The sequence below is a fragment of the Lepisosteus oculatus genome, chromosome 12 (assembly GCF_040954835.1).
Source record: "Lepisosteus oculatus isolate fLepOcu1 chromosome 12, fLepOcu1.hap2, whole genome shotgun sequence".
NCBI classification, from domain to species: domain Eukaryota; kingdom Metazoa; phylum Chordata; class Actinopteri; order Semionotiformes; family Lepisosteidae; genus Lepisosteus; species Lepisosteus oculatus.
The window spans coordinates 23,530,618-23,818,975 of NC_090707.1; the positions used below are offsets into that span (position 1 = coordinate 23,530,618).

A 288,358-nucleotide genomic window follows, 5' to 3' on the forward strand; every position below is an offset into this window, starting at 1 on the left:
CACCAGCAGTGTGCACAGAGCTTCAGCAGCACAGCAAATCTCAGGGCTCCACATCATGTTCTGTTTTTTTTATACTTTAAGGCTATTTTAAAGGTATTTTTTAATTGTGAATTTAAATGTTACATTTTTAATGTCATGAGGATATGCCAGTGCTGTGATAAGAAGTCCTGGAGCACTTAACCAGTGCAGACAATCTGAAATCAAGAAGAGGTTAACACTGACATCCAGAGATCCAGGACAAAAATTAAGCACAGGTGATATGACTTCAGTCTTTTTAAATGTCTACTGTGTGTTGTCCATGTTTCCCCCCTTAAAGTTGAAATGAGGACTACTTGGTAGCCTATCAGCTTGGTCTCTGTTTTGATGCCACAATCCTTGAACTCCTGTTTGTGCAGAAAGGTCATGAGTCATGATGTTTGACATCCCAATTTGAATGCTTTCTTTTGTGTATTTCAACTGCAGAAAGGTGATTCTATTGGATACAGTTATTCATTCAGGAGTGGTGAGGTAGACTGTGAGTAGAGCACCTTTCTAGCCCCCTCACCTTAAGAGATGAACAGAACCTAAAATTGTGTGCATGGTAGAATTTATAGCTGCTGAAATGGGCTTCTGGTGACCTGAAGTGTTTGATAACCCTCTTAAAAACGGCAGACTCCATGTCAGATCGTGACTAGAAACTTCCAGACATCACTATCCTGCCATTAACCAGCCACTTACCACTGTGTCACTGTGCCACCCCTATGATACACACATGTTTGTTTTAAATTTGCCTTTAAATCATTTAAATTTGCGCACAAGAACACAACTTTTTGGTTAAAGACCATATCAGATTGAATTATTTCAGGGATTCTAATATGTAAATACTAACTTATATTAACAGGTTCATAACAAACCTTTAAAAAGTAGTAACATAAACAGATACAATAAATGAAAGTCCACTTCTATTGCTGGTCTTATTAAATAAATATTATAGTTTTAAAACTGTCATTCATTTTCTTTTTTATTCCTTAAAGAATGAAGGCTTTCATTTATTTTGAATTGAAGTACAAATTGAGTCAACTAGGTTGACTTCTCCTTTTCTCGTGCCCTTGAAGACTTTAAACACTTGAATTGGGACCCCTCATAGCTTTTTCTGTTGAAGACTAAAATATTCAGCTCTTGTACTTGACTTTAAGCCTGTCTGTGTAGGACATTCCTTTCAGCGTGGGAATACTTTATATCTGGTTTCTTGTTTCTGGGCACATTCCAGAGCAGCGATATCTTTTTTTGTAATGTGGAAACCAAAGTAGTACATAATACTGTACATACAGTAAAACATAAAGTTAAATGAGGTGAACTGGTGAACTGTACAATTTTAACATAAACATTTATTTAAAATGTACACTTTTAACTATTTGGTCCTACATTCTGCTTTGCTTTTTAATGCTTCCCCAGATTGTCTAGAAGGTGTGTTAAATGAAGACTTTTTCTTAGTTTGTAGCTACTGTACATTCAAGCTATATGCTGTATTTCCTATTTTATCTTGGTGTTAATGATTTTGCTGCCAGCATTTTGACTTTTGCAACTTCTACAATGCTTGCTCATTCTTATATTCTGGTATCATTTGCAAATGTCCACTTTGCTTATTATGCCCGAATCTACATTGTTAATATACTGTATATTAGGAGGAGAAGGGGTCCTAATACTGATCCCTGCGATACTCCACCAATAGCATGACCCCAGCCTGAACATTCATCACATGTCTATACTGTTTTCTATCCAATTACCAGTTCTCTTTTCAATTATATTCATTTTCTGAATGCCTGCGTCCTGTAGTTTAATTATTAATCTTATGAGGAACTTTAGCAAAAGCCTTTTAAAAGTCTAAATACAGTATATAATAGCATATTCTGTATCAGTTACTTCTATTGCTTGTTAAAAGAACTCATTTGTTAAGCAAGACCTATCTTTTATAACCTAGAATTTTCTTAATATACATATGGTCTAAAATTTAATTTAATTAAAGTTATTTTTTTCTTCACCATACATGTAATAGAACTAAGTCTTATTGGTTTATAACCTCTTGGATATTTTTTGGTACACTTTTTAGAAATAGGAGATATTTGAGTAACTTTCCAGTATAGGTATTGTTCCTGTCTTAAGTGATTGTTGAAATAATTTTATTAATGACCTATGATTAACATCGTAATATATTAACAGCAACTTGTCCCCTTAAGCAAAATGGTTAGAATATCAACAGGTCCTAGAGATTTATGGTCTAATACTTGCAACACTTCTTTTATGTTTATAGGTTTAAATTTGGAAGTGCAATATATACTACCCACTAAGAATGTAATACATAACTACTGTATTTAAAATAAAAATCTTTGTAGAAAAAAAGCAGGACTCAGAACAATTGTAACCTATGGAACCTATGTCAGAAAAGTTTTTGTACGATTAGAAAAAGTTGGCAATTTTGTCAAACTAACCAACATCTGCAAATGTTTTTGATTCCATTGGCAGAGTGGTTTAATGGATTTTGCATCACTGGATACACAGGAGGGCAATTTATCCAAGTCAAAATTTACCAAGCCAATATAAATGGGATTGTATCTTGCTAAAAAGTGTACTTTATTATAAGAAAAAAAAATATCAGCTTTAGAAATGTTGTAAAAACATGATTCTTCAAAAACACTTACTGAATTGATTATATTGAACATCAGCTGCTTCATGTGTCACTTGATTCTTTGTGGTGTTAATGGGACTGAACTGTCACACCTCCTTTAGAGGGCGCTCCTACCTTTTTCGTTGTGTTCCCAGTTTTATTTGTCCCAGCTGTGCCTTATCCCCTTTTAATTAATAATTAATAATAATAATTGCTAACACTTATATAGGGCTTTTCTGGACACTCCACTCAAAGCGCTTTACAGGTCATGGGGACTCCCCTCCACCACCACCAATGTGCACCATCCACCTGGATGATGCGACGGGAGCCCTAATGCACCAGAAAACTCACCACCCCCATCTATTAGTGGGGAGGAGAACAGAGTAATGAAGCCAAATCATGGCTAATGAATGAAGTAATGAAGTAATTAAGTCAATTCATTTTTCCTATTTAAGTCCGGCGTCTCCGTAGTTCTGTGCTCAGCTTTGGAAGATGGACCCGCCTACCACCAAGCACGGGAGTGGCCCGAGGGCATAGGCTTCACCACGGCATCCTGACCTACTGAGTCTGGGGCTCGGAGCACCTTGTCCTGTCAAGGTTTTACCTATTCATATTCCTAGTTCCCTGTTCCCTGTGTTCGTCTTGGATGGATCTCCCGGCATCTGGACCTTGAACTGCGCCCTAATTTCCCCTAAAACTAACAAATGGATTCAATCGCAGTATTTAAATCCAATGTGGGTTTTGTCCAATACAAGTTAATGGCTAAAGGGGTAAACCTGTGAGCTAAAGTTTTGAAAACAAATATTGTAAAATCAACTAAATAATGCATGTTTGTTGGCAGTTTGATCATGGCACCTTAAGTAAAATCAGCAATAAATACTTCTGAGCAAAATAATCCATATTAATTATAGATACAGACATACACTGTAGTAAACCTTTACTGGCCATACTTCATGAAAAATAGTGCTGTTTGTTGTATCATATTATCACACCATTAACTATAAACATAGGGATAGCGTAAAACACAAAAGGAAATCTCAAATCAATCTGTTCAAATGTTTATTGTATTTCAAATATAATATATATATATATTAACATCTCTGTGTTAACAAATATGATTAGTTATGATAAACTGAGAAAATGTTTATATAAGATATAAGAAATGTTTCAGGGAATACCTGTTTTATAACGCTAAAAGACTCCATTGGTCCCAGGATTTGTGCTATCTTAATTCAAACCCAAGTGTCTTGGAACAGAATACACAATTGTTACATAGAAAACACTGACCCAAAGAAATAAATCTACTTATCTCTAGTTATCATTGCCCCCTTGAACCAAATGGTTTTAACTACAAATCTGATTCTCATGACTTGAGCAGAAGAGGTGTAACAGTTCCCACTTTCTAATATGAGTTTGGTAATCAAAGGCAATGATCTATGAAAACTGAAAAAAACTTTTTGTAAAGAACAAGCTTGAAAAGTTCTGTAAATTAAGAATATGTATGCAATAAATGTATTCTGTCTATGAATGTATACTTGTTTACTTTAGCCTTTAACTCCTTGTTTCACACTTTATTTAATCTGTCACACACATTTAACACTTTGTAAGCACACATGGCATTACAAAAAACAGTTGTTCCAGTTTCAACAACTCATTATTCTAAAGTGCTTTTTAAACTTACGTTACATCAGACATCACACCATATGAGGGTATTTTTGTATTTCCACTTTGTGTTCAAAAATATAATAGAAACAACCCCTGAAAACTCTCTCCTGGAATGAAAATAAAACCTAAAATTCTATCATCTTTGACATCATGGCCATGTTTGACATGGTTCAGCAAATAAATCACCACTAATGATGGGTGTTTACATGTGGGATGTATAGGCCTGGCTGAGAATACAAGCCTGTGGGTTGAAAAACCTTTCAGAAATCACACTTGGAGCTCAAGAGGTCAGAGGAATGGACATTGCTAGATTCCTGTTAGGTCTGAGGCAGGATTTAATTAAGGCAAAATGTCAAGACCTACTTAATCACGGTATGTCAAGTTTTAACACTGATCTGTTGTTGTGTGGCTCACATGAATCACAGGACAGGGGAAAAGCAAGATTCATTGTTTTATTTTATCAGCCCTCCCTGAAATAAAAGAATGAATAGATATAATAATTAAAATAAAAAGTATAAAGCACTAATTATATGTACATATACATTCACAGACATTATATACTGTATCTGCTGTTTATATATTTGAAGCTCCACACATTTTATACACTCCTTTAGAAGTGTTGTTTGGAATATGTACAAGGAAGCAAGTGGGAAAAGGTAGAAACACTTTTAACATCTAATGTTCATCAGCTCTAGATTTTAGTTGTCTAAATAATGTTTTCTGGGAAGCAAATACTGCTGACATTTCCAGATCTGTATGTCTGTTTGATTTAGCCATATTCTTGACACTGGGATATAGTTTGCTAAAACACACTTTGATAATAAGCAAATAAACCATCAAGTTAAACATAATAGGATTATCTCTATGCAAATCGTTACAGATTAAAGTTTATATCACTTATAAATTGATAATTAGCATTAGAGGACTTACTGTATGCAAATATACCAGCTGGGCATGATAAATGCCCAGCATGATAAATGCTGCATATATATTATCAAGCATGCTTTTTGTGGGTTCTAGCCCTTTTTACTTAGGTATACTTTACACCAGTTGCAAATGCACCTAAAATGCAACATTTACAATAACTTTACATTGTCTATTCCAAGTTACATGTAAAAAAAGTATTAATGGAATGAAAAATCCCTTACTGTGGCATGGTAGTTCATTTCACTTTTCCTTCCAAAGTCTTGCTGGCTATGTTAATCGGTGTCTCTAAAGTCTGTGTGCCATGCAATGGACTGACATCATGTCCAGAGTGTAGTCCAGTCTTGTCTTGTTCTATGTGCTTCATGATAGCTGGATAAGCAGATAGGTTGTTACAACCTAAACTAGGAGTAACCAGCTTTCTAATAATGTGTCATAGATGAGCAATACTGTGGTATTACATGTATACTGCAAAGAAATGAGTAGAGGCGAACTGCATGATGTAAAGTAAAATCAAGAAAAAAACATGTTTTGGTTGTGGAGCCTTCTTCAAGTGCCACTGTATTATACTGCAGGACAGAAACCTGGCTTAATATATATATATATTTAACATAATGATATTATATTAAGTATAAGTAATTTGAATGTAAAATTTACTGTTTCAGTGCTGACATACATGAATATTATCATGCCATTTTTTTAGAAGACCTTTAATTATTTTATAAGTACAGTATATTACATATGAATTAAAACTTTCCCCATAATGTTTTAAGGTAAATCCGTGTACCACAGGATTTCCTTCATGTGTTTGTATCTGTTTCCAAAATCAGTGACATTGAGACATTTATTGCCAATCTAAAGCAATACCAATATTAGAGGGAAATAAGTTGTTATTTACTAAGATATTTGTTATTGGACTTTTTAAATGCTCATGAGTAATTAATTCAAAAATATCAAATAAAAATATAATTCAAATAAGAAGCTAGGGTGAAGTCAGGGTCTGCATATGTTAATGCTAACCAAATATAGATAATTATTCTTATTAGATGTTCAGTTCTGTGGTAGCACATACTGTATGTGCTATGAGTAACTCTCTTTATGTTCACGTTTATAAATGAAAGTCAATGTACATAGCAAGTTAAAAACATTCTGAGACACATTTTGAAGAGAAACAGCTTTTGAAGTGCATGATACAGATTTGCTGGCTATAGTTTTCATGTCATTTCCACAATGATACTTGGTGAATTTTAATACCACAGTGGCAGATCTAATGAGCAGAAATGAGGAGCATTTATTACCCTACCAGACAGAACATTTTGTATGTTGTTTATACAAAAGCAGGAGTTATTTGTAGAAAAGTACATGTCTGTTAAAAGAATTAGAAGGGGCTCCCTAGGTTCTGTTGATTGTATGAAAACCAAACATACTCATTTTTATTTCCAGCATATTATTTTTACACTTTCCTTAAAGGTGTTTATTTTCCTATTAATTTGTTTCTCCTAGTCTTTTCTTACTTTATAACTACAGTTATATAGATTGTTTTGGACTGTTCAGGATGTTTATATATGTGGGGGTGTGGAGTAGTGGTTTAGGATCTGACTAATAACTGGAAGGTCGTGCCATTGGAGCCATTGTTGATATGGATAAGGTTTCAGCCAAATAGATTAATAACGTTAATTTAACACTGTTCTCTATTTGTAAATATGCCAAATTTGTAGACAAAACTAACAAGTAAAACAAAGTAATGAATTAATGATGATGTTTTTAACCCTAAAATGTTCATAAACCCAAAGCCATTAGTCAAATGAAGTGAACGGTTATTTGTACAAAACTCTTCTGTACATTTGCTTGTGTTTCGGTTTTATAGTCTTGTTCACATTTGCATTCTTTAGGAAGCCAGTTGCCCCCATTTACTAGCTGCATGATTCTGGTACACTGTACAAAGTCTTCCTGAGTTGGACGGTGAAGGCAATTTACGATGCATGTAACAGTTCTACTTCACAAGTCATTGCCAAGTCCTTTCTGGATATTGCATTATGTCAGCAAAGCAGCTTAGGTTCCAGGCAGTGTGGACTTCACACCTGGCTCTTCGCTTTATGTAGGAAATCCGTTTCCTCTATATTTCTTGCTGGCATGGAATCCTCAGCTACTATCAGTTTCATGCCAAGGAAACATAATTAAAGGCAGTCAAGGAGTATGCACTGTGTTACAGAATCAGTGAGATTTACCTTTCAAAGACTTCCCCTTTCATCACAGTGGACATCTGCATATCTTGAAGAAGTAATAAAGACTCCGTTCTGCAAGTGATTCCAAGTCTCTAACTGATTCATTTAGCCGAAATGGGGGAGATTTACATTCCTGCCTCATGTTATTTCCTCTTTTATTTTGACTTCATGAAATTGTTGTTATTAAAAATACAAACATGGGAATGGGTCACCACAGTTAATTATACAGGGACTAGCTTTTATTCTGTTTTACAGGAAAGATGTTTCTGAGAGCTCACAATGCCACATACCGACTATGTCCAATTTTTTTGCAAACTCAATGCTGGCTTACTAGTTGTGTATTGAAAAGTTTACTTCTTGTGTCTACTCTAGAAAATGTCTTTTAAACAGAAAAACAGTTGAGTTATTAACATATTTGTGTTTAAACATATTTCTATGATGCAAGAGACTATAAATCTACTATTTAAAAAATAAATAAATAACTTTAAATATGTTAGCTGCAATTTTATATTACACTTTTAATGTAGACTATAATACCTCTTATGATATAAATCAATAACAAAAGATATTTAACAATCTAGCTATCCATATCCCAAAGTTAATCTTTAAATCATTCATTTAAGAGAAATGAATTTCAAAAACAAAGACAGGAGAAAGATTTCAAAAACAAAGACCACAGTTTACTATATGTCTTCTCACATCGTAATGTGATTTTAGGAGCTTCAAAAAACAATCCTGTCATGAAAGGAGCCATTGATAAAGCTAAGCTTCTGAGACACAGAGTATAATCAATCCTATGATTTCAGCCTTTGACAATGCTTGCTTGCTGCCTATGTACAAACATGTTCAAAGTTCAGTCAGGAAGACATATATTCTGTGTTCATTTGCATCCTAATCTAGAAATTCCATTATTTTAGGGTATCTGTACATCCTGAAAGTAAAACATGGCTAACATGAAATCTAACTTCCATGGAGAATGGTGGATATACAAAATATATAGCAAGTGTTCAAATTGTTCAAACAAGACATCTATCTTGGGTTTTTTTTTGTATTTATGCAGCTGTTTTTTTTCTAAGTTGCCGAATGCCTTGCTTGTTTAATTTACAAGACAAGCATTTCTAACTGAAGCTCTCCTCTTAGATGTGCAATCCAAACAGAACTGTTTTGGTTTGTTGGTTTGTTTTGGCTTGTTCAAAAAGCAACTGTTGTACTTAGATTTTCAGAAAAGTGAAATTTATTCAAGTTCATAATTTATATATTTACAGACAGAAGTTCCAATTTAAGTATTATACTCAATTCCCAGGGTAGGTGCCCTGACCTGAGCACATCCTGTTAAACTGAAAGAAATATCGGGAAACATATGGAAGGGTCTTTGGGTTTCTGCAAAGTATTTTATATAATTGCTATCATGAGCTTAATGGTGAGTAATGTACATACTGTACTGCTGCCATAACCCTATAAAATGATCAGAGCATAATGTGCCCTTCATTTTCTGCCACACAATATTTATTAATATTATGCAAGATGTTAAATTTGAAAAAGCCTATAGACAGAAGGATTGAAAACGCATTTACAAATCGTTTTACTTGCTTTTTATGTGTTGTGTGACTTGTCCCCATATCTCTAAGCTCCACACTATAGAGAACACAAGCAGAAAAGTCTAATATAGCTGATAGGGAACTTCCCAGCTTGTTGCTTTTGAAATTGATGTCAACATAATCTCAGTTTACGTATTATGAGATCTGATACAGTTTTATAAAATTAAGATAAAAGTACAATATCTTTATTTTCTGCAAAATTATTCCATACTATATGTTGTTATCTTGGGCACAATGGTCTGTTACTTTGTGTAACCTTTGTTATGCTGTATTGTACTTTTTCAAGTCAAATACCATTGCCACAACAATGACAATAGTGACCAAGACATAATTAAGAATGTGCTGAAATTCAGTCATCTTTAACATAAAACAAGATTTTATTAATCTCCAACAGCCATTTCATAACAAGACAATGTGGAGTCTCTCAGAGAGGTGTCATAGTCTGCTGTTATCACTCCAGCACAGAAGCATTTTGGAGCCACATCCACCCACTTTAGGATTTTGTCAAAACTAAAAGTAAACTGCAATCTTTAGACACATATAATAAGTCACTTTTTGCTTTAAAAAAATGTTGTGGCACTGTCTAAAAAATATCAGAAATGTTCATGATTTCATTGTTAAATTGAATAGCAGGAGTGCTTTAGCTGTCTAACTTTTTGAGTTATGTTTAACACGTTCAAGCTCATGATCTTTTTGAAACTCATTAACTGCACAGCAGAAAAACAAAGCTCTTCAACTATCCCTTGTAAATTTGGATGCTTCGGATTAAACTCTAGGTAAAACTTGCTTATCACTCAAACAATTCATAGTATATACTATTCTCATAATAAGGTTGTGTTTAGTTTGTTTTTCTCATCTGATGACTTCAATATTTGGATGAAAAATATTTTCACAAATGTGGTAACATCAATTAAAAATAAGCGTGTTCCTGGCTATAATCAATTTTATAACCTTTGTTCAGATAAATAATGTGATTTACTTGTTTTCCAGAGACATTTTCAGTCATTGATAACAATGATTGTATCCCCTGTTTAGAAAGTTTATATATGGCAGAACAACATATTGTGTTTATATGCTTTATTATGATACTTCCATGTAATTAGCTTTGGAGTATTAATATTATTACTATATTTCTAAAAATTAATCTCTATTTTTAGTTTTTGTGGTTGTCCATGCAAGGATCTCTTTCAGGCTTGTTTGGCTCATTCATTGTGGTGAATAAACCAATTTAATAACACCTATCATCTTTACCTGAAACTTTAGAAGACATGTCCTTCACAATGTTTTCTACACTTTCAGATCAGAAATGCTTAAGGGAATCATGAAAATAAAGCCCTTCATCAGATAAGCCTTTCCATCAGGTGTATGTCAATGTCAGGAGAACTGTTTTCAGAAGCTTTGATGAATTTATATCCATGTATCAAGAGTGTGAGTAAAGCATGATAAGCTCTCTTTGCAAATACCTTTACAGGTAGGTTGTTCATAAACAGTAGATTACCGTAATTAGGCTTCAACTTTTTAAAAGATTGTGAAGAGAACTTTGATCATAGTATTACAGAGATTTCCTATTTTATAAATGTGCTTACTTTATTCTTTATTTTCTATCATTAACTAATATACAAATTATTTATTTATATTTGATTTTAAATAAAATGTGAAGACGTTTATACTAATGGGAAACGATTTTCAGATTCTTTGTTTTTTTCTTTAGCTCTAGATGAAAGAAGGCTGTTGGATGTCTTCCTCCGTATCTGCATTCAGATTGTGAAGAACATGTCTTATCTATGCTTTCTTTCAGAAAGAAATAAAAAACAGCTTATTGTTTATTTTGAAGGCCATGTATAAATGGTCACATCTGACGGCAGACGGACTGAAACATTTTTCACAAGGTTATCTGCGATCAAAACCATAATTTTCTTTTTAACTCTTCACACATTCTGCTGCCCTGAAACCTTTTTATGTAATTTTATCTAATTGTATCATGAATGTATAGCCATAACAGATTCAAGCAAAGATAAAAGTATCATGTTTGGTGGTTAACATTTGCAAGTACTGTATTGAAAAATGTGTAGCCCTTATATGTGTCTTGTTCAGATATCTATTTCCTGTCATAAGGGTGTGAAAATAGTTTAACCTTAGGCCTCGGCTTTTATGTTTCTACACCTTCAAACAGGTCCATTTCACTGCATTGTGTACTACACTGGCAGGTCCACTATAGCAGATACTGTACAGTAGAATTTGTATTGCCTTGTTGGAGATTAATATTATCTATTAAAAATCTGCTGTATTGAATGCTAAACAGCAGCTTTCTCTTTTTATTTTTGGATCATCTAGAAATTGTGTTGAAATGAAAAGAAACACTAAAAAATATATCTCTGGGAAGTCAGTAATCATTTTCCTTACAAGATTTGTTTTTTCTCAAATATAGATAAATGTTATATTTATCAGGGAGGCTTGTAAATTGTGCAGCACACAGTTCACGAAATGATTATGAATATTCTACTTATCATTTAAAACTTATCAATTTAAACACAATGTTATCTTCTTTTCTTGTTTAGCATAAAAAATTAATACAATCAAATTACTTCACTTTATTTCATACAAATATACAGCACTGGTACATTTCATGAATCTCAAACTCTAGAAAATTAATTAAACAAATGAAAACTGCCAAGTCTTAATTGGGAAATAGCCTAGACATGTGAAAAGATCTTTTGGAAGGTGTTCAGAAACTGCAACTCAACACTTACGTGTTTACCTGAAGGCTGTATAGACAATACCTGGGTACTGTTTTGACTCAGACACAAAACCACTAAAATGACTTACACCCTCCCCAAAAGCTTTTAATTTTTTAAGGTTTATCCAGATGTCATTATGTTCTTTTACAAATAGAGTAGAATGTGCAGTAAAACCTTGGATTTCATCTGAATCTCAGGTGCAACCAGAAAGTCCAAATGAGCATCAAATTATTTTCACCAAAAGAGTGATGCCCTGAACAGGGAGATTTGAAAGCTCTTGATAGACCAAGGTTGGTTACTGGTGTTACCTTGATGGTACATTTTTATTTTAGTGTTTGTATTCTAATTTCTAAATGTCTCAACATAAAGAAAGCCTGCCAGTGAACAAAAACATTGATGACCAGGATTTCTTTTAATAATTGTTTCTAAGTATGAAATGTAATTTCCATATACTGTATGTTATCTATGTAACTTGTTGTGCAATCCTGCAATTTCACATAGTTACGCTTCTGTTTCATTAACTTTCTTCATCCACACTGATTAAAAAATTTGCTTTGTATTGCATGACGCTGGGCTCCTTACTAAACAGATCTGTACAGGATATTACACTTACACTGCTTTTCTTGACACTCCATTCCAAAATGCTTTAAATTTTGGTCACTGTTGTTAATTAATAATACGAAATAAAGGAATTCACTTCATATTCAGTGAACTAAATTGTTTCTTTAATGGTGTAAATATAAATATAATATGCAAAGTGAATTATTTTCATTATCCTCATTTAGGTTTGATAAATGCTAAAAGTTTCCATAACAAGCAGTTTAATTTATAGCTGCTTAAATAAGCTTTCATTGAATAGCAACTTCCTTGTAATTTCTCTATGTCATTTATACTTGTGTGAACAAATTAAATGAAATGCAATTGTAGAGTATACTTAGCACATATACTGCAAGAGACCACAAGGGGTTATTCTCATATCTTACCATATCTAATGTTTATTTTAAGTCTTGTAAATAAATACAGATTTTCTGACAGAGCAAAGGAAATATTAATCAGTTATACTGAATTATTACTTTTAAATTTTAATTAGAAGCTGTAGACATTTTTACCTACAGCTAATGAGTGTGTACATCACTTCTAAAAATAAATGTACTGTATGTTTGAGGTTACAAAAGCAAACCAGTGTTCTTAGAAAACTTTATCAACTGTTGTACATCATGGCCGTTTGACAGAGTAGTTTACAAAGATAATCGGGTAAATTTGAAAGTCAGCTACTTGTTAAGAGTTAATAGATTCTTACACAGGCTCACAGGAATCCCAATTGGATAAAAGAACTGAATCTTTTTCTGATTAGAAGGAAGAGAGGACCTGATTCAAACATTCAAAATCGTGAAAGGCACTGGAAAACTCAATCCAATGGACTTCTTCACTATCAACAGTGAAACACAAACCATGAGACACATGTTGAATCTATGGGGAAATGCTCTTAAAGATAAGAATAAGAGGCACTTTTTAACAAAAAGGGCTGGCCTTTGTTTAATCCTTTTATTGGTAATATTCTTATATTGTAATGTTTAGGGAATCTTTCCATTTCAGAATTCTTACAATATTGAGTCTTGAAAATGTAGTAACCCACAAAGTCTTATGAGGGTATTACACAAATATGAGGAGTAACCACAGGAATTGGATGCATTATGTTGTTATAAAAGCAAATTGTGCAAAATATTTAAGCTATGCTTTATTCTTTTCTGAAAGTAGTTGAGGCATTTTTTTCTTTTTACGAAATAAATATCAGATTGATTCACATCTGAATACATTTCTAGAAGCTGAATGTCCTTCTCAGATCTGAGTATGGGTTAATAAATGCTTTCATTACTTTGTACCTGTTGTAAATCATGAATCATGACATATTTCAGAAGCTCATGCATTATAGACTGAAGGGAGGTGACTTCAGAGGTATTTCCCACTTTAACAAATAATATATCAAGATTTTATTACACTTGGATTTTGTCATTATAAATTATACCTAAACATTACACACACAGTAAAATATAAATCACAACATATACATTCATTAGGTAGGTAAGGTCCCCTTTTCAGGGCATAAAGGCCTATAGGGAATTGGGGGCTAGGGCCACCATTTTTTTTCCTCAATACTACAGGTGGAGGTGCTGGGGTCAGCATCACACTCCAGCCAGCCTATTACTCCTAGAAGGATTAACCCCACTACTCAATTGGAAAGCACATTGAGTGGACCTAGGAGCCATTTGGAAGGAATTAGAGCAAACTACATCACTTGCCCCTGCCTGGGATTGAACCCAGGACCGTCTGGTCAAGAACTACACACCCTTGCCATCTGAGCCACCATGGCTCCATATATTACTTAGTTATATGACATATTTACTCGGGTGATGTTTTTGTCTAACAATTTGGTATTTTCAGGGATTGCTGTTTAAATATGTCTCTTGGTTTTGATTTTTTTTAAATTAAAAGTTGCTTCAATTTGTTTGAGAATGAAATAAACTTTTGCATGTGTCAGGGATCCAGCAGGCAGTTCTCCGGGGATCCTGTGTGTAGCCGTGAATTCTGAAGGATGCAGAGGCAAACAATCCAAAATCGTAATCCAGAAACAAGGTCGATAGGAGAACCTCAGTTACCCTGAAAGAGTCGAGACAAACCGAGAAGACAATCCAAAAGACGAAATCCAAGAGATGAGATCAAAGGGGAAAAATTAAGTCCAAAACACGGGAAATCCAACAAGACTAAAACAAGCACTCGAGAACTCTAAAGGAGGCTTTTCAATAGTGAGTGTGGTTTTGTACGTGAGGGAACTTTAAATAGTGAAGGGAGAGGGACGTGGTTGGGTAATTGGTTCAGGAGTGAGAATCTGTGGAGTCTAGTGTCTGTGAGAATGTGATGGGTTCAGTTAGGAATGAGATCCTGAAACAGTGGGTTTGGGAATATGATGGCATTTGCGAGGGCAGGGCGTGACAGCATGGTCTTAAATTTGAAATTCTCACATTTTCATATTTGCTGTGATGTATCTCACCATTATAGAAAGGAAAGGGAGATCTCATTCCATCTTACAACCAAACATAATATTTTAAAAAATAATTTGGGATCTTTTCTTCAAAGTGTAAAACAGATGTGTAAAATCAGTAGTTTGTGTAACCAGACATTATCTATAATTGCTGCTAGGGTAAAGTAAGTTATATTATTTAGCTTTGTGATAGTAATTCTTTCAACAGTTTCTTGCCTTTGACCTGTTTTCTCTTTATCTGAAATCTAAGGGTTGAAAGAAGTTGCTTTAACCACCAGGAAGACTGCTGCAACACATTTTTAAAGATTCCTGAAGGTCCACAGTCGTAATCTATCATTTGTCGGCTTCCTTATGACACAAAACAAATTTTGTCAACTAATACAGTAGCATCATTGCAAGCACTACTGCCCTGCAGCTCCCGGGTCCTAGGTTTGATTCCAGCATGGGATGCCTGTTGTTTGAATATTCTCTTCATCTTTGTATATAGTTTTTAGGAGGTTTTCTGCTTTTCTCCCTACTTCCAAAGACTTCCAAAGGCTAGGGGTGCTTGATAGCTCTCTGTTGGCTTCTTGTGAGGAGGGTGTTGTGCAAGAGGTTCTGTCCTTTTGAGGTTTCCAGCACAAAAATACTGGCTATGTGACTGCAGAGAAAGAGCACCAATTGAGCAGTATTGTCCAAATGGTTTCCTGATACTTCTGGCATGTTCAATTTTTTTGTATGTACCAATAATGATCTGCCAGCCACTTTGCAACCGAGTAATGTTTGGACAGACACAGCAAAGTCGTGTGATTCAAAATTTTAGCATTTTTGTGTAAAAAAGATGAAGCACTGCTCACCCTGATTATTTAATATGTATGTATTTCATGACAGAGTCCACCATTTACTGAAAAATATTTTCTTGACAGCAGAATTTACTTTGAACAGGCAGCACAGAAACAGGAGACATGTCTAAACGTTTCATGAAGCCCTGCAGATATTAAGACTGAAAATAAATTTTCTCTGCACCTGTGAGCTCCCAAATATTTCCAGTCTTCCACTCTCCCTCTATGAGGTAATTCAGAGCATGTGCGTGGAAAAGAATGTACACAATGTATTGACACAGGTGGGAAGAATTTCAGTTGACTGGGACAACAAACCATACAGATAATCTTCTAATGTTCAATCTATTTTTTCTTTTAAAAAAAACACAATCCAACATACATTATGTGGAGAACACATAAATCAGGATAGATATATTTTTCAGTACACTATTATCAAAGAGTTTAATTAGGTGTATTCAACAATAGACAATGGTATGTTAAAGTGAATTTGAGAAATATCCACCAAATATGGTTTGCAGTTTTTGAAAAGCGGGACGTTTTTATCATTGTCCCTTTGTATGTCAACAAACTTCTGTGGACACTTCACAAGATTATGTATGCTTTAGTAATAAAATTATCTTAACTGGTTCCTTATCTGTCCTGCACTAATACTTTAAGTTCTGACCTCAAAGAGTTTCCTTCACTGGGTCTTTATTCCTGATGCAATGTAGTTCTCGTCAATAGTGGGGACACAGGCTACTCTTGACATGTTGCATAATGACACTGTTGGTGGTTGCCCCATGAGACTTTGTATCTATTGCTGAAGTGAAGTTATATGTTGTACTTGTTACTGTTTCATGGTCCACATTGAAGTTAACGACAAACTGTGCTGATTCCAAATGACTGTTTTTCTAACACTTGGACATTGTTGTTTTGGTGTTGTTGACAATGCATATTTCCACATTGTGTTACACTACTTGCCGGAAGGATTTTAGGACACTATGCGTAGCTGATTAAAAAGTAAAGGCAGTGTGGAGAAGAAGAGAATCCAAGCATACTTGTTCGAATTGTAGGTCAAGGTTGTGGTCAGAGACAGGTTCTAAGGTCTGGCAGCCAAAGATTCAGGAGACAAGAAAATAGTTAGGTGGTCTCAGGGACGAGAAGGTGGGTTCCAGTAGGTGAAAATCAATACTGAGCATTGAAGTATAGGTAATGAGGTTTTAGGTAATCTGGGAAGTGGAGGGTGTAGTGATGGACGGAAGATCTGGTTGATGGACAGAGGATCTGGAGTTTGTTGGAAATTGGAAAGGGCTGAAGTCTGATTGGGAACCATGCGGGGTCATTCGCGAGAGGTTGGATTCTGGTTGTGAGTGGCTGTAACACATTGTTCCCTACAGCGGTAGTTGTTGATTGCATATGTTCACTGGTTTTCTAAGTAATTCACTCCAGTCATTAACATTTTTCTGTAAATACATTTTGCATCATATTGTTCTGTAATTCTCTTTCAAAAGTCATGTGATATGATGCCTTTCTAAAGAAAAACATTGATTACATTTTACTGCTACTGAGGACAGCATGCCCCAAAGTAGGAATAAGTGATCAACAAATTGCTTTAATATCACAAATAAATACACTGAATTTTCTTCTACAAGTCTCAGGACCCTCAGGAATGAGGATAAATTCCTCCAAAAAATTACATCAATACAACTACTGTACCTATTTCTAAATGTTATAATTTCCAGATTATCCATAGCAGAATCAGCAGTGACTGGAAGAGCATTGCAGCTTTGTTGCACTGCAAACAAGTAGGATCACAGAAACTCATAAGTTCTGCGGGAACTTTAAGGATGATTCTGCCAGCTCAAGGTTACTGACCAAGAATGTCAGGACGCCATTGTGAAGCCGATGCCGTCAAGTCACTCCAGGACTCGCAGGTAGGCGGGCTTCCGGGCGTCCATCTTCCAAAGCTAAGGCCAGATTGGCAGGAACCTCTGCCTTTTATAGGACGAGGGGGAGGAACCGAGGCAGGTGTAGGAGATAAGTACAGAACTAGGAAGGGCTGGAGCGTCCTTAAGAGGAGGGGTTAACAAGCGTGACAGGTTAATTCTGAGAAAAGAAAAACAACATCAGTAGGAACTGTTTTGGGATTTTTTGTTTAAATTGTCTGAAATATTAATACAGCTCTTTCTATAAATGTATAGAGTGGCAAAACATGAACTACATCTCAGAAAAAATAAGGTTCAAATTCTAAATTTCTAAATCCCTGTAGTTTAAATTTAGTAAATGTTTTAGAAATCTCAGTTAATCATTGTAGAATAGATAGATTCACCGTGGCTTATTTTTACATTTGATACAAATTACATTATGTTTTTAAAAGAAAAATAAGTCTCAGGATAGTTTTCTGTAGAACTTTATTTTGATAGACAAATCAAAATACATTTTTCAAATTAATTTTTTTCAAGTTAAACATTCGAACCTACTAATAAATGAAGTGTCTGTAAACTGGATTTCAAATGTCAGCCCATATTTAATGTAAAAAGTTAGTGTTCTAATTGCAGACAATCCCAATGGGTGGGAAGCAGTGGATCAGCACTGGCTCCTTGACAGGATAGTCATAGGAACAAACCCCACCTAGTACTCTACTGCAGTACCATTGAGCAAGGATTATCATTCAGAGTGTTATAACAACTGTAAAAGTAGGTACTATATTATAAGGAATAAATAAGAAATTTAGGCCAGTAGGGTGAAGTACTGATGAGAGATTTTGGATTCATAACTGGAATGCTGTGGATTCAAATCCCTTGTGAACAAAGTACTCCACTTAATGTTTTCCAGTAAAATACTCAGCTGTATAAATATGTGTTAATGTAAAGTAGTAGTAATTAGTAATTAGTACTAACAATCCAAATATAATACATGTTCTTGAATATAGGATATATGTTAAGAGTACTCATTGTTTATTTTTATAGAATGTGCCAAATAACTACAGTGACAGCACTTAAGGTATCCAAAGGAGAAATGCTTTTGATGTGTGAACTGTGGTCTTTCAGCTCAATAGGCCCCTCTTGTTTTCGTCTATTAAGCAAACCTACAAAGGCAAATAACCCACTAATACTGCATTCAAAGCCACACAGCTCTCTAAGAACAGTAATGACAAGTTTATGTGAGTAAGAAACGGCCTCATAAGTAGTTTAGAAGGAGTAAAACATTTCAAAGGACTGGGGAAGCAGGCATCATTTTTGGAGCTCTAAAAATTAAACATTTAATTGTAAAAAAAAACATTTTTACTTGCTGTCTAGGTCTTTGCATTCCTCTTTTGCGGATGCAAAAATTGGAAAACAAAATGTGTCAGTTTCAAGTGGTTTATTCATTAAATTAATCAATCAAGCTTCACACAGAGATTACATAATGTGTTGGAGACTATTATTACTGGTATCATGTGTTTAAATCTAGTTTCAAGATTTTAAAGGTCTTCAATAAAAACAATTATGCTGATAAATCATGTTGCTGAAAATATCTTATATTTCCAAATGAAGTTTTCCTTGTAAAGCCCTTGCTCGTAGCCCTTGGTCTCCTTGGAAGCTGGGAGCATTTTCACAAAGAGCTTTCAAGGGGCTGTTCAGACTTGCCTGGGACCATTCTCCAATTGACAGGTGCTAATTCCATCAACGCTAGGATATTTAAACCCTGTTCTGCCACTGATCCAATGCCCTGTCATTTTGATTCCTTCATATCAGGTAGTGGTCTCAACATTACTAATGTACCTCAGCAATCTCCATCAGGCTTCACCTTCCGTCCTGTTTCAGCAATCCCCGTCAGTCCTCGTCAGTCTCCAAGCCTTCAACGGGCTCTGCTTTTGGAATCTGTCAGCTAGACTTGACTTATTTTCATTTTACTGCTGAGCCTTAACAGAAATGACAGAGCCAGAAGATTAAATTCAGCAGGTTCCAGTGAAGTGCCCCATGTCTCGGTCAGCCATGAAGCAGCCCTGTGAAGCCCTGAAGCACCTCTTCATCTGAATTAAGGGGGCAGTGAAAGACCTGAAAGCTGTCATGTAGGGCAAGTTGCAGACCCTTGCTACAGTCACTCCTGTGGTTTTTTTGCAGTTTAGGCTCCTGCTTCTGCCCCAGTTCTGGCTCCTGCTTACCTTCCAGGCCAGACTCCTGCACCAGCACCTCACTTCCAAGAGCCGAGGTGTGTCTTTCCCTTCCCTTCAATGGGAGCCTAGAGATCTTCAGAAGCTTCCTAACCCAGTGAGAGTGTCAGTAGGCATCATTTTTGGCATGACACTGTCCTCCATTTTCATCAACATAGGTTTGAGGGCACCTAAAATTTGGTCTGCATTTGGGAAGTCAACAAATGGACTTCAACACCTACTCTGGGCATTATTAATACATGGTCATGCCCTTTTGCTTCTGTAATTTCCCAGCCTCTTCCAAGACTTCAAGAACGATGTTCTCAGGGACTTGCAGAAAAATTTGTAGTGGTCTACCTGGATGACATCCTGGACTACTCCTGCAACCTCCAAGAACATATCAGATATGTCAGATGCACCTTTCAGCATCCCAGAGAACACCACCTCTACACTAAACTTGACAAATGAGAGTTCTATTGGTCAGAAGTGGCCTTCCTGTTATTCTTTCCATCTGGTCTTCAGATGGACCTTGGAGAGGTTGCAACGTTTAACAATCAGCCACCACCCTCAAACATGTCTAGCTCTTCATGGGGTTTACCTACTACTACCACCACTTCATCTGACATTTCAGCATGGTCATGGCACCTTACCAAGGAAGGGCGCAGCCAAGACAGGTGGATCCCCATGGTGATGGAGGCCTTATGGAAGCATAACTTCACCATGGCCCCCAAAATTCGCCACCCAGATCACACGTTATCATTTGAGGTGGAAGTTAATGTGTCAGAAGTGGAAGTGAATGCAGTTCTTTCACAACACTTGGGATTCCCCCAATGACTTCTTTTCCTGGAAGATGTCCCCAGTGGAGTGTAACTATGATATGGGCGATTGGGACCTTCTGGCTGTCAAGATGGCCCTCGAGGAATGGAAACATCTCCTAGAGGAAGACTTGCACACCTTTTTGGTCTTCGCAGACCACAAGAAGACCAAATGACTAAACCCCCAAGAGGCATTCTGGGCCCTGTCCATCTCCCAGTTGGATTTCACCATGTCCTATCATTTGGGAACAAAGAACAGCAAAGCTGACGCCTTGTTAAGGGTCTATGCTCCAGACAAATCTTTTTTGTTTCCATCATTCCAGGTCACCGGATCCTAGGATCCACCTTGGTGGATGTAGAAGAGGCATTGGTGGAAGTACTGGTCTCTAGCCCTGCCCATCTATGCATTGTGCAAGGTAAGCTGTTTGTGCCCCAACAAGCCAGGCCACTCTGTTGTATTGGGGTCTTTCTTCTAGGCTGGCAGGACATCCTGGAAGCCAGCACTCTCTTTAGAGCTGATCCGCCACTACTTCTGATGGTCTTCCAGGAGAGCAGGTGAGGAGACATATGTGGTGGCCTGCTCACCCTGCAGCGGAGCCAAGGATTCCCAGAAGGCCCCAGCAGGTCTACTACTCTCCTTTTCAGTTTCAGAAGGTCTGTGGAAATTCATCTCTATGAACTTCATTAATGGTCTTCCCCACTCTCAAGGCCATTCCGTCACACTCACTGTCGTTAACCACATCTCCAAAGCTGCACACTGCATTCTACTCCCACAGTTACCTCATCTGGTAGACAAGGAAGGACAAAAGAAGGGTTCCGGCTCCATGGATTCAGGACTACCGTCACCAACCATCTTCCCCAGTGTCTCCAAGTTCTTGTCTGTCTACAACTGGGGATATGAATTAACCTATCCTCCGGATACCACTCTGATCAAATGGCCAAACAGAGCGGGTGAATCAAGACCTGGATACACTGACAAGTCTTAACAATCCAGTTTGACTGATTACCACTTCTCCCTTGGCCACCAGCTGTCCAGAAACATCCTTGTCAACATGTCAACAGGTTTATCTCCCTTCCAGTGCCAGTGTGGGTTTCAGCTCCCTCTTTTCATATTGTCTTCAGACCTTGCCGGTGTATTTGTTGCTGGCTGAGCCATGTGAATCCTGATGGGGGTCTCATGTGGGTCCCTCCAGGTCGTGGCTTGGAGGAGGTGTGGGAGTTCTTAAGGGACAAGTTCCAAAAAGCAACATAGTGGCAGAAATGAACAGCCAATGGTCAACGGAGGGGCACTCCACCCCTGGGGCCTGGACAAAGAGTGTGCCTCTCAACCAGATACCTCCATCTTCACCTACCATCAAGGAAGTTGGCTCCCCACTTCATCAGACAGTATAAGGTGCTGGAATGTGTGAATACTGTCACCTACCAACTCGTCCTTCCCCATTCATTGAGAATATGAATTTCATCAGCATTCTACATTTCACTCCTACAACCCACCCTGGCAAGCATCACACCATCAACACCAACCAACCCAGACCCCACAACATCTTGGACTCATGCAAAACAGCATACAATAACGTTCATGGGTGCCAGCTCAGGACCTCCAAGCATCCCGAATGATTGATTGTCTCAACTTCCTCCATCCAATAAATGGGTGATTTCCATTAAGTCCATTTTCTATTAAGACATGACTCTATATGTCCCGCCTGTAATCCTGTAAGGCGATGCAACCAACCTACCTGCATCAGTCTTCAAATCTGCATTCTTCAAATTTCCTTAGCTCAACTCCATCTGTGAACACTTCTCCATCCTGCCTCAACAATCTTCATTGGCTTTCACTTCCTGTCCCATTTCGGCAATCCCCATCATTCCTTGTCAGTCTCCAGGCCTTCACTGGCCACTACTCTTTGTTTTCTCAGCCTGTCAGCCAGATGTGGCTTTTTCCATTTTATGGCTATGCCAAACCATTCCTTTAGTGAGGAAGAAAGTGAAATATTAAAGGAATCCAGAAAATTGTGTTAGTGAATTCAAGAAAGTAATTAAGACAAATGTCCTTTTTTGTTGTACTTCTCCTGGGAAAACTGAGAATGTGGAGATATAGCAAGCCGTACCTCTAGATAATGCTCATATGGTGTCAATAAGGATGGATGTATGTATGGTTTGGTTTTAATTTTACAATTTGAAGTTACAATTCGTTTTCAGTCTTATTTAGGATTGGGAGTATTTTGGTAATGATGAAATGCTTATTCAAGTGATTCATGCTATTACACTTTTACAACAAACAATAAACTTATCATGAATCAACACAGTTTTACAGTAGGTTGTGCCATAATTCATAGGTATCTGATCTTGTGATTCTTCCATTTTCTAAAACTCTTCATCCACAGTCATGGGAAAGCTTGAGCGAAGGCAGGGTACTACCTGGTTGGGATACCAGTCTATCACAGGGCATGTACAGACACACACACTCACATCGGGGGAAATTCTCCCAGAACCCAATTAAACTACCAGTACGTCTTTGGACTGTGGGAGGAAGCACACAGTCAAAGAGAAAAGGAGTGCCACGAGAACATGGGAAGAACATACAAACTCTGCACAGAGGTCCTAAATTGAACCCAGAGCTCCAGCACTGCGAAACATCAATGCTTGTGACACACATAAGCAGAATTATTATTTTGCAAAACTTTACAACTTCAAAAGTTAAGAGAGAGTAGTGATATCAAAGATTAGAATTCAGCATAATACTATACAGCAAGAAAAACACAATATAGATTACAACAATTAAACAATACAAGGGTGGATTATACTATCTGCAGGTGAAGTCTGAATAAGCGTTTCTTCATTCAACAACAACAATCATCATCACACAGATAAAACTATGTGACAAAGGATCACACTTTCTGGGTTGAAAGGCTTTGAAAGTTAATTTAAAAACAAATCCTTTGAGTTCAAAGCAACTTGATAGCAGGGTTCTTGAAGATGCAGGTGCAGATGAGTAAAAATATTCAAAATAAAATATTGATGTAGTATGTTTCTTGTTTGTTTTTCCTTTGATCATGGTCCTTGCACAAAACACCCACTTCATTCAAAACTGTGCTGTGATCAAAGAGCTGTTCCTTAATTATTTCCTTTTAGTCCACTCTGGGAAACATGAAGGAAATTTGAAGCATGCATTATATTTAGGGAAATATTCATAAAGTAGTGAACAAACATGGAAACTAGACCCATAGATTTAATTGGCATTATTTTATCTATTTCATTGGCTGAAAACTTTTTTTCATTGTGAAACATTGAACAACATAACTGTTGTGGAAAACTGGAAAACAGTTGCACAGTGCACTTCTCAATGCTTTTAAGAAAGTGGTTAAATGCGACCTAACCCCTTATAATATTCATAAACCTAATATAGCAACTGTAGTGATGCAACATATAACATGCTTGAGGAGAGATTATGTATAGATGTGATCTTATGTGTAGTGGGCAGTGCGTAGTAGTGCTCTGCTGGTAATAAACGTATACATTGCCAAAGCATAGAGTTAAATTGTAGAGTTACATTGGAACAGGACCGTATGAAGAAAAAATGAAATATGGTCAGGAAACGTACTGTATAACCCTTCATAAGGTGTACCTAATTTTCTTAGGTAGCTAATTCCGCCACTGGGGGGCGAGGGAGAAGAATAAGCGGCAACTGCAAAGCCGTAGTTAAACGGAAACTTTGTCTAATGCTTGTCACTAAACCCATTATTACGACAAATTGTGCTTTGTGAAGGTCATAACCATTTATTCACACGAAGCTAAGAATCTATGATTAAAAGCGGTTAATAATTACAAATCATGTACGATATAACTGTTTTATATTTCATAAATAAAAAAAACATTCAGTGCTGGGTTTCTAATTTATTTCTACTGCTGTTTCGTTATATCTACGAATTAATATTTAAATACAGAGCCTTTGCTACGAAACACAAAAGGCAGCCATGGAAGGGAAACTAATGAAGAAACTTAGCATGTTTATGCATTAACAGGGAAATGAATGTAAAATATAACATTCTGATGAATACAATAACTGAACGCCCATTAGATGTCATGTAAAGTTAGTTTAAAAAAATAGCTCATTTTGATATGAACAGGTCTGAGAAACATCTCATCCTACTGGTAGAGCTGTGTGTACAGTACTGACATCGTGCGAATTTGGTTCCAGCAGCCTGCCCATTTGCCGTGCTCAAGCGCGTTAGGACCCAGAGGGATTCTCTTCTATCAGCCTTAGCGCTTCACTCTTTTTTTCCACCACACTTGGTAGTTCCATGTCCCACACTCATCAGCTGTTTCACCGGCTTTGAGGCGCTCCAAATCTACAGGACGACTCATATCTATTTCTCATTCATTTTCATTGAAACTTATGTAGTCTTTTGTGCTCATCAAAACTAAAGCTGCGATGCACAGAAGGTATTTAATTCATTTAGTGTTTTGTGGAGAGGATAAAACTTTGAAATAATTAAAAAAAAACTAGCCTATACATTTTTCTTCTTTGCAGGTGTTCCTTGTGGCTGGAGCCGCTAATTTGCTTCGTCCTGTTTTTATTGACAGAATCACAGCTGCCAGGTAAGACTGCGGAAAAAAAACTTGAAATGCGAAGTTTTCTGCGTTAATAATAGGAGGTCTGTGAATCTTCTATTAGCCTGACCCCTAGGGCCGTGGGGAACAGTGGCTTGGTCTGTTAAAATGCAGTTATTTTCTGGCGTTCATTTGAGCGTTGCAATACTAGTGATTAGATTTAGCGTTTATATTTCAGTAGCTTTAGTGTTTAAAGTTCCCACGTTTTATGCAAACCTTGAAGCTTAAAACAGGGAGAAACTTGAGAAACTTGATAGCTACAAAAAGCTCAATTTTAAATTGAAAGTTAAGAAATAGTTACTCGTAAGATGCACTTTAAAAAAAATAATGAGAAGACCTTTATGTTCACATGTGGAAGACAGAACATTTTTATTTTTGTAATGTCTTATTCTGAAGTTACTGAAGGGCATCGGGGTGCTGAAACTTTCTTGCAAGAGATAAAACCGCTCGACAAAGACTCAGTGATCCTTTTGTGCCTGTGCGGCTGTTAAGACTTGGATCTTTTAACAGAGATCTACAGTACATAAAACATTTTCCCACAAATATCTTTCTGTGTTTTGACCTAGTACACCCTATGATGTTTTCCCTTTACGTAAAATTTTCATCTGATGAAATTGTTCGATAAGCACTGATGATCTATTCTAGCTGTATAAACATTTGGCTTTGTAAGTCATGATTCAGATATTCTTATATCCTAGGGCATCGAATCTGATGCTTGCAATCTACGACCGGCAAAGCCGTCTGCTGACTTTAGTTTTTAACACGTAAGAATTTAGCAGGACATCTTCAAGATTAATGTATACTGTGTTGGAACTTGTTAAGCATTTTTTACTAGTGATAGATCTAAAGTCTGCCAAGCGATAAAACCGGATGTTTTCTGTTTGTTTTTATAACATTTTCACAATTAACTTAAATGCCGCTGTCCAATCGGTAGATAAGGTATCCATTTATAATTTGAAGACCGGGAACTTGACTTATAAATACAGCCTTTTGATTTATAATTACACTCTGATGCCAGTAGAACAAAGTTTTTATCACCTGTGGTAGAGGGTGGCTAAATTTAACATCAGAGTGCAAGTCCTGTGATGGAAAATTATAAAGAAAGAGCCTTCTTAGTATGAAAGTAATTGGATGGATTTAGTGTTGGCACCTGTGAATCAAAGTACAGAGATGCATGTTGGAATCATAATACATGTTCTGCCATTTTAAATGCAGAGCTCATACTGAAGTGCCCATTGAAGTGATCAGATACAACAGAACTGTTGTTCTGTAATTTACTTATCTATTTAACAACTTACATTTAAGAATTTTATTGGGGAGTGGATGTATTTTAAGATGGAGTTGAAAGATTTTAATATTAGTAAAGACCATTTTGGACCTATGAAGAAGTATGATGTGAAACTATGACTTGTCATCTATTGTTTTTCCATTTGTTTATTTGCTATCTTTGCAGAAATGCTTAATAACAAAGATAAAATTCATATAAACATACAATTTAAAGATAAGTTGTTACTTTTGGATTAAGAAAACAATTTTATATTTTAAAAAACATAACACATTTTGTGCTGATACATTGAGTCTTTTTAAAGACATAGTTATCAGTTCTTTAGATTGTCTTTATAGAAAGGGTTGTGGTTGAGAAATTATACTACTTTTATTTGCCCTGACATTGCTTGCCTCAGCATGACACAGTTTTCAATAAACGACATGCAAAAATTACAAATTCAGTTCTAGGCAGTTACATTTTTCCAGAGAAGAAAAAAGTATTATGATTTGGACAGAAAAACCAATAGGTGTGCTGAAGTCAAAACATAGAATAGGTATATTCACAATTTGAGGGGACAGTTGTGGCATACATTATACTTTAACTTTATGCTTTAACAGTGCAAATAAAAAGTCAACATGTAAAGATCTGGAGCTGAAATTTTAATCATATCACACTTTTACATTCTTTTAGTGACAAAAACAACTTTGCTTGCTCTTCAACTTGAATCAGTGTGCAAAGTCAGCATTTTCAAAACATCCAAAGATTATTAAAAAGTTCTCTTTTATAGTGCCCAATATTAAAAAGCAATTAAAATGTTAATTTTGATCACAAAACAATATTTTAATGAGTATTTTTTGTTTGTATTGCAAATCTTATATTGTATGTAAGACAAAGGCTTAAACCATGAAAGACCTCACAAATTACTAATGGATTACTGTGACAGTATCAGTTATTTTTAATGGAGTGTGTCATTGAAGAGAGTGTAAATCAAAACAGAAAATGTACATGGAGGTTTCATTATCTGCTGATGTACCAAGTCTCTGTTCTTTTGCCAATATCTGTGTGAAACCTTGCTCTCTTCAAGTCTGACGGACTTACATTCCATGTTCCTCTGAGGCAGAACTCCCAAAATAAAGTGTGTTCCAAGATATTCGGAAACCTCAATGTTTTAATGCACAGTAAATGTGTTTTGTGCATTGTAAAATGATATAGCAATGATCACTTATACATTTACTGGTACGTTCATTAGTACTGGTATTAAACAAAACATCTGTACTAAGTGTTTATTGATTACGGTGTTTATGTGGGAGACATACTGTATAAAGCATTATTTTTCCAACTTGATTTTAATAAAATGAAAGCAACTTTTTCGGCCTTCTTTGTTGTGTCTAGTTGAATTTAACTCACTGTAATTTTTTGTTAGCCAAGAAAGTTATTCCTTCTAATTTTGTCTGACAATACTTTAAATGGTTATACATGGATTACTACTTTTGACTAAAGTGTCAAAGCAAATAAATATTTTACAGTCTTCTGTGATGTTTATTGTGGGTCTGGAGAAATGTATTGCTTCTAACAGAAAATATTCACAAAACTATTTTTGGGGAAATGGCTTTGCTACTCATCTTTGTCGTAGCAGGTGCACCGACATTTTAATAAACATACATGTAACTTAATTATACTGATCAACATTTGTCATCAGCAGAGTTATTCAACAGCAGGTGTGCTGTGAGAGTGTATGTTGCCACCATTTGAAGTAACACAAATAAACATCTACAGTATGTCATATTTTTGCACCATGCAGACCTCTGGGATTCAATCCCATGCTTATTGTATCCACTGCCACTTACATGCAACTTACGTGTTCTCTTTGTTAAGCTTTGTTACACGAGTAATATGCAGATGTGACAATATACCAGTAGGACAATACGTATCAGGATGAGCCTGCAGTGAGGAAAGCAAGACAGGTCCTAGGACTTGCCTCTGTCATGTAGCTCTCTGTCACTACAAATACAGTTGTAATCACTCAACACCCCTACCCAGACCATGACCTGTTGTCTACCCCACCAGTTTTTCTGTTGTACACAACAATTAGCACCTCTCTCTCCACATCTGTGCCAAACCTGCGAATGGCCAGGATGATCTACACAGAACCTTAGTTCATTATGGATCTGCTCCATGTACTGATGGTGCAAAAGGAAATCTTACTCTTGAATTATATTGGTTGCTGATTTTCTCCTGGATTTGATATTCAACTGGTTCCTATCAACTCTCACTAATAAGGTGATTTTTGTGCGCATACAACAGTGAGTGACACTGTGAGACAATCATGTGAGTGTTTCAAAGTCAGACATCAATAATAAATTAAGCAAAATGACATCAAAAACTTGTAATCAATATCCGTACATGTACACTTTATTGTTATAAATATGTACATGCATAAATACTGATAGGATCCTTCTGATAATCAGTACAGTATCACTAAAATGCAGCCTTTCTAATCCTTGTGGCTTGTACAAGTAATGCACCTGCATGTGTGTAATTGTGGGGTGTAGCATACTGACACAATCTCTTTCAAGATTACACTCTCCTTTTGCAAACAACATTCCTTGTGTTCTCTAGTGAGCTATTTTTACAAAATGGCTGGTGGGTGTCATCACAGAGGCTTCAGCATTTTTTTGGTGCATTATGTCTCCTCTTGACTGCATGGTGATCCATTAACAGGATAAGTGCTACATAATTGTGAGATATAATTATCACTATTATTCTTCACACATTATTCACATTATTCTTCACACTCCTGTCTGCTACTTTTTTGGTCTGTGTACTGTACAATGTACTACACATTTGGGCTTTGTAAGTGTCTCAGTAGTGGACAGGCGGTTATCTACTTTATTTGTTATAAATTATTTACCTTTTGGCTTACTTGAGATACCATGTTTCATTAAGTTAAATGCTCCTACAGCTGTCAGATGGAAGGCAGGAAGAAAATGATAGTTGTTGTCTATAAATATTTGATTAGCAAGGACTATTATGCTGTTGCTGCAAAGATATGCATTTACTACAAATGTTGTCATTATGTCTCTGAAGACACAAGCGATTTATGGATCAGATTAAGCCATAACCTGTTGCTCTTCAATTCTACATTGTGGAGGGCTTTTTAAGTCTCCTGTTCTTAAAGGCCACCCAGAAAAAAATAGCTTTCAAAGAGGGTTCATATTCCAACCAAATTGAGTTGTAAAAATGATTTTAGTGTTGTCTTTATGATTATTGTTTTTGGTAGCTCTGAGTTTTTGAAACATACAGGAAGTCTTAACTGATGGTTTCAAGACAGTATCATGCTTTGGGGATTCACAAATGTTTTCTCACCACTGAAACATGCTAACTCTCAAAATGTCCATTCAGGTAGATACTGCTTATTTAGGAGAACCTTGGAAGAAGTAGTTGGTTGTCTCGGCATGAAATTAGCCTTTTAAAAATTTGTTTTTAATCGCATTCAGTGGGGAGGTTCTTAGTATTTCAGAAATAACAACATACAGCAGTCAAATAGCATTAGAAACGCTTGGAACCTTGTTTGTTACTAAACAATTGTTGTTTTCAATAGCTTTTTTCCCTTAGATCAGTTTTTATAATTGTTTAGAAACAGTGCTGTAAGCATGGTTCAGAGCAGTCTGGAATGTTGAAATAATTTGAATAAGTTGAGTCCTGTGGCCCAGATTTTGATGGTTTGAGTCATATCACTAGATAAAAGTGACTGATATTACCCACTCTGACTCTTCTCCATACAGTGTTAACTCTCTTCTTAAGGCAATGTGGAGCTTGCAGCACGTCAAAAGATAAATGGCTCCGACAGGCATGTTGGAGCAGAATGTCTACAGGTCTTCATTCTCCCCATGCAGTTTTATGATTCATAGCTATAAATATGAGGCTTAGTAGGTGATTGACAATTGAGATGGCATATCTTTGGTTAGAATCTGATCTTCATCATTGATTTTGAGGTCAGTCAGAGTTTTCCCACATTTGTTGGAGCTTCCATTCACCCAAACATTATGAGAGAGCTGTTTATTCCTTGTAGAGTTCAGTTTTACTATAAATATTGCTTGAGCTGAATGAAAAATAGTCCTGGACCTTTTTGTGTACATGTCAATGTAAATATAAGCTGGTATGAATATTACTGATCTAGAGATGTACTGCTATTCAAGAAAATGTGGTTGCTTATGTACAAAAAACACATACTTGGAAATTCATATGGCATTACATGGCGCCTTATCTGAGTGAAGTTCATGATTAAGATGATGTGGTAAAGCATCGAAATATACAGTAATAGTGTCATATCTGGTCATTTAATTTGTTTTAATGCTCTCTCAATTATCGTTTTCAAATATTGCTTGGATGGAACAAAGGCTAGACATGAATAATATTTCTACAAATTAATTTTATGATCTTTCAAATAAAAAAAACAAGTATCCCTGAAGTTTAGAATGTGTAAATCCCAGCTATTTACAGATGTCCATAGCTTAGCACTTCTCTGTTTTTCAGACCAAACGTTAATCTCTTGAGGTGTTTCCATAAATTTGCCCATGCTTCACCACTTCCATCCACATTATTCACACACATAATTCGAAGGATAGAAAAATGCACATGGAAACTCCATCATTATTGTGACGCGTAGTTCTATGGTTTACTTTTTGCAGAGGTTAGTTTCTTTATCGGAGCCGTGGTAGACGGTAAGGGCATCTAGCTCCTGACCGGAAGGTCCTGGGTTCAATCCCAGGTAGGGGCAAGCGATGTAGCTTGCTCTAATTCCTTCCAGATGGCTCCCAGGTCCACTCAGCCTGCTTTCCAAATGAATACCAGGGGTTAATCATTCTGGGAGTAATTGGCCGACCGGAGCGTGATACTGACCACATCACGTCCACCTCCAGTGTTGGATGGTTGAGAGAAATGGTGGCCCTTGCCCCCCATTCCCCCTTGGGTCTTTATGGCCTGAAAAAGGGACCTCATCTACCTACCTTAGTTTCTCTTTATGTGTTAGAGCTGTACCAGTCCTTAGTCTGATGCCTTGGTTCTGTTGTATGTGTTGCAGGTTTTACTCTGTTATAAATAAAACAGGTGGCCAAGTCACATGTTTTTCAAGGACACTTACATGTTTTAATTTCTCCCAGGGTGGTCCAAAGGTTTTAGTAGCAAGCTAAGTTGATTAGCAATTGATCAGGCACATTTGGACTGACGTTTCTTTTCATATGTAAAATTCTGTTAAACCTGGTTCTATAATGTTTGATGTAACATTTAATCATATATAGACTCATTTCATTTTTTAGATTTACTGCTGATTGCCTTGAATTGTACAACCAAACGTATGGTAATTGTGAAACCATACTTTTAGTTTATAGTTTGGAGTACATTGTTAGTGTTTAGACCAGTAACCATTCATTCTCTGCATGCACTAAGAGCAATTCAACTTTCTCTCGTATTTAATCTTTCCATGACCTTAGGCAGGATGGAACCACATCTAAGAAAACACCCTCCTGATGCATTTGTTAAATGAGGTTCCACATTCGGAATTTTTGCCAACAAAGGATCCCACCCTTCATGTGTTAAAGCCATTCTATTCAGAAGAAGGAATCAACCATTTTTACACTTATGGAGCCAGTCATTTCTTAAAAGTTTTTTTGAAGTTGTCATACTGTAGGTAATACTTTTACAGAAAAACCAAAACATTCTTACCATTTTGTGGAAAAACAATGTCATTTATGCAAAGGAAATTTTTTAACTGCTCATCTGGTAATTTTATGTTCCAGATAGATAAGGTAACAACGGACTGCAAGATCCTGAACCACCCTGAATCATATTTTCATGTTAAAACTGGTCTATGATCTGTTTTTCTTTAGTTTGTTTTTAATTTATAAGTTTTGTGTCATCAATTTTTAAGCACTCACAAACCTAAACCCACACTCTTTATAACTGTTTTAGGTTATGTCTGCTTTGGTGTTACCAGCTTTTGGGGGTATTCAGTGTATAATAACTGTATAGATTATAGTGACTGCATTGCTCAGGAAGGATACGGCATACATCTGATGTATTAAAACATAATGAGTCATCTCCGTGTTAAAAACAAAAATTGGATGGGATAACACTCTATTGTGAATCTTTGCAGAATTTTCTTTGTAAAGTCTCAAAAACAGGAACTGGAACATAGCATAGTTCCAGAGCTAGTGTGCCAGTTTTTTTTTTCCATAGGACTAGGTAGTCTGGAATCACTTGCATAAAGTGCTGCACAAAGAATTTTCAAAATGAAAATAAATTTAGTTTGTCTTCTGTTAAACAGTGTACCCATATTTTTTTAGTTACAGTGTCTATGGTTGTTATTTTCTAGATGTTATAGGATCAGGGACTGGCAAGTGAACATAAAAGAATGTATAAAAGTATAGTTTTATCAACAGCATTTGTTACACTTAGGACCTTAGCAAATAACCTTGGGGCTGAGGCTGACTCATACTTAGATATTTGTATACAAGATCTGTTATACATACACAAAATAACTCTGCTGTCCTCTTGAAGTGACATAGGTAGAGTATGTGTTTCAGGTGGGTAGCTGCGTCAGCATGCATAGGCTGCAAAGGAACAAGTAATAGGTTTATTCCATGCTGAAAAAAAGAAGAAACAGAACACAACGTTCCACGGCCGAAACGTTGTGTTCTCTTTCTTCTTTTTTTCAGCATGGAATAAACCTATTACTTGTTCCTAGGTAGAGTATGGTCTTTCCACAGACTATAATTATTATAATTATAATTCTGATGTAAACTGAGGTATGGAGAGATTTTTAACAACTACTGTATATATTTGCTGTACATTGTACTGCTATGTTGAGTGCTTTAAGATGGATCAGCATGACACTGAAGAATGCTTGATCTTATTGTATATAAAGAAATCCATCCATCCATTTTCTAAATGCTTCATCTAATTCAGGGTTGCAGGAGAGCCAGAACGTATCTCGGCAAGTAATAGGCAGGTAACGCCCTGGATGGGCCCATCATGCACAGAAACAGACATACAAACACTCACACCAGGGGCAATTCTCCCAGAAGCCAATTAACTTACCAGTATGTGTTTGGACTGTGGGAGGAAACCAGAGCACCCAGAGGAAACCCACATAAACTTGGGGAAGACATACAAACTCCATGCAGATAGTGCCAAAGTCCAGAATTGAACTCAGGGCCCCAGCACTCTGAGGCAGCAATGCTATCCGTGTTTCGAAAAAGTAACTTCCTGAAATAATAAAGTGAACCACACAAATGTAATGCTTTTGTTTTTGAGGTTAGCAGTTGTTTTTTCCTGCTTTAATATTTTCAGTCTGTACTGGTTGATCTGGGTTTTGACTGGTTTATAAAGCAAGTACAATGTCTGCAGAAAATGTCTTTGATGTAGTTTAACTTTATACCAGATGGTGTCTAGTGTGCTGCTTGTGTTTTATGCATTTCTCTTCATAAGCTTGATTAATAAATTCACATACTCTTTCACTGACCTTTGCATCTCCTCTGACTGGTTGTGAAAAATAAATTCTTAGATAAACCTTGCATTATTAGTTGTATAATGTACATGACTAAGTTAACAAGTCAGATATTATTTAGGCATACAGCCTTAGAAGGTGCAAAACTGTTTCTGATACTTTTCTGATAGTTAGTTTGCAATTTTCAGTTACTGCTTCAGTTACTCCTGAACTGAAGTAGAGCCTTCAAAGGTTGTATTACTTAGCTGGCTATGTTTTCACAGAACCGAATGTTTGACATATTTGCATCAGGAATCTAGTAATTCTGCTTGCAAGACTCTATTAAATCCCAAGGATTTCAAACCAGCTCCTAATAATTCTTAATCTGGTTTTACCCTATTGTGAGTTAGATTTGTAGTTTATTTATACAGATTGGCACTTTGCTGAAGCAAATCTGAGTTAAGTACTGTACCTTGCCCAGGGATACAACAGCAGTGCCCCTACTTGAGATTTGAACCCACAATCATCTTGTTAGAAGTTCAGTCCTAAACATTACTTCATCTGCAGCCTGCTTAATTTTGTATGAACTGTTGTAGGTCTGCTTACTGGCCTGGTTGTGTATCTAGTGTTTCCTTATTGCAGGGCGCACTTAATGGCCCTTGAAGTTGCCTTATATTTTCCATCTTTAATGTGTCTTTTTTATGATTGCTGGAAGATAAAGAACACAATTTTCTCACGTCTGTCTTTTTATCCAATAAAAAAACAGGTCACAAGGGTGAGACGTTGTTGGATTTGTCGTGGGTTGATGCCTTGAATAATTTTCTTTGTTTATTCATTCTGCACCTAAAGTTGTAAAGTTTTCATCTATGGGGAAAATTAAAATGCAGAATTATTTGAACAAATGAGGCAATGTAAATTACACAGTCTTCCACTTTCTGTATGTAAAAGAAGAAAAACTGAAACTGAGAGAATATTTGAACTCCTTCATTAGACATGAAGCATTAGCCACCAATACAGAGTACTTTCATGTTCTTCATAATACTTTCATAATCTTTATTTGGTGTTTATTTTATGTCTGCTCCCAGTTTTATCATCTATTTTAAACCACACAACTCTTCTAAATGCTGTTATAGCTTAAAAATCAGCACCTGAACCATGGGGGAAAAAATATTTCTGTTCATGTGCTAATAAAGTGAGAGTGCCTGAATTCGTAGGGTATGCCACTGGTGCAATTTCCTGAATTTAAGACTTTTTTTTCCATTTTTTGTTAATTTGCTTTTATTAATATTGGTACATTTTTACATTTTCCTGAAGGGATATAATGGATGTCATAAAGTATTTTCTAAATGTATTCCAAGCACCCTGTGCCATTGGATATCACTTCATTAGAAGTGAAAAGTTAGCAGTACATAAGATACTTTAACTGCATTTAAGTCTGCAGAACAAAAACAGGAAAATGAGGGAATCTAGTTATCCATTTAACTTAACTTAACAGTGTGTTAATTAACACTTGTATAAAGCGTAAAGGTTTAATTCTAGTTTCAATTCTTATGCATACTATATCAATATCATGCTGTATCATATTGTATCAGATGAGTCAGTGCCACATCCGCAGATTGCAGGTTTAACATCAATGAAAGTGGTTAGGAAATGTGTGTGGCAGTGTAAAAAGTGATGGAAGCAGTTACAACAGATAGGTATATCTTGTCATTGGCTGGACATTTGCTGGATTCACATTAAATGTGTGGATTTCGCAACAAAAATCTTTTTCGTTTGACTGTCCAATAAGACAAGTTAAAGAAGACTGGAGGTTATATTTTAATCTTGTTAGTACAGAAAAATATACTTTTGTGGTGAAAATGTTATGTTAGGGATGTGTATGTTTTTTTGTGGGAAGACATTTTGATTTAAAGAATCCTTCCACTTATTTGCTATAATTCTGTTGGCAAACACTTTAGGATGCAACTAATTCTGTGAAAGAGTATATTTAGCAAAAGTTGGGAAATGGGCTGCTTATTTTTGCCTTATATACTCTCTATATTGTCAGGTACAATGGTATTTTTATATCCTTGGATGTGAGTGGTTTCTGTACAGAAGGGCTTTGACATCTGAGTAGAAAGAGAACAAGGTATTTTTGTTTTTTAAAGGGCAGAAACATGAGTTTAAACTTGATCTGACTTGATTCTTCTCTCCAAGGTGGAGTGCAGTTGCTGAATTTTGAAAACAAATGCCTGGACTTGTCTTGCAGAATCTCTGAAAAACCAAGTTTGAATCATTAATGTTATCATGCCTTCTTATTTTTCCATTTTGCCAGACTGTTTGCCTCAAAGCTGTACTACCTCCAATTTCTACTTTCTAACAGAATTTGTGCCTTAATTTTCTTTGAGCGTCATGGGGATATTGAAATAATATAATTGTCAGTTTCCAATTTGTATTAACCTTATCTTGGGAAAAACAAATACATCTAGTACATTTTGCATAAGAGCTTCTTTGTGTTCTTAAATTGCATTTGATTGCTTTTAGACTCATAAAGCACTTGCCAAGACTAATCTCTCTGAGGTAATTTTTAAACGGGGAGCATCTACTAGTCTGTGGCTGCATGGTCCTGGTAAACCCCCTTAGGTCAATGACAGTTTCCACAAGGATATATATAATAGTGTGTGGGCCATGAATAAATGCTGTTCTGGCTCAGCAGTTTCATGGGTTTGAGTAATCCATGGATTTTCCAGTCAATAAACAGATTCACAAGTGGTCAAAAGGCTTTGTAGGAGATTGGCAGACTCTAGTGGGAGTCATTATCTGTACTGAGAAATGCTGACACAGGTGCTTCATAATGGATTGCGTGATAACCCAGTAACCCCTTTCAACATACCTTAGCTGGGGGGAATGTAAGAACTTTAAAGTAAATTATCACCTCTTAAGCCAGTTACACTGTAACATGAGTATTTCCAGTATTAAAGTATGCATAAACAGTTTTAGGAGGTCTTAGGGTCTACAACAGATTTCTTTTTAGTTTGCTTTTATACTCAGTTTATTCATTTCTTGAGAGACAGGTCTGTAACAGAATGGGACACCTAGGGAATACTTTCCTAGTAAATGGATACATTTGTTTATCTCAAAATACAGGTTGGCCACACACAACGGCTCATGAAGTACTTGCTTACCTTGGTTTCTAGATGTGAAGAGATCTCATGAACAGAACCTCCCTTCAGATGAGATGCCAGTTCATGCCAGCTATTCTGTTTTTATTCCTATTTATACAGCTGTGTAGATTAAAGTATCTCACTTAAGGTACAACAACAGTGTATCTAGCGGGGTTTTGAACCCCCTTAACGATTTACTGAACTGATGCTGTAGCTAAATTACTACAATGCCTTTTGTTGTACTATTCATCCTAGATGAATCCTGCTTCATTATGTCATGTATGTTCATATTCTGTTATTTAGGCTATGCAGTGCTCTTACTCTGAAGTGTCTTTCATTCTCATTTTTTTTCAGTCTTATTTATATTCCTATCATAAAGTATATGGAGCCACAAGTCACACAAAATGTACTACTGGTTTGTGAATAAGACCACTTTGTTGGTTGCCATGTTTTCAGTGGAGATAAGTGTGTATTAGGTAATTCATGTAAATATGGTAGGTTTTAATGTTACCACAACTGTAGGTTTAATGGAGCTATTAATAAACCAGTGTCAGTGGCTCTTGGTGTCTGAAGAAGAAAATAAGAATCAAAAGCAAAAATGATTCAAAATGGAGGACTGACTGCATAAAAATGTTGTAACATGTTAATAGAAATTGGGTCTTTTTTAAGTGAATTAATTTTTTTTTTTTGAGGAGTGCTCCTTTGTTTGAAGAGAACACGTAGCTAGTCCTGTACATCTCAATAAGGATGACTCAGTCCCCAGAAAACACAGTTCCCATATCCAGTTCACTAAAAAGACATCTGGACTCTTTCTTGTATGGTTGCTGTTCATTTTTGACCTTTGATGGGACAAGCTGTACATGTAAAAGTTGAAACTGTCAACAGCTCTTTATCTCACATATGGTTGTGATGTGGACATGAACTTGCGTGGGATAAAGAGTTTGCCTTCAGTGCCTTCAGCTCAGCCTTCAATGTTGAACACTGAGCCGGCTCGTCTTCTGATGCTTAACCTTTATCTCTAGGGTTAAGCCATCGCTTTGCTTTTGTTTTGCTCCTTCTGTTTTAATGCTGTGCATTATTTTTTTTGGCTCATGTCATTTTTTATTGTAATTAAAGAATCCTCAAATATGAGCGACCTTTAAATATCGTTGGCTTAATTTGAAGAACATGAGGAGGAGGTGTTCTAGGCAGGGCTCCAAGGATAACTGTAGGTCACTCACAGACCCGATACGTTTTAAGCTGAAAGCAGAAGGCCCATGATGGATGGTAAACTAGGGCTGAGTGTTTGCAAAGTCTGTGTGTAACATGAGTCCCTTTTCTTAAATTACATTCAGCTCATCATTGTAACTGAATAAAGACAGACTGTAAGTTAAATGGCAGTACAGTGGGTGTTACTGTGTAAGAGGTCAACAGCCTTCTGAAAATATGGAAATGTTTTATATTTGATGAGTAGGCAGCTTTGTAAGGGTGGTGACATTCCTTAGATGGCACAGTGGTTAGTGCTCTTATCTCACAGCTCTTCGGTCCTAAATTCAATCTTGAACTGGGTTGACTTCATAACTGTTCTTTTTAAGCAGTAGAGGCATTTTCTTTGCTCTCTACGCTCAATGAATTGCATTGTCTTGAATAGAGGAGATATTTAGGGCCTTGATTGAAGATGTTGCTGTGGGCAAGAATCAACATACTTAAGAGATAACACCACACAAAATGATAAAATATAAATACATTCTGGCCATTTTTAATTTTTGAAGGAAAAATGCCTTTGCTGTAAATTGCTGTAGCGATGTTAAAACAGTATTAAGTAACTTGAAGGCTCCCTAATTGTTGCCGACCAAGTAACCCAATGGCGATGATACATGACGATGTATGACACTCCACTTAGACTCATGTGGTATATTTAGCCTAAAAGATACCACACATATTCAGGCTTTTTTATTTTTATACCAGCCAAATTTGGAGCCACCAATTATTAATTAAGCTTCACATTACAATCCCTGTACTGCACAAGTAGAAGTTCCCTAGCAAATGTGAACACTTGCACGAGAAAAGGCCAGGATTCTGGCTGCTTTATTCTGGCCATATTAAGTTTGTTCAGTGTGGATTTAGATATGCCAGTGAAAATGACATTACAGTAATCAATCCTAGAGGAGATGAATGTGGTAACCAGCCTTTCAGCTGCAGTCAGAGATAACAGGACATAGTCAATAATGACATAGCTCAGGGTTAAACTGGCAAATTCTGTTCTATGGGGCTCAAATGCTCTTGAAACAACTACCATTAGTGCTTGAGCCACTCAAGAGTTTTGAAGGGAACTAGTTTCAGAGCTTTCCACTCCTCTGATTGATGTCTATTCTTTAGGAGCCCGTCTCAAAGTTTGGAGCAGTAGAATCTCTGCAGCTGCATATCGGAAATGTACTACTCAGTGTATCAGTGGCATGTCTTTTGTTTTTGCGCAGTTCTAGGCTTTTTCTCCTCTGACCTTTTGCAATGGATGATGGTTTCTCCAAGGCCGTAAAAGCAGGTGTTTGTTTTTACATGTCTGCAGGCCTCATCTTTCAGGCATACAATTGTACCCTGACCTGTTAAAACAGACATCAAAAGCTGTAAGAACCCACAGGAAAACCATAATTAGTACCTGTACACTCAAAAGAGGTTCTGTAATTGCCTTTGATAAGATGATATTATGGGCTTGTGTTGTAATGTTTGAATGAGCACCTTCTAAGTACTCTGAAGTCCTTCCTGCCATTCATTAAAGTTTTCTATATCAACCCCCAAATTCTTGTGTTTTATCCACAAACCTCCTCTAGATTTTAAACTAATTTTGAGAAGATAGTCCTTTTCTGTATATGCTGTTTATAGCATACCTTGGAAAGCATTTTTCACTTCAGATTCAGATTTTGAGGTTGTTTAACTAAATAGAAAAATACTGTTATATCATTACTTTCATTTTTCATGATATCAGGACAAAGCCTAGAAACTGCCTGATAAATGAGGAGACATTCTTTTTTTCCCCACATAGAATGCCATTCTGTTTTCACAGCTGCAGACACATCTCTTCTTCAAGGGTGGCTGCGAGAAGTTCATGTTATAGAACTGGGTGTGTTTTACATCACCTGTCAGTATCTTGATACCCAACACCAATATTGCAGTGAAGCCTGGGATAATCTGGTTTATAAGGCTATATACCCTGACAGAATTTGAAGATTTTTGGTATAGACACTACGTTACTCATTGAGGCCAGCCTGTCAAAATTGTAAAGATAAATATACTGAATAGTACAGGGCATTAGTAGAGCTCACTCAACTCAGACATTTGTTTTGTAAAGAATGTTAGCAAATAAGCTAATGTAAGAAAGCACTGCAAAAATAAGAGAAAAGTATCACAGGCATAAAAACCCTGAAATATTTTGCCAGTAGCCCACAGCTTTAAACATCTGTTTATTTTTCTAGTGTTTTAAAAACATATTTTTAAGTCATATAATGATAAAATGGAGCCCTTAATTGATATTTATATTGATACTGAAATATCTTTAAAAGATATTGCTATGTGCTGATTAGGATTCACAAAAAATTGATAATTTTTTAATCATAAAATTATCTTCTTCGTGCCTATTATTATTATTATTATTATTATTATTATTATCATAATTATATGAAGCAATTTTGATGCTCTGTTTTTTTATTGAATTTGTTTATCATTGATGCAATAATAATTTATTGAGATTTACCACTGCAATACATTTTTCATATTATGTGCATGCAATAGTTTCATTAGTGAAAGCTATTAGGCTAGTATGGTAGATTTATAGTTCATTAATTCATTTTAGAGTAAGAGGTAGATGGATCAACACATTGTCATGTTTTTCTCAACTTCAGGCTGATTTGTTTGTATCCTCCATCCTTTAATATCCCCGAGTCTCTGAAGAATATAAATTGCTCTAGCTCTTCTGAGGATTCATCCGTGGGTTTTAAAGTATTCCTGTCAGGGCTTAGAGTTTCAGAAATACAACACTATTATATGAGCATAAGTACTGCCTATTTTCTTACCTGAACCTTTGTTCACAAGCTCATGCTATTATAAAGTATAAAATGAGGAAAACAAGTAGATTGAAATGACAAACTGAAACAGTGAACAGAAATAGTATTCTGTTCATACTGTTAAAAGTATATTTGAAGTGTTTTAGTCACGCAAGAAACAAAATATTTTTTTCAAAATATTTTTTCCAAATCATAAACCAAAACTTGACCCCCAAACTGAACAAAAATAAACTATAAGCAAACATTTTATTACTTAGAAATATGTTCTCTTCTTTTAATCCACAAAAAGGGTTACACTATCCTGATGAATCAATAGAGACACTGAGCAAAGGCACTGACTGCTTTTGCAGGCTTGCTTTAGGGATACTCTGGTTATGCTATCCTGCTAAATCCTGGCTACATTCATCCCATTTTCCATTGCCACTGGCAAGTTCCTGCAAAACCATGTAAATCTGAGACCATTGTTCTCTAGGTTGTAGTAAACATACTGAAAGACTATAATTATCATAATAGGAAGTCCTCTAAAAAAGTTAACTAAGGACTCCAGGTTTTAATGGCTTGGGGCAAGTACAGTGCAATTTATTCATAGCAACATGAGCCTCCAAATGCTTTAAATGCTTTTAAATAGAATATTTTAACCTTTACACATTTTTTCATTTTTTCTCAAAATTGTGTTTTGCTGAGTGAAAAAGCACACAGTAAATCTTTATTGATGCCAATCTGGATAATTTTCATCCCACTTATACCCTTGCTTGTACGAGACACAGGATATATCAAACTATTCCTGTCCGAATTTCTTTGCTGCATGGGAGGTCTAGCTGCAGCCAGGAATATTAGACCAAACACGTTCGAAGTTTCATCCCATTGTGTAGAGAAAAGCTCTGTGCACAACAGCATTGAGGGTTTGGATTCTGACATATCGAGCTGTTGTGAATAGTATTCATGAAGTGCTATTTGTTCCTGCCAGACAGAGGCCTTTCACTCTAGGTTTTTCTTTGCCTCACAAGGAGATGCCTGTCATTTACTTATGTAGCGGTGGAGTGACATATGAAGAAATGTTTCAGCATTCAATGGGGTCAGTCTTTACTCTGTGTCACTTATTCCTATATCGTCATGGCTCAGTCTTCTGAGGCAGCCTAGACAGTATCAGTATCCCCATGGACAGACATGACAGGCATTCTAGTTAAAACCACATTTTACATGTGGCCCATAGTTTAGTTTGGGTATTCTAAAAATTTACTTCCGTTTAAATTAGATATTGCCAAACCAATTCTAATTTAAGTAGAACATAAATTTTAATATTTCTGGTTTTGTTTTGATTTCGTTTCATTGATATTGTAGGGCCTCTAGTAGCTTACTGCTTACTGGCAAGATAGGTTGAATAAAATGCATATCGGACAATTATCCATTTTTTGATTAAAATATTAAATCAATATAATCAGCACTTATAATATAGAATATTATATTATGCACTTATATCAGCTCAATTTATTGTCATATGTACAAGTGCAACGAAATGCTTATTTGCCTGGATGCACCAATACAAAGACGATTTGTAATCCAAATTAAAGGAATCACCAAAAACATAAACACAGAATAACAGCAGCACCAACAAAAAGTTCAATAACATACAACTTAAAAAAAAACATCAGTGTGATGTGATGAATATGAACATCATAAATCATGAAATGTTAATGAAATATCTAATTTGGCTTTTATTTGTAAACTCCTGAAGTCAAACTAAAGCTTTGTAATCAAAGTTGTTTCATTTATTAATTATGTAAACTCCTAAAAAAGGATTTAAACAAACCAGCTGATGGAAGAGCTAAGTATTAGTCTGATGAGAAGATGTGTATAGGCAATTCCTGATGTTATTTAAATGTAAAACCATCAATACAATGCAGCAAAAATCAGATGGCAATATTTCTGACAAAATCTTTTCTTTAATTTGTTATCTGGACCCCCTAATATATTAAGCTTCCTGGCACAACAACAGTGTTTATTAGTGATTTTTACAGGTGAGAGCAATGTCTTTTCTAAATGTGTGTTGTCCCTCTTGCATATAGACTTTAGAAAGAAAGAGCTTTATGACATAATTTTTCTTCACTGATTGTATTGACTTCTACTGCTTACAAGTTTGAAACTGTGTCCAAATTGTCATTACTGATGTTTACTCTTCGTAGCCAAGAGACTAGTTCTACATCGTGCATATATCATCTGTGGGAATAAAACAAGGCTTGTATAATTTAATATGTGTCTTAAAATGGCAGATCAACACTTTCATGTGTTTCTTACATTCTTTGTGAATACTGTAAATGTCTGTCATCATAATCATGTCATTTATGTAATGTTGCCCCTATAAATGGTTAAGTTTAAGATTCTTGTAAGTCATGTGATCTGGTACAGTAGGTCCATATTTTATATATCTCGATAATTAACTTCCAAGTTAATCGAAAGGCCACTTTTTACATTAGTGAAAAGTGAGTATTGAAAATTGGGATATACAATATGTCGTTCATCCATTTTAAACGAAATTGTGGCACAGACAGCATAGAATGCCTTAGACTTCTTTTACCTCATGTGTTCTCTATTTCTAGCAGGAAAAATCCACTGCTTCTGCAAAAGCTTTTAAATCCATGAAAGAAAATATAGAAAGGGAACAGCAATTTCATCCCACTTACATCAGTACTGTAAGTGTACATTGTGGAAAAAGCCTGTTTCATCATAACTCATCTGGGAAAACTAGAAAATTGAATTTCTTACTTTCCCTCCTCCATTTAAACAGCTTCCCAATTCAATGGAGAACAAGATGTAACAGATTTTGAAAATGTTCCATTTTGTCCTGTCTTTTGACACCATTTTTGTGAAAGGCTTTTTTTCATTTGATAGTTCTTTAAGAGTCCCATTTTATTGTTTGAAAACCTTATGTTTTTCTTCTTTTTTGAGTGTTAAAAAGATCTAGACCTGGGAGGGAGGGATAAAAAAACAGTAGTTCAAAGATTAAGCTGTTAACTAATCAGTCAGGAATCTTGTTGATGACTTACAGTAGTTGTCTTGATAGGTTACATTTAAGCTTTGGGGATCATCACAGACATGATAGTTGGGCCTTAGTTGCATGTTGCATGATCACAGTGGATATTTCTTAACAAGTACTACACCCGGCATTGTAACCAGGTGTAAGCCAGTGCTTCATTATCTTATTTTCAAAATTAAGAAAAGGCTAGTAGGATAACTTTTCATAGGAGTTAATGTTACTTTTATTTATATGTTTACTTTTTGAGCCTTTTCCTGTATAGTTTGGGGTTGGATGGCAAACTATCAAAAACTGATGATGGGTTTGTTTTGTTTGGTGCCTAAAATGTTGAGGAAATCAATTGAATTTGTTTCTATTTAGAGTTCCTTGCATATTTTTTATCCCCTACCATTAGTTGCATTCTTATGAATTAAACATGTACACAGCTTATTTTAATATTTATTCCTGAACACCGTAATGATAGCACTGAACACAGTTATAATGTGGAGGAGGTTGAATTTAATTAAAATGTATTGATTACATAAGTATACAGTCAGTAGCTGTGAAAGAACATTTGACAACAACTTAGTTCATATGGGTAGGTCCCTATCAGCTTTGCAATGTAGCATTTCCCTTTATTCCTGCCAAATTTGCTTCAGTTCTTACAAGTCTGATGGCCATCAGTGATCAACATAAGGGACATTTTCTATTACCTTCGAGTCAGATCTAAGTAGGGGCCACTCAAGGACATTCACTCTCTTCTTGAGAGCATTACAGTTTAGCTTTGGCCTTGTGCTTGGGGTCATTGTCCTACTAAAATGTGATTTTTTTACTTAGTTTAAGATTCCTGGCAATTGTTTGCCTTGGATTAACCTGTATCTTGAACCATCCATTTTCCTATCAAACATGATGTGCTTTCTAGTCCCTTCTCATGAGAAGCATTTTCATATCATGCCATGCTGCCTCTACTATGCTTAATAGTTGGGATTATATTGTTTGGATGATGTACAAGCCCAGTGTAACACTAGATAAAAACTTTGCATTTAGGCCACAAACTTTCTCTTGTCTAACCACAAAACCTTTTTCCACAATTCTGCAGTATCATTTACATCTTTTGTTGCAAACTCTTTCAGTAATGACGTATTTCTTGCTGCTTACCCACACAGTCCAGCTGAGTGGAAGAGCTGGAATGTAGGTGAATTCTGTCTGTGTCCTGTCTCAGACATTGGACTTTGCTAATCTTTTAGAAACACTGTTTTCTTCATTTTGGCATTCCGAACAAGTTTTATGTTTGCCTGGTTGCTCCATTTATAAGGGTAATTCGATCTGAATAGTCTCTGTGGATAGTATGAAGCACTTTTCACTTCTCAGTGATATAGGTCTCCTGATCTGTGCTTCTCTACTATTCATCCAGAAAATTCTGTGTCCTTCATGGTTGGTTTGTCATATCACTATGTGAGTTGTGGCTTAACATTCAACATCTTAAGTGAAGGAACATAGATATGCATTTACTTTGTATTCAACAGTTGTAGTATTTTGCTGAAGCAAAGGAGTTTAATACTTATGCAATTGAAACTTTTATATTTATTATTTTTGATTTTTTTTATATAAAGTCCAATTTGAAAGTGTCATGAGGTCATATGTAATGTCATGAGTCCATGCTCCAATATCAAAATGGAGAAACTTTGTAAGGAAGTTAATACTCTTGAAAAACATTGTAGTTTCTACACACCACCACTCCAATGCTACAGATATGTTCTGTAAACTATGCTTTTCTTCTCATAAATAACTATAAGTACCTTTCTGCATCTTCCAATAGATTTGTAAAACTGAACAAATGGAATTATTAGATCATACATACTTTTGATTTTTATGAAGTATTTTTAATGTAGTGAGGTTTTATTTTAAACAAACTTATCTATTGTATATTACAAAAACTTGGATTCTTACATGTTATGCCTTTTGAAGGGGGTGTAGTTAGATTCATTACCTACTGATTCTTGAAGGCTTGTTTGATAATGAAAGCTTTTTGGCTGAAGTAGTTTGAATACATGAGGTAGTTGTGGGCTTAACATCAAACTCCACTAAGCTACTTAAGCAGTCTTCTCCTAACTTATCTGATTACTTTGGTGAGCAGATGAATTTCTTTGGGGCTTGCTCATTGTTTCCTGATGTTTCAGAACTACATTGCATGCTGTGCCCATTTCCTGTGAAGAGAGGTTTGAAGAAAGAAGACTATAGGGTCAAAATGCTCATTGGTCTTTAAGATGACCTCTGTGGTTCTACTGTTAGAAAATATTTTTGCTTATTGCAGAGGACATTTCTTGGCTGTTAAAAACATTTAGGAATATCTGGACTGTCATAAATATATTTTGTGGCTGAGAAGATTCACTCTTATTTTTAATAGTATGCTATTAAAAGGGCACTAGATGGGGAACAGCAGTGTTTTTGTTGTTTGGGGTCTTGTTTTGTCACTTAATGCAAAAGCTGAATTGAATGCCTATTTGGTAGCCTCTAATGTCTTGTTCCTGAATTAAGACCAGAACAATGAAGGAATCCTCCACTATTCATTTTTCTGTCCTAAGCCAGATGGCACTGTACCATGCATTGAAAGGTGGAAATGAAAAGGGATGTTAGCCAACTGTGAGTCGTTAAAACATTTAGAGTTCAATGAAAGAAATACAGGTCTTTTCTTTCTTTGCATTGACAGAGCAAGATGTGTGGGAGGGCTCTGAATCTGGGCATGTCCTACATCGTGCCTTAATTATAAAGCAGTTAAGTTACATTCACAGCACATCTTTAAATTTCAACTGGCAGAGCAAATCAGAGGATGAAAATGAGGTGCTGAACATACCTTTATTTATTTAATACCGCTATTTTTAAAATCCATTTTTTTTATTTGATTTACACTACAAAGTGGATTTTGTCAAAGTTCTTTTTTCAGAGTGAGGTGTATTAATGCACACCATTCATAAAAACCTTTAAATAGCATGATGAGAATTTATTCAAAATGTTCACATCAAATTTTGTGAATTTAGATGTTAATATCAAAAGTTTTAGCTATTTACTATATAAATGTCTATATTTACATAGCTTGATAATGAACCTATTGTTGTGGAGTAATAGAAGTCAGAACTGTTTTACATATTCAGATTGCAGTTTTTAATAATTGTATTCTGTTATTCATATTAGTTGTTTTCCAATTTGTGTTTTTACAATTTAACATTTAAATGTTTAGCGCTTTTTTTCTAGGCACTTAGTCATCATGGTTATAGATGTACATAAAGTATGTTCCCTCAAAGGAAAGCTTAGCTGGTACTCAGTGTAGAAGTATTATGTTAAAAACATCAATAAAAAGCAGCGGTGTGCAATATATTTTAGACTAAACATCATCATATTATAGAGGGATTTTTAAAATAATGCTTATGATAACACTTTTTTTTTTCATTTGAAGCATCCTCGCAAGTTTTGGACAGTATGCAGTTGCACGATTTGGTTTCTAACAGTTTCTTTAATGGTATAAAAAATAATTGGGAAGGCAGACCCGACTGTTTAATTCATTTTTATTTATATAATTTCTTGCATTATTGCACTATTTTGTTTTTTTAAGAAGAGAAAATGGAATTCCAAACCAGTTATCTTCTAAACAAACCTGAATATCTAATAATCTGGGTCTCTCTCCATTTTTTTTTCTTCTAGAACTGTCATGGTTGATTTTGTTTATTTGTGAGAGACAAGAATAAGCAGTATCTGTATTGTTTCGGTCTTATGTTTGACAGATGACCTTGGATATGATTTATATAGTGACTAACTTAACAGTTTGTCATGAGATCTTTCTGATTACAGTTACCAGACGAATATTTAAAGTTTGTTACATAAAATCAAGTGTACTTACTTAAAATACTTTAGCTGGGCCCCTTTCAACAAATCTGAGGTGTCTTACATTTTAATGAACAGCTAGGAGTTTTCTGTCAAGCACCTAAACTGGGAAGAAAAAATGCGTTCATAAAATGAGGACCTGTCTAGTAGAAATGTAATATCTTTGTCCAGACAGTGCTTTACATGTTGAGGTGATATAAAGGCTTCGGCTGAGAATATGGAAGCATAAAAGCTATTTTGTTAGCACACTGGCTGATCAGATAAATCAGCAGCAGCAGTGAATGGCCTGAATAGCTAGTCTTTACTTGGAAAATCCAGTATCAGTTTGGTAAAAAAAAATTGGCACCATCTTTGGGGCGTGTTGGAATTTTGTGCTTATAGCAACCTGTTTATAACAACGCTAGCGAAACTAAAAAGACAATGTAGGCCTTTTTATATTTAGGGAGATAATGAACAATGAGTTGACACCTTATCTCTGTTGTGATGTGTGATGCCAAAGGGGCTAAAAACAGAAAATGTCATTTTTGAGACACTTACAGAACATTTCCATTAATACACTTCAGGGCACAAATCCCAGATTTAAATGTAAAGGCTGTTATCCGATTTGAATACCAAGTGAGATCAGATTCTCAACACATGAGAACCTTTACCTCAGGGCACAAAATCAATAATAGACTTAAGTTCTCAGACCTGTAGTATAGCTTTCTTTATAATTATCCATTTTTTTCATGAAGACTATTCTTCCACTTTATTAAAGAAAAATATGTCTATAATACAACTTAAATAGTTTTCATTGTGGAGCACCCAACAATAATGCTAATCTCACTTAAGTAGTGCAAAATTCTGTGTTTGATATGAGTGGTTAAACATTTGTTAAATCGCTATATTCTCTTATACAGTCTTAATCCAGAAATTTACACTGACTTGTCTTTCACATTTCAAACTGTATAGGCCTATACCTTTTTATCAAAGCAGTAAGGATACATTTACATGTTATTTTATTATATCTATATGTGCCTATGTATTTGTCCAATATTTGAATGTTATTTGTATGGCATATACGTTGTACATGAGTGAACTCATATATACATTTGTGTTTAAGTGCACTTGCTTTTTTTCAATAACTATATGTGCACGTAAAGAAAATCTTGTTTTTTCATGTCCTTTAATTTTCAATTGCATGTTTTTTTTAAAGAGCATTTAGTTGCTCTCTGAAAGCTTCAAAGAATATATTATATGCTTTTTCCCTGTTTCAGTTAGAATGTAGGGAAATCTGTGGGTTAAAAACTTAAAGGACAGGCTATCCAGTGAATAACAGTGGAGTCGACAATCTTCATTCAGCCTCTGCCTTACTAATTGAAGTGCTGACATTCTCTTCCTGATGAAAGGCGTTGTTGTCAGGTATGGTCGATTGCAGGCTTCATATGCAAATGTAGACCTAAACCTCACACTTTTGCTAAGATTATTGCAAAAAAACACTGTCAAGACAAAAATATATTCATTTCTTAAGTGTCACGTACAGCATGCTGTATTGCAGGAGCACATGTCTTCTGCTTAGGTTATTCTTGAAAATGAGAGAAAACAGTCACAACTCTAGTTAGTAATCCTGAAGTATTAAATTTCTTTGACAGTCAGTTTCTAGGCAACAGGGATTAACACTAAAGAATGGCTGTGGTATTCACTCTTCCCTGTAAATAGGTACCAGCTTTGAACCATAGGTTTATTGGTGTCAATATGTTTGTTTAATGGACTAACTTTATTACATATTTGTTCTAATGTAGAGCTGGCAAGGCATGTAATAGGTTTCTTTCAGTTCTGACATTAGAAAAATGAACATTTTCCCACAGAAAACAATCTAGAGGTACCTGTAGGACAGAGGCTCCTGATACAATGCACAAAAACAATTAATTTTGCTCCAGATGTGATAAAGAATGTAAAATGAGACATAAGTGAGGTATTTTGCAGCTGATATAATAGATCCATGAATATGGACAAGATTGAACTTGCTGTTACTTATTACTTATTTACTATTATTTGAACAGACATATTTGGATTTTTTCTGTTTTATTCCAAGCCAACATAACCAATTTAGAGATTCTGACATCATACTTTCTGTTGTAATACACCATAAAGTTTTGTGGTGCAATCTTTGGTGTGTGTGCTCTATAATTAACTGCCTCTGCATGTTGTAGAAGCCCTGGTTCTTCATAGCCATTCTCAACTTCACAGAGTTGTGGAAAATGTATTGGCAGTAAAGCCTGTGCAGGTTTATCACAGGTTTCAAATGTAATTGTAGTACTAATGGCTGTTTACAGTCTGAATACATCATTGTATTTTATTTTATTTGACTGGGGATTAGGTCATGTAGAGTAACATTTATTTAATTTAATGTGTATGATGGTTAGTTTGCCACTATTTATGGTAAACTTGATTGGTAATTCTTTGTATTTCTGAAATTAATAAGTATCTGTGCAACTGCATGAAAACGTATACAGCATACAATCATGCTTGTGAAATTCTTTTACACTCATGCATTTCTGGATGGTACATCTATGTAATATTGTAATTTAAGGCAACATAAGAATATTTATCCAATCACCATTAAGTTTTGGTTGCAAGAAGCCTATTTTGTTGGTTTTACTGATGATTTTGAACCTCCCGTTTAAAAAATACATTTAATGGCTTTTAGCACATAACATTTACACACGATTGTGTTAATCTGAAGTGATAATTGTTGGCATTAAATATTTTGAAGGAGAAATTCACATATAATATTTAGAGAAGCTTTTGAAAAAAATGGTGAGTTAAATTCAAATTTGTATTTTGTCAAACCATGTAACAAAAGAGTTTTCTCTATTTTAAGTACAGTAGTATTCTGTATTACCAATAATATCGTAAAGAATGAAATATCCATGTTGTTTCCATTTCTCTACAAGTGGTCATATCCTGTTCCAGTCATCTCAAGTTTACTTCGCATTTACATTCCCAAAACTTTGTGATGGCCTTTTAGTTACACAAATGGCTGCACCAGCAACCTTTATATCTCCAGTGTGAATAAGGAGGTCGAACAAAATGTTGACCTAAATTTAAGGTGGCTGAAGGCTGACTCTGGGCTGCCCTAGTAAGTGTGAAAAGGGGTTTCATTCTTTTCAACCTCAACTAGAGCTCTGCATACTTAACAGGGAATGTCTGGGAGTTTCCTAATCAATATTTAAGCCATTAGACCATATGATGATGTGGGTGCCTTTATCAAGTTTAATAATATTGTCTTTAAATAAAAAATTCGTAGTCCCTTTCTATTTTGTCAATATATATTTATCAGAATAATACATGTTATGTAAGAGACAATGATTTTCCTGTAAGTTTGTTCTAAAAAGTACTTCTGTATGCTATTTTCTGATTGTGTACATGTTCTTTTCTCTTAACATCAGATAAGTTCAGAATGGCAGATCTTATTTAAATAAGAGTGCCAAAGTGCAGACAAAGATTATTAATTTCTCACATTTTCTTTGCCAGGTCATGGAAAATTGGTGGTCCTGTATATTTTTGTCGGAGGTTATAGGTGACTACAAGTTCAGACTTGCACAGGCAAACATAAAGTATTAGCCAAATATTAGCCAAATACACAGGCAATCATATTAGCCAGATAGGTCTTATGTTCCTTGGCAAATGGTAATTCACTAACTTAAAGGTGACCTCATAGATCCTACTTTTTATAAGAAAAAAGTGTTGGTCAAATTATATTGTATAATTTCTTAAGTCTAATTTTACTTTCCAGTATGATTGAGTTTAAAGACTTATCCCATTCATGTTTGCTTATGCATATTCTACCAGCAGGTTCTGAAAAGTCATTTTTTAAGGCTTTTACAGATGAATAGTTTTTGGATTGTGGGAACTTCAGTAGTGCTGTACAAACCATGCAAGATGAGGTAAATACAGGGAGACAGGTGTTGCTAAGAAGAAAGGTTCTAATCAGACTAGCTAATTAGAAGATCTGAAGATTACAGTGGGTGTGCACCTGAAAGCTTGGTTTTATAAGTATAATCACTACAACAATCAAACTTGCATTCAGACCATTTCCACATTTCCTGTTTTATCCTTCAATTACAATTTTGTGTAAACAACAACACAGTGCCATTGGTTTGTAAAGGAAAAAAAAGGTCATTGAAGTTTGGAATTGTATTATATTGCCATATATAATGGATAACTGTGGTCTCAATCCCATTTCACCAGCTACTTTTTTTGCATATTTTTCCATATATGTTGATGAAGAGTTGAAACCACCATTCTTTATGTATCAAACACCTAGAAGGTAGTTATTTGAGTGTTCAATAAGGCATTACTTCTTCTGTAACTAATAGCAGCTTTAAGAAATAGAAACTCTCTTTTCAGTCAAGATAGAATATTATTAAAATAATCCAATGAATAAGATAGTTGTCGAAAACTGAAAGAAACTAGGAGTTGTCATGAATAATCTCCCAGTATCCACAAAAAGATATAAAACCACCATCTTGTTAATGTCGAATTGTATGAATGCATCATTGTCAAACGGTTGGTGAACTGAAGACAATTCTTAGCTGGGAAATAATAGCATCCTCTGACTGGTCACTCAGAAAGCAATATTAATTGAAAGAGCAGGGGCATGGTTATTTACAGAGCTAAAAAATGACTTGGCTGTCCCTTAATGATCTGTTTAATGTAAACAGGATGTGTAATGTTACCCAACCTATTCACAAATACCTGCTCTCTGAGTCAGAAAATATTCAGTGTTGAGAGGGAAGCTTTTTATGCGTGCATGGTTGTGCAAGAGTGAAAACTATTATGACATCATTTTACCAGAAGGATAAGGGGATGAGCGAATAGATTGGGGTACCAGTCAAAATGTAAAAAGAGTGAAAGTTTTTAAAGTCATCTATTTAAAAAAAAGTATTTTTTGGCAAATCCTTGGGTATTCTATAGTCAAGAGTTATATATATTCATGCGTCTAGATTAAACCAGAATATTTTTACTTTATTTTTAATTTTTAAAACGATTAACATTCTCATTCATGGTAATATTAATGAATGGAATAAACCAGTTATTCTAATAGATAAAGTTTAAATCACAGGCAGAAAAAAAAACAAAGTGCAGTACAGTGTTAGGAGCATGAAACTTTTCTTAAAAGTACATAGTCAGTTATGTATGCAGATGGAGTTAGATTTGCAGAATTGTGAACCACACAGGGAATACAGAAACTACCCAGGTAGGTTGGGTGAACCAGTGATTAAATAAAACAGCTTGTTACTAGTTCCCAATTCAAGTTCCAGCTTTGTAATTGACTTGCCTTATGTTACCCTGAGAAACCTGCATTATCTACATCTGTTGGGTTCTTTGGATGTGGCCTAAAAGCATATGTTTTAGTCACTCCATAACTGCAACTGCTGGTAAATACTTAAACCATTCTGGGTAAAGTAGTCCCCTCAAGCATTTGTTTCATGTATTATATTGCTAACATTGCTAAAGTGTTATAAATCAGTGTATGCAAATTGTTGAACCATTCAGCCCCCATTATAACAAGCAGGTCACACCAAGTCTAGAATTCAGTTTGAACTACAAAACATTGCAATCATGATGTGAAATGAGTTTTACTGAGTGATTGACATGAGAATGTTAAGAATGTGGATTACTGCTTCACTGGTCAGTCTTTATGTCAACAATCAAGGGGAGACCTCCATTATTATATGTAAAACAGATATGAATTTAATGTGTATAGGAAGCCTGAAAAGAAATTTCAGTTACTATGACTATAAAAGAGATACACATTGCAGTTCCTTGCAGTAGATAATCAAATCATTTTTGTCAGCATTCTCATTTTGCAGTTAATGGATCATTGTCCCCAATTCAAGCAGCATTTGGCAAAATAGGAGCTGGCAGATCATGGTGCATCAGGAACTCCTTCAAGTCATAAAAGCATTCTTTTGTAACTTTGAGATTAAATTATTGAGATAGTCGCCCTTTATACATGTTATATTAAGGTGAATGAGTATACTTTTTCCATCTCCTTCCCTTAGTAGGTTTTTAAAATATATTCTGTTCGTGTTTTGTTTCTTGTAAATATTGAATGTTTTTCTTGCTTGTTCTGTTCCCACACAGTAATGTTATGCTGAATGGTTTTCTTTTCTAAAGCCCTTTTCCCTCCTGAATGAATCCCCCCGCCATTAGCAGTGTTTGAACTTTGCCTCCATTGTGAAGCTCCATCACCTTGTCAGGTGGTCAGGATTATGATTACAAGAGAGAGCTTTTAATTAGACTTCTCCTCAGAAAGTGACAATGGCAGTGTCTGTTCCCAGTATTATCTGCTAGATAAGCAGCACTCTTGAGTCTGATTTATCTGAAATTATATATTCCAGAAAATATACCAGAATTTCCTTGAAGTTCCAAGGAAAGCCATAAACAGAAACATAACGATGAACTTCCCCTTCTGATCTATAAGAATATTTAGCATTTTGGTAAGCTTTAAATTTTGGTCTTTGTGTTTTGTATCTACTGAAAGGGAATGTGAATTAGAAAGCACTTTTTATAAATAAAAATAGAAATTTAATGTGGGAAGGTTAAATTTCCACTAACTGAAGGATCTAGTCATTTTCACATGATAGATTTTACAGCTTGCAGTTGATTGGTCACAGATTTTTAGGAAGTACATGAGCATTAGGGGGCGAATAAAAACATGTAGTGTTCACTGTCCTATTTCGTATTGCCCAGACCTGTTTTAGTAGGTAATGCCATGTAATTTGTGTGCAAGTGCAGGCAATAATGCATTCACTGAGATGATGACAATAAATGTGGACTATAAAATAACAAAATTTGGAATTTTCTGCATGTGGTGTGCAAAAGACGTTATCAGACTTATGTCAGTATGGACTTAGTTTAATTGTGTGGGGGGGAATTAAATTTACAGGTTCCTAGTGGATTTGTGTGAATTCCTGTAGGAATCCTGTTTGTATGTTTTGCAAGTTTCTCTGTGTGTAAAACAGTTACTTTGATGCAACCCACCTTTCTGAGAAATCAGACAATAAAGTATTATGGTGTTGTATATAAGAGCTCTGACATATACAGGTTTCCATACATTTCTATGCTTTCAGTGCAGTCCAGTGTAAGTGAAAGTAGGGGAATGGGGGGAAAACGTAAAGTGGGTCAAGCAGGAAAAGGGCCAGTGAAAATGCAGGCTGTGAACTGTGCAATTGACCCTATCCTTCCCCTCCCCCTTTCTCAGACTTGAATCCAGTAAGTCAGCAGGAGTGGCTTTTGTACACAGTTGTAGGTATTGTTACTCAAAGCTCCCCTTTGTCATGGGTATTCACATTTGCTGGCTTTCTAACAAGGTCCCTGTGAAATCAGAGGGAATGCTGGGCCAGAGTTTAGACAATAAGCCTCAAGGAACCATTCACTGAATTTACCTTTTGCCTCACTGCAAGAGAGTTTTACAAAATCTGAAACGGGCACTGCATTGCAAAACATGTAAAAACTTGCATTGTATGAATGGCTGCTAGAATAAAGAAGAAAATTACTTTCTTCATGTCAGCTCTCTGTTGCCATATTTTGTCCCGCTTCCCTTATAAGGAGCAATCGTATAGAACAATTGACAAATGTAGGTGTTTTGTCCTAAAACGTCTGTGACCTTAGATCTAAGGAGTTTACAAGAGTCAGGGCTTTTGAATACTTCATATTTTTCAGTTATACAGTAGTCATTCATATTTTGAAAACAGCTTTAAAATAAACTGCTTAAAATAAACTATTAAAATAAACTATTTCTCCGTTTTTCAGTATCTTATGGAATGAATGATTTAGATCACAAGATACAGATTTGCTTTTCCAGGGGTTTGTGCGATAATTTTCAATTACAGTTATGATGTTTGTTTATGTCTACCTATCTTTGCAGTGGTTTACTGACAGATTCGGGTAGGTGGTTTAATGATCTCATTGTGCCAAGTCCTGATTAGCTGAGGTCTGTGAGAACAGACTTCCATGTTCATTGACCCAGGTTATGAATAGTACAACCATGGACAGCATTCAATAATTAACTGACCTTTCATTATAAAAAGCATTCAACAATAGGCTGATTATAATTTGGTCAAAAACATTAGCATGAAAGAAAAGCAAATCAAGTTGTTATACTGTATATAGTGGCTTCTCAAGCGCTTTGAGAAGCCACCTTTAAAGGTGCTATATAAAATAACGTTTTTTATTATTATTATTATTATTATTATTATATTTGAATTCTCAGAATGTACATCCTTGACAACTTTTAAGGACTTGTGTGTTCCTGTTGACTGATACCTTGAATTTGTGATGACAGTTTCCATTCTGTCATTCTGTTGAACATGAATTCAATCATATATGCAGTGTGGAGCACTGTGCAGTGGTTTTATAGTGCACTATGTCATTCATTAGGAAGCATATGAATGAAAAAGACATCAAGACACTGAAAATGTCTGCCTTTTAATATAAAATCCAAAAATAGTGTGCTTGATCCATAAAACTGTTGTTGAGAGAACATGCTGCACAATATGAATGTATAAATCACATTCTTTATGTTCAAGTCTTTTTTGGGGTCAAATACGGAATTTCACTGAATTTCCAGGTGTGTTCCGGGGTCCTGTTTTAATAATTAATTAATTTACCTCTTCTAATCCCCAAGGATTCTACTCACCAGGCAGACACATGGCAGTAAATATGCACTTCCATCACACTGAAGACTGAGAGGGAATCCATTACTTCAAAGATTAAAAATGAATCAGTTTATTATAGTTATACAATAAAATGGAGGATTTCTCATTGGATTTTTTTGGGGAGAAATTGTGTTTTTTTCTAAATAAAAGTTTAGAGAAACCTTGTTGTTTGGAAGGGGTGGGGGTAGGGGTTGTTATGCTAGTTGTACACTGAACACTGCTTTGAGACCATTTTTACCAACTAATTATGTATGTTATTGAACATACAGCACTGACGTTTTTTCCTAACTTTTCTGTAGCATAGGTGCTTGCATACAGTCCATCAAAGCTTGATTCTGTGTTTCATGAAGAGTTTAAGACTATTTTGTCATCCTGGGTGTTTGATGTAATTGGAGGAGATGTTCGTGTTGACTCGCCATACTGTTTATTTTCAGCAAACTTCTGTGCTCTCTTAAATTGTTTTACTTAATTTGTAAATCATGCTTGCCTATGAAAAAACACACAGACCTGCTTAGAGCCATGTATGTCCTTGAGGTGGCTTACTTTAGATCATCTGGTTTTTTCTTTTGATTTGGGGGTTCTGTTAAGTATACACAAACCTGAAAAAAAGTATTCCCAAACCCTTCTGTGAAAGCCTTTTCCAGTCTTGATTGTTGCAATGTAGTGCTTGCTGGTGTTTTCAAACATTCAAACAAGTTATTGCATGTTCAGAACTCAGCTGCTCTTATCTTTAACTGAAACTAAAATGCATGAACATATTTCACTTATTTTAGCATAGACTGAAATTACTGCTGATCACCTGTATTTGACCTGTATATATTGATCTCCTTTGACTGCACTACCTTGAAATGATGTACAGTACCATGAACTGTGGTCAGTATTCCTGGTGCTATCTTTTGGATGAAATATTTAACCAGCAAATTAATTTCAGTAGAATCTGTAGCACGTTTTAGTTGAACAGGAGTGTTTTGGCTAAATTCCACTTGTCCTGGACAGTCTGGGTTTCCAAAAGTACCGCCTTAATTCAACTGTTGAAGTCATAATGGCTGCAGTGCGTCGTCACCTGTTGGGATGCTGCATTTTGGTGGATGACGTGGGTGAAAATCTCTATGCAAATTCAAGGAATTATAATTGTTTTAAAAGTGTCACAGATCTCAGTTTGGACAGCCACTTGTTTTGTAAAATAACCCAGGACAACTTTTTCAATTAACTTTTGTAGTGTGCCTGCAAAATCTTTTAAGTCCTTTTACTTCAATTTATGGAACAAGTATTTTTGGTACATCAAATTTGGTCAAGTAAACATTGAAGTGAATTTATCCAAGCTTTCTTGGTGAGCATGTGGAGTGTGTTCAGCAGTAGCAATGCTGATTCTTGATGATTTTATTTACCTGGAATTTGTGAATGTCTGAGCAGCCTCTCAACATTTATCTGTGAAAAAATAGCATGGAATGTATTCTTAACTGATTTATTACTTTAGAAACCTCAATAAAACTATCAAAATGAAAATAACTTTGAAAAGCACCTCTTGGAGATTTAGTCGTTTAATAACTGAAGTGGTAATATTGTTTTATTTCTTGTATTCCTTGCAGAATGCATTGGAATTCTAAAAGTAAAACAATCTACAGGAAACCTGAATCGTCCAGTTTAAAAATTGAAGAATCATTTTTTTCTGAAGTTCAGTGTGCATTCTGTCAGAATTATTCAATGGAAATGTGTACTTGGGATGATTTGATGATTATTTTCTAGAAGTTCTATAATGTTCCATACTTTTCCCTTGAACATATATATATATAATTGAAGTACAGTATTACCAGTCGGTGGGGAATCTATATACTGTACCTTGATAATTTGCCAATATTTTTAAATGGCAATTATTATGCAATCTTCCAACTGTACAGGCAACAGATTGTTTCTGTGTGGAGAGCTGAATGCTAAAAGAGAGTATGGGTCAGTGTGTGCTGACACATTGACAGGGAGAATGTTGACTGTGTTTTCCCCTAGAATGTTGACCCCTCAGGTGCTTTGAAAACCTTGCACAAAAGAATCATTCAAGTTCCTGCTATGCATACTTATTCTTTATTTTTATTTCCTTTGTCATGTTATCTGAATAGAACCTATCTATTCCGTATGTTACATTAAAAATATAGTTAATCTGCTGTAGTCTTGTGGAGGAGGAAACTGCAGAAGAATAAATTCTGATAAATAATTCAAAAATTAAAATACAGATATTTTTAGATCTGTTGTGTTGCCGTGCTATATAAAGTGGTCCGATTTTGAGTTATGTTATGGCCATTTTTCCAGATCCTTGATCATAGAATTTGTTTCTTTGGATACTTTAATCTAGAAATGATTAGATGTATTTGTGAAAAGATCTTAACCTATTGGACAAAACTATCACTTAAATGTCACAAACCCTAGTTTTGTTTTCATTTGAATTAAAAAGGTTGACTGATATTTCACTTTCTGACATTACAATTAATAAACACATAAAGTATGTATTTAGTCTCGTCGTATTGAAAGCATATTTTTTCTTTCATTGGGGAACATACCATAGAATACCATATTACAAGACTTACATACACAGTTTGTACCTACACAGTAAGTTTGTCCAGAAATAGTTTAGAGCAACTATAACAGTATATCTTTAATGTCCTCCTTACTGAGCAATATTTCAATGGAAGAAGTTTGTATTTTGTTGTGGTAGACTTCACAAACTTAATAACTCTTTTTTTTTTTTGCTGTTCACTGTTATATGCTGCAGCATTCTTTTCCAGTTCAGGTAATGTGAGTTAACAAAATGGTGTCTAGGTAAGTGTTAGTTACTATGATTCATACAGGCTTTTGCTCTTTGTGCTACATCTAGGACATTTGACTTAACTTTGTATAAAGTCTCATTTAAATATGAAAACATGCATATGATTCATGTTTGGTCTAGTTTGGATTAAAGCTGTTAAGAGCCTCCTTTTCCACCCAGAAGCTAAAAGACTTATACAATGGAGCTATATTTGATGCAGAAAGGTATCACAGGTACCGCTGGGCTTTTTGCCAGCAGTGGTCTAAGACAAGTTTTATGTGCAGTCTCTGCCTCACTTCTGGAGGACAATACAAAGTGCTGACTCTGCACATTTTTTTGTGTTCAAATGATATGTTGGATGGTTTAGTTTTAGCTTGCCAGGTATGCACCACCATTTTATTAAATGCAGAAAAAACAGATTTAATTTCAGTGTTTTTATGGCCTAAAAAGAGATACTTTATAAAGCAATTAACCGTACTTTCTAATCCTTAGAATGATAATAAAATTACTAAAGGCCCTTTTTTCTTAATCATTAAATGTTAATAGTTTGCTTCAATAGTGCATATAATCCTTATGATGTGTGATAAATGCCACCGTGTAATACTGATAACTTTTTTGGAAAGAACATTGCTCATAGATTTCAGCCCTAAAGTCTGTATCTGAGGGCCAGGTGAGAGAACCTTGAAAATGCTCAACAGTCAACATGCATTTCTATATGCATTGTTTTTTATATTATTTCTTCCTTATGAATGGTGCATTATAGGATATAAACATTCCAATCCCTCAACCTTTTCAAACAGGAAAAAGACTATAAAAAATACAGTATAGCCATAGGATTATTGCTGGAACAGTGATATCTTCTAAGAAGATTTGACTCATGTTAAATGAAGAATCTTTGTTTCTGTTCTTCTTTTTTTCACATTGATTTTAAATGGCTGTTCACGTGGTGGCTAGAGTCCAAACAAAGGTCACTCAGGGAAGGTCATATTTTCCTCTGCCATCCAACAGGGTTGCCAAAGTGAAGTACTGATTCATCTTGGAATGCATTCAGGGGAAATAAACCCCTCGCTGTCTCTCTCACCTCAGCCTCAGCCCAGAGAAAAGATAAAAAGAAGTCTATAGGTTAGAAAGATTAATCCTGAAGAAAGTAGTGCTCATTGCTAGGATTGATAAAATGTATAGCTATTGGTAAAGTTTGATACTGCAGAACATCTGAAGATCTTATTATCTTCCAGTTTGTTTTTTTAGGTTTACTTAATTTATGTATTGGAATACTTGTGTGCACTGGTCAGGTGCATTTATTCATTTTTTAAAATGATTTTCCTTCTGTATCAGAGAAATCAACTGGGAACTTTTGTTTGCTTTTAATGCCCTCTTAGAGAAACTGGGTATGCCTCTTGATATCATAAATTGATTATTTTGACTGTGCTCTTGAAATCATTTTAAACATTTAATTTGTTCTGCTTGAGTGTTTTCCGATGACTCCTTCCTAAAGAAATGTCTTGAGCTAGTTCATAAGTTATATACTGTGCTTTGTCTGAATATTTGTCATTAAATAAATGTCAACTTGTGCAATATTAACCCTAACATGGTTAGGCTGTTAATTTATCAATATTGGGGGGGGGGTTACTCATTTATCCAATATGAATTTCAGATTGTAAGTAAAGATTGATGTCTACAGAGTTTCACAAACTAGGAAGTTATGTCTAATGGTAAAATTGTCATCCTACAGGTAGAGTAGCAAATTTGTGAGGTAGATTACCAAAGCACTTGACGCTGAATGCAAAACAATAATTTTACTTCACCTGGCTTAAGCTATCAAGACTGAAAGTGAATAAGTTAAATTTCTTGTACTAATTTAGATCCATGACGCTGGGTATGAAATGTTTTTGCCTTTCTGTATCACATGTGTCACATTTCTCAAGTGAAATGGGAGTTAATTTAATTTTCATTTTAATTAAGGCATCCCATCCTTTTGAACTCTGCCTTCTGGCATTTTTTTCTTTTTTAATCAAATTAATGTTTGAGAGTCTGATGTTTTGTCTACCTAAAAAAGGTCATAGATCAAGCGACTTCAGATTTTTAGTTAAGAAGGGATTTATGTGAAATCTTGTGAAAAATTGTGAAGCTGAAACATAGCATCCTTTCATCGTAACTCTTCATCATGTAATACATATAATGCATACATCCATATATAGTACATAGAGTAGTTGCACAAATATATTTTCCTTTGAATAAAACATCATTCTTCTGAAACTAGTGTATGTAGAACAACAAAATAATTAGATGCAAATGGTTGGAAAGTCACCTTTACAGTAATTTCTATCAAATGATTGTTACTTTACTGCACTTGTGTATATATAAAAACACATTGAAGTGGTTGTAGAAATCTGGCACAGATTGTTTAAACTGACCTTGGCCTTGTTTTTTCTAGAAGTGGCTGGATGAGATCCTCATATCAATTAACTACTGAAAAACAACTGATCTAGATGAGCCTAACATCTCCTGTCATTTTTAAACATTCATTAGTTCTGTGCTATGGTAAAGGAAGCTATTCTGGAAAAAAAGTCAAAAGTTTCTTCTGATTTGTGCATCAAAGGGCTGTTGAGCTTGCATCAAGAAATGTATTCCACAAGATCATCCTAGTTATTTCTAAAACATCATTTCCAAGAAATGTTTAACTTTCCAAACTAAGCTAAACTGTTAAGGGAATTAGCTTGTCTTATTTATATGACAAGCGGATATTTATGGTTGTTAAATTTTCAAGAGTATGTGATGTTCAAGAATGCTGACCTTTGTCTCCTCCAGACAATTTATTTTAATGCTGGATGAGGCAATAATGAAGTCTGACTTCTCTCTTATTATATTGTATAAAGGACTTTACCTTTGTTGTACAGTTAATTGTTTATGGTAACATGTACAGTATGCTATGCATGTAGCATGAAGCACTGTAATTCTTAAACCCACTCTACTCAACAGACACATTGGCTGTTGTAAGTGTTACTGTAGGTGTACTGAATTACCATGTGAAATGTGCGTAATTTAATCTTTTGAATCAGATCTCAATAATAAAAACATAGTAAACTGAGTAGATTGTACAGTTTAATATGGTATGTTGGCAAAGAAAATCTCCTCTTGGCTACATAACCACCCATATCTTGATATATAAAAAGTAGTTGCATACAGTAATAAAGTCCATCAAATGAATGATCTTAGGTATACAAAACATTGTCAGGAGATGAAAAGATCTTCATAATATCATCAGTTGAAGACCACAAACCCTAAACAATAACTTGTAATTAGAGATCCAATCCACTGTTTTTTTTTCTCGATTTTCCATTCACTAAAAAGCTGTTATACATTGAGGAGCAATAGAGTGAGTGCTACAGTACTATGATACAATGGTGCTAATACTTGAGTGGACACAAGAGCTACTATGTAATTATATTCCATTGTATAGGAATGCGTGCTATGAACGCAAGTGACCAATTGTATTTAAAAAAAGTTATCTCCATCAAATAGGGAAGTAGGAGAATGTGTGTGATTTTGGAACAGTGCCAATGTTGTAAGCACAGGAAAGCATGGAAATGCGTACTACAAACGTTGGCAATCTTGTGAGCACAGTAAAGCGTGATAGATAACAGAAAAATATTTAGGAACTGTTCTAGGTTAATTTGAGAAAAATACACCTAGCGTCTCTGTTTCGCTCCCATGTGCATTAAATAAAAACTTATTTTAACTTCTGGGACAAACTCCTGAAATGGAAACGGGGAAAAATGCAAGCTTGCGGATTGCTAAAGCAGGTAAGCAGGTAAGCCCAAGGTAAGTACTTGTGAAGAACTTTGTTTACTGTTGCCAAACAGCTGACATGTATTATGTGTGGAGAAAAAGCAGCTGAACAGCTCGGTGCTGTCCGCACCAAAAGACACAGTCACTCAGAATTATTGATATGGCGGATGATGTCAAAAGTACACTGATAGAGTGCATTAAGATGAGCAGATGCTTTTCACTGCAATTAGATGAGTCTATAAATGTGGTTGAATGTGGCCAATTTGCACGTTTACATTTGATACGAGTTTGAGGGCATGTCCCACGAGGACTTTCTGTTCTGTAAGCTGCTACCAACAGGAACTACAGGAGAGCACATATTTCAGCTTTTGAATGAATTTATGGCATCAAGAGAATGGCATCGACTGGATAAAATGTATCAGAGTTTGTACAGACGGTGCTAGAGCGATGACAAGCCGAAACAGCGGTGAAGTTGCACGAATTAGAGAGGTTGCTCCAGATATGAACTGCAGCATCCACCGTGAGACCTTGGCCGTCAAGAAAATGCCTGACGATTTAAAATCTGTTAGACTCTTGTAAATTGTATCAAGGCTCGACCAATGAATTCACATCTACTTTGCTCGACTAAACAGGCTCACCCCTCTCACTGAAATGGTGCATTTTTATTGTTTATTTTTAATTGTTGTTTTTCCTTTTGTCATTCTGTAAAGCACTTTGAGAAGCCACCTTTAAAGGTGCTATATCAAATAAAGTTTATTATAATATTTATTATATGTGTATGTGAGTGTGTGCGCGCATTTTCTGAGGTTCCTATGAGAAGATGACTTGTAGGTGGTACTTGGATGCTTTGGTTTGATCAGGGGTGGTACTTGGTCCAAAAAGTTTGAGAACTACTGTTGTAAAGAACAGCTTGACTGAATGCTTAGTGACAGCTGAAGCTCTTTAACACTGACAGACAGCATTCTTTAGCAGTCTGTATGATTCTTTACTCTATATAATTCATTCCAAAAAATAGGTAGAACCCTACAGCACCAAGGGGGTCTGGTTACCTCATTATTAATTATTAATTATTAATTATTAATTAGGAACTCTATTATTCCTAAATGTTATTCACTGCTAAGTGGTAAACATGACTGCTCATTATTTTACCAGTAATGATAATAATTAAGATAGAATAGATGTTGATTCATAAGTTTTTTTTTCCCGCTGTTGTAATCTTTCAAAATTACATGCATCTTCAGAGCTACATTCTTTAAAAAAACATTTCTCACTTCTCTAAAGCAAATTGGGAATTACAAAGAAAATGGGAATTAAGAGCATTTGCTAACTCTTTTATCGTATCAAACCACCATTATGTCAAAGTTATTTTCGATTTTATCATGGGGTTGATCTTTAACCCTTGATATGTGTTGGCTGTGTTGTACCTGAACTAACTGACCATTAGGTTACTGCATGAAGCCTTCCAGAAGAGGCAACTACTTGTAACTTGTACACTGCTGTAAGTAAAAAGTGTCTGGCAAACATTCATGCCATAAAGTTGATTCTTTAAAGTGTGACTCTGGTTTTTATCTCGTTACAATAATTGCTTTATGTATGATAAGGTCTATTCCTGAAGATTTTTTGGAGTTGGATGGCTGACAAAACTGCATCATCAAATGCTCCTGGAAGGTTGATTTAACTTTCCTGTAAGCATTTAATTTTGTCTATTTTCTTTAAAATACATTTTTCCCTTCCCATGATCTTGTAAATCACTGAGGTAATAATTAAAATATGGTATGCATGTAAACCTCCTATTTAGCATATGATTTACCACAATTGAAAAGGAGTGCCAAGTAGTCTGTGCAGTACCCTCTGACAGCTTCAGTCAGTGTTCTCTTTCCATGTTCTTATTATCCTGACGATCTCTTGTCTTCCTTTACTTTACAAGTGAACTGGTTTCATTGCCTCACTCCTCTCTTGGACCTGCGGGGCAGCCTGCTGTGAATATGAATTAGCCTGACATGTAAATCTGGCAGTGAAGTTGTCTGTCCTATCCCTCCTCTCTAGCTCACCTCTTGACCCTTAGGAAGGCTCCTTGCTTTGTTCTTGAACATAACAATTCCGCATTGTAATGAGAAAAAAAGCTTCAGAGGAAAATACTTTATTTCTCTCACTTCAAAGCACCATTTGCCTGTCTTAAATGTATTTAATATGTAAATGCTGTCATAAGTTACTGGTGTTTCCGAGGTAGTGCCATAAATAAATGTCAAATAATGTATGCCAAGAACAGGTTACTTCCTGGGGAATTTTCAGCTCAGTTTGTCAAATCTGGCCATGTGGATTAGTTCAGCTGTATAGTGTGTCATACATAGGCATCAGCAGTTAGTTACCTTTCAGATGGACAATTGAGGTAGTGCTCAGCCTGAAACAGCATAATTGAAATTCTTTTTGCAGGAAAGGTCTTTTGTTCGAGTGGGGATAATTAAGTTGGAATGTCTGCCCTTCAGGGGGCTTTGGGGTAGGATGTGAAAAGGGGAGTGTTCATTGGAGAAGAGTTCTTTTCAGTGTTGCAAGTCCACTTCTGTCTTATTTCAAGCCAAATTAATAATATCCAGTGAATCATAATCTATAAGGCTGACATCAGTCTCTATTTCTTTTCCCTGAATATAAAGTAAAAGTTTGTCAAGAATAAAAGTATTTTTGGGGAAACATGTTAGCTAATTGATAACTTCATTTTTGTGAATGAAGCAGCATTTCTGATCTGAGAAAGCACATTGTATCTTCACTGCATATTTATCTGAATACTGTAGTACATTCAGAAATTATAACAGTTCTTACAAATGCTGTATTCATCTGTTTATAGAAATATGAATGGAGTGGTAATGGTACCTTGTGACCTGTGCTTTTCCATAATTCTAATAAGATTTACATCTTAGTTTTTTATTGCATTTGTTTCACAATCAGCTCTTTTTCCTACTTAAAAAAAATGCCTACTTGGCTTTCTTTAGATGTCTGCGTGTTTGGCTGAATTCGTCAGCTTAGTACTTGAAGTCTAGCAGAACATAGTAATTATTTTTTCTTGTCTAATGTCCTGTTGTCTAATGGGCATCCTTTGTGGGGAGAAGAATTTTCTTCAAAGTTGTGGTCTGTTTTAATATTCTTTTGTTTGTGTCCAAACACCAAAGTCTTTTCTAGCTTTCTTAATGCAGGGGACATTCAAGACCATTTCATTTTCCCGGTGAGAATCTTTGAACACCAAAAACTAATTAGTTGCATCAGAATAATAGCCTGGAATGTTTCTAAAAATATTTAAGAGTACCAGCAGGGCTTTTCTCTTCACTAAACTCTAAAGTAAGAATTCCATTGAGCAAATATAAAAAGGGGTTGCGAATAAGGAAACATTTATGTCAGGTGTGAAAACTTTAGAAATAATTTTCTTGCCATTGCAGTTCAGGCCAGACATTTTTTTAAAACTTTTTTTTTTTAATTTATGTTGTTTGTTTTTGATTTTATTTTTCTATCAACTTAATTGTTTAATGAATTGAATCATTGAATATTTTCTATTAAAGTCCTCTGTGCTGACATTTTAGTGTCATAAAATGGAAATCATCTATATATATATAGTGACAGAATGTGAGACAAGGTATTAGAGGGGGTATAGTATGGTTCAAGAATGTGGAAAAGATTATAACTCCTCAAAACCTTGTCATCTGTAGTCCTTGGGGGTGTATTTGGGTTGGCTCTAAAGGCAACACAGAAACCTATGGGACTATTGGTGGGCCTGCTGATAATGTAACCTGGGTTTGTGTATTAATGGTTATAGCAAAATACTTGTTTTGCTATCACTTTTGTTGATGTGTGAGATTTGAAACCAAAGCCATGGGAGTTATTTTTAGGTGTTAAAACTCAATAAATAGGAATAGAAAGAGGCAAGAATGAAATTTGGTGAGAAATGTGATATGTAGCCTAAAGGTAATGAAAAACAATGTTGTTAATGAGAAACAATTGTTTAAGCATTACCTTGAGTAGCTCACTCACTTGTTTAGAAAAGAACAATCTCAGTCATGGAGCCAGTGAGAATAAGGTGCTAATGTGTTTTCTCTCATTCAGAAATAGGCAAATTAACTGTCACCATAGAAAAATGTTTTAATCAGTAAGCCACCAGCTCAAAAAAGCTCTAAACTCCAGGTTTTTGTTTTATACTAGAAGGGAAGGAAAAAGCTTTACTATTATGACCAGCAAATTAATAAATACAGAAACCTCTAAATTATTTCAGAGTTAATTCACTTGATTCACAAAAAAACTCTAGTTAGATGATTTAACTTGAAAATGCAGTTGTCCATTCACTATTTTTTGACAGGAAAAACAAATCACTTGTATAGTTTATGTAAAGTTGGACAAATAAAATAGTTTAAAACAGTATATCCATCCATTTTCTAACCACATTATCCAGTACAGGGCCATAGGGAATTCGGAGCCTATCACAGAAAACAATGGGTGCAAGGCAGGATACACCCTGAACGGGAAGCCAGTCAAATACACACACACCAGGGCCAATTAACCTACCACTATGTCTTTTAATTGTGGACTGTTTTTTAGCTCACGTTTTTAGTTAATATCAATATGCATACATTTAGATGCTACTGTATATAAATACCCCCGAGGAGGTGTCACCTTACCCAGTATGCTGAATGTTAAATGGTACTGTAAAGTAGTGCAATAAAACTACAATAAACATCCCGTTGGGTTTTGTCTGGTTGTTTTGTTCAAACTGATTGTTATGTTACAGTAGATTCTTATTTGATCATGATTTACAATCTCATTACTATAACAAAACCATACAAAAGAGCCAGACGTAAACACTTTTTTGCTGTAAAGCTCTGCAGACGGTACAACAGATTTTAAATGTTCACAAAAGAGAGAACAGAACTTGTCAGTATTTGAAAACTGTTTAAAAATCCCTCAGGTAGAAGGGATGAAAGTAAATGTCCGAATAGATTAGCTGTTGCAATACTAATTCTAGTGCTGCAAAAGGTATTTTTTTCTGTTGAATCACAAGGAGGATTACCAAACATTTCGATTACTTTCAAACTATACCACTTGTAGTTAGATAATGTATTATGGTGCATGTCATCAAAATGAACAAAAAAACACAGGAGGGGCCTACCGAAGCATACACACTAAGGCACTATGGCTCCATCATGAGAATGAACACAACAATTACAGTATAATAAGTTTAGTCAGCTAGTAGTCAAAATCACATGTTGAAAGGTTAACTGGTGCAGGCAAAAACATACAGCACGCATAATATTTCACCCATTTACTTATTCTTAATTCAGTTGCACAATGTGTCCAATGATGCATTCAGTTTTAACGTGTATTTATCACTGGCACAGAAAAATACAAGTTTATTTGCTCTGTATTGCACACTGAGTGTTGGGTTTTTGTATGACAGTGTTGACATCAGTTTTGGAACTGAAGCAAATTTGGTCATTTTTAATATGTATTACAAAATTACATTGACATGTGAAAAACTTTCACATGATAAAAAAATAAAAATCAAAGACTTTTAGATTCTTGAGTTTTATTTTAAAATTGTCTCTGGAGAAGTGAACATTTTGTATGAGAGTTAGCCTCCAATACAGTCTATTGAAAGCGGGAACATGCAGCCAAAAATGCATTTATTTATGTTCTCTGATGCCTGAAGTTTACATGACAATTTGGTCTCAAGGAAAATGTCATTAATATTGGTTAAATAAATCTTTGACAAGCAAACAAGGACTTTAAATTTAGTGTTTCAAAGTTGTTATCCCACTTCCAAAGCACTGTTTTTGAAGACACTTAACTATTGTCTAATAATTAAAAAAAACATAACATAGTGCTATTTAATAACATGAATAGTGTTATTAATAATGTAATTCACTGAAAGGGATAGTTTTATATCAAGAGTGCATCATAGAATAGTGAATAGCTTACCTGTGAAATGATTATAAATGTTCGTACCTTTATCATAGTTAGGAGTTATCATTAAGGAGTTATCTCCACCCTCCACTTGAATTAGTGTTATTGTATAATTTAGGTTTAATAAGTACTGCTTATTCAACTATATATGTTTCACAAATGCAATTTTTCAAGAAGTACACCTGAGCCATAAAGGTTTAAAGGCTCTGTTTACAATACACATCTGTGGTCTCTGTGTTAATTTTTTTACACTAGTAATAATAATTGCTTACGCACTTTTCTGGACATGATTCATTTACCACCAGTGTGCAGCATCCACCTGGATGATGTGACAGCAGCCATAGTGTGCCAGCGCTCTCACCACACATCAGCTATTAGTGGGGAGGAGAGCAGGATGATAAAATCACTTCAATGATGGGGATTATTAGGAGGCCACAACTTGTAAAGGCCAATGAGAAATTTGGCAAGGACTTCAGAGTAACACCCCTAATCTTTTCGAGAAACGCCACAGAGAGTCAGGACCTCGGTTTTACATCTAATCGGAAGGACGGTGCCTTTTTACATTATAGTGTCCCCATCGCTATACTGGGGCATTAAAACCTTCACAGACCACAGGATGAGCACCCCCTACTGGCCCCACTAAGACCTCTTCCAGCTGGAACCTTCGAGGTACTGACCGGGCTCACACTTGCTGAGCTTTAGTAGGCTGCCAGTTGTGAGTTTCAGATTGATATGGCTGCTGGCAAAATGTTACACAATTAGACACTAATTGATCAATTATGTGATAAAGCACATTCATGCTTCACGCAACAGGGGAAAACAAAAAAAAACATGATTGTTGATAAAGTACTGGAATATGATTAATGAAAAGTGGAAACAGTTTTGAAACAAACTGTCACGTGGCACTGTCTGATACTGATTGCAAGGTGTGTGAGTGTGGCATACTTTATATTAGTAAATTGTATTAGAACTCAAATAACTGAATCCTGAACGTGTACATCATATACTATATATGTGTACATCTAGTGGGCTCAAGGCTTTTTTTAATGGTGGAACTTTTTACCATTACCGTTGAATGATTATTTCTTTTCAGATCTCCACTGTGCGTTTGGGGTTCAAATGACTACCTGACGTGATTAACATTTCAAGATGATCAAGTGTACGAATTTGAATTTTCAGGTTTGTTTGTCCTGACAATTAAATAATACCACTTGGTTAAAATCAGAATTTGTGCTTGATTACTTTATTATGGTAATGTGGCTGTTACACACGTATAAACGTATAAAACATCAGTAGCATTTGGTTGTGCAACACCAATCAAGTCAATCAATAGTTTTCTCCAGTTCTAATTAGGAAATGTCAGAAAATAAAGGTGTACCTACATGTTTAACATCTGTCGTTGGAGCAAATATTTTTTTTTCTAGCTTTACCTGTTATGAACTTTTGATACTGTGAAGATGGTATATGTATGTTAAGAGTGCTTAAGTGAAAGAGAAAGCAAAGCATACTTTTGTACGGGCTATTGAAAAGGTCTTTCCTTGAATGTCCATTCTCCTTCCCTCTGGAAGGGAGGGCACAAAGGGGGCCAGTCTTTCTCTTTCTGGCAGATGGCATTTTCCACATCTTCATCAGCCTGATGGATTCTGCTTGACTGTCTTTTGTTGCACAGCCAGACAGATGTTGCCAGAAGGGAAGATCAGCCCCCATCTTTTAAAATCTTGTTGAAAAGGGGTCTCTGCATTCACATAACCACTTCCTGTCATTTAGTTTTAGTATTTTTAGAACATGGTCATGTACTGATTGGAAGAGTGATTCTTTTCTGTGTTTGTGCCAATGGGATTTTTTTTTGACACCACTCTGGGTCATAATGACACAATTAGCGTGACATGTTATGAAAATGACACATAATTGTTGTATTGTAAACGGTCTTGCAATCTTTGTGTCACTCATATATCGATTCTTACAATTTTCCTAAAATATTACTAAAATGAGATCTTAGCAAGCATCAGTTTAGGCTTTCTAATGACAATGGTAAATTTGCTCTAATGTAAAAGCCACACTCTTAACTATTCATATAAAACAACTTGCTGTCTAGTATGATATTTTATTGTATTCTTGTTCAAAATCAAGCTTATTTATAAAAATCAAGCCTACAGCAACAGTTGTAGAAACTGTTTTATTTATGGAAAGTGGACGCGACCTGAGCACGGTTTAGGTTTTGGACAGTTATGTCTGATTTTATTCCATGTTTTCAACCCCTTCTCTTTAGCTCCTGTATTTGATCTTATTCATGTTGTAATGCTTATAAAATTATAAATAAAACAGAAAAATTAGGATGACCAAATTGAAAGCAAAGTTCTTTTCCCTATTTTTTATAAAACAGTTTTGTGTTCAAATTGTTCATAGTGGGGATAAGATGTATTTTAACTATACAGAGGTTTGGAAGATTCAATTATTGTATTCCTCTGTTTTACCTGGTACATAAACTGCTGTATATTGCAACTTTCTTTGTGTTTTATTTTATTCCTACACAAAATCAGGACACTTTTTGAAGTCCATTAAGTCAGTTACTAACCGGTAACAGGCCATGGACACATCTGAACTGATCTACTGCACATTCCACAGATGGTTTTGAGTTTTATGATCCAGGTACTTCTCTCTTTGATCAGGCAGGGAAGAACAGCTTTGGCTTTAATGTAGGATACACTGCTTTCTTCGTGTTTCCCAGTTGTCTTCAAGATGTCACAGCTCGTTTGGACAGCATGTGCTACAAGCCGTCTCTTGTTACACAGCTGCCACCAAGCAGTTCACAGTGCCAGACCGTCTCAAACCTCAAAATGGAAAATCATCAAAATCCCATACCATTCTGCACAAGCAGCTGTTGTCTGCCCGCCCACCACTCCTTTTATTAGACATTTGAAAACCAGGAATAACCTTTCAGTGGAGAGATCAATATTTTTAACCAGACCATGTATTACTGAAGGTGTGGCATTATTGGTGGTTGTCCTGTTGAAATAGTAACATTAATCATCAACATCGGAAACAATGTACAGACCTACACTTTGGTTCCTCAGGAATGTCTGACTTTCACCTCATCACTCATCACTGTTTTCTCAGTCAGCCAAGGCACTAGAGTTAGGGGTCAAGTATCTGGGGTTAGGTGAGCTCTCAGTTGGGGAGCAGCCTTTTGCCACTTTTTTTCTTAACTTTATGGTGTTTTTCCTCAGAAACTTAAAAGTAAGGTTTTTAGACTTTTGTTCTACTAAGAGAGAAACATCTCTGACTTCTTCATTGAGGATCATATTTGAATCACATTTTATTGGTACTGCATCCTCTGTTTAGGTTTAATGATATGTTTCTGAGTTTCCCTTAACTACATTTACTTTATTGATAGATCATCTCTATCGGTTTTTAATTGCAGACTCCAAAATCTGCCACCAAATACGAGCCTATCAAGTCCAAATCTTAACCCTACTCTGTTGTTCTGCAAAAACAAAATGCCAGACAACATATGGGAACATAGTTTAGAATCTCTTAAGCCTTTTAATGGGTAAATAATTAGCCATTTTTTTCCATTCAGCAGCCTAGTGGGTTCAATTACAATGTTGACAGAGGGGAACAAAGGCTATTTCCTTTTAAACAAGTTCCACATCCTCAGACCCTGTCACAGAAAATCATTCCCTTTACTGCTGCTGGCCTTCCCACACAAACTAATACCTGATTTTTTAGTCTGTGTTAACAACCATTCTGTGATTACAGTGGTCTCTTACTAATGAGGTTAAAACTGATACGTGGATCCATCCAAGCCCTTGTGCTTCTTCATACCCCTAGTAGTTAAATAGGACGAATTGAAGAAAGAACTCACTAAAGATGAGTACTAAATTCTGCTTTAATGGAGCTGATCCACTAAGTAGATTTTGAATCACTAAATGTATATGACCTGGTGCTTAAAATCTTAGTGTCTTTCTGAATTCAAAAGAATATTGTTTCCATATTTATGCTTTCCAATAATAATTGGAATAAGTGGTTTCTTTTTAGGTTAATGCTTATAAACATGTAATATTAATAGAAGTAAAATTAATAAATATCCTTAATAGAATCATTAATATTTTTGCATTCCCAATTTTCTGATATAATAAAGTGCCATTCCACTTTTTAAATTGTATGACTACGATGTCCTCACTACCATTGCAGATAAAAACATGCTTGTCCTCCAATCTACTTTTGTATTGATCTTCTTGCTTTTGATGTGGTAAAGGAAAAGCTTGTGTTTTAAAAAGAATACTTTTAAGGTATGATTTTGATTATTTTTCTGAGAAGCGAACTTTTGATTCACCTACAGATTGACATGAGAATTTTAGTTAACTGAAACAAAATGGATTTGTGGCCGAAATTATTGTTCCATAACCCGGTTAGCTAAGTCTGCTTCCTGTGCATTTGATCCTTTTGAAGAAGCTGCCATTCTAGGAAGGTGTTCCTGCTTTATATTATGCTATGTGTGATCATTGCCTTCATTTGTCAGAAACAATGACCATATGCAATCCATATCCTGCCCATGTTTAGCATGTATATACTTTCAATCTAATCCATAGTAGCACATATCCATACACTGAAATATGTACTTGATTGAGTTTTTATGCAATTATTTGTCAGTACCCTGTTAACGAACTGTATGCATTTTAATTTCTTTCAAAGACTGAGCTAAGATCTACTAATTGATTACCCAGATCAGCCTTCAAAATGCAAATAACTCTGTCACTGAAAAAAGGAAATGAGTGTTAGCCTGAGGCTTCATAACTTCACAGTTGTGTTTTACTAGATAATTATATACTGCACAGTCATGTATATGTACTTCAACATTGTACTTGAATGGTTTGTAACCATGATGCTGGGTTTTGAAAAGCACTACAGTATATACAATTGAAAAAAGATCTCATGAATTAATGAAACCTGTAAAAACACCTTTTCTAAAAACTGAAAGATACATTTAACCTCAAACAGAAAATCTCCTTGTTGCCTGTCAACTTCTATTTATCTCTTTGACCGGAAAATAGGTGTCACCTTGCAAGAACACCTGCTTTCCGATAAAGCTGTTCTTTGGCTGAATAGCTTGCTTTGTCCAAGACAGATGTTGGTAAATAAAATGGGCTTGCCTGACCAGGTTTATTAAAAGATGATATAATGGTCTGTGTTTAGACAGGTGCTTCTTAGTAGGCTTGTTTTTCCTGTATGGTTAATTAACTACAAAACCAGTGTGATAAGTGAAAAATCAGCTAGTGGTTGTTGTCAAATTTGGTTTCCAGATAGCGCCTCCATATAGTTAATCTGGTTTCAGAGAATCACACAGCACAGAAACTGTCCTAGTTAAAGAACTTACATTCTTCTTATGGCTTCAAATTCCTCTTCCGTATCTACCCTTATTCTGCTAGGCCTCAGTGCTGCTTTTGACACTTTTAACCATGGCATCATAATTTTTTTTGTCTGTTTTGTTTGGAGTTCCTGACATTGCTCTTAAATGGTTCAGCTCTTGCCTTACTGATCACCAATACTTACTGTCTTTGGGGTTTCAGTTCAGAAGTTTGGTTTGTTTAGTCTGGTGTTGCTCAAGGCTCAATACTGGGCCACCTGCTGTTCAGCAAATGCATGTTCCCACTTGATCACCCATTAAGATCACATGGTATGAATGATCATTTCCATGCTGATGATACTCAAATCTATGTCCATACTAAATGTGACAATAAAGTGGTAGTCTCTGCACTCTTTAATTTGCCAGCAGCCATATCATCCTGCAACTCACAACTGGCAACCCACTGAAGCTAAGCAGGTGTGAGCCTGGTCAGTACCTGGATGGGAGACCTCCTGGGGAAAACTAAGGTTGCTGCTGGAAGAGGTGTTAGTGGGGCCAGCAGGGGGCACACACCCTGAGGTCCATGTGGGTCCAAATGACCCAGTGTAGTGATGGGGACACTTTACTGTAAACAGGCGCCGTCCTTCGGATAAGAAGTAAAACCGACGTCCCGACTCTCTGTGGTCATTAAAAATCCCAGGGCGTTTCTCGAAAAGAGTAGGGTGTATAACCCTGGCGTCCTGGCCAAAATTTCCCATTGGCCCTTACCAATCATGGCCTCCTAATAATCCCCATCTGTGAATTGGCTACATTACTCTGCTCTCCTCCCTACTGATAGCTGATGTGTGGTGAGTGTTCTGGTGCACTATGGCTGCCGTCGCATCATCCAGAAGGATGCTGCACATTGGTGGTGGTGGAGGGGAGTCCCCATTACCTGTAAAGTGCTTTGAGTGGAGTGTCCAGAAAAGTGCTATATAAGTGTAAGCAATTATTATTATTATTATTATTATTATTATTATTATTATTAATTGCATCTCTACATAAAAACCTGGATGACTCAAAAGTTAAGACTCTTGGCACCTCCCACCAACTGTGTAAAGACAATGCAGTAACCCTATCTGTGGATGGCACTGTACTTGACTATCAATCTAAATTAAAGGACCTATGGGTGATATTTGATCCAGGCTTGACATTTGACCCACATGTGCAAAATATTGTAAAAACACAATTTTTTCCCTCACAGAAATATCACCAGACTACGTCTTATGTTATCTCTCAGTATCTCTTGAAAGGTGGATACACACCTTCCCACAGCTCTTTCAAGTCCAGACTCAAAACTTGTCTTCTTCAGAAAGGGTTTTATTTAATTGATGTCTGTGTCTGCATCTTTTGCATCATCATCATTCTAAACTCTTATTGTCTTATAACTCAATAGTAAAATCTTTACAAAAAACTTGCTGGACTCTGGCCCTACAGAACCAGGAGTGAAGATCACATCTTTAAAGTGTCTTCAACATTTGGCGAAAAGACATTTAACAGCTGTTTAAGCAGTAGAGAACACACTGTTTTGAAGACATTAGATAGAAGTATGTCTAATGTCTCACATTTCTTCACAGCTATTGTTGAAAGTGAAAATGTATAGCCTTCCCATGAGACAGCATTAGTACTGTACACTGTTATCCCTAGTGGCCTCTACAGAGTAGGCGTGGGAACTTCAGTAGAGAAAGGAAATTATGTTCTTGTTTATTCTCTTTTTCTGAGTCACACAATATTGCAACAAAGGTCAAAAATGCCTAATGTAATCTGGCATTGGTAGAATTAATTTTTTGCCTCATTTCATTTTATGTTAGGTAGTGCAACTCAGATTTTTGGTCTTTAAAAAATGGTTTAGTGTCCTCTAGTGGCTACTTTGTAAATGAAAGTTGTGCATTTAAAGTGTAGTACTTACTAAGGACAATTCTTAACCAATTATTCTGATTTTTAAAGTTTTTAATTTTTTAAATCAGAAATTATTTTCCCATCTCTTTTGGGGTCTCCTTGTTCGACCTTACTCAATGCAACGTGATACCAGGCTAGGACCAGAAATGATCACACACAGGCATCTTTCAGGATGTGCCCTGTCAAGCCAGCTGCTTTTTTTGACTTTTTCCTCAGCTTGAAATCCAGAACTACTCACACATGCAGATCCCACCAATACTGTAATGTCTTTTCTTGCTTTTATCCTTCCTAGTTTAGTCGGTATTGCTGCCTGCCAAGTGTTAAATCTCACAGCTTACTTTGCCCCACCTTGTACTGTCAGAAGTTAAACCAATTAAGCTATAATGCATAATAGTGTGTGGTATTGTGAGATATGAGCATGTCTCCATATCTTATTATGGTACTGAATACAATTATTTTAAGTATATGAGAGTGAAGAAATTAAGATTTTTACTAAAATATATAAGACATGTAACTAACCTTTTAAACAGTTCTGAAATTAAATTGTAAGATAAAATAGTAAATAATACAAATATGTTGAATGTATGTGTTGAGTACACAGCTTTGAATGTTGATTTGGATTAAAGGCAACACAATACAATTCATTTTAGAAGGTACTAGAGTATATTTCCATTGTTAACCCATTGCAGTAGTGTTATAATAAGATTACAGAGGAGAGCAATCCATTAGGCCATTTGTAGCTAGTAAGTTTTTTATTTGAGGGGCTCACGTAGCCTTTTCACAAAGGCCTCCGGGGAATCTACCGTATTTTTAAAGCATGGCTAGGTATCTTGTTCTCATATCCATATACCCACTGGCCTATGTGTAAGTAAATCCTTCTGTGTTCGGCTTAAATACATATGGTGTTAATTTCCACTTAACTTGAGGTCCTTGTTTTACTGTTTTGTCCTGAGGAAGTCCTCAGGGTTTACTACGCTGTTTATACTTAATTTGAGAATTCTGAATTGAGTACTCTACCCTCATGATTGTTTCTGTTCAAAGCTAAAGAGATCCAGTCCCTTGAATCTTTCTGTACACAATGTCAAGAATTCTTCAACATGGAGATAATGAGATACAGCCATATGTATGGTGCCACTATAAATGAAGGTGGTCTTTGCCACTGTGTAATTCTGTGGTATGGTAGGGAAAACCGAGATTAAGTAGACAATTGCGATTTGGGCTGTTTGTGTCCTCTCTATAGGGCACCTCCAGCACTCTGAACTTGCTTCACTAAGTTCCACTTAGACCCCTGTGCTGATTTCATTATTTTGAGGAATGCATGCTAAAAGTCATGATCTTTCTAGACTTCTAAGAGCTAGTTTTCTGTTCATAATTTTTCTGAGACAGCTGTTTTCACAAGCTAGATTATTTGTATTTAGAAAGTGGGCACAGTGCGGTAACAACTGTAGCTTTGTAAGTCCTCAACTAAACATCCCCTTGAGCCAGAAGCTCTAGTTGCTAATTAAAAGGCACTTGCCTCTGCAGGCTGAGTTAATCTCTGGATATTAAGATCCTTGGAATGCCTACAGATGGGTTTTTTTTTTCAGTGCCAATTTAGAAACAAAAAAAGGCAATGTAAAGAAGATGTCTTATAATAAACAATTTGGAAAATATGGCAGATAGCCGAAACATCCATAGTGCCTCAAATAAGGCCAGATATTTTCCATTGCCTTATCCAGCTAAGGCTGTTTTATTTGTTGCCTGCAGCTATGTCTTTTCAAGTTGTGGTGTCATCTCCTTACAGGACATGAACATGTTCAGGCTGGGTAGCTACATTGTTTAATAGTCTCTGCTGCATATCTGCTTACCTACATCATCATGATGCCAAGCTTGATGTGTTAGGCGTGATTTTAAAACTGTGTGTTTTAAGATGCTAGATTTGCCCAAGGGTACTTTGATTGAGGGGTAGCATTGTGGATAGTACTAATTCCTTACAGCTTTTGGTTGGGGGTTCAATTCTGGGGTGCCTTCTGTATGGAGTTTTATGTTCTCCCTGTGCATATGTAGGTTTTTTCCATATACTTTGGTTTCCTCCCAAAGAAATGCTGGCATAGTTAATTGGTACCTGTGAATTGTCCTTGTATTTTTTTGTGCACGTGTACTATGCAGTGTGTAATGGACAGGTATCCTGTATATGATGTCCAGCCTTGGGCCCCGTTGCTTCCAGCATAGGGTCTTGTTTAGTTATAAGGAATTGATGGTTGAATGAGTGGTTATTTTTGTTGTGAGCGGTTGTTAATAATAAGCATCCAGGTGGATGCTGCACATTGGTGGTGGTGGAGGGGAATCCCCATTGCCTGTAAAGCGCTTTGAGTGGAGTGTCCAGAAAAGCGCTATATAAATGTAAGCAATTATTATTATTATTATTATTATTATTATTATTATTAAGAATGTAAGAATGGTTGATTACAAATGAGAGGAGACAATTCTGCCCATGTAGATTGTTTAATTCTAGCTTATAGAAGAAAGGATTGCATCCAGACATTTCTTAAAAGAAGAAACCAGAGTAAATAACATCGCTGGGTGACTTGTTCCATCCTCATACAACTCTTAAGGAAGTGCCTGCAGTTCTGTGTTGCTAGAGATTTTTGTTCTTGATCTTTATTATTGTGGTTTTAATTTAGAGCAACATATTTTAGTTCCAACTGGCAGTAATAGTCATTTGTGTGCTTAAAATGTTTGAAATATTTAGTTTACCATATTTTAAATGTCACTATAATTTAAACCAGTAAGTAAACCAGGAAATGTGATTCTGGGTTTAACTGATTTCTTTTAATTTTTTTTTATTTCAGTGAAAGAGCAAATTCTAAAATTGCATTTGAGGCATTTTTTAGTATGGCTCATAAATATTTTGGGTTAACATATCCATGTGAAGTAAGCTAATGTAAAAGGTAACTTTGTCTCCACATTCTTAACGGCACTGGTCCCACATTTAATCTCAATTGTGTGGCTCAACTTTCTGACCTTTGGGGTGTGCTGCCAGTTTTTAACTTTTCAAGTTAGTAATTCTTTATAACACTTTTCAAGTAAGTATTTTTATACGTTGTGTTATTTAGTTTATTTAAATATGTTTTAAAGAATGAAGAAGAAAACATATTATTTTTATTAAAAAGCATATTATTTTTACTTTGGGATAATCAATCGTATAACATTTGTAGTGGAAAGTATCAATACTCTTAAAATAGTGTGGTACTTTACTTATAGACTTATACTTATACTTTACTTATAGAGGTGATTATATATAATAATAATTTATTTTTTATCAATTTTCAATAGTTTCTTCTTCTGAATTAAGATAAGAGAGAATTATTGTTTTCTGTGTGTGAAAAGGAGAAACTTCCAAGTTATACCTTTTCTAACTGATTCTTCCAATTCAGGGTCGCTGGGAAGCCAGAGCCTATCCCAGCAGGCAACGGGCGTAAGGCAGGGTACATCCTGGATGGGACGCAAGTCCAGCACAGGACGGACAAAGACACACACACACTCACACCAAGGTTTTTCCAATGCCAATTAATCAACCACTATGTTTTTGTACTGTGGGAGGAAAACAGTTTATCTGGAGGAACCCACATGAATACATACAAACTCCACGCACATACTGTAGCACCCCAGGTCCAGAATTGAACCAAGCGCCTTAGTACGGTAAGGAAGCAATTCTAACCACTATGGCATCATGCCGTCCCAATTGCTGCATGTTTCTCTCAATTACTTTGGAAAGCAGCAGGGGGCAGCAGTGTCACATCTTTAAAAGTTAAAACAGACGTGATACCTTTTTAAATGTATGGTCTTAAGAAACCACATGTATCACGGCTGACATAGTAAAATTTGTGGTTAAGGTTTATTAAAAAGAAGCTAGTCAATATGTCAGTGCTAGTACAACCTAAGTTAAAGAAATAAATAGTTCTCATGCTAAAAGCAGAAGGAGTAAACATAAAGCAGTTTGGCTGTCAAATCTTCAGGTATGCTCATGGTTATAATAATTTTTATTGTTTTGACAAAAACCCAACTGAAATGTCATACTCTGCAGTGCAAGCTGGTATTTTTGATCTTTTGTTATATTGGCCATTAAACTGTTAGTCTATAATGGTTTTCAAGCATAATTTAGGTCATTCCATCCAATTACATTTGTAATTGCAACTTTAGCAACAAAAATGTCTTACATATTTTTTAGTTTGCTTAGTTTTAAATGCTGTTGTCTTATGGCACACAAACCTGAACATTATTGTTTTAAATTATTTTTAATTGATAGCTTAGTGTTTTTCTTGTTGGTTTCTCCTGTTTGTATTGACCTATAAACTCTATTATATAAAGGGATGATACAATCTGTTTAATAACATCTTGGTTAGCCAGGCTTTTAAAGATAAGGATAGGCATAACACAAGTTGGCTTGTCTACAAATCCGACTTCTAGGCCTTGTTGCTGTAGGGCAGTATATGTAGGATATGTTTATTTTGAAAGAGTGGGTCACAGATAAGATTTGAAAGATGTGGTTTCCTTCATCTTCTCAGTGCCTTGTTGATACAAGTTGGGAGTGTTAGTAATTCTAATACCCTAGCACATTTTACATGACAAGGAATTTCCATACATTTCACATGCTGTGAAATGTATGGAAAGCATTCAAAATAAGAAAGGATTCCTAAGAAAAGTCCTGGCCAATCTAGGGTCTGGGCCTAGTACATGGTCAACTTTAAGGTTAAAAATAGGATTTGTACATTTGGTTATGTCAAATGATGCTTGTTGGTCTTTACTTTCAATTAGTCATTTAAATTTAAGAAGAAGAAAATAGAAAGATAAAAATGTAAGTCTTTCACTTACTATTTTTACTTTGTTACTAACCCCTGATGGAGCGATGGGGGTCGTGTGTTTTTGGGTATGAACAACTGGAGGTTTGCTTAGCAGAAGGTACAATTTTGTCCATTTGCCCCTTATATGTGTATAAAGACAAGATATATTTCCTGACAGTTGCTTGTTTTGTGTCCTTATAGCAGTTTACAATCATTAGGGTTAAAATATTGAAAGAAAGTTTTATAAAAGACCTGAGCAACCTGCTGTGGAATGTGCTTCCAATCTTCCTGTGCAACTGGAAAATACAGTGCTGAGAAGGTTATGAACCCCTTAGGAATTCAACATATATGAAACCTAAAATGTTATCAGATCTTAATCTAAGTCCTTATAATAAAACTTAGTTAACCTAATTAAACTAAGAACATGATACTTGTTCAACATTTATTTATCCTCAAATGATGCAGCATTCAATATCCATGTGTTACAAAGTATGTGAACCTGTATGTGACAGGGACATTGATCAATTTCTAACATAGGTTTTGAAGAATTTTGGCCCATTTCTCCTTACAGAATTCCTTAAATTCAGTTCCTTGTACGGACAGCTCGCTTCAGGTCCTGCCCCAACATTTCAGTTGGGTTTAGGACTTTGACTAGAGCATTGAAAATGCAGAATTTATTCTTCTGTAGCCATTTGAAGATCTGCTTGTCTTGCTACAAGATCTGCTTTCGGTTCAGTTTCAGGTCACGGTTGTGTCAGTGATGGCATGCCACTGAGGTCCTGAGGCAGAGGGGCAGCCATAAACCATCACAGTCCGATCACCATGTCTGATGGTTGGGATGAGGTTCTTCTGTTCAAATGCTGTTTTTGGTTTTTCGCCAAACATAACATTTCGCATTGAAAGCATTGAAGATTTTTACCTTTGACTCATCTGTCCAGAGAATATTGCTTCAGAAGCTTATGGATGTGGTCATCGTAGTGCAAACTTCAGATAGGCAGTAATGTTCTTTTTGGAGAGCAGTGTTTTTTTATGTGCTGTCCTTCCATGGTCACCATTCTTGTTCAGTTGTTCTCTGACAGCTGAGTTGAGTCACATTAGCTAAGGTAAGAGTGGCCTGCAGTTCCTTGGATGTTCTTTGGGGTTTTTGGAACTTACTTGAGGATGTTCCAGTTTGTTCTTTTAGATTTTAGTATGGCAATCTCTCCTGGGTAGAGTGACTATGGTCTTGGCGTTTCTCCATTTGTAGACTTTCTGTCCAACAGTGGATTGGTGGAGCCCCAAATCCTTAGAAATGGTTTTGTTACACTTTTGGACTGATGAGCACCAATAACTCTCTTTCTGAGAGTTAACTTAATATCATGAGTACATGTTTTTCTGAGGTCCTCAAATATTTCTTCAGATTTTTGCATGACTTATTTCCACACTCCTGTATGGTGAAGACCAAACTCATGTTTCTGATTTTTATATAGTGTGAAGCCTTCCAGTTTCAGCCCACAAGATCTACCTAATAAATACCTGGTTATTCCCTTTATTGAGTGAATGAAACTAGGGGTTCACCTGCTTTTTACATCACTTGTACCTTAATTACTCAATGTTCGTTTAATTCTTACAACATTTTGTATCAGGAGATATCGAATTGGTTGATATAGACCTTGTTGGATTGAATATAAACCCTGTGGGCTTAACATTAAGACCGGCTTTGATTCAGAATGGTCATTTTATTATTATTATTATTATTATTATTATTATTATTATTATTAATAATAATAATAAAGTTAATAAGAACAAGCCAAAATACAAATACAGTGAAGCATTTAATGGAGATTCTTCCTTACATCTTCAGATTGGATAATGGAATAGTCAAAGTAATGCTCCCCTCAATATCTTTACAGATTGGAAATGCCACCATTCAGATGTTCCCTAGCACACAGATGACACTTTCATATATCAGTTTCCTGTGGTACCCTTCAACAGCCTCATGTATCATGTAGATCACTTATTTGAAGTGCTAACTTTCTGTTGACTGGGGGGTTGTCTCTTCCTGGAATTCCTCATGTGGTAGCCACTGTGGGATGATTTGGAGTCTGAAAATAATTCTGCAGATAGATTAGATGGACAGTCCGAATGGACCGATGTGGTGATAGCCTATTCCTCACGGAGCTTTTTTCTCTGGACTAGTTCACTGAATGCTGAAAAGGAACGTATTTTTTTCTAGGCAACTTCTCTCAGAGATAGCCAGCCTTCAATCATGCCAATCAGAACCCGGTGGTCTTTATTACTTAGAACTGGATTTATCAAATAATGTATTAATTTTCTTTTTTAGAATGGCTGTGCAGATGTTAACCCGCTTTGGTAATTTTAACTCAATTCAGATACCATCCTGCTGTTTTGTATTTATTGACTGGAGCTTGGTTATTCAGTAACCCATGGAACAATACTACTCAAACAATCAACAAACCAAACTGCTCATTTTATAAAATACAAATAATATGCATTTAACAAATCAGTTGTTAATGTAAAATGTCGGTGTTGTATTTTCATTTGCATCAGGATATGAATTATTGTTAATAAATGAAGTATGTCTGGAATTTTCTAATTCACTAATCAATTTTATAAAACAATTTCTGCCTTGTGAGGCTGTAATAATCATAATGGGAACTCTGGCCTGGTTCCAAACTGTTTCCTTTTGATTAGAATGATAACAGCTGTTTTGGGATAAATAACTCCATTATAAGCACTTTTGAAGCCTATACTGTATGTGTTCACATTGTTATCTGTAAATGACATGCCTCCTTACCTCATGCATATGTAATTCTTTTTGGAGTGTTAAAGGTGTCTTGGGGAGATTTTGTGAATTTTCCTATATTTGTTGAGTGCTTACTTGGTAAATTTATACACTTGGTGTTTCAGCTTTAGTTTAATTGTGCATGAAGTCTGATTAAACCACTGTGTTCTATAACAGTAATTTGCTTTTTTTGTAAAATCCCCACTATTCATTGGAGTCTGTGATTGGGTCAGAGTTTTAGTTTATTCAAGCACGCATTTATTAATGAATTTGAAATGATGAACCCTTGTACCCTTGAGTCCATGTACACTTTAATTCAGCATTCTAAGTGTAGCACCAAGCAAACAGGAATCTTTGTATGCGTTCTGAATTAAGTTAACATTCTTCTCCTTCCTATTACTTTTTTGTTCTTTCAGGGTAAATGTCCAGTATGTACAGTGATTTCTTTTGGGAAATTAAAAATGACCTTCTTTTTTCAAAGCACTCATTGCGTTAGTAATATTTCTGGCCTTGTTTTTTAGATGCTCTGGTTTCGTGGGCTATGCGTTTCTTACAGACGATGACTTAATAGGTTTTCTATGACATGGTTTAGGTGGGTTTTATGAGTCACCAATTAGGCCCATTAAACTGCAGGAGTCCTGATTTTAAATGCTTGTGTAGTAAATCATTGGAAGCACATGTTTTGCTCATGTGTTTGAGTTTGTTTAATGTGTACTTTTCTTAGCTATACTGTGAGAATGGATGCCGAGTAAACGCAGTTCATTTCCAAAACTGTTGCTTAGTGTTAAGAAAAATGCTAACCTAATCCCTTCCTTTTTGTTTTTTTTTAAGATGTGTAATCAAATGGTTTAACAGTTATAGAATATATTTATAAAATGGTTATTGTGACCTTATCTTACACATTTGAATGAAGCATATCAGGTTCCAGTTACTGGAGAAAAACAAAGTGTTAATGTATTTGGAAAGATGGGAGTGTGTTTGATTACACAAAAACCTTTTCCATTTTATAAAGACAATATTAATTTTACGCACATAAACACTGTGCTCTTTATTGTCATCTTCACAGGACTTGTATTATTGGGTGTATTGCCCAGTCCACACAAGCTAATTTGGATAAAGCATGAAATTTGACACATTTGGTTTGCAGGAGAGCTGTTGCTCTGAGTTGCACAAGGGTTATGAACGAGAGAATGCCATTCAGCCCATGTGGCCCATTTGTTGATTAGAAACTAATTGATCGATGGATCACATCCACATCTCAAATGCCCTTAGCTAAAGAAAGTATGTGGAACTGGATTGCTGTCATTTATAAATATCTCGATGAGAGGGCTGCTGTTTATTGTGTTCTGTGTGGTCTTAAATTCTTGGTTCTGATTTTGTTGCATTTTTCTTTTTTATTGTCTACTTTTCTATCCCATAAATTGTTTCACTACCATATGGGGAGTTAGGTCAGTTTTCCCTCTATTCCCAACAGCATGGTGATACTGAAATGAAAAAAAAAACATGGTTCCCAGTATTCTCCGTTGCTTTCAGCCACTTGGTATGACAGTCTGTCTGGTTCTGTCAAATGTTGGTGGTGGGAGGTGGTATGGTTTTTCTGAAAATGGGCTCTCTCCATGTAACACATTGAGGGACACAGCATTTTTTACTTTAGCAAAACAGCTGCTGACAAGCCCAGTTGTCAGCACAGCTGAATCTGGAGCTTAGTACTGAAAGCCCAAGGTATATGACACGAGCAGATGGGCTTGCTATGGCTGGGGGGAACCATGGGGTGTGTGAGGTCTGGAAAAATGAGAACAGCTGGATAGAAGCTAGGGAATAGGAAAGGGAAAACAGTGGGATGTACGGTATGAGCAGGAAATGTCTGCGCTGGCCTTCTGGAAAGATTTTGTTTCTTACAATGAGACAATGTTGTGTGAAATGGTCTGAAAGAATGGCACATGAAATGTCAAATTAAATCTGCTACTGCTTCGACAGGTTAGTGACTGTCTCGCTTTTGTGGGGAGAATATCCTTAATTTTCACTTTGTCTTTATTCTAGACCTGCTTCAGAAAAAACTCCACCAAGAAATGCAGAATGTGTTTATGGTTTATTTAATGGTAATTAAATTGGTGGTGGAGGGGAGTCCCCATTACCTGTAAAGCGCTTTGAGTGGAGTATCCAGTAAAGCGCTATATAAGTGTAAGCAATTATTATTATTATTATTATTATTATTATTATTATTATTATTATTATTATTATTATTATTATTATTACTGTTGTACTGACAAACATACCAGTGTTATGTTAGGTGTCTGAGCACCTGACATTATTCAGCAGGACAGGCAAAGCAACCATGTGTCAGTTCAGTCATTGTGCTGAATGTCTATCATCTCTACATGTTTGGGAAAAGATTCTCTTTCTCAGATGTTTTAATTAAAGAGGCCATTCTTGTCAGTGATTCTCTAAACAGTTTATTGTGATATACAAATAAGTGTTTGGAAACAAGACTATTTTATAAGTATAACAGGGGTTAGTACAGTGAGACAGTTACAGAAGTGGTGTCACCCCCTTTCATAGGAGTAGCTGGTGTAAAATTGCCAAGGCAGAAGACCTGGCCTTATGGCACCGAGGAATTCTTCACTGACTATAGAGTGATGTTGTGTGCCTCTGGTCCTGTGAGCTACAATCCTGGCAGGGGCAGGGAGACTCATAATTCATAAGCACCTACTGTAGATGGCTGTACAGTGTTTGAATACTGTATGTTCTGCTTCTACTGGCTTTGGAACCTTTATTTTTTTATTTCCTCTGTTCTTATTATAATTCTTGGATTTTTGTTTTTCGCTTTTCATCCTAAGGATCTCAAAGTGCTTTACATGTAACAGGACACACATCATCCACCAATGAAGTGCAGCACCCGCCTGAGCAATCCACCAGCAGCCCCATTACACAGCAGCTCTGATGGAGAAGTGACTAATTGCTCCCTTCCTTTCCTTTGTCACCTTGCACTCTAAAGCTGTTCCATGAAATCTTTAATAAACGAGTAGGACAGCCCCTTAGTTTCCAGACTGAGGCACCGGTTTGTAAATTGTGGTTGAGAAGGAATCTCCACCTACTGGTCCACCAGCACTGCTTACAACAGTAACCTTACAGGACCAGTTCTACTACTTACCAGGCACAAGATCCCATCTTCTGCATTCTAACAAAATCCAGTTAAAAGGTGGTAATATTGCACAAAACAATTTGAATCATTGCATTTTTATAATTCCTCTTATGTTAACGTGAAGGCTACTTATCATATTCTGATTATAAATATCTTAGAGTAACCTGTGAGTTCACCAACTTGGTAAAATGTAAAAATTTTAGATGTGTTTAGAATCCAGGTTATTTACAAAGGGTTGTGATGAATATGGTGTCACCAGTGTCCCCTATCACCATGCGGTATATTGCGTTGCAAATTATGATCCAGAGGAAAAAGAGGGAAAAGTGCCACTGGTTCATAAATTCTAACCTGGAAAGTAACCTAGTTTTGCTTAGAAGTCTCCCAGTCTAGTACTGATCTGGCTGAAAGGTTCAGTTTCCAGGATCTGATTAGATTAGGCTATTGGTTCTCAAACGTTTTGGACCAAGTACCACCCCTAATCCAACCAAAGCATCCAAGTACCACCTACAAGTCATCATCTCATAGGAACCCCAGAAATTCTCAATGACCAACATGAGCGCGCGTGCACACACACTCACACATACATATAATAAATATTATAATAATAAACTTTATTTGATATAGCGCCTTTAAAGGTGGCTTCTCAAAGTGTTTTACAGAAACAACTAATAAAAAACAGCAACTAATAAAAAAGCACCATTTCAGTGAGAGGGGTGAGCCTATTTAGTTGAGCAAAGCAGATGTGAATTAATTTTTCGAGCCTTGATACAATTCACAACAGAGTCTAACAGATATTAAATCGTCAGCCATTTTCTTGACGGCAAAGGTCTCGCGGTGGATGTTGTAATGCGTACATTAATTTCTGGAGCAACCTCTCTAATTCGTGCAACTACACCGTTATGTCGGCTTGTCATTGCTCTAGCACCGTCTGTACAAACTCAGACGCATTTTATCCAGTCGAGGCCACTCTCTTCGATAAATTCATTCAGAAGCTGAAATATGTGCTCTCCTGTAGTTCCTGTTGGTAGCGGTTTACAGAACAGAAAGTCTTCATGGGACATACCCTCAAACTCGTATCTAACGTAAACGAGCAAATTGGCCAAATCGACTACAGACTCATCTAATTGCAGTGAAAAACATCTGCTCATCTTAAAGCCCTCTATCAGTGTACTTTTGATATAATCCTTCATTTCAATAATTCTATGAATGACTGTGTCTTTCAGGGGGAGGGGGGCAGCAGGTTGAGCTGTTTAGCAGCTTTTTCTCTACACATAATACGTGTCAGCTCTTTTGCCAACGGTAAATAAGGTTCTTAAAAAATAGTGTAGCTTACCTGCTTTAGAAATCAGCAAGCTTGCATTTTTCCACGTTTCTGTTTTTACTTCCGTATTTAAAGTTTTTATTTCTAGCACATGGGAGCTAAACACAGAGACGCTCTGTGTATTTTTCTCAAATTAGAACAGTTCTTAAATATTTTTCTGTTATCACGGTTTAGTGTGCTCACAAGATGACCTGCGTTCGTAGCACGTATTTCTATGCATTCCTGTGTTTACAACATTGGCATTGTTCCAAAATCACGCAAATTCTCCTTTCTCCCTATTTGCTGGAGATACAGTAGCTTTTTTTAAATACAATTGGTCACTTGCATCCATAGCACGCATTCCTTTAGAGTGGTATAGAATTACAGAGTATCTCTTGTGTCCTCTGAAGTATTAGCGCGCACTGTATCGTAGTACATAGGCTGCATATTTGACACGTATTAAAATACAAAATATGAAAACCCGATTTTTCAGCGCACACGACACAGTTCCAGGGTCATTTGGCGTACCACCTGGCGGCACTCCACGTACCACTGTCGGTACGCGTACCACAGTTTGAGAACCACTGGATTAGGCTACATGGCAGTATATTACTGTCAGTATTTTTGTTAGTGTTCTCCCCTGTCAAAAAATGTAATAAAAGCTAAAATACAAATATTAGTCACTCCTTGAGATTTAAAATTAGGCCTTAATATTAACTGTTGATAGAAGGAAATATGTAATTTGCCTCTTAACTGCTGATTAAAACTGAGTGGTTGCTTTATGTGGAAAAAATGCAAATAAAAACATGGACTGCTTTTCATTTACCTCTGTTTAGATAGTGATTTAAAATACCTTTTATATCATTTTTAATTGTTAATTTTTATTCAGTATAATATACAAAAATTGTACAGTGCTTCCTCACTAATTTTGAAGACACCATATACTGTACAGTATAAATTAACTGTAAGTCAGTTGCTCCATAGGCAGACTGATAGAGAACACACTGCTCAGCGCTTCACAGACCCTGTCTCCAAAGTGGCACTGACTGGATTTTCATTCAGGTGCTGCTTCTCTAAATTATTATTTTCTTTTTATCTAAATAAGAAGTTGATAGTCCAGCAGTCATCCAGCATGGATACATTTATGTGACACTTGCATAAATTGGAAACTGTGTATTTGGTCAGTTATCATGAAATTCAGAGCACAGCCATTTTTTGTTTTTTGTTGTGGCTGTTGGTGCAGGGAATGGATAGTAATGGGGTAAAGCCACAGAAATTGTTTGAAATTATTAGAGAACTTACATGTGAATGAGCAATGCAGTCTTGAACCTCATTCCATTCTGAATGAAACACATTCATATAGGTATTGTGACTGAGAAATATTCATCACTGTTGGATTACTTTTTATTCCTTTTTAATAATATGTCTTTCCCATGAGATTTGCTATTCATAGTCATGATACAACTATGATATATATTTTTTTCTGAAGAGCAAAGTCATACTCTTTGTCACTAGTATATTGATGAAGATATTTAGAGACAGATGTACAAGACTTTAAATTATCTGTGGTCTTCTGAGTTTGCAAATTGCCATCACCATATTGACCGTAGCATTCAGATCAAAGACTTTTACCTATAGTGCAACTTGGGAGGTGGTTGTTCCCACCCACCTCCTCTTTCAAAATTAATACCTTCTTCAGGCATTGTTTTGGAGTGGGAATTGCACAGGTGGATTTACTGTATGTCTTTGCATTCTTATCTTTCCTCCTAATGTTATGTGAAGTCTGCTTATCAGACCCTGATTGTACTGTACATGCTGTAACAGGTTACCAGATATTAGTCAAAAGACTCATTAAAATGGTTTATTCCTTGTGGGTTCCCCACGGTCTGAAAAATGTAAATATTTTAGGTGTGTTTGAAAGCCAGATTATTTCTGAAAGGTTGTTATGAATATGAGGAAATCTGTTGTGATCTGTGAACCCCATTGACTGATGTTTTCAGACGCATTGTTATGAGTCTGCATGCCAGGAAACCACAAACCAGATTTGTATGAATGTTGTTTCTGAATGTAGATGTTTCTGGTTGATAATAAAAAAGCATAACTACTACCTAGGTTTAAATGGATGAGAAATAATGACCATTTCAGTCTTTAACCATTCAGCTTGCAAACAAGGTTAGAAGTAATATAATAAAAGCTTTGAAAGTTAAAATGAATTAACACATTTTAAAGACAGGTACTGTTTTTTTCTTCATGAAACTACTAAACCTACTGCCGAGCTGAGAACTAAATCTGTAGTACAGAAGAAATAATACACAAAAAGGATTTGATGTCTGAGGTAGTCGTGTTTCAAGTAGTGCTGACAAAATGGTTGCTGCACTAATCATTAGGACCAAGCTCTACACATGAAACAGTCTTTGAGCAAATTAATTGCCAGTGTTTCTTGTCTTTATTTAAGCACATTACGCGGTCTGCTAAATTGCATCACTAATGTAATGATGTTGACAAGTACAGGTAATTGCTAAAATGAAGGAAACACAAAACTAAAGTCCAATTAGAAAGTGCAAGCCACCAGAACAGCTTCAGTGCACCTTGGCACAGATTCTGCAAGTGTCTAGAAAGAATAGTACAACACCATTCTTACACAAGAAATTTCAGAATTGTGTTTTTTGTTAATGGTGGTGGGAAATGCTCTCCCAGGCGCCGCTCCAGAATCTCTCATAAGTGTTCTTTTGCGTTAAAATCTGGTGATATAGCTTACATTGTTTTCATGCTCATCAAACCATTCAATGATCACACGTGCCTTCACTGTAGGAAACAAATGCTCTAGAATGTAGGCTTCTTTTGCCATGTGTTACACAAGTACTGTTCCGCTTGTTGAGAACAGGGTATAGGATGTACTCTTCCGCTTGTTGAGAACAGGGTATAGGATGACTCACCATGTAACCTTTTTGCTCAGTATATCACTGCTTGTGTTCTTTTATACCAAACAATTTTAGGGTGTGATAAAGAGTTAATGCACTGAAACACGACCTTAGTATACCTCTCTGTGAAGTTCTTGACAGACTGTACTTGATGAAACTGCCTGCTTATGCTTCAGAGTTATGAGTCTATTTTGCCTGGTATTTTGAACCAATGTATGGGCATCACGGGGGAGAAGTATGTGGTTTTGTTCACAGTTGCCCCTAGTTAAGGATGTCCTTCCTCAGACTTCCATGCCAGCATCACCCTTGGTCACTGTTCTTCATGAAACAACAGCACGTTGAGTAGTCTTTATCACTGATTCTCCTTCCAAAAGTTGCTGAGATTTCTTCTTCTAATCATTGGTGCCACAATACTGGGCAACTGGGCCTGCCCAGCATTTTTATCCATGACCCAATGCATGATGTGATGTTAATTGCTTTAATACCTGAAGAACCATGGCTTTCAATATGCATACTGCTTTCAGTATACTTTTTATATATTTACTTGAGTTTTTCCTTTATTTTGGCAGTTCCCTGTAGGTTTATTTTATTTTTTTTATCTGGGGCTAGATTTAGGAATGATACTGCATTATTGCTGCTTTTATTCTGTAAATAGTCTTAAATTGTAAACTTTTTCAATTTAAATCACTCCTTTAAAAAGCACTATTTGGCTGAGCAATTGATAGTTTATTTTTATTGTTAGTTGTTTATTTTTTGTATTTAGTCTGTTGTTACCATGCATGTTGTTAAACATTCATATGCCTGATTTTAACATTTTGTTACAGGAAACTCTTCTCTAATGTATTTCTCTTTTGCTGTGTTCCACGTTTCCTATTACATAGCATCAGATCTGTGGGAGGAGAGATCCTACTTAAAGGATTACACATGTTTGGGTACATTTGTTCTGCAGTTTACAGCTCTGTTAACATAGTTTGTTGTTTAATAAATCATGTAATGACTACAATACCATGCCTGATCATTTATATTGTTGTGGCTGTCGATGTGTAGGGTCTGCTGCATCAATGAAGAATTAGCATTCAAGTTTTGGAGGCAGCACACAATACTTAAAGGATCTCTGAAACTTTTAACAGGTCACTTTGGATGCTTTTTCAGCAGATGTAGAACAGCAGCTGGATATGTTTATACTATAGACAGTAGAACTTTAGACAGAAGATTGTACATGTAGACTCAAGTGTGTTCACTGTATTTAGCATTTTATCACAAACAGATGTTGAAGACTTTCTGCCAGATAACTCAACCAGATGAGCAGACAACTCTATAATAAAGCTGGGAAAAAATGTGCACAGTTTTGTCTCTTTCAAAATTCATCTTGGGAGTAATATAACCTTGAGAAGCCCATGGAGAAATAAGGCAGCCACAAAAGGAAGCTCCCTTTAAATCATCCTCTAAATAATGTGATTCATTAATGTGAAAAAAAGAAGGAACTGGGATGATTTTGTATTTTATGTATTACTCCCAGGCCAGCAGAGTGGGGTAGTGGTTAGCATTGCTGCCTCACAGTGCTGGGGCCCTTGGTTCAATTCCTGAGGTGCTATCTGTGTGAAGTTTGCACTGTATGTTTTAATGTGTTTGTGTGGGTTTTCTCCAAGGGCTCCAGTTTTCTCCCACAGTCCAAAGACATGCTGGTAGGTTAATTGGTTTCTGGGAAAATCAGCCCTGGAGTGAGTGTGTGCGTGTTTGTGTTTGTCTGCCCTCTGATGGACTGGTGTCCCATCCAGGGTGTATTCTGCCTTGTGCCCTTCCTGTCCCTTCCTGGGACAGTCTCTGGGCCACTGTGACCATGAATTAGATACATGGTTATTGAAGGCGATGTGATGTATTATTCCCTGTTTCATAGCTGAGTAAATTATTTGGGTGTTTTTTACTTTTTACTGCTTGTATGAGATGGTAAATGATTATAGTAACAAATTGTGCTGGATTAACATTTTACTCCACCAGTAAATAGGAAATTAGAATTTATTATATAAGATTTAATAGGGTTTAGTTCAATGTCCATGCTCATGAGTCCTTAATAATTGTATCAAAACTAAATTTGAAAGTGACCTGTGTTTTTGTTTTTAACTACATTTTTGGCTATACGCATTTGGATTAAGTAACTGGTTTAGGGAACCTGTGGTAAATTGATATTATAGTGAATATTTGTAAAGCACTATTCGGAAGTATGGAAGATGCATGGTACCTTAACCAAAAAAAAAAATTAAATATACTGAAACTGCCAATCAATTTCCTTCAGAAATGTAATTGGATGGTACTTTTGAAAAGTATTTGTCACAGTTTTATGCAGTCTGCATGTTAAAGGGGAAATGCAATACTATGTTATAGTATTTTTGTCGGAAATACCTGCTGGAGTTTATTGTGAGACCCACAAATTATTTTCTATGTTTTTTACTTTTTCAAACTAGTTAGGGATATTTCTTTTTCTAAATCATGGAACTTTTCCGAGAAATTTCTCATCTTACACCCCTTCAATTCACATTGCATGAATTGCAATTCACTATTGTCGGGAGAGTGGATGTTGATAATATCTGAAACTGTATGGAATGCTTTGTGTAAAACAAAAAGGCACTAAGTCTTGACATTTCTTCTAACTAGTGGCTGTCTGAGAGTATAACCAATCATTGTTACATCCTCAGGGGTGTGACAGGGTCACATATCCTGGAGGAGGTCTTTTTACATCAATCAGCATTCCTTTGTGCTCTAAATTTGTGCCCTTTTAGGGGAGTGTGAGTCCTGATTAGGGGTCATTTACAGAAGGTCTGAGAGATAGGTTTCTATCTCCCTTTCGATAAATTCCTTAAATTTAAGCATGTCATAGAAATGGAATTTCTTCTGTTTATAGCTCCTTCATTTAAAAAAGAGAAATCATAGTTTACAGATTTTATACAAATCAAGTAAAAAGTAAAAATAATCAATTTCAGTGATTCACATTGCCTTTAACTACATTTTTGGCTATACGCATTTGGATTAAGTAACTGTGGCTTAGGGAACCTGTGGTAAATTGATATTATAGTGAGTATTTGTAAAGCACTATTCGGAAGTATGGAAGATTCATGGTACCTTGAAAATTAAATATACTGAAACTGCCAATAAATTTCCTTCAGAAATGTAATTGGATGGTACTTTTGGATATTTGGGGGTTAGAAAGAATCAATACTGATGAATGCATTTCAAACCACAAAAAGGTGGTTAAGGTGGTTTCAAGGTGTGCGTAGAGCCATATTCTGTGATTCGGAATGAAGCACCAAAACCAAAATAGGTGATGTGAAGTGGCCAAATTACTTTGATTTGTGAATACATCTCTTTTAATCCAATAGAAATATTGCTTTCAGCTTTGAGACAGTTTTGCTGACAAATACTTGTTACGTTTGCATGCAGATCATGTTGGAACATTTCTGCTGTGAAATGTCTGCTGCACAACCTGTTCTTATTCGCTTGTACATCACATTACATTAGTCATAATGGTGACTAGTGATCAGGAAAGGCTGCATCACATCACAATCTGTGGGATCCCCAGGAGTTTGTGACAAAATGGGGATCCCACAGATACACGTACAGGACTTTCACTAAGTTCATGATGTTATACATAATTCTAAATAAAAAAAAAACACCATCAATGAATTTATTTTGTTACTGTGATTTAATAACCAGTCTGAGAATTGGGGACTGCAGTTCCCCTTTAAACGTGTTCTGTAAATGGCACTTGAGTGAGTAATAGCTGCATTTGAAATCTTGTCATGTCAGAGGATAAAGTTGTCAGGAATTCTGAAGTAGTCCAGTGGACTTACAGTAATGTCTATAATAAGGTTCTACTCTGAAGACCATGGGTGCAAGCAGCATTGTTATTTTATGAAATATTTATAAAATATTTTATATCCATCCAAATACTCAATATTTCTTTTTTTAGACTAAATTACAATTGGGCTCTCAACTATATAATAAAAACTTTATAATAACTTAACCATATATATATATATCTTTTGAGTAGATGAAATTATCAAAAAGTTTGCAGTTAAGGAAATTATCAAGTTTGTATAATAGAGATTTTGAGTGGAAAGAAAACCCATCAAGTTTAAGGGGTTTCAAAGGCTCTAATCGGTAAAATCATGCTCCAAACATTTAGAACTGTTGAAAAGTCCAAATATCTAATATTATTGGAGGAGCTTTTTAGTTTTAAAAACCTAGCTTAGAACACCAATAGATTTGCTATAAAAATCCAGTTGTAGACTGATAAAATTTAAAGACCCACAATGTCTTAAATGAAAATGAGCTGATTTCATTTTGTTGTTTGTTTTTGTGTTTCTAGATGTTTAACGATTTGCATGTGATGATAAGAATTTTTCAAAAGAATATACATGTTATAGAGTGCTGGAAAATGAAAAAAAAATGGTTTTGGTTTAGAATTCTTTTGGCAGCTGCCAAGAAGGATTCTTTAAATGTTTTTTTTTTTTTTACAGCGGTCTGTTATTAATTTTAAAAGTTATAAATAAATCAAGGTAATCTGTTTTTCTTAGCATCAAAAGTCTTTGTTTTAGTTACAAAGCATGTAAAGTTGATAATTTTGTGGCGATGGTTTGTAATTTAGATTCTACAATTGTGGTTTTGCAAACTGATGATTTTTAATAACCAGTATTCATTACCCCACCTTATTTCCTTTTTTTGAGGTGAAAAGTTTTCATTTGTTTTTTGTATGAGAGCTACAAGAATATCTTTGAAAGGTGCGGGCCCAAAGAATGTAAGCCTGGTGACATAAACTACTTAATGCAATAATGGAGAGAAATTTCTTTGAACATCACAGATGTATGAACATTATCATTTAGGATTTAACAGCTGTGTTTTGAAAAGGTAGTCAATGAGAAGAGAAAGGGAAAAAAAGTTCTGGAGAACAACCAATAAGAAAGAAGTTATTCCTTTTTTTCATTGAACAGGACACTCCTCCTTTTAACTTTTTCTTCCACACTCTCTCTCTCTCACTGGTGTTTCTGCTGTTAGCTAGAAGAGGGAGTTTATGCTGTGAATGGTAGAGGGCATGTCAATATTATCTGTGGGACTCTAAGAAGGCTGCTGAGTGATTTATCTTGTGTCTTGATGGCTATGTTTTGGAGCTTGTTGAGTTTTTCCCTGCTCCTGCTGGCTTATGTTGGCTCTACAGAAGCCCAGTGGTACTGGCCTTGGTACCGTAAACCTGATCCAACCACAAAAGCACCTGAGTTGGAAACAACCCTTCCTCAGGAATTTCTAAGCACTACAAGTCTGGGAACATCTGCCATTGGAGTCACAAATAACGTGGAGCAGGATGCAGTTTTTACAAGTGGCACACCTGAGTCTGCAACAGAAGAAAACCTTGCTGGAGTAGGTGCAGAGATAATTGAAGTTGCTAGTGGGATTCGCAATTTTGTTCAGACCTGGGACCAAACCTCAGACACAAACGTGCAAAAATTGACCACCACTAAACAAGAGCAGGGAAGTACTCAAACAGAAGTCATATCAACGGTGCCTGATACACATGCAACAGACAAGGTCATGACTTCCACTGCTGCCTGGAAATTGGAAGTCACTACCGAATCAAAAGTTTCACCCTCACTGCCAGCTACGAAGCACTTTTTAGAAGGACATGAGTTATTTAATAGTACTTCACAGATGGAGATTACAGGTGCTGGTAAATGGGAGTTATCTGGCGATGGAGAAAGTGGAGAAAGTGGATCATCAATGGGAGAGAGCCAGGATGAAGCTGATCTTCCACAAAAGAAAAACACTACATTCTATCATGGCAACATCACAACTGGAGGGCTTTTGCCAGTGGGAAATATTTCTGAAATACAGGATTTTGCTGAAAATGTCAGCACATATGTTGGGAATTCAAAGGCAGAGATATCTTTAACTTCTGTGGACAACCGCAATGGGACGGCTGAGGAGAATGTTACTGGCCACACGGGTAACCATATTGACAACCAGTCAAGCCAAAGCCTTAATTTTTCTGAGCATCTTGGGATAGCCAGAACTGGTTTCAGTAGGAATAGCAGCTCTAGCTCTAGTAGTTTTAGCTGGAATGCAACTAATCAAGTGGTGAGGCTCTCTGGTAATTATTCTGATTTACTAACCTATACTAAAAGCACGGAGTCTCTTGTAGATAGCAGTGCCTCTTTTCTGGAATCTTCCCGCTGCTTGCCTATGGCTGCTGATTTGCCATTTTGCACCAACATGGGCATTGAGAGCTTTGCTTTACCGAATTATCTAAATCACACCAGTGTGTTGGAGGTCCAGGCTACTTTGCTTGAGTGGGCGTGGCTCTTGAAATCTCGTTGCCACCATAGCTTGGAGAGGTTTTTCTGCTTGCTGCTGGTGCCCAAGTGTGGCACGGTAGGCCTGGCGCCAGCTCTGCCCTGCCGCAGTTTCTGCGAGACTCTCCGTGATGGCTGCTGGATGCACCTCCATGAGGGCCGCCTGCCGGTGTCATGTGACTCTCTCCCTGAGAAGGATCATGCGTATCAGTGCTTGTCAGTTAGTAACACAAAAGGTAAGCACAGGTTAAAATGCATCTTCAGGATACGTTTTAACCAAGTGCCCACCTGTCTGTCTTTATGTGTTCCACCTTGACTAGGAGGAGTAATTATTTTCTTGCAGGGTTTAAATTTTGCTTTCCCACATGTGAGTGTGACACCCTGACTTCTTAAATGAGAGTTCTAGTTGTAATTTAGCAGCCTAAAAGATTTAAAAGCTTGATTGTGTTGGGGCTTAGCCATATTAGTGTAAACAATAATCGTGCTTTTTCTGGAATGCACAACAAAATATACTGTATATCATGTATTTAGTTGGATTTTAAAGCAGTCTCTTTTCTAATGTTTGATTTTACATGTTTTTGAAGGGGTATCTTGTTTGAGAGTTGAGTCAACAGAATTTTGACTGTAGTCAAATTAGCCATAGTACATTCGAGAGGAAAGATATAGTGGAAGATGTAAATTGTTTGTAGTGTGGATTACTATTCTTGCTACTATTGCATTTTACTTCTTAATTGCTTTTCTGTTATATTCTATAAGGTAGTAGTGTTGAAGGCTGCAGGCTTGATTCAGTTATATAAGCAATAGACAGAAAGATTGTGCCTAAACATGTAGATTACTCTTTCAATGCAGTGTGTACCAACTCTAAATAAAGGTAAAACTACTTTTTCATTAAACAATTAAAAAGTAAGTCCTGGAGGCATTTCCATTCTAGTTGGAAACACCTCTAAGAAGAAGCCACTATTCTTTTCTCCGAATATTTTGTGAAATCTAATCTAAAGGTATTGTATAAAAATTCAACAGCGCTATGGCAGAATACTTTTTTTCTGTCCGATTCATACCTGTATATTTTTGTGAACATCATCAAGATGACTTTTTTATAGTCCACTTCTGGGGAAAAGTAGCTTGATACCAACAGTAGAGCATCACTGCATTGACAATTTTGAGGCTTACATAAAACGTCTGAAATGAGACTTAAATTGCTTCCTTTATGCAGTCATGAGCCATATTTTAGATTCCAGTAACTGCTTCATCTGATTATGAAAGTGGACATAAAGCCTTTTCACTATAAATACAGAAAAGTCGGCTGTGCTTTGGACTTTGGCAGCACATGTGACAGTTTTAAATCATAAGATTTCTCAAACAGTAAATTCTTTTTAGCATTAACTTTTCTGATGCCCTTTAGATATTCCATTTTTGGAACATTAGAACATCTTTCTTCTAACAGATTGGGTGCTTTGCAAAAGTCTTTCACTGTTTATTTTGTTATTCTCAAGTGGAAACATCTGTTAATTTTAGCACAGTACCACTTTATGTACCTAACATGTACCTGCTATGTTGGATTTACAGTAAAGCATTATTGTAATGATCTTGGTAAACTAATATTAATTACACTGTATTAGCATTTGATTTAAAAGGGGCACTACATTGATGGAGAGGCCCATAGCTGTGTTGCAAGTTTCTCGCTACTGTAATTAACATCCCTGGTATTCAAGAGAGGGATCTGCCAACATACTTTTGGGTACTGAAGTTTACACTGCTTTACTCATGTGTCTTCTTTCAGGAAAGACAATGTTGTATATAGAGTTTCTTTACAGATTTAATGTGATGTATAGCTTATCATAATTCACATGTCTCAAGGTCTTTGAACAACTGGTCTGAGACTTCTCATGTTACTGTTATGTAATTGGACAAATGAGTGCCAAAAGCAGTCTGATCTACCCATGCTTTAGATGTGTTATATTTAAAAAGCCTTAAAATGATTAACAGTATTAACAAATCTGTTAAACAAGTAAAAGGGTTGCTGTTATTAGGTGACATGTCTATGAAAGTAACTATTGTCGAGTTTTGAAGATGTAGCATTGGTGGAGACATAAGAATAATCCCCATAGCACAATTAAATTGTATGGTCTTATTTAGAAATTAGAAGGCTGATTGTGTTATTCCCTACTATGTCGGAACATTATTAAGTGCTAGGCTAATGTGAGGTCTTAAGACAAGTAAAGCCATAGGATAGCAATAATGTATCAATAGCACTGAGGAAACCAAGGATTATTGATCTATGAAAATAAAAAGTTTAAAGAATTGTGATAACATTTCTGATAAAAGTAACAGGGTATTTTGTGCAGAATTTAGATCCCTGATTTATATCAAATCTTGGTCTCTGATCTAGATCACAGAGGTCAAATTCTTGTGCATGTTTATCTCATTACCTTTGTTACTTTCCTTTACAAACATAATACAGTTCTTGTGCCAGAGTGGGTGACCCTACCTTTCATTCCAGGAAGGCCAAGAAGGGAAACATGGCTCTGTTTCGGTCTGTGTTCAGTTTAGCTTTCTTTAATGATTGCCTTAAAAGCTAGAAAAAAAACAATGAACCAGAGCAAGGCTTTGAATAAGGTTTCATTGACCTTGTTCCTTTGTGGTGCAGGAATGGTAAAATGTCAACCTTTTAATCCTCTGGTCTTTATCCAGGGGCAAACATGGATGTTCCACTTCATTTAGTTGTAGCCCAATCCAGGCCATGCAAGTCAGTACCTTTTAGAACTATATGCTTTCATGGTCTATTTTTTTCTGGTGTCCTTCCTTTTTCAAAATAACTTTTATTTAAAAGTTTATTCTTTTAAATATCTGTCATAGTACTGGTATCATTGCATGTCTGAAAAGGTGATTTTAACGCCCACTTCAGGATCTCTGTCATTTTCAGTCTTAATAAATGAACGGACTGTCAGTATTGTGAAGAATTCCCTAAGAGCAGCCCTATAGAATTTAAAATCACCATGAAGAAAACAGTTTTTGTGTGGAGAAATTCGACAACTGTATAGTTGGCTCCATTGAGTTTCCATACTTACCTGCTTTCAATGATCCTGTGAACTATTTCTCACTTGCATCTATCATTTTAAAGGAGAAAGATTTTTACATTTTTTACACTGAAATGTATCAGTTTTTGTTTAATGCTTGTAAAACCAATAGTATTTTAGGACTTTATCTTACACTGAAATAATACAACCTTGAATTTTAAGTGTTTATCATAGTCAAGTCACTCATTATCAAGTCAAGTGAGGGGTCTGTTTCTTCACTGTCTTTTATGAGCTAAACTACTCTGAAAAAAGAGCTCATATGTATTCCATTTCTCTAGGTTTTGTTAAGGGGGGGAGGGGGCATATGCATGAGAGCTATCAGCCAATTTCAAACGACTATCAATTGTATTCTATAAATAAGATAATGGGTAAGAGGTTCTTTTGTCTCTTTTTCACAAGGCATTCTTTGATTGGTATTAGACAGGATGGCAAAATTATTTCAGATAGACTATTGAATGGGAGCCTAACATTTTACACTAATTTTACCGAGATGACTGATATGTACAATTCAACAATTAACTGTATCGGCTTTAATAGAAGAGTTTTGCCAAGAAAGCATTCTTTGTACTGGATGACTTGCAGCTGTCTGTCGCAGAGGGTCATGTGGTTCACATCTGTACTTTGGGAGTAGAGTTTTGAGAGTAGCCCACAGGGAGATGGAGGGGTAGTATTTAAATGTATTGGGTCATAAAACATTTGCCATTCCAAGAAGGAGTTAGCTGTGATTATATTTTACCATCTGTTAGCGCCTTGGTGAGGTAATCATTTTGCTTTACTTACACGGTGATATTTTTTAATTGGGCCTGGGAACTACTGCAGTTGACATTCTTCAGTAAGAATGTCAACTAAAATAGTGATGCAAGGAGGCTCCAATTAAGAACAGTCTCTCAACAAATGCAGCATTCCTTCTGCCAGAAATGTTTTGCTGTCTTACATACGTTGTGGTATGATAAATCCATCAAAACATATTTTCATGATAGTAAGCTAACAAATGTAGACTTTATTATTTTTAATGGGTTAAATTCTATATTGATCAGGTATTTTTATATCATTATGATGAACATTTCAAGAGTTGTAATGTAAGTACCTGCACACTTCTTTCCTTCAATAGTGGAAAAGATACATTTTAATGTGATTTCTATTAGTATACATGTAATGCTATTTACTTGAAAGTACTAGTGCATTTTCAGTCCACATTCTTACAGAGAGGTGCCTTGGCTTGTGATTGTAATTCCTTTTCAGCTCTGTATCCCTGGCGCCTACTTAATGTGCCTTCAGGGCCTGGCCTGCAGAGCTGTCCATGTAAAGCAGGAGAAATATATTTTGGCTTCTTCTTTTACTTTCTGCCTCATTAACAACCACATTTTGTGTAGGCCATTTTTCCTTTGTTTTTTTTTTCATTTTCCTTACCATATTAGGACATATAAAAGGTGTAGTCAAATGCAAAGGTATAAATAAAACATTGTTAAATAGATCTGAGATTTCTGCCAAAAATCCACTTATAATTTATGTTCTGACTGTTTGCCATATTCATGTGGCATTCTAACTATAATTTGTATATACTGTTGGCACCGTTAATAGCAAAACCCATAACCTCATCCTGGTATTCAGTTGATAATAGGTTTATGGACTCTGAAATAGTCAGAAGACTATAAAAAACTCCTTAGCCAGATATCCAGGAGAACGAGCTTTGTAGTATACTGATACACCAATCTTCAGTTTTGCATAAAGAGCTTATTAGGCTTGAAGCAGTGCATGTTATTTACATCTAAAATTGTCAGCAGCTTTGTGCTGTTGTTCCTTGGGCTGCCAAAATAGTGACCTCAAGCATGTGATTTCATAAAAACACTGGTGGTATTTAGTTGAGGTAATATTGCTGAAATGAATTCAAGATTCTGCATAATTACTATTATTAAAAGGCATTATTTTAATTAAGTAACTCATATTCCTGGCTGCCGTTAGCATGATTGAAGGTGATCTGTTTGCGAAAGGGTATATCCATAAAATGGGATATTCTGCTTCTACAATCAGTAAACTATTTCAGTAAAGGACAGGCTGCTTCTTGGAAAGCAGAGGGTCACTACACAGACTGATAACTATAATATCTGGTGGGTAGCTGCGTCAGCATGCGTAGGCTGCAAAGGAACAAGTAATAGGTTTATTCCATGCTGAAAAAAAGAAGAAAGAGAACACAACGTTTCGGCCGTGGAGCCTTCTTCAGGTGTGAGAGAGACAGGGCAGTAGGCAAAGGTAAAGTAGCGGGAGAACAAAGGTTGGGAGGGAGGAGGAGTGAGAGGCGGGAGCAGGGGACAGAAAGAGAGGCCAATCAAGAGGTGTGAAGTCAGAATGGGTGCAGAGAGGTGTGAAATGAAACTTCCAATGAATGGAGAAAATTTAAAAGAACAGTAATCTGTCGTTAAGGGAAGGGAGAATGTGTGATCCTAACTGCAGAATAATTTTAGTTTCGGTGGTCTTTCTGATGTATGAGTTCGGAAAACCGTCTTTGAGAACACAGACGGAGAGATTAGTGTGGTCATGGCCGTCAGAGGTGAAATGAGAAACAATGGGCTTGGAGAGATCTTTAATCTTCACAGCCCTGACGTGTTCTCTGAAGCGGTCTCCGAGTCTCCTTCCTTACCACCCTATCCTATCCCCAGGACCATTAACCAGAACTTTTCCATCCTACAGGATGATCCCTCCATTGGGGCCCTCTTTTCTGATCGCCCTATCATCTCATATCGCCGACCACCTAATCTCCGTAACCTCCTTGTTCACAGCTCCCTTGACCGCCCTCAACAACCATCCACACCAGGCACTTTCCCTTGCAACAGAGCTCGCTGTATCACCTGCAAGTACACAGCCACCACCACACTCATTCAAGGCCCCTCAGGACAATTCCGGATCACCCAGACAGCATCTTGTACCTCCAGCAACCTTATTTACTGTATCTCTTGCAGTAAATGCCCAGCCATCTACATTGGAGAAACAGGAAGGAGACTCGGAGACCGCTTCAGAGAACACGTCAGGGCTGTGAAGATTAAAGATCTCTCCAAGCATATTGTTTCTCATTTCACCTCTGACGGCCACGACCACACTAATCTCTCCGTCTGTGTTCTCAAAGACGGTTTTCCGAACTCATACATCAGAAAGACCACCGAAACTAAAATTATTCTGCAGTTAGGATCACACATTCTCCCTTCCCTTAACGACAGATTACTGTTCTTTTAAATTTTCTCCATTCATTGGAAGTTTCATTTCACACCTCTCTGCACCCATTCTGACTTCACACCTCTTGATTGGCCTCTCTTTCTGTCCCCTGCTCCCGCCTCTCACTCCTCCTCCCTCCCAACCTTTGTTCTCCCGCTACTTTACCTTTGCCTACTGCCCTGTCTCTCTCACACCTGAAGAAGGCTCCACGGCCGAAACGTTGTGTTCTCTTTCTTCTTTTTTTCAGCATGGAATAAACCTATTACTTGTTCCTTTGCAACTATAATATCTATCTGCATATTCATTTTCAGATTAGCTAAAGCACAAAAAACCTCGGGAAGAAAAAATTTGTATGTAATTAGGATCTGTGCTGCTCATTCTCTGCACACTGTATACAAAAACGTTCTACAGTATCTGCTCAGAGGCAGTTCAGGAGCAGGTGAGAGATGAAATCTTCTGCAGGCCAAAAAGCATCTGTGGTGGAATGTTTTATTCACTGATAAATTCTGTTTTGCCCTTATTAGTCCTGATGGAAGGCTGGAGACATCACAAGTTATGGTGGTGGAAGCGTGAAGATCCTTTCATTTTCCATAATCATTCTGTCCTTAAGAGAATTGTGGGCATCTGATGCTTAACCAATCAGGCAAGAGGCACAAGGTCGGGAGAAATCATCACACTAGGGTGGCAAGATGGAGTGGCAGTTAGCACTTCTGGTGCAGATTCTGGACTACCATACGGTTCAAAGAAACATTGATGAAGTCCCTTCTGCTAGCATTTTCTCCATTTTTTTAAAAGTCAGTCTTGAAGTGTTGATTTTCCAGCAGGATCAAGCAAACCAGACAGTGCTGTGATTACAATGACTTCAAACTAAAAACAAAAGCCAGGACCTTGTTGAGGAGAATTTTGTGCTTTGAGTCTTTTAAGTGGGTCAATAACTAAGTTTTTATATAAAAAATATTTTAACACTGCCAAAGAGGCTATATTATAAATGGGCCATGCCAATGTAGTTACTAAAAACAACTTCTGATATTTTGTTTTGAACTAAATTCAGTTTAAAGAGAAATTTCCTTTTCTTCTTGTGTGGTTACAGTAGTGTTACAGGAGTCAGAAAATATTTAGAATTTTTTGATTGGCTTGTATTTTTATGGAGCACTAAAAATTAAATAGGTTTATGTTACAAAATTCCAGGTCCATTTTTGGGTGGATGGGAGGGTTAACATCCACATTTAAACCTTGGCTCTGGTTTGGATATTCCTACTGTAAGCTGTTTGTCACAGTATGAGAAAAGATTAAGACAATTTTAGGAGCCCAAAGGAGATGTTTTGATTGGTGACTGAGTAGCCATAGAGACTGAAGTGCAGCATGATAAATCAGATTCTTCTAGATGTTTGGTATTTTCCCATGAAATACTGTAGAGTAGCACATTGACAGTAGACACTAATGTTCTGAAATCCCCAAATGACCTTTATTCCCATATTCTCAATTGTGTGACAGAGTCTCATTGCTACAGTTTCAGATGTATAACAAATCACTTTTTGTAGCCTGTTTTTTTTATATTGATATTGAAAAAGGTATAGAAAATATATTTGTCCTTGTGATCCCATAAGGAAACCTAAAAAAAACCATTCCATTTTGGTATTTCAAAGAAAGGCTAGAATTCCTGAAACCCTCTTTAGAAATAATTTGTTTCTTTGGCTGAGGAGCACATAAAGTTGAAACATAGTTATTTGGTTGTCAGAGGTTAACCAGTGGAGGTAGAGATTCATGCCTCAATAGATATCATGATCAATTACCTAATTTATAGCCCAAGATACTGAAAGACATATTGATTAAGGCAAGTGGAGCACTGTGCTATACTGACCATGCAGAAAGTAAGAAGTTAGATAGCTGAGCTACTGTACATTCTGTATGAGTCCTGTAGGGTTCCCTTTGTGGTTAAAAGTTTACAGACATTGGCTAAAATTGAAAATTTCCTATGCCTTTATATTGTTGCAATTCATTTTAAAGCGACTCATTTGATGATGAATGAGATCTTCAATGTTTGGATTTAATTGTAATATTATCTTACAATTATAATATATAATATAATATCTTTAGTCACTGAAAAGTGGTTTACAAAGCTACATTCTAGCCATATGGAACTAGTTGTAAGAATAACTAAATTTCAATTAGCTGTGAATTGATATGCAAAACCTTTGAAACTAAAAATTTTACAAAAAACAAAAGCCTGCTAAATTGCCTACGCATTATGGAATTATCTTTCTCTGAAAGAATATTTACCAGAAGTGAAGAAATGTAAAGAAAAAAATATTTCAGATTTTAAATGTGCATCATTATAGAGTAAAGCATAAATTCAGGAAATGGGTCTTATTATAATCTTAAAATCTTAAGTTCTGTCTTAAAAGTTTTTAGTTTGAAATCGTTGGTCTGTTTTTAATTATGCTGGACTAACAGAAAAATTTTAGAAACAAGTGTACTTTAACTACAAGCTAAATGTTTAACTGCTATCAGATATTACATGTGATTTAATTTGGATCTTTTACCCTTTAACTCCTAAAAAGGAGTTGTTAGCACTATTTATATCTTTATTACATTTGGAGATGTGGCCTTACAAACTCTGGGTATTTTCAAGTATGAAAAACACCACATCACTTTCAATAACCACTTATTTGAAGTATCACATATCCCATATCCCAGGAAGCATTGGGTGCAAGGTGGGATACACCCTGGAAAGGATGTCAGCCAATCACAAAGTACACAGAGTACACAGAGACACAAACACACTCACAGCAAGGCCACTTTTTTATAGAAACCCATCTGCCTACCAGCATGTCTTTGTACTGTGGAAGGAAACTGGAGCACCTGGAGGAAACCAATGTCAGCATGGAAGAACATGCAAATTCCACACATATAGCACCCCAGGAATTGAAAAGAGGCACTAATCACTGTGCCTATCAATATTAAAAACATATCCTTTAAAATGAACCTTAAAGAGCTTGGATATTAGAGATCATATAACATGATTATAACAGTTTCTTAGAATCCATTAAACACACACACAATACCATAACAACAGTACCTTATCATGCAATTGATGTTTGGAAATCAGCCCAGATCTAAAGTGATGTGCTTAGGGTTATAGAAATCAAAACTGCCATGTTTGAAATGTAACTGTAACAGATACACGTCTGGAATGTGTAGTAGATTAACTGTGTCCTGTTGAGAAGCTGGAATGTTTGAAATACATGTGTATCTTATAATGATAACAAGAAAACATGCAGAACCTTGGCAAGAACACAGCACAGCAGTGTAAGCTGTTACTGTATGCTACCATCTGTAGTAATGTGATCTTTATACCTATTTGTGTTCTGGAAATGCAGGAAAATTCCATTCATTACAGAAATTGTGTGTAATCTGCCTAGTAGTTAATGCTTCACATGATCTGAAAACAACAAATATGACTCCATGAAAAAAAAGAAAGAATCTATAATGATTTTAAGACATTTTCTCAAAAATATTAATATTCCCCTGTTGTTAATCTTAGTACCATATCAGGAACTTTTATTTATTAGAGCTCAAATGGTTGGTACAAAGTCAACTAAATTATAGCTCAAAGTTTATTTCAGGGAGTTTTGTCTTCTTTTGCAAGTCACAACTGGCCTTTTCCTGGCATGTTCTAGTAAATTATAATAGTCCTTAAGCTGCAGAAAGCCACACAGGAAGAGACTGCTGTGCGATTGTTGTCATTGCAGTTTAAAGTTCATTAACTGCCTAGAGATTATTCTCATTCCACTGTGGTCTTAAAAGAAACTATTAGAAAAAAAAAACCCATTAAATTCTGTATTATTTGCTGCAAAGCATCTATCTGTACTGTATGCCCTGTTGCCTTACATCGAGGCAGAGCAAACTAATTTGTTCATTTAAGGGAGCTGTTCCCGGCCAAATGATCTTCAGATTGTCATTGTTAATGACCTCTAAAACACATAATTAAATAAACACCCTTTCGATAGATTACAATGAATTTGTTCTAGATCTTTAGAAAGTGATGCAATTGGTATCTTATTACTATATACAATAAACGGTAGAATAAAAGCTCTTCAGGAGCAGAGATGGTCACCCCTGCTCAACAGTAATTGCTCTGTCATGGCCATGCACACATCTATTTGGGTTGTGGTGTCACCTCTGTGGGAGGTGTATCTACTGTATACTGTAAAAAAGGTTTGACACAGGAAGGTTTTACAAGATTGGCTTTCCTTGTGAAAAGCCAAGGGAACTAAACCATTGGATTCTTTGTCTCCTTACTTGAAGAAGGTTCAGGTTCAATTCAAATCTGTCTACTTTTCTTTGTGTCTTGTTCTTTACTGTTGTTTTTGGAATGATTAAGGTAAAAAACAATGGCTAAGTATAAACATCTTTTGGAAACTGAGCTATTTTTCTTGACATATTCAAACTACATCCATATAACTGGGGTTATTAATCCCATATTTATTAATCTACAGTAGAGTGTTGTTGTCACCAGTTCAAAATTTGTAACTTCACAAGGTTCCAGAGCTCAATGTGAACAGGAAAAAGTCGCAATAGAGGTACTGGTGAGCTGAACTGTGACGTGTAATTCTTAACATCCTTGAAGGTGTTTTTTTTTTTCAAATTAGTAGCCTCTTCTAGCATTAGCCAGATTTAATGAGCACACTATATCTAACCATTTTGTTCTGAGGAAATGTGTTGTTGAATGTTTCAGCACACAGCATTGGAATACAAAATAATTTCATACAAATCCTGCTCAATACCTGATTAGCTACACTGGCAGCATGTCGATCCAGTAAAGCTTGGTTTTTCATAATTGGCATTTTTATCCCCTAATTTAAAACAATGTCATGAGGATTTCCCGTGCTTACAAACTGTATTATAGATTAACTTGTATTTCCGAAATTGAGGAAGTGTTTATTGGATAGATGAGAATAATTAGTTAAGATGTCAAGTAGGATTATCAGGGGTATAGTGAACATAAAAAAACTTGGATGTTTTTGGCGCAACTTGCTGAACTCCGTGGACACTCTGAGAACTCACAAGTATTTGTTTTACCCTTGTTCATTTATCTTAGAAGAAATACAGAAATAGTTTTCCCTCATCTCCGGACTGAAAGGAAATAAGTACAGATATTTTAAGACAGCTGCATGTCTTATGGTTATGGGTTATAAGCAGATGTGCCTTTTGGGAAAATGTAATGTTTTCCTTGCCATGGTTGTTTTGATAAAACAGTAGTGTTCCAGCAATGTTTATTCGTGCTTTGGGTCTGGCTGCGATTTATGTCATCTTAATTTATGAAAGTTGTGACAGCTTTATTGAATTAAACTGCCCCCTGTAGTGTTCTTGTTCTGCAAGTCAAAGAAAATTAGTTACTGATTGTACAGTTTCTGTGGGCCTGTTAATTTGAAATGGAACAGTTTCTAATGTGTATAATGGTCCATCATCTCAAAGGATTTAATCCCAGTCAGATATAAAACAGGAAATTTTCTTTTTCTGGGTTTTCATGTGGCATTTGTTTTTTTCTTTCTGAAGGGAAAGAGGCCAATTTGGCTATTATTTAATCACATTCTGTGGTGTCTTGGATGCTAGATTTTGCCAGACAACAAGTTCATACTTCTACTGTACTATATAAAGGATAAAGAATTTGTTTCTCAAAAGAACATTCTATGTACCACAGCACTTGAATCCCCTTCTCACTGCTTGAGTGGCTTCAGGATCAGAGTGCTGAGAAGAACATTGCACTAACCTAGGCACTAACGAATGCAAACATTAAATATATAAGCATGAATAAAAGTGTATTCATCAAAACTTTCATTTGATGAACACTAACCTGTAACTAAGTCTAATGGTATTGTATCTTCTTTAAATATTTTTTTTAAATAAATACTTTGTAAACTGGGCAGAGTTCAAAACACTTAACCAGAAATTGACTTTCAAAATACTGCATTAAAAATAATACTTATTAAAATAATAATAATATTATTATTATTATTATTATTATTATTATTATTATTATTATTTTAATAACTATTATTTTTAATGCAGTATTTTGAAAGTCAATTTCTGGTTAAGTGTTTTGAACTATTTCAAAATAGTTTTTGTGTTATCAAAATAGTGTTTTGTGTTATCAAAATAGTGTTTTGAATGATGATGATGATGATGATGATGATTATTATTATTATTACTATTATTATTATCATCTTCATGCACTAGATCAGCTGAACATTGTTTATTACATATCCTAGTGGAAGGGTAATTCCAAAGCAGCTCAAAGAAAATAAATTAGTGTAGTACACAAACTGTCCTTTTATTTTACTTATAAATGACAATTTAGTGTAATTGCTTCTCCTATCAGTTTTCTCTGTAATTCCCTTTTTTTCATATTGGTAAAAAATGATTTGGGGTTTTGGATTAAAACTGTATGTCTGTGTAGTTTGTCTTCCAAGCAAGCACTGTGCTTATTTTCTCAGGGTTCCTTTGTGTATTTTAAACTGAAGTTATTTTAAACAAACCAGTGGGGATAGAATAGTTTTAACTTGTACCTCCCCAAGAAACAGTATGTTGGGACTTCTTAGAGATGCAAAACTGCTTTGGGTTTTAAAAAAATGTAGTGATTTATAATTTCATCCATCTCTTCATGCCTATTTCTGTCTTGGGGTTTTTTGATTTTTCTTATTTTCCATTTTTCCTTTTTTCTCTAACCCTTTTTTTTGGCTTAATTGACTTGCAACCTACTGCATAACATTAGCTAACTTCTGTTTGGATGATAAATGTCTTTACTCAGTGGACATTAATTTCCTGTGTTACCGCAGTTACATGAAAATGCTCACAGGTCAGATCTCAGTAACAGATCTGAATTATTTAACCATATTATACTAGAACAATTATGGTATTTGGTGTGCTTAACAGATAAATAAGAAACAGATAAATAAGAAATAATTCAAATTAACAGAAACCTTTTCATGGCTATATTGTTTTCTGTCAAGTTACAAAAAAACTACTTTAAGTATTATTAGTAGACTTTCCCCAAGCAAGAATTAAGTGAAAAGATTTCCTTATCTTTTTTACTGCCAGACCACCCAGAGTAGTGTTGATGCATCTTGTTCTCTAAGATACAGTTAGATGACTTACGTTCATGAAACATTTTAATGTACGTGGCCACGCCTTGAAAAACATGCTTAGAAAATCTGTTGAAAATTAATAGCAACAACTCACTAACAAATTCTTTGGCCTTTACATCAATCAGTGTAAATATTTTAGACTAATAGTTTGTGCTCTTTGTCTTGCAGGTGAAAGTGGCGTTACATTACTGCAACTCATTGGTGATCCTCCACCAGAACAAATCACCAAAATCTTTGGCCCTGACAATAGCCCTGGCTATGTCTTTGGTCCTGACTCCAACACTGGCCAGCTTGCAAGAGCACACTTGCCCAGTCCTTTTTATCGGGACTTTTCCCTCCTCTTTAACCTTCAGCCAACCTCCAAAAAGGCAGGTGTGATTTTCTCCATCACAGATGCCTCTCAGCAGATCATGTATGTGGGTGTCAAGTTGTCTGCAGTGCAAGGAGAAAAACAGAGGGTACAGTTTTACTACACTGAGCCTGGATCCCAAACCTCTTATGAGGCAGCTAGTTTCAGCGTGCCATCTCTTGCCAACCGCTGGACACGTTTTTCCATCAGTGTGAAAGATGATGAGGTAATGTTCTACAACATGTGTGACTCCGATCCCATCCTGGTCCGATTTGAGCGTTCCCCCGATGAGATGGAACTGGAAGGTGGAGCAGGAGTCTTTGTTGGACAAGCTGGAGGAGCTGATCCAGACAGATTTTTGGTATGTTTTTTTTTTGTTCATTTGTTCTATCACTTCAAACTCAAAGTTGCTGGTGTTGCAAAAGTTCCAAAATCATTGAGTATTCATCTTCAAGCCCCCTTTCCAAATTTTAACATGTGCTCCAGGAATTCTAACCCTAAAATCAACTAGATAATGCAATTGTTGTGAAGTCAGAAAAGAAAGAAGCTTGAACCCTGGAATCAGTAAGACCATCCTCATTAAAATCTGCTATAATTCCTTTATTGAAAAAAATGAAAGCAGAGAAAGATAAATCACCTTCAAGGAGTTTAGGATGATGATAATTACAAGATTGTGAATACCATGTTTTCTGGAACTTTTTGAGTATTTTAATCAAACACCAAGTCATAAATAATGACTTAATCAAGAGACCAAAATACAGTCTGAAAAGTGTAATACTAGTGCAAAGTAAATATTCATATGAAGAGGCCAGACAGCGATTTTCGATTGGATTACCAGAGAGTGTCCGATCACAAAACACAGGCATTTAAAAAATAAAATTTTAGAAACAATATGGCTGCTAGATATCTTTAACACAGAGCTGAAATTTATTATGTGGTTGCATTGCTTATGATGAGAATTCCAAAATTCTAGTATGCATTCCAAAGAGAGGTCGGGGAATTATAGATTGAAAAGGAGCATATCTTGAAAAGGTTCAAGTGAGAAAATGATAGTATGTAAATCTCAATGAATATGAAGCATTTTGACCAGGGCTTCAAACAGAGGTAGGCTGATATTTAACATTGCAAACTTTAATGTTCCCAACCATTTGACGCCATTGTTAAAGGTTTGGTATCTAAAATAATAATAAAACCTGATCTAAACTCTGATCCTGTGTACAGTGAAAAAACAACATATTGGCAGTTGACAATACATTGTCTGTAGCCGCATGTGAAGGAGGCAGAAAATGTTATCAGGTGTAAGACCCCTAATGCCTTGGTAACTGAGACTTAAGTAACAGTTTGTGGTCTTTTCTTGCAGAAAAACTGACTATAAAACCATAAATATGGTCTTTTAGCATGTTATAGCTAGGCATCCCGCTAAATAAAAGAGATGATATGATGCTTGCTGGATCTTATTTTTTCGAACCATTATAAATGAAAGGAATCCTTCAAACCTTTGTTAATGGCAGTGTCATTTCAAGTAGAAGAGGACCTCATTGAGGCTAATTGAGGTCTCAAATACAGCTGCCTTTGCAGGGAAAAGTTTAGGGAAATGAAATGATTAGATAAACCTCAGACAACTACCCCAATAATACCAAGTTTCCAAACTGCAGAATTTAGAATGAAAAAAGTTGAAATATTTATCTGTGTGGCAGTAAAGCCTTTAGTGATTAGGTTAACTGCCTTTAAAGTAAAAAAAAAATGCCTAGATTTACATGTGCTAAATTCAGCACAAACTCTAAGCAACAAATTCTTAGTAATTGTAATTATATTTCTGTAGTTGTGAAGCAAGTACTGTGAAATGAAGTCTTCGTCTTTAATGAAGTCATTGACTGCATCCCATAAAATTAAGTTGTCTACCAAGTTCCCGGAAAAGAAGCCTCTCCATTTGAGTTTGAAACTAAGTTTGTTTCCATCACTGTTATCATTCTGATGCTACCCATGACATTATCAGTTCACCTTTATTATTTTGTTATGATTTATGTCAACTGATGGATTCTTGTTTGCTCTTCACTGTTTTTTAAAATACCTTACACTTATATAGTGCTTTTCTGGACACTCCACTCAAAGCGCTTTACAGGTAATGGGGACTCCTCTCCACCACTACCAATGTGCAGCATCCACCTGGATGATGCAACAGCAGCCATAGTGCGCCAGAACGCTCACCACACATCAGCTATCAGTGGGGATGTGAGCAGAGTAATGAAGCCAATTCATAGATGGGGATTATTAGGAGGCTTAGTAAGGGCCAATGGGAAATTTGGCCAGGACGCTGGGGTTTCACCCCTAGTCTTTTTTTGTGAAATGCCCTGGGATTTGTAATGACCACAGAGAGTAAGGACCTTGGTTTTACATCTCATTTGAAGGACAGAGCCTTTTTTACAGTATAGTCTCCCCATCACTATACTGGGGCATTAGGACACACATAGACCTCAGGGTGAGCGCCCCCTGCTGGCCCCACTAACACCTCTTCCAGCAGCAACCTTAGTTTTTCCCAGGAGGTCTTCCATCCAGGTAGTGACCAGACTCACACCTGTTTAGCGTCAGTGGGTTTCCAGGTGTGAGTTTCAGTACTACACAACCACAAAATGAGCGGTTATGGGGGCAGTTTTTATTTATTATAACTGTGGCTTGCTCGAAAACCCCCACTTGCTGTCAAAACCTTAATTAAAGATAAATCTACTTTATTAAAATTATAGAAAAATGATGGAAACAAAGGTGGATTTTCTGGAGCAAGTTCAACAACATACGATTTTTGAAGCTACTGCACTGAAAATGAACTTTGTGATAAAAGAAGAAAATTCACTGCCCACTTATGTATCTTGGCAAGATTATTGGGAGTCAACCTGGTTATTTATTAGCTTTGGGTCTTAGCAATAATGAACATTTTACAGATTTTCCAAATGTTATATCATCATATGTGGTATTAATGTCAGATCCAATGCAGATAAATTCTGCATTGCAGATGTTTTACTCTAAATTATGTAGCTCTGACATTAAATTTAATCAAGAGAAGTATACTAGGTTTCTCATATCTCTTCATTTACTTGATCTTTGTCTGGCAGAGGCAGCAGTATTAAAAGGTTCTTTTATCCCTGTCTAAACTAAATAAGGTAGTTCAGAATATGACAAATAGTAAATCTCCTGACATTGATGGCATACTTCCTGAATTATATCTGACTTTTTGGCCTGAATAAGAATCAAAGCTCTCTTTTATTTCACATGATAAGTACAGCTATTGAGGAAGGTTCTTTTCGGAGGTATGTTAATACTGATTTTACATCCCTATTATTGAAAAAAGACAAAGATCCCGCTCTTTGTGTAAGCTATTGTTCTGTCAGTGATTTGCTTGAATACCAAGATGTATGTTAATGTGCTTTCACACCAGCTTGAGGTCTGAATAAACAAATTAGTTTACCAGGTCAGACTGGCTTTGTCAGAGGGCAACTGGCATTTTATAACTTCCACATTATATATTCAGTAACTGACTTGGTTACCTCTCCCCAAATTGTTCTTTCATTAGATGCAAAGATTTGATCAGCTTGAAAGTGAATAACTGTAGTCATTTCTAAGTCATATAGGATTAGGATCAGGTTTCAATTAATATTTTTACTTAACGTAATGTTATTGATGAGCAACTAGTATTTTTTCCAGTTTGCTATTTCTAAGGGCACTTGTCAAGCAAGCCTATGTTGTTTATCTTGACTTTGGAACATCTTGATGGCTCATCAATTTACTACATCTACCCATTTTGCCATCAGTAGTACTTAATAATGTATATTGCCCTAAACACAAAATATACAGTTATATGAAGATAATGGCTCCCACCCTCTGTCTCCTCTAATTAGTTTGATGATTTCAGAGTTCTATCGGGTTAGAAAATAAAGTTTGCCCATAAAAGAAGAGTTGTTTATTTAATTGAAAAACTGATTCAATACAAATGTGTCATTTTAAAAAGTCCTCCTTCCTGCAGCATCCTTACGCACATACATTTCTTGGATGTTATGATTCCTAATCCGCTACCATTAAAAGCACCAAAAAGAATGAGACTAAGGCCTTTTCTCCAGTAACCTGTTCAAGACTTGGTTCCTAATCAGTTAAATTACCTTCCATTGATTAGAAATACAAATGCTTATGAGAGAAATGCAAATCCCACTGGGAAAATGCAAGTAATTGCTTTTGGTTAAACCCAAGGGAGCAATTTGCTCAGTTCACCTCCTGCTGTCAATCTAATGGGTCACCCACTTTGACCTCTGTTCTGAACATTGAAAACAGCCATTCTAAAGGCATCTTACCTCCGTTAAATAGTTTGGTAGCAGTAAAACACAGAAAATATATATTTCTTTCTAATTATTTTATCAAACTAATAATGTGAGGAAGCAGACCCTCAGCCCTTTTCTTCAATGACACATCGTCTGCTAAAAATGGTAAAGGTTTCAGAATATCATTGACACTCTGGGTCATAGGGTAGAGTTTCTGTGGGAAATTTCAGGCCTCTTGTCTTGCAGCACTATGATAAAAATACCAGATACCCTCTTGTCAGAGCTTGTGTTCTCACGGCTGTTTTTCCAACACTTTTTTACCTAAAGGCATTCTGAAGCCCCACATAGCAGTCTTTCATTCTTGTCACATGTCCTCCACCCTTTTCACTTATGGGTCAGGCTTGACAGGAGCATATCTGGTGATTTAGGCTGAAGCACCTTTACCAGCTGTGAAGACGTGTAGGTCATACTGAGGCTTATTTATGATTCAGATAGAGTGTTCAGACAACTTTGAAATTTCATCTAGTATTTGTAACAAATAGCTTGGTTGCATTGACTAAACTATGCATTGGATATTTAATGCAATTTACAATAACTCTTTCTCACAAGACCTTTTGATTTATTTTTGTTTCTCTTGATAAGGTTAATTAACATTTTTAATTCACTGATTCCTTAATAAATAAATTTGTTTTTGATGTATCACATGCCCATACAGGTGGAAGATGCTAATTTAGCATTTTATTGGTTATATAATATTGCGGGTGGAATTGTGGGTAAATATCTGCCACAAAAGAGCAGTTTTGCATATTTATCTGAAAGTGATTAATTTTAAGACATTAATTTCTCAGATGTTTGGGGCCCTATTATATTTTGATATTTGTATAAAGCCACGCTGAGTTCTCTAAAAGCTAGCCATTAGCTCGCTTAAAAGTGGAGCACATAAAAATGCCTTGGATTCAGTTGAACTTTATCTGGTTTGGAAGAATGTGTCTTGACTGATGTCTGTCTGTGGCGTCTTGAATGCCTGTCTGAAAATAAGTCTGCCTCTATTTAGGTATGGGATGCTATCCCAAGGCGACAGTGGAACATTGAGCTGCATGAATAAAGAGGTTTGCATTATATTTAGAGGGGTACAGTGTGTGTCAGTTTAACTCAAATGTAGGAATTAGGTCAAGGTTTTCTTTAGGATTTAAGGGAGCATATCAATTCTAAATTTTGTACATAGACTTGTGCCATGCACACATAGATTTTGTACCTGTTACTGTACATTGCTTTGTATTGACTAAGTTTATGAATCATGTGAATCAAATAATCTGCAGCTGCCTTTAACTCGGTCCATTATGCTACATTGCTTTTGACCATATCTTTAGTGAAAAGGCCAAGTCTTCTTCATCCTTTCAGTTATTTAACATTTGCAAAGGGATTCATTCTTTTTTTAAAATAGACATTCAAAGGACTCTTAATATGCATTCAGCAGTTTGCAATAGATGGTTAGCAGAAGGAGAAATGTAGAACTCGTCTGAGAATTTTCTTCAGTTTAGGTTAAAGTGAATTGTGTGGGTTTCATCTGCAAAAGGGCTTTTCATTTCAAATATGCACTAGATTGTCATTTAGTCTTCACTGTTGGATACAATGAGCATTAAGACACACAAAGATTCAATTAAGTAATGATAAAGACCCATTCACAATGAATGGAACACACTGTTGTGAACTCAGCTCAGAGTATGTAAAGGACAGAAGGGTCATGTCTGTTTTAAGACTCAGATTCCTGCTCCTACCAATTCAAGAGTCTACACGAAGCTGGAATTTGTGTTTAAATAATTGAAAGAGCCCCTTGTTTTGACTGTCTATTATAACAGAACTGAATTTGAATAGAACAGAACTCTTTTTACCAAGACAACTTGCAAATAATGCCAGTAAAATCTTGCAGTAGTTATTACTGTTGATCACTTACTGTACAAGATCATACAGGTCTTCTCCTGTTTTCTGTTCTGCGAAGACCAGAAGGAAGGTTTTAATAAGATGCATTTCATAAAGAAAAGAAATGAGGCCTTGAGATTGTGTTGAGGCCTTGAGATTGTGTAACACAATATGTACCTTTTGTAAATGAAAGCAAGCTACAGCCAGTGGGCATCTTAAATTATTTACATGAACTGCAATTAAATTCAATTATTTCAGTGGTTGTTTAAATTATGGTTTCTCTGTCTTTACACGTTATTGACCTGTAAATTGCCTATGTCTTCCTGCTATACAAATGTAGAACTTAAAATATATCTGGATTATGAGAGTTGTTTTTAGTTAAGTTTAATTCTTTGGCATCACCAAAATAATGTATTGTATTCTAATTTATATATTGTATATTGCATTTACTAGTATAGACCCTGACATAAGAGTTGCTGCTTTTCTATTGTCTATATAGATCAGTTTCTAGTACTTAGGTTTTCATGCAGTGATTATTCCAAATACTCACAACCAGGTTCATCATACAGCTGTTTCCATTTGTTTTAAGGGTGTAATTGCAGAGCTGAAGGTGATTGGGGATCCCCGTGCTGCTGAACGACTTTGTGAAGAAGAGGAAGATGACTCAGATGCAGTAAGTGATGAATTGGGATATATTTTGTAAATGTGACTCAGCACCTTTTTAACACTACCTTTGTGTACCAAACATAATGACCACGACTAAGAATCAAAGTAACATTGGCATAGTTTCTCATGCATAAATTAAAACATCTGATATTTATTGACAAGCACGTGTAATTTCTTTGACCATCCTTAGTTTACAATGCAAAATACTGATACAGATTCTAACAAGTAATTTTAAAGTCTCAACATACTCATTTAAGCAGTTTGTCCAAAATGCATCTTGACCATTTGCTTTACAGTTTCAATTGGATTTCTGGAGCGACGCTAAAGCTGTAGCTATCGTTCCGGGTTGGGGAGAAAATGTGAAAATACTTGTCATGTATTTTAAAAATGAGAAAGTATATTATGATTAATATTGATATATTAAGAAATACTTTGATCATATATATATGCTACAAGTTTTGGCATTTACTACTGTGTAAATGTACAGCATTGTTAAACTGCAACCCTTTCATACATTCTAAAAATAACAATGGTTTTTACAAGTAGAACCATTAACAAAAATGAGTCATTAGTTAAAAAGTCAGATTATTTGAATCACTGTTTAAATAACCGATTTAAGATTAAATACAAACACTAATGTCAAGTTTAGTTCGTGCAAATATATATATAGTATGCACTCATGTGTAACTTTGTTCTCAAGTGAACAGATATTTCTGCATTTTTTAAACTTTACGATGTTGTTATGTATATATAATACAGTATATAAAAGGTAATGTTAGTGTATACATTTTTATATTGCAATCATATGTAAATGGTTATAATGTCAAGACATATAAGTATGATTTTGAGTTGTCCATTATTATAGTAGAATTAAAGGTGTAATAAGTATCAAAATTAAGCTACAATAATTGATTTGTGAATTAAAGAAATTAGCTTAAAACTTTGCTTTCATCACTAGCACTGTGCTGTTTTTATGCACATACTAGTGATATCCATTAAATAAAGCAGCATGTACAGTAGATGTACAGTATATACTGTAACAGTGTCATGTATACTGTATATACTGATGGAAAAAGAAACGCAACACCTCCACACTCTGGCCCTCCCGTCTGCATGGAACAGGCTGAAGAGTGACTCATCCGTGAAGAGGACCTGATCCACTGCTGACGCGTCCATTGCAGCCTCTGTCTGGCCCTAACGAGCTTTCATGTGATTGGCAAATTGCAATGCCTCGTTGCACAAGCTGTATTGCTGGTCAGAGGGCTTAAAACAAATTGACAACTTTTTGTGGAAGTACATAAGCTATAACTATAGTATTCTCATTCCAGAAAATGTTGCGTTTCTTTTTTCCCTCAGTATATATTTAAGTATCGAACAATACCATAAACCTTTTTTCATAAATATTTTGTGTTTATAAAAATCTAAAACTAATTTACATTGTCCTTAATTAGTAACTATTCATATGTTCATAAGCAAGGAAATTTAAACTAATCTTTATTTTTCAGAAAAAGAAAAAAACTACTGCAATGTCACAGATAATACCAATTGTGCTCCATGTTTCACTGGATGATGATACTACTTGCTGACCTGCAGCTTTGCAGTGTCTCCATTTTATCACTAGTAATATGTTTACGGCAATGAAAATACTTTTGTTTCTGGTGATCCTTTAAGCTAAACAAACAGCTGTAGGTAAAACTTCCAATTTATATGCCAGTCCTGTTATATGACTTCCATTAGTGTTTGACAGTAGTACATTCTTGGCAGAAACTAAGGGGTTACTAGATGAACAGGTCAGGAACACTTAAACAGTGTAAACACATGCTTGGCAGTCAGAGATATGTTATTTGTTATTTTTTTATAATTTACTGCTAAAGTACGCCTGTATAATTATTATCTGGGAATACTGTTTATCACCAGAGATATGGAAGAGATTTGTCTTCTCAATGTCTTCTTTGAGGATAGAATATTAAGTCTTTATCTAAATATGAAAGTACCATATATACATAAAATATAAAATAGTAAAAGTACCATATATACATTCTCATGCTAAATAATATATTACAGTCAAATTATCTGTAAAAGTTACCTTTATAATAAAAAAACAATAGAAGCAGCAGAGAAGAAAAAGCATTTAGATGGCCTTTTTCAGAGATTTTTGATTACACGTGGGTGCGCACAGATATAGGACTTTAGATTCTTTCTGTTACACGTGTGCAGAAAAACGTCTCATCTTCAAACCTTTTTTCCTTCATAACTGTTGATTCAATGAAATATAATATGAACCTTAGATTAAAAGGCAGTTTCTGAAGCTGTAGAACATTCAATTAAGTGAAACCTTATAAAAAACAGTATGCTCCTTATTTTTTATGTGTGACAGTTTTACAGTCTATGGGGAATACCCATAGGCTTCTCAAAGAAAATTTGACTGTCCTTAAGTTAGTATTTAACCTGTACATAGTAGAGTTATTAATATTCTCCAGATCAATTAAATAGTCTTATTCTGGATATTTCTTAGTGGATATCAACCACAAAATTAGGTAAAATATTATAATAGCACAATTGTAATGTACATTCTGATTAGTATTGATAGAATCCTTAAACGCAGGTTACTTTTTTAGTCTGTCCAAATAAGCTTTGATGGTCGCTAGTTTAATTTACATGAAAATCATTTAAGAATTACTTCACAGTCTCTACTCTCCCGTAATCCTAATCTGACAAACATACTTCTCAGTACTGTGATAGTGAAACTGACAGTTTGATTTATTACAGTAGCTTCAGACTAGCATTTGAAACACAAATCTCCTCACAGCTACAGTAGGTACAGTGAACCAATGAGCAACTGCAAAGGTGATGTTGGGTTGGAGAGAAGGATGCAAAATGAAGAACACAGAAGATGCTGTTTGTTACCTGAACATTGTGCATGATTAGAGCGTTCGCTCTTGAACCCTGAGCATCAGTTATAGACAACAGCAAAACATTTATTTTGACAGGTCTCTGGTGACTTTGGAAGTGGCAGTGATGTGGCACCAACAGAAACGGTAAGGTTTTTCATACAGTTTCCTTGTATGTCTTTTTTTTGTTTTAAGTTACCAAGCCCTGAGTAATGCACATTCCTGGGACTACTCTATGAGACGTGTTATGTTAATATCACTTATACTCACTGTAGTCTAAACTCGTCACTGAAGTATTTAGACAAATACGTGATCTCGTATTGAAATTAAGATGCTTCTCATGAGAGCTTTTGTGAAGCTGAGCCGCCTAACTGAATCTGTTCATCATTGAGGGTGATATTTTCTGTTTGAAGGGGGCTTCCATAAATATAAAAATGAGAAGAAAATTAACACTTCATTCATTGGAGCTTTTCCAAGACATACTTCTTGTAGATGTAATTCCATCAGCATTGCATTTCAGATCAAATACCTACTCATTATGCTCTGTAGACAAAAACAGACTGTAAAACAACAAATACTGACTGTAGTTATCAATTAACTAGAGACAAGATGAACAATATAACGATCTGTGTATGTGATCCATTATAAAAAACAGGTGTCACCATTAAGTACAGTTCACTTCTGTAATCTTCCAGTTTAAAGCTTTGTGAGTATTTTCAATTTATTATTTAGCTGTTTTATCCATTATTACCAAACATTTATTTTGCTCTGATTTATTTAGTTGTGGTGGCTAGGTATTGTCCTGTTGACCCTCTACAGTATTAAAGCCAGTCTTTGGATGTTCTATTCATTTCTTCAAATTTAGCAATATGGAGGTTTTTTTCTTTCAAATTTAAAATCTGCAGTGGCAATTTTGTTTTTTGTGTCACTTTTTTTTGCCCCAAACTGTTTAATTTCTTGATTCTTGATTTATATTTGTCCTTTTTGCTAGACCTTTAATTTTTACAGTCATTTTGAAGGGTATAAATTCAAATTATAATCCAAGGATTGGACCTAAAGTATACAGAATAATAAAAGAAACAAACAGTAAGAAAATATTTCCTGCATTTTGGTTTTAACACTTCCCTATCTGATCTTCTTACTGATGCACTTTTAGAATGGATGTACAGTTTTAGAAAGGAGTGCACCCTACAGAGAGCATTTATGGAAAAAACGTGAAAGAAAACTTACAATTCCTAAGATTGTGAGTGAAAATGTGCTGTTTGCAAAGGTGTTGGGAGTAAATGCTGTCTTATTCTACATGATACTGTATGTGAAGGTTTAAAAACAATATGGAGTCAAACATTGAAAGTGTTAAAACTGCTCTTACTTCATAAGTGTTTGCTGCTGTGAACAGGTTTCCAGCTTGCTCTTGCAGTGAACAGATGGTTAGTGATGGTCAGTGATTACTAGAAACACGAAATCAATGTTTTGTTTCAGATTCTTGATTTTAAACGCATGACATCCATCTCATGGCAGCTTTGGTAGGAGGTTTGTTACGCATACCTCACTGAGATTCATTTAATTTTCACTTCCCACACTGGAACATTTATTACATATTTAATTCGTCCATAACTACTTTGCCCACACATGCCAACAGTAACTGCATTCACAGTAGACCCAAGACCCAAGTGTTTATTCTTCATCCCCTTTCACTGCATTTTTATGACCAAACTTATTGGAAAATGGTGTCTTATGAGACCATTCATACTACAGAGTGCCTTGTACAGTATGTGGCTTAGCTTCTCTTACTATCTTATTACTAAAACCCTTTGGCTTTACCGATCAAGGCTCCTCAGAACAATGTCAAAAGAAGGAAAAGGAAATGATAATAGCAAGGTTTGTACATCCTGTCATCTTTACCTGTATACATTGTCAGCTATGCTTTTATCAGCTGAACAGGTATAGTTTCAGACTGTTTCTTGGTCATCACATACTGTATGAAAACATAGCCTGAATATAGCCATTGGACATTCCGGCTACATTATGCTTTAGTTACAGCAGAGGTTGATCCTTTCTCTTAGGAAACAGCATCGTCAGCAGGAACTATTACTAGGTTGAGAGTTCACTGATAATGATTTTTACTAAAGTGTCTCCTGGAGAATGGCAATAGCAGTTCCTTGGCAGCCACCCTGCATTGCACCTATTATTAGCTTCAGAGCCCACTGAAGCCTGCATTCTTTGCATAGATTCACTGCCACTAGCCCCATAATCTGTTGCTAGCTTCAACAGTCAGGGCAAAAATAAATGGTGTTCTATCATGGAAGGCATGCCTATTGCTGTCACAGTGTATTCAATCTTTTTGTCCAGACTGATATTGAAAGATAGGGCCTTAACATGAAACTTGGTATTCAATTACAATGTAGGGCCATGTTTAGCAAAAAAGCAACATACTAGATCCTAACTGTGGACCTTGCAAAGGGTAGGTTTCCTTTTATTGGAAATTAAGGTTCAAATTACACATCCAGTCATAGACAACTAAACATCTTTTTCCCATTTTTGATACATTCTTCTCTTAATGCACAGATATTTTTACAAGAGAGAGACCAAGAGACATCAAGGAAGAACGTGCGTGGTTGGAGGGGGGGCTAGAGATTACAAATTCTCACTTTCTCCCTAATGAGCATTTTTGGAGATGGAGCTGCAAGGATGTCTGAATTGTGCAATTAAGATAACAAGAAAGATTGAAAATGATAGAAGGCTGTTTATTTTTTCAAGGATCTCATCCTGCTATTTCTAGGAAGGGTATCAGCTTCAACAACATAGCCAGGTAGCTTATTCCATACTCCCTTTACCCTTTGTGCAAGTGCTTGAATCAGGTGACGGACAAACAGCAAAGACATAAATGACCTGTCACAGTTAGACATGCAGGAGCTTGAACATTCTGGATTATAAATGATGAATGAGAGTTCAGACTCTCTGTAAGTCTCTGATTTATCCCCTCTCTTTTTAGACAACACCTCCATCTATGCGGCCAATACAACAGCCCCCAGTGACGTCCCAAGTCCACACTTCTGTTCGTGTTGAAACAAACAATCGTGAGTATTCACAATTAATGTTTTTCTCTTCTTTCTTGTTTTGAGTTTTCTCCTTAATTTTTCTTTTGCACAGTCTTTAAGTCTTATTGCTAAGGCTATACTGGTCGTGTGTTTACTATTAGATTCTTGTAGTACCCTTTTGCTGTATATGTACACAATTATGGTGCAGCTTGTGCCGTGGATATGAGATTTTGTGTGTCATTCTTTTTGCCCTTCATGTTTCAGAGTAATTAATCAGGCAAGCTTCAGAAATGGTTTATACTTATGATTGCTACACTTCAATTATTTATTTCCCTTAATACTAATGGTTATTAATTTTCAGAAGAATTGAAACACCAGAGATCTTATCTAAGTGTATCATACACACAACAGTATTGACAATATTTAGTATAACATAATCGTATAACAATATTAAATACAAACAGCAGTCAGAGTTTCCCTTGCTGGAACTCATAATCACATTGAGACGGCCCTGTCATCCACCGGCACAAAGTCCAGCTGTATGGCTCCCAGCCAGGAACTTGTGAGTATCCCCACACCTGCTGGGGGCCTCTCGTGTGGGAAAGCGGCAGAGTAGGAGGGAGACCACCACCGACTGAGAAATCTGCTTCCAGAGCCAGTGCTGTGCTTAGAGAGGGAAGACCGACTAGCTAGTCGGTGCTTTTCAACCTCGTGTACCAGCTCCAGCCCCTTCCCCACTAGTAGAGTGACGTTGCACATCTCCATACCCTAAGAGCCACTTCCCACTGCCACATCCAGATTCGTCCCACTAATGCCCTTCACCTGACTGGTATTGCACCTGACACCCTTGTGTTTGGGGAGCCTATATGACGGGTCCACGTAGCCATTTTGGGCTAAGCCTGGCTGGGTTATGTGGGTAGCCTGGCCACAAGGTGCATACTGGCGAACATAACTCCCAGGCCTGGCTCTGGAAGGTGCAGGTGGAGGGGGTCCCTGTTTCCCTGTGTCCCTGATCTGAGTAGAGTTCTTTCAGTTTTTAATGAAACCATCATAGGAGTATAGTTTTGATCGTTCTTTGTCTGGCCTCTCACCTTAGATGAATTTGTCAGGATAACCCTATTAGGAGCGCAAATCTCCCAACAACATAGTTCTAAGCTCCCTGAGGCACAGAAACCACTCCATCACAACACGGTCAGAAGGGACTTAGGCTATTTCTATGACTTGTAATCTTATGGAAATGATAACTGGAACCAAACGGAGTTGAGCAATACAAGCAGAGCATTAAGGTGTAGTTTTGATCGTTCTTTGTCTGGCCTCTCACCTTAGACGAATTTGTCAGGATAACCCTATTAGGAGCGCAAATCTCCCAACAACATAGTTCTAAGCTCCCTGAGGCACAGAAACCACTCCATCACAACACGGTCAGAAGGGACTTAGGCTATTTCTATGACTTGTAATCTTATGGAAATGATAACTGGAACCAAACGGAGTTGAGCAATACAAGCAGAGCATTAAGGTGTAGCATGTATACTACCATATTATAGAATAGTTGTAAGCTTTTGAGAATGTTTTTCTAAAGAAAGTATAATTTTCTGAAAACTTAATTGATTACAGTACTGATAAAGAATGAATGCTTAATTTGGGGTGATGCATTTTGAGGAATATGACAGCTATCTAAATTAAAACCACTGCTGCTTTTAATTTATATAAATGAAATTTATGTCCTGACATGGCTAGTAAACTAGACAAGTGCACAGATGATAGTAAAAAGGGAGGATTATCAAACACTGTAGAAGCTGCAAATCAAATTCAAAAAGACATATAAAGAAAAGACAGTTCAACACCTGGCAAATATTTAATGTAGGCAAGTGCAGAGTGTTGCATGCAGATAACAAAAAACAAACTTTAAATATATGATGGGAAACACACTGAGTGTTATAATCTGCTTAATAATAAACTTTATTTTATATAGCACCTTTCATGGTGTATTATCTCAATGCACTTTACAATAATATAATCAAACTAAAGAGAAAAATAGACACAAATGATGTTTATGTTGACATATCATCTTGACTGTTGGAGGAAGCAATAAAAATGAAAACATTGTTGGGATGCATTGTGTTATGGGGCTGTTATTTGTTAAATTCAAAGCAATTGATGTATTCCAATTTTAGAATTCAGTAGTAAGACCTCATTCAGAAATTCGCCTACAATTTTGACCATCATGTTCTGAACAGTTATTGCTGCTTTGGAATCAGTGAATCAGGAGAATAATTACATACATTTCTGGGCTTAAGGGAAATGCCTACTCTTGACATGCTAATAGAATCCAATCTTTTCAGTCTTCATGAGAGAGGACTTCAGGGGGATGCATTGTCTGTTCTGAAGACTAAGAAACAGCTTTAAAAATAAAATCAAAACTAGACATACCTTTTAACATAATGGGTTGTGGGAGTCTAGAACAAGCTACCTGGACATGATTTCAAAGATGGTAACCTGACTTTCCAGAAACAGCTGAATAAGAACCTCAGACCAATTTGTTGTCAGCAATCAACTGTGCTAGGAGGGAATTTTTCTTGTGCTGTTGTTTCCACTTTGAAGTACACTACTGTTAATGAGCTGTTATATGCTGAATGGGCTAATAGCTCCCTCATGTGGGTAAATGTAAAATTGCTTTAATGTAAAATCAGCAGCTTTTTGATGTAACGGAAAGTGCTTTTAAATAGAAATACTTTTCCCAGTCCTTTTACCTCAAATTTCACTTAAAGGGACCAGAAAGGACCCTGAAAACATTGCTTACTTTTAGAAGTGATACTCATTTTCTTACCTCTCATTAAATATCTAATTTCTCAAATTAGCTATGTGCTCAGGACATTGCTAACATAGCCCCCAACCTTGCAAATGTTGTCATCTTGGTTTAAGGACTATGGATAGTACCAGAGATGGTTTCACACAATTAAATGAATGATAAAGGAAAATGTCCTCTATCTAATCATCCACATGTAAATCTGCTGAGGGAACCCTTACCTTCATACAGTATCCTAGTACAATAATACTGAATAACCTGAACATCTAATTCATATTGTCACTTCCTTTACTACTGTATTACTGAAATAAGCATTTAAAGAGGTTGTTCTTCTTCAATTTTGTAGTGCGGAGGTACAGTATGTATGTTATTTTCAGAGTAAGCCCTAAATCAGGATTTGACTTGGGATTTTTAGGTCCATCCATCTATAGTCTTCAAGAACTGGTGTTCAAGATACAGTACACAACATATACTGTAATGAAATGGAAAACAAAACATGCATCTTTGGCCATTGCTGAGTTTAATAAAGCAGTTATGCTGTAAAATAATAAATGTGGGGTACAAATCTCAGGACATTTACATTATTCCACTGTGAGAATCCTCTGTAGAAAACTGTTCATATTAATGGTTCCTGTTTTTCCCCTGAGTTCCCCTGTTTTGTTTGAAAGCAGCTTACTTGTTAGTAATAAACAGTGACTATGTTTAAAAGTAAGATTGGGCATAGACAACAGATCTAATTAATCCTTAATTTTCTTACCCAGGAGTAGAAACATTTCCCAATGTGGAGTCCAAGACAGGTGCACCAGGTCCACAAGGTAAATTTTTATATTTGATCTCTAACTAATAATTGCTTGTATTTTTACAGTCTAAGCAGTTTTGTAAAGAAATTGCTGTGAATGAATTGTCATTCACACAACTTTAATACTCAATCTAATTTAATAACAGAAGTCCTGAGCTTTGCATGGATCAATAATTATGAATTTTGTATTGTATTGTGAGCTTGAAAAAAATAGAGGCCAAGAGAAGTGCATTGATGTAGTTTAGTACAGCCTTTTCATTTTTATTTAATTAGTTTTAGTAAGTGTCTGATTGGAGCTGATGGATCCTACCATGCTAAATTCTAGTTTATTTAGTGTAGACATTTAGCATACTTGTGACGCTGAAGCACTGGAGTGACTGTACACATGAAAAATCTGAGATACTGATGTAGAACTGAAGAACGTCTGCTCTCCTTTGTCCTTAAACATATGTTTGAAACTGGTGCCGTGTTCCAGAATAGACTGTGTAATTTGGGGAAATGAGGTTTTTAGCCTAGGTTACTTGATAGTTCTAGGTGTAGGTAACATGGATTAAAGACTATGGAAATCACATTGTTTTGTTATAGGCCCAGCTGGTTCAAAAGGAGAAAAAGGAGAAAAGGGCAGTCAAGGTGAGAGGGGTCCTGGTGGTCCAAAAGGAGACAGTGGAACTGGATCAGCGGGAAAGCTCCGTGGAGAAAAGGTATTGCTTTTTTTCCAGATCCACTTACATAGCAATTGAATTGTGTGAGGCACCTAGAAGTAGCATTTACACCAGAGTAGAATTTGGCTTCTTTTGCTAGGCTTCTATAAAATCACAGAAAGCTATATTGAATTAGCTAATTTGACACAGATGTTTACTGCTTCCTTGAAGGAAGAACGACTACCAGATTATTTATTAATGCATCAAAGAATTGCTATGTTTGAGTTGGAAGGTGACTGTGCTTTTTTCTGTGACTGTACTTTTCTTCTAGTTGAGCAGTGGATCTGTCAGGTTTACCAACAAGCCATTGTCAATATTTCTGCAGGGTTTTGGACTGGTCTAACTGTGATATCCTTAAAATTCCACTGCCAGTGTAATTCACTCTTTACCATCGAAGCCTTACTAGTACAAGGTCTAAAGTGTACATACAGCTTAAACAGCAAACCTGGAGCTGGTTTTCATATTTATGTATGTTTATGTATCCATTACCTAACAACACCTCTATTTTGGCTTTTCTAGGGTGAATCGGGAGAAAAGGGCACCAAGGTTTGTTTTTTATAAGCTTTTTATAAACCATTTACATTTCTTTTAATATTTTCACTGGCTTTAAGGGAAGGGGGGGAGTTGATTTTTGTTTTAGGAAGCCAAGCTGATTTTATATGCTTTTAGAATTTTCTCTCATTTAACTTTCTGTGCAATAAGGGAAAGGTGTTTTAACAAAAGGGGGAAATTGCTCTACAGAGGTTTTCAATTTTAGTGCTTTATAAACAGAGAATAAGAAACCACCAAATTCGAAGAATACTTCCAACAAATTAAAGATTATGAAAACATTTTTAGAAATAAAAATAAGTAAGGGAGAATGTCGCATTAAATATACTGAACATCAAAATGAACTTATGAATCAATTTATACATGTATTTCTTTTGATAAAAAATGTATATTGATTATGGTTACTGACTAAATAGCTTTTCACTTCATTTGATGATTTTGATCTATAGTGATACTTGTGATATACTTGAGTGACTTTGAGTGTTGCATAAACATTAAATCACCTCATTAGTTAGAGTTGTAGACTACCCTGATATATGTGTGGCAAGTGTGGCACAGGCTTGCAGGAGAATAAGCTGTTTCTGTAAAACAGCTCAGTGGGAGGGTTTTAAGGTAACAGGTCCTTGATAAACAATGAAGATCTTTATTAAGATTGATTTTAAGTAGGCTCTGAGAATTATAGGCTGTATTAAATTCTTTTCAACTATGAAGAGTTTAGCCTTCACTTGTTAATGTCTTGGGACCTTACTTACCTTCCTGTGGGTTCATCCCTACATACATGTAACAATTCATGCCCTCCTGCTGTTCGTATATGAGTGGCTGTCTTGCAAGATGAGAGTGTGACAGTAATGCTTGCGTCAGTGGCCACACACACTCCTAGCCTTTGACATTTACAATACCCCTGTTGATCAAATCAGTTAATCAAACATTAATCAGCACAGTGAATTAACCTATGCCGTGTTTAGTAAATAAAATATCGGTGTACCTGCTACATAAAATTGTTATTGTAATTTCCCTTATAATAACCATTCCAATTTCCACTTTGTTGCATTGTAAGTTATTGTTTTTTGGTGCTCTGTACACATATGATAAAAACAAAAATATGAACAATTAATTAGCTATTTTTTGGCAGTTTTCAAGGTTTGTGTTTTTGTCTTAAGCATATGTATCGTTTAAATGTTTTTTTTAATTTTCAGATTAATAAAACTCAGTAATCCTTTGCATATTTTGTTTTTAAGTTTTTTAAGCTACATTTTGAAGCTTGTTGTTGAACTCCAAGGTATGGAACCACTAACACAATATGTGGTTTTACGGTCTGTCATAAACAGATTGTTGCTTATCCCCCAGGTGATGCCGTTGTGGATGCTAACTCAGTTTCTTGTCTTGTCACAAAGGGAAGTGCTGGCTTTGGATACCCTGGAGTGAAGGGGGATCCTGGTCCCCCTGGTCCTCCTGGGCCCCCAGGACCCCCCGGCCCTGCGGCAGAGGTGCTGAAGCGTGGAGACGGTTCAGTGGTGCAGCAGGTAGTGGGAGCAAAGGGTCCCCCTGGCCCCCCTGGACCCCTAGGGCCACAAGGACCACCAGGAGCAGATGGAGAGCCTGTGAGTCTAAAATTCCACTTTCATTAATCTGTGTACTTGTAATACCAAGCACTCAGAGCCAGGGCATGTATTGGGCTTTTTCACTAAGTTGCTTGTACAGCCACACATTTGATCCTAAAAGAGATTCCCTCGGCCAAACATCTGTGCGTTATAATGTATTTGAAATGATAAAAGATTTCCAATGAAAAAAAATTGTACAAACTCAATCCTCCCTCCTCTTACCTTTCCATGACAAATTAATTCCTAATTATCAAGCTGTTACAATTATATTGGATGATTGTCAGTTATTAGTTATGGTCATGGTGCATCTGTAAAGTGGAGTAGTAATTAGGGCCCTGGTTCCAGTCCATTGCTGATGTACCCTAGGACAGGGTACTCTGCCCAAAGTGTTCTAGTAAGCCCTGCTAATAATGACTTACAGAAATTAGAATTACCAATTTTTGACATGCTCATTTTGATATTAATTTATACATTAATATCAACATGTGCATGTAGGAAAATGGTCATTCTAATTGGTCATTTTGGATAAACACAGCCAAATGGACTATTTCATTTTTCACAACTTAAAAAATAGTCTCAAAATCATAAATAAAGGCAAACTGAAGCACGTATACCATTTCATCATATTTTATTAATGGACAGTTGTTTTTATTTTCACTGTACAATGCCTGTCATTAAGCTCTGAGAATTGTAAAAAAAATCACATAATGGTTGTGTGTTCTTTCTGTTGTTAGTTAAATGAATGTAAATTACTTGCAATTTTACTTGGGATCCATTAATTTGAAATAATGTTAGGGTCATTGATGGCATGTTTCATACTGATTTAAACACTTTAGGTGGAAGAAAAGTTCAGCTTAATATTACCCATCCAAGGTGTAAAAGAGGTAGAATGCAGTGCTGAATAGTAAATAGGTCTCTAAACACCAGACCAGTGGGTCTTGTGTTTAAATCTCAGGTGAGATTTTAATGCTCTTGAGCAAAATAAGCATGATTTATTCATTCTCAATTTACTTACCTGGCTAAACAAAAAAGTAAAACATATAATTTTACAAAATGTCCTGATTTTAAAAATGCATATTTTAAGTTCATTCTTCTGCTTCTTTCTTTCTTGATAAAAAAACAAGTGAAAAGATCTGAACATTTGTATTTGTTAATAATGTCTCAGAAGTTTACAGTTCTGTACAGCAGAAAAGCATTTTTGCCTATATTTGTGATATGTTAGTTATAACAAATATACATTCATAAACTTAAAAGACCATTGTTTTTCCCACAGGGTGATCCAGGTGAAGATGGTAAACCGGTAAGTCTCTTTCAATTGTTTCACTTCTTTTTACAAGATTTACAAAAGCAAGAAGGTTGCTGGTACATCCTTCTCACGGCTTTGGTTTAAATGAATTGCACTTTCTGGGTTGTTCCTCGATTCCTTAATCAAAAATGTTTATCATCTACCATTCAGAGAAAAACCTTTTAAGATTTTCAATAAGTCAATAAAGCAAGCAAGTCATGCGATTAAAGAAGACATACACCTTTTCCCTGGATACGCACTACTTGACATGGTAAAATTTTCAAGTTAATGAGAGTTTGTTACATCTGTAAAGAGAAAGTAGTGCAGCAAGTTCCTTCAGAGGATAGATAGTGCAGAGTAAACTTAATGCTTGACTACTAGCATTACCTTTCATGCACTTTGTTCTCATGCAGTTGTTGCAATTTATACGTATAATCTTGAAAATGATGAACAATCTCTATAGTAACCATGTCATGGAACACCCAAGTGATTTTATTATATTTATTATTTACTGTGTATTTTATTATATGTTTAATTACTGGATTGTATAGTGTAAGGTAAGAAATGTACAGTTTGTTACATGTTGGTTTAAAGGAAATTCTCTTATTTTAATTGCGGGTTTTTTTTTACTTTGTTTTACTTTGGGAGTCCTATTTTTAATGCCGTCAGTAAGTATATTACACTATTTCAAAACATTTGTACTTCATCAAAGATTGAAAAACTATAGTAAAAGTGAATGATTGTGTAGCATCTTCAGTGTTGGAAGGCTTTCCTGTTGCTTTCTCATATTAATAATCCATTCATCCATTATCATAAAGCATCCTGGAGTCTATTCCCCGCAGGGCAGGATTACAACCTATATTGCACATCCATTCATTGATTACCCAGTGAAAACCTACAGTATGTAGATGAAGGGCGAACACGCAAATTCAGAAGGCAACCCAGACCAGAACTGAGCACGAGTGTTGTATGACAGAAGTACTGATATTATACCTTACTCATAGTAACTTTTCTAAGCCAATATTTTAAACATATTTGACCCAACAGAAATACCTTCTATTGCTAACTGTCACCTTTGGTATGTTTTCTTCCACCTACTGTACCACTCAGATTCTGGTATATAATTCAACAACTTTTACATGTATTATTTACATTTTTAAAGCAAATTTAATCTGCAGTGGCACATACCGGAGCATGCTATATTGCTGCTATAAATAATATTTGCAATAGTGTAATAAGCAATTTATTTAACACATTTCACTCCAAGAAATCCAAGAAATCCCAAAGTGCTTTATATATAGAAGGTATACAGCATATATACCCATGTCTTTCAACACCAATGTACAACACCCACCATGATGCATATGAGGTATGGTGTGTTAGCAGTCCCACAGTATAGCAGGGAAATTGCTTCACCAGTTGAATTAAAGGGAAACGTATCTTTGGGATGACCAAGTAGTCAGGCCTCTGATTTAACATCTTACCTGGAGAATAGCATCTTCTAATGACATAACTATGCTTGATTATTGCTGTTGTTGCTGAAGATGGCAAAAACGAGACTCAGATCCCTCCTGAAAACCAAATCTCATATTCCTACCTGACCCGCTTTCTAGATCTCCCAGATGGATGCAGGATTGGATAGCAGACATTCTGCTCCTGTTATGTCTACATCTTATTTTGTAAAAGAATCCTTTGTACCACTACAGTCAGTAATCCATTCTCCATATCCTCTTAGGGTGCAGTTGGCCCACCAGGTTTTCCTGGAACTCCAGGGGATGTCGGAGTCAAAGGAGAAAAGGTAGGAAAATTGAAAATGGTTTAAAAAACAATTGAGAAGTTCTTGACAGCTTGTGTGATGGTTCTATTATCTTTGATTTAAATGTTTACTCAATCTCAATGTAAAACAATTGCCAAATGTTCAAGATTATAAAATATTTATGAAACATGTTGGCCATTCAAACTGTAGTGCATGATTTCATACTTTAAAAACGTTTGTAACTGATACTCAATATTCATTTGTCTGTATTTGTAGGTCATAAACCTGTTAAACAGCATTTAGATGATTTTAACGAACACACTCATTGTTTTTTTAACTAAACTAATTGTTTAATACAAGACATTTGATTTGTTGATAAAACTAATTTGGAATTCAAATAGTGTCTGATTTAAATTTACTAGTGAAACTAGCACTAGATGTTGCACAAGATTTTCAACAGAAAGAACTAACTTTCCTAATAATTATGACTGAAGGAAAAGAGATTCTGGATATGGCCTGTCGGTAAAAATTCAATAAATCTGAAGTGACATTTAAACTAATGGCACCCATAAGAAATATGAATACAGTAAAGAACATGACAACCTGAGAAAGCTTACAAACAGGAGGAGGAAATTTGGTTTGTAACGTTTTTTTTGGCTACTGCAATCCATTCAATAGATGGATGTCATCAAGCTGTTTTTCTTGAACGAAACGACAGCAAAATAATTGGGTACTTTGTTACAGACTCCAACAACCTCCCCTGTAAAACATTTTCATGTTCATGCACTTCTGTAAATTTCTACTTGTGTCCTGTGGTCTGTGCTTCATGACTGATTCTGAAAATGTCAGTTGGGTTGACTCTTGGAAGATATAAATCTGTCCCCCTCTGTTCAATACTTAATAATAAATTATTCACTTGAGTAACATTCCTTTAACCTTGAGAAAGTAAAATAAATCTCGGAGACACTAAATTCATCCTTCACTACACTTTCACTGTTGTGATACTGCAAAAAAATCTTTGCTTATTTTACTTTCTATTGCAATATATTTTTCTCTTATTTGGCTTTTCCTTTTTTTATATATATAACATACAAATTTTGATTTTTACAACCATTGTATAAAACAAGATTTCTAAAGATTTTGCCCCAATCCAATTTTTTTTTGTGTATCAAAGTACTGAAGTTCTTATCTAGCAGTACTACCGGATTAGATTTCTTTGACTTTTTCCACTAGCATTTGACACTTGAATTTCCCAATCTGCGTCAGGATTACACAGATCATTTTATCTTTTAACTCTGTTTCTGATTTCTTAATATCTTCCCCTATTTCATTTTAAAATGATTTTTAAATGTTCACACATCCTCATCCATATAAAACAAAATAAGATGATCTTGTGGGCAAAGAGAAAGCAAGCAGTATTAGATAAACAACGAAAGTAAGTTGTGTAACGCATCACTGAGACTATACAGTATATAAGGCAGAATGTTTCCAGGTCAGCAGAAGTGCCTGGCGGAGCTTCTCTTTGGGAACATAAATCAACCTCAGAAGCCAGGGTTGTTTTATAGGAGGCTCTTTGTTGCATTGTGTGGCATTTTAAATCAGTCCAGTGATTGGTGAAGGGTGGTCTTGGGTGTCTGTTCCTTGTCTAATTTTTCCTGATTTTGTTCCCCAGGGTGACAGAGGTGAAGGCCAACCTGGACCCAGGGGACCCCCAGGGCCGCCTGGACTACCAGGACCCTCTCGCTTTGATAGACCCGTATGTCCACATTTCAGTAGACTCACTCTCTTTATTTAAATAGCTAATAAAAGCAAATGCTCTGTATTGCTGATCATATGTTACTGCACAAATGCTGTGTAATGTATTATGATTCTTTTTGCACTAGTATAGTCTAGTGTTTGAAGTGGAGCATCTAGAAAATAAAAATATATGATGAACAGAGATTGGATTTATTATTTGTCTATACCACATCATGTTCCACTGACCTGCTTTTTGAACTTGTTTTGTCCTTGAAGTAATATTTAATGTGTACATTGCTTCTTAATTTAATAAAATGTATAGAAATATTTTAATTAATAGAAAGCAGATGAGATGAATTTTTCTTCTTCTTTTTCTCTTTTAAGACATTTGATGATATGGAAGGTTCTGGATCCCTGGATTTGGACAGTTTCCGGGTATACTCTTTTGTTCATTGTTTTTTTTTTAAATTTGTATTCTAGTCAAAATTCTATAATTGTAATAGATAACACAGTTTTTCTTTCTGCGGTGATTTCTTGTTACTGATTTTAACTTTTGTTGTTGCATGACTTTATTCCGTTCTCTTTAATATGCAAGTCAGTTATTTTAAAAAGGTAACAGAGTGTTCCAACGTAACGCAGTAATTATTTCATCTCAATATCCCGGTGACCTAACTAAAGCCAAAAATGTCCGTCAATCCAGAAAAATCTCTCTCATGCTTTCAGGGTCCCCCAGGTCTTCCTGGGCCACCTGGCCCTCCGGGGCCCGCTGGTCCTCCCAGCAACCCCGGCCCGCTTGCTTCTCCTATCCTTGGACCTCCTGGCACCCCAGGCCGTGACGGGCGAGATGGAGCAAGAGGGCCACCGGTGAGCTTCAATAGTAATGGTCAAGAGTCTTGTTGTAAAATGTGTAATATATTCAAGGAAAAGTCCATGGTGGTTATGTTTTCAGAAAATCACAAAATTGACATTTGGGGCAAGAGCAACACACAGTGCCTGTTTTGAAGTGAATCTGAAGTGCTGACTTAACGATTCTTCACAGAAATACTTACCATAATATCCGTAAATGAAAAGACAAGCAGGTGCATGCAGGCATTTCTGTTGCCCTGATTTTTTTTCAGAATCCTAATGTTTCTTTTAGAACTGTTATAGTATTTCTTTAAAGTCATCTGCACGTTTCTGATGTCCGCAATCTTGTTGTTTTTTTTTAGTTGTTGTCAAGAGGCTTAATGAAAGCTAAGCACTTGTGTCTACAGCTCACCAACACCTGTAGCTTATTTTTGCTCCATACTCCATGTTACTGGAATGATGCAAAAAGCCAATGACAGTTTTTGGACTAATATAAATGTATTTATAAATGGAGCTGCAAATAATAGTTTTGTAATATATTACTTTAGGGTCCCCCTGGGCCTCCAGGGAATGATGGACAACCAGGATTAGCAGGGCCTAAAGGAGATAAGGTGAGCAATATTTAAAAGCAGAATGCACAGAAAAAACATGGGTTTTCGAAAACATGTGTTCTTGATTGTAGCATCAATAAACCTGTTCTGATGACAGTCTTTCTCTTGTAAGAAATGCTGATAAATAAATCTTCCACATGAATGAGAAGTGATAAAGTATATAGGAAGGCATTGCTGGAATGAAGCTTCCTTAGGAGCTGGGAGCAGGGAGAGGAGTCTTAGCTGGGCCTTAGTTGAAAAGACTTAATACTATTTTTTATATCTCTAGGGTGATGCAGGTGAATTAGGCCTTCCTGGACCAGTTGGTGAGAAGGTGAGTAGGAAATTTGACATTGTACTTCGCTTACATTCCATTGTACTTCACTTACATTCCACTAGCCATGGTGGATCACTCTATAAATGCTCTGCTTCACAAATTAACAGCCACACATTTGCCAGCAGTAGTGCTAACAGTTACAATCCCATATAGAGGTAAACCCTGAGACACATCTGAGACCTCTTTACATGCTGTGGAAAGGCAGAATGTATAGTGCTGTTGTCTGTCATCTTTCCTCATTTCTAATAGTCCTTGAGTGCTTCATTATGTCTTAATTTACACATTGCAATGTGTTAAAGGAGTTAGCTTTAGTTAGGAAATATTGTATACCTAATAACCACTTCTGGGATACTTATGTTATTTGGTAGTAACAGCTATTGGTACTTTGACTAAGGTTTTTCTTTTCCTATGTTAACAAAGCAAAATAAAAGACACAAGGTTTTAAACATTTGGTGACTAAATTCATGGTGAATAGAAAATGTTTGAAGCCCTTTTTGTATTAGTTTAAAACTGCCTGCCATTCAAAAGTATATCTATATGTTTGAAGGGGCCACTTTGTTAAAATGTACCTATACACAATTGAAGGAGCCTCACAAAATTTCTTTTGAATATACTCTCCTCTACTTCTCTTGTTCAAGCAGGGAACTTCCCATCCTATTCCACCCTATCTCTTAGAACTGCTGTCTTTCTATTCCTCCTCATCCTCCTCAGGAATGGCTGGGATGCAGGTACCAGGTCTCCTGCATGGCATTCTGATCTATTGAGTGGCATTCAGGCACCTTGTGGATAAAGACAATTCCACTTCTCCAGTGCCTACTCTTACATATGCATTTATACCTTTGCAAGATGTTACAGACTCATACTATAAAAAATATAGACGTCTGAGTTGTTTAACTGTGTGAAAAAAAGGCTGCTGGCATGAGGTTTTAGAATTCTGTAGTGTTATAACAATTTATGTATATTTAAAATGCACATTATGTCCAAATTAGTGCTGGAAATGGAAACAGTAGTAAAAATAATATTTTACAATTATTTATACTGTACTGCTTTAACATGAAGTAGTCTTTATCTTTCTTACTGTTTAAAAGCCTCTTTGTTTCAATAGAAAAGCTTATTTTTGGCATGTGTTAATGTTTTGCATTGAATGGACTATCTGTTAATGTCACTGACTAATTACGCAGGATCGCCGTAATCATAACTGCATGCTTTTCTTAAACAGGGGAATGTGATTGGATCACAGTTAAGTGTTTTCAGAAATTAGAGTATGGGTATTTCAGTGAATGTAAAATGTGAAACTAACTCACTTAACATTAGCTTCACATTACTGTTTTACAAAAGTGGCATAAAATGCTATCACTGGAAGGATTATGAGAACATCATCAAACAGGGATATGCACAGGTGGCTATTTCAATATTTGTGGATATTAACACTTTTGTCTTAATAACATTTATGTTAATATTGTTCATTCAACAAATTGTTCCCATTTGTGTATTAAAATGTGCCATTTGTCAATTAGCTGTGAACTGTACCCTAGCATTTTGGGCAGTTTTGAGTGGTTTAAAGAATCTGACAATAATGTGATTCCAAGGGTATTGCACTCAATTTTTTATAAGAATAATAAAGGCACCTTATACTGTACATATTTGTTTCTCCCTGAGGTTATACTTTTTTTGTATGCTTTTATTTTGACTGAGCCTAAATTCTGAATTACTGTAGATCTTAAGATCTCATTGATTATACTGTATATTAATGAACACTGATAATATTAAGATATTTTTAAAATTCTACGAAGACTAATATATTAGAATTGTAATATAATTTAGTATATATATACTATTATGCGGAAGCGCAATTATCTCGTAATTAGAGTTAGTATTAAGAGTTAGTACTTCTCGCGTACTTTATGTGATCACGCAATAGCACAATTGTCATATAATACCTATATCACCATGTGCGGATTTAGAGTTTTAAGCAGTGGAACTGATTGCACATACAGTTTAACTGTTAATAACGAAACCATCACTGCTTTGATCTCTAAATCCCACAAAACTGGTCTGCATGCTTGTAATGATTCTGCTCGATTTAGCAAATGTGCTAAAAATGGCAAGATTTCATTATGACTAGTGATATCTCAATCCCAGTTAACAGTAAGTCCATACAAATTCTGCAGTGATGGACATTGACACGATCATTACACAGAGTGCCAGCCAAGTTCATGGTAGCTTCTAGATGCGTTCAGTGCACAACATAACAGGTTGTACATTCACCGAAGTAATCATTGATATAATGTAATTATGAGATAATTCGTTATCTTATAATTGCGAGAAACTTTTCGCGCTTTCCTGATTGTAATGGCGTCTTATTTCACAAACATCTTCTATTCTGCAGGGCTCAAAGGGTGATTTTGGGCTGCCTGGCCAGCCTGGTATAGGGGGATTGGCTGGTCTTCCTGGACCAATGGGACCTGTAGGACCCCCCGGCCCACCAGGACCCCCAGGACCAGGCTTCCAAGTTGGCTTCGTAAGTACTGGAGCATCAGAGAGGGAAGGTAGTACCAGAGATGTCCCAGAGTCCTCTCAACACAGGCCTGGTTTACGGTGCTCCAACAAAATTTGTATTTTTCAAATAACAAACAACATAGTACATACTAAAGTTATTGCTGGGGCTAGGAACATTATGCTTACATATTACCATACTGTGCCTTTGCATCTTCTGGACAGTCAGCACATATATTGCACAATAGATTATTTGTAATTGGAAGAATTGTACATAAACCAACAGACGTTGAGTGATTGAGGCTGTCAGGACAGTATGTTCATTGGCTTTAGTTTCTCTGAAATCTGCATTTAGAAATATCTACATTTTCTAATGTAACAAATAAAGAAACTAATGCTCCTTCTGTTTGCCTCACAATTGCTCTGTATAGTTTTGAGATGTAAAATCTCATCAAGAACACGGGCATGTTTTATAGTAGTTCAAGTAGGTAGCTGCATCAGCATATGTAGGCTGCAAAGGAACAGGTAACAGGTTTGTTCCATGCTAATAAGAAAGGAAGCACAAAGTTTCGGCTGTGGAGCCTTCTTCAGGTATGAGGTCACACCTGAAGAAGGCTCCACAGCCGAAATGTTGTGTTTCCTTTCTTTTCAGCATGGAATAAACCCAGCAGGTTTATATATACTGATATCACTAGCAAAGAGTTTTAATACTCTTTTCTATCTCTCCCTGTATTCTCATAGTCTAGTGGTAGGATAGAAAAAGCTTTTGAAAATGTATGTTTTGTTATATAGTTTATCTTCTTTCATGTCCACCCAACTTACAGTATGTTGGTAAAATGCAGCTTTACTACACACTAACACCATCCTAGATGTTTGTGCATTTGATAAGTTCAATTGTTTAAGGCCGGGAAAATAAATTACTACAATGCAAGATCTTTTTTATCTCAAAACTATCCCAACTTTCAATTTAGACAATACCCTACATTGAAAATAAAGCATAGTATATGAACGTCAACATCAGTTCTCATGTGAGTATATGGTGTGCACTGGGTCTTGTGTATTAAATACTAACAGAGCTCTCTGTTACAAGGATGATATGGAAGGCTCAGGATTCATGAACGGAATTGCTGGTGCAAGAGGACCAGAGGGACCACAGGTATGTCCTTTTCATTTTAACAAGATGTTTAAGGCTCTGCTAACAAAATAGTTCTTATTTTTCCTGTGGGCAGATGGCTCATTGTAAGTGACTTAGAAGGGATATTTTCATGCAGTTTAGGATCAGTGCAAAATCAATATTCAAAAAAATATTTCCCAACCAAAACAAGAAGGATAAAATGAGGGTTTGGTATATCTTGTTTTCTCTAAAAATGGATCTGCTCATGTCATATTGATTAAAAAGTCTCTTAGTCTCTTATAACCTTATGCCACCATTTCAGTCCTACAGTATTGACCCAATGCATAAATCTGTAGTTAAGGTATACTTTTCACTACCATTAACACATTTTTTAATTGTTTCTCAAGTATCACAAATGCAAGTAATCTTAAAAAGCCTTGAAATAAACCACTAAATTTGTTTTCACAGCAGCAAAACTCTTTTTTAATAAACCAACAAATTAATGGCTAGCACTGACTGATATACTTCAAACACATACAACAGATCTCAAGAATAACATCAGTTTTTACCAGCAAAATCAAACCACATCACCTAATTTAAATATATCTAAATAGAACAGACAATAAACTCCTGGTACAACAATGACCAGGTAAAACAAGATATAGCAACACAATATTTTTGACAGTTCTGTGATGTTCCAAAGTCCATTATGGTTTAAAATTAGTCAAAATGCATAAAACCCATTTTACATACCTTGTAAAGCAGCAAAGATCCTATTCTTATGTCTTCCTATGCTATTGATGAACAAAATGCCTTGACCAAACAAAGGTTCCTAATTTTGTTCAAACTAACCACTAAAACCACCAAAACATGATCTAATAGGGAGAAACATTTGTCTTTCAGCGAATTCTGACTATTCAGAATTCACTCACTATTCTTAGGGTAGGTCCTTAGGTATCCTTTGCATTTGCCATGATTTCTTTTGCTTTTGTAATTTCTGTCAGTCAAAAGAAGGTTACAAAAACTAAGGATGGTTAGTCATAAATACACACCGGAAGTGTGCAAAACATTTACAAACACACTTTTTTTACATTCTAAACACCATAATAACCTCTTAAGCATTCCTAGCAATATAATGTTTTTTATTCTTCTTTCTTTTAATTCTCATTCTCTTTTTTTTCTTTTTTAAAAGGTGAAAAAAATACATTTCCAGGTCTCGTCTTTATAAAAATTAATGCCGATTTCTTTTTATGTTAGTTCAGTCGCTTGAAAAATTCTGTATATGACGAGTAAGACATATAAAAGTAAGACATATATAGAGTAATAAATAAAAAATCTGAATGTTCTGACTGGATGTCAAAGGGGTTCCCTTGAATTCAAGACCCAAACCAGGCCTGTACTGTGTATACTTTCCAAGATAGTTCCAGATTTTTAAAAGGTACATCCATTTCAGAAAGAAACTGACCTTGAGTTCCATTTGGGGCAGGGGAAAGATTTACTCTGCTGCCAATTTCACACTTGGAGGCTAATGCATTGTGTTATTTCCTTAGCAGCTCCAGTAATATGTCAAACGGAAATCAAGAGTTTACTCTGCACACAATGTCAATTGTTTTTCCCAGTTTAAAGGTTTATCTCTTTAAAAGAGAAAGTGGCTAATCATCCATTTCAAAGACCCACATTTCTTTCCCTTTGTTTTTATTTTAGGGCTGAGTGAAGTGAATTTAGAAATAGTGTGATATAGTCCTCTACATAGTAAGGATCAGCTTTGCACTGAATTGTGAATCATTCTACTGTACAGTCCAGTGTTATTGTGCAATATTTTATTGTGTTTTGTTTTCCACTTATATTAGTATGTACATTGAAACACTTGTCATGTTAAGCTTTGTGTGTTTTTCAGGGTCCTCCTGGGATTCCAGGCATACCGGTTAGTTTTTTATATTTAAAAATTCAGTATATTTTTTAAAACTGTCATTTGTTTGCAGTGCCTTCAAACTGATAAAGGTAGAATATCCCCACTCTTCCTCTCTCTTCTGAGAGATTTGTTGAACATAGAGTAAACAGAACCACAGAATCACAATTGTTTATACTGTATTTGCAATCAAATGTTCCATGATAAGAAGCACTGTTAAAGCTGAACTGTGGGTAAGCAGATAAGTTAAGTAGGTTAGAAGAGACAACAACAATTTCAATGTTTTGTCCTAAATATTTACAAATATTAGCAAAAATATGCATGAGGCATTGCTACTTTAAGTCGTACAAAAACATGCTGATAACTATGCTGATAAATATTTACAAATATTTGCAAAAATATGCATGAGGCATTCAGGAATATAGTTGGACAAGTTATGGTGCAGATTTCTTTTTAAATTTGTTTGGCAATCCAGTTAATTTAATAACTGAATACACATAAAATCTTAAAAATAAGCCCTTGATGTAAATTCATTATTGAAGTGTTCATGACTGTCAAAGTTTTGTGTTGGAAACAAGAGATGCTGAAAAGTAAGCTTTAAAATGTGCTGATAAATATTTACAAATATTTGCAAACTAATCCATGAGGCATTGCTACTTTAAGTCATAAAAAAAAACATCAGATGGAGTTTAATATGAGAAAACCACTGATTATGAAACAGAATTGCCACCAGCTATTCCCTGAAGAAGATTTCCATCTGTAATTGTTTTTTTTTTTCTCACAAGGGCAAGCCTGGTTTCTCTGGTTTACCTGGTGAAAAGGTAATACCTGTTTGTTTTAGAAGTTTATCTGAATTTTCATTTCAATTTTGATGTTCTGCTGCAAGGTGGATCTTGTGTCATCTGGATTTGTCTTTTGTATATTTTAATTTTTTGAGAGAATTGGGGATTTTTTTTTATTTTGCATGTGAGAATTTTGCCTTTAAAACTTGGCTTTTAAAAAGAACAACTTAGTGCCAGATATAAGCACACACACTGAAATGTCATAAGGCAAACTAGTATTCTTTGTGGATTAGTGTGGGCCTCATCACTGATTTTTAATTTTATTTTGTACATATCTGTTTCAGGTATTTACAGAAATGTTTTTGTTAAAGCAATTATCAAGACCAGTGGCACACATTAGAATTGGATAATAAACTACACACATTTGTGTGAACTATGTTTTCAAACCTTATTCATTAAAATGATGTTCTCATTTTTGTTAAGAAAAATTGCAGAAAAATAAATATTTGCAGATTCAGAATCTGGTTCACCATCTTTAACACTTATTGATTTAGGTCATTATTTTGCTTTATGCAGCATTCCTATAGAGAAACAAAAGAAGGAAATAAGTATTATTAATATAGTTCCCTGGTGAAGTATTAACAGGCTTTATTTGCATCTTTTGTTGTGGTTACACAATACACTAGACTTAGATTATATTGTCTTGAAGAATTGAAATGGAATGAAAAGCTTCCAAATTCTTTTCTTGCTCTTCAGGGGGCAGCAGGAATTTCAGGATTGGATGGAAGACCAGGACTAGATGGGTTCCCTGGACCTCCGGTAAACAATAAATCTTTTAGCGGGTATCCAACAAGCTTGTTGGCCATCTTGTTGACCGTTTATTGTTCTTGCTTGTCTTTTTAGGTATTGTTTTAGATTATGCTATCCCTTTGAATTCATTGTTAAATGTGTTACAGTTTACAAAAATGAATATAGTTGGACAAGTTATGGTGCAGATTTCTTTTTAAATTTGTTTGGCACTCCAGTTAATTTAATGACTGAACACACATTAAAATCTTAAAAACAAGCCCTTGATGTAAATTCATCATTTACAAGAGATTTTTAAAACTTTAAAATTTAAAATATGCTGATATTATCATATGATAGGAATGTCTTTTCTGTGGGTCCAAAGTTTTTTTCTTCTTTCTTAGGGGCAAAAGGGTGATACAGGAGAAAAAGGTGAAAGAGTAAGTGTCTTAATTTAATTTATTTCCTTAACTTCCTTTTAACCTTAACCTTAACATTTGACATCACATTGTGTTACCTCTGGCTTTGAAAACCACCAGAAAAAGAATATGAATAAAGACCAGAATGTATGAAAGTCTTTCAGTACTAAAATACTAAAGTATTGTATTACAATATTAAAGTATTGTAATACTGAAGTATAATTCTGAAGTATAATTATAAGATCTCAGTCAGTATAAGAGTGTTTATAAAATGATTGATTAATGTTTTGCAAATATACTTATATTTTAAAGCTCTCACCTACTGTATCAGTGGGTTAAGGCCTGGACAAAATATTCTAACTTGTGCTTTCAAAGAAAATGTGTCACATGTTTTTTGATTTCTTTCTGATGTTTCCAAATAGTTATGAAGTTAGTCATACCTCTCCATGCACATGCCTTTGAAGGGTCACAGATTACTGAAAATGACCATTTAAATGCAGTATTTTGTAAATGTGACATAAGATATAAATGGACATATGGAATCTCACATACAATGTTTAAATACTGTAAGTTTTACAGTAAGCATTTGATCTTTTCTTTTTTGTGTAATTATATTGATGTGCTAATTGACAAACAGTGCCTGAATAATAATCCATTTAACATTTCTCACATGAATAACTGTAATATTTATTTGAATTTTAGTAGAACAATAAAATAAATAATACATATTTTAATTTATATTTTAATATGAGTTTCCAAAAACTACTGTATTGTAAAATGTCCTTTGGTTAAGTTTCGCAGATTAAGTCAGAAGCGTCCGTTGTGTTTGAAGTACAATACAATTGTGTGCGTACTAAGCGAGCTGATGTTGTGTTTCTGTAGGGTGAACATGGTCGAGATGGAGTGGGAATTGCTGGGCCTCCTGGTCCCCCTGGCCCTCCTGGACAAATCATCTATCAAACATCAGACAATGTAAGACAGCAATTTTCCCTTCTTTTTCCATTTACTTCATGACTTCCCTGTTACCTGTCTGGTTACTATTTTCTTTTACCAGATTTTGTGATGTCTTAAGTAATAAAAATTCAATTGATATTGTCTATATAAACTTTTAGCAGACTGTGGTTACACCACTGCCTAGTAGTTGTAATCTCTTTACAGTTTTCTGATTGGTTTTATGAGGTAATGGGTGATGTGCTTCTAATGAAAGTTCTGTTGAGTAAAAATGCCAGTTTTAGTTGAGGGATATTATTCTTTGTATTCTTTAAATTTAGACATTATGGCTTAACAATTATTTTTCACATTTATTTGGATGTACTAAATTACATTCTTTATGTCTGTTGTTTAGTTTTAAGAGTTTAAGAAAGAAAGTTCTCAGGGTAAGTGTGTTTAATAGGCTGATCCATTCGGCATTGTTACTACTGGTTTATCTTTTCTATAGCCAACTAGTAGAGGTTGAAATATAATACTTTACCTGATTTTGTTACTGTGGCTCTTATACGGAATATTAGCTTCAATCTGCTAATAATTCAGATCTTGTAATGCTTAAATGAGTTCCCTCAACAGATACTCTTCAGTATTCTTGTTGGACTATTTTACTATTATTTGTTTTTGTTTTGTAACAAAAAAAAATTATGAAGTACACTTAAATATATTCCTGATTTTTCTGAAGCTCAGTTTTGGATGGATTGGAAGTATGCAAAACACTTTGATTCAAAAGCACATTTTCCTATTATTTCAGGGAGGCCGTGGCGTGCCTGGCCAAGCAGGATTTCCTGTAAGTGTTGGTATTCTATAATGGCATATTTGCTCCATTGATCAAGAAAAATGACCTTTTAATCTTTAAATAACAGTGATGGTAACGTCTTTTACCTCCATTAGATACCTTAGTGCCACTTATCTTTTTCCGCTTGAGTCCCAAGACATTAATGGGCTCATTCATAAACATGTAAGAATCATGTAAACCACATAAGGGGCAGATTATAAAACATCATGTTCACAAAGCAGGAAAAGAAACATCTGTGAGATTTATTGTAATGTGTTAAAATGGGTTTGTGTGCTAAATAACACAGTTTGTGCGCATTTTATGAGACAAAAGCAATAATAGTAGAAATATGCGCATGGTGTTCACCATAATAACTATACAGCTGCCTACGTTGAGTGCATGTTTGTACAGATGGGAAGCAGGAATAATGGGAAGACATTTTTTTATAAAAAGCTGCAATGCACCTTGACTGTTTTACTTGAATGAAGGATATCTTCACGCATAGGAAAGGAGTATTTATCAAAGGAAGAAAGGTAGAGTCAGAAGGACAATAACCAGAATATTTAAACATTTAGAAATATTTTATGCTCTCCAAAAACTGTTGCCTTGTCTCTACACAATGTTATCAATGTTACGTTTTTATTAATGGTGATCAACACAACAGGAGAAAACCAACTTTAAATTTGTTTTGTCATACTGTACAGTATATGAAATAGGTTTTCTTTGCTTTCAGAAGTACGATGCTTTTCACTTTTCTTAATAGTTAATTCTTAAAGTTTTTTGCTTGGTTGTGAATGTTAATGTTTTTTTTAATGAAAATAAGCTTTAGTAATGCAAAGTTTACTTCAAGTGTGCTTGAACTGCATGTGACTTTACTTTAGTACAAGACCTATGTACAGGTTGAAGGAGATTAAAAGTTGTACGCAGTACACATCAAATCATATTCGACAAACTTCATAATGATCCTTTCTCTCTATTTAACAATAGGGCCCCGTGGGACCAAAGGGAGATAGAGGGGAGCCAGGCTCACCAGGATATGGTGTGAAGGTGTGTTTCTGTTAATTAACTTTTTATGACTCCTTTCCGACATCTGTGACAGAATGCTGTCCCCATGAGCAGCACTTTTTGTCTTTACGCAGTGTTTTGGGTTTTTTTTCAGTTCTTCTATTACAATCATGCCTGTGTGCAGGTCATTCAGCAGTATGCTGTCCTGGCATACGCGTACGAATACCTGGCTTTCCTCGGGTTGTCGCTCCCGGCATCCAGAATTGAATGTTGAGCTGGCTCTTCTATCCTCACTCCGGACATCCATGCCTGTGAGCGGGCCTTGTGCTTGGCTCTCTTCAGGTTGTTCACTCCGATATCAGTGATAGGATGTTGAGCTTTTTTCCTGCTCTCCTATTCTCATTGCTGGATATCATTCCTGACATCCGTGCCTGTGAGCAGGTCTAGTGCCTGGCTTTCCTCAGGTTGTCTACTCCGATATCAGTAATAGAATGTTGAATGTGTTTTTTGCCCAGTTTGCAGTGTTTTTCTATTTTTTATTCCTGGGTTTTGCTTTGTTACTTAGTTTTTTCTTGTTGTTTTGTTTCTTTCACTTCCTGGTCTCCCCTTTTCTCTGGTCCCCCTGACCCCTGTGTTGTGGAGCTCTTGGTTCCTACCTGTTTTGTGTGGTCTGTTACCCTGGTCTCCCAGGTTTATTTTTGTTGTGTGTGCTTTTGTACTTGTTTTTTGTTTACACTTCAGAGCTCTTCACGGCCCCGCCTTCCTCTACCCAATAAAGGTTTCTACCCTGGAGGAGGGGGCAGCTCTCAGCTGTGGACTCCCGGAGGTTTCCTTTCAGTTAAATGAGGTGTTTCCTCCCCCCGGTGCTCTGCAGCTCATTTATTTGTTGAGTGTCAGGAGCTGCCCATGAGGGGGGGGGTACTGTCACGCCCTCTACAGCTAGAGGGCACTTCTGCTCTGTGCTGTCCCTAGTTTCCTGTGCTTTGCTTGTCCTTCTGGTGTGTCTATGTCTGGGGCTATAAGTTTCCAGGTCACGCTTTCCTTCTCGCTCAGCATTGACGTTTAGATGTCCTGAGACCTGCCTAGCACCAGGTTGCTCCACATTTGTGGCCTGAGGGCATTGGTTTCTTTACGGCATTTCCTGAACAGCTAAACCCCGGCTAATCCCCATTCCACTGCTATGCATAGGGTCTTTTTTTGCTGCCATTCGTCCCTTCCAACTTCTGTGACAAATGTAAAACTTTCATTAATACCTCTTATTTGAGAGAAGAACACACAATTTTGGGTTGGGGATGTCATGCAGGGTTATTTTCAATACTCAAGCTGTGTGTTTTTTCTATTTCTCTTTTGCTTAGGGAGAAAAGGGAGACCCAGGTTTGGTCATTGGGCCAGATGGCAATCCACTCTTCTACCCACTAGGTGGACCGAAGGGGGAGAAGGTAACAGATTCACAGCTTTACTTTGTTGTTGTCTGGGTTGAATTTCTAAGATAGTGTCTGGTTATTTCTTGAATCATTTTATGACTTCTGCCTGTGTTTATACAGGGTGACAGAGGACCTGCTGGACCCACTGTAAGTAATGAGACACATTACAGTTTAACTTGTTGTTATTAAAAGATAAATCAGTTGTGAATGGCACTTAGATCGATCATGTTCTTATTTTATTTTTATGTTTTTCTGTCATTAAGTGGCTTTTATAGTGCAAAAAAATATTTTAAAATGTATATTCTGTTGTAGTAATCAACACATTTTTAAACCGCCTATATTTATTGTATCGAAAATTATACACTTTTTTTATACTTGAGATATTCAACAAATATTTTAGGTCCCTTCACACATTTTCAATCACAGAAACACAATCAAAGATAAGAAGATTGATAAAAAACTCCTATTCACCTAAGTTCCCTAATTTAATTTTAAAGCATATACAATGAGAAAATGTCCCCAATATCAGGAACTGTATCACTCCCTTTTAAGGATGGAAAACAATCATCATTAATTAGAAAGCGATCTATTAGTTGGTCTTGCCTGCCATCCCATCCGAGGGTGCACTCCTTATTGGAGCTGCTGGTGGTTCCCCAGCCTGATCCGTTAAGCAACAGATGAAGAGATTGCTGGAGGAGTTGGATGAGCAGTGTAGAATCCTGGAGCTGCTGCTGTCAGCCCCTATTGCCAATACAACACTAGCCCTAACTCTGCTTCTCCTTTCATTGGACCTGTCCTCCCTCCTGTTTGTTGAGGAGGATTTACTCCTCTACCACAGATCTATGGCAGAATCCTGTGCAGACTTCAAGCATGTTTTTTTCTTTCTGGAAGGTGATGATGCTTTAAAGTTTTGTACTGGTCTGGCAGGACTTTATACACTTTTTACTTTATACTATAATGCTGTCCTTCATCCTCACTTTTTTGGATGAGTCTCTGCTATTATTTCAAACAACAAAGTGTGCTTCCACTCTCCATAATGCGAAGACTTTGACATAGATGGAAGTGTGCTCCTTGTCATTCTTGTGTTGTTCTTTGGCTAGTGTCAGAGTGTCTGTACACTTTGACTCTGGTTGTCATGCTTGGGCCTGTCCCAGGCAGTAGCCCACATTCTGTTGTGCACACATTCTACTCTGCACCAGCACCCTGGCACATGGGAGGTCATTGTGGTTTATGCTTCAGGACCAGGACCTTATCTCCATAGTCCTTGAATTCCTGTAATATCTGTTGAATAATAGAAACTCTTTCATATACTAAACTCAAAGTATACTTGGCAAACATTTCAGGATCTTTGCTTAAGCCTTTGTGCATGGTCTCAAGCCTATTAGAGTTACTAGACCTGGTAGCCTCACACTTCTTGATGCTTAAGTTTGGCTGTCATTTCCGTCAATTTGCCAGGTTGTTTTGATCTCAGATATTGATGGGAGCATTTATGGCTTGTTGGTTGGCACTCTGAAAGCCTTTGACTCTGTACTGTCCGTCTGACCTTGCCAAAAGCCTGCTGTTCGATAGCCCAGGTTCCAGATAAAGTATGACAGGCTAGGCTCACATTGGAAGGCTCAAATTTGACTGATCAGGCGTTTCAGCTCAGCAGAGGTCAGTTACATGACCATTGACTCATCAGGTAACCACAGTTAAATTGAATACAGCATTTTCAAGAAAAAACTAGTAAAGGAGTAAAAAACAGAAACTGTATGACAAAGGGCATGCAAACCAAGTCAGCATCGACAGTCTAAGTCTAAAGTGTAGAGAACAGGATATGATTAGTGCAAAACATTTGACAAGTTCAGTATGCTAGAATGTTTGTAGGATTTTAAAACTGAGGAGCACAATTGTGTTCTTCTCTTTGAGCCACTATGAACTCAAAATTTAAACTTGAGAAAAACATGGGCTATATGAAATCAAAAGCAGAATTTGATTAAACTGGCTGCAGCTGTACCTTTAATTTGAAGCTTATATATAAAGATTTTTTGTGAAACCTGGTAAAGTGTGCATTATATTAATCCAACCCCGATGTAATAAAAGCCTGGCTTAAGTTTCTGCAACAAATAAAACCAAATAGGGACAAAAATCATATTCTAACCTGGATGACTGAGCTCTTACAACAGATTGAATCAAATTCAGATTGAATTGAGATTGAATTCTTGTGTATAAAAACGACCCCAAAACAGAAGGTCAAATAGCCAACGAATAGCACAAAATTGGTACAGTAAGAAACTAAACTTTTTGTAAAGAAACAGCACAAAAAAGTTTATTAACTCTTCTTTGTATTCTTCTCTTTTTATAGCAACCTTCCCTACACTCTAGAAAATTTTGGAAGAGTGAAATATTGTATACTCAAAGCAAGGAGAATAACCATACTATACTAAGACAGATATTCTTGAGCTTGAACTTACAATAGGTATTCATTGTATGTTGCATCTTTTGTTATCGTTTTAGGGGCCTCATGGTACTCCAGGACAGAAAGGAGAAATTGGAATGCCTGGTAGACCTGTGAGTATTTATATTAATTATTACTGAGTCTGGATAGCATAATATTGCAGTTCTTAGCAAAGCTCCCGTGCAGCACTGAGGTCCTGGTTTCAGTTCCTGGGATTTTATCTGTGTGGAGTTTGAATGTTCTCCGTGTTTATATGGGTGTCTTCTGAGTGCTCTAGTTTCCTCCCACAGTCCAGATAAATACTGGTAGGTTAACTGGCTTTTGGGAAAATTTGCCTCGGTGTGAGTTTGTGTGAGTTGGGTCTTTGTGTGCCCTGCAATGGACTGGAATCACATCCAAGGTGTATCCTGCCTTGCTCCTGTTTCTTGGTAGGATAGGCTGTAACTCCGCTGCAGTCCTATTGTTTTATTGGATAAAACTGAAAAAATGGAGGGATGGTTTACTGAGTACATGAAGAATTAACACTGCAAAAACTGGTTCTATATTTAAATACGTTCACCTGTTTTAATTTCAGGGTCGTCCTGGTGTTAACGGGTACAAAGGTGAAAAGGGTGAGCCTGCAGACCCGATTGGCAGATATGGCTATTCCGTAAGTTGTTTCAGTATGGAATTGCTTTTAGGAATGTTCACAATTGTACTTGTTTTATTGTTCAAAATATTGTATTTTATTTCTTAACATCAAACACTCAGGAAACCTGTGAAAAATAAACAGACTGTCTTGCACGCTTTTTAAAAGATTTAACTCTTTGATTGAAGGGCCTCACTTATTCAGCAAACAGATAATACAGATTATAACCTAAAAGTGCTTTTTTTTTGCTATTCTTTGAGTTTGAGGAATAGATTTTTCGGTTTGAGAAAAAGAGGATAGTATTGAGTGTAAGCGAAACAAAAATCCAACAGGAATTTTATTTCCCTGTAATATTGTAGAACAATGGTATTGTGCTTCGTACACATCAAAATACATCAACATTTAACCGTTTAAACTGTATAAATGTAAGAGAAATGACCAAAAGTCATAAACTAATTGCTTTATCTCAGGGTCCTCCTGGCCCTCCTGGTCCACCAGGACCCCCAGGACCACCTGTCGATGTCAGCCAGTTCTTGGTGAGTACTGCATGTGAATCTGTCTTTTGTGTACGCACCTCACCTATGATATAAAATTCCTTAAAATGCCGTTTCAGTTTGTGTTCTTTGGATCACCACGGATTGTGGCTTATCATAACAGCTACTGTACGTGGCAAACACTTTTTACCCCAAAAGATCCTTCCGGCTTTATGATTCTCCTCTATTGAGGGAGGTTATAAATGGCTGAGAAAGGTGGAAAGTAATATTGCAATGGAAGCTAAACTAAATAAGATCTTTCAGTACTGCAACACCAAAAGAAACCATTAAGGATGAAGTAAAATCTTACCAAGACAGCAAATTATAACATCTAGATGAAGAAATTACACACCGAGGAAGAAGTAAACATTGTAAAAAATATTACGTTATAAATTAATATTACCATTGAAGAGTCTATTTTGGGTAGTAGAGCACTACTAGACAAGTTTGAAGATGATAACAAAATATAGGGATTAACATTCTGTCTATTGAAAATGCACTAGGAAGGATTCATTTATAATATTTTGGTCACATAATTTTTAGAATAGGGTATATAAGAAGAGTGAGTATATATATATATTCCAGGACTTAAAGGAAAGTCACATTGGACTTGTTTAGAATAACTTGTGAAAACACAAATCAGAGGTCACAAGTGGAAACTTAAATCCACTGAGAATAGGAGGTACTTCTTTAGATAAAGCATCTGTGGAAATATGGAACAAGCTACCCAAGAGCCAGTACCCTGCTTTCCTTCAAGAAACATCTGAATGAGCTGCATTCTTGTAAGTTGCTAAACCTACCAAATGGGCTAGATGGGCTGAAATACCTCCTCTTATTTGTAGCCATTCTTATGTTCTTATGTGAATCTTTATCAGTTCCGATGGCTTCCATTTACTAAGTGTAAAGACAAAATGGATGATTAACCAGACAGATATTAATTAATTACTCCTTATTTTTTCAGCGATATGATGCAACTGTACGCCAACAACCAGGTAAGTTGAATTTCTTTAATGTTTTTGATATGAACTGATTTAAGAATAGGTTAAGGAGGGTCATGTCAGTCCTGTTCTATTTTCATTACCATTTGTCACATCTGGACAAGAAAAAAAGCACTAGAATTTGCTTATAATTATTCCAAAATATCATTATGAAAAAAGCTTTATAAAGTTGAAACCTCAATATATTTTCAAATTCATCTGTGTCTCTAAAATTTCCTTCCTGTACAGACCATTATTGTTGGGCTTATCTCTCTTATCTCTCTGCATATCTCTTACGCGCTCTTGCTCAGATCTTCACCTGTAGTGATTGATGGCAACCTGATTGCAAGGCACTACATTGATATACTGAGACATCACTTTCTGCTCTTCCTATGAATTAAGCAATCCAGGAGGAACAAGTGTGTCCTCATGCTGCTTGAATCATAATAGATGTCTTGTGAGATGAGAATTTGACGTTTATTCCATGAATGTCCAAACTTGTACCCCATCACAGACTGTATTTATGGGATGACATGTGGCACCTAAGACAAGTGAATAGGTGTGTGCTTATCCAGGTTGTGTGTGAGAGTCATATGACAGAATTGGACCTGGTGCAAAGGATTGTACAAACCTGGTGCAAAGAATGCTTTTCAGATGTATAGCTTGTATTACTCCAGCAATTACCACACACACTAGACCCTGTTGATTAACCCTGTTAATTGGCCAAATTAATTAACATTTATATGTTCAATATAATGCTAGTGTCCCTTTTCCAAAAGAGGTTGGCATTTTTCTTATACTTTTGTGAATTTGTTGGAGTTAAAAGTGATGTTTCTTTTGATGTTACGTACTTATGTATATGACAGTGATATCTTTTGTAAATCTGTTGATTTACTGTACAAAAACATTGACTGACTATATATGAAGTGGACTTTATAAGTCTTTGTAGTTCTTAATTTGACGTTATATTCTCTACTCTCACCGGTTCAACCATTTATAGACAAATGACAATAAGGGTCTATTTTTGAAGAGAGATTAAGTACAGTAGGTGCAAACAAATTTTAGTCAGTGTTGGGGGAGTTCTAGGTACCTGAATCCCAATGGCACTGTACTAGTGTACTAGTTGGTGTTTCTGCCAAAGTTCTCGTTAATGTCAGAGAGATTAGCAAGAGGTAGTGACTACAGAATCTTATCCATCTTCAGGTATAAAAATACCTGAGGTTCTTTGAACATTGAAAATTGAATGATGTTTTCTTTTCTATGATTGTCATAGAAATAAAGGGAGAGAAGGGGGATCGTGGATATCCAGGGGCACCTGGTGTACCAGGTAAAAAAAAAACTTTGTTTTACTAAACCCACGGTTCATAACAGAATAAATGATGATGTGAATGTGGATGTTGATGGTAATGTCTTTTTCAGGCTTAGAAAAGTAGTTGGTGAATTGCTGTTGGATTACATTTAGGATACTAAATAAATACTTAATAGTCCCAGATATGTTAGGAATGAGGAGCTACTGGTCTTTGCATCCGTCTTTGTCTTCTTCCTACCTTTTATTCTACCTTTCAGAGTATGTTGTGTGCTGATGAGCAGTTTGACTCTTTTTAATACAGCCTTAATTTAGAATTTCAACTCGGCTTTTATTGGCTCTTTAATGTTGATAGCCTTAATATCGGACAGTGGCAAAGACAAATTTAATGCAACATTACCTGCATCTACCTTGGTGTATATGGGTACAACTTTTAGTCCAGTTCGTGTATCCCAAAAAAACCCAAAAGAGAATAGTTTTTGCCTTTGGAAAATGAGGTGTAGTCTCAATAAGAAGTTTTACGTTATTTACTTCTACACGATATTAGTGATATTCTTTTTCGGATAATTTTTTTTAATTACATACCCACCCAACATGGAATTTCTAGGCATTTAAGCTGTAAATGTATTGCTGTGAGTGAACTGGAAAAATGAAGCCCAGAACCTGTGAGAGCCATTACAGTATATTTTGACATATAATGAATTAACATGAGAATTAGCATTAATGGGAGGAGTACTGTCTCTGTCACTACCATTACTTCAAGCCTGCAAGTTTCCAGAAAGTAGCAGGAGCTGTCATTTTTTGTTTTTTGTCAAAAGTCAAGAGTACCCTATCTGATTAAACCCACCCAACACTTGTGTGTCATTCGTCTGTTGTGTGTATGGAGAGACAGGTTTGAACAGCAGCATCTGAGAACAAGAACTGAACCTGCACCCTGAATAAATCTTTACTTTGCTGCTAGGATGAGGGTTTCAGAATTGGGAATTCCTGGTTTAGGAGTCAGATTGACATTCCTAATGAAGCTGGAATGCTTTAAACAGATTTAAAGACTTTTTTAATGTCAGATTTGTAAGTTATAGTAGAGAGCTATGCAAGCTGCAAAGGAACAAGTTCACATTGATCTCATGTTATACCATGGAAAGCAAAATGAAACGTATTGTACTATGCTTCAGATGAAGAAAGCTTCACAGTATTTTTCTTTTCACGTCGCTACGTGGAATTAACCTCTACTTGTTCTTTTTTATATATTACAATTGTGGCTTCTATGAAATGACGTTATTTTATGATTTCATCTTAGGTTTCAGCTCTGACTTTGATATTTATGCGTTAAGAGTAAGTAAGCAATGTATTTTTTCCTTGTTTATCTAAATATGTATCTGTTCATATAGGGTATGAATAATAAACTGTTTGCCTCACCCTTTTTAGTGCACATTGGGTATATTTTTATTTTGATAACTGTTCTAAAAGTCTCTTATCATTTTAAATTGCCTTAAATATTTCCTAAATTTGAATCCCAACATAAATCCCAGAAATAAAGCTTATGTTGCTCGTATGACACTAGAAGTTACAAACTGTTTTACAGAAATTACTTGATGAAAATATTTGTTTTGGATTTAATATATTGTAAAGCTGTATAAAAAAAACTCGTTTTAGGAAATATATCTGATAGGTTGGGGAAAACAGAAGGAATGTTAGGAACACGCACTGACCTGGAGCTCTGTCTTCACAGGCGGAGATGAAAGGTGAACGAGGGGACCCTGGGCTGAAGGGAGAGAAGGGAGAACCAGCTGGAGGTTATTATGATCCCCGGTATGGTGGACTGCAGGGATCTCCAGGGCCACCAGGCAGCCCTGGACTGCCAGTAAGTGTCAAAAGAGTGGATACCATCCCATCCTTTCCTCAAGACACACTGAATCAAACTGAAGCAAACTCATTTGCTGTGATGGGCCAGATTTGATTTAAATGTACTTCTAGGGTGCTATAAATTAACAATATACTGGATACAACCATAAAAATAACTTTCTTTAGTTATTTTAATTGCATGTTCACTAACTGCCAAAGTAGCTGAACTTGTGATGTATTTTAGTATCATTAACCATAATTATCTAAAACATCATAGTTGTAAATCTCTTTATTGTTGAATATATTGTTGTGGAGATATCTCATTCACTCAAAAAAACGATATGCACCCACATCTCAATGGGCAATTTATATGACTTTTTGTTATCACAAAGCATATACAGTAGGTTTTCCCTGTTTGCATCAATTTTCGCTACAGTGAAGATAAGAAGGCGAATCACAGTAAATCCTGTTTCCAGTGTGTCAGGAGTTTCAAAAACAAATAAAGCTTTGCCCATCGCTGTAAGTCTCAAAATTGGTGGATTGAAAAGGGCAAGTGGTCAAAACACATTTGAATTACCTCAAACTTAGCTGAACTTAGTTGCCTTAGAACTACTGTATATATTGTGGGGTCCGATGAACATTCTTCAAGAAGGAAAACCTCCAGTTCTTTGAGAGGTGAAGGAAGTGGAAATCTTATCCACACTCTGTTCCAGAACTTCCAATAAAGGTTCAATGATGTTTAGATCTGGTGATTGGGGGGGCTATGGAAGGTGTTTGACTTCATCCTGGTGTTCATGAAACCACTCTCGAATCTGTTTAGAAGTGTGTATGGGGGCATTATCATCTTGTAATATGGGAATGTCTTGAGGAAACAGAGTTTGCACCATAGGATCTAACTGCTCACCTAAAATGGCATTATATTCCTTGGCCATAAGTCTACAATGCAGAGTAATGACTGGACCCAACGATTGACCTGTTTCAAAATCTGTCTCATGTTACTTTAAAAACTCACATATTAAAGTGTTGATTTTAAGACACCTTTTATAGTGGAAACACATTGGTAATTAGACATTAATATGAAACATGTATACAATCTTTTTTAATTGTGATTTCCTTCAAAATATGAGTCATTTTTCATGAGGTTTTTCCATTATTTTGTCCACCCCCTGTAACTCCTGATGTGAAGGAGTTAATCCAAACACATTGAGTTACATACCGCACTAGATTCTTAATGTACTGTTGTCGATCCAGTACTCAGATCAAAATAAGTTGTAAAAGCAATCACTGAAACTAGAAACAGACGAGTTGATGGAGAAAGGCATCACTAAATCAAATACTTATATGGTCACAGGAGCTATGGTTTTGTGCATTATGATTGTCATCATCATTAATAGCAAGGTTCACTGACTAAGGTGTAATCATTTCTTGCACTCTAAGCTCTCAGTTAAACATTTTGTGGATATTTTCTTTTCTTCTCAGGGTCCTAAGGGTGACTCTATCAGAGGCCCCCCTGGTCCGCAGGGCCCACCCGGGGCCCCAGGGATTGGTTATGATGGCCGTCCAGGATCTCCAGGTCCACCAGGCCCCCCTGGACCCCCAGGAACCCCATCACTGCCTGGGGCAGCCAGACACCGTGAGTTCTGGGAGCAGACATCTTCTAGGTGTTCTTGGACTATTATAGTTCAGTGATTTCAGAGATAGAGTTAAAGCACATTAACTTTTCTATCATCACCATCACCTTAATTATTATTAATAATAATCGGTAATAATACATAAATCCTTATCAGAAATAATTTTAACTCTTTTCTTCATCAGCTATCAGTATCCCAGGCCCTCCAGGACCTCCTGGCCCTCCTGGTTCTCCAGGATCGTCCTCTGGGGTAAGTGGAGAACATCCCAAGGAAAAAAAAACTTCTTCTTGACGTTAAAATAAATGTTTCAGTTGTGAAAATCAAATGCCATCAAATACAGTGCCTTGCGAAAGTATTCGGCCCCCTTGAACTTTTCAACCTTTTGCCACATTTCAGGCTTCAAACATAAAGATATAAATTTTTTATTTTATGTGAAGAATCACCAACAAGTGGGACACAATTGTGAAGTGGAACGAAATCTATTGGATTTTTGAAACTTTTTTAACTAATAAAAAAATGAAAAGTGGGGCGTGCAAAATTATTCGGCCCCTTTACTTTCAGTGCAGCAAACTCACTCCAGAAGTTCAGCGAGGATCTCTGAATGATCCAATGTTGTCCTAAATGACTGATGGTGATAAATAGAATCCACCTGTGTGTAATCAAGTCTCTGTATAAATGCACCTGCTCTGTGATAGTCTCAAGGTTCTGTTGAAAGCGCAGAGAGCATCATGAAGACCAAGGAACACACCAGGCAGGTCCGTAATACTGTTGTGGAGAAGTTTAAAGCCGGATTTGGATACAAAAAGATTTCCCAAGCTTCAAACATCCCAAGGAGCACTGTGCAAGCGATCATCTTGAAATGGAAGGAGTATCAGACCACTGCAAATCTACCAAGACCTGGCCGTCCCTCTAAACTTTCAGCTCAGACAAGGAGAAGACTGATCAGAGATGCAGCCAAGAGGCCCATGATCACTCTGGATGAACTGCAGAGAACTACAGCTGAGGTGGGAGAGTCTGTCCATAGGACAACAATCAGTCTTACACTGCACAAATCTGGCCTTTATGGAAGAGTGGCAAGAAGAAAGCCATTTCTCAAAGATATCCATAAAAAGTCTCGTCTAAGGTTTGCCACAAGCCACCTGGGAGACACCCCAAACATGTGGAAGAAGGTGCTCTGGTTAGATGAAACTAAAATCGAACTTTTTGGCCACAATGCAAAAAGATATGTTTGGCGTAAAAGCAACACAGCTCATCACCCTCAACACACCATCCCCACTGTCAAACATGGTGGTGGCAGCATCATGGTTTGGGCCTGCTTTTCTTCAGCAGGGACAGGGAAGATGGTTAAAATTGAGGGGAAGATGGATGCAGCCAAATACAGGACCATTCTGGATGAAAACCTGTTGGAGTCTGCAAAAGACCTGAAACTGGGACGGAGATTTATCTTCCAACAAGACAATGATCCCAAACATACAGCAAAATCTACAAAGGAATGGTTCACAAATAAACGTATCCAGGTGTTTGAATGGCCAAGTCAAAGTCCAGACCTGAATCCAATCGAGAATCTGTGGAAAGAGCTGAAAACTGCTGTTCACAAACGCTCTCCATCCAACCTCACTGAGCTCGAGCTGTTTTGCAAGGAAGAATGGGCAAGAATTTCAGTCTCTCGATGTGCAAAACTGATAGAGACATACCCCAAGCGACTTGCAGCTGTAATCGCAGCAAAAGGTGGCTCTACAAAGTATTAACGCAAGGGGGCCGAATAATTTTGCACGCCCCACTTTTCATTTTTTTATTAGTTAAAAAAGTTTCAAAAATCCAATAGATTTCGTTCCACTTCACAATTGTGTCCCACTTGTTGGTGATTCTTCACATAAAATAAAAAATTTATATCTTTATGTTTGAAGCCTGAAATGTGGCAAAAGGTTGAAAAGTTCAAGGGGGCCAAATACTTTCGCAAGGCACTGTATAAAGGTGAAATGAAAATTCAAACAACTGGTACTGCAATGCTATGGATCTGTTAAGTGAGAAATGATTAAAATTAAGAACATCCACGAGCATTTTAATGACTTGGAGGCATAAGAAAATATAAGACAAGAATAAATCCAGCTTGTATGAGCATTGGTAAAAGTAAGACATTTTCTAATGTGAATAAGTGGTTTAAAGCAATTCATTTATCTAAAAGATAAGTGAAAACTGATATGAGGCATGAGGAGTAGATGTAGAGAGGTTTATAAATTATTTATACATGATTGGTAAAATCTTAAAGGGATTTTATTTAAACATTCAGTTATTCATGTTTTATGCATTTTCTGAATAGGTGACTGTTTTGAGATCATATGAAACGATGATTGGTACAGCTCGCAGGCTGTCAGAAGGCAGTCTCATCTTCATCCTCGACAAGGCAGACCTGTACATCAGAGTCAGGGATGGATTTCGCCAAGTTTTGGTAAAATATTTTTGAAGGCATATCCTCTAAAAAGACCATTTCTTTACAAGTATTTCTTGTTTTAGCACAATTATCTGGCTTTCAATGCACATTTTATTAATCGTAAAAATGTCACTTTCCCTTTTATACTATTAATGAACAAGGCTATAAAGCTATTAGAATGTGTTTTAGAATTAAAAGATTTTCCTGTTTTATTTTAGCTTGGTGACTACAACCACTTCTTTTCACATGGGGTAAGTAAATTGTTTCTGCAGTTTGTCTGATGTAAATATTCTACATTTAATGATCTTAAATTGGACATCTAAGCATCTCCAAGTCATGGTATACTGTGTTGTTATAACTGGTACAGTAAATAGAATATAGCTATAGTGTGACTTTTGTGCAGATAACAATTTATGTTCTAATGGAACCTTAAAATGATACCTTGTATTTCATAGTTGAGTTCTATAATTTCCTCTGATTTTCATTCTTTCCTTTGGCTTCTCTCCTTTAAAAACACAATACCTGATTTGGAAGTCATTACAATATACAGTATATCTCAAGTGAAAAAAGTCATATTGTTTAAATGACTAATAAATTGTGAATACAATTAAATGGAGTAATTGTAAGATCTCTGTATCAGCATGCCATTACACTAATTGTAACTTTTCACATGTGTAAAAATGCTGTTTTCTTTTACTGCGCATGAACTTTGTGCCCTGTACTTGGAAATTAAATATTAATACCGGATATTTTTTAAAACTACGTGATGCACTGACAAAAACCCCATAAATCCATTGCAATTTTAAAGCCTTCTCAGCTGGTGTTATTCACAAATGTTTTGAGCAGGTGTCAGCTGGATTTTTAAGAGTGCAGAGACATTGGGAATGAAAAACAAGACCTGCCTGGAATGTGTACATACCAAATAAAAATTGAAGTGGATGTTGACATCTGTTTGATCATGGTGTCAGTAAAGCACAAATCATAGAGTGATGAGCTGTGGTTTTAAACAATGTAAATCTTGTTAGGTGCTTGATTCATGTGTATGGTTACTTATGTTTCTCTTTCTTCTTTCAGCAGGACAATGAGGTGGCTGCTGTCCAACCTCCTGTTGTCCACTGGTCCCAAGATCGTTCTGTGGACAATGGAGCTGAGCGCTTTTCCCAGGTCAACCCTCCTGTAGACATCCCTATTGTGCACCCTCCACCACGCCAACCTGACCAGACCTATATACACTTCCCCAGCCCTCCCGAGCGAGAGCCATCAAGGAGGACACCTGTTGTTCCAGAAAATAGATACCCATTACAGCCAGACACCCGGTACCCCATCTCATCTCCACATAGACCCAGCCAACCTGAGAACGCTCCTTCCAATCTCCACACCCACTCCTCTGGACCTGCAGTGAGTGTCTGCTGCAGTATCATGGTTTTACAAAAGATGTGTGGAATGAATTTATCTGTTCCTTGCTTTAATACTTATTGTGTATTTTACAGGTAATAGTGCTATCAATTATGATCATTTGTCCTATGAACAGCACTGAGGATACCCAAATTAAATAAAAGCTAGATTTTTTTATGGACAATTTCCATTCTTGGACAGCCATACAGTAGAGAGTAAAGAAGTTGAATGCAGACTGACTTTGCTGTCCCTGATTTATCATAGACTCAACGGAGTCAGTGTTGTAACTGGTCTAAGCTGCCTTTGTGTCCTAGGCTTATTGTTTTTATTTCCTAGAATTAAAATGATTTAGGATTTTGCCTTACCTGAAAAGCCTGCGGGGCTGTGACTCAATGAATGGGGCCTTTCTGAGCGAATTCATTATTAAATGCAGAAATAGTTTCTAGATCAAATTCTCCCTCAATCAGTGGTATTGATTTGAAGCAATATGTTGAAGCCTTTTTTATATAATGGAGATGTCAGTGTTGACTCAGCTGTAGTAATCTACTCCTTTTCTCTTCTAGCTCCATCTGATCGCCCTCAACTCTCCACAAGTTGGCAACATGCGTGGCATCCGAGGAGCAGACTTCCTGTGCTTCCAGCAGGCCCGCGCTGTGGGGCTGAGTGGCACATTCCGGGCCTTCCTCTCTTCCAAACTGCAGGATCTTTACAGCATAGTGCGGCGTGCAGACAGGAACACTCTCCCCATTGTCAACCTCAGGGTGGGAACTTCAGCCTTTCTGTGACCGTGTTCAGGTTTAAGGCACACCGTATTTGTTTGAAATTTTGAAGTGCTTTGTACTTCATTGGATAAGTGCTTCCCCCAAAATATTTTATCAGAATATTTTATGACTTTGAACTTGACTTTGACCTTTGCTTCAGATCCGAAACAGTATTAGTGCAGTTCACAAGCAAACCCACAGAAAAAGGAAGCACTGATTTCTTTATTGTTAAACTGTTAAAAACAGTTTGTGCTTGCAGGTCAATCTTGCGAAGTTTCAAGTTTAAACAGTGCCCCATCTCTGGAGAGAAAAAATCCCTATAGATTACTTCCTTCTGTATTATTGGAGGAGCACATTCTGCAGGCTGTACTAGAACAGGTTTATATAAAGATTTTTCAACGTTCTGTCTGACATTGTAGCTACAGTATATATATATACACACAGTGCATAGCAATCGTATTCAGATCCTTTGTATAGTGTCACATTTCGAGAAATATTTTAATCAAAACCTGAATCCACAAACATAAGGACTTATTTATGATAAGTTACAGTAAATATAAAAAACTAAAGAAAAAAATGAACTCTTATGATTGCATCAAGTATTCAGACCTGTGACCTCAATATCTTGTGGAAGTACCTTTGGTACTAATAACAATCCCAGGTCATTTTGGGTGAGTACTAACATTGCATACCAGCTAGGTGCATTTTTTGTCCATTCTTATTGACAGATTTACTTAAGCTCTCTCATGTTGCTTGGTAATCACTTATTTGCAGCTGTTTTCAAGTCTGCTCACAGAGTCTCAATTCAAGTCAGGAATGTGACTGGGCAACTCAAGAACATTCACATTCTTCTTCTTAAGTCACACCAGTGTAGCACTGGATCATTGTGCTGCTGCAAGATGGAGTTTTGTCCCAGTTTTAAGACTTAAGCAGGCTGAGTTATTTTTCTCCAGTATTTGCCTGTATTTTCTCCATCCCTTTTCCCTTCAATCGTAACAAACTTGAGGATTGTGGGAAGGGTCTGAACTGGGAATTGTGCTTGTCAGGGCTGTGCCAAAAGTAAAGCTTGGCATTTAGACCAAAAGGGTACAGTTCGGTCTCATCTGACTACAGCACCTTTTGAAATAATTAAAATATTTTTTGTTATGGCTTCCTTCTTCACACCATCCCAAACAGACCTGTTTTGTAAATGGTTATGGATATTGTTGACTGATGCATAGTTTCTTACATCTCAGCCATTGACATCTGTTGCTCAATCTGACTTTATCCTTGACTTGCTTTGAAAGTTCTTAAGTCCTCATGGTTGAATCTTTGCTTGGAATTCACAGTTTAACCAAGGAGTATCATATAGACAGATATATTTAGTGTGAAATAAAAAAGAAAATAGAACAACTGTTGTGGCACACAACTAATTGTGTGGCTCATTAAGATAATTCTGTGCTCCTAAAACCCCTGAAATGATTTTAATACTTATATAATCATTACTTTTAGTCTATTTTTTATTTGAAAGTGTGCAAGTCGTGTACTGTATATAACCCAATAATTGTTCCTTCAGCATGTCATGACTGAAAGCTTTGAAATATGACAACTTTGCAAGGTTCTGAATACTTTTGCAAGCCAGAATCAATTGTAAGTAGAATCAGTAGAGAGCACTGTCATATTAAAATAAGAGCCCTTCCAAAAGCAGATGAAAATTGTTTTGCTACTTTAATAGACCATGGTGCTGGAATTTAAAAATGTTGAATATTCTAAGATACTGTATGTAGTAAACTAGAAATCATACTGACAAACATTAATCTATTAATTCTAGTAATAAGTTTAGAAATCTTTTGGCTCCATAATGCTCTTGCTATCCTTTTCTATCTTAATGCTTATAGCTAGTGTGGTCTTTCTCCTCTCCAGGATCAAGTGATGTTTGATAGCTGGGAGTCCTTGTTCAGTGGGTCAGATGGGCAGATGAAACCCAATGCACCAATCTACTCCTTCGATGGCAGAGATATTCTCAGAGACAGTCATTGGTGAGTTATACTGTATCAAACCAACTTGTTGTCATTTGAGTATGCTTATGGCTATTTTTAGATGGCAATTCCCTTTTTCATTTTTGAATTTTTATTTGGAAATTTTACAGAGCAGTTGGATTAGCCTGATAACAAAAGTGATACTCCTGATTTTGTAGCATTTTTCATATTTCATACTTTTTTATTATACTGTTTAATTGAAGATGATAAACAGTAATTTGGGGGGTGAGATCCTAATCTTGCCCCCTTCTGCTCTCCTATGTGTACAGTATATACTGTATATCTCCTGTACTTCCTCTGTGCTTTTCACACCCCTCCTGCCACCCCATCTTCAGCCTTGCGAAAGTGAGCCTTCCTGTTAGGCTGTATTCCCTAGGAAAATGATGCCACACAAACCTCTGATTGTCTCTATTTCATATTTATGAGAAACTGACCTAACTACTGAGTTAATTAATAACATTGTAGTGGGAATAGCATGGGATTACAGAGTCCTGTTTGGGAGTAAGATGTTCCTAGCTATTTCAGACACTCTGTAATTTGGTAATAAGTACACTTTTAAAGTGGTATGTCAACATTAAAGAACCTGTTTTCTTTAACCATTTCTGGCTGTTTAGGAAGGTTGATTTCTACTTTACTGTCTGTTAAACAAGCATGTGTGCAACTTGGATGACAGAACACTTCATAGCTCACAAATTATCATTTGGGCCTTGTGGCACTAAATTCCCCATGTGTCATGCTTTCAGTGTAAATGCTTATGGACATTCTGTTAAAACCCAGAGCCCAACAGCACTGACCTCCTTTTTCTGTGTCACTTCAAGGCCCCAAAAGATGGTCTGGCATGGCTCAAACAGCAAGGGCCATCGGCTAACGGACAATTACTGTGAGACGTGGAGGACAGAGGATCGTGCGGTGACTGGCTTCGCCTCCTCGTTGGAGTCTGGGCAGCTCCTTCAGCAGAGACCCCAGAGCTGCTCCAACTCCTTCATAGTCCTGTGCATTGAGAACAGCTACATCACACAGTCCAAAAAATAAAATCACTGCTTCCCTTGCCAAGCTTTATACAGCTGGCAAAGCACAGGCTCCCACCCAGTGGGTCTGTCACACTTGCCTCACTGAGCAGTTGTCTTCTCCTCCCCTCTGTAATGCCAAAGAGATGGGTCTAATAAAAAAAAAGTGTTCGATCTTCTTCGGGCATTGGCACATACTGAACTTCTGAGGAGAATAAACCAAGGGAGGGAAGAAAAAGCTAACTTTGGCAATGTTCATGTGTAACAGTTTCAGTTTTGTATATGGAATGTTTATTATGTTGTTGCTGTTGTTGTTCCTTTTTTAAACAAAACGTTTTTATTTGGAATATTTAACCATCTGTAGCTATATATATTTTTTGTATAACACCATTTTCCTTGTTTTTTCCATGCAGTGACTATGGGACATCAAGGGTTTGAAATCCCTTCAGAGTATTTTTAGAAAGAGGAAAATATTTATTTCGAAACTGAAATATTGAAAAACAGAGAAATTGGATATTGTTTTTCTATAATAAGGCAATGCCTAATTTTAAGACACCTTTTAGAATATCTTTTGAACATTCTGTCATTGATGTGTGTTTTTTTACCAGAGCTTGAAAAACGAAAACAAATGTATTAGGTCATGGAAATGTTTAATAGTGAATGTGCATTAGAAGATTTGAGCAGAGACTAAGGAGAATTTGTATTATGGCTGTACTTAAAATGTCTGTATTACCCAAAAGGATTTTTGTACAAAAAATATTTTGACAAAAATGGTGTAATTATGTATTAGAGAGTAGATATGTTAAGATCTAAGTGTTAATATCTCATGTTTAAGATTTCATATGTTAGTATAGTGTATGTACTTTTACAGCAAGAGTATATAGTGCATCCTAGTAGACCCTGGACCACAACTGAAATTCAAATTTTTTAATCATTCATTTGCACCTGCATCAATTATTAACATATTCAATCTTTGGTAACTGAATTCTAGAAGCACATTCTGAGCTTGTCCAGCATTTGATGGAAGGGAGATCTAGCTACTGTTACAGATCTTCAAACATGCTTTTTAATTTTTGTTTTTCAACAGCATTTTTAAGCAGTTTTAACTCGGTGCTATGTTCATTTTAGCCACTGCTGTGAAGAATAAAAAAACTGTGTATTTTTGAAGACATTTTGTGTTATTCCCTTTTATTTTTTTCTTTCCTTGACTAAGACTGACTGTTGTAGTGCTACTGATAATATACCAAGTCAGAACCAATTATAACCTGTGGACTTGTTTCGTAACCTATATGTGCTGTGCAATTTCCCTGAGGCACTGAATAAATTCATTTTGTCTTTCATTATTCTTGTTATTATTGCTGATTTATCCAAAATACACTGTATAGTTCTGTGAAAGACGACAAAAAGGCAAGCTATGGTTTGTTGCATGCTTTATTTATCCATCTTTGGGATTAGGATGCGCACACAAACTAAAGGTTAGCATCAGCGCAGTGTGGTTAAGTCAAAATGAACTACCCCTAAAAATACAGTACTGTACATTAGGTGTTTAAAGCCTGCCGGTTTCCAATTCTGATCCTGAAGGTTTGATGTGGCTGCAGGTTTTGTAGGATTCTTTCAATCATCAGTGTCTGAAGAGCTGACACAAGTTAAGTTGGATGTGTTAAGCCTATAATGTCAATGCAGGTTATTAAGATGTGGAAAGATTCATGCAGCCATTGGCCCTCCAAGACCATGACTGGATTCCCCTGGCCGACAATATACAGTTTTTGACATACAGTATACAGGTGCCCTCCGTCTAGAATTTGTTCTACATCTTAACTATTTGTAAAGGCCAAATGAGCATTCATAAACTAATTGGATGTCCCTGACAATCCTGTTGACAAAATACATAAATTAATGGACAACCTTGCTTTAAATACAGGGTGTCAACACCAATCCATGTAACTCTACATGAATAAAATATGTGAAAATTAAAAGGTAACGTAGCAAAGACAAAGAGGTAGCATTTCTTTTGAGTTTAGCATTAAAAAAATCTGTCATTCCTATAGAAAGAAAGATGTGAGCTTCAGAACAAATATTGTTTTTCTTTCTTTTATACTACTGCAAAACAGTTTACAATAGGTTCTCCAGTTTTGTTGTGGAAGGGGAAATGTCATCGTTCTCCTTTAGTAATACATTGTTTCGAGGAAAATAATATATCCTCTTTTTTTCCTCTTTGAGCATCTGAAAACTCTTTCCGAAGTTCCTTTGTTTAGTCTCAAGTCGACGTACAGTATCTTCAGCAAGACCATTGTCACCTCCTTTATAATATGTGACATCATCAAATGCATCCAGTGGAAAACAAAACAACAATAATCTGCGATGTACTGTATAGGTGGAACTTGTCAGAATTCAGTTTAATCAAACTACAACTTTTCCTATACAATAAGTAAATTATTCATTATAGAGTAGACTCTCCATATACTGTAAACTCCATGAATTACTGGATAACAGCCAGCTTCTAAAATGATATACACTTTAAAAAGGCACTTTGGGGAATCTGAGAAGGAAAGACCGGACTTTATAATCAGGTAATGTACTTGAATAATGCAAATCTTGCACAGCAATAACCCTAAACATGTTCTTCAAACTTAATATTAATTTGCATAGTGACAATGAAGATCTGAAAACCACCAGGTAATATAAAAAAACTAGCTATAGTAAGAGGCATTTTCTATAATCACTCAACTGCTCTGTTGCATATAAGGAAGCAATAACTGTGATTTCACTTAGGTTTAGTTTCTCTGCTATTGAATATGGAGCTCATCTAAAACACTAGCCTGGTATCACAAGATACCTTCACAAGATGAATTACTGCTTTAATCCTTGTGAGGAAGGTTTTCTCTGAAGGTTCCCAGAAGCTATGAATGACCAAGTCCATGCTGGAAGACCAATGCTGTTCTAATTTCCACCTTATTTCTAGAAAATTAATTTATTGTGATAATACTAATATTAGAGCGATATGGTATATATTTCCTGTTGTGAAGTAGGTACATGATTGTAAAAAGACCAAATTTTTACTTGGTGAGCCATGGAATCATACCTTATTTTCTCCATAAGGTTTTAAATTCCATAACTGCAAATTCACCATTCGGGAAACCCACAATCTACCTATCTCTCGAGAAATACCAAGGTTTTACTGTCCATCAGTTTCTAAGTCTTATTTTTTACTATTTACTATCCAAATAGTAGTATATTCAAAGTTTAAAAAAAAAACCTTTAAATGTTAAACCAGAAATTGCACATGCCTTACTGTTGTGGTGTGGCAAAAAGAGCTGTACATTAAGGAAGCCTCCAATTAACCGATACTTCTGCCTACTGTCCTCTCCAACAGGATCCTACCACTGACTACCAGAAGGAAGTGGTATCCACTATCTCTCTTCTTATCAGCAACCAGGAGCTGCCACAAGAGGCGAACCATCTCATCACCAAACATCCCCAGGTATCCCAATTCTACCTCCTTCCCAGAGTCCACAAACCCGACACCCCTGGACGACCCATTGTCTGAGCATGCAATTGTCCGACCACACTCATCTCTGCTTTTCTCGACAGCCTTATGAGACCTTTGGTTGAAATGCTTCCTTCATATATCAAGGATACTAACCATACCCTCCATAACCATAACCTCCCTGGTTTCAGGGTCCAGAATGCTACACTTTTACCATGGATATCACGTCTCTCTACACCGTCATTCCCCACAATGACGGTCTTAAAGCCCTTAAGCGCATGCTAGACAAACGCAGAGTGCTTGATCCATCCACCCAAACTCTAGTGCATCTTGCAGAATTGGTTCTCACACTCAATGCATTCTCATTTAATAACCTTTTTTATCAGCAGGTTAGTGGAGTCGCCATGTGCACCAGGATGGGACCTAGCTATAACAATATTTTGGTCGGCTGGGTAGAAGAATGCTTCTTTGCTTCCTATACTGGCTTTGTCCCTGACCTCTACAAGTGACGCATCGATGACTGCGTCGGTGCTGCTACTGAACATGCTCTAATGACCAGCTAGAGCACTTCCTGCATCAATTCACTTACTCTTATCCATCTATCTTCTGTATAGCTCTTTTCACCCCACTCACACCAAAAACTCTCTCCCCTTTTCACAGTTCCTCAATCATCTGGTTTGTTCTTTGTATGTTCTGGACTGTGAGTAACTCTTCTTAGTGCACTTCTCACTGACTGTACTGATTGTATTGTATGTGTTGTATTATTATTGTATCTTTCGTTACACTGTGCTGTGTTGACTGTGTTAAGCTGCTGTTGCACTGCAATTTCCCTCACGGGATCATTAAAGTATCTACAGTATCTATGTCAGCTCTACTTTATCAACAGAGGATACCCCACCCAGGTTACCGATATAGGGCTCTCACCTGGGCACAAACAGCCCTTGGATCATCAACTCAATCGGGAACTCCTGGTCTTACAACCGCATTCCCTTGGTGCTTCCCTACCACCCTAACACACTTTCTATCCCCAGGACCATCATTAACAACTACTCCATTTTACAGGGTGATCCCTCCATCAATACCCTTTTTTCCAACCGACCAATCTCTTTTGTCGCTGAACACCCAATCTACGTAAACTTCTTGTTCACAGCTCGCTCAACTGCACTCAGCAATCATCCCTACCAGACACCTTCCCCTGGATCACCTGCAGATACATATCTTAACCACACGCTCATTCAGGGCCTCTCAGGTCAGTGCCGGATCACCCAGACGACATCCTGTATCTCTAGCAACCTTGTTTAGTTTACTGTATCTCTTGCACAAAATGCCCAGCTATCTTCTGTACGATGGGGAAACTGGAAGGAGAGTAGGAGAGCTTCAGAGAACATGTTAGGGCTGTGAAGATTAAAGATTTCTCCCATAGTTTCTCATTTCACCTCAGACAGCCAAGATCACACTGATCTTTCTGTCTCTGTTCTCAAAGAAGGGTTTCTCAACTGCCACGGCAGAAAGACAACAGACACGAAACTAGTTTCACACCTTCCCCCTTCTCTGAATGACTGACTTATTTTTGTGTAATCTTCTGTATTCTCATGCAGGTTTTGACTTCACACCTTTCTCCACCCCTCCTCCTCCACTTTTCCAGCTTTTGTTCTCCTGTGCTATTTAATTTTTGCCATCTACCCTGTCTTTCCCACACCTGAAGAAGTCTCTACATCATATTCAAATATTGTAATACTTTATATATATAGTAGTAATGAATATTAAATACCAATTTCAATCATGCTAAATAACACAATAAACCTGAAGATGTTTTTTAAAAGTTAAATCAACATGTGAGCACTACCATCAAAAAGAATTAATAACGGATCGGAAAATGTGTTGCAATACTCTTGCTTATTTTGTTATATTCCAATGTTCTTCCTTGAACCCAAAATAAACATTTGATCGGGTAGAAAGATTTGATAATGGGCTGTTATAACTGCATGCAACCACAAGAGGGAAACCTAAGACCTAAAACTTGAGAAATCTGCTTCATAAACCCACTGACTGCACAAAAAACATTAAGCATTTACTTAATAAAGAAACATTTATTAAGAGTCACTCTTGTCATCTAAACTGTTCACTCAATCTCCAAAGAATTATCTTCAAATATACTGGTCCTCAAAAGGCTTAAATAACAAATAATATCTGTTACATTGTAACATTTTAATTTTCAAATGGGGAGGCCACTACTGTAAAAGGTCATTTATGTTTAAAGGATTATTACAAACTCATGCTTACACTTTCACTGTACATTAACTGTACTTTTTCCACAATTAATTTTTTAATTGATTTATAGAGCAGTAATCAGTAATCAGTAAAATTACTTTAAACTTTGAGCAGTTAGAACACATTGACTTAGCAAGATTAAATGAATAGTCTTTGAATTAACATGGCTTATTTTTAATTTACCACTGAAACTTTGTATTCCTTCTAATGTTCCATTGCATAAAAACATCTAGAATCTAAAACATAGATTCATAGAACATAAAAAGCATCTAGAATCTTATGACAGTAAAAAGTATATAATGTTTTTAGAAACAGTGATTTTTAAAAAAAATAAAAGGTGTTTGGGAGTCCAAACTAAAAAAAACAAACAGAATAGAATCTTAATTCTAAAATAACCTAGCAATTAACATATTTTTCCTTTTTGTGTCCAACAGCTCTGTGGAACCAAATTCGTTTGTCAATGTTCTAGTATTTGATTGATGACAGTTGATGAGAAAGATGGTTACAAATCATAACCATCAAAATTTCACCAAACAAGCATAGAGCTTCTCTCTTATGTTGTTTTGACCTCGCTGCTAACCTTAAAAAAAAAACTGCTACTCAGGTCTTGACACTACCGCCATTGGCCAGTTTGGCGTCTTCAGAAATGTCCGTCTCAGGACTGCATGGCTCTGTAGCTCCATTATCCTCTGCAGTGCCCTCCGCTCTCGTCTTGCGAAAGTGCTTTATGATGACATAGGCAGCACTTCCAAAGTAGGAAACTGTCAGCAGTGTGAAGTAGCCAAAGTAAACGAAAAACTGCAATAAAAGCAACATTTGTTTACAAAAAAATAGATACATGAACACTGCTGTCTTTTAAATTCCAAAATGAGCCAAGATTATCAGTTTTCCACAGAAATCAATTACTTTTAAACACACTTGGTATATATCTTGTAAGATTTCCTTAAACATTCAGTAGACAGTTATACAGTAATAATTTGACTAGTGCATAATTTTAGTAGAGCTGGAATTCAGTAACCCACAAAAACAATAACTAAACACAGTAATGCACAAAATATAATCGGGCAGTGACTTTTTGGAGATATGGTAAAGTTCAGCTGGAACCTTATCTTTCAGAGCTCTTACACAACAGTTCAAAGTTACACAACATTTAAAATACTTAGGCCTGGAATGTAGTGTTCTGTCAAATTTTCAGCACAGCAGACTATTGTAGTTTCATTTAAAAAACCCAAGATCAACATTTAAAATTTTGTTTGCTAAATCACAAATCCTGTATCAACAAGCAACAGGTAGAAGATCTACAGGCAAACATGACGGGCAATGCAGTTGTTTGTAACAAGCCAACCTTTAATGACAATCCCTTTGAAAACATTTTATTAAAAATTTATTTAACACTCAGTTAATTATAGCTCATACATTCCTAGGTTTCATAAGACAAACTGAAGTAGTCCTACAGTACCTGAGGGTGAACAGCTAGCCCCAGTCCTCTCTTGTCTGCAACAATGATTGTGATGATAGTTTTCAAAATGGTGGCTAGGAAAGTATTGACTCCAAAAACCAAGGCACACAGTTCTTTTGTGAGGGAGGAAGCAATCTGAAAACTAAAGAGTTAAGAGAAAATGTGGTATCAAGACACTTTTGATACGTTTAAATAAAGCATGCTTATTTTTCTGTTCTTTGAAGGTCACAATTTAGTGCTTTTACGTTCCATATTTTTAGTTGGCGTCAAAGAGATAATTGATTCTAGGATTGCGAAAAATGTTGTACATGCCAAACAACCCCCCAAGTCTTACTGCTGTTCCAAATCAAATCTAAATGTTTATATTTAACTTGTAGAGTCTCATGTTAAACAGTAACCAAAATGCTTGCCCAAATTCTAAGGCTGTTGTTAAGTATAACTTTCATTAGTATGTACAGTGCCTATACGCAATTCAATCTACTGTACTTAACTCTGCCTTCAACATCTGTCAATAGGGAATATTTTTCATTAGTTACTTCTGCACTCTCAACAATGTTCTGTCTTGAGTTTGTTATATAGTATGTCATTTTTTATTTTCCAATGCCTTTACTGAAGCCAAGTTAATCTGTATAAAGTAAGTGCCACATACAAATAAATTGTACACAGAAGTATCATATCTACAGTAACTTGAACAAAGCTAAGTAAAGAAATCAATATGAAGCTGGAGACCCATCACAACCTGCAGAAATCAGAAATAATCGACAGTGTAAAATACAGAAGTGACATCACAGCACATGAGGACCACATGATTAAACAACGAAAGAAATGTGACTTTCAAGATAAATGTGAGGAAATCAATGGCATTGTCTTATTAGAAGTCATGAGAGATCTGTAAAATGCCTGGAATACAGTATGTTGCTGGAAGGTATTGTGTCAGTATCAAAAACCTCCTGATGCTCTGATAGAACCACTCTAAACAGGATAATGAATTGATAACAGAAATAATTAGATACATTATTTATCTAAAAAGATAAATTCAATTAGATTACTGCACATGTATTATAAAATACTGCAAATAGAAAAGGACTAATATATTTTGTATTATTAACAGTAAATTCTAATCTAATTCAAATGTGTTGAAAACACTCACATTGCAATAGGAACAAGGAACTGGTAGAAACTTCTGAAGAGGGCATATGCCACGTAGCACACCCAGATTTCTGATGTGGTGGTCATTAACAACAGCAAGGCAGCCTGAATGCCAGTTATAATGCCAATCACAAGCTCAGACCACAGGGACCAGCGGATTTTCACAAAGCCAGCGATGAATGATGCTATAGCCCCTGCCAAAGAAAACATGCTAACATAAAACAGTGAAAACTGAAGGTAACATTTTAAAAATAATATAAAAAATATGTAATAAGAAAATGAATTTGTCAATAAACCAGTTTTGTTATCTTATCATTTGATCCAGTTCAAAGCAATACAATTTCACAAAATAGCTATCAACATGGAAAAATGAAATCAACACCCCTCACAACAGCAGCTGGAGTAAGATGAAAAATGAATGCACTGCAAAAGAAAAGATTTAACATGATTCTGAAGAATCTGCTTCAGAACAAAATAATCCCAGGTTTCAAAACTCATGCTGCTTACTAGTTTCAAATCACTAGCATATGTACATTTTCAACGGTAAAATTAGTCTTCTGAAGATTTCAGTCATGTATAACTATAACTACATTTTGATAACAAGAACAAAAAGAGCGCGTCAGTTTTAAGCCCTAGCGTTCTGACCAAGTTGTATCCTGCCTTGTGGCTGTTGCTTTTTTGGATAGGGTTCCAGCTCCCCTGCAACCCTGAATTGGACAAAGTGGCTAGAAAATGAATGGTTGGATGGAAGTTACCATGTCAGTGTGGGGAAAGGTAAATAAACCGACTTTATACAGTACATAACAATAGGGCACAAGTTTGCGTTTTAATAATAAAGGAAAGTGTTCCTTTAGTTCAACACCCTTCAACAGGCAGTTGCCCTATCCTCCTGGTATGCTACCATTGCTCAGTTACACCTGTCTGAGTTGCACAACAACTGTTGTCTCTTTTGTAAGTCAACTAAGTGAGACTGTACCAAATGACTTAATTAAATAAATCAAATCGCAGCTCTATAAATTGAATGTGTGTGTGTGTGCTTTCGGCTTCTGGGATATTTTCTGCGACATTGCTGCAACACCTACCAGGAATAAGGCTTTGTGATTATGGATGAAAGCCAAACCTTACACTGCCAGTTTAACAGCTTTAAGAAAATAAGCTTTCAACAGCACTTAATCAAATGGTAAGATTGTTAAAAGCATGCTTTTGTTTCTTGAAAAGTCTTACCGTGCCTCTTAAAGAGCTGAATGCTAGGAAATGACAATAATGTACACAGAAGACCTACACTGTTTTTGCTGTTTTTTGTATACAGTTGTTTTGTATTCATTTCGACTTTCTGCACTGGGACTGGCTGAACTGAATGAAAAGCATGACGACTGTATGTGCAATTTAAGAATAATGAATAGCGTTATGTAAGAATAATGAAAGGTGTTCATGTTGGCACTCCTCTTCTTGCTCTCACAATGCATTATTGGCAACGTTTTGAGTATCAATTCATTTTGAAACACTTTTGTTAAGGTACACAACATTATAGCACCATAAAATGTGAATGTATACTCGTTGATTTGACCATTCAAGATTTTGTTCAATTAACCTTTGCCTTACTACACGGTAAGTGATATTCTAATTGTTGCATATAACGATTTATTTACACGTCATACAAGTATATGTATTCTTGTAAGTCTAAACTATCGAAACTTGAAATTTTGATACTTTATGATTGTATCTTACCAACGTTAGGTACAAAAACACTGTTTAATCAGATGTACAGTTGTGTTAAACATACAACTGTGAGATATTATATTTTGAGATGAATGCTGAGATGTCATATTTATACTTAATGTCTCTGACAATACAAATGATCTTAATGTTCCCAAAACACTTCACTTTCACTTACCAAGAAGAGTAGAAGCTGCATCCACTCCACCATTATACACTCGTCTGTTTTCATCAGGTGGGTAGACTTCATTCCACAAAATATGTACATAGTACACCATCAGATAATAACCTGCTGAGTTGAAGATCCACCAGAGGCTCCAGAGCCTCAGCTGGGGTAACTTTACCAAGTTCAAGAGTTCCTTCAGCATCTGGAAAAATACAGAGTTCCTCCAGGCTGACAATGGCTGAGCTTGGGTGGGCGAGGGGCTATCTGGATTAATCTTGTCCAACTCAGTGGAAGCTGCCTCCTCTTGTTTAGCCCTGTTAAAAAACAGGCTACGTTTGGGCCATGGCAAGCAAATGGAAAGGCCAAAGCTGAAAGTAACAAAGCCCAGGGAGATCTTGCTGAGAGAGGAGTACGTGACACCACCCAATGAGAAACAGAGCTGGCCCAGAACTGAGCTGGTGAACACTCCCATGAGTACAGAAGACCGTGAGTAGCTGGCCACTTTCTGATAGAAGGCAGGTGTAACAAGGGAGAAAATATAGGAGGAATAGGCCACCCGTGCTGCCATGGTGATGCCGTAGAAGAACTCCATGAACTGCATCTCAAGCAGAGTTGTGCCGAACAGCAAGATGAGCCAGATGGAGATGTAACTGAGGCTCTGCAGAATAAGGACTGGCTTGTAGCGCAGATAGTCTGTCAGCAAGAACACTGGCACCAGGACTACCATGTAGGCATAGGAGAGGACTGGAGTGATCTCATTGGTCACCTGTAGTACAACACAAAGAGGACATAATGAGATAGACCATGACAGCATGCTTTGACTATTCACAAGGAAACAGTGGGACTGGGACTGCAATGGCAAGAGCAATATAAAAGAGCATTAATTCAAGGTTCATGAATACATAAACTACAAGGTTCATGAATTCAACATTCACAAGGATTCTCCTGAAGCTATTAAGATATTAAATGACTAGAGTAATGAAAGCTTAAATTCATTCATTCAAATACATGTGAAGCTTTATCACTCTGTGATTTCTATAGCATATTTAGCTGGATGTTTTAACCACTGCTTACTACATCATTTAACGGCACCTTCATATTTAAGGGAAATGTTGCCTTTGCTTTAATGTGTGTGCAAATACAAGATCATTTAAAAAAGTTACTTCTAAGAATCAGAACTTAGTTAATTTTAGTTTGCCTTTTTTTTTTTACATTAACTGCATGTGACAGGGTGTTATCTGCTATTATGAAGGCAAAGAAGTGAATAAAGGTGAAGCACAATTTTTTAAAAGTGTTTATTATTGTAATATCCCACCAAGCAATATACTAAATGTAGCTGTAAGGCATTTTGTAAGACAATCTCTACTACTTTTATAAACCACTGAATACAATATATATCGAAAGGACACTGAATGGGTTTAAGGTATCTTAAATTAACTCCCTTTAAAATTATTCCTTCAATAATTGCAAATGATGTTGAATTCTGTTGTAATAATCCTGGATAGAACATCCAACAGGTGCTGTAAAAGGTTGTTTTATACTTAATATCTGGCTTCAAATCTAGGTCACTGCATTCTTTTAAACAGCTCTTACCAAGCAACAGAACTAGAACGCAGCAGGAAATATCGACAAAGAATTCATGTCTTCTGGCTGCTGTTTTGGCACTGGAAGCTCACATCATTGACAGCAATAAAACACACAATGCAAAAATTAAACTAAATATTTAAATTTACCATTGCCTTCCGTAGTCTGAATAACTTAGAGCCAAAGCTGTCATTGCAGACATACCAGTCAATAAAGATTTTAAACAAAACGCAGTGGAGGGTGTTAATTTTTCTTCTAAAGCTCAGTATATACTAAAATGTAATGAGATAAAACCTTCTACATTTGATACTTAGACCACATAGACCAAAAGCAGATATAAGATATCACTCAAGTCTTTTGACGTGTAAAACTTACCAAATATTATGAATAGACCAACAATGATCTTCAACAGCAAAGGATTTTTTCCTGTTTTTATCCAACAAATATCTGACATGATAATTGGGTTTAACTGGTGAGACGTATCGACTGATTAAGGTATTTATCAATTGATTCTTAAGAAAATGCAACAAAATATAGAATTTCTGTAAAAAATATAACAGTTCACATTCTGTTTTTCAGTATATTGACACAATGAATGGCAATATAAATGGTAAGAAATGTAAGCCTATTTGACTTGCTTTGACAGGCACACAGGTTTCAAACACACTGCAGCAATGGCACAGTAAAACAAAGAGATGGAAAAGGCACTGCAAAAGATGCAGTCTGGGTACATTGAACAGCTGTGACTAGAACCCAGCATCCATACCAACTGGCAAGAAGGATCCATGACCACTTAACCCAGGAGGAAAAGCCTGAGTGATCACATGGAAGAAGTACTAGGTACAGATGCTACAATACAGCCCCACTAAGGTGTAAGATCCACTGAGGTTTGTATAAGGGAAGTGTCCTGTTTTTTTTAGTGGTGTGATTGCATGAGAAAACACAGGACAACTTTAGGAATCAACCTATTGTCTTCTACTATAATCTCACTACACAATTATTTCAAAGGCACATACTGTAAAGCTCTGATCACTTGCGAGTTTTACCCAACTTCCAGTTACCACAGGACCCATATCACATGTGACTTCTGAACTTTCTTATTGGAAACCTTTTTAAGAAATGCGCCAAAACACACAAAATAAACTTAACTATTCCTTTAACTCTTCTGATGTCTTGAATAATAAATTAGAGAATCATGTGTTGTACAACTATTGGTATATATATGGTATGTTCACCCTAATTCTATGGTATAACAACTAGGTTTTATTCAAAAGTCAAGGAGACACCTTTTTTAATCTATCCCTCAAATATATATATTTTTCTGAATTTGCAGATCACAGTTTATCACCAGGTACAACCAAAGACTAAATCTGTTTACTAGGGAATAAAATGTCTGATAATCTGTGAATGTTACACAAGACAAGACTTCAGTTCCCTGAGGTTTAGATACAGGTATAACAAGACTCTAAATACTTTCAAAACTACAATCACGAGGGAAAGGGCAAAGGTGCTGTTAAGCTCATGGTGATGGTGAAAAAGAAATAAATTACAGCTAAGATGGTTACAACAATATTACCCTAGTCAGGAGGAAACTGAACTTTCACCCCATTCTATGAGCATACAGTCCTCCAGCTGACACAGTATTATTAAAGCTGCAGTATTATAAAAGCTGTTCTTAAGTAGTTATTAAGTAGTTATTTATGGCAAATTGATGGCAATTTCTTTATTATGCTACAGTAGGTCTGTTTCATTTCTGTCTGTCTTTTAGAGATGTTAATTTTATTCACAACTAAATTTGCTTAAACAAATAAACCCCCTGCTATTTTAAATACAGGGTTGGTCAAAATGTTGTCAACCTTAATATACAGCATAACATATCATTCCTAAGGGTTCATAAACTTTTTCTCACAGCTGTAAATCAAACCGGTAATTTAATTTCAGACGAGTAGCCTTATAAACTACTGGATGGGACCATACACAGATCAGGCTAGGCTATACAAGAAAAGCATACTTAAGGTCCCAGAAAATAATGCATTCAGTTGGTGGAAGAAATGAACACTCCAGTTCTGCTTTTACGATACAGTCTAGTGCTGGGCGATAATTCAATAACGATAATTATCGCGATATAATTTTCCTCGATATAATTTTAATAAAAGTTCGATAAATGTTTGATATATATGTTTATGCTTTGTGCATGATATGCACATGCGCACAAAATACTGCGCGAGTGCGCATGCATGTTGCAGACCGGGCAGCTAACGTGGTGTTGTTTACCCACACGGTGGTGGCTGACGAGATTGTAGTTAGAGCGGAGAAATGAGCGACACCTAAGCAAATGTAGTGCTGCCAACGACCAGCTCGAAAGGACGATGACATCATCGACAGAAAAGGTCATTCAGCTTCGTTAATTTGGAGATATTTTGGCTTTTTACCATCAGACATAAAACAGAGCACTTTAAACTTTGCAGTCTGTCTGAGCCATCTTCTATGTGTGTTTTATCACACTGCAGTACATAATTTTTCTATTAAGGTATTTATTTTGTAAATTTCACCCATGCATATTTTGACATAAAAAAGACTTGAATACTCTTTACCTCAGATTTGTTTAATGTTTCTGCTGTTTGGCAAGTGTTTGTTGTGTTCTTAAAATAAAGAGTTGTTTAATTTACCAATTAACTGTCTGGATTCTTCACCTTTCACTCAGGAGAAAAAATCTGCCTTTAAACTTGAAAGAAATAAAGATTTGACATTTATCGTGATAATTATCGATATTGGCCGATATGAACATTTTTATCGTGATGGTTTTGGCCATATCACCCAGCCCTAATACAGTCTAAGAAAAATTAAAAGCCATTTTTTCTTGTATAAAACTATTACAGCTGATTGTTTTTTTAGCATTGTTTGGTGGTTCAAATACACTAAAGGAAATAATGTAAGAGACTGAAAGTTTAAAGTTTCTTTAGGTATAGACATGGCATTTATTCAAATTTCCTAAACTATGGCTAATGTTAAAATGAATAATTATTTTATTGAAACAAAATAATTGTTTCTGAAACCACCAGAATTCCTAAAAACTACCATTTTCATTTAATTTTATTTAATGGTAAAGAAAGCAAATACAAAATCAAGTTTTGGAATGCATTTTCATTTGGACAATCACTTACAGTATCCACACAACACAGGAGGAAGGAAATTGTTCCTCACTAGAGGTCTTGCAGGTCTTGTATTTACTGCATATCTCAACACCTGTGCAAAACCCAGAAGCCATATTTAATGTGCGGGATTCAGAAAATTGTTGGTACAATGGAGTAACAAAGCTCAAATGGAATGGAAGCCCTGTGTCCCTTTTTCAGTTCCACTGAAAAAAAAACAGTAAAAGAAAATAATTCCCCCTTACCTGCTGTTTGGTGAAATTCTTCTCTTCACTCAGGAGAAGGGGGGTGATGAAGGGCTCTCCTGGTTTTAACATAGACATGAAACCATAGAAACACAGGAAGACGACCGACCAGTTCCAGATACGAGGCTCCTTAACCCGCGCTGAAGGAGGGTCCCCATTCTGCTCTTCAACATCTGCCATTGCGTCAGCTGCAGCCAAGTATCTCCAATGCTTTCTTTCCTTTCGTCTGATGTTTTAGGTCATTTTGACTGATGAACAGTTCTGCAATGTAGAAGAAAGTAAAATGGACAGTGGAATACAGTGTTGTTATACACACACAACACCCTCACCGACAGAAATACAAATCTGACTTTTGGCATAAAATGATTTTTTAACAGGGATTAGAGCTCTTTTCAAAAGAACCTCTGTCTTCTAAAATACCTATGTTCTTGTTTCAATCCCTCTAAAAGTATAAGAAAGTCAGTTCTTCTCTGCTGCTTTTTAAAAGTAAATGACATAAAACTTACGTTTTCAAAATTTAAACCCCATACAACAGCAACATTAACAATTACTTAAAGAGCAGGATAAGACAATGCTGTATCCAGCAATCAAAGAAACTAACATTCTGTACTGACTAACCTGTGGTTAAAGTGCTATATTATGCAAAAAATACGAAATGGTCTCTAGGACGAAGGTGTTGACCTTTGGTCATTTTTTACCTGTGTGATGATGTCAGCAGACAATACTGCTTTTTGAGATGTTACCTGTTAAGAGAACAAAACAAAAATTAGGCAGGCATTCCACTTATTATTTTAGGTCAATGTCAAACATTGGTTCAAAATACAATTTCACATCTACTACACAGCCTCAGAACACTTTGATTTCTCAGCTCCGCTGGCATTCAGGACTTACTGTAAGCCCTTTCTGTCATGACCAACTTACCTTTCCACAATCCAGAGGCACCATACCAGTGTTCTGCAGTATTGAGACATCAGTGGTTTGTTTTTTCATGCATATATTAAGACTAATCCTCAATTACATATCTCTGTATATTGTACTACCTACTGATTATACTTCATAATATGTAAAGTTAGATGCAAAGATCTGTTTTCTTAATGCTAAACCATACTAGACCTTCAAAAGTTATTATTCAATAACCAAAAGCAACATTTCAACTTTCATTCCAAATTTCATTATGCAATTTAAAAAATAAGTGTTCATTGTGAAATATCTTCAATAATATCAATGGCAGATGACTGTCATAACTGTCTACATTATCTTCACAGTGTGACTGAAATATTTTATGAAGGACAAATTAATGTTTCGAAACAGGGTATGAATTAACAATGTCGGTGTAACCAATATGATATGTGTATTTTATCAGTAGTAATGGTTCTTTTAATTACAAAATTTAATTTCCATAAGTGTACTGGGAACCCAGTTACACATTTCTACACAATACAGCAGTCTGTTAAACACTGGCAAGGTTTTTTCAAGTCAATAGCACAAAATCTCTTCAAAGCTTACAGAGCACTAACAGAGATTGGAGGATTATTATGTTTATTGCAGGGGGTAGATATGAAAAGGCACATTCCACTAAATCCCTATTCATTCCTACTGATGTATTCCATTATATGTGAAAATATTTGATCCTTAAATGAGATGTTAAAATGAGGTCCTGACTACTTAGTCAGATACCAGTGCACTCTTAATAAGGCAACAGTTGTTAATTCCAGTGTCCTATCTCAATTCCACGCTGGTCTTGCACAATCTGTCCTCCCTAAATTTCACCTCTAATTCAACTGGAGAAGTAATTTCTCAGTTCTTCACCCATACAGAACTATATAGTATAGTGGGGTCGCCCACACACAGGCATCAATGCCTTACCCAAGTGTTTGTTGCCACCACTTCAGTCTTGGATGATGTGGGTCCCTTTATATGTAAAGTACATTGGAGTCCTTTGAGATGAGAAGAGCTATAGAAATTCAACTAATAAATATCATCCAACAGAACATGAGTTGTGTAAATTAATACTACGTCAAATAAAACTTCAACAGGCTTTAAATAATATGCATGTTTGTGCTTTCATACATAGGCTATTAGGATAAACAATGGCTGTAATTCTTATTTTAATAAAAACCTTTCATCATTCAAATGTCCTTGCAATGCATGAGCTGTTCCACTGCAAATGAATGGAACAGTAGAGCACATGACTAAACACTGAACAACCACTCCATCACTTCATTGCCATTTAATAAGCATTTGATAAACAGGTTCAGAAATAAAAATATTCAGACTTTGGATATTGATAAAATGGAGCTTATAACAAACATCTGGGAGGACTTACGGCAAGCTAGATCCCCTTTACCTCCGCTACTCTAATGACTCCACAAAGTCACTACCTGAAAGGCCCTGAAACCACTAGATGACCCTCTCTTTCATGTTTTGGTTTTACTGCATCACTGCTCGATCCCCAGTCTACCTTTGTGGCTGCCCCTTGGTTAACTCCACAGTATGCATGGTGGTCCACTCAGCCAAGTGATTAAACCAAGGTTTCCAAAGCATAACTTCTCATTAACAATTCCATTCCAAAAACATTTTCTTATCATTTCTTTTTAATCCTCACGAAATGATTTTGATGTCCTTTTGATTAACAGATTATTCAGAACCGTGAAACACTCAAGTCAGTATGAGTGATGTGTAAGCACTACCTTAGCTCACTCGTAAGAGAAATGATTAGCCACCGATGATGAGGTCATTTCACTTGGTAAATGTCAACGGAAAAATCAAAAAAGAAAAACACAGAAAAGAACCAGTATATCATTCTTAACAAGAGAGCAATGCCTTCAAGCCACTGGAATGTTGGAGGATGGAGTAAGTCAGTGGACTGTCACTTGATGTCTGCACTGGGATGAGCTAGGAGGACAATGTGTGGCATAGAGAACTTAGAGACCAGTGAACAGACGTTTATGCATGAATAGCACAGAGTCCTTCAAGACACTAACTGTAGCTTGCTGCAAAGCATACTTGTGTTGCTTGCAATGGTAGACACATGCTTCTAGTCTGAAACTTTCATAGTACATCACCTGCTGAAGATAAATGTTAATGTTTAATGAATTTACCTATGTAAAGTGTTTCATTAAATATCAGCATAGCTGCTTTAAAAAATATTTCCTTATTAAACCTTTGCAAAGTTCTTGCAGTTAATGTTTATAGAATATTTCTATTAAAAGCTATACTCTTTTTTATCTTAACAGAGCCTTTTTAACAGATCTCACTGTAAGTTAAATTATACAACAACATTATCGGACCATTAATAAGTAGTGTAGAAACAATTATGGTCTGTGCATTTAAACATTTTTGTACGTGGCGATCGCAGGCTTCCAAAGTCCACCAAAGTAAAAACTCAATATTAACCTTTGGATGTAGGCTACATTAAATACGTCTAATAATAAAATCAAATAAAACTATAAAACTTCCGAATACTAATTCTTAAGTGAGAAAATACTTTCACCGTAGGCCAAAGAGCTAAAAAGAGCTGCACTGCAAGTGCAGAGACCCATTATCATGCAAGCCTCACAAAACACAAGTGGTTCAAAGGTCGTACATTGCAAACGATTTAGCTGCTACTGTATGTTTTGTGAAATTAAATAAATGTAGTACTAATTACAATACGATGACATATTCTGCATTCCCCACAAGACAAGTTGCCATGCTTCTCATTTTAAAAATATATTAATTGTTCGATTCAGACACCTTAAAATTCTTCAAATGATTTTCTGTTTATTTTTCAAGTTAGATTTAATATGCCACATTCTTACAATTGTTGTAACAGCCTTTTCATTTACAGATGATTCCTGATATCCGCCAGTACAGAAAGATTGAGCTTATATACTGTAGCACGTGGCTGTTGGTCCCAAAATATGGTAAATAAATAATTACCTATTCCTGCCCTCACTGAAAGTGTCCCACCGATGACGGTCATACCATTACCCAGTCTAAAATGCACCTTTCCATTCGGACCCCTGAAGAACTGTAAACCACGTCGTTTAGCTGAAGCTCTAGAGGTTAGCGTATGTGGCGTAAAGCAGATGAAAAAACTACAAGTTCAATGTCGCAGTGCGAACCGAAAGGAGAATCGCTTCGATATGATTGAACCCAGCTGCGCTTTCACAATTTAATTTCCTAGTTGCGATTTCCCAAAAAATGTTATTGTCATTTCGTGTATTTCAGATACCGATCACAAATTGCGGAGAAAGACGTTCTACTCGTTGTAAATACTCCGATTTGAGTTCTGGGAAATGTCGTTTTACTAATTTCAATCACGTGTGTCTTACAGCCTATCCGCGCTCGTTAAAATGGAAATTAAATGGTTCACTTATTTTTAAAGTTTGGAAATCAACTACTAGAACTATATTAAAACTTGACAGAATTTGAAGGCAGGCACTAGACCCCACTTTGTATTTACCTACTTATATTTTCCCTAACGTTCATACAACAACTTTCTGTTTCACTTCTAAACGACAATTACAAAAGCATATTACATTCTAGAGCGTAAGGAGGGCATATACCACTTATAATCAGAAATGTTTATTGGTTGTTTGCCCACGGGCAAATCACTCGTCTCAGCTTCTTTTATCGTACAGTAGATGACCAGTGTTAGAATTCAGATGGATCCTGAATTTCTCCCTATACCAAGGCATAGATGTCAAAACATAGTTTGCTCAATATCTCCATCATGTGGCATAAAAGTGTATGGAAGTACGTTTATTTAACTACTGTGACTTCCTAGGCCTTATAATAGTATTGGAAATAACTCATATGAAGAAGAAACTTCTCTGAAAACATTTACTTAAACATATTTTGTTTTTCCGAATTTTTAATATGACGATATAAGGGCATAATAATAGTTACAAATGAAAATAGTACAGTGTTGTGATAGTAGCAAATTGAAATGTATCTAGCATTTTAAAAACACCACACCGATTTTTTGTTCATTTTTTCTTTAAAGTATTATTTTACTCCTGTTCTATTAATGACATATGTGATTATCCAAATTCTTAGTTATTTATTAAACAATTTATATGAAAACTATATATGAACCTTAGCAAAAGATTATATTTCTTCTAGAACTTCTATCACACCATTGATTTGTACATTACTGACCACTAAGTTGGTATAATAATTTAATTATAACCAATATTATCATTACCAATATTACTTGGAAGTTTGTTCTGTGTTCAATCAATCAAGGAAACATGCTGGTTTATACACCATCTAAAAATTTGAACAGAACATTACTGGCTTCAGAAGCCCCGATCACAGAAGACTGGCTTCTTCATAAAAGCAAAGCACTATTATGAATTGTCCACTATAAAGACAACGGCTTTTATATGCTATATCAGTGTTTAGATTAGGCACATAATTGGGAAAAGCATGAGACAGCATTTAGGTAAAACTTACTATAACTATAACTGTAATATATTATTTTAAATATATCTTTATAAGTGCTCCATTAAGAGAATGATATTCAGCACCAATGAGATTTGTACAATATTCTGTTTTGTATTCCATTTAAAATCACAAATTCATTTTATTGTTAATCTTTATCCAATAAACTGTTTTGATTTGTGCTGTTTTTTTAAATCAGCTCAATACCTGTTGTTGGATCATTTTATAAATATTTGATATATTTTCAAATAAATATCATATTGTCTATATATAAAAATAATATTTTATAGAAGTATTTCTATGAATCTATTTACAGTATATATATATTTATTTTTCCATTAAAGAAACTTTAAATTCTTACAACATATTTTACAAATGGTTTCTGAAATGTTTATATTAATTAATATAAAATTAACTTTTAGAAGCAGCTACTGTATATGATCATGGATGTTTTTAAAATATTTTGTAAATGTTTCTGCATTAACCCAGCCTGCTGAAGTAATTGTTTTGTAGTAAATCTAAAAAGATATGAGTAGTACCATCATCAAATCTACAGTCAAACAGTACCAGTTTCACGTGATATCTTCATATATTTTGGCTGTGAATAACATTTTTTCTCTTCCTGCACCGTTGCAGGCTCTTTCTGACATTTAAGTCATACCTATTAAATATTTTATAAGGTGGTAAGCATGTACAGTCTCTCAGCTGGCATAGAACAGCTAGCCTTCTGCCATCAGATTAGAACAGCAGTTTGAATTCTGACCTGAAAATTGTTATGATATCTTGCATATGTTGTATTTTTGTAAATACTATACAGTACATCCTTAAAATAATTTAAATCCCATCCATTTTGAAATCTACCATCAAAAGGAATGCTGCTTACCTACTGTATATAGTGTGTAAGGTGTATCATTTTTCATTCTTTATATCAGTTCACATAGATACACTTCAGTTCACAAAGCTGTCCCTCTAAATTCAGATGTATTATTCCTCATATCTCTGTTTTCTTGTTTCCAGCTAGTTTAGCATTTTTTGTACATTTCAGAAACCATTTTTAAGTATTTAGAGATACATAAAAGTCACAGTCTACAGTAACACTTTTAGGGCTGTGAAGGCACTGGGTATAGAATTTTGCAACCTCACTTCAACTAAAACAATGAAAAAAAATAGTCTCAGTCGCACTGATAATCTTTCACAAAGTATTGCTGTGGAATATAAATTCTATATTATTGTAGTGTGCTACAAAGCAGCTTCAAAGTTAACTTTGGACTTTACCTTGTACCGTTCCTACCCTCTCCTCTTTGTATTCCTTTTGTAAAATGTGTACCTATGGCTGCCCTCAGTTCGTGGTGGACTAGTAGGTGACACTCTTACACCTGGACAGAGTTTCTGGACCAGTGCCTCAGTACTGGAGGGAACACAGTGCTGTGCTGTGGACTGTGGAAGGATACTAGAACATCTGGCAGAATCAAAATTAAATCCTACATTTTCATTCAAGGATTGTATATGGGCAATGGTCAATGCCCGATGTCCTGTTTATCTCTGATTAATATCTGATATTTCTTCATTTGGAAAAAGACTCATCGGATGATATTACTGTAGTGCGAAATGGGTTCTAAACTGAAGTGTAATTAGTTTTGTCATGAGGAATGTCCCATGATTGTACAGTCCGGTTTAGGAGAGAGGGTTCTTGTACGTTATGATTCTCTATGATGACACATCATAGATGTCTCTATGATGTTTGAGGTTGGCCGTTACTTAGCAGATTCTCAAGTCTCCATGGATTCATTTTTTCTCCAGCTGGATGAGTAGTCTAACTGACATTTCCTTGCAGTGTCCATGAATTTTTTATGGATTTTTCCTGTCCAGCTCAGAAAATAAGATAAATTAATGTCTGCTTTATGAAATAAAAAGCTTATGAAAAGCTGTCAGGTCTGTGAATTTTTTTAAACATACACAATGTCTTGATAAGGGTATGGACATTATCTGGCTATGCGTAAAACTTCTTTTTTTCAAAGCTGGAGTTCTTTAACAAAATAGAATACTTTGCAGTCTGTACTGTTTGCACAGTCCATGTAAACATGCTTTACTTAAACACATGGGCTGATTTAAAGCTTCTGTGTAACAAAAGAAATGGTTATTTAGGTATTGTTTAATGGTCTTCATTCTCAGCTTTAACTCTATATGTCCCAGTTTTAAATATAATTGCAAATTAATGGGTAGCCCAACCCCCATTAAGTATAAGAACTTTAGGCTATGAGAATATTTAATAAATATAGAGCAAGATTTTAAACTGTTATATACTCATAAATGGTTAATGTTTTCAGTGAAATATATTAATAACTTCCAGAGAATTATCTCATTTGTACTATCTCAATCTATTCTTATAATTATTTTCTATAACAATCTATATCCAGAACATCAAGTTGGTGTTGGGACTTTCATTTTTAATATTTTCAGTAGCAGATGATCAATGGTTATTTCTCATACTGAGAGCTACAGTAGATAAGGTTATTGATCTTCCAAGTATGAAATGATGATAATGATAACTCAACTCTGTCTGTGCGTCCTGAAGTAATTTTATCCTTTATATATTTAAATTCCAGATAGTTTGTCATTATCAGACTCAATTATAGTGTGAGGATAGCAGATATTGTATCGTGTCTAGTATAAAATCAGTCAGAAATGTTATTTAATATAAATATATGGATGTTGATGTTGATTATGAAAGCACAATAAGATATATTCATGGTTTCCCTTTTAACCAGACCAAAATAAAGTGTGTTTGTTCAGATCACTGACTGCTAAAAACCCTTTATACATCTTTATTAACCTTTTTCAGGCAGTATTTCATCAGTTCTACGTCAAAGCATGCAGAGCACTATTATCACTAGTTATTGCACACGGTTAAGTGCTTCTGAATCTAATTACTCTAATGTCTGTAACAGTCTTAAATCACACTTATTGGTTAAGTGCAGCACAGCATGCCTCTCCTTCAGAAAGGAAGCTCCACGCTGCTCCATGAGTAATTATTCCGATTGGATCTAAAGCAATTGCACTTATTGGCTGGGCCACGGCACTGACAACCTCTTCGCTGATTTGCTACCAGAGCCAGTGTTTGGCTGCCTCCCATTGGCCCCCTTGTGAGAGTAGGAGGAGAGTCTTTCCTTTCCTCTCAGTTCTGGACTGCCTGTGTGAGCTCTTTCTTTCCCATTATTTGAATGACTGCAGGTATTGGTGTCTGCCTGTGAGAGTGAAAGAGAGAGAGAAAGAGGAGAGAGGCATCTCATCTCCCCCCTCAGGCTTTCCCTGTCTCCCTGTTCCCTGTCAATCCTTCCTCCCTCCCGGACCAACCCATCTCAAACTGGACCAAACTGAACCTCCCCGGACCCTCCACCCACAATCCTTAGGACCCTCCTTATGTGTTCATTCTGCCTTATCTGCTGATCAGGTAAGACTTCTAAATCTGCCTGCACCACTAAAAGGAAATAAAACTGCACTGAAGACACTGTAGCACTGATTCTTTCCTATTTCCATTACAAAAAGCTGCTCTCTTTCCATGGGAGAAAAGGAGCTCCTACAAGCTGGTCCCTCACAGGGGTGCTAGCAGTAAAAGTGAGGAATTCAAAAGAGGTCATGTTTTCTTTGCCACTCAGTTTAGAAAAGAGTGAAATATGTATTTTTAAGTACAACATTTGGTTTTAATGGGAGCAATTGGTTTGAATTAAAAAAAATATATATTTCTTTTGATCTTGTCCACCATGGTAGTGAATGAAGGGTACTGTATTTTATTTGTATTGTTACAGTATTTGCACACAAGTCTTGAAAATACAGATGAAAATGTTATCAGCCTGTACCTGATGTTCTTAAGTGCATCGAAACAAAATGCATGTGTCAGCACCAAAGTAATTATTACAGTGTGTTTACATTAGCTCGTTGAACAAATTATTAAAAAAAAAATCAATACTTTTTTAATTAAATTTTATTATATCATTATCTGAAGAGAATCTTTTCTTTATGGAAAACCATCTGTGGAAGGTAGAGCACATTTACATGACTATGGGGCTTTGTACAGTTAAAGTAATTGTAATCATCATTACAGGTTGTTGATACTGTATCTGTGAATTCACCTTAAAACCTCAAACTTTAATATATTTATTAGAAAAAAAGCTTTTTTTGTTGTTTGGGACTTTTGGGAATCTGACCTTTTTAGTTATGGTTTTCACAGTCTACATACCATTTTCATCTTCACTTTGCACACACTACAGTATATGTGCTTCGGTTTTTACATTTAGAAGCTCTTTCGGTCTTTATTTAAAAGCTATCTATCCATATTGAATATCTCAGTGAGTTCCCTGAGGTGTGCAGGATGTCCTTGTTTTCACTCCAAGCTCCCAATGTACTAAAATAATATATTTTAGGTATAGTTGTTGCTTTTTCTAGGCCTTTTAAAATTCACAATTTAGAGATCACACTTGTTTTAAGGGTAAAAGTGTAACTTTTCTCCCAGTTAAAAAAAAAAACCATTGGACCATTTAAGTAATTTCAAGACTTTAATAAAAAGCCATTTACTGTAAATGTTAAAACAAATTAAATTTTGATGAAAAAATTACATATGTTCAGTAATTTACATACTGTGCATTTTGCAGAAGAAGATAAAGAGCCTGGTGGAATTTATGTTGGGAGAAAATAATTTGTTATATTGGGCCATTTCATAGAGAGGTGTGTTATAATTTGTTGTTCCCTTGTTGATCCTGGAAAAGGAAATGATCTAAAGATAGGAAGTCTCTATAAACACAGTACAGGAAATATTTAGGCAGGATTGGCCGTGGTTTCTAGTACTGTTGAAGCCTTATTACTATGTCCTCCTGTCTCTATACTGAGCTTCATCTAGTTAGTGGTTTTCATACCTTTAGACAAGAGCTGAATCAAATGTTTTGAGCATTAGATTAGACCTTGATGTGTTACCCATTTATTGAAAATAACATGTCCAATACTCTGTGTTGAGTTTCTATTGGGCAGAATGTGAGTTGCTCTTTTTATTAGCAGATGGGCCAAAGTTTTGATTTATTCTGGATTTTTCTTGTTTTCTTGTCAGTGTTAGAACAGCTGCTTGGGAGGGTTTATTGCTGCATTTAAAGCACAGGTACTATACTGTAAATTATTTTGATTGGGTTGTGTTGTAGCAGGGTGGCATAGTAGCACGTGGTTAGGATTTTTATGTTGCAGCGCTGGGTCCCTGGGTTCAATTTCTGGAGTGCTATCTGCACGAAGATTGTGTTCTCCACATGTTCGCATGGGTTTCCCTTGTGTGCTGCAGTTTCCTCCCACAGTCCAAAGACATTCTGGTGGATTAATTGGCTTCTGGGATAATTGGCCCTTGTGTGAGTGTTTGCATGTTCGTGTCTGTGTGTGCCCTGTGATGGACTGGCTTCCAGGGTGTATCCTGTTTTGTGCCTGTTGCTTGCTTGGATAGGCTCTGGCTCCCCTGCCACCCTATAGTGTATTGAATAAAGTGGTTAGAGAATGGATGGATAGCTGTATAATATGTTGCAGTAAGTATCTTCTAGTTCTAGTTCAATAATTAAGCGAAAATTGTGCATAAATATTGTAGTATTTTCATGAGACAGCTAAACATAATGTGAAAATATGAATGTGTTCCATAATTCCTCTCCAGTATTAGCTGGTGATTCGTTTCTTTTAAACAATGTTAATTGGTAAAGCATGTTTGCAGATATCATTTAAAAGTACTAGTCCTCACCAATCAGCATCACTCTCTGCTGTCAAACAATAACGTCATGGAGCTGTACAGTACGTGTCTTTTAAAGATACAGCATGTCACTTCAATCTAATTGGGGGCAAATGATTACTACTGTACAGTATACAAAAGTAAAAACTGCATGACCAAATCTTTGTAAATGTACAGTGTAGCACAGGAGTAGGTAGCTCCAGCACTCAAGAGTTACAGCATTCTGTGGTCTTCATTCCACCTTTGATCTTAGTAATGTAATTGGATTTGTGATTTGGATAAGACAAATCACCATTTTTTTATTTTTAGATCTTAATCACTTGCTAGTTTTAAACTACTTCTAAAACCTGCTAAGCAGTGGGCTTAGAATGGAGTGGTCATTCAAGAACCGTACTCCTGTTTTTCTGAGTATATCATTAAATACACTTTACAGACAAGAACAGGAAAATATGTTTATCTGGAATCTTAAGTAAATCATATATCATACAGTACAGTATGTGTATTTACGAGCTTTATTGGAAATCAAAAATCCTGTGGCCCTCAAGTGCCATATAAACCCAAAGAAGGCTCCACAGCCCAAATGTGTTTCTTTTCTTCTCTTTTCAGCATGGAATAAACAACTTACCATATTTATCCAAATATAAGCCAAACTTTTTTCCAAATTTCAAGGTGGTACATTTGGCCTGCAGCTTTCAGTATATTTGAATACAAGTAAAATAAATTTGAAGCTGATATGGTTGTTGACATATTTCCCAGAGTGCTGAACAGTGTTGAGCTGTTTGTGCATACAGTACTGTTCCAGTTGTGGTGTTGTAACTGAGTGACAAAAAACTTTTATATTCATTTTTAGTTATCCAAAGTGAACAGGAGTTCTCAGTATACTTTTGCGTTCAAGAAGGAGGTGATCCTGTGTGCTGAACAGCATGGGAAGCATCAGGTTGAAAGGCAGATTGGTGTGGATTTGTGGTCACTGTCAGGGTAGCGTTCTTTCTGGACCCTATGCAGACGACACAATCCCGGGTAGAGTGAGGAAACACGGGGAAACAGGCATGCAAGAGACAGGAATTAATACAGGGGGGCGTGTCCATGGTGTGCTGATGGTCGAGGGAGCTGTGGCCGAGGCAAATAATCCAGAAGAAAGTCCAAGGGGGAATCCAAGCGGAGGCAAAAGTCCAAAACCGGGTGGTCCACACAAGACAAACAAGATTTAAAATCAAGAACCGTGTCGGAACCGGCAAGGGAATGGGAACTAAAACCTTAACAGGGTTTTGGAACTAAAACCTTAACGGGGGCCAGGCGCTTCCAGGTCCTGGACTCGCCTGGTACGGAAACCAATGCAGAGCCCGGAATAGCGTCAGTGTCTGGCTTTTAAGGGGGAACTGAAAAGGGTCTGGAACAGGGAGCAGGTGCGGGAGATGAATAACAAACAAGGAAGGTCTAGAGCGCCCTTAAGAGGAGGGGTTTACGATTGTGACAGTCACAACAGAAATGACAAAGTTTAAAGCCCTCGAGGCAGCTACTGTACAAAGCTTAATGTTCCATCCAGAAAGTCCCTTAGGTGATACAGCATATCAGTTTGGTTAAATCTCATCTATCCAAAAAATCTTTGTATCCAAACCCCTTCCCCATGTTTCTGCCAGATATGAGTATTATTTGCAGTTTATTTTTTAAACTCCTCAATTTTCCTTTGTTTATCAAAAACTAAGATATCTTATTTTCATTTCTCCATTTTCTGTTCAGGAAGATAACTTGTGCTTAGTAAAGTTTATTTTATAAACTTAATAATATCCATCCATACACTTTCTAACCGCGTCTTTCAATACAGGGTCGTCGGGGAGCAGGAGCCTATCATAGCAAGCAATGGGTGCAAGGCAGAGTACACCCTGGAATGGAAGCCAATCCATCACAGGGCACACACAGACACAAACACAGATGTGCACACCAGGGTCAAATTTTCCAGAAGCCAATTAACCTACCAGTATGTTTTCAGAACTGTGAAAGGAAACTGGAGCACCCAGAAGAAACCCAAGCGAACATGGGGAGAACATACAAACTCCACACAGACATCACTAGGTCTGGAATTAAGTCTACAGTCCCAGCGCTTTGAGGCTGCAGTGCTACCCACTGCTCCACTGTGCCACCCAGTAACAGGAATAGTGCCTGATATTTTTACAAGTCTTTCTTTTATATGTGGCACTCTCTCAAAGTGCTTTACAATAAATAAGAAAAAAAGCAAATGTACTCTATAAGAAATATGAATCCATAATTTAATAAATTACATAAAACAGAATTAATAGCTAGTGTATGTATTCCTTGTATGTTGGTATAGACAACAAACATACAAGGAATACATAGACTGTGAAAAATGTATCTGCTGTTATTACACTGCTGTTTACTGAAGTAAAAACTTGAAAAAAAAGAAAAGGTCATGATTTCATGAGTATTCAAACTCATCGCTGTGGCAAACAGAAATTGTAGTGGACAATATTACCATAGTGAGTTACACAATTAGTTAAGTGGTCTCCATCTGTGTGCAATAATAATGGTTTGCATGATTTCAGAATAAATACAGTACATTCATCTCTGTAATGTTCCTCAGTCAGATAGCGACTTTCAAGCAAAGAGTCAACCATGAAACCAAGAAAGGGTTTTTCAGAATAACTCAGGGATAATGTATAAAAGCATATACTGTAACTGTAGAAGGGTATTAAAACATTTCAGACCTTTTATTTATCTTTGAGCAATGGAGAAGTAAATCATTAAGAAGCGAAAGTCACCCAGACACTGCCTGGATCAGGCTGTCTCTCCAGACTGAGCAGCTGGGCAAAGTAGGAAACCTGTAAGTGATGCCAATATGACGCCAACAGTGACTCTGAAAGACTTTGAAATGTTACAGAGTTCAGTGGCAGAGATATTTGCCCATGAGTCAATAATATCCTAGTCACTCCATAAAGTGGGTGTGTATGAAAACTGAAAAAAAAACTCCCTCATAGGGATTTTGTGGTCAGACAAGACAAAGGTAGATGCACTACATATGATGCAAACCTAGCATAGTGCATCACTCAATTGACACCATCTCTATTATCAGGTTTAGCAATGGCAGCATTATGTATTTGTTCAGCTTCTCATTAGCAGGGACTGGGAAGCTTAAGACTGTTGAGAACATAGATGGAGCACAGTATAGGCAAAGATGAAAACCTGCTTCAGACTCAAAACTGGGGCAAAGATTCACTTTCCAGCAAGACAATGAAACAAAGCAACATTGCCAATGCTACATTGGAGGGGCTTAAGATAAAGAAAATTAAAACCCTTGAGTGGCCCCGTCAAGTCAAAGCTCTGACTTGAATTCTGTTGAGAATCTGTGTAAAGATGTGAAAAACGCTGTCCATAAGCCATCCCAAATCTACCCTCAGAACCTGAGCAAACTAACCTACCAGGATAATTGGCAAAAATTTCATATAGCTTATGGCTTACCCAAAAATACATTTTTTGGGGTAGTGGCTGTATTTGCTGCCAAGGGTGATTCCACCAGTGAGCTATGAATATTTATAAAATCTATACACTTCAATTTTTTCTATAAAGGTTTTGGTGGCAAATAAATTAACTTTCTCTTGTAAGTCTTCAATTGAAGTATTTAGGTTTTAAATGAAATATTGTATTTAAATACATGTTTATGCACTATTTTGTAATTTTATAAAATGGGACATCATAGGACAAACATGAATACTTTTACAGTTTACGGCTCTGTAACTGTGAATTCTGTTTTTTATAAGGAATGTTTTCTCACACAGGGAACAATTGTGTTGCTTTAACTAGAGTGTTGTTCTTTCCTTTAATTTTATTGGGATCTTTTTTAATTAGCTGGATGTCATTTGTCACAGACTTTGTTGTCTTGAATATGGATTGTGAAAAAAGTGATCTTTCTCAGTATGGCTTTAAGTGAGCAAACAGAAGAAAGCTTTGCTGAATGCATTCAAAAGCTTTACATTTTCAGTGAGCATCATTATTGGATGTTTTCATCAATTCAGAGATAATTGTCCAACTATTTCCGAAGCTGTTACTTATAACACAAGTTTGATTATAGGCCCTCCTTTGCCATCCTTTTATTCTCTTTTGCTGGTGGTTTTATGCAGAAAGCAGGCATTCAATGTGTTAACTTATCTTCTTTTCCATTATCCCAATTTAAAAGGGAGCAGTTCTTACCAGTTTTGATTCATGTGGTGCTTTATATAATAGGAGATGCAAAGCAAGCTCACATGACATTTTACCTTCCCTGCCTGGGAGAATGCCTGCTGCCAGCACTACAAGTTTCCATGAAAAAAACTCTGTAAGTCATAGTGAATTTCCCGTAATAGCAAGCACTGTAGTGACATTTATTGAGTTTGAGATTGAATATTCATATATTTCTTGCCTGTTTGATTGGGAATCATGTCTGTTCCACTATGTCTGCACTTGGTAATAACAGAAGAACCAGTGTTCAATTTAATGTAACTCCATTTTATAATTTTGGCTCATGCAAAAATATTGGTACATACAGTAAATCTGATTTTTTTCAATTCTCTTTATAGCTTTCATCCTGAGCAGCTTCCAGTATATGAATCAAGAAAGCAGTAGTGTAAAGAATGGGACTGCATTAAGATCTTTGGAGCAGGTTCTAAATTTGCAGCTTCTGAGCTGTTTCTTAATGCATCAGGTTAAATCAGAATGTCATCACAACTTCTAAAAGCACTTATTCATAGCCATTCTTTGTAGGGTTTATAGAATGTATAGGCATTATTCCATAGACTTCAATATAGGAGGCCTCTATTCTCAATGCTACACGGTCAACTGATATAATTTCCTATCTTAAGTACCTAATTAAACATAATTAGGACAACTGACCTTGTGTTTCCCTCCATTTTCAACTGTTGAGAGACTTGTAACATCTACTGGATCCTAATGAATTGGAGTTGAGGACCATTGTACCACTTGTGAATATACTATATGTAAAAAGTGTGAATTTACAAAAGGCTATAACCGATTTGATACAAACAGCTCTTGGACCACTTTGAGTCACTGGAATTCTTTCGATAAAAAAGCATGCAAGTGTTCATTGCACACAGAAGGTGCTCACATACAGCTGACAGCTTAAATGATGATAATTCAAGCATCTTAGAAAAAGCCTTAGCGACTGGATGAGGAACTTTCTCTTTATTCAGATACATAGAATAAAGCACAGTAGCTCTGTTTGGTAGAGGCATAGGCTAAACATGTTGCTTCCTTTCAGTGTTACAGATACAAGAGATGGGCATTGTTCCATCTTTGTGCAAACACTGTGAGTTTTAAAATGTATTTTAGGCTTCCATTGTTCAGTACACTGAGAATAAGATATAATAGTCTGGTAAATCTTCCTAACAAATTAATCCTTTGGTCAGATTTCCATCTTTTTTGAAGGATAATGTATTTTATGTTGCATGTAAAGCTTCAACATTAAGGATATTCAGCAGAGACTTAGAGAACTAGTGTTTATCCTGCACGTTGCCCCATACCCCATACTACAGTACATTGAACAAGTCAATTTAATGTTTGCATAGCAAAACACATTTGTAAACATTAGCATCTAACTTTTTGAAGCTGGCAGAACATAATCAAATTAAAAATTTGCTTCCTCTGTTACAATATGTTTATGCTGTGTCTCCCTAGGCAGATATTTTTAAATATCTATACAAAAATAAAAATACAGTTTAAAGTAAGGATTAATTGAACTTAGTGACGATTTTAAAAATAATGCTGTGCTATCACTAAGATGGTAATTTGTCTTCTAATTCCTTGTGATGCAGATTAATACTTTATACCCACTTAAGTGCTCTAAGCAGCAGGAAGACAGAAACCTGGCAAGTTCATGTTGGTATGTGTGAGTAGAATGATAAGCATATCCAGTTGTGGATGAATTTTCCATACTTCCTGAAAACTGTAACTGCTACATTTGCTGTAAAGAGATAAAAACGTAGTCACAGGAAATAAAATCAAGTTCAAAGCATCATTCTGTAAAAAGGCACAATTTGTGGATACATGTTAGTGTAGAGAACAGTAAATAACAAGTGTTATAAGCACCTTCATAAATGTTTTTAGAAATGGTATATTACTTCTCTAAAACACTCATTTTAATATATTTTATTTTACTGTATATAGCAACTTGAGCTAGAGTATATCGATTAATCTAAAATTTTAATATCAAGGTTTGGAGGATTTCATGAATCATATTCTGAACCTTCAATACCTTTTGGTACACATTACAGGTTTCCTTTAAAGTTTCCAATCCATTTACAGACCCTTTTGGATGTACCTTTTCATTCACATATGTGTTTGGTTAGCATGTTTGCTGATTGTATTCCAGTTTCTAAAGCTTTGGCAACAGCAGTCAGCAATTTCTCAGCAGTATTTTCAAGAAGATATTGACGAGAAAGAAGAAACATTCCAAACTTTAAAATCCAAATATCAATTTTAGCTTTAGGGATAAGCTTTTAATTTTACTTTGATCTGTTTTAACCTTAGGGAATAAGACTAAATTTAAGGCTAATGGATTACTTTTTCAGTGCCTTTGTGGGTTTGGAATACTTGTATCAGATCTTCACATAGTCTTCTCTGTTAAAAACAAAAAAGATTCAGTCTTCAGCCTGACAGTGTATGACATTCCCTTAAGCTTAAATGTCAGGTTGCCCTTCTTTAGACTGACTGCAGAACAGCAATTTCTTTTCAATAACTTGCTTACCAAAATTTTACACTATATTCTAAACGAGACCTGACTAGTGTATACAACAACGTAAAGCCTAAAAGTAAAAATACATACAGTCTACTGTATATGCATTATACAGCTTTAATGTAAAGTCCTTTGGCTTAAATTCTATGCTTTTAACTATAAATTGTAGCATTTTGTTTTCCTTTTCAATTGCTTCCCAGCTTTGTCAAGAAGATGCAAAATATGTGTCAATATAAACACATAAATCTTTTCCTTAAACAGCCTCTTCTAGCTCAGTGTTTTCAATTTTTTTAGTTTACGGTTTTACTACCTGTTTGCAATACTCTGCACTACATTAATTGCAATCGATCAGGTGTTGCCTAGTCATACATTTTATTTCAATCTTTTTCAATTTAATCTGATATGTCCGCAGTGATTTCTAATCCTCCTAAAATTCATAAAATGATGAGTAAGCATACTAATTATACTAGTATATAGATAATTGATGTACAGTAAAGTACAACCAGACCAGTAGTGTCACGATCATAAACCCCTCCTCTTAAGGACGCTCCAGCCCTTCTTTCTTCTGTACTCATCCCCTGCATCTGCCTCCGGTTCCTACCCCTCGTCCTATAAAGGCCAGGCGTTCCTGCCAATCTGGGCTCAGTTTTGGAAGATGGACGTCTGGAAGCCCGCCTATCCGTGAGTCCAGGAGAGACTCGATGGCACAGGCTTCATCACGGCGTCCAGACCTTCTGAGTCCAGGAATAGGGAGCGTCTGGTGACTGGTGAATATGGTCACTCATGGATTTGCCCCGAACTCCCTTGGACTGTTTGCCTCGGTCACACCTCCCCCAAACACCAGCGCACCATTGGCCACGCCCCCTGTTTTCCTTCCAGCCCCCTTGCATGCTTTTTTCCCTGTGTTTTCCTCACTCTTCATCCTGAAAGAATGCGTTTGTTACAAGTAGTCCTAGTACAAATCCCTGCAGTATACTGTACCACAATTTGAGTATTCTTTCTTTTTATCTGTACCATGTGATCTCCTGTTTAGTTCTTCAAATTGCTTTCTTTACCTTACATGTAGTAGAAGTCCAATTTATTGTACTATACTAACTCGGTTTCGTTTTCTATTATCCATTTTATGGATTGGTGCTATGCTAATAATTCTTCAGTTCTTGAGTAATACCTCTGTCTTAAGGGACTTTTGGAAGAGTAACGTCAATGGTTTCTGGAGTGTCTGAGGAGAAAAGGCATTCCTCATTCTCCAGCCACATCACACATTCCATATGAACATGGATCAAATTGCTTCTGCTGATGTCTGCTATAGAAAACTTTGAAATATCTGATTGGCTGTTATTTGAAATATGAAAAATCCAGCCATTTCCTTTTGTAGGTTTAAGATCTTATGTTTTTCTAAAATTAAGTAAATTGTTTATACTTTATAACAGTGTACGTTTAGTGTAGTTTGCTTCAAAAGAGGAGAAGGCATGTTCATGCTTTTTAGTTAGGAATCTGATTAAAATACATACTGTACATCTGGTCTCTTGAAAAATCCCATTGGTAGACTTGGTAATTAGTGCCTGAGAGGTTTCACTCAATATCAACAAACAGCCTATCTGAAATGGAAATCTGTTCGTTTCACCCCAATTTTCAGGTTTTTGCTCTAAAAGTAAACAGGACAAGAACCGTATTCAATTTACTGTAGCATGTGTTCTCCCACACAATATCAGATTTGATCCCCAAGTTTATTTCTTCTGTCACATTTTAGAGAGGAGGGAAACAGTGTTGTCTATTTAATTGATGAGAAGCTTCAGAAGAATGATAGTAGAGGAGCTTTCTCCTCCTTAAGCAGAATTGGATTTGATATTTAAAACTAGGGCATGCCTTTGAATTTTCAAAAAGCCTTTTGTAGGATTAAGACTTTAAAGACTTGAAATCATCAAAGTGTTTTAATGTCACACTATAACAAGGTGGCATGAACACCTGCAATATGTAGGCAAGTCAATTTTTTTTGTCATATTTACTCTGCAATTTTGTTCCTTGAGTTTAATCACATACAGTACGTTGCTAAATGAAACAGAAATGTCCTTTTCAAAACTGATTTATACACACTTTTTTCAATTTGTCTCCTATGTGATACAGTTATCCAAGCTTCTGTTTTTCAGTGTTTTTCTGTACAGCATGCAAATCTCTTGTGGGAAGGTCAAGATGTTTATAAATAGGATTGCACAGAGCATCCATTATTAAAGCTACAAAGTGTTGCTAGTTTGTGATATTAGTTGGAAGGATTCTATATTGATCTGAACAACATTTAGCTGTATTACATTCAGAGCCAAACTGAACATTTATAAAAGATAATTTCAGTTTCCAACATAAAGCTATTGGCCACAAGCTTAATAAAAAGTCTAATTATTTATATGAGTTCATTTGAAGTGAATGTACTGTTTCTTCTGGGCCAGGATACTGCTTCGAATCAATCTGAGTGTTAAAATTTAAATATGTAGGACAGTAAACCGTGCGTAAGAGTTAATTACAGTGAGTTTTGCTTATTGTTAAAAAAATGGTATTCTATTTATTGGGCCCCTGTTGGATATGTAACAAACAGTTCTTTCCGGACCCTATGCGGACGACACAATCCGAAGAAGTGAGGAAACACTGGGCAAAAAGTAATGCAGAAATACGGGGATGAAAACAGGGGGGTGTGTCCATGCAGTGCTGGTGATCCGGGGAGGTGTGGCCGAGGCAAACAATCCTAGAAGAAGTCCAAAACGAAATCCAAAAACACGAGCATAGGTCCATGGCTGGGTGATCCATCCAAAACAAGAGATTAAAAACAGGTGCTGAGAGTTAAAAGTATAATGGAGCCAGGCGCAACCAGGTCCCGGGCTCGCACGATGCGGAAATCAGATGCAGAGCCTCGATTGGCGACTGCGTCTGGCATTTAAAGGGGGACAGGAAGGAGGCTGGACCAAGGGACAGGTGTGGGGAATAAGGCAAACGAGGAAGAGCTGGAGCGCCCTTAAGAGGAGGAGGAGCGATCGTGACAGGATATTGCATATGTTCCTGTGACTGCAGTGTCAGTTCAGTAGTGGGTACTGAGTCCTTTAGTCATGGTATACAAGGGAGTGGAAACTAAAGTACTGCTATTTGGCTGCTGTGTGGCACCTTGTGTCTGATTATTGCCAATAGACTACCTTCAAGCTGGAAGCTCAAGCACTTGGATCTTGAATAAAGAGATTGAATGCCATATTACTGGATTTCTATATTGCTACAACCCTGACCAGCAACTGTAAGTGTTGCAGTAGTTGACTAGATAAATGCTCCACATGTAAATACCCTGTTATAGGGTCCCAGCATCCTGTGGGCTATAACCCCAATAAACCTGCCGCTATAAATAGTGGAGATTTGTGAAACAGGAGCTCAGGTTGGACCAACTACTGTGAAAACTGTCCCAGCTCTAACTTGGTCAGGACCTGTTCTTGCCTTGCCAGATTCCCTTGTAAACCTAACCTTAAATGACAGAAGAGTAGCACTGTGCTTCTTCCTTATAACCTTATCTACTGTATGTTGGAAAGTAATAATCTTTTCCCTTTTTAACCAAAAGGAAAGCAACCAACTTTTCCCTTAATATCTAAAGGAAAAATAAGATATTTTCCCTGATCTAACCATAACATTAAACTAGCCTGACTCCATGAGTAGGCGATTAAATGCCTTCTTCAGTGTTTTAATCTTTTAATGGAGAGAAATGACTGGACACAGCTGCAGCAGAACTTACTCTCTCTGCCTTCTACAAAGGCCCATATTTGTTTGTCTCTCTGAGTGGTCTCTAAGCCACACATTTGCAGAGCAAAACATTTCAGACAGTTCAGACACAGCTGCTCTGTTAGTCCATCTTACTGAAAGCAGATACTCAATATACGGTAAGTCTTAGTAGGACATGGAAATAAAAATGCTACAGGATATGTAGAAATTATGAGATTGTCTGCACTCCCATGAAGACTGGTGTCCATCATATTCCGCAGTTTTACTTTGGTGTATTATGTGAGGACATACTGATATTTTGTCAATTTCAATTCAAGTTTAATGAAGTGTGGTAATAAAATAAAGTTCAAGAAAAAATCAAAGATTTAGAAATGGAACTGAGGTGGAATTTTAGTGAATAGAATGATCAATTTGATATTGTTGCCACTGAACAGATTAACACTACATGAGTACTTCAATTTTCCTTTTCAAATTCCACGAGTGAGTACTCAGTGTGAAGAAAATGTCTTAATTGTGTTATCTCACAGTAGTCTTACGGAGTTTGGCTAAGATACATTTTGAATAGAGGAAGAACAGAGAAATTTAAGAAGTATTCTGGAGAACTGATTGATACTGATCTATGAATACAGTAAATCTTCTGTTTACAAAGAAGAGGTCTACAGGTATCTCTGAAGTCAATGCCAACACAAATGAACTGGGCATTTGGCTGGGAAAAAGGAATCTCCTTGTTGCAAGAGTAGGAAAGGGGGGATTGATGGGCTACTCCTGGCAGTTTTCCAGATTAGAACAGATCACAGCCATTTGTTACAGACAGAAAGAAGAAAAATGTCATTTGGGACATATTTCAGGACTTTGTACCTTGTGACTGGTCTAGATCACTCATCTGAATAATGACTAATCAATCAGGGACCTGCAAGGTGTGATCACTGGAACAATAAAGTTGGACATCAACATACCTGAATAACTGAGAAGTAGCCACTATGCATTTGTGACTCTCCCTTACAAGCAGTCATCCTTGCGCACAGACTTTGTCCTAGTTCAACTCAGAGCTAACCTGGATGTCCCACTGAAGAGGACTGTCAATGCGAGGCTATGGTAGTACTCTCTCTCTCTAAAATTTTAAGCCACACCAGGACTGGATTGACATTGAGCCTGCAGAGAATGGATTGGACAATGCTGCAACAACCCCATCAACTGTTCCCTTATCCTTCTTTGCAGGAGATATAAATCCATAGTGAATGAGTATTTTGATATCAATTTAATAAATCTAAGTAATAGTATTTACTTATAAGAATTGGAATGCTGACTATGTTTAATGAGACAGATTAACAAGTTTTGTATAACTGATGGTATACTGAATGTATAATCCTTCTTTTCATACTGTACTGTATATCTTCTCTATTGCTTAATAACCCTGATGTAAAGAGCTGCTATTTTTATACAGGCAGACTTACTTTGAATGCTTATATGTACACGTTTTAAGTATTAATAAATGTTTTCCATGCATTTTGAACTCGTGTGCAGATTACTTGTTATTCTGTCGATTGATTCCTAACAGCCAATTAATAAATTGTGTCAGTAAACTCACACTCCAACAGACTATACCTAAGCCATGATTTTTAAAACAAAGGTCAACAGGTTATATTTTGTGTAAAGAGTCTATAGCAGTAATGGTTGATGTCAAGATATGGTTATTATGGTTCCCTGATAGTGGGATAGTGGTGGTGAGCAATTGAATCTATAGCAATTTGCAGATATTTGCAGATCTTGTATCTCGGGATTGATAAAAAAAACTGGAGATGGCTTTTTGGCAGATGGAGATGAACTTCAAGGTATCTGGGTATAAATGTTTTTTTTCCTGGAGCAGGAGAGCAGATATGATTTTTTTGTAGTGTTTTGGTTCTTGGAAATATTGGAACACTGTGTAATGTATTTGCTTGACTACTGTTGTCCTGCTTGCCAGTGGAGCAGGCGTCACCCTATTAGGAAGCATACCTCTGGTAGTACTGCGGGACATTGTATAAAGAACTTTTGTTGAGTTGCTTGGTTGATAAATGGTTAGTGGTCTCATCTACATCTTATCTGGTGTAGAGTGCAAGCTGTGGGATAAGTTAATAAATGAAGCATCTGAATTTCTTGGTGCATCAAATGTCTGCTGGTGCATCATTCCCTGACTCAGAATTCCTCTTGTCCTCATAATTATTGCTTCAGTTATTATATCCTTTAATACTTTTAAGAATGTTCTTTTGTCAGGGACGTTTTTGAACCCTTTGTAACCCTTGCAAATGTTGTGGGGACTCTCTTTTACTGAATGTTAAAGTGGTAATTTAAGGGGTTTAGGATGGCTGGAATGGATGTACAAGAACAATAGTTAGTCTGCTTAATTACATTCTACATGTAAAATCTGCACGTGCCTGATTCTCTGATGCAGGCTTTCCCAGGCTAGTCACACAGACAGGAAAAAGACAGCTCCAAATCTTGCTGCATGTGGTAGAACGAGCAACAGATGGTCCCTCTTGTTATCTTTCGGCAAATCTTTCCTGATTGTGGACACTTGTTCTATGCAAGGGAACCAGTTTTTTAACACCAATACTAGACTTCAGGACATTTGGCTGTATCATATGATGTGCATGGATATCTGAAGTTTGGAGACTTGTCATCATGTGACAAAAAACTGGGTCAGGTTATAGATGCAGCTTGTAAAACCATGTAAAAACAATCTAACATTTCACAACCCTGTGTTAAGTCTACTTCAATCCAGATTGCAAGTAGGCAGTGAAGGCAAATTCCATGACAGCTGTTATAGTTGTGCCTGCAAAATAAGATGAACTGGACATGGTTGCTGGCCAGGTACAGTGCCCTGAGCTGTTGGTCAGCATGCATCTCAGTTCCTCTTGGAAATCCCCTGAGAATTCTCGAGAGAAGGATTCCTTTGGACAAAGGTGATCTTTCCTACCACAATGAAGTAGAAGTCACTCTCTCACCTGTTGTCACAATTGTAGTCCCTCCCCCTTAAGGTCGCTCCAGCTCTTTCATTTCGGACCTGATTTTGTGCACCTGCCCCTTGTTCCAGCCTCCTTCCAGCCCCCCTTAAAAGCCAGACGCTGACGTTAATCCAGGCTCTGCTCTGGTTTCTGTACCAGGTGAGTCCAGGACCTGGAAGCGCTTGGCCCCGTTATGCTTTTAAGTTCCTGTATTTGTTTCTGTCCCCATTCCCGTGCCCGTCCCGACCCGGTTCCTGTTTTTATCCTGTTCGTCTTGGATGGACCGCCTGGCTTTGGACTCTCTCTCCCTCGTGGATTCCCCTTTTGATTACTCTCTGGATTGTTCGCCTTGGCCACACCTCCCCCGACCACCAGCACACCAAGGACACGCCCCCTGTTTTCATCCCCGTATCCTGCATGCCTTTTTCCCTCTTGTATTCTCACTCAACCCCGGATCGTGTCGTCCGCATAGGGTCCGGAAAGAACGCTTTCGTTACACCTGTAGAGTAGGTAAGGGCTTTTTGAGAAGAAAATGATGGTGGAGAACAGTCTCAGTAGATTAATGGTTGGAAAATGAGATGGATTGATGAATGAACCCATGAATCTGTGATCAATTTTGCTACGAAAAATAATTTAAAATTTCTTCATGTGGATATGGATGCTTATTTATGTTTTATGGTGTTGTGCTCACCATCCTGGGTGCAGCCATTGGAGGAGGATTATAAGTCCATTCGTTGATTAATATGAAGTATGGTCAACATGCAAACACAATAAAGGTCTGTGGACCTTAAGTCTGAGTTCAAAGGAAGTGTATCAGGAACTATAGTACTGAGAATATTCCAAAGATTGGGCAAGCATCCGAGTGAAGTTCTGAGCATATAAACGAAAGATCAGGGTAAAACACCAGGTAGGGAGACACCAAAAGTCCAAGTCAAAAAGAACTATTCAGAACTGGGAGAAGAAACACAGAGAGACAGGAAACACTGAGAAGCTGAGAGGGAAGATAGCTAAATGATCGTGCGTTCAACAGTCGGGGAAGCACAATTACATACTCAATAGAATTAGGTAATTGACAGATTAATTGGCAACAGGTTTAAACAATCTGCCATACCTTGTGCATGGCTCCCGCATGGGTTTCAGGCCATGCAGAAACGTGACCGGTATGCGTGGTAATGCAGGTTAAGGAGGCCGCAATCCCATGTGATTTACACTTGAAAATATCCCCTTGAAATGTTTTTTTTTTCATTTTTTTCTCCATCTACTTTTCTTGCAATGGCTCCAACATTGTAGTCATTATTATTAATGTGAGAGGGCTAGATAATGACTCCAAGCATGGTTCAATGTTTTTTTTTCTCTACTGTTTCCTTCACTGTATTTCTTTTTACTGAAGTCTGACTTAAGAGATACGAAATACTGTATTTATATAATTTTCTAAAAGAATTTACTAAGAGGATGTCTTTTTGGAGTTTTAGGAGGTGCCTTTATGACATTTGGAAACTTTTCTGAGGAACAGTTACCGTATATAGAAATTCCATGGTGTAGGCAAAGGTGATAGGAATGTTTGTTTTTGTGGGAATGAGTAGAACATGTACTAGGTTGGAAAACAAATTGAAAGATCTGACACTGGTGAGGTTTGTGTGCTTAATCTCAGTTATCTCAGCCCTTATTACACCAAAAATATTTTGGTGAGCATGGGCTTGAAAGTGTTCCTTTGCTGGAGATATAAATTGGGGTCTCCATGTCACTGTATTTAGGGTTGAGTATAGAGAAGCAAGGTTCATGGGATTCCAGAGGAGAATTTGCTGTCTATGTTTTGAATTGAGGGCGGAGGGGCAGTGTGGGGCTTGGAAGCTAATATGCTAGGAGATATTGACCGGTGGGGGGGTTTATGTACAGACGTGAAGGAACAAGAGGGGTGAAATGGGATAGGTTTTAAGTACTTTAGTTTTTTTGGGCACTTGTTATTTTTCAGAATCTTTGTTGATTTTATTTTCAAAGTGCTCCTTTGGATTTGTCCCCTATCTTTTAATTCCAAATTCTAAAATGTTAAGACCTAAAGCTATAATAAGATTTTAATTTAATAAGAATTACAAATTTGGCAGAGAACTATGTACACAAATGGAAAGAATTGAAATTGCTGCTGAAGGAACTTAAAGGAATTGGATCTAAAATAAATGAATTGATCCAGAGAGGAAATTGAATTTGAATAGAACTGACCCCAGCTCAGGTCTGGACACATTTATTTTTGGATTAAATTGAATTTGAATAGAACTGACCCCAGCTCAGGTCTGGACACATTTATTTTTGGATTAGAGATGAAAGTATGTTTAAAATTCCCTCTGGCCTTTTATGATCAGAAGGGACAGGAAAGCAAAAAAAAATGAAACCTTACAGCACTATTCATTTTAAAATTTCTTCATTTCTATATTTTACCTCATCCTTTTCCAAGTCCCAATCTTTACCGTAAAGAACACAGGAAATACAGAACTGGTCGTTTTTAAAAACTTGTGAAGCCTCTGAGGGTTTTAAGTTTCTAGGTCAATAACCAGCAGGTTGAGAATGTCAGACAGGTGCCAGCGTTTCTTTTTTAATATGGCTGTTTCAGCAGCTATATTCACATGCTCAGATTGCATCATGTACAGCAAGCTACTTTTATACCTACATAAATGAAAACAGGTAAACTAAAAACATATTGCATTGTAGTTTCTGAGTAGGCTTGTTAAAATGAAAATAAAAATGCTAAAAAATTGTTAAAATTTCATTTAAATATGCTGAATTCATTTCTCTCCATTATTTATAAGACAAACTTAAATCTCAGGAGAAATTAGCAAAATGCATATATTTAATTAAGTACTGTATGACAGAATGTTGAAGGTTTTTTTTTCTTGCAAATATTAGAGCTTTGATAACAAAAAGTAGTGAACTGCTCTTTAAGTACCCTGAAAACAATACATTGATTGCACGGGCTGCACATGCCAGCATTATTGATTTTCTGAAAAGTATAGAAATGATGTTATAAATATGATTGTAGTGGTAAATATTATTCTTAGGACACACATATATTGTGGCTATAGAATCATATTTAAAAAAATAGTTATTTTGATACTTTTTTAATTGAATTGTATACTTTTACCATAAAGTACTGTAAATGTACATTTTGACATTAGCAATGGTATTAGAAGGCACCTAAGATCATAAAATCATGAATGGTTTATCTAAGTGAACTGCAAACACATTTTAAAATGTCTCAAATCATTAACAATATTACAACAAATAATGTTTAGTAATCCCCCTTTCCTACTGCTCATTTCTGCCGACATAAGAAGTCAACTGCTGATACAGTTCTATACTGTAGGCATTACTACACCCATTGTATTGATGAAAGGCTGTGGTGATGCAATGTTACCAGCTTTGCTGCCAAAAGTCCCGTGGCTCTTGCATGTTTTGCATACAAGAGCTGCAAGCATTCTTTTTTGAGGCACTGCTTTTATTTTTAGCTCTGCAGACTGTTTCAAAAGAGCACAAACACACACAGTATAAAATACATTCTGATGAGCTGGCGAAACAAGTAACTCTCCAAGCATAAATATGTCCAGGATCAATGTCACATGCAAGAGTAATGGTATAAATCTGTAGCAGGGCCAGACACAGGGTTGAAATTGTACAGCCTGTGCATCAGAGCAAACTAAAGCTCAGGGTTGACAGTGGTGTGTCTAAAGGACCTACTGTAGGAAAAGTAAATGACAGTTGTGTAGATGATTAAAGCCGATGCTTTCAATGTACGTTTTTGTGCAGTCTCTTTATGATCAGAATGCTAAATAAACATATAAATGCTTAAACCAAGGGTTAGATGGTCCATGTGAAATCAGTTATATTAATTATTTTGGCCAGCTGCTGAGAAGTACAGTACAGTGTATGACTTCACCTTTAACTGATGTAGAATGTTTTAATGTGTGCACTTGGCCAAATACCTTCTTCATCATTAAATGGTACTTCTCAACATGAGGATTAAATGACTTTGATCTAAACTTTAATGCCAAAAAGAAATTATATTTTAAAAGAGACGGCTAAGCAGACTGCTGCCAAATCTCTCTCTTTTCAAATTCTGTAAAAGGATTAATCCTTTGGAATGCTTACTAGTAGAAGCATTCAATAAAATAATTGATGTTTTTCAGGTATTTTATTTTGTCCCCTCCATTTTTAACCAAAGTGCTACTTGGTTATTTATAGTTTAATCCTTTTTTAATGACACCTAACCTGTCATGCTGCTCTTTAATGGTGAAACTGTCATTAGATTTCAAAAGCCTCCAAAACACACTGTGAACTTGAATGTATAATGAATAATGTACATCCAGCAGGTTTATTTACACTTGAGTTTATGAAAAAGAGAAGCTGATATGTGTTTTTTTAATCTGTGAACAGGATTACAGAGTTAATTCCAATCACACTGAATGTCTGCATTAACTTTAATGTGTTTTACTTAAACCCAAATGAAAAGCAGAGAAAAATAAACATTTCAATGTTTCAGTGTTTATGAAAACTGTGCTGCTAAATGTTCACAATCATCCACTCCATGAATTTAGGTCAGTATTATAGTGGATGATGTATGCAAGAAATAACGTTAGATAATTAACATTTTTCTATTAGCCACTGTTTTTCCAGTCTAAACTGTTCTTCTATGCAACCATTTATTGCATAACATTCGTAACAGAAATAGGTTAGTTCCTTAAATCTGAAATATATCATAACTATAGAATAAAAGAGATAGAATTATTCATTTTAATTTCACAGTAAAATTAAAATATCTGAAAACTAAATTTCAATTGTTTTCTTACCTCAAAGAATCCCTTAAAGAATCTGGGATTGATGAAACAAGGTACAGTAGTTGTACTTACATGCCTGTGAAAAAATCTGACATGTCTTGCACCCCAAGAAAGGGCATTGTGAACCAACAGGGGTTGTGTGCACTCCAGTTTAAAAAAACACTTCTAAAGACAAGGGAGGGGACAATGTAGCAAAGTGGGAAAGTCTGCATTCATTACTGATGGGTTTTGGGTTCAAGTCCCTGCTGCAAATACTGCTGTTATACAGTACCTCAAGCAAGGTACTTTACTCAGATTCCTTCAGTACACCCAGCTGCATGAATGGAGGGAGGCACTAGGCTCTGTGATGCACTGCTGTCCTATCCAGGGAGGAAGTCAGGTCTTCTCTGTTTACCTAATACCATGGAAACAAGAATGCATTCTGGACTGATGGGTCAATCTATCTTAAATACAGAAATATCTTGCAGCTTAAGACAACAGTATTGAGTTAAAGATAAAAGAGCAAATCATGGGTTTCTAAAAATATTGTAATGTGCCACATTCCATAGTCCTCTTAAAGCTTTGGAACTGGGCCTGTAATTTTTATTTCATTGTTTACATGCCGGCATGTTTCTAAAGTAAGACATTTTAATCCACAACATTTACTTTCAAGATGTCACCTTGCATTCTGTGTAGGGATCTGTCCTTAGGCGTCCTTTTTTCAGACATTACTTGCAGCAGCTGGAAAGACTAGTTTTTACTTTAGTTAGATTTGGGTCTGTTGAATATTGTGACTCATTTACAGAGGACAAAATTGTCCAACACAATGGCAGAGAAGATTAATGATGTAGCAAGTTTATATTATATCTTGCAAGAAGGACCAAACAGTTTCCACTAATTTGTAAACATTCTCATGTTGAATTTGAGCACAGTGGATTTAAAACTTTAAACTCTTTACAATATTAATAATGAAAAGTCCCATGCTTGATTCCATACAGACCTTATAAGCACATTTCATGCAAACATTATATGCTATTAATAATGTACCAGTGTTTGTAGATTAAAGGTCATGTGTTGATGAGTATTTTTGCTTTTAACAGCCATGTGTCTGTAAGTCATTTAGATAGTTCAACATGTAATGAAATATGGTACATTATGTTTTGGAGAAGATTCAGAAATAGTGGAGTACAGCTTGAAATATCATCTGAAATGCCACCCTCACTGATATTATGCACTGAGATTACTGTTTCTACCCAACAGCGAGACTTTTTCTAACAGCCATTATTTAGGATGAGTACAGAAGGCATGCTAAATCACAAAATAGAGAGGTTGGATTGATCAGCAAGATATCCTGTCATGAACCTTATTGAGCATGTCTGGGACATGCATCATTAGTCACCAGCAGCCCATCTAAAGTAACCAAGAGACCCATTATCCCATTGTTTTTTAAATGTTTTGTTAAATCATTGCATTGTTAATAGATGTGTTTAGCTATGAAACACAAACTACCCAGCTCGTGAATGGTTAATAGTGTGTCTTAGACCTGAACATCTACTCAGTTGTAGCAGTAATTGAATAACAGAGCACTGGTGAAGTTCTGCACCTACTGAAAATAAATTAGTGAAAGTTGTTAATGTTTCTTGTGTGCCTTTGAGTGACATATTCTTTGTAAAACCTCATTACTCCCTAATTGGAATTGAATGAAAAAGGATTCAGTTTATAAAATGCTTTTGACTGAATGAGGTGGTCCAAATTAATCTTCCGTTGTCAGTAATCACACTAATTAAATTCTTTGGTGTGAAGAATGAATTAATATTTTCCTTAATTGTTGCTTTACTTTGTGGCAATAAAAACCTACTTAGGATCAAAATCAGATTCATTTTCCACAATTATCCATTTAACCAAATGAGTGTAATTTACAGACGAAAATGAAATCTCTATTGAAAAGAAAAGGAACAAAACGGATTCTTCTCTAGCTAGCATTAAGTAAAAATCAATAAATAAGAGCATTTGTTAAATTGCTGAGGCCATCTGCTCCAGAATTGTCTGAATTGAGATGAACCATTCATCGCCTAAAATGAGTAATATTTTTAAAAGCACTTTACTTTATTTTAATAGGCCATTATAACTGTAGGAACATCAAGTTGAAGATGGAGGCATATAGTATACAGTACATGTGGATTCTCACAAAAAAGCATAGGAAACGGGCTCACGTGCATACATTCAAACAAGATTTGTATCATATTAAGGATCTCGAGACTGTTTTTGATGACATAGGTGATGAAATTGCACTTAAAAATTGAAATTGGTTAATTAAGTCATAAGTGGATATGAGACAAGATATCTCATATTTCAAGATTTATAAAAAGATTAAAAGTTCATGTTCCATTTTATTAATTCTGGAGGAAGGTTTGAAAACATAATTATAAATAAATAATCCAAAGTAATTTGTGGAAGGTTGCTCTCTTGAGATGCTTGCCTAATTTATGATTACTGATCAAAAATTTTATAAGAAAGGCACTGTATTTCTTTTATCATGCTTATCTTTTTTCATCCTAAGGTATATGTACAATTCATAAGTAGTCTTTAAGATTCTGTAGTCGTAATGCAGGTTCATTATTTATTTGTGAACACACTTGTACAATGCTATGGTGTTTTGTTTTAAAAGTCTCATTCTCAGTAGTTCCCAGGAACTGGAACACCACAATGAGTGCAGTTGAAAATAAAAACACAAATTAAAACAGTTTGGTCCTGCCCGGAATTGAAAATTGTTTTGTGATTTTCTTTCAGTCTTGCAGTATTTGCTTTAAGTCTCCCACGAAACCACGATTAATTTCCTTTCCAAGGAAATAATTTGTAAGGCCTAAAATGGCAAAAATGCAAAAGTGTTTAATCAGGATGTGTGCTACTTTTCCCCCTGTGCTGAGATTAGTTTTGCAGCATGAGGATCATTTTGGATTTCTAATAAAGTTTTGTACATTTCTCAGGAGTTGGTAAATGTTAGAAAGTTAAAATATTAAATAGTAATTAAACCATATTTTTTACTTTTGGAAGTGGAAAATTATACTGTATAACAGTTTAACAAAATATTGTGTTTCTTAGTTTAACAATTGCATCTGTGTACTGTATATGTTTTGAATAAACACAGTTAATACAATATATGCATCTAGTACAACTGGAATAATCTTCCTAAACTATAGTAATAATAATAATAATAATAATTGCTTACACTTATATAGCGCTTTTTCTGGACACTCCACTCAAAGCGCTTTACAGGTAATGGGGACTCCCCTCCGCCACCACCAATGTGCAGCATCCACCTGGATGATGCGACGGCAGCCATAGTGCGCCAGAACACTCTTATAGTAACATTCTTACCTTACTTCACATTTACCAAAGAACAGATCTTACAAAAAAACCTGAATTACAAAACCTGCTTTTTTCCCCAAAACACAATTTTGGAGACAGAGTGAAGTGACTAGAATATTTGAAATAATATTTTAGAACTTTTAATAAACTTTGGCCGGTATACACAAATGTACAGCTATTTTTCCATACGTGAATAGGATGAACTTTTAATGATGTGGATGTTCTCAGAAATAAATGCTTCTGCTGTTCAATCTGCAGCCGCATAAAGTGTAAGTGATGCATTTCAGAAAGCAAGTCCTTGAGGGTCAAGTAGTGATTGACAAAAGTGGATAGAAAGAGCCCATTTGCTCTTAGAAATCATTAAAAATTAATATAATCTGATTCATCTGCTGAGTCTCGCTGAATTAATGCTACAGTATGTTATAATAGAGTTTCACCTCCAGGTCTTTCAAGTCAAGCTCTTCCAAATGAGAGATCAAAACCACCATTATGGAATATGTACAGTATGTTATAATGCTTCGTGTACATAATGCTCAATATCTACAATGGTATTGTATGGCTTGGTATTTGATATTACATGTATATCACATTTCAAGCATTAGGTCAGGGTATGAAACATGAAACCTTTTTGTTCATTGGTAACATTTTAAATCAGGGATTGCAAATGTCATATTATATTTTAATTAATAAAGTATTTATAAGATAATTTACATATAATAAGGACCAGCCCCTATTATAAATTTTTGTATGATTTGTATGTAACAAGACCTTTATTCTGACCATAGCCATTTTTAAAGTGTAATTTTGCAACCCAAAACTATAGTGCAATCTATCCATTCAAACCTTTCTTCACATTATAGATTTTTGCTATCATGTTGGTTTTAATTTCATTTCTTGAATTAGAAAGTTTGTTTATTATGTATGCAAACACATAATCTGCACAGCTCTGCCTGCAACATCAATGTTTTTCTTTGTTCTTGCTGTGCAATTGAATCAACAGTAGGGGGCAATGTGATCATGCTCTTGAAAGATTATGTTTTTTTCATTTTTTTCATTGAATTTTCATTAACCACTGCTAAACAGATTGATGTCTTCATATTTTTTCACCTTTTTACACATCCATTATATTAGATTTTTTTCATTTGAACCTTTAAAATATTGCAGGTGTTAAAGTAAAACTGAATGAGGGTTTGGCACTGATTGCATTTAAACTTTAAATAGCCATTTTATGACTTATCCTCATTCTAAATTCTGTATGGGAACGTTTATTCCTCCAGTTAACATGGTACAGTATAGAATGTACACAAGTTTATGAGATCCTAAGGAGTCTATTGCTGGTAGAAACAACAATAGATTAATGATATCTAACATCTTACTTTATACTTTTATTTCATAAGTACTATATGTACACCTTGGTTCATTGTGTAACATATATTGAAATATGACAATGTATTTCTTTTTTTAGGCTATGAACAGAAGTCTCTTTTGATAAAACTGAATTTTGGAAATGGTCTCCCAAAGCTGAAAATCTGCAGCTAAAAGACGTGCAGCGCACAATTTAAGTAGGTACAGTACCTGATTTTACAGTTTCCAAAGGAAGAGGAAACATATTTGATAAACACCTTTGCATTTGTAATTCAGCTGTTTACCTTAAAATATAAGTTTATAGTGTGGTGAAATCTTGATTAACCTTTTCCATGATAAAGATTAAATCTAAGTTAAGATACCTCACAAAATATATATTTTGTTGAGACTGTATTTCAGTAATAAAAGTTGATCATGTAAAACCACTGAACTCACCAAGCTTCCATCAATTGCTTGGAGGAGGAGTAGTTAGATTTCTAGACTCGGAACTGAGAGGTTGTGGATTTTAATCCTAAATGGAAACTGTATTGCAAGTCACCCACTCACAATATTTCAGTGAAATGCACAGGTTTATAAATTAAATATAAATGAAAAATTAATCAATTTTCTCCAATTAACAAAAGATATATTTTTTTCTGATTTAGAAATAACAATACATACAGTATGCTACGTGAAAGTGCCGTTTTTGCACTATAATTAAAGTACTTCTGTCATTTAAATTAATGTAACTTCCTGTTCCATCCAAGGATTATTTCTTTTAAAGTTAATTAAAATAATCTATTTTAAAATAAAAACAGTTTATAAAGAATAAGATCCTTTTTTAAGTTGCAATTTATTTATACATTTTATTTCCAATATTGTGTTTTCCAATTTCTCAGAGTATTTAGGGAGTTTGACAGGAGATTTAAATGTGATTTGGTGTTTTATTTGTGCATTATGTTATTAAGGTTTATCTGTACCTTCTTTCACTTGTTTCCTTGTATTGTGTCAAGTTGAAAAGGGGAAAGCTGTTCAATTCGGTACATTCTCAAACTGACTGCCGAGACTGTCCAGAGAACTGAAAGTGTTCAGGTAATTGCAAGATAAACATGATCACCATTTCAAAAATCTTACTGTTAATAGCTGGTGTGGAGGACTGTAACACACTTACTGTACTGTATATCAGTTGTTCAGTTTCACATGCATTTCTCTTTTCAGGTGAATCTCCTCTGGACATACTGTATAGAATTTTTCAAAGTCTTCTAGAAGTGTGGCAGCACAAGGTCACATGACCTGGAAGAGAAAACCCAAGAGACTTTTGGCTTCCCTTTTCGGTTGGAAACACTCTATTTGTTATTTGTTGTTCATTCTAAACTAATTGCCTGTTCATTCTGTGAGTTGTTACAGAGCAGAACTAAATTAGTGGTGTCCAATTTTGATGCATGGGAGCTCTAGTCCTTCAAAAATTAATAGATGTCAACAGCCTGTGGATGATAATTAGTCTTGACTAAGTTAAACAATAATTGAGAGCTTGGTGAATTGACAATCAAAACACTTGGTGATGGTCTAGGATCACTGCTGTGAGCCCCTAATTTGGCCTTCACTGCTGTTGGAAAATTAAACAGAAATACATGGAAAAAGTGTGAGGAGGAGACTTTATTGGTGAAATATGGTAAAGATATACTGGTGAAAGAAATACTCCGAATCCAGAATTCACAAGTTATCCAAATAATAATAATAATAATAATAATAATAATAATAATAATAATAATAATAATAATAATAATGTAAAGGCCCTTCTAAAGAACAAGGTTTTGAGTCTAGATTTGAAACACCTTAGGGAAGGTGATTGAATTCCAGAGTTCTTGGGCATGACAGGAGAAGGCACTGTCACCCATAGTACGTAGATAGGCTTGGGGGACAGATAGGAGACCAGAATTAGGAAAGCAGTTTGTGAGGTGGGGAGTAGGACAATAGTAACTCAGACTGGTACTGAGTTGCCAAGCCATGCAGAGCCTTATAGGTGACCATGAGGATTTTGACGTTGACATGAAACCTGACAGGAAACCAATGCAGGGAATCCATGAGTAATGTGATCACTTGCACTAGCCCTGGTCAGAATTCCAGCTGCTGAATTTTGGACATACTGGAGTTTGTTCAACGTGGATTTAGAAACCCCAGGGAGTAGAGCTTTACAGTAGTCAGCAGACGGCAAGTGTGTTGACCAGCTTCTCAGATAATAAGTCCAACAAAATACTTGTAATTGCAGCCAAAAGTACTTCCAACAAATATTGAGTCAGCGAGGTAAATATTTATGCACTCAACATTTTGCTAACTTTTAACTTCTTTCACTCATAAAAGTGTTCAGTTTGAGCATTCAAAAAGTTAAAAATGTGTATGAATCAGTAATAATCCAGCAAATAGGTCATCATCGTGCAATGAACATTTGTGCAAGACACTGTACAGTATGTATATTATGTGCTTATATTTATTGGATTATATTTAATCTTATGTTATGTGTTGGATGTTATTCAGTGAAAAAATAAGTTAACTGACCAGATCCTTTTGATTTATTGTAGAATGGGCCGGATATCAAACTGGAAAGAAGTCTAAAGGCTGATGAACTAATTATCTAAACAAGGCTGTGATAACCCTCCCTCCCTGCAAAACATCTACATTTATGTTCAGAGTTAAGCAACCCGATACTACATTGGTAAGTCAACTGCTTGAGTCAGTTGATTCCTCTTCAAAGGAATTTTATTATACTGCCGAATACATTGCAGAACCTCAGTTATCTACACCTCAGTGCTTTAGTTCTATTATCAAATTGTCTCTTAATACCCTGTACCTTCCTTATTTATAGCCCTCTCTGGTGGCTGGTAGCTAATCACAGAAAAAAACTAGTTTTCAGTTGTTTTTTTCATGCAAGGATTTAAATAATACATTTCAAAACATAAACATTTTAAGCTGTCAAATAGAATATAGTTGGCCGTAAAGTAACAAATCAGAGTAGTTTAGCATCTACTAAGAGATGTACCTTAGAATAGGAAAAAAATGCATGAAGATACAATCATATTATTGTAAAAATCCATCCATATTATACAGTACATACTGTTATTTTTACATATCAAATATAAAACAAAAATCCTGCTATGTGTCTGGCAAAGTGAAACCTTATACTTTAGGCACTCAAACTACCAAAGCTTGACTTGTTAAGTGTTAATAACCTGACACATCTATTATCATTGTTTTCATTTGGTTGCTATTTTTATCATGAAGCAATGTATTTTACCTCAAATAATGCTGTATGAAAATTTACATTCAGTCTTTACCTTTGCTATTCCTGTGACCCCTTGCAATTCAAGACAAAACAATCGAAGGGAATTGAGAAAGTATTTAGAAAGTGTGATTTATATATTTCCATATTGATTAAAAATGTTATCAAGAGGCTTGCAAATTCAATAGGAGCAGCAGTGTGATCCTTGACTTGCACTGTATGGTAAAATTCTCTTTGTAAATTGTTCCCTTTTTAAAACAGTGTTTCCTTATTTCTCCCCCATAGGCTAAACATTGGAAACCCTGTCTACTTATTCCCAAGGGATCATTTGTCCTTTGTAATCAAAACTATCTCTGCAACTTGGCAGTTTCTCCTTAGAGGCAACCCCTTAGTTTAATCAACAGAAGAGCTGTGAAGTTATGATTAAAAATAACTATTCAATTGGTTACATAATACATTTTTAAATAGAAGATACAGTGTTACCATTGAAAGAAGCCAAAAACTTGGAATCTTTACTATTAGGTATTAGTTTAGTCATACCCTAGGATATTTTAAAAGATAAATCCTAGTATACGTCAAGAAATTCCACCACCTGGCTCAGTTTTCATATAACAAATTGATAAGTATAGTCTATGGACTCTTGTTGTACCCTTCTGTATGGTCATCTGTATTGGACTGCATTGATTGTGTGAGGCCATGTTGCAGCTACTGCTATGTTGTTTGTTTGGCATTGTGTCATATACAGTATGTGCGTGTGTTTTGTGGATGCCTTTTCTGAAGATGCAAGCTGATGCTTTTTAGAATTAATCAACACCAACTGATTATTAAAATGATACTTTTCTCATTTCACATTAAGTGCATTCATTTCACACTTTGAAATATTAAGTCTGGGTTGAAAGCAATTAAGCTCATTTGTCTTTATGACCTTTATTGACTTGTGAAATGCATTATGCAATTTTCTAAGAAGAATTTTCAGCGATTAAAAAAAATTTAATTGGAACAACAGCTTTTTAGGAACAAAGGTTTTCATCATTTAAGATAAATTATACATTTATTGTCCTTCCAAAAGGTTGGAAATTTCTTTGGCATCACCATACAAACCTACAAAAACAAATAACACAACATAAAATAAATACACATTTAAAATAAACAGTAGTCTTAGACATACAGTAATACATACTGTACACACACGTCTTGTTTTGCCTATACTAGACTACTATTTCACAAAATCCAGTTGCTCTACATAGGAAACAGTCACTTAACTGTGTTTAATATACTAATTGCATAGGAAACTAAAGATTTCTTGGATGCATTTTTCTTGGCCATAGGTATTCTAAAATGCCTCCCTGAAGGTAGCAGTTGGAAATGGGAATGAGAGTATTAGGGGTCATCAATGTTAAGCTGAACTTTCTTTTGAATTGCAATATAAAACAGTTCTTTAAGCTGTTTCTGTGGTCAACCATTTATTTTACTAGCAATATTAACAGTTGGACCAATTTCCCTTTACTGCCACACCATCATACCAAAAGTAAGGACATTTTCTTCTAACATTTTAAAATGTTCTTACTCAGCACAAACCCTTAAAGCTGCCTGGTCAAAAATACAAGCTGACTAGCCTTCTGAAAAATGCAATTGACATTCTCTGTAAAGTTTAAATGTTCATTTATTATTTTCTATAAATTGATTAAGGGGGAGAGGTTGAAAATCTGACATATTACTATCACAAGTAGCTGGATCTTTGGTTTTATTCACATTATCAACATAAATATGAATCATTCTTGACTGACACCACCGTTTTAGTTTACTTATCTGTTCAAAGTAAAATTACATCAACGTCATCAATATTAGTTTTTAAAACCGTCAAAAGGACCATTCATTACTGATTTACTGTGTGAATTTGAAGTTGAATAATGTCATTCACAATGGAAAGAAACAAACTGAAAGTTAATTTTTTTACCCATCTCAGAATAACTTTAACTCTAGATAATGAGTAAGAATTAAAATTTGAAAATGAATGGAAGAGTTCAGATTGAGCATTCACATTTTGATTAAAAATGAAAACAAAACTCATATAACTCAAAAATGCATATTTCACATGTAATCAAAATAATGGGTTATCACTGGAAGGGCGTTAAAGCTTTTAAATGACACCTGTATTTTGTCAAAATCAATTGTCAAAAAAATTGTGCACCACTGTTGACATAAACCTGGAGTAGAAATTTAAACATTTAAACATTTTGTACTGAATAGACAGACAATAGTTGTTATTCTAAACCTGTGGATTACTGTTATTAATTCCTTGCATTTATATAGATCTGTTAATTCTGTAGGATTCCAAAGACCTGCTCCATCCTACCTGGGTATCACACCTTAGCAGCAATACCAGTTGTAGATCAGGTAAAGAACTGAGAAAATACTTCAACAATTAAATAAAGAGTGAAGATTAGAAATGCCAAATGAGTGGAACATAGTCCCATCACTGGAGTTGATTCACTCTTAATATGAGATTAAGAGTTAATGAAATACCCGTTTTTAAGGAATGTTTTTGAATTGAGAATTTTTAGGTTAAAATGGACAGGATATGTTGAGATATAGGTTGTGTACGGAAGAAGTAGACCTGGTCAAAATGTGAAAAAAAGAATAAACAGTGTATGTGCTGTATGTTTTTTATCTGCTCTGCCTTGCCTCCAAGCACTTTCCATGCCCCTAATAATCCACTTTGAAGCTGATTCAAACTGACTGTCTCTTCAGTGGGACATTAAACATTGCCTCTGTCCGTATGAACTGCACACGCGCACACACACACAGAAGCACCAATATCCCTTTCTAATTCAGAATACGCTGCATAGGGGACGCAGCAGCTTTCCACCCTCCTGCATTAACAGCCGCAGAGCTGCTGTGCTCAGGGGACTATCACTACTGCATATCAAAGCAAACACTAAAGCTAGTGAAAAACACAAGCATGAAACAAAGTCCCAGTCTCTCCGCACTCCTTCAAAATATTTTTTATATTTCTTAATTGATTGGACAAGGATACATCACCCATTTTGCAGTATGTTCAGCCCATGGTACAGTAGATTTTTGTGTGGGAGTAATCAAATGTAAAATTTGTATAAAGGCACGGGCAGTAAATAGATGTTAATGCTCCAAATAGAAACAGTAAAAACTGCATGAAAAAAGAGCTGACCCGAAAGATTTTCAGAAGCATTGGAGTATTAAAAACTTCAAATTCAATACATTTCAAAACATGTGTCTCTCTTTCTTTCTTGCTCAGCTCATTAAAGTGATTTCCTTTTTTGGTGATAGTGTTTACCATTCTTTTGAGTTGTCACTGTTTAGTTTTCGTAGTTAGCTTTTGAACTCACTGTTTATGGAACTTATGTCATTATTATTGTAACCCTAACAAGAATAAAGTTTAATTAAAATTTCGGCAGATTTATGAGGTTCCCTTTCTTGCATTAAATGCAAAGTATGATAGAGCATTTATGCCATGGTTAACCATAGCCTTGTATTCATAAGCTGTGACACAGACAATGTTAATATTTCCTTTGAGCTGCTAGACACTGATCCTCAACAGAGAAAAACATTTTCTATTTATATACAGTATCTACTTTCAATAGAAATACATTTCCCATTCATACGATTATTTTCCATAATGTTTCATTGTGTAACGATGTACTTTTAAATCTCTTACATGAATACAATAGATATACTTAACATTGGGAATTTATTTTTAATATTAAGCTGCAGAAACCAACAGTAGAGAGTAGAGAAAGATTTCCAAGCAGAGTTCTACAGGAATTATCTTGAAGTTAAACCATCTATGCTGGAAGGTAACATTTGTCATGTACATTATTCATGTACTGATTCAAAGAGACTTTTGTACATAGGCAGTATTTTAGTATGGCCTGATTGGAATCTATGTAAAGCAGTGATTTACAATTATTTAATTCATTTTTTTAATTTGCCTTTCATTTTATGTAATTTACTTTACATACCTGTATCAATGATTTGCCAAATAGCTCTCTCTTTCTACTGGTATACAGATGTTCACTAAGAATGACAAAGCTGTCCATGAAGTTGTTTAATAACGTGAATACAAAAAGATTTCAGAACAGAATTATTGAGGAGGGATATTTTACTTTTTGGAATAAAAAGAGTCACAATACTATATTTTGTGTCCTTTCCATCAAGGCAGGACTAATTATAGGAATTTATTGATTTTTTATGAAGTTGCATGATTTTTAAAGTCTTTTACCACTAGATTACAACATTAATCTCTCCCCAACTGTTGATGTGAATGAAACTCGAGACAAGGCAGACCTCAGACATCCCCTAGCACTGCTTTTAATAAGTATGCCACACTGATCTCCAGTTTTAATCAAAGAAGTCACCAGAACAGGAGGCTTTTTAATTAATGAAATTAATTAATCTCTAAAAACTATACAGAAATCACAAAACATAAGGTGGCTGTGGTGGATTGCATGTTTGAAGAATGTCTGTCTTATTTAATCTCTTTTTATTAAATACTTTTTAGGATTACTTTAGTTTATTGCTCTTAAAACTGGTGTCTGGGACTGCGAAAGTAGTGACCAGAATGAACACTAATTACTATGATGGTGGTAGCATCAAGCTATGGGGATGCTTTCTCCTCATTGGGGACTGGAAAGCTTATTCTGTGACTTGCTAGCTAGTCAGACTAGCTAGCTAGAGCTAGTCAGAACTTTGCAGCTCCTTTAATTTAATGGAAAAAATATACATGAAATGAGAAAAGCCAGTAACTTGCTAAAAGATCAAATGGTAAGATTATTATTTTTGAGCAGGGGATCTAAAAACAGGAGGAGATCAATTTTCAAGAGGCCCCTTTAAAACTACACCCCTCTAGTAAAGCTTACAATTAAATTTGAAGATTACAGAATTACAAAAATACTTCTTTCGACCCTCTGGATGGTCTTTGAGGAATGTTTCTCAGACATATTAATGAGAGAAGCAGCTTTACAGTGAAACACATCCTTTGTTATCATAATATTTCCTTAAAATTAAAATAATCCTTTAACAGAAATTTAAAATCTTGCATTGGAGTTTCTTTAGCTAGTTCGGAAAATCTAGCTCCAAAAAGTGAGGGAAAGAATTATGGCAGTCTAAAGCATTGCACAGGATTAAAGGCTAGCATGAAAAATGATAATAGGGCTACAGTGCTGACTTCGTGCACTACTTACAGTAGATGTAAAATGCAAAGCAATAGTATTATAGCCCATGTATTGACGTGTTTCAAAGTAAGTAATATGGACTATGCAGTTAAAATGAAATACAGTGCTGCAGTGAATGAAAATATTATGCTATTTATCATGCAGCATTCAGAAGTCTGTATATATTTGCATTTTAAGAGTTGATAGATGACACAGCCTTTATCCCAGGAAATGCAGAAGACGTTGTGGACAGAAAAACGGTCATACTGTACATCTTTACAATACACTCATTTTACTAAAGTTTCAATAAGCACAATTGTGATTTTTACAAAAGGGAGATCAGAAACCGTTTGTCATTTTGATTTAAATAAAAAAATAAAACTATGTTTCTAAATAATGGTACATACTGTACTGAGGTGTAAGTGTTAGTGTTAGGAAGAGGTGTTAGTGGGGCCAGCAGGGGGCGCTCACCCCGCAGTCCATGTGGGTCCTAATGCCCCAGTATAGTGACGGGGACACTATAGTGTAAATAAGCGCCGTCCTTCGGATGAGACATAAAACCGAGGTCCTGACTCTCTGTGGTCATTAAAAATCCCAGGGCGTTTCTCGAAAAGAGTAGGGGTGTAACCCCGGCGTCCTGGCCAATTTTCCCATTGGCCCTTACCAATCATGGCCTCCTAATAATCCCCATCTATGAATTGGCTTCATTACTCTGCTCTCCTCCCCACTGATAGCTGATGTGTGATGAGCGTTCTGGCACACTATGGCTGCCGTCGCATCATCCAGGTGGATGCTGCACATTGGTGGTGGTGGAGGGGAGTCCCCATTACCTGTAAAGCGCTTTGAGTGGAGTGTCCAGAAAAGCACTATATAAGTGTAAGCAATTATTATTATTATTATTATTATTATTATTATTATTATTATTATTATTACTGTTATACTATAGCTGTTCGATGTATTTCATGATGTTCATGATGAAATAGTTAATTGCTACTATTAAGTTGCAATTAATAGCAACTCAATATTTTGAATTTTAGTAATTAAATAATGGGAAAACAGATCATACATAACCACAGCAGATTTATTCTTGTAGAAAATACTGTTTTTACTCCCAAACACACATAATTTGTCTTGTGTGAAAACTGTATTGAGATTTCACATATTTATCCATCAAAACCTTAAAACATTTTTTTTAAATGTTAATTTTAAAGTTATGTAAATTAACTGTGTATATCCACACCAAACTGTCTGAATTAATAACAGATGTAAAAAAACATATACTGTATATACAGTACTGTACTCTACTGTCTGAAAAAATATTGTTCAAAAGTTTGATGTTTTTGAAATGTAATATATACAGTATATACTGCACTGTATATATTAGAATCACTTTAGGAAGTTGCAGAAAAGTAATTTTAATACAGGAACTAATAGTAAATTGTACTTATTTAAGGACAGTATAAATCAAAACACCTAAAATCTGCCTTTGCAGTAAACACCCTTTCTCATCATCAAATGACCACTGAAGTGTTCAAACAGAAAAAAGTCACGGGAATTTGATTTCATTAACATTTGACATTAGACATTTAACAGTATGGTATAAAGCGGTTTGGTAAATGACATGACATGACATTTATGCAAATACATGTTGGCTGATTAAAAACACACTTTTGGTTATCCTTAGCCCTTACATCACAACCTGCTTCAAAGATCATAAGCTTAATCGAAAGTTCTCTCCATGGAGAGAATGGAACATTATTGTGGATATTCAGTATACTGTATTTACTTACACATTAAGCGTGACTTGCTATACAGCTGTGTACATCACGCAAAGCACCAGGACACTCTTTTCATTGTGTGCATACTGTACTTTTCATCACACAAAAGCCAGTGCACTGAATGAACACGGTTGAGATGGCATGGTCAGATTGAAAGCAAAGTTTCGAGCTGATGTTATTAATTATTGGTTTTAGCTTAAAGGGATACCCATTATTGAAAGCATTGATGGCAACTAAAAAAGAAGGTCAGGCGAAATGTTCCATTAGCAGAGTATTGTAAGGGACATTTCTGATGTAAAAGCTTTTAGAGAGTGGGGAAACTTCAAAACATTTATTTTTATTTCTATTCTGTCTTTATTAAAGAATTTGTTCTGCCTTAAAGCTACAAGGTTTTTTTTATTTCTTAAGCACTTGTTTGGTCACTGCAAAAACCAAAGGGACTTCACACTTTTCAAAGACTGTTGGGTCTGTAGAAATGGCATACAGTATTTCATTGCATAAATGTTGTCTTGCAATGGTAGATTCATCTTTATGGATAATGTAGGTCTTAATATTTTCATAATTGTGTAATATGTAATTTACAATATCCCAGACTATATATTTTTTATTATTTTTGTTTATTATGTCTTATTCTCTACAAACCCCAACAAGACAAATTAAATAATGTGAAATATCCATAATATAGATGAAAATAAATTTAAATTCTGAATTTGTTGTCACAGACATGGGCATTGCAAAGATTAGGAGCTGTAGGTTAGTATTAGCAGTTGTTATGTGAGATAAAAAATTCCCATTTGTTTTAATCCCTTGAGTATAACCCCTCCGTTGTTTACTAAAATTATTTTAGCTTTGTTAATAACATACTGTAGACATTTTGCTCTCCGAGTTATTATTCGCAACACTGTACAGAATGCCAGCGGAAATTAGCACCTTACATTTCATAGTTAATAAAATTTATTTAGGTATTTATGTATTTTATTTTTTAAAATTCTATTTAAGAATTCAGGTGACAATCATTTCAGACACTACTTAGTTTCTCAATTAAATTTGTTATATATTGGTATAAGCATTCCAAAGAGTTTGAAACATTTAAAACTTAAACTAAAACTAATTATAGACAAAATGATTGACATTAGTTGTAAATTAATTCTTGAAGGATAGTAGCAAAGTCAAGGGAAAATTGAGAAATATTAAATACTATGATGATTAAAATGTCTTATATGTATTCTGTAATGTAATGTAAATGTATTGCATGCTCACTTCCCATTTGAAAATTCAAAGAATCTTGAGCTTTTCTAATTCCTGGATAAATCCTTTTAAATACAAAAAAACAAAAACAACAACTGTCCAACTGCCTAATAATCCCAGATCTTGTGAATTTTTAAATGGCTATGTACACTATGGTTACACAGAAAACGTAAGAGTACAACTAAAATAGACAACTGCAACATAAACAATATGTTTGGGCCTGAAGATTAAAATGAAAAGCTTTTGTAATGTTTGAAAATAAAAATGGGCGGAATTTTATCTATTGAAATTTGCTGCTTTTTACAAGTATCCTTTTGTCTAAAGAAAAATGGTTAAGCTTTTTAAAGTATAGACTGCTGTTTTTAAAAAGTTTATTTCCATTCTTTGTATCTAATTATTTGTCGTATACTGTGCAGTGCTCTCCCAGTCAAGCAATCAATGGCAGAATATTTACCACCTACCCTGTGGTCTTTAACTGGTCAATTTCGGTTGGTAATAACAGCTAAAGTCAAATAATTGATTTAGAAAGTGCTATATTTTAATAAAAAGGCCCGCTCTTCTAACATCACTGGTCCAGGCCATCCTAGTACTTATTTCTATTACCGAAGCAGTAGCCACCCCTGTGCAATGTGACAGACACACAAATATCCCCAAAACACAGTTCTCATTCCCATCATTAAATGCTGGAGTCTCCTTCACGCCTTTCTAGTCCAATTAGGATATCAATCCAATGAGATGAAAGAAAGCCTTCCCTCACCCTGACCCCAACACTTTCTCTCCCTCCCATAGCAGGAAATCCAGTCACCTTGCTGGGGGCAATGGGTTAGTTTACTTATAGGACAGGCCCAACCAGACTGGACCTCAGTGTGCCCATGGTGTCCCATCTTTAGTGATCCTACCTCATTGTAAGGAACCTTCCCTCTAGCTGGTAAGATTTCTAATTTTACTAGCTACATTTTTTATACTTTAATTTTTTTATTGCTATGAATAATGTAGACAAAAAACAAAACAAAACATTAAAGCAACGTTCAGTTCTAATCCCAAACTGTAGAACACGTAGAAGCCTGTGGGAAGAAAAAGAGCAGGTGAGGAGAAATGATCGATTTACCAATGTTAAATTTTGGCTTCTGTGCCAAATGACATCATTATCTTCATATGTTTAGTTGAGTGTGTTCAAGTTGTTTCAGATCTCATTTAAAATGGAGCAACAACGCTCTTTAACAGTTTTTGAAGAGCTTGGTGCTGTTCTGTTATTGGAATTGAACCTGCTGTGTGTGTGATGTACTCAAAACCACCTTGAGTGCTTACTCTCTTAGTTTCAGGGCCTAAAAAAGTTGCGTTCTGTTTCTGTGTGGAATGGTAAAGTTTTGCGTCTGAAGGTAGTCCTTCAAAGACAGTTTGAATTTAAAGTAGATTATTGCTGACATCATGTTTTGTCCTCTGCGTAGATTTTAGACATTCCTTGTTATAGCAGAATCTAGAGCACATTTAATGCTCTATTTGTGCTATTTTTCCAATAGGCTTAAAGTTTTAGTGAGTGCACTGTAAATGAAAGGACTTATTACATGAATACTAGAAGACTATAAATCACTATATAGTACATATTCTTACAATATTATGTAGAATTGCCCTTCTTCTGAATTTTATTTGAACATATAATATTGAGCTTTGTAATTATGAAAATTGAGCAGAAGAATATTACTTCAACATATTACAGAATACAAATTAAATAATGTATAATTGCAGGTTGATTGTTGCAATAACTGGTACTTTACATGGTTAAAGAAATAGATTTTTACTTATAAACTGCAGTATTAAATGTTACAAATCATAGCTTAAATATATACTGTATATTAACCTAATATAATTTATTTGTTTACCGGAGTGTTTAACATATACTGGAAAGGTATTATTTTTACCATTAATTCTTCAAAATGTGGCATTACAGTAAATATATATAATTGCAACATTAATATTATTTTGTTTATTTTTTTTAATGGCTTGACAGATTTTTTTAATGGCCTTTTCTACAATGTGGCTAAACATATTTTTTTTAATTATTAATTTTTATACTACTGTATATATGTGTATGTAACAAGCATTGATAAACAAATATATTTCATTAAATAAGGCTTAATGTAACCCTGTGTCAATTAACTAAATGTGAAGTGTACTGTGGTCTTCTTGTTTTACACAAGTGGAAAATGTGTTTATTCATATGAAATTGTGTTTGAATTATGTTGCCTTTAAACCTAAGGACAAGTTGAAGCCTTGAAAAGAGTTAGAAAGACATGGAAAATACTATGTTTTATCAAACTTGATGTCTGCTCTGTCTTCTAGATTGCTAAAGTAAAGCTAACCTGAAGGATTCAGAATATTTAATTTATTTCTAACACAAACACACTGAAAACACAGCAACTTATTTGATTAAAAGTGTGATGGATTTCAATCAGTGCCATCGTGACGTAAAGTGGTTCATTCTGATTTTCTATGTCCCAAAACTGTTTTGAAAAGAAAATCCATTTTGATCACTTGTTTCACTTCACGCTGGATTTTTCCATGAATTAATAATCCTAACATGGCAACAATGAAAGGGGTAATCCCAGAAATTCTGAGATTAGTAGAGCAGTACAGCATGATGTCTGGGGTTCACTACAGTGTCAGCAGGCTTTCCTGAGCCTTACTTTCTCCTTTTCATTAAATGGAAAAAGTGCTAGATAATATATCAAGTGAAAGTGTCAAATGAGAAATAGTTGAAGTAAAGGCTGAAACAAGGGTCTTAGTGAAATGGCAAAGCATAGTCAAGTCAATTGATGGGTAAATACTGTATCGTAGGGTCCATGCTTACATGGTAGGAACTGAAATATTTAATTATTTGAGATGCAATGATGACCCTTTGACTATGTCATCTGATGGAACCTCTGTTGTGCCAGAGCAGTGGTGCAGTCTGTCAGTCCCCCAGGGCAATCCACTATGTGCATGTGGTTCATTTTTTTAAATAATAAGAGCTGATCTAAAAATGATAAAAGCGCCAGTGTTGGAGCATCTCATCGCAGCAAAATAAGGATTTAGGGGATTTTTTTTGTCTTTGTGAGATCACGTGTACTGATGCCATAGTCATATGACCACATCCCAAGACCAATGAGGTTTTACGGTTACTATCTGGGCAGAGTGAAAGAAGAGGAAAAAATACCCCTCTGTGCTTTTTTTTAATCTTTTGCAAACGTCGAAAGTGGTGACCATCTGTCCGAAGCTGCACCAAGGTAAAGTCTTTCAAATAAAACAAATCAGTTCTAAGGGAATATTTGTTAAGAACTGACAAAATATTTGTATTTGTTACAGTAGATACATTATATGTATAAATCAATAGGGTTATTTGTCAATACTACTTTGATTATATTTGAAGGACCTTTAGTAGAGTTATAACTGAATAATTACGGCTTTTTTAATATGAAGGGCAATATCCCAGTATGAAATTTGGACGCTACTATTTCTGTTTTGAAAGCTAATGAATAAGCTTTATAGAACCTGCCTTATGATTTAACATGCTAAGTATATATATATATGATATATATTTTGTGAAACCAATATAATAATCTCAAAATACATAAAATATGTAGGATTAATAATTATCACATCAGATTTAACGATAGTTCTGTGAAGACCATGAATGAACTGTTTTAGGCAATATTTGTTAGGATTTTTAAGAATTGTTGTGATTGACTGACAGAAATTGATTTACATCTAATCAGTTTTAGTTCCTGGGAAGGTGCAATAACATAATACACCTTCAGAATTGCTACACTTCTGGAAGAACTGCTTCATGTCACTCTTGGAAATATGCAGATTTTAACAGGGTTGAAATAGTTTGATATTTTCAGAGAGGTGTTTTTGTGATTGGTTAAAGGTTAAAGGTAATAAATGACAAAACATAGATTAGAAGATTGGGTTTACTTTTGCATGTGGCGTACATAATGAGCCCAGTATAGTTCTATGTAATTCTGAGTAATACTTTACTGAATGGCGTATACTGTTTCATTCTTTGAAAATCCATGTATTTTGTCTCTATTTGTGCAAGGACGATGACCTTGTTAATCCTACATTTTATGTAAGAAAGTCTCAATACACTTATTTATGAAGGTAATGATTGTTTTGTGTATAGGTGTTGCTTGTGATTCTAAAAACATACAACTATAAAAAAATAATGAAGCACTTGCTGTCCTTAATTCTACTGTCTTGTAACCTTTATTGTTTGGGTATTTCTAAATTTAATGCAATAATTACAAAATACAGAAGTTATTATTTTACAAATATGTATTTCTAAAGATATAAACAAAATTTTAATTTATGAAGTCTAAATTTGGTACTTTATGCCAACAATATTTTACAGGCGTTGCTGAAAATGAAATATTCTACCAGACCTACAACATTAAATTACAGATTTATAATTTTTGTGAGATTTGAGATCAGATTACTCAATGTACGAGCCATGATTTTGTAAAGCTCCATGTTTGAAATAATGAGTCTCCTTATGTTTAGTCATCAATAGTAACATTTAATCCATAAACCCAGCTTTGTGGTGTGACATATGCTCAAGTGTTTTTACAAAAATTCTCAATATGAACCAAGACACAGTCATATAAGACATTAATAGCATTTCTAAGGTATAGTTTTTTTCTGAATGTTCTATGGATGATATAATATAGGTTAAGTAATATCATGTAAACGTAAGGTTTGTTCCTCCAATACTGTTAAAATAAAGATGATTTATGGTACTTTGCTTAGATATTGTCCATATCGTTGTCTCCAACTGCCTGTAGTTGATTTCAGTTTTGTGCTGCCTATTTGGTAATACCGTTAACAGTCAATATGCCCATTGTTCCATGGTCAGCCTCAACAAGGACTGCACTTAATTTTTCCTCATTGCATTTTTTAATCTCCATTGTACTGTAGATTCGAACGGAAAGGCAAGAACAATTCAAATTATTTCGATAGGCAGTTTTGCCTCTGTGCCTTGTGCATACACAGTGTGAGCTATGTGCGCTTGCTTGACTGTAATTTAGTCTGAGATTTAAGTAAAGGAGACTTATTCGGGCTGACAGTTTTAGAGCCTGCTGTCAGGCTATGTAGGGATGGCACTCTGGAAAGATGCACACTGCAACAAAAGGGTCCTCAGGAGCTGTTCACATATGACCGTACACGTCACGTCGGCTACAGTGAAGAGGGGCAGCTCACCCAATGGCTGTGGGAGGGAAAGTGCCAGGGTGAAGCTTTTAGTCACAAACTGTAGACTGTAGGCCAGAGATTAGTTCCTGTTTTGGGTTTTCAAGAAGGGATGGCTGTCTTCATTGTACATTGCACATTTCTAGAAGAATATGCCATAAGGATGTATGTTTTAAAGAAATACCTTACATTTTAACAGAGGCCTACAATGCTGAAATTTGTTTAATACATCTATCATTTAATCTTAGATGTTAATTTACCCAAAATTAAACTTTTCTTTGGCAGCTACAAGTACTTTAGTTTTGTGTGTTTCCTCACATGTACTGTATCAAGCAAAGATTAAGTACAGTGTTTCTTCTTTCACCTACTCCCTTTCCCAAAGCACAAGACAAAGCTTTCCTGCAATTCAATCTTAACATGTTTTTGAAATCAGGATTGTGGAGAACAAAATGCATTGGAGAACAATCTAGAGAAGTGTCAGTGATTGTTTTATTGATTTGTTGATTATTATATTGCAAAAGAATCCCCCGTTTTAATACATTATGTGTTCAACCTTTGACAGACAAAATTTTAAAAAATGCACCTCGAGTTACCAACGTAACCCGCTTTACCATTGGGGTTTTTGCTTAATCAGCTACATATCTCTTATGCTCATCTTTGCGCATGTTTACTTTTTGTAGCTACAGTATTTACATATATTGATTAGATGAATAAAACTCTGATACTGTAATAATCAACTTTTAGGAAACTCATCAATATTTTTTAAAAAATGGGAAAATGATAACACTTACATTAACAAATATTCTTAAATTGAACAACTAATAAACATTACTAATCACTAGTGCAAACAGCACTCTTGTTATTGCTGATGTATTGCTCGTAAGTTTGAATCAGTTTTTGCAGAGTCAAGTTGTGCAACCAGAATGAAAAGGTTGTTTAAAAACATGGACAATCATGTTCTTCTACCATCCAACGTTATATGTATTAAGGGCTGTAGAAAAATCCAACAGACTGAACACCATTTCTTACTATACATACTGTACTGTATATATAGCCCTATACCTCTCACTAATTATGGCCTGGAAAAAAGGATAAATAAATAATAGCACTCATTGGTGGAATTGACCAAGATATTATCGATATACTGTGCATCAGCAACCCCCATTTAAGACTGCTTCAGATACAGTAAGCCGTTATAGTGAAAATATGTGTTCTCCTTCTCTGGTTTACAACAAAGCTCTCTGTGAAAACACTTAACAAGAAAAAGCACAAGGAGTTGTGAAGTTGTGATGAGATTATGTGTGTTGTTTCTGTTAAGGCTGGTACAGGACTACCATGTGATGTCAGGTTGTATATAAAAACTAGGTTTTGAAGTTCTAGGTGTAAAAGGTAAAAAGGGCAGTTTCTAATTTTTATTTTTATTTTTGCAAAGAATAGACTTTGTGTAGATAAATACAGTAAGATCGATAAGAATCTCAAGCTCCATATAAAGTTTATCTAGTTTTATCTAGTCTTCTGTTCAATATACTGTAACTGCTCAAATTTGTTGCTAAAATGCATTTGGTTGTTTTGTTCAGGCTCTTTTAATTTGATACTTGATTTGATTTTAATTTGATAGGCTCTAGCTAGAAATGTTTCAACATTTGGATAACATTAAGGGCATTTATTTAAATACTGTAATTCAACTGGAAACTAAGCTTAGCACAACTCTTATATTCTCTGATTCCTGTGCTGATTGGTGTTTTTAATCTTCAAAAAGTAGATGGACATTATTTTAATGGAAAATAGCACAATACCCCCTTCTGCCAAACTAAGACTTTGGTTTGACCCCATTACATGCAAATTAATATTCAGTTGAAGAAAATGATACTCCAGTCATGATCACATGCTCAGATTTTTCTTTGTCACCTTTCCTGGCAGCTAAACCTATTTTTAAAAAGTGGTAGCATCATGGGATATTTCTGATGAAAGTACCAGTTTACTAGTTCACTAATGTATTTAATGAAAGGCCATTACTGCAATCCAAAAAATAAAAATTAATTTGAGATAAAATTGGAGTTCATGGCATTATAGTTGAAATTAAACTGCAGTCTCACTGTGGCATGACAGCAGCAGACTTTCTATCTTAGCTGATATTCAGGTGAAACTGCTTACAGTGGAAAGTTGAAAAGACAAATATATTCTTACAGTAGCTTACCAAAATGTAGAACAAAAAACCTTTTTGGTTTTCAGCCGAAGATACAGTATGATTAAGACAATTGCAGTTTTTACTGTTTGAAACAAGTGAGGTGTGATGAGTAAAATCGCGTATCACTATGCATAAACTGTACAATAGAATTTAGCAAAATATACTGTACAATGCATCTTAAATCACCTTTTTTCTCCTCCACGTCATGAAATAGGAAATCAAGGTAATAACAGATATAATACCATATTTACCCCCAGATAATTGAAACCTGGTATCTTGTCTGAAATGAAGTTGTAATATAAATGTAAATGTGTTTTTTTTAATGGTTAATCCACCTTGTAGTTTCTCTCAGTATCTTTAGTGCTTAAAACATGTAAAATATGGATTACATCACAAATGCAATTACCTTCTTATTCTACAGTAGTTACATACTGTAAATGCTAGGTGACATTTTATTTTTCATTTACATTTTTCTATGACCTTCATCAAAACTAATTATATGCTAATTACCCTTAATGAAATCAAGCGTTGTGATAAAATGCTTAACTCTGTATGGCAAGAGCTTAAGTGACTCTCGATATATTAGCGCTGTGGGAACCCACATGTCCTAGGTCCGTGACGTCTCCAGTTATCCCTTGAAGTGCCACATTGCATCTGTAACCTCCTGAAGGCATTTTCTTATGATCAAATACTGTAACGCTGTATTAATCTGGGTGTGTGACTTTTTTGACATGCTATTACGATGTAAAACATTCTACAAATGATTAAATCTGCTAGGTTAAGAAACAAAATCAAAGATGAAAACACGGATCAAGGAATCATCATAGGTTTTCAGTATGAAACTTGATATATTGCCAAAATGAACAAAAAACAAAGTTAGTATTGGATACAACCTCCGGGGCATAAACCTTATCAGACAATCATGGTTTTCTGCTGTTGACTGTTAATGGGATTGGTGCTTCAGTCTCTTAGATGCTCTATTGTATTCATGTTAGGAGAAAGAGCTGGGCACAAAAAGAAGTGTAAAGTCTTCTTGAAAATGTGTCATTGTATTGTAGTATTGTATGGTCAAGTGTTGTTCTGTTGGAAATAAATATTTCCAGGCTGTCAATGTTACAATTATTCCATGCTGAAAAGAGAAGAAAGAAAACACCACGTTTCGACCGTGGAGCCTTCTTCAGGTGTGAGGGCTGTTTTCAGCATGGAATAAACCTATTACTTGTTCCTTTGCAACCTAGGCATGCTGACGCAGCTAGCCACCTGAATGTTAAAATTATTCTGCACTGAGACTTTCTTGCATTAAAGAAGATTCTTGTCTACATCACACTGCCTAAGCTTGTTGGCTTGAACAATACAATAGTCAGCTTAATGCTCACTACAAAGGCTCCACATACAGTACAGTATGTTTTATCAGTTGAATAAAACATTTCACTACTCTTCCTGCTGCAAAGATTTTCTTTGTCCCTCAGAAGAAAGTGGTGAATTTATTTCTATAATGCACAAACAATTTATTAATTGAAAGTCTTGTGCTATAGACATTATAGTCTGAAAAGATGATATAACAGTCCAAAGCTGGTGTGTTAACCTTCTATCTTCCAGGACATGCCTGTACCTAACAGATGTAGCTTCCTGATTTATGGGATTAATCTGCTGATTGTATAAACAGTAGATTTCACTCTTCTGGCGAGTTTTGTCACAGGCTTGTGAATATTGTAACTTGGCAATCTTCATTTTTCAGATGTAGCATGTTGTTTTTTTAATTATTGTCATTAAATGTACAGTAGTGCTGGAGTAGCTATTTTTAATCAACTTGTTCTGAGAATGTGAACTCAACTCTAATTTGAAACTGAGCACCTGGTGTTTCCATGTGATCAAGATTCAATATTTTGTTAGGAGTAATAATATTCAAATAATTATGCTCACTGTTTAAAATGTAAATAACATTCCCTGCCATCTGTGGTCTTACGTCTAACTCACTCTGCTTCAAGGTTTTCTCTGCAAGTTGCTGCTTTGATCTGTTTTATTAGTTGAAGTCTTGGAATACTGTATCTCAGACCTTCATAATTGTACTGCATGATTTTGTGCTATAAAACAAACAGACACCATTTAAAATGTTTAAAAATGTACTTTTAGAGATATGGTGCAGCACAGTGGTGTAGTGGTTAGCATTGTTGCCTTGCAAAGCTATGGCTCTTGGTTCAATTATAAACCTGCATGGAATATTTCATGGCTTCAGGGAAACTTCCCCTCTGCCCTGGTGTGAGTGATGTCTGTGTGTGCCCTGTGATGGACTGGTGTCTTATCCAGGGTGTATCCTGCCTTGGACCTGTTGCTTGCTAGGATAGGTTGTAACTTCCCCTTGACTCTGTTTTGGATAAAGCTATTAGAAAATGGATTGATTTTAGAAACATTAATTAGAATTAGATCTGAATAATTAACACTCTTTTGAGCACAGGCATTTGATATGATACTAGCAAATCTGTCTTCACCATATAAAACAAAGGTTTTAATTCTGATTAATCATACATGCCTTTTAAGCAGAAAACAATAGCAGAAGCTTAGTCTTTTATCTTATAATGTAGTTCTTGAATTAGAAGTGACATTGTACAAATCAAGAGATGTTATTTTGAAAAGAAAAACAGTTTGAAGAATAACTGAAATAGTTAATTATTTTAATCTTTCATAGTGTTACACCATTACTGACTTAAGGACATAAATGTAAAAATGTTAAATTGCAAGATAAAACATGTATTCAGAAAGCTTCTCCATGTATTCATACAGCAAGTGAATGCACTTACTGTATTGTTCACTGTTCTCTATATTGTACTGTAGTACCAATCAACAAAGATGGGTATTCTGTAAAAAGAATGCCATTATCTGTGAGAGCCTTGAAGTTAAAGAAGTCCACAACATGATACTTGCATCACCATCACACAGTGACAATTTTTTCTTTCTACAAAACAGCAAGACAGCGCAGACACAACCGAATTGAAATCTTCCTTCTGCATAATGTCAACTAATGATCAGTTATAATCAACTATTATCAATAATCAAGTACTAAGCTTTGTGTTTATAATTGACTATTTTGTGACAGGGTTTTTTAAAATTTAATTTTAGTTTGTACTGTCAATGTTGGAACCATTGTAGCTCAGGTGGAAAGGGTATCTAGCTCCTGACTGGAAGGGCCTGGGTTCAATCCCAGGTAGGGGCAAGCAATGTAACTTGCTTTAATTCCTTCCAGACATCTCCACTCAGCGGTCCACTCAGCCTGCTTTCCAAATGAGGACTGGGGGTTAATTCTTCTGGGGGTAAAAGGCTGGCAGGAATGTGATGCTGACTACATCACCTCCACTTCCAGTGTTGAATGGTCAAGAAAAATGGTGGCCCTTGCCCCCCATTCCCCTTGGACCTTTATGGCCTGAAAAGGGACCTACCTACATTTTCACTGTTACAGTTGAGTGTCAGAACAATTGAGTAATTTCTGAAGCTTTTTCAGTGACAAATGCACAATAATGCAAAACTTATTCTTCTTTACTTTCTCACTATTAATATTTTCCTCTGAATAAAATGTGCAGTAATGGTTTTATTTTTTACTTAATGCAATGAAGCTTAGGCTGCATACAGTATGCAACTTGAAAGAAGGGGTTTGTCTTTCTTTTAATATGTTTTCCTGTTGTATCATAATGAACTCCATTAAACAAGGCAATGTTGCATGTTTAAAATTCGATTTAAATAGTTGTTTAGTTTCGGTTTCGCAGCATTATCTATTTCTACTTGAGAGAAAAAAACATAACACTAATGACAATTAGGAAATATATACAAGTGAATCTCTCCCCTGGGTTTTTGCTTTAAGGTACATGCTGTGATCTGTTAAAAGCTTAAAGTCTCCAAAAGTACCAGTCATTTCTTTGGGGGGTTGTATAAGGGGGAACTATTCTAAATTCAAATATATTTGAATACAAAATATGTAATGGTCCAGGTCTGCATAAAGATAATATTTCTTTTAATGCCAATGCTTTATTAATGTCTACTCATGTTGTATTTCACAGTACATTCCCACAACAGATCTGGCTTACTGCAGATGTTTGTGGATAGGCAATATTAAAATGTAATAATGAGTCTTTGGATGGAAGGATTAGAGAGAACAGATGATTAAGGATTGACTCAGATTATATTTCTTTCTGTTCCTAGGGCTATTTTTAAAGGCCTCCATTTTTATGGGAAGATATATTTCCGCAGATATAAAACAGTATTGAAAATATAACAAAACTAAGTTGTTCACTGAAGATTTATCTCTTTCTTTAAAGTCTAGTTTGGTTTTACTAAAAATTGTTCTCCATAGTTGTAATGCCCTACAAAACGTCTATACCGCAAGTTGCTCCTTGGATCCAGTTGTATTCCAGGCCTCTGAAAGCGATCATTATTTGTTTGGGACTTATACCAGTAAATAAACAAGAAATGTCCTGTGGTAGAATATGTTATTGGAAGGGTGTGATCATCCGGTAATCACCTCACTGTCACATGAAATAAAGAATGTCATGAATAAGTTGACATACTGTAAAAATAGAAATCCTGTGATTATACTGCCTAAAATTTGCTCCATCTAGTTTATCCAATAAGCTGATACTATCAGTGTGCATGAGACCACAAAGCTAACTTAAGGTCTACCTGACCCAGTAGTGGCCATTCTGGTATGACAACCACTTTGAATCAGTAAATAAAAAGGATATAATGTTATTAAAGCAACCTTTTATTTTCATACCTTAGCTTACATATCAACATTGTTCTCCATTATTTCTCCTGCTGGGAGTGAAGTAAGTTTGTAACTGATCACATTTGACTAATTATTCTAAGTGAAAGACACTTATAATCTCACCAATATTTACAGTAATACCTGAAGAATTAAGTCAGTTAACATTACTTTTTTTTATATGGCAAAAGTAAATCAAAATAAAAGATGACAGGGCTGCAGGAAAAGAATGGAAAATACTTGACAAATAATGTAGAAGTAGACAATGCCACAGTAATGGTGGTTACCCTTTTTATTAGAGATTTAAATCACTAAAAGCTTTCACAATCTAAATTTAGATATGTAGTGCAGTCATTTTTATGTTGTGTAATCTAAAATGATTTATCAGAAAAATATATAGTTACTAACATTTTCCATGTCATGCAAATATCCCGTGGAAGCTCTGTATTCCTCTTTATTCTCATGCTTTGCATTGGTGTTTATTTCACTCAACACAAATAAGAGCTTAACAATATAATGGCAGTCTACAAAATCCTTAGTGCATTTCTGAAACCATGCAAATTGATCAGAAATCTCAGAAATGCTGGCACCTCAGGAAATTTAGCCTGAATTTTCATTTTAATTAGAACATTCATAGGGCAAGTGTGCTTAACAGAAATGGAATGATCTAAGTCGGGGACAGGGCCTGCTGTCTTTGTCAAATACAGTTGGTATATGGGGAAAAAACTCTTTGCACAAGAAAGAAGTCCTCACACAGATCAGGTTAAGTAATGCTGAAAGAGCACACACTGCTGGAGGAGAATGCTGTCTCTCTTGCCGTTCTGCATTCCTCTTACCTGACCTGGCGCATGCCTAGGAGGAAGTGGATGACAGTAATGGCTGGCAATGTCAGCTGTCGACACGTGAGTCAAAAGACGCCTGCCCTCCCTTTTAGGATGGATGAAGCAAGGCTTGCTTTCAGCACTTACTAACAAAGACTTATGAAAATGGGTGACTGAAGTTGAAATGGAATTCCTTTAATTTCTTGAATACTAAAGATTTATAGTTTTATTCTTAAAATGCAGTGAGCCCTTATAAAAGAAGGACATTCGAAAAACATAGCACACTTGAAAATTTCACATCTACTGTACAGTAGGTCTGAAAATCCAAAAAAGAGAATGCACTGTAATGATTTTCTTTTGTACAGGAAAAATGAGAAGTGCATGATGCATATTGAGGAAAAACACATTTGTTTCTAAAAGTTGTTTTCTGCCATTTTTTTAAAACAATATACTGTATACTGTACATACAGTGTGGCTTCAATTTTATTTCTAATTAATATTGTTGCAAATAGGTCATAACTTCAGTTTCTTCTAAAAGAACATTTCAGGCTGGCTATTTTACATCTTTATGGCATCACAGGAAAAGAGAAAAAAATTCAGTTATAATTCAACTTCAAGAATACAGTACCTGTTGTAAATGACTTGCAATGGTTTGTAATAACAGTAATATAGAAGACATTACAAATATTTATTGTGATATCCAGTATTTCCAGGAATTGCTCTGGTAGCACAATACTGTAAATGAAAGCCAAAATTCATTATGGATTTATGCAACAAGCAGGAAGCCATTCACATCAATACATTTTAGCATATGTTGCTTAAACTAGAGCTGTTTCTCCCTCAGTTGTTCGCATACAAATGTATAGTACTCACTCAGCCATAAATATCTAAGATCAAATGGATGTCATTTAATGATCTCTTGTGGCTTAGGTATCAACACCAAACTTCTACATAAAAAAATTATAATGACAATATCTGTTTTTTGAAGATGTTTCCGGCTACTGTATTATTATGAAAAAGAGAAATGTTGGTCATTAAAAAGTTAAAGATTAACATTTTTTGTCATTATCTAATTATCAAGTTACACTTTATGGACAATATACTGTACAGTACATGATTAGTTATCCTAAAGGATTATTATCGTACTATTAATATTTTTACATTTTAAATGATTACTGTACTCATGTATTGCAAATTAATCTGTCAGAATGAAAATTCACACCTCCGAATTTTAAGAAAGAACAAAATAATGAATACTCTCAGATTCAGACAAGTCAATCTGAATTCATGCTTTCATGTTTGTCAGTTTACTCTGGTTTAATGTTACAAGTCTATGAAGAAGAGCATGGCAGTTCAAACACTATCTTAGAATGCACTTTAATCTTTTACTGTAACAAGTGTTCATCCTTTGCCTTTGCTCCTTTGATCCATTATTTACTAATTTTGCTATTATAATTTATAATACATTTATTTGTAAAATTGGAAAAAAGGCACATGGCCTGAGGATGTAATTTGTCCTGAAATCTTCTACGAGCCACTGTGTCTCTAATAAACACTGTCGCTTTTCATTATCCATGGCCTCTTGATTCAGTGACAGGGCTAGTGATCTGTTTAATACGATAAATCAAAGCCCTTCCCTGTCTCTGCCCCACTGCCAAATCATTTTCTTTTCAAACTAAAATATATATATTATATGAAAAACTACATTTGGCCATTTTTCATTCAGGCTTTGGGTAAAATCCCAAGGAGAAAATGTGTAGTTCAAGAGTTCCTTCCTCTGTATTGCATTTCATGAGGCATTAACCAGCTCAGAAAAAGACACAGCAATACTACGTACATCTGGTTGTGGTTTGGTACTATACAATTTTAAAATGTAATTAAGATTAAAATGTAATAGTTTTTATCAAACATGGGAACATCAGAGAGCAAAAGGATCTACTATGCTATTCCTCCTCCTCAACAGCATGCAAACCCTTTAGCCTTTCCCATTCCTTAATAATAAAATTGGCACATTAATTATTAGTTGTTAATTGAAACAGTTCAGAAGTAGTGAATAAAAACAACGTATTGATAAAAAAACAAAAAACAAACACTGGAAGACATTCTGCTTTGCAGAGATGTAGAATTACACAAATATCAATGTCAAGATCACTGTTTTCATTACATACTGAAAAACTCGTTTTGTCTTGCAATGTTATTACAGTCAGTGTACTATAACAATTGGATGTACTATGACAATTGAACATTGGAAAGTAAGTTAATTTATGATATATTACATAGAAAATATTACTAAAAGGAATATATTCAGGTTTATATTAAATATCTTTTAGCTACAAAATCCTCAGTTAGCCATTTATTTTGATATCAATGTTTGAGAAGCACTAACAAACCTAAACATACAGTACTATGAAGTTTTGCAGCATCAAATCTATTAGTTCAGATCTGCTTTCTCAATCCATTTTAAATTCTTCTGTCAGTGACCCTCATCCAACTAGACTTGAGGACTCAATTACCTGTATGTTTCACAATTCCTCCCTGTGGCATTTTCAATGGCTAATACAGTATCTGAAACAAACCAGTGAAGTGTCATATTCACATTACATCACTCATATACACATATTGTTTTACATTTGGTAAAAAAAGGGACACTAAGGACACTAGTCTGTCTGTTTGCCTTCATGCAACACTGTCTTTCACAAGGTTTTATTTTGGTTGAAGCTACTGTGACTGAAGAAGGGAAAAATAATCTTGTCAATCTTTTTCTACAATTCATTATCTCTGAAATCCAGTTATGAACAGCACTATGTTCTTCTTGTTTCTGAAGTCCTGTGCAATGAGCTTGTGTTCTGAGCTTTTTCAGTTTAAAAATTAAGAACATCTTTAGCTTTTATTTTGTGATTCAACCTCTGACAATAACTTACTGTATGTACCCCTGTGATTTGTAATGCACTTCACTTTGTACATATTTCTTCATCCCCTTTGAAGTTATCTGAAAGGATCACTAAAAAGAAATCTGCCACATGTTCCTTGAATCATATTCCCACTGCAACTACTACATCATGGAATACTGTATCGCCAAAGGTTTCATCTTAAACAGATCATCTTAATTAATTTCCTATTGCTGTCACGAACAGTTCTTTCCGGGCCCTATGCGGACGACACGATCCAGAATAGTGAAGACACAAGGGGAAAAATGGTCATGCAGGAAAAGGGTCTGGAGACGGGGGGCGTGTCCATGCAGTGCAGGTGTCCAGGGGAAGTGAATCCAGGCGAACAATCCATGTAGGAAATCCAAACAGGAAATCAGAAACAAGCGCTGAAGTCCATAGCCAGGCAATCCATCCAGAGGGGGGGAACAGGAACCGGGTCGGAACCGGCAAGGGGAACCAGGAACTAGGAACAGAAAGTTAAAAGCATAACGGAGCCAGACGCAGGAGTAAGGTCCACGTCTAGCTTTTAAGGGGGAGCGGGATTAGGGACCAAGTGCAGACAATGGGGCTTAACAAGGAAGGGCTGGAGTGCCCTTAAGAGGAGGGGTTAGCGATCCTAACAATTGCCTAGTATTCACTTTTTAATAACATCACTTTATTAACCCTTTACAATTTCTTGCATTAGGAATTATCTTTTTGCATACTCCAGCTTGCTCTCCATGAGACACACAGACACACAGATAGGGAGAGAGCCTGTGGTCAGAGCGCAGGGTCAGCCATTGTACAGCACCCCTGGAGCAGTTGGGGTTAAGGGCCTTGTTCAGGGGCCCAACGGAGTAGGATTCCTCTGCCGGCTGTGGGATTTGAACCGGCACCTTAGCCACAGAGCCACCGCTCTGCCCCTGTAATACAGTACATCTGTGATGTGTGACCATGCTGTTTTCGAAAAACATTAATTGGAAGTCTCTTCACTTCTTGTTGGGAAACAAGTGTTCTCCACAAGCATGTTCCAGAGAGTTACAAGGGTTAACTTTATTCATTGAATGAATGCTTGTTCATTTGTTACCACTAGCCAAACAAGGTTCACCATAACACAAAAAATAATTTAAAAAATCAACATGAATTATCCACACCCTACTAATCACTTCAGTGGACACAATTTCAGTCACTGCCATTAGTCACACCAGAAAATTGAGTTTAGTTGGGGCTCAGAATATTTGTTTCTAAAAATACAACAAAAATTAGTCAAGATCAGAGGGTCTCTTTCAAACCATACGAGTCATTATTGACTTTTTCCCGTTTAACCACAATGTATTTCTTTTGAATTTTAAGCTCTACACAGTATGAATTGTTTTGGATCGTGAAACCCCTTGATGAAAAATTTCTCAAATACCTATTATTAATATATTTATAAGAACTTTAACCCCTCTTTAACATTAGTCTATAAGTTATAAGAACACAAGTAGATTCACCAATAAGTACATTGTTAAACATGAAGTAATCCCCTGGGTTTTTAATATCTGTGAGAAAATTAAAAACTTCATTGTCATTTCCTCACAGTCTCTTTTGTTCTGATTACTTCTGTTGTCTTCATTTTTTATAATAATGATAAAAACAAAAAACTCATATCATACTCAAAATTCATATTCTGGTTTTCATCACGAAGCATTTTACAGCACCTAGCTAGGTGACAAACGGCAGACATTGTATGACCACAGCCCCACTACATAGCACATCAGCTGGAGAAGTGAGAAATCCCTGAATATATTTAAGTTTTTAAGTTTTAAGTTTTAATAGTTTTAAGCAGGGCACCAGCATTAGAAGCCCTGCTCTTATGAATACTGCTATGGCTATGGCATTTTTAATGACCAAGTGACCTCAGTTTAAAAGCATCTCCTGCAGCACCCCTTTCACCATAGTAGCGGCATAGCTTTCTGACAATTATGGTATAGAGGGAAGAGCACTGCCTAATGGTTACCAACAGCATTAACAGCAACAACCTGGTTTCCCCCTAGGCCCAACCAGATCCACCCTTGCTTTGTGCCTGAGATCTGTCAGGCAAGAACAATGTGTTGATGAATTCATTGTTAGCGATTCACCAGCACAGTAAAGACTATGCTTTAATACTTAAAATGGAATGGCTTCAAAACAAATTAAAGACTTATTATTTACAAAAGAAACAATATCATTTTACTTATAATATTTAACCAACAGTGCAGAGATTAGCCAGCAGACTGCTTTTCCCTCTGTAGCACAGTTGTAAAAAAACTATGCCCCCACTATGGTGAAAGGGGAGCTCTAAGTGTTCCTGATTACTTGGCCACGGTGCCTTGTGGTTCAGACCTAAGTAATTGCTGGTGATGGAAGGAGCACAGGTATTTCAGTATTTCAACCTGAATGTACTTTTCTTGTTTATAGTTGCATTAATTCTAAAAAAGCATTCAGACTTTAGAATTATAGAATCAAACAAATGAAACCTTTAGTCAAGAGGTTCATGTACCTGGATCGGCTCTGGTGAAGCGTAGTTCAGGACCCTATGCAGACAGTATAAATAAGTGGAGAAGGACACCAGGGGAAGGTACAGCAGGATTAGGACGGGTTGACAGACAGGGGGTGGTGGCGGCAGTGACGGCAGTGATGGTCCACAAGTCCAAAATGGGAAATCCGGGGTGCAGTCCAAAATCCAAAAACCGGGTGATCCATCCAAGACAAGACAGGGTTAAAATCCAAAATGGGATCTGGAACAGGAACAAGGAGTTAAAAGGGAGTAACAAGGCCAGGTGCTCTGAGCCCCTGGCTCAGACTGTCAGCACTCCGGGGTATAAGGCCTGCCCTTGGGCTTCCCACGAGCCCAGGGAATAGGCAAACCCTGTGGTGTCCATCTTCCAGTAGTGAGCCAGGAATAGGGAAAGCGCCAGGCTTAAATAATAAGACACAAAACAGGGGGCAGGTTCACATAATCAACTAAAATACGAAAAGGTCGGAGTGCCCTTAAGAAGAGGGATCATGATCGTGACAGTTTATTTTTAATATTATGATAAATAAGAGATGTGAGAATGTGAGAATTAGAATTTCATATCTATTTTCTAATAATTGTTACCTTAGGATGTTCATTGCTGTAAGGACGAACTTATACTGAACTATTCCCAAAAGAGGAAAAGCACATTTATTTTGTCTGCTCAGGAAGTCGTGAAATAATTTATTTCCCCAATTTCTTCTGTGGTATAACACCCGAAACAGCAATGAGACAATCGGACAGTTTAATTTAACAAAGGAACCCAACCCAAAAGTGCTAAAACAGTCTTTTCTTATTTTCTTATTTTTTATATATCTATTTCCTTATACAGTATCTATTATTTTTGAAAAAAATTGAAAAAAAAAATATTTTTTTCATTACTGTCTGTAACTTTCATTCGGTCACTTTATAATAAGTGACTGTTAATAATCAATTAAATGTTTTATAATGAAACTATTAAGATAAAATGTTGAACGTGCTCACTTCATATACTGTACATTCAATATTAACAAGACAGAAAATTGTTTCACTTCATGTATAATCTAATTCCAAAATGTCGTCTAATTGAATTTCAATTGATGGCAAAGATGAACATGGCACAAAGAAGCCAGAGTTCTCAAAGTTTCTGTGACCTTTGGCTACTTTTTTTAAAATGTGAGTGCAATACTGCAATCTTTTACACATAATCCTAAAGTTTGTGAAAGGATTTTCATATACTGTATTCCACATATACGAAATCTAAAATGTTATTAGATGTTATTCTAATAAAGTACCAATAATAGTTAAAAACTAAACCTGATGAAGAAATGACGCATTGTTTAAGGATCATTGTTCTGCTGCAAAATCAACTTTTGGTCCGGCTTCAGGTCATGGACAGATGGCCTGACATTCTGCTCTATAATTGCCTGATACAATGCAGAATTCACAGTTGTATCAATGATGACAAGCTGTCCAGATCATGAGGCAGTAAAACAGCCCCAAATATCACAGTCCCACCACCATGCTTGATGTCTGGGATGCGGTTCTTCTGTTTGAAAGCTGTTTTTCCACCAAACATAACATTTCTCAGTGAGGCCTAAGATTTCTTTCTTTGACTTTTTTGTCCAGAGATCCAGAAAATATCATTCCAGAAGTCTTGTGGATCATCGATGTGCTTTTTAGTGAACTTCAGATGAGCAGCAATGTTCTTTTTGGAAAGCTGTGGTCCTTCACATCCTCTACTGAACACCATTCTTGTTTAGTCATTTTATGATAGATACAGTACAGTAAGTTATTAACACTTAAGTTAGTCAAGAACGGCCTGCAGTTGCTTGGATGTTACTCTGGGGTTCTTTGTAACTTCCTTGATAATTTTCAAATTTGTTCTTAGAGAGATCTTCGTAGGACAACCTCTCATAGGTAGAGAGATTATGGTCTTGAACTTTTTTTCCACATTTAGATCTGTCTGACAGTGAATTGTTTTGTAACCCTTTCCAGACTAATGAGCATTAATAACACTTTTCCTGAGTTCTTCAGAGATTTCCTCTGATTGTGGTGTGACTTATTTCCACACATCTGTATGGTGAAGACCAAATTCACAACATTTATGATCTGTATATGGGGGGCTCCTTCCATATTCCCCAGGATCTACTGTCCCTAATTTTAAACACCTCATTTAGTTGAGCTAATGAAACGAAGTATTTAATTACTTTTTCATATCATTGTGTTTTCATACATCATTTTGTTTCAAGAAAGATAGCATAAATCCAATAGGATATTTTCAGAAAGATAAAGATTGATTTTGATTCTTGAAGGCTATCATGATAAAACTATGACATTTCCATAAATATCTTTGGGGTTCATAATTTTTTTTCTTGGTACTGTACTTTTATCTTGTTGTTAACTAAAGTTCTGTCTTAAACTAAGGTTTCTGCTGGAAGAGGTGTTAGTGGGGCCAGCAGGGGGCGCCCACCCTGTGGTCCATGAGGGTCCTAATACCCCAGTATAGTGATGGGGACACTATACTGTAAAGAGGCGCCGTCCTTCGGATGAGACGTAAAACCGAGGTCCTGACTCTCTGTGGTCATTAAAAATCCTAGGGTGTTTCTCGAAAAGAGTAGGGGTGTTACCCAGGCGTCCTGGCCAAATTTCCCATTGGCCCTTACCAATCATGGCCTCCTAATAATCCCCATCTATGAATTGGCTTCATTACTCTGCTCTCCTCCCCTCTGACGCTATATAAGTGTAAGCAATTATTATTATTAATTAATCACTGTGCTTGCTTGAGAAGAAAATGAACATTTATGAAGTGTGTTGTGCACTAATTACTCTAATTGCGGTATAACAAAAAAGAATTCTGGCACTAGAGGGACCACATAGTGTGACTTCAAGTCCTAGGATGATCAAACCCTAAAGTAGAAGTGGTTCAGATGTACAGTTACATTTAACTGTAAAGGGAATGTATACAAGATGAGATCACTTTATTAGCCATATACAATTTCTTGCATTAGGCATTTGTCTTTTTGCATACCCCAGCTTGCTCTCCATGAGACATACCATACAGGCAGAGAGAGAGAAGCTTGGGGTCAGAGCGCAGGGTCATTTATAGCCATTTATACCATGCCCGTGGAGCAACTGGGGTTAAGGACCTTGCTCAGGGGCCCAATAAAGTAGGATTCCTCGGCTGGCCGCAGGATTTAAACTGGCAACCTTCCAGCCACAGGCACAGATCCTTAAGCACCGTGCCACGCACCTACAGTATCTATATCACAAGAATGTTATTCACATTATTATAAAACTATAACATATCATTTTTAATTTTTGACAAATTATGTTCTAAATATTTAAAGTATAAAATTTGAAATGGATCGTGAATTTTAACCCTTCCCTTTCATCATAGTTATCAAGTTACACTGTTTCCTACAGAAATATGGAGTGAGCATTTTGTAGCCTGTAAATATGAACACGAGCCATTCACCCATTTTCAGTATCCTTAGATGGCTGCAGTGTGTGCTGAGCCTTATCCAACCAAGTACAAGGAGGAAGGCAGTAACATTCTCTGGAAAAACTCAAACTCAGGACTCTAGACCACTAGTGTCCCCTGTGCCACTGATGTAGAGTATCATTATACAAAAAACTCTTTGACCTCTGTAGTACTGAGATATGTGAAAGATGCAAAAACGTCTTTGTAGAAAAGTCATGGGGTATTGTTATGATACTTTGAGATTTAGTCTTTATAAAAATAAGCACAGTTTAAAATTTGAAAACTGAAATACATAAAACTACCTATTAGAATGCAAAGATATTTAGAAATATTTGTTATATGGGAAGGGTTATATTTTCACCCATTTCCAACAAATGGGGGTCCTTAAAAAAGTGAAGAATAAGATTAAATAACCCTGCCACTTACAGTAGATATACTATATAGAAATATATATAGTTCCATGTACATACGGTGGAAGATATTTGATAATGTTCTTTTTCATTTCTTATGAGTGGGGAGTGGGTCATTGTGACAAACAACTAGGTATTAATAGAGAACAGAAACCACCATTTACTAGATACAGTACTGTAGTTACACAGACTGATATAGGAGAAGGAAGTGACTTTAAGTAAAAGACATGCTTACAGACTGAAGGTTTTAATATGGATTTATCTGTATTGATGGTTAATTAGATTCACTTGGTCTTAAAATTAATCACAAAAAGGAGGATCTGTATTAATTTAATAAGAACAGGACTGTAGTCAGTGGTTTGCTCACTGTTGATAAAATTCATTTTAAGGCCTGGTAGATATCTTTATTGATGCAAATATAGTTACGCTCCTGTATAACAAAACCAAATGAAGATTTAATTTAACCGTTGAACAGAATTTCGGTGTTATTTGTTTCATGGATTGGTTGTATTTGCATATGCCAAATAACAGTGTGATCAAAGTGGAATATCACTTTAATTGGGAAGGTTATTTGAGAAATTAATAAAAAAAATGTTATAGCATAGATATGGCAGTGTACTGTATATATGTGAATAAATGTGCTTTTAAAAGTGGTTTAGAATTTTAAAAGTGGTTTCCAATTGTTTTCAAGTTTTTTGTACAGAATGATGGCTTTTAAGGTGAATGCCTTTTGCACTGTTACAAAGCTAAATTAAGAGCAATCGACAAATTTTATGCTGCTTTTGGAAGACAAGCTTCTTGGTGCATTCTGTACAAAATGCAAGTTCTTTCTATATAAAATGCAAGATGAAGGAGAAAAAAAGAACATTTTGGGAAGGCCGCTCGATCAAGCATAAAGCGTGATTAATTCAATAGCTACCAAAGATGAAGCAGCCAGGAGCTGTTTAGCAGAAGGTTTGACCCACTTTTAAAATCAGATGTAGACATTGTCATGAGAAATTCTGCTCTTAATAACTGCTGGGATGAATTATTATGTTTTTCCTTGTAAAAATTCGAGTTTGTGGGATTGGTGGTTAAAGTATTAATCCAGTTTATTAAATAGTGTTTCTAAAATATTAAAAAAAATAATATTAATTTGTGCATTATTTAAAATTAAATTAATACAAATTCATACTGTAGGTGTTTTAAAATGATCAAAGTCACCGCCATGAAAATTGTCAAAATTATTGTCAAAATGTAATACTGTATATACTGGACTGCATGTTTCCTTATCAGCTACCTCGGTGATAAAATACAGAAACATAACAGAATTTACATTTTACAAAGGATCTCAGTAGCATGTTTTGTTAAATGCTAAATAAATAACACAATCGTCAATAATCTGTTGTTGATTAAGAGATTTATAAGAAGAAAATATTTTAAGGGACCTTACAATCAGTATTCATCATTTAGATTTAATGTTTAAGAACATTAAGTTAATCTTACGCTTCTGTAAAATAATGAATAAACTGTAGCATATAGTAGTAGATTATTATTTATTTGGAAAATATATGAGCAGTTTTGTGACAATACATATGCTCAGAGTAATTAGCAAATGTAGGTTTACATGAGGCAAAGAAGCTAACAGTAGAGCTTTAGTTTGATTCATTGCTATGATGTCTCTCTTGAAAGTGTCAGAGGAGGTGGTGTAAATGAAATGTTAGCAGTCCTCTAAGTGCCATTGTATGCAACAAAGTTTCAAAGGTGTGAAGCTAACCAACTAAGCCAGAAAAAAAATAAAAGTGCAGGAAAACTTCTTCTTTAACCAATTTTACATATGTAAAGTGTTATCTGGTAGCTCACTTTTTGTCTTAGTTTTCAGCTATGATTACTAACATATACAAATTGAACATACTGTATAAACAGTATATTTCTTCCCATTGTGGCAGGCCAGTGGAGACAGAATGAGTAGCAACAGACTACTCAACAGTATTTAAATTAAAGGTACACAGTCGTTCTTCCTTTAAACGAAGACTGACCATTTGGAGTTCATTACAGAACTGGATATTATTATTCATTCGTCCATTATTCAAAATCTCTGCTTCTCATAGAGAAAGGCTATAAACCCAAATACCTGAATGCAATGTGTTCTGGTTGATTCTTTAATTCTAACCACTAGTTCTGTCAGCAAGCCCTGCTGGAGGGTGTTAACCCAGGATTAGAGGTTTTGTGCAATCTGCGCTCCTCAGGGAGATTTTATGGGACAGCTGGCTGCAGATTTCATCCCCAGACCTCTAACTCTTTTGCCCTGGCAGCTTGGGGTTTGGGATAAGCCTCTAGTTACAATCTCAGTTGCTGAGATTCCTGAGCTTCTCACAGCTCATTTCATTCCACAGCAACACTGGTGCAATGCACTGTTCTATACAGTACATACTGCTAAACACTTTTTAGTTTTTGTCTCGAAACAACAAATAGAACATGAACATACTTCATTCTATACAAATACACACTGTATGTCTCATCCCTGCATTTGTGTACAGACACACCAATACATGTGTTGTGGATTTAATTTGCCATAACATGTTACTTAAAGGGCATCAACATGTATTGAGATAGAGATGAAATGTTTAGCTTAATTTCAATAATTTGTATATTTTGCTTGTATTTATTCTGGCATTACAAACGTTTCTTTCTAATGTGTATTCATAAATTGCTGTAATTTGAAATACATTGCCTGCTGTCCATGGGGGACATAAATAATCATGATTTATTTTCCTTCCTTGTTTGGTTAATGGTTTGCAGAAAATCTCTTACTATTTTCTCTTTATGCCACATTTCTGAAATGTCATTATTTGACTAAAAGACTAAAACACAGTACCTACATTTAACAAAATAAGAAATACAATATGTTCTTAATCCCTTCCAAATAATCCAGTTGCAGTTTATATCAGATGCCATTTATTTTAGTAAATAATTATTTTTTACAGGAGAAAACACAGTGATTATTGATATGGTCTACTCAATATATTGTATGCTAATGCTTGCCTTCACCATTGACTAGATGTACAGTAGTAGATGATTCAGCTACTTTGTAAGTACTGGAGGACAATAGTAGTCATTGCAATTCAGTGCATTTGTTTTAATGGAAATAGTCAATAAGTTCTGTTTTATATAGCATATAATTCTTCAAAAATTATTTTCATTGTGAGCCAATGTGAACCAATGGGGTGCTACTACCCAGGACATCAGCTGCTTGTGTGATGAAGAACAGCCTTTTCTATATGTAGTACCTTTAAATGAATGCCATACTGTATATTTGTTTATGTTGTTATTCCAATATCATAAATAACTGTTTTGTCATCATATTGCAGAGGTCTCTGTTCATAAAATCTGTTATTTTAAGACACAAACATTCTATTTGTTCATTTATTAATGTGATGTTCTGAGAATTCTGTATGTATGCAATCTTTAGGTTATTATAGTGTGCTACAGCATAACCTTATGTTCAATAAAGTGAATTCTTTGTCTGTTCTTTATAGTTTGATCTCAATCATTTGTTTCTTTACACGGAAATCTGACCACTATACTGTAAATCTGCATTTTGTGCAGCTAATGATTCATTGAAATGTACTGGTTTCGAGGTTTCTGTAAGTGAAGAAAAAAGACATTTCAGTTTCAGTGGGGTGCAGTAAGTTGCATATTGAAAAGTAAATTGCAAGGACCTTAAATTGAAATAGTCCAGTTAATTTTAGCCTAATAATTTAATCTGACATCAATACTGTACTTAATTGTAGAAATGCAATATTTAGCTTGATGAGATATGTTTCCATTATTATAAAGTTCTTTAAAATAGAAACAGAGAAATAAAAGATGTTTATTTGCTCCACATTTAAATGTTTCCTGTTTTCTCTTCCTTTCCATTTTCACTATTGTTCTTAATAATAATATTCATAAACTTTATTTTATATAGGTTACACTTTACAGAAGTGTGAACTTTAATGAACTGTGTATTTGTTTAATGCTAATATAAAGCTTTGTATTTAGAATATATAACCACATTTTATATTGCACTTTAATTTATCAAACTTTTATTAGTTCAGATTTTCAAATATTAACCTAATTTCACTTTTTTCAACAGTAAAAAAACATTTCACTAGAACATTTCACTTGACACTCTAGAAAGCCTAATTGTGAAAATTCTTTTATTTCTTTATTTATTTTATGTCATTTAATTTGTTCACATACAGTACTACGCAATCACTGTCAACATTCAACTATTTTAGGTTAATCTATTAACATTTAGTCATATCCTGACCATTCAAAATTAATTTAATATATTTAAGTAGTATAATTTGATAATATACTGTCTTTCTCTCTAGTGCTTTGTATAATTTATTGGTCATTTAAGTTACTGTATCTGTCATTTTTTTTCCTACATCTCCAAACCTAGCATTCTGTATTTATTTTCTGAATTTCTGAAAAAATAATATTTGGATAAAGATCTTGAAACAGAATGAACATAGTACAGTATATAGAGTACAAATATCCCTGAGCAGTATTATATAGTTGTGGAGGATAAGATTATTTTTCACTGAGGAATTTATGTTTTTAAGGTTTAATACTACTAACTTAAAACTGTAAATCTTGGATTCTGAGGTATTTTTCAGAAGAACTGTATTTTATTTAAAATACAATAGTTATACAATACAGATGTATCTACAAATAAATCTGCACTGCAGAATATTTGTGACTAAATCTGTGGATATACTGCATGCTTATTCTAAGCATGTAAGTACATTTTAGGCTAATTCATTGATATTTTAAATGTTTTTGTGGCATAGTTTTGTTATAGTATTGCCTATACTATTTTGAAAAAATGTAAAAACTGCTCCATCTAGTGGCTATAATCAACATTTGACTACTCATTTCTGCTGCATGCGAATAGCAAGAAATACAATACAACTGTCCCTACTACAGAAAATAGTGTAAAACTGACATAATTCTAAATCTGAATAGTGCCAAATTTTATTTCACAAAAAATCCTTTCCACAGAAAGATGTATACAAAGTAAGAGAAATGTTTTCAAGTTTTAAAGCTTGTGGATGCTGCGCATTGGTGGTGGTGGGGGGGGAGTCCCCATTATCTGTGAAGCGCTTTGAGTGGAGTGTCCAGAAAAGCACTATACTGTATACTGAAATTGTAAGCAATTATTATAATTACAGTATAATTATTGAATGAAGAAACATGTACCACCATCACTGGAAGATACAGCACATGGAAGTTCTGTGTAGCTTGAAGGAGTTTATCTGTTTCCTCTGTAGGTGACTGGTTGGCTGCAGTAACATCACACGCTTCCTGCCCCTGGGGGACTCCTGTCTCGTAACCACACTCCCTTACCTCAAAATCCAACATGGAATCCAAAGTCTCAGAAGGCGGACTGAATGTCACACTTACCATCCGTCTGCTGATGCATGGGAAAGTAAGGATATGTTTTCGAAAATTAACTCTTGAGACTAATACTGTATAATAATGATTGCAAGGAGTTTTCCCATGGAGCCTTGTTGCATTTTCCTTCAATGCCATCCTCTTTATGACTCTGTGATTCATCACCATTAGCTTTGTGTGAATCCATTTAAAGTCATTGAGCCCTGTGGGTCCAGTCTACTATACTGTAAAGGATTCATTATACTCTATACTGTAGATTACTATTGTATACAGGTATATTTCATACAGTATAAACAGGCACCATATATAAATCAAACATTAATATATAAAAATATCTTGCCTGTCTGTCCATCTGGCTGTATAATTTATAATTTTAACCACTTATAAAATATCTTTCCTATAGCTTGTATAGGTTTTATTTTCCTGGACTTTTTTCCTACATTTTCCCAAGGGTATTGTCATACTATGTAAAGTAAAAACGTTCCCCAAAATACTGTGTATACAGTGACTGCAAAAATTCCAACTCGAGTATTCTGTAGATCTAAAGAAAATACTTCTCTGAGGTAGTGTTGTTTAACTAGTGCAATATTTCAACATACAGTATTATATTCTTAGTCCATTTTAAGGATAAATTGAATTATTTATTTGTGTACAACTAGAGGTGTAACCTTGCTGTAAATAATTAGCCTGTTATATAGAATATTTGTGGCTGGTAAGAGCTGGAGGAATTAACTAAGCATTTATTTAAAAAAATCTCTTTATAGATTTACCTACTGTAGAAATACCTAAACATATATTTTTCCTTTATTATAGGAAGTTGGAAGCATTATTGGAAAGGTATGTAAGGTTTACATTCATGGTTAGATCATAGAATAAGATCAATTAAATTTCTTAACACAATTATAATTATCTGCATGATTAAATAAAACAAGTTGTGAGAGGTGGATAATTTAGTGATTTGAATTTCAAACAGAAACCCATACTTAAAGTGTCTAAATGTGCTTCTTTGTTTCAGAAAGGTGAAACTGTGAAGAAAATGCGTGAGGAGGTAAGTATGTTTTGATATTTTGCCCAGATTGGTGTGGAATTTTAAGTCAGTAAATTTTTTGACAGAATTTAAGAGTAGTATTCTTGAGGTGTTTATCAAGTATTTGATTTTCTTCAGAGTGGGGCACGCATCAACATCTCTGAGGGAAATTGTCCAGAAAGAATTGTAACCATCACTGGCCCTACAGATGCAATATTTAAGGCTTTTGCAATGATTGCTTACAAATTTGAAGAGGTATGCTAATTTCTTTATTTATTTGGGTTTTGAAAAGGTCACAGTTATTTTTCTATAGTTATTATTTTCTATAGATAGGTATGCTCCAGTCAACCTACACATTACAAATTACATGCTCATCAATTCATAATATCTTCCTTTCTGTTTGCTAGAAGCAAATACTAAGTTGTATTTTCAGGGAAGAATCATTGAATAAGACAGCCTTTTGTGGTTGTGCATAGTTGCCTCATGTCTTATTTGAGAGAACAAAACATGCTTTTTGATAAGTTTAATATTTGTTTTATTTAAATGAATTGAAAGAAAATGCAAAGTAATCCACACAGAAAGAAGGAACATATATTCTATGCATCGCATTCAGAGCTGCAGGAAGCTATGCCTGAAAGGTTTACAGGTGTTTTGCAGATCTTTTATGTCATTATCAAGACAGTGTAGGGAAATGACTGCTGAGCTTGGAGATACAGTACCACTTTTTTCTCATTAGCTCAGGTCTAAATCTCTTTTATATACCTAGACATATCGAGCTGCCCACAAATGGCACACAATGTACAAGAGACCTATTAGTTACTATAAATACAGACCCAAAGCTACAAACAGGTGTTTTGCCTATTAAACATGAAGGAGATGCTAATTTGTTTTTTTAGTTTAATGAAGAAAGCATTCCAAAAGGTCTCATTGATTTGCAGGATATAATCAACTCCATGAGTAACAGCCCTGCCACCAGTAAACCTCCAGTGACCCTGAGACTGGTAGTGCCTGCCAGTCAGTGTGGTTCGCTGATTGGAAAAGGAGGATCCAAAATAAAAGAAATCAGAGAGGTAACCCTGATGGACCATCCCTAAAGGTTGTTAGCATTTTGGGAAATGTCAAATAGCTTGTTATAATTTACTTGGCCATTTAGATTATAAATGTTCTGACTAATCAATACAGTATGTGCATTACCTCTGCATCTCATGTTTCCATGGATAGGAACTCCAGCTCTAACTACTGTAAAAAGAAATGTGCTATTCCCAGGTCATTTATGGTTTCACTGGCTCAAGACCAAAAGTAAAGCAATTGAAAATGTAATTATACTTTTCATGGTTTATTTAACAAATTAATTAAATGATTTAGTAAAACTTAATAGTAAAAAATATAGAAACCATTATAATAGCTGGATTGTCAACAAAGACATTCTGACAGTAAATTTAAGATCCATGCAAATTCCATTTGCCATTTCCCATAGCCTTCTCCCTTTTATGGTAACTGGAAGAGACTTACAGTATTTGATATTTCTCGCTCTCTCAGTCTACAGGAGCCCAGGTTCAGGTGGCAGGGGATATGTTGCCAAATTCAACAGAACGTGCAGTGACAATCTCTGGAACCCCCGATGCCATCATTCAGTGTGTTAAACAGATATGTGTGGTCATGCTGGAGGTAGAGTATGGTGGAAAATGTACAGTATACTGTACCATCGCGATAATAAAACTCAATGGGGAATGCATGGAGTAACATAGTATAACACCTGCACAAATTTGGTTGATTTTGTGAAAATATCAGATGTCTGCAAAGTGGCTGTGTTTTGAATTGTATGAAATGCTGTATATGACCTTTCAGTTTCTCATTTTGTACTGTATATACTGTACAGCTCGGATGCAGTTTTTTGATTGATAGCTTGTAGAGGAGATAACCTATATCAATAGATCTTCTGCCTGGTTGCTATGGTTGACATAAAGTACATGTTAGAAAGCAAAAAGCTTAGTAATTAAACCCAAGGCATATCCTGAACTGTTTTGTAGCAATTTGGAAACAGCAATTAAAATAATTGTACAATAATCTGAAAACAATAACAAAATAATTTTGACCTAGCTATCTAAATTTGGGTGAAATGGTTGTGATGAATTAAAAAATGTTAATATTTTCTGCACTTCCATTTCTAAGTGGCACCAATTCACTGGGCTGTATTTCACAGTTAGATAGAAGGCTGGAGTTATGCTATACCTTCTGTGGAAATCAAACCCTTTGGCCCCTTCCTAGTGGGACTTTCAATATTTTTTAAAAGAAAAATATTTATTTCAAGAAGGAAACAATAACCAAGTCACAGGTAAGATTAACTGCACAAGAACCGCAGGTCTTCTTAGTTGAATACCTAATACACCAAATTCCTAACCTAAGCACGATAAACATCCTTGGCCCAATCCTGGTTTATTGCCACTGAGTTGTGTTTTCACTGGTGTCTCTGCTGTTGCTTGTTCTGTTTAAGGATCCGGCTCTAATGCTGTCTCCGCCTCTCCCTGTTCCCCTCTCCTAGTCCCCACCGAAAGGTGCCACCATTCCCTACCGCCCAAAGCCCGCCTCCACCCCCGTCATTTTTTCAGGTGGCCAGGTAAGAGCCGACCCACTGGCGGCGTCCGCAGCCAACCTCAGCCTTTTACTGCAGCACCAGCCACTGCCTGTTAGTTCACTCAGGTTTTCTCACCTTCTCACTCGCATGTCCAGCACCCAAGAGAAAAGTGAAAAGCTTGAGGGAGGAACCTGGTTATGAAGGACCATTTTGCACTGAAGGTTTTCAGGAAGGGTTCTGGAGCTCAGAAGGTGTTTCTTTTGGTCAAATATGCTCTTCTAAAAGGGGATCTGTAGAAATGTCAGTATTCCTTAGAGTGCTGGCTTTTCTCTGATAAACAGGGATTGAGACAAGTAGGGTCAAATAGCCTGCTCACATTGGTCACCATTTTTATGTTCATATTGTATAATCCAAAAAGGTTTGAGACCTGCAATCTTTTCTGTAGATATTACAAAGGGAAGCTGGTACAGTACCATGTCATTTAACAAAACCCTAAACTCCTTTCTAAGTATTCAAATTATGAAACCCAGACAAAGTTGAACAAACAAGCTTTCTTTAGATAGATTATTCATGTACTGTATTAAAAAAATGTACTTACTAATAAAGCTATTGTAAACCCTGTCATAAAATTTACATTTCTGTTAAGATATTTTGCTATTAAGCAAGTCATGAGCATTAAAATCAGAAATACAGAAATTAGCCTTCAGTCAAAATTTGTGAAACCTCACTCCTGACATTGGTTCAGTCTACACCTACATAAGGATCCACACAAATTAATTAATATTCTTGTTCTTGAAACCTTAGATCATATTCTTTTAATGTGCACCAATTAGAAAAGGTGTTTGAAAACAATTACAGAAATTCCTACATTTCGAGCTGTTTCAGCTAATACATTAACCTAAATTTAGTTAACAAATTGTGTGTTTGAAGTTGCCAGTCTTAGCATTACCAGCCTGACTTTATTCCAAATTGAAAGCATTTTTCATCCAGCATGTGATGGGTGATTTCATAAAGGCTTCGAATTTGGTGTTGACTTTAATTGTTACCTCATTTGTATCCATGGATAAAAAAATTAAAAAACACAATTTACATTTTTTCCTTTCTCAAAGACTTAACCCAAATTACATTTTTATGCTATTCAATTGCAGCACGATGATGGTTAACTCTGTGTTTTACAGCTCTTGGGTTCTGGGCTCAATTCTGGTCTGGTGTGCTTTTTGTGTAGAATAGCAGGTTCTCTCCTTATAGCCTAGCTTTTCTCTGGGTGCACCAATTTCTTCCCATCTTCCAAAGCTGACTAAATTAACTGGTGTCTCTAAATTGTGTTTGTACTGTATACTGTATATGTTTATCTTCCATATGTATATGTACAATGGTAAGTAAATACATCCCATGAAAAGGTTTGTCTTTTTTTTCCCATTTTTGGACAAAAGGATATTTGATCATCATTTCAACAATACTGATAGATAAAAGTGATCTGATTTTAAAACATAACATTAAAAAATCACATTTTGACCTCATTTGTACTATTTAAATCAATAGAAAGGCAATTTCCTTGTGTGGAAAAAATTAGTACACCCCTACCTTTATCATTGCATCAAATGGCTAAAATTTGAATTAGGTGCACCAAAACAGGTGCAAATGATTAGAACATCCTTAGAGTGTGTAGGGAAAACCGGTTCAGGGACGCCAAATATGTAATCATAGTGGCTCTCTGAAGGCACCAGTTCTGTAGGGTTTGGGCATTTACTGAGACAATTATTAATTGTAGCAGTAAATCACAAAGTTGATTCTTTTGATGGCTTTAGAATCCAACCATGCGATATAACTCAAACAATGCACACACACAGGTACTAATACACGAGGATACATTTATTAATACATAGAATATGCATGTAAACCTAACAGATCTTATCGAGAGGGTTATCAGAATACAAAAGGTATATATTCAATAAGTTACAAAGTGTTACACATATCAAGAGGACATACGTTCAGTATATCATTCATTAAGACCGTTTCGTAAAGTGAACTTGGTTACAACTTCTACATTAGATACTCAAACAAGTAAATAACTCTTAGGAATTAAATTGATATCAACTGGTTGGGATAACAATTGAATTCTCGAGCTGTAATGCATTGAAGTTGAATACTCATCCAATCTTTGGGGATTCAGATCTCCTGCGGGCACAAAGAAACAGTTGCAGGCTTGTTGCTGTCCAATCCGCGCTCTCTGGCTCCGTGCCAGGCTGTGCTGTGCGGCTTGCGACGGTGCGCTGCTGATGCTCACTGACCGGCTAGTTGGTGTTGTTTAACTAGCACAGTTTGTGCACAGGAGAAAAGATGACTGTGGGTCCCAGCAAGTCAGGAAGAAGACCGGTTCGTTCCTGATGAAGAGCTAGTTCTGAATAGTGATTCAGCTGTCCACAGTTCCGACCTGTTCACGAGGCCTGCTGCTGGTTACTCTCTGGCAACCTCCGCTCTCGACTCTTAGAACAAAGGAAAGTTCTGGCACTCGGACACACTGGCCGTTCCGTGGTTGTCCGGGCTGAGTCTCAGGATGGTCAGGAGGCGCGCTGCGAGAATGTCCTGCCCTTGGGAGCCTTCTGCTCCTGGGCCGTCCTGCCCTGGAATTCTCCTTTGAATTCCCTTTAGAATCTTACTGAATCTTGTTGAATCTGAATCTGAATCTGAATCTGAATCTGAATCTGAACTTCAATCTGAATCTCCCAGGCTCTCTGTGTTGCCTGTTTTTACCTGGAGGAACTTCAGCTCATTGATTGGCTGAAAGTTCCATGGGCATCAGAGTCCCACTTGGGTTACTCGGCCCTACCAGTCCCTGATTGGTTGATCAAGGTGAGATATGAGTCACTTACTCCTGACACTTAGTAATGCAGTCCAGATGTCCAACTGGCACTCCCTAGACAGATAGGCACCAATGGATGACCATTGATCATGATAGCCAGGCTTAGCTAAGTGCATCCCCCTTTGGGAGCTGTCTTTTATCAAAGGAACCCTAAATAAGCCTGCATGGTTTCTCTGTGGCTGCACCACAGAGATGAACAGAGAAATGAGGCCTAATTTGGGAAAGCTCAGAAACACTTAATTCTGCCTTATTAATAAGCCTCACCGCTACAAGTGTAACTTGGGGGGCACTGCCTTATATAAACATCAGAAACTTGTGGTCTGGTTTGGTCTTAGCAATTGAAGTGTGTGACTGCATCATGCCAAGATCAAAAGAGGTCTTTGAGTGTCATGGGTGCCGGTCCAGGCTCCCGTGAAGTGCGTAGTTTAGGACCCTATGCAGACGGTGTAATCCGGAAGTAACTGGAAAAGGACAACTGGGAAAACACGATGAGGATCAGGACGTGATAACAGACTGGGGGGCGTGACGACGGTGATCTGGTGCTCGGGGGCGTGGCGCAGGGCAACAAGTCCAAACAATTCAAAAAGGGAAACCAGGGCGCAGTCCAGGGTCCAGGTGCCAGGAGAACCATCCAAGACAGACAAGGTTAAAATCCTGAATGGGATTAGGAACCGGAAGGGAGTTAAAAACAGGATAACGAGGCCAGCCGCTTCGAGCCCTGGACTCAGACGGTCAGGATGCAAGAAAGCCCTCAAATATCACACAGTTGAGGGAGTTCTGTAAGGAGGAGTAGACAAAAATTTCTCTAAGTCGATAGAGGAGACTGATAGACAATTACAAGAAACGCCTACAAGAAGTGATTTCTGCCAAAAGGGGCAACACCAGCTATTGAAGTAAGGGGGTGTACGTATTTTTTCCACAGCAGAGAATTGCATTTCTGACTTTGTTTGTTGAATAAATGATTGCAAATAATAATTTTCATTGTTACCTGTTAAATTAGATCACCTTTATTGATCAATACTGTTGAAATGAAGATCAAATATCCATACAGTACATGCAAATAAGTTGAAATAAATTGACATTTTCATGGGGTGTACTTACTTTTTCACAGCACTGTATATGTTGGGTGGGTGTCCTATCCAGTTATTTCTGGGATAGGTGACATCCCTTACCAGAAAAAAATGTTTTTTCATAATTGATGGATAATTTGATGAATCAGGTTATTTGCCTTAGTAGTTTTAGAAAAAAAAAACATAATTCTAATACAGAACTATCAGATTGTTAACTCTAATTGCAGAAGTTGGTTGCATGTTTCTTGAAAAACAAGCAAGCATTTGAAAATAACTTTTATCAGTCTTCATAAGGACCTATGTCCAGTACAAATACAGTATATTCTGAGCCGTGTGCAGATTAACTGGAAATTATTTCATTACAGTCAAAACTAATCCAGTTAAATATAAAAAAGTGTCAACATGAAACTTAGTGATGTAACACATCAGCAGTAGCAAAACAATAAGTGAGGCCAGAGGTCTGAACTGAAAATTTGAGAATGAGTTTAGGCATTGCCAAAAAGCAAACTTTTATGTTCTGCAAAATTATTCATTGCATGACTGGTTAATACTGGATGGTCTAGGCTCCATAGAAATTTAATTTTTGAAAATGAATTTTTTGGTTTTATAGTCTGATGTATTATATTTAAGACGTGTTATTTAGAAAACTAAAAATGGGGTGACAGTGAAGAGAGCAGTTGTATAAGTGTTTATGACAGTATGTTTAAGAACAGTTGAACAGTTTCAATGAGATGATTCTAATGTCCGTTTTGTATTTTTCTTTTGAACAGGCCTACACTATTCAGGGACAGTATGCCATCCCACATCCAGATGTGAGTTCCCAGTCTTCATTCACCCCCCACACTATCTTTAACGAATTCTGCATGCTTATGTTAACAAGGACTAATATTAATATTAATTAATAATATTAATACCATTTCTGATGTGTAATTTGTGCCATATTACAAGCTGAAATTACTCTTTTAACCTATGCCTCCTGTTTTTTGAGCCAACACTTTTTTAGGACTTGGCCTGTAAAAATGGAAACAGACAACTCCCCGTTGTTATTTTCAGGAAAGGTTCTGGGTTTATTCTTTTGGACATTTATTTCGATCAATTGGCAAATCTTATCTAAGATCTTTTTATTTTTGGATTGGCTGGTTATGAAGTCTGAAGTCAACACAAGTTGACTGCAACCCATATTAACCATCATAAGATAAAGTAGGGATGCGTTGTTGAGGTAAGATTCTTATATAAAACCTTTAATGTTCAATAGGCTATCTTCTTTAAGGACATGCTTTATCACTCACTGTTTTAATCTGTAATAGATAGAGAGAAGGCGTTTATAATACTGAAGGTGCTGACTGAGAAAACCAGTAGCTTTAATATGCAGTAAGTAGTATAAGGTTGGTAAGTTTTAGTCTTAGTTTAAATAGTAGATTGTTGGTAATCGAAAAGTTTAAGGTATTGGCTTATACTGTATCTTAATATTCAACCAGAATCCCCCCTACAACTGCAGTGTATGGCTACCACAAAGAAAGTGCACATCGGAGTAAACTGCAGAATTTCATTTTGTTTGCAGATATATTAACCATGTTTTGAAAGAATACACAGAAGGTATTTCCAATTTTTAAACTATGTTTTCACACTGATTTGTCACTTTCTTGCAACCAGCTGTACTGGACAGCTGAATAAAATGTCACCTTTTACTTGCACATATTACAGCACATTGAAACTTGGAGGAAGTTTCAATGTGCTGTAATATGTGGGATTCTCTCTTTCGTACTGTGAGGAAGTGCAGGGATGTTACACCAGCATATTCATCTTATTGAAGGTAGAAATGAGGAGTCTCTTTCAAAGCGCTGCCACATGTTTGTGAGCCAGCATGATGCTGTTTCGATCAATGATTCACTTGTCAAGCTCTCAACACGTCTTTTGGTACTGTATGTAAAGATATTAGTCTTCCATGATGCTTGGAGATGTACTGTACCTTGGCTCCTTGTCTTGACATCTGGTTACAGTACTGTACATTCCAACGGACAAGTTAATTTACTATACTTTTGTTTAATTTACTACAGAATGATATATCCTGACTAAGTTGCTTCTCTGTTCTTTAATTTAATTGTTGGCAGAATGGATTATAAAATTCAAATTAAGATTTTTTTTTCATTTTACGAAGCATTTACACTGAATGCCCAGTTTATTAGGTGCACCTGCCCTTCCCACGTAATTGACTGCTTAATCAGCACTATTAGTGCAGACAATGTTATTTAAAGCAGGTAGGCAGGTACCTAATGAGTGTGTGCAATTCAGAGGGAAAATGGGAATGACGAAAGATTTATGTAACCTGGGACGTGGGGCTGTAGTCACCAGATCTCAGTCCAATCAATCATCTATGGGGTGAGATGGAGCAATCTGTTAGGAGTAGAGATCCATCACCAGCTAATTTCCAACATCTGTGGGACATACTAGTTTACACAATTTTACACAATTTTATAAATATTGGTTCTTGCCACTTGTTTTTTAATGGGATAATAATATAAACATAGGAAATATGTTTCAAATATCCATATTTCAGAAGGCTTGGAAAATGTTATCCTTTCTCAGAATGACTTCAGGATTTCCTCCTTCACCTGGCCAGATTTAGAAAGGGATATTTATTAATATGTGTTCTAAAAATATTACTATTTTTAATATTAAATTATTTATATTAATCTAGTGCAATATATTAGTGTGTTATTGTGTAATATAGGTCTTGAACACCTTTGTCCCAAAAGTAGGAGAGACTCATTTTTCTACAAAATAAAAGCCTTAAAGGCGGAAAAAGTTCATCATTAGATACCTCAAACAGTAAAAAAAATGCATTCATTAACTTAGTAAAACATGCAAGTCATTACAGTGTAATGACAGTAATACAGATAATTTCCCCATTGGCTCAGACTCTTTTCACTTATTCCACCTCAAGAGAATAAGAAAAAAATCAAACCAGCATCCTGTGTGAGCAACAGTAACCAAAAACAATTTTCTCAACTCTAAAGGACGGAATGGACAGGCCAAGTCCTACTCTAGTTTTTCGCTTTCTTTTCTCCACCATGGTTTGTCATGGCTTCTTTCTTTTCTTAGTTGAGTTATGTTCTTAATTTTGGTGTGACCTGTGCTATAAAACAATAACCTCTTAGTTCTAATGTCCCTCCTACCCCTCAGCAGTTGACCAAGCTCCACCAGTTGGCTATGCAGCAAACCCCCTTTACTCCCCTTGGACAGACCACCCCTGCTTTCCCTGGTACGTACCCAAGAAGCCCTTTATCAAATTTCCTTCTCTTTGTACCTGTAGATTTTCTCTCTTTTCTCTATCTTTTTATGTTGTTCTTTACAACATACCCTGGTGGTTGCTCTCCACATTCAAGTGGTATCTTTTTTGTTTTGTCTGTTCCATTCCATGTCCCTATGCTCTGACAGGCCCCCAGGTTTTTATCCTTCAGGTACAGGGGAGCTCAATTCCTGGCCATGGAAGGACTTTTTTCCTGTCAGGTTAACAAAGGCCTACGTGACCGAAGGCTTTGTTTAACAGAGCATGTCTTCACAGTGTCTTCCTCCTTTGACCTTGCAAATCCAAACAGGTCAACACTGCAGTTTTCAGCATCGATGTTGGATGGGAAACTGTATTACTAAATGTCTTTCGTTCACAATTCACATTATTTTATTGGGACATACAGTATGCTTTTTATCAAAATCATTGTAATGCTTTTTAAATTTAAGAACTAGATGCAAAGGATACCATCAGGTTCCTAAACCCTAAGAGATTAAATACAAAAAAAGCTAAATGAGTATAACTGATACTGACATGGACTCCTTGTTGCTTTTATGTTTAAAATAAACTTAGATTCAAACTTTTTGTTCCAACTTTCACATTTAAAGTCATTAATACAGTTTTTGTGACAACTGTAAAGGTTCAGATTGAAAGTATTGTTTTCAGTTGCTTGACTGCTTAGTTCTTCTATGAAATTGACTCACCTTCAGGTGAGATTGATCCTCTCAAGAAAATGCACAAAAAAGCATCTTTCAATTTTTCACCACTTGAGTTTGCCATGAACACCTTATCTGGTTAAAGTTGTATTGCCTCCAAAGCATACAACACCATACACATAATGTATCATATATGGCACATACTGTACACTGTATAATGTACATAAAACTTTGAGTATATTTTATTACTTTGCTTTGATATCCTATTTTAACTGTGCATGCAGAAGTACTCTAAAGTCCAGTTGTGAAACTCTCATAAATATGCAAGTGAATCACATTCAATATATGCACTTGTGACATTTTTAGCCAAGCAGGGAGCAAATCTGTTTCCGTGTATCTGAAAGCTATTTTTAACCAGTCATTTGTAATTCATTAGAAACATTTAAAACAAAAAAGGACAAATATACTGTAGCTGAATACATAAACCTCCCCAGACCACACAAGAACAAATGTTATCTGAATCCAGATAAAATGTTAGAAAAAATTATAATATTGATGTGTTTTTTTAAACAGTTCTATAGTTCCACTTTTGCTTTTTTTGTTGAAACAATAGTAGCATGGCTGGATATACTATAGACATTTCTTCCATTTTGGTTAAGGAAACATATCAAGCAAAAGAATCACAAGGAGTTTCAATAAATTACCTTCTGATTATATCCTTACATTCTAACTAAGCTCTGACTAAGAGATAACTCTCTTAGGTAGTCATAGGAACTTCTTCTACTGTATCAATCATGTTCAGACAGCATAGTCATTTCTGCTACAGACACTTTCCAAAAGGTATCAAAAGTGCACATTTACTCACAAACTTCTAAATTGTTTACAAAAGTAATCTGCAGTTTTATAAATGGTTGGAGGTGAACAAATTCAGCGTAACAACCTACAGTACTACTTTCAAAATTTGTACTTTTGAAACTACAACTTTTTTTGAAAGTACATGCACTGTGGGCAATGATAAACCTATAAATAAGGTGTATTTCATCATACTAGGAGTTTTTTGTGAAAGATACCTCAAGGTTTTTTACATTGAAGCTCAGAGTTTAAACTATAGTATACTGTATTTAAAAAATCTTTAACTCAGATAGTTTGGATTCAAATAGATTACAACATTTTAAGGTTATTCCATGTTTTGGAAGATGCCTATGCAGAGTTTGTTTCTTCTTCATTAAAAGGTTGTTACTGTGAACTTAGTTGAACTAAGTTGAATTACAGAAATCTGTCCTGCGTTTCAATATTTTTGGATGTATTAGTATTTTTAATAGGCATCATTGATGCTTTACTGTTTTATTTGCATGCAGAGTCACAATTTCTCATCATATACTACTTTTTTCTTTTAGAAAACTCTACATTATAGGTTCAAAAGATAAAAAAAGTTTATATCATCCTATTGAGGTTGTACAGCATAGATGCATAAATGCCTTAAGTGTGTGACATACAGAAAGACTGCCAGTACAGTAAGAGCATCCTTCATAGATTTTCAGATAAATAGTTTACTTAAAATGCATTTTTTTCTTATGTATGAAGTTTAATACAAATTTATTTTAAAGTTCAAAAGCATTGTTGCATGTCTAAATTGTATTAAAAAATTGAAAAAGTTCTGTAATTGTAAGAATGATACAACACATTATTCAATTTAAAAGATTTTGTAACATTGTTCATCCCTCTTCTTTACTTGCCTTGTAATTGTCCAGCATTTCCAATCAACTGGTGCAGTGCTTTTATCTGACAATGACAAGTAATATATTTACATGGCTGTGAAATGCAGTAGTGATTAGGTCTCTGATCTCCAGATTAGGGGGTTGTGGGTTTAAATCCATGGCAGGATGTAATCCTAAGGATAAATGCCCTGCTGTATCAATGGGTAATCTCTGTGTCATTGTTTCACATTTGTTCTAAATGAAGTTCTCTGATAGCAAAAATATACACAACCTGTAGGTTCAGGGATGTTTTGTACTCTTTGATGAAAGATTCAGGAAAATAAGCATTTTTGTAATATTTTTTTTTCATCCATTCAATAAACACTCAACATCAAATGAACTCCAAAGTCATTTTCCCTCTTTTTAACCCCAGCGCAATTCATTTCCAAGAAAACTAACACCACTGTTTTCTGTTGTGAATCCAGATACCTCCCTAGCTTGGCAACCAGCCTATTCCAGCTCTGTGATCATGGAACCTGTTCTTCGAGAGTTAGAAGACCATAGCCAACTGATCAAAACACCATGCAGATCATGTTTGTTCACAATGCTATTTATGCTATCCTTTCCATTACCTCACTTTAGGTCTGGATGCCAATCCCCCGGCCAGTACTCATGAACTCACCATTCCCAATGATGTGAGTATAGCACTTGCAAATTGTGCCTTGCAGATTATAGCTGTGTTCTTAAGTTGCCTCTCCTTTTGTGTGAACATTTTCTTGCTGCATCAAAGATTTTACTGACGTTGTTCTGTGCACTACAGGAAGCAATGTACCAGCTGAGATCCTTTAAGATCTCATCAGTCTTAATTATCTGTAGCTCTATTGTTTTTAAACATTTTACATCTACAGTACCAAAGAGACAGATGCTTGCTTGCGAACAGCCAGGAATTGCTGTTGTATAAAGTTCCATGTGGGATCACAATGATTTACTCTTAATATTAGAGTAAAATGCTCAATAATGGATAAACTAGTGTAACGAAAGAAAAATAATAAACCAACAGAACCATTCAGTCCATTGTTGCTATCCATTATCACTTGATCCTAGCAGATAGTCAAGTCAAAGAACTTCAGCTTTTGGATTGGCAGTTTGTTTCATAGACCCTACGGAATTTATACTAAATTGATGGTAAAGGCTAATGGCTACTATGGAATTCCTGTGAAATCTGGATAAGATTTGGGCTTCAGACACTGTTTTTCCTTTTAAGAACCTCTGCAATTTCTTCCAGCTAATAGGCTGCATAATCGGGCGCCAGGGAACCAAAATCAACGAGATCCGGCAGATGTCTGGAGCACAGATCAAAATCGCTAATGCCATGGAAGGCTCAACAGAGCGTCAGATTACCATCACAGGAACCCCTGCCAACATTAGCCTTGCCCAGTACCTCATCAACGCAAGGTAATGTCCCTTGCTTGCTGTACCAACTGCTAACTAGCTCATGGTCATTCTGCCCTTGATCCGTTTGTCCAGAAAACGTTCTGTTATAAATTTACTGGGTGTAACACTTAGGGCTTCATTGAATTAAAATGTAGTATAACTTTTTTTTCTTTTAGTACCCTGACTTAATTGGTATCCACAATACTTCCAGCTGTAGTCTTAGGATCACACTGTTTTCAACTGAGTTTCTTTAGGCTTTAAAGCTTCTATGTTACATTACTGCAGATGAAGACAGAGAAGCATAAAGTAGGGAGTCATAAAAGGGCCACCAGAGATTCTCCATCAGTGAGAACCGAGACCACTTGAAAAAGATAAGAAAAGATAAGCATGTAGAAATTTCACATTGCTCTGTGCTTTGAAATTCCTTAAAACAATGGATACAATTCAGAAGTAGCGCAACCAGTATAGCAACCCAAATTACTAATAGATGTTGCTTTCCACGGTTCCACTGGCAGGTTCAGAGACGTGGCAGCCATGTGGAATGAACCCTCATCCATGTCTACATCCTGAAGCCCTAACTGGCCTCATTTTCTGAAGCTTACAGCAGTCTTCACCTTGTTAACCTGATGTACACCTTTAGATCTATTTAAAATTATTCCTGTAAATCACTAACTTAAACATAAATGTAGCTTTTGGGCAAAACATTTTTACCTAAATATTGTACATGTAGATATGATGTAGTGTAATTTTTAGCATGCACACTCCAATAGACTCCAGCTGTATTGTTCTTCTGTCTTTGCATTAACCAGGTTTGCTTAGTAAAGGTTGTTGATTCAGCTTTGTGGTTCTATTAAGAACAACTCTTAAAAATACTATATACTGTAGCAATGTTGTTGACTAGGAAGCTGGAATAATGTGATGCATGTACAGTAGTATAAAATGACATACTTTAATTGTTAATAGCTGAGGACAATCAATAGTTCTTTCAAAGACAAACAAGGAGAAAATCATAATGATCCTGATGGCACTTTCATAGCAAGCATGAGAATTTACAAATCTTCCACTGTATTATCACATGAGTTAATGCTGGCAATGTTTTAAAGCTGGTATATCTGACTTAATCTTTTAACTTGTACTGTAAAAGTTAGACAGTATTAATTAACTCCCTCCCATTGTATTATCTTAAGTTAATGCTGACAATGTTTTAAAACAAGTATATTTGAATACAACTTTTTTTACTTTTAAAAATAAAAAATACTTTTTTATTTTTAATATGGTTTTAACTGTATTTGTTTAAATAACAGAAAGTGGTCTATTTCAGAAATATATTGTAAATGAATTTCACCTCATCCAAAAGCGGTTGTGTCTTAGGCCATATTGTAACCTTTCATGGAACCAAGATTATAGGTCACTATCCACTCTTTCCATATACTTTTGCAAACATCAGAATTTAAAGTTAAGTAATATTATGACCAGTAAAGAAAATACTTCTCATCATTGATGCATGTAAGCATGTATGAACTGACCTTGGATTCACACTGTTATGCTCAACCTTCACAGCCCAGATAATTGTCAAATTACCAGGCTACCACGACAAAAGGGAAGGGGTGGAAGGTTCTAAGGAATCTTGGATAATTACATCACCATAACAAACCCTTCTTAGTCTGTCACATCAATAAAACTAAATCATGAGAAAAAAATATTAATGGAAAATTAAACCATTTTCCATTGCTTTGAGTGGAAAACAGAGATCAGGATGACTTTTTATTGTTAGGATTAAATGTTAAAAGTTTAATAATACTTTTCTTTCAAATGGACAACCTCATTCTTTTCTTAATGTTGGGTTAAGAAATCAATTCTTTGTCCAAAGTCCAAATTATCCAGTTGTTGGAATCCAAGCTTCTATCACTGATCAGTCATAACTTTATTATTGTAAAGGTCTGAATTAATTCTGGCTAGTAGAATAAAATGTTTAATGGAAAACATGTGGCAGGTTTCTTGAATAATGTAATTTAAATATTCAATTACATCATTTTCAGGTTCTTGGCTTTACCATCCACTTCATATGCATGAGAATTCACTGATGCAGAGAATTCTTTGGAGAATAACTGCAGAGCTCAACAATGTTGTACAAAAGTGTCAAATGCTTTCAGCATTGTTTTATTTTTCTCTATTTTTTCTATCTCTTCCCCCATCCCTACTTTCTCCCTCCTCCCCTGACTGTTCTAGGCTGACGTCTGAGGTCACTGGAATGGGCACACTCTAATTTCTACCCATCATCCTTCAATGCATCACATGACCCTCTTGAGCCAATGGCATTGCACCTAGTTTGTTCTCTCTATATTCAGCTATCCTGCTTTTAAGTGATGACAACTTATTTCTATTCTATAATGTACACGTTTATATATTCCAGATTAATGTTCCTCCTTCCATACCCAAGTTGTTAACTTGATGCTCCAGACCTGCTTTTTCCATTGTTTTAAAGGACACTTTACTTTTTTGACACTCTAGTACTGTACATGCCAGTAGCTGGTGCTCTGCATAAACATTAATTTGCTGTAAATGTTTGATTTTATTTTTATGTGTGTCGTACGCTGTAGGCACTTGAAAACCTGACATTAAGCAGTCTTTACAGCATCAAAGAATGAACAAAGAATGAGTGATTTACAAGTGATAAAATATTGCTTATCACTTCTAAAAACCCCTAGCAGTAACTTGAGTCACCCAGGTACCTTATACCTGTGCATCTCACAAATTCAACCTCAAAATGATTAATGGAATGCATACTTGCTTGTATGTGTGTGCAGGAGGGATGAGACTTAGAAGGTGTTATCGGACCAGAATTTGCATTCATTTTTTACATTAATCATACAGTTTAAAGTATGATTCAAGTACAGTACTACACACTTTGACTCAATTTAGTCAGTTTGTACTGTATGTATGTTTTTTATTTTGGTAAACTGGAAAGCCAATTAACTAAACACAGAAAGTGAAAAGAAAAATACATACAGTAACTGCATTATGGGGAAATAAAGCATTTGAATAACACCTCTATGTCATTTGAAAGAAAGGTTTTACATACAGTATTACAAACCTTTTTATTTGTCAATTAAGAGAGTTACTTTCATCAAAAGGAGCTTTCTTACATCTATATAATGTTACCTATATAATGGTGTCATTGTAACTAATTTTATTTAGCAATGGGTTGATTTAAAGTCTATGAAATTTTTAGCATTTTTAATGCTTTAGACCTTATTTTCGTCGTCACCAAAAGCCCCTGTTAGAGCTTGTTGTAGTTTCACCACTTCCTAATTTTAACCTATGCTACAGCTAGTGAAAATCGAAAACCAATAGGGCTCTAATACATTTTTCCCCAATAGTACCTTTTTCACCCCTGAATGCTGTGTGAATGCAAATCTTTTGAACACACAAAGTACATTAACATTTTCTAAATCCTTTGGAAAAGACAGTTATTCCCCAAAAAATGTAATTAAGATTATTCTGGAGATTAAGATTTCTATTTTCCAGAAATGTGAGCTCTGATTTCTACAGTTAAAGCATTAAGTGTTGTTCATACAGTATATAAACATGAACATTCAATTACACATAAACTCACACACAGCACAAAAAAACAACAGTTCTTTCCTGAGTCTCTGGAATACTTTAGATGTTATCATGTGTGATCAGAATTTGTTTCATCATCATTTATTTTTTAATAATTTGGAGTGAACCAAATGCTTTAGGGCCACTGGAATGTTTAAGGGTTCAGTTTAGAGCCCTGGAGGCAGTGTTGATATTTCCTACTAGTAGTCTTCCTGCCTCTTACACATGATTGTTCCACTTTTTTTTTCATTTTTAAAATTTATTTTGGGTCAGCAAATAACAATGTCTTTTTCAATGACTGCGTATTTGATGAAAGCTGTTTTTGTTTTTGGCTGTTACATAAATGTTTAATTTTATTTTATTTTGATTATTCTGTTGGTGGTGTTTATAATAGCCCTTATGTTAGAGATTTTGTCTTGTGATTCCCAGAGTCAAATTATTCAAAATGCAGGTTATATGTTCAAGCCTTTGACATAAAGCTCAATTTCATATTATAATATTTATAAGTTGTGATTATTTTACAGCAAGTGACTTTGCAAATGGTCTTGGAAAACTTGAAGTGATCAAGCTGGGGCCTTTTATTGCACATATTGCAGAAATGGTCTTCAAGTACCAGAGAGGATATTGAATGTAGCACCTTTGACAAAATAATTTATGTAAATTAATATCTTGTTTAACCTAATTACATGAAACAGCAATTTTAAGATTTTGCAGATGCTACTATAAATGTAACTAAACCATAACATGCAAAGCAAGATCATTTTATTTTCAGGCAGCCTCATACAGTACCATGCATCAGAAGCAACAAATACCACTGTGTAAAGAAACACTGGAATGTCTAGTGATTCAGACACAGACATCTCACATATGTTCAAGAGTTATCATATACAGTATGCATGTTCTGAGAATAAGCTATTTATTCAGAGGTTCAACTATTATTCTTTACTATTAGAACAAGTTTAGTTGTTATTAATATTGTATATTAGGGAAATGAAAAATTAAGGTATTCACTCAGCAATCTTTAATCTTCACATTGGCCAGAACCATCGATAACCTGATCACAATTCACAATAACTTCTGAAGAAAAGCAATGTTAATAATAAGTACCCCTTTAAAAAGTTACAGTTCATGATTGAAGTATTCATTGTTGGAGACTCACTACACAGGAAACAGAAAAGCTAGCTTAGATCACTAACATTCAAAGAAAAAATGTGAGATGCAATGAGTTCTATATGAACAGACTTTAAACAATGAAAGGTCTGATATTTGTAATAGTATTACCATTAGATGCTCTTTATCAGTATTAATCTGCAATTTTTCACTTAGTGACTTAGTTTTACACTTATAAAATAATACATTGCTATTTATTGTCTTTTAAAACATAATGTAATTTTTGTTTTTATTAGTGTTTAAATTTTCATTGAAATGAATAAATCTAGTTTTCAAATGTTGTTTAGATGAAAACACAGCTAGAAGACATTAATGGTCGTTTGTCAAGCATGATTAAGCTTTCTGAAGAGTGCTTGTGAATTTTATGTTGATTATTAGTGACTGTTTGTTTACAGATCATTGTGATATTAAGAAGGAACCATACAGTAATGACTGTATAGATTTAATAAAAGACAACTTTTTCTAAGGCTGGCCAATTTAAACACACATCTATTTTATAAAATTCCGAATAGAATAAGGGCTTTCACTGGAGTGCAACCAGTATTGTATTTGAAAAAATGAAATTCCAGATTTTCAACCTACAGTATTTACAGGGACACAATATCATAAATTAAAATATAAGCAATACAAGTTGACTCGTGTACTGCTGGAACTAAAAATTTGAAAAAATGTATGCCATTTGAAACCTCTTACTTTAAGTGTTGTTTCTGAATTGTCTTATGTGAAAATTGCTCTACTGACATGTTTAATAATATAATATTAAATATTAATTATATCCCAGGAATTCATCCTGGTTTTGGCCAGGATTGTTCTCTTTTTGAGCTCAGTGTCTGGGAAATCTATAATACTTCCCTGAACATTAAATGTACAGAATTTCTGGTCCCTCCTGAGAAGTTTAGCATCCATTGTTCAATATTGGAACAAGTAATGGGTTTATTCCATGCTGAAAAGAAAGTTGTCAAGTGTGGCATTTGAAGAAGGCCTCCCAGCCGAAATGTTGTGTTTTCTCTCCTTTTTTCAGCATGAAACCTATCACTTGTTCCTTTGCAGACTACGCATGCTGATGCATCTACCCACCTGAATTGTTTAATTTTGTTTACACATCTTTCTCCCTCTTCCTGAACTGTGAGCTATTCTGCTACAGATGAAGTCTTGCAACCTCTTTTGTTAGCATATGCACACCTTTATTACCATGCAAAGTTATTTCTTATATGCTGATGGAAATAAGAAACACAACATTTTCTGGAAAGAGAATACTATAGCTATAGCTTATGTACTTTCACAAAAAGTTGTCAGTTTGTTTTAAGCCCTCTGACCAGCAGTACAGCTCGTGCAGTGAGGCATTGCAACATGCCAATCACACAAAAGCTTGTCAGGTGCACTTTTACCCAACGAGGTCCGGATGGAACAATGCCTGATCATGTCACCTTTAAAAAGGCCTTAATTCAAAGCTTAGGTCACTGCAAGAAAAAGGCCACACTTAGTCAGTTTTCTGTGTATTCCATAATGACTTGAATGTCACCAGAAGCAAGGGAGAGGGCCATTGGCATGCTGCAGGCAGGCATGTCATGTGCCAGCGTTGCCAGACACTATGGAGTAAGCCGTTCGGCTGCAAAGAAAGTTTCGGCAGACCGGCAGGACAGATGACCATCCAAGATCCGGTCGCCCTTGAGTGACCACACCAGAGCAGGACTGACACATCAGACTGGTCCATCCGAGAGATTGTTCCAGATCTGCCACCCATACCGTTGCTGAAACTGCCGGCAGACACAATGCCCGCATCAGTGACAGGACAGTGAGGCTCCATGCTGCTGGCCTTAGAGCAAGACAACCAGTCGGAGGCCCTCTGCTCACACCTCCTAGATGTCACACCCGACTGGCTTTGGCCAGACAGAGGCCGCAATGGACTCGTCAGCAGTGGCATCAGGTCCTCTTCATGGATTAGTCACTCTTCAGCCTGTTCTACACAGACGAAGGGCCAGTGTGTTGCATTTCTTTTTTCCATCAGCATATTTTACTGGCTATCCACAGCAGCAACAGACAATTAACTGTAATGATGATGTCAAAATCAGCAGGTAACTTAACTTATACTGTAGATGGCTCTACATTCGATATTTGGTGAAGTAGAAATTTTAGGATGGTTAAATTAGAATGCAAACACAAACAGAGAAATGGTGTTGAAGCAGATAATGAAACACTTGTTCAATACCACTAAGAAAAACTCATATTCCTGCAGAATACAGTTACAACACAAGATCTTGAGATGTGACAATTTACATTAGTGCATAAGAGGCACCCATATTTTGCTTTACATTGCCTTGTGTGTGTTGTCTTAAATAATTTCTGCCGTGTTTTTGCTATGGTAGCCTTTCAAGCAACTGAAAGGTGCTCTGCTGATTTGAAAAGTGTAGTTTTGTATAATTACAGTAGTATATTAATGATAAAAGGTGAAATTTTTTACGTACAGTATAAGAGTTCCTCCGTGTAACCATATCAATTTTGGCTTAAGTAAACTTTTGCAGAACATATCCCTCACGTTGGGAAGTATCTGTATAACATACAATTAAAATAATTAAAAAGTTGGTTTTCTCAACAATAAATTTAGTCTAGGAGAAGAGTCAAGGAGAAGCAACACCCAGTGCATATGTTTATATGCAGGTAAGAACTGTTGCAGTAAGTGTAGGGTTCATTGGGTTCTTAGAAAGCTTTCAAACCAAGTTCAAACCAATTTTTGTCAGTAAGAGGTAGCAATCCTATGTACAACATTTTATAAACTTACAGTAAATTTTAGCTTATTTACTCATTTATATATTGTAGTTAGAGGTTAGAGAGTTACATTTTTTAAAAATTGAGACCACACCAGTGTGCACAGAACCAACTAAAATGCCCTTAAATATTTACATAGGAGCTATGCCCAAACCAACTCAGAACTGAAGTGTAGGTGAAACATTTTACATTCCAGAAGAATTCTGGCACCAAAGTGTCTGTGTCCATTTTAAGATCTCTTGCGGGCGGTGGGGGAGGGCTGCACCCTGAGGCTGCCGGAAAAATTAGCATTTTTCTTCTCATCTCTGGAATCAACAGAAACGTCCATACACCAGAGTCAGTCACTTGTGCCCAATGTCCATTAGGGAAACGAAGCCACTGTGTACAGAAATCCCTCCACTATAAATTATTGCAATTTTTATTAAAACTGTAGTAATTACATAATGATAGCAATAGTCGGCTTCTCTGCTGGTTGATAACAGAGGCTTTCTTTTTTATATAATTGACTATTTATTTTGTGGTTTGTTGTTAGACTGTCTCCAGCAATATTCATTCTACAGACAATCATGAAATAAAATATGTGAATAATTGAAAAATATGAATACATACTTTTTTGATTCATTCCGACAGAAATTGCTTTTGTGAAGACTGGTGTATTTCATCCATTGGGTTTTCTTTGAAATGTAGTTAAAATGCAGGTACATCGTGGCAGTAGGTAAGAAATGAACCCAGTCGGTTTTGCTCAAAATTCTTCCCCTCTGAAAACAAAAAGAAGCAGTATTCTTTCAAATAAAAATAAAACCATTGTAAGAAACAAATGAGTGCAATCTAGGAATTGGCATCCACATTGTATGAGCCGAGAAGAGATTTTCAAACTTAATTAAGTACTCTCGTATAAAGAAGACAGAGGCGGTCATTTCTCTGTTCTATCCATTTGTGTTTGCCAGTGTCATTCTGTATTTTTACATTGGTGGGGAATCAACTAAAAGAAAAAAGCATGCAGTTCAAAAGTCATTAGAACTATTTTCTGATGCATGAGATCCAGGAAACAACAAATAATGTTCTTTGTCTCTCTTTCTGGGTTCAATGTACCACCAACATTTCTTTTTCTTTTTCCTGTACTAGAGCGGCAAAAAACAAGATCCTGTATGTGCTTCTGTATCTTCTGCTGTTTGAAGCTGTAACAGAAAGTTAGTTTTTTTTTTTACTTTTAGTTCAATGACATGCTGCTTGCAGATCTATATTAAAATTTAATTATTGAGATTAGGTAACCTTTCAAATGTTTTGTAAAAAGGAAAAAAAATAAAGTTTTTTTTCCCTTCAAGAAACTTTTTTGTGGTCCTGTTTTGTTGTTCATTTTTGCTGTGCTTTCACACTAATTTTCCACTCTCTTACCCTGGAACAATGTGCTGTATACAATACACAGACGTCTACAATCAATACACACAAATTTTGTTTAAATACAAAGCAATGCAATGACACATGCAAAATATTTACAGAGTATAAATGATCTGCTTAGAGAATAAGAAAATATTAGAGAAATATTCAAGAAAAGATTATATATGATGTTTATTAATTGTATATTTTCTTGAACTTTTAAAAATATACTAAGAATGTTTTAATGTAAAAATATTTTTCTAGTATTTTATGTTCACCATCTGCTTTTAAACATCTTCCTGTTTCGACTAGATTTTAATAAATTATTGGGGTGAAACTGAAATGAACTCTTTAGTATTTTGTCCCCCTTTAAAGATTTCTCATTTTCTCTAGGTTTGAGAGAGAGAACAGAAGCCTCTGCCAATGTATGACTAAAATGTTATTTTAATTACTGACTATTAAAAAAATAATTGTTAATTAATTTAACAGAAATTGTTAAAATAATAAAGTTTATTGCCTGGTTGCTTAAAGGAGGGGATATTACCCTTCTTCCCGAGAGAGCAGAAGAGGTGCTCATGGAGTCCCCAAGGTCCACAGTCCAGGCCCTATGGTTGTTGTCTTGTCTTTCTTCTTCTTTTTCGCTTTTGCGTGTGGCACAGGTGGGTTTATATACTTAAATGATGTGAAAAAAGTACACCAATCACAATCTGACAGCAATGATGTACTGGGCATACAGTATGTGCTTTTCATCATATAGAGTGATATACTGTATACTGTACACATTAGGTGTTGACCACTCAAACGATTTGATTGAAATATATGAGAGACAAAATAATTAGAAACAGCCAAAACAATGTAACACTCTCAATCTAACACTCTCTAACATAACTTAAAGCATAAAAAACATCAGTGACTTGATAAGAAATAAAGATCGAAAGTGAATAAGACATCAAAAAGTATAACATTTAGAAAATCAGAATTAAATAGAAATATAGCTACATAAGAAAATAAATAGAAGGATATTATAAGTAAAAAGGAAAAAGAACATTAGCATTATGTTATGATAATTACAATACTTAATTAAATTTGTTAATAATACAGAGAGCAAAAGTCTTGCAAGAAGTTCTGCTTTGCTTCAACAGCCTCTCCACAATGGAAAGAATTTCAACTTCTTTTATAAATCCCCAGAAAAAAAAACTCACCTGGGTTTAGATCTAGAGGAAAAGGCAGAAAAGACAAAAGTGACCAAGAAGTAGTTTCTTCATCAATTGATCAATTGAATCATAAAATTCAAAAACATCATGCATGAGCAGGCCAAAAAAATCAAATTACTGTATATCAACTCTATTCTTTAATACTTTTGAAAGTTTTTTTTAACAATTCTGTGATAAGTAAGATTAAGGACATATTTTACAAAGAGTGGTTGACTTCACAAACTATAAATGCAGAAATCAAAATACTTTTGCACTTCCTCATATACTGTATCTGGAAAACGTACTGTTTTTATCAAATCCTCTAGAAGTAAATTAAACAAAGGTGAATTTAAGGAGAGTTCGATAACAAGAATTTACTGTGATGTTATGTGTGATTGTGAAAAATGATACCAAATGCATTGAAAAAGAGTATTATTTAAAACCCAATAAGGCTTACTTCTGCATTGTGTCTTGATGACGTACTGTAATGATGTAAACATGCATCACACCTAAGTTGAAACTCATGGGAAAGCTAAAACAAGCACTCTAAGTTAGAGTAAGGAATAACAATTCTAATCAGATCAACAGTGTTAGAAAAAAAAGTGATGATTCAGCATTTTATACTGTGGCATTGATGTTTCTAGTGTTTTTTTAGTCAGATAAACTGTTTGAGTACAGCCATATCATTACATAATGTTTGTGCCAGATAAATTAACGAATGTAACTGAAGGCATAGGGGAGTATCGTTGAGTTTATTTTTTAATATTTCATATATCACAATGACCATTGCTAGTTTAGATTTTGTGTAAACCAGCTCATCTGAAATTATCAAGGCACCAGTTACTTTCAAACTTTATTTACACCACTAGAGGGCCCACAATTCAAATGTATCTTCCTAGAATATTTGCCAGGATTTATGCCTTTCCCCTTCTTCAACTACTACTGGTTTTGGGCCCTTAAAGGGAAATATCCAAGCTCTGTTATTTCTCACAAGAATAGTACTCTGACTTTGCATCTGTACAGGTAAGAATGGTATGGAAACCTCAGACCAAATTAATTAAACAATACAGGGCAGATAAGTCACACTTCCAGCCATTTGTAGTGTACTGTACATAGTTTTTTAACACCTTACTTGCTCACATTTAAGGATTTTAGTTCTCATAGGAGCTTTTGATAACAAAAGTCTTATACCATATGAACCTAATCCTAATGAATTAATACTGATCTTACAAGAGTTTTGGAGGAGTCCTACAAGATTCACCAATTTACAGTATCTATTAAAAAATTGAATTCCATTTGCATAAATGAGTTTATAAAACTCTGTAAAATAAAAACTCTACAAATAAAAGTGTTTATGCTATGGAAATAGAGAATACCCATTGCACATCTTCTATGAAAGTTAATAAAGGAAAAACATCAAAGACATACTGTATTTAGAGAAGGAGAGTTATGTACCTTCTTGTATATTCAAGATGTAACCTTTTGTATCTGTTCAGTTGTGTGTAAATGAAGCATATGTGTCTGTCCTTTGGGTTTTGGGTTTTAAAATGTGAATTCTTAGTGCGCTTTGCACTAATGGCAACAGAATAGCAGGAGAAGCTTATTTACTTGCTGCAGCAATAAGGGAATAGCCAAATTAAATGTTAAAATAATTGAGTTACATCTCATTTCTTTTCTCTAGGCTGTATTTCAGTTTCTAAAAATGGATTTATGATTCATTAAAATCTGCTGTGTCTACTGACTATATACAGTACACTCCCCAATTGCTTTGGGGAATGTGCAAGTGTATTTAATAGAGTTTGTATAGATATAGATAATAGAGTTTTTATGTAAAACTTTTTCAAAGTAATGGTTCAAATTATGCTTGGTTTCTAAGGAAAATCACCAATCTCTTCAGTTTTATACTTGTTCAAACAGATTTTGCCATATATTGGGAATTGTATTATACAAATACAGTACCATTCAAAAACACAAAACATTTCCAGAATTACAACCCCAGTTTAACGTATTCAGCTGGATAAAGATTTTTCCAATGATACAAGTTCTGTCAAGCTTTTTTATAAAAGTGCAGTTTTAGTTCATTTTATAAAGGATAAAAAAACTCATGTACAGTACATCTACTATATCATGGAATTGATGGTTGAAGCAAGAATTTCAGCATTTTCTTCTAACTGGTCAGGTGATCGAGGATCATTCACCAGAGATTTCTGAGGGGCTTTATAGGAACTGCTGCCACGTCTGAACCTGCCATCTTCTCACAAGAGGTTTAGATTTTCTGAAACAAGTTGATTTGCTGGGCACAGGCATTCTACACTAATTTGTATCACTTGTGAGAAGCATATACTGTACCAGTTAGCCTATCCTAATAGAGATCATTCCTCTTTTTTTTATTTAGGATTAAACCAGTAGTGTCAGCAATATACTCTACTACCACCGTGTGCCATTTTGAAAGTTGGTCTGTGGTGGCATGTACAGGTACTGCTGAATAGTGTATTTCTGACATTAGATTAATAGACAGATTAAGGAGGAAAGGCAAGTAAAGGGGGAATTTTTCTCAGTTTTGCTTTATATACTACATAAAATATACTCCTATTATATGCCAGAAAATCACAGGCAAACTTTTGAATACTGAGTTATATGTACACAACTATACAGTAGGTGCAATTCAAAAAATAGAAATGTCAAAACATCCTATCTGTGTTTTTGCATAGAGAGCTCAGTTTTTCTTGTTGTGTATATATTATACAAATACTGGAATTATTATTCAGCCACTTTAAAAGCATACTGTGACCCAAACATTGTAGTTAATAAATTATTACTTGATAAAAATGTCAATATCTACCTTAATAGGCCATGTCCATGGCTTACATACAGTACACAACTCTCTTTCCTCTGCATTTCCTGCATTGTGAGAATGGGATGTGAGAGTTATACAGTATAGATCATGCAAAATAAAGCTTTTATCAGCCAAGCTTTCTTTAATGACATAATGTGAGAGTCCACAAAGAAAATGTGAGCAACAAAATGAAGATTAGTTGGTCCTTTACAACGACATTATAAATGACATTAGTCATGTCCCATTGTGTCAATAATTGTGATGACTTTGACCCTTTTAGATTCCCATTCAAAGAGTTCTTCATTTTCTTAGGCATTTGAAGACTTTTTATTGCCGATTTTGGGATTAAAGCTATCAGTGCTGTGCAATTACTTCCATCCATCCATGTTCAGAAAGACAATTATTCCTGGTAAGTGTCTCAGGAGTCTGAGCCTATACCAGAAGCTTAGTGTGCAAGGCGGACAGGAGGAACACAATCACACAGGGACAATTTAATAATCTGATTAATTACTTATGTCTTGAATTTATCATGATGTCTTCGTCTTCTTTTTCATTTTCTTCTTCTTAAGGCTGTAACTAATTTCAATAATGTAATGTTCAACAGATGTTTACTATCAAAAAAAAATATGGATACATATTTTAGATTATTCTTTTTTTAAAGTACCTGATAAAATATAACATTCTATTTCTAGGTTGCGATGATGTTTTACACATTATTTTTACTTTTAAGGGAGACTTAAAATCAGAAAAAATATCAAATTAAGGAAAAAAGTTAAAAAGTTTAATGTACGGATTGTACTTCAAAAACCATAATTTGTAGTAGCGAATGTGGTAATGTAGTACTGTAATAGGAATAATGCTTCAACAAGGCATTTAAAATGTAAAAGTGGAACAATTTGTGAATATCTGATTTAGAAAACAGTGAAATAAACTGGAAATGATACAGCAAGAGAAAAGTTGGGGATTTTGTGAATGAGAACAATCCTTTGAAAGATTAAATAGTGTCCTAAAGAAATGCTGGAAACTTCTTACACCATTATCTTAAATCAGTTCCTTGCCTTCTTACTAATATTTTGCATACTGTAGTCCTGCTCATTTCACTGAGTCATCTTTACAAACACTGCTGAATTTTAATTGGTCTACAGTATATCTGAGCTATGGCCACCACCCAGCCAGGATTTTGCAATTATCGTTCAAGAGACCTGCCAGTGAACACTGAACATTTTGTCTCTCCTTCACTGACAGTCACTGAGATGATCTGCATATAAGTGTCATTCTTGCCTTTTGGACTCATTATTTAGCCTTAGTAATGGTCCAGTAAAACCTGTTTCCATTTTAGGGATACCTATTGGAGCAACAGACCAGGAAAAGATTTATGGTATATTTAAATACCTCAGTACACTAGAGTACCTACAAGTACAGACATTCTTTCAATGTCAAATTCAGAAGAACCTCTTTGTGGAGATTCTCCTAAATGTTTTCATTTATCCAGAGTAAAACTTTCTTTGTGGTTATTTGCTTTGCATTTCACATATCTGAAATTTCATATCCCATATTATTAGCTACCAACTAATAACAAAATCATCACAGTGCAGGTTTGAATGTTTTTGTTATTTTCAGTACCATATTTTCATGATCATGTACAGTACTGTACCAATATTTAAAACATTTGCAAGTGTTTTCGATTTTTTGACTCCTGTTTTTGTGTTTTTCTCGACGTGTCTCTACAGTACATGTTTAAAGATTTCAGGTTAAATTAAACAAGCGAAAATGTCATGGACAGAGAGAGTGATATTTATGGTGTTTATGTCTTGACTGTATAGCTAAAATGAGTCAGAGTACTGATAATTCTGACAAATCTCTGAGGTCAATAGTAACTCTTTCTCATCTGGTTTTCTCTCACCAGATGATTTTGCTTTGTGAGTGAATGGCTATGCTTGAATAAGTAAATTAGTTAAGGCGGCAAAATTGTCTGCTGGCAGTTGACGCATGCCATTTGTCTATTAAAGACTGGAAGCATAAAAAATTAAAAAACAGGTGTTGTACTAATAGAAGTTGTATTAGTATACAATTAGGCTCAGTTTGTTTATTGTTAATGAACATCTGTCCGTGTTTCTTAAATCCTATCCATCTTTAAAGGTTGATCATAAGCACTGCTATACGTCTGACTGCAGTGATTCATTAGAACGAGCGGTTATGCTTCTTTTTCATGTTGAATAATGGCATCCAAGAATCAGAAGCTTTGTGAATGTTTATTGTTTATTGAGTACTTCTAGTATAATAGTTTAGCTTAATCTGCGTGATTAAGTGGCACACTGTCCATAGGCTCGGACTCTGATTCAGTGAGGGGATTCAGTTAGCAGCAAAGGTGGAGATGGGGCGGAGGAGGGATTCAGTGCATTCCTGAAAATGTGCAAAAGAGGAACTTTTTTTTTGAGAGATATATGACATCGATAATAATTATGATTTACTGTAAAACGACTGGATGAAATTGGCTTGCTTGGTGTCATCTCTCCCGCAATAAACTTCCATTCAAAGCGTGTTATAAAAATGTTGCGGGCAGTTATGATAGGAAACGTACAAAGAGACGCAACAAATTAATTTTGATAGAAATGTGAGGGAAGTGGTTTGCACAACCAACAAGAATTTGTGTTAAATCAAATGAAAACCACTTGAACAGAGTAGGCAATCCTTTGTTTAATATGTACTGTACTGTATGTGTGTATACGGTAGGTGCTTTGTGAATCTCCCACTTAATGATGCATTAATAAGTGTTTACAATTTTGTACTAAAGTACTAAAGAATTACACATCTGAAATGCTATAAATCTTTTATGGAACAGGTATGATTAGCGAAACATGCTTCCCCGGCAAAGCCATACTGTAGATGGGTTGTCAGAGGAACAAATGAGAAGTAAAAGGTTATAGAGGGTTATGGATGCTAGGTGAAAATAGAATTTCATCACTCACATATCTCAGATATGTTGGTGTTAATTAGGATATCTATCTTTAGATACCAATTTCAATGCAAATGGCCATTATTTCTGTTACTAATAGTGTAACACCTCATTTACTCAACTAGTATATTCCTCCAACATTGTTTTCACAAGTTTAAGACTGAAAGGGTTTAGTTTCCCAATTAAAGTCAAGGCTCAGTCAAAATGACACAGATACTGTATTGTGTTGAAATCTCCCAGGGGAACAGGCCTGGGCTGTGGTTCTTTTGGTGTTAATGTATTTTTCCCTTTTAAATATTTATTTTACCTCTTAGCTCCGAAATGAAGTCTTGAAATTGAAATTTATAAGCAAAAATGTCAAAGGTCAAAATCTAACTTTTTAAATGAGAGTCTGTGCACTTTTCACTTGTTTGCATTGTTAGCATTTTTATTTACACGTATGCATGTTAAGTTTGCTGACTTACAGTATACTAAGTATCTACATAACTATTAACATAATATAATTGGAGACCTCTATCACATTTATAATGAAGTCACTCAGAGAAAGCCAAATATATTAACAATATCTGTAAAATCCTTTGTGAAACAATTTTCAGGTGTAAACCATATGAGAAAAGCAATTTGAAGTACAGATACATTTAAAATGCACAAGGTGTCAAGCGGCATACTGCAGAAAGAGTGGAGAACAATACTGCTTAATGCTGCTTTTATTTTTTTAGATTATCTGATGCAAGACTGCAATATTCTGTAAAACTGCCAGATGGCACAGTGAATCCTTAATGTATTGCAGCTGCGTTTGGCTATAGTATTATTAGAATTTTTGTATGAATAGCAATTAGAAAACATTTTTTTAGATTTAGATTGTTATATATACAGTTTATATTATACATAGAGGATTTAAAAACATGTAAAACATGTAAAAAGAAAAAAAAAACAAGAAAAAAGGTCAGTAGCTTTGAATTATTTAAAGAATGACTTATGTACAGTATGTGTACTAAATTGACATTTTTATTATTTTTATATATCACAAGGTTAAAAATATTGAATTCACATTAAACATAAAAGCAACAGTAACATGGATGAACTTGCACTGTGTAAAACTACTGTAGCTAATGTAAGATCTCAAGGCTGTTTCAGAAATCTATTTAAGTCATACTATCTGATATTGGGATATGTGTGATAATTTCTTGCTAACAAGTACGTCTGCATACCTGCATCTCTGAATAATAAAGTATTTGTTATTTCTTGTTACCCCTCAAAGGCCAAAATGAACTGTGAACCTCTCTCTCAAGGATAGGATTTGCACATACACGGCCATAAAACCTTTTGGCCATGAACAAAGTAGGCCTGGTGATTCTCAGGACAAGAGAAGAGACTCCCTACTCCATAGAGAAGATAAAAAAATTGTGGTCATTACTTAGCACGGAATGCAAGAAAGGACCTTTGTTAAGCTTCAGTTTTAGGAAACTAGACCAACATACCTTAAAATTATCCATATATATACCCTAAATAAAACTAACACCATGTTTTACCATTATGTTGATATTAAATGAAGAAATCACATACATAGTTATGCTCAAAAGAAATATAACAATGACATTAAACCTCAAGAAAGGGAAATCAAATTCCCATAGATATCACTTGTTGGGTTTTAAATTAAAGAGCTATTTATAATAAAATAAATATTCTGACTGCAATAAACATTACTGAAATAATTTAAAATTAAGAGATAAGATTATTCTGATCCAACTACATCAATTTACTCGCCATATGTGGAAAACCAGGTCAACCATTACAATCCCCTCCCATTGCTTGAATAGTACATCAGTATTTTGACCTATTAAAACAGTATTTTTCATTTTTTTTAATTAAATAAACCTCATACATTACAGAAGTTATACACTTTCACAAATACGAGGCATTTCATCCTCTCTTCTGATAGAAGCAATAACTCCTGAAGGAGATATATGCGAATTGACCAGCGTGAACCCTGGCAGTTGAGACTTTGGAATGTCTTTGTCTGAAGCTAAAAAAATAGGTCAAGCCAAGAAACACCATTTGGCAGTTATGTCCAGGAAGACTGGAAGTTAGGCCCAGAAGGACAGGAAATTAGGCCTGATGATGATGACTGAAGTTAGGATTAGGGATATCATGACCTAAGGAAGTCAGTACGCCAAGAAGGATCAGTGCTTGATAGGGATTGCATAAACTTGTTTATCTTGATAAGAATGTAGTATAACTTTATAACTTTATGTCTTAGTCTGTTGTGAACTTGATGTGGTTTTTCAGGTTTACTGTGCATAATTTTGGTAACAAGTAGTTAGGAACCAGATACAGTACCTATAGAAAATCAATACCCTCCTTGGACTTTTTCACATTTTATTGTGTTACAGCTGGGAACCATGATGTATTTAAGTGAGAATTTTTGCACAAAGTACTCTATAATGTAAAAGTAAAATAAATCCTAACATTTTACTAAAATAATTAAAAATAAAAAACAGAAAATAATTGAATGCACAAGTATTCACCCCCTTGCTTTGACACACCTAAAGTACCTCTGAAGTAACCAACTCTCTTCTCCAAGTTAGTTGATTGGAGTCCACCTGTTTGCAGTTGAAGTGTTTCACATGATTTCAGAAAAAATACACCTGTGTCTGGGAGCTTCCCCACTTTTCCAAGAAAACACTACACCATGAAGACCAAGGAACATTCCAAGCAGATCAGAGATAAGGTTCTTGAAGTTTGCCCGAAGGCATGTGAGAGACTCAACAATTTGGAGGAAGATTTTATGGTCTGAAGGGACCAAAAGTGAACTTTATATTTGGCGCAAACCTAACACAGCTTATCACACTGACAACACCATGAAGCATGGTGGTGGCAGCATCATGCTTTGGGGATGCTTCTCTGCGGCAGATGTTGACATTATAGAGTATTTTGTGTTGATGAGTGGCAAATATTCTCAGTTAAATTCATCATGGTTCCATGCCGTAGCACAAAACAATCTGAAAAAGTCCAAGGGGGGTGTAAACTTTCTATAGGCACTGTAATTTTATTTTAGATTTTGATTATAAAAATATACACAAACTATAGTGTCTTTAAAACCAAAATAAACATGTGCAGTCAAA

General features: G+C 35.7%; 3 protein-coding genes across 26 annotated transcripts; 2 read left to right on the plus strand and 1 right to left on the minus strand.

Annotated features, from left to right (window-relative positions):
* Nucleotides 1-24,859: 24,859 nt before the first annotated feature.
* col18a1b (collagen type XVIII alpha 1 chain b) lies at nt 24,860-167,455 on the plus strand. 4 transcript variants are annotated; one of them, XM_069197153.1, is made up of 43 exons: nt 24,860-25,027; nt 25,116-25,183; nt 111,446-111,987; nt 118,440-118,523; nt 121,507-121,554; nt 124,400-124,484; nt 128,013-128,066; nt 128,636-128,751; nt 129,271-129,297; nt 130,695-130,901; nt 132,175-132,201; nt 133,922-133,984; nt 135,615-135,698; nt 136,064-136,114; nt 136,403-136,543; nt 137,074-137,136; nt 137,405-137,449; nt 139,842-139,973; nt 141,039-141,104; nt 142,960-142,986; nt 143,757-143,792; nt 144,510-144,572; nt 144,944-144,979; nt 145,841-145,930; nt 146,697-146,732; nt 147,708-147,767; nt 149,081-149,164; nt 149,270-149,296; nt 151,646-151,699; nt 152,161-152,235; nt 152,685-152,750; nt 153,709-153,739; nt 154,998-155,051; nt 156,328-156,362; nt 156,760-156,891; nt 158,352-158,505; nt 158,688-158,752; nt 160,824-160,952; nt 161,153-161,185; nt 162,009-162,332; nt 162,893-163,090; nt 164,993-165,108; nt 165,927-167,455. In XM_069197153.1, exons 1-43 carry the CDS (start codon nt 25,017-25,019, stop codon nt 166,138-166,140), a joined length of 4,053 nt encoding a protein of 1,350 aa, XP_069053254.1. In that variant the 5' UTR covers nt 24,860-25,016; the 3' UTR covers nt 166,141-167,455. The 4 variants fall into 4 exon arrangements, with proteins under 4 accessions (XP_069053254.1, XP_069053250.1, XP_069053251.1 ...); XM_069197149.1 differs by lacking the exons at nt 24,860-25,027; nt 25,116-25,183 and adding an exon at nt 96,541-97,499; XM_069197150.1 differs by lacking the exons at nt 24,860-25,027; nt 25,116-25,183 and adding an exon at nt 96,541-97,499 and having other exon boundaries at nt 162,012-162,332.
* Nucleotides 167,456-172,201: 4,746 nt separating this feature from the next.
* Nucleotides 172,202-185,547, minus strand: slc19a1 (solute carrier family 19 member 1). 3 transcript variants are annotated; one of them, XM_069197155.1, is made up of 8 exons: nt 185,266-185,547; nt 183,211-183,298; nt 182,043-182,087; nt 181,345-181,605; nt 176,376-177,129; nt 174,483-174,675; nt 173,333-173,474; nt 172,202-172,671 (listed from the first exon to the last, which is right to left on the minus strand). In XM_069197155.1, the coding sequence occupies exons 4-8, from the start codon at nt 181,522-181,524 to the stop codon at nt 172,474-172,476; spliced, it is 1,467 nt and encodes a 488-aa protein (XP_069053256.1). In that variant the 5' UTR covers nt 181,525-181,605; nt 182,043-182,087; nt 183,211-183,298; nt 185,266-185,547; the 3' UTR covers nt 172,202-172,473. The 3 variants fall into 3 exon arrangements, with proteins under 3 accessions (XP_069053256.1, XP_069053255.1, XP_015214626.2); XM_069197154.1 differs by lacking the exon at nt 183,211-183,298; XM_015359140.2 differs by lacking the exons at nt 182,043-182,087; nt 183,211-183,298; nt 185,266-185,547 and adding an exon at nt 181,851-181,960.
* A 4,422-nt stretch (nt 185,548-189,969) lies between these two features.
* pcbp3 (poly(rC) binding protein 3) lies at nt 189,970-276,326 on the plus strand. 19 transcript variants are annotated; one of them, XM_015359299.2, is made up of 17 exons: nt 189,970-190,225; nt 215,627-215,723; nt 216,519-216,597; nt 216,724-216,839; nt 218,085-218,218; nt 254,598-254,755; nt 255,535-255,558; nt 255,737-255,769; nt 255,887-256,003; nt 256,687-256,818; nt 257,288-257,416; nt 258,291-258,434; nt 263,027-263,068; nt 265,440-265,518; nt 268,541-268,593; nt 269,184-269,353; nt 271,562-276,326. In XM_015359299.2, the coding sequence occupies exons 6-17, from the start codon at nt 254,687-254,689 to the stop codon at nt 271,596-271,598; spliced, it is 1,029 nt and encodes a 342-aa protein (XP_015214785.1). In that variant the 5' UTR covers nt 189,970-190,225; nt 215,627-215,723; nt 216,519-216,597; nt 216,724-216,839; nt 218,085-218,218; nt 254,598-254,686; the 3' UTR covers nt 271,599-276,326. The 19 variants fall into 19 exon arrangements, with proteins under 19 accessions (XP_015214785.1, XP_015214786.1, XP_006636704.1 ...); XM_015359300.2 differs by having other exon boundaries at nt 265,443-265,518; XM_006636641.3 differs by having other exon boundaries at nt 258,291-258,365.
* Nucleotides 276,327-288,358: the final 12,032 nt, after the last annotated feature.

Bases quoted from the DNA above. Each gene is read 5' to 3' on its own strand.
- col18a1b (XM_069197149.1), top strand. From the start codon at position 96,653: ATGGCTATGTTTTGGAGCTTGTTGAGTTTTTCCCTGCTCCTGCTGGCT. The intron at 130,902-132,174 runs GTGAGTCTAAAA...TTTTTCCCACAG, and splicing joins CAGGAGCAGATGGAGAGCCT to GGTGATCCAGGTGAAGATGG. The intron at 142,987-143,756 runs GTTAGTTTTTTA...TTTTCTCACAAG, and splicing joins CTGGGATTCCAGGCATACCG to GGCAAGCCTGGTTTCTCTGG.
- slc19a1 (XM_069197154.1), bottom strand. From the start codon at position 181,524: ATGGCAGATGTTGAAGAGCAGAATGGGGACCCTCCTTCAGCGCGGGTT. The intron at 174,676-176,375 runs GTAAGTGAAAGT...TTTCTTTGGCAG, and splicing joins TGCAGCTTCTACTCTTCTTG to GGGCTATAGCATCATTCATC. The intron at 173,475-174,482 runs GTGAGTGTTTTC...TTAACTCTTTAG, and splicing joins TTCCTTGTTCCTATTGCAAT to TTTTCAGATTGCTTCCTCCC.
- pcbp3 (XM_015359294.2), top strand. From the start codon at position 254,687: ATGGAATCCAAAGTCTCAGAAGGCGGACTGAATGTCACACTTACCATC. The intron at 254,756-255,534 runs GTAAGGATATGT...CCTTTATTATAG, and splicing joins GTCTGCTGATGCATGGGAAA to GAAGTTGGAAGCATTATTGG. The intron at 256,819-257,287 runs GTAACCCTGATG...TCGCTCTCTCAG, and splicing joins AAATAAAAGAAATCAGAGAG to TCTACAGGAGCCCAGGTTCA.